Here is a 254837-nt window from a genome sequence, read left to right on the forward strand (position 1 = left end):
ACATCTTATTCAAATTTTATTTTCATATATTGTCACTGTCGGGCAGAAACCTTGTATCTTTAAGTTTCAAATTTGTAATTCTTTTCGCAAAGTAAAGCCCTGCTTCATCATACAAGGCAGTCTCACAAAAGTAGTGAAAACAGCAGATCTACAAGCACACAACGCCTCGCGGTGCGAGGTGTTTTCGTTTAGTTAATCTTTTAAATGATATACAAAACTTACGGTTTCGGACATACAAGGTTTCCACCCGACAACGACTATATATATATATATATATATATATATATATATATATATTTATATATATTTATATAAAAGGAGAAAAGTAAAAGTTAAAGTCGAGATGAATTTATACTGTAACTGAAGTAGCCTATATATAGATCGTCCCAAAATCTACTCAAGTACTGTACTTACAGTACTTGTATTCAATACGTTACACCACTGCACATGTACCAGCATGTGCCCACTTTTATGTGTAAGCTAATAGTCTTGTGGTTTTGCAATTAGCTTATGGAAAAAACAAGTGCTGTTTATTGTTGTCTGCATGTCGCGCTATCACGTTTTAAGGTGTAGCATGCGGCTACACATGAGGCTCACAAATGCATGCACACGCGCGCACGCAAGCACGTATGCGCACAGACACACACATGCACACACATGCACACCTGAGGTCAAAGTAGTTATTATGCCAGTGGAAAAGTACTGGCCCTGTGTGAGTCTGCAGACTCTGTACATCTTTCTTGAACCTTCCGCAAGCTGCAAATAAAATAAAATAAAAAAATAACCAGACAACTTTCCACCCCTCATTTGTTATTATTTAGTTGGAACTGGAATGTTATTGTGTTTGAAAATGTAATTCAAACAGTCCAAAGTCTTTATTTTCAGGAAACGTTTGTAAAAATAAATATATAATATTTGATCATATACAATTGGGGAATTGTCAGATGTAATCCCCTCTAATTGCTATAATCCTGATTTGTGCCTATTTCATATTTGTGCTTCATTGAGAGCAGCTGGTGTGGTTGGGCCCATTACCAGAGTATTGTTGCTGATTTGCTTTTTCTCACGTTGCATTGACTGCAGAGAGTAACTGGCCAAACTTCTTTCTGTTGGGCTCTGGCCTTACCCAAGTAGAGCCAGTGATCACAAACGCCCCATCGGGGGACTAAAAGGGAGAATAAGCCAAATAAACCCTCTAATTTGAGATAATTACTGTTTGTAAGGCTTCCTACACACAGTAAAGTCATATAGCCTCTCCTTGTTCTTTGAGAATGAGGGGGGGAGGATGTCGTCCAATTCATTATCTACGGAAGTCACATGGTTTCATGCCTCTTCCAAGCCTCTTGGCTTGAATCAAGCTTGATTTATAATCAAGCTTGAATTGACTTGTCCAAACTCTCCTGAACTTATATTTTACAAGGACAGTGGTGTAAAGTAATTAAGTACATTTACTTAAGTACTGTACTGAAGTACAATTTAGAGGTATTTGTACTTTACTTGAGTATTTCCAATTTCCAGTACTTTAACTTCTACTCCACTACATCTCAGAGACAAATATTGTACTTTTACTCCACTACAATTATTTGAAATCTTTAGTTACTAGTTACTTTGCAGATATAAATGATTATAGAGCATCGCAGCGGAAGTCGATGCCTGGGGTCACTTTCACTTTCACCATTCATTTTCGCCATAGACTTTTACAAAGATATTTATAACAATTATGTTAAGCCTCGAACCAAGCCATCCAGGATGGAGGTGAATCATGACCATATAACCTTTGATCCTATGTGAAAACATATTTTAATATTACATTATTTGATATACTACATTTAATAACTACCCTTTGTTTAGCGATTTTCAAAATGTTCTTTTCATAGAAAAAAAGCTTATATGATCATGATTCACCTCCATCCTGGATGGCTTGGTTCGAGGCTTAACATAATTGTTATAAATGTTTTTGTAAAAGTCTATGGCGAAAATGAATGGTGAAAGTGAAAGTGACCCCAGGCATCCACTTCCGCTGCGATGCTCTATATCATAAAACAAACATTAATCCACTATAGCCATATTTTATACCTAGGGCTATTTGAAAATAGCCAATCTGCTGTTTTCAAACATTTTGTACTTTTACTTTTGGTGCTTTAAGTACATTTTGATGCAAATACTTTTGTACTTTTACTCAAGTAAATTTTGAATTCTGGACTTGTACTTGTAACAGAATATTTCTACATTACAGTGTTGATACTTTTACTTAAGTAGAAAATGTGAGTACACATAGTTTTTAACCACTGAGGGTATATCACTCTTTAGTGTGAATGCAGCTTTAGAATTCTGATAAAAAACCAGGACATTGTAGCCAACATGAGTGGTAGTAATTATGGTGGGAATGCACCAATCAGATTGGGTGGCTGATAGGAATCCTTGCATAATGTTCTCCTGCTTGACTTCTCCTCTCCTCTTCTGAGATCAGATATGACGGGGCTTCAGGGAGCCTTGACATGCAGCTGTCTTGTCCATGTTGTAAGGCACTTTGTAAAAGGCAGCCATGTGCATTAATGGCCTATAATCTTGGGGAGAGCCCCGGGCAGCTGTCGGAGAAGACGAGTCTAGTCGTGCAGATTCTCAACTTAAACGAATCAAGGTTGTCTGGTCCGTGCACTCGCAGCCACATTGGGCGCAGGCATAAACATGTTGCATGAAAGGCATCATGTGCTCACACATTCACTCGTTCAATGCATAGATGCGCACACGCCCGAACACACCCAAACAAGCATGCACGTGCATTTTGTCAATTGTAAGTCATTATTGTTGTGATTGTTTGCATGCATACCCACACAACCACTTACCACACACCCATTCGCACACTCTCAAACACAGATAGTGTGTGTGTGTGTGTGTGTGTGTGTGTGTGTGTGTGTGTGTGTGTGTGTGTGTGTGTGTGTGTGTGTGTGTGTGTGTGTGTGCGTGCGCGCGTCACATCGCAACACGTTGTGACCTTGTATAGCTTTGCTATTTTGGAATATCTGTATACTATTGGATCACCCTGTAGACAATATGCCTTCCGGTTGGTTCCAAGATTTCTAGCGGAAGTCTGCGTTTAACGGACGTTACGTAATGCGGTGCGGGTCTGTTTACATTCCCCAGCGAAAAAACTAAAATAGATTGTAGCTCTTAACTCACTCTTAATAGGTGTAACATTGCTTGAATCAATGTTTTTGTTTGTATATTGTTTATTTCCTGGGCAACCGACGGAGCAGGAGACGTAGACCAGGCTTTTCTCTTCGCAGATGAGTAAGCCTGGCTACGCGAGGCTACTATTGGATTAAAGTTGTAAACTATTTATGATTGTGTGCTATTATTTAACTCTCCTACTGCCAGATTATTTATTTATTTATTGGGTCTGGTGCCATCAAAAAGCGGCTTACCTTTGCGACGTTATAGCAGATAGACAGACATTTTTTTTTTTTTTTTTTTTTTTTTTAATTATTGTGCAATAGTGCACTTTGGTCTGCCAGGCAGCAGAGGGCGGCGTCATGCGAGAATGAATTTGAATTTGCCTGTTATGTGTTGAAGAAGAAGAAGACCAGTCACTGGCCACAGAGCCTTACAGCCAGAGGAAATCAACAAGGAAGTGAATTGTTCTCCGTTGATCTAACGCATAATGGATTTTTTACACCATCACCGCGGAAAATGTGTTTATAGTACACGGCCGCGCGACCCCTCATCAGCTTACAGTCATCAGACGAACGAACCGAACGAGCGCCGTATTGGCATCGAGGTTCTGTAAAAAATGGGGCGAACGTTAACGTTCAAAGCGTGGGGAGAGTTAAGTTTGATATGTAGTTCACATGGTTCCATCCCCGTACCAGACAGACTAGAAACCTCAATCCCAACAGGCGGGATTCAGGTGCTGTCTACACAGAGCTGGATATTTCTGAAGATAGACATTTGCTAGACATTATTTTGTGCGGTTGGGGCTTGCAGCCACACAAAGCTGGATATTTTGGCCGCAAAGATGGATATTTTTGAAACCGTATAAATAAGTGGAGACATCTGAAGACTTTACTGTGTGTGCGCTTGTCCCCCTAGTGGAGGTCTGGGGAGTCAGATTATTTTAGACCTAGATATCTTTGTCGTGTGGACCTAGATATTCTTCTATGTGGATATCTGAAAAACCAGGATATATGAAATATCCAGCTCCGTCTGGCCTAGGCCTTAGTGACTGCTATGGCAACGGTTCCCAAACTCTTCCTGACAAGCACTTGGAAGTGTAGGCCACATTGAACTGGGGATCCCCCAACCTTGACAAGCACTTGGAACTAGTGTAGGCCACATTGGGTGCATTTGAGTACAATGGAGTTTGCCTCGAGTCATTTCCACAGATAACTAGGCCTGTATCGTGAAAATAGCAAAACTACAAGCTCACAACACCTTGCAAAGGTTTCACAGTGTTTGCCTCTTTCTTACGTAATATTTGGTATTTTAAAGGTCTTAAAAGTTACAGTGCCAATCCCGAACTAGTTCGGCTTTATTTGTCCTTATCAGAGTGCCGATCCCGAACTAGTTCGGCTTTTTTTTTTTTTCGTCATCTGTTTACATGGCCTGCGAGAGCGTCGCGCCGCCGATATTTACCATCCACTCCAATGCAATCCAGGATCTTTAGAGCTCATTTTCTCTGTTCCATGCATATCCATGTTCCATGCATGAGGTGTGCAAGGTTTAATCATGGCTAAATTGCCGAATATAGGGCTTTTAAAATGCTTGGTAGCCAATAGCTAACTTCAAGCTAACTTCATCCTCTTCCTGTACATGCACAAAGGAAAGTGTTCAGGCAAGTCATGGCTGCAGGGCTTGTGCATATACCAGCACTTGACTATGTAGCATTCTACATTGGGCGCCCTCTAGTGGTGAAAAGGTGGCATTGAAAGAGTTAAGTTGTAAATGTGCAGATATCCTGTATGTCGGTTTGTTTACTGTTGAGTGAGAAAAACAATGTTGCACTTTAAGCTAATCCTCTTGGGACCCCCCCAAAATACCAGTTTAGGAACCAGTGTGCTACAGCAGGGGTCTTCAACTGGGGGTCCGGGACCCCTAGGGGGACCTCAGAGTTACTACAGGGGGTCCTCCAAATCTTTGTGTGATAGAAACCTTTTTTTCCTCCTTTTTTATATTAACCACTTGAACCCTAGCATCCATATTCTGAGAACTTTGGCCAAAAATAGCCCATCTACAAGCTCACAACGCCTCGCAGCAGCGCAAGGCGTTGTGAGCTTGTAGATCAGCTATTTTTGGCAACGAGTTTTGGTGTAGAGGGGAAAAGAGCAGACTAAGTACAGAGTGAAAGGTCAAGTTTATTATGTATTGACGGTTCAAGCGGTTAAATATCTGAAAACACAAATTGACATGAATCCAAAATACACTGATGATTGTGTCAAACGATGAAACTATATGGAATCTATGAACAGGTTGTGGGGGGTCCCTGCTTCATCTCTCTCTCTCAACGAAGGGGTCCTTGGCCTGAAAACGTTGAAGACCCCTGTGCTACAGTATATTCCTTCACAAAGTAACCACTCCTGACCTAGATATGTAAATGGTTACTCTACAATAGATATATGATGGATGCATACACAGACTCCTCAGTGTTAAAGAGGTGGTGCCATAGTTTTGTACTTTTTCTGGTTTTCATGTGTCTAGGAGGTTGACAGTAGTTCATTAGACCCCCTGGTGTGGTTGTTATGAGCAATTATGCATTCTCTTTTTATTTGGGTTTTTAGCTGGAGGATGCCACCTGCTGGGTCAGATGTGCCGTTCCAAAAACACCCATACTTATTAGAGTTCTCAACGGGCCTGGAAATTAAGGCCCGGCCCTAACTGGGCCCGAGTGGGCCGGCCCGAAACCCGGCCCGACCCTAACAATTATCATCATTTTCGGCCCTAAAACCCGAAAGCCTGAGTGAGAGAGAGAAAAAAAAAGAAACGTCGCCAGCAGGCACTAGGCAGCACCAGTGTCTCAAATTACAACAGTGAGAGAATGGACATAATTAATAGTTGGCGAAATGGCAACTTCACATGTTAAATTGCTCATGAAACATGCAAGGTTCTGCACAAAATGTGCTAACGTTAAATCCCTGTTGTCGTCAACAGTCAATCTCAATCATACAGCTCTCATCCTCTCTCTCCCTCTGTTGTCGCTGCCTGCGTGATTTATGTTTAGTCCTTTCAACGGTCACGCATCAAACACAGGCAGCTGGCTCGGCAGATCTATAAACCCAAAACGTGTTCATCTGGCTTGCATTCTAGGCTTGCAGATCTGTTCTTTAGTGCGCGACACCTCCTAACCACCATGCTTAAAACATACACACCTCAGGCACGTAATAAGCGGCGCGCTACGGCTGTAACCCCTTTAATATAAATGCACACAGCAGCAGCAAAGGACACTTGATTAACCAGAAAGCATAATGGAATCTTACCGGACGAGATGAGGTAAGGCTGTCAACGTATAGTGCTTTTAGGTTGATCATGTTGAGGTTGTTGTAATACAATCCTTTTAAGTCCTTGTCAATATATCCAGGTTGGTTCCGCTTTGAAAGTAGGCTAGTTTTCTTGGATTTATACTTATTACAAACTTGTGCAATTGCCTGCTGCCTTTTAATTTAACATGCAGCTCGAAACTTTCACCGTAGCCGCTCCACACAGAGCTAACGCTGACTCGCTAGTCGCTGCTGTGGCCGAATTTCCGTATATCCAAAGGTTTCGATTGTGACGTCATCACAACAACCAGACTGCTCTATGAGACTGATTGCGACCGTCAGGGAGCAGTTTACTATGAAAACCTCCACCGGCCGTCCGTCGGTCGGTCGGTCGGTCGGTCGGTCGGTCGGTCGGTCACACGTCACACGTCACACCTTTGCCCTGCTCATATCTCCGCATCAGTATATAGGGCTTGTTTGTTTATTGCGACCGTAAGGGAGCAGTTTACTATGAAAACCTCCACCGGCCGTCCGTCCGTCCGTCGGCCGGTCGGTCACACGTCACACGTCACACCTTTGCCCTGCTCATATAGATACGATGACACCAGTAAGACTCCCTAATCGGGAGATAAGCGACCGTTGGTCGCTTATCTCCACAAATAGGCCAATATATAAAAGGCCAATGTATAAAAGGATACTTCAGGTCTGACATCAGGTTTGTTTATATTGGGTTGCTAGGTTTGACATCACAAACTCTATGGGCCAGCTGACCTAGAAATCTATATTTGGGCATAGATGACTCATCGTGACCTCATCACACGTCGACCGCACGTGTGACGTGCGGTCGACCGCACGTGTGACCGACGGACGGCCGGTGGAGGTTTTCATACTAAACTGCGACCTTACGGTCGCAATCACAGAGTCCACAGCTGATGATGTGGCGTGATGTCATACAATGCACCATGCCCAAATTTGGAGATCATGTGTGGCAAAATATCAACAAACGAGTGAAAGGCCTTTATCAAGTAACCATAGCAACTAAAAATCAACAAATTGTGCAAAGTGAAATATCTTTATCTGGTAACCATAGAAACCAAAATAATCAACAAATATGAGTATTTGTCCCCTTGTAGTATAGATAGATGTGGGAATGGCTGACACAGAACTCCATATTTGGACATAGAAGTGACAGACAGATGATATCTCCATATATGGGCATAAAAGGGCATGGCTGATGGCTGAGGACTGTGTGATGTCATCATATCTCCATATATGGAGACATAAGTTGCTCATGCCCAAATATGGGCTGGTGAGGTCAGACTTAGTGTGATGCGTAGGTTATCTCCATATATGGAGATTCAACTTCAATGAGTATATAAGACCGGCATTATCTACCGACAGCTGCTATAAGCCAACCCTGGCGATAAGTCATCGTATCGCATCAGTATATAGGGCTTGTTTGTTTATTGTATGACATCACGCCACATCATCAGCTGTGGACTCTGTGATGTCATCGTATCTCCATATATGGCCATCTCCGTATATGGAGATATAAGTCGTCCATGCCCAAGTATGGGCTGGTGAGGTCAGACTTTGTGTGATGCGTAGGTTATCTCCATATATGGAGATTCAACATTCCAGGCAATGCTCTCTTCCCTGGTGAGAATTGCCCCTTTATATAGGGCTTGTTTGTGTATTGTATGACATCACGCCACATCATCAGCTGTGGACTCTGTGATGTCATCGTATCTCCATATATGGCCATCTCCGTATATGGAGATATAAGTCGTCCATGCCCAAGTATGGGCTGGTGAGGTCAGACTTTGTGTGATGCGTAGGTTATCTCCATATATGGAGATTCAACATTCCAGGTGTAACTATGGCTACCCGTATGACGTGAGAGGTGGAGGTTGTGATATTTGTGGAGATAAGCGACCAACGGTCGCTTATCTCCCGATTAGGGAGTCTTACTGGTAGACTATACTTCCGTATGCGTCACAGATTATCCTTGGATCATTGGTTAGGAACTTAGACAGGCTTCAGAGCTGCGCTAAAGACAGGCAGACAGCGATATGCGCCTTTTCTCTGTTACTTGAGTGACGGAGCCCGGAGCCCGGCCCGGCCCGGCCCGACTAATTATTATAATTTTTGGGCCCGGCTCGGCCCGATTACGTCGGGCCGGGCCGGGTCGGGTCGGGCTCGGGCAGAATTTGAGAACTCTAATACTTATTACATCATAGAATCAACCCCTCCCCTAATTACCATTCACCCAACACACGTGGGTGTGGCTAACTTCAGCTGGGTCACCACCCACCATGACAACCACGCATACCAATGAACTGGTGGGTGTGGCCACATAAAAACATAATTTTAACTCTTTCTGCACACTTTTGGAAAAATTCTTCCTCCTAGTATATAATCATAATAGTAGATAATCATGTTTTATAGGGGTGAAAATCATGGCACCCCATCTTTAACACGATGACTGCCAGGGGCCACAAGGTGCCGCTAGAGTGCCAGCCATTCCTCCATAAGGCTTCATAGTAACATCCGGTTAACCACGAAGAAGTGGCTTGTGTTTTTTCTGCAAACAGTGTTATGAACGTGAAATGGAGGCTGAGAGCTAACAGTTAGCTATCGGCTATTTATTTTTTTAGAAGCCCGATCTGAGGCTATTTAGCCGCAAAAAAATCTTTTCCGCTGCACTAGGAACACAGTTCAGAGAAAATGAGCTCTAAAGATGTGACTTTGTATTGGATTGGGCGGCGCGTTTCGGCGACGTTACCCGATTACGGGGCGGTGGAAAGAGAGCTTGGTAGGCGGCTTGGATCAAGATTTAGACCGGGGCTTCGTTGAGGCCTCCGATTATTTAATTCATTTTATTAAAGGAACCGAAAATTTTCGTTTTTTGTAAACCTTAATACGTCTTGCAAAAATAGATTTTTTTTGGGGGGGCTCTAAACTTTATTCTAAACCATTTTCAATGGAATAAATCGTCGCAACATGTAGCATGGCTCGTTGGAAAGCGATGGACGAGCCAGGACCACTCACGTCGCTACTAGCAGCTCAGGGTAAGTAAAATAGCAAAAAGAATATTGTATTGGATTGAAAAAAAGAACCGAAAATATTCGGTTTTAGCACTAAAAGAGTTAAAGGAAAACGTTCTAAAATGAGTCGTTGTTTGGCGCCAATTGGGTGCACATCCCGCATGATCTATGAAACAAAACAACACTTTGACTTCGTTATGTGCATGTCCACATTTGTGTGAGGAAATGCGTCAAGACTTGTTGAACTTGCGTTCAACTCTCAGTTAACGGTGCACACATGTGCATGAAACTGTGATGGATTCCACCCAGTTTCTCTGTCTTTGTCCCCTTTCTGTTCCTCTTTCTCATGATCATGTCTATTTATATTCTCTGTTTGTTTGCCATTCTCTCTGGCTCTCTCCTTCCTGTGCCTTTATTTCATTTTCTCTCTGTCACTTTCTCTCTCTCTATTGTTGTTCACTCTCTCCTGCACCTCGGGGCAGTGCCATCTGGTGTTGCCATCCCTCCACCAGTCCCACACATGTGTGTGCACACACCAACGCACGTGCGTGCACACACAAACACGCACGCACGCACGCACACCGCAGTGTACAAACTCATTGGCACTCACACTCACACGTGCACTTTGTTTTACTATATTATTTACCAATCCACCCCGTCCATGCCATCATATTATTGTAATAGTGCTTAAAGTCCCTACTTATGTCATGTCACATTCAATAGCATCTTTTGTCAAAAATAACACCCTTCTCTCTCTCTCTCTCTCTCTCTCTCTCTCCTTCTCTTTCTCTCTATCTCTCTCTCTCCTTTACTTATTTCTTTAGCTTTGTCCTTTCTTCCGTGTTTTTCCTTTTCCTCGAAACCAGTGATATCAGATATGCCAGCAACGTGCACGTTGTTCCCTTCTCTGTTCCGTCTGGGTTTTAGTTTTTCAGTTTTTTTCTTCACTTACATCTCGTTCCATTTAACCATTGACTCAGTCTTTAATCACTGAAGCATGTGCGACTATCACATTACCGCTTAACCATTAGTAGAAAAAGAAGAAATTGCCTAATCACTGTGCTGTGGCTGTAGCTCGGAGTCAGACAAAGATTACTCTGTGTGTGTGTGTGTGTGTGTGTGTGTGTGTGTGTGTGTGTGTGTGTGTGTGTGTGTGTGTGTGTGTGTGTGTGTGTGTGTGTGTGTGTGTGTGTGTGTGTGTGTGTGTGTGTGTGTGTGCGCGCGCCGCGCGAATCTGTCTTTTTCGGTCAGTTTGTGTGTGTTTGAGTATGCTCAGGTACAGTATACTGTATGTATAACCTCGCCTACCAGGCTTTCTGGGGGAAAGGTGTTCGTTCACAACAAGCCGTGTTCGTTCACAACAAGCCGTTTGGTTTCCGCCTAAAGCGAGGAAACCACTAGAAGAAGCGGCGTCGCTTTGATTTGGTTCCCCTCCGTTTGTTTCCCCAATCCCATTTAAATGCTGGAGTAGCCTAGCGTAGTCTTGCCAGTCGCTAACAGTTGGACTAAAAGATGCATATATACCAAACACATTTTTTAAAAGCAAAACTACTCCGCATCAAGGAGTTTATCAGGTAGGCCCTAAAAGTATGTCCTTGAGCGCAGGGGAATATTTTGGGTTAAAACTGAATCCGGTTTGATCTTTCCGGCAAATTGTAGTCCTTTGAGAACTACAACACGACGTGTTGTGGTTTCCACTCCAGACCAGTTACAACCCTGAAAAGTGAAGTGATCCCAGACTACTGTATATGTATGTGTGCATGTATGCAGGCAGAGGTGTGCGTGTCTCTCTGTGCGTGTATCTGCATGTGTGCATGTGTTTTTGCGTATGTGTTTGTGTTTGAGTACGGTTTTCTCATGTGAGACTGGAATTACTTTTGAAGTGTACCTAAACTTGCCCCTAAAGCAGGGTTCTTCAACCTTGTCAGGCCAAGGACCCCTTAGTTGAGAGAGAGATGAAGCAGGGACCCCCACAACCTGTTCATAGATTCCATATAGTTTCATTGTTTGACAGCACAATCATCAGTGTATTTTGGATTCATGTCAATTTGTGTTTTCAGATATTTAACCATTTGGACCGTCAAACTCGACCTTTCACTCTGTACTTAGTCTGCTCTTTTTTCCCCTCTACACCAAACCTCTTTGCCGAAAATAGCCTCGCAGCGAGCTTGTAGATCTGCTATTTTTGGATAAAGTTCTCAGAATATGGACGTTAGATTTCAAGTGGTTAATATAAAAAAGAGAGAAAAAAAGTTTCTATCACACAGAATTTTGGAGGACCCCCTGTAGTAACTCTGAGGACCCCCTAGGGGTCCCCGACCCCCTTGTTGAAGACCTCTGCCCTAAAGCTAAGAACTGCTATTCAGTTCCTTTCAGTAATGCAGGCCTGTGGTTGTGTGTGTTTGTGTGCAATGCATATTACAGGCTGGCTACGATCCCTGCGAAAAGGTTGCATAAGAGTTATGACCTTCTCACCAGAGTTAAGGTAAATAGCCTTTTGATCCTATTTTGAATGCAAGAAAACAAAATTGGTTGGCTTCAGCATGGTCCTAAACCAGGGGTCTTCAACAGGGGGTCCGGGACCCCTAGGGGGTCCTCAGAGTTACTACAGGGGGGCCTCCAAATCTTTGGCTGACCTTCAAAGCAGCCAAAGGTATGGCTCCGCCATACCTCCAAAACCTGATCAACCCCTACTTCCCCACCCGTTCACTTAGATCAGCTAACATAAGCCTCGCTAAAAACCCCAGGGCAAAAATCCACTCGTCTGAGACAGTTTGCTCTCCTGGCCCCCAAGTTGTGAAATAAACTCCCTGTCGGTGTCGCACTTAGAACAACGGACTCACTCGCTAGCTTTCGCCGTGGACTGAAGACTCACCTTTTCAGACTACACCTAAACCCTTAGCACTACTGAAACACTCAATGACCATACATGAAGCTAGTTAGCATTTGTTTTTTTTGGTTTATTAGAACCTTTTTTTCTTGACTGATTATATTGTTTCTAGATAGATATTCATTTGCATTTGTTATATTGCTGTTGATGTACTGACATATTATCTTGTTTATTATTGTGATGTTTTATCTGCTTATTGTAAGTCGCTTTGGATTAAAAGCGTCTGCTAAATGCCTAAACTGTAAACTGAGTGATAGAAACTCCCCTTTTTTATATTACAGTTTACAGTTTAGAGTTTAGGCATTTAGCAGACGCTTTTAATCCAAAGCGACTTACAATAAGCAGATACAACATCGCAATAATAAACAAGATAATAGGTCAGTACATTAACAGCAATATAACAATGTAAATGGATATCTATCTATAGAAAAACACAATATAATCAAGTTCTAAAGAAACCTAACAAACAAATGTTAACTAGCTTCATGTATGGTCATTGATTTTACTGTAGTGCTAAGGGTTTAGGTGGAGTCTGAAAAGGTGAGTCTTCAGTCCACGGCGAAAGGTAGCGAGTGAGTCCGTTGTTCTAAGTGCGACAGGGAGTTTATTCCACAACTTGGGAGCCAAGAGGGCAAACTGTCTCGGACGAGTGGATTTTTGCCCTGGAGTTTTTAGCGAGGGTTCGGTCAGCATCCCTGTGTTGGCTGATCTAAGTGAACGAGTGGGGGTGTAGGGGTTGATCAGCTTTTGGAGGTATGGAGGAGCCATACCTTTGGCTGCTTTGAAGGTCAGCATCAGTGTTTTGTATTCCATGCGGGCCGCAACCGGGAGCCAGTGGAGGCTGCGGAGAAGGGGAGAGACATGTGAGAACTTAGGCTGGTTGAAGACCAGTCGTGCTGCGGCATTTTGGATCAGTTGGAGAGGTTTGAGTGCACATGCCGGGAGACCAGTGAGGAGAGAGTTACAATAGTCGAGTTTTGATATGACAGATGTCTGAATGAGGAGCTGCGCTGCCTCCTGGGTGAGGAACGGTCTGATTTTACGGATGTTATAGAGTGTGAACCTACAGGACCGGGTGACTGATGCAATATGTGCCTTAAATGATAGCTGGGTGTCCAGGACCACACCAAGGTTTCTAGCAGTCGGAACTGAAGTCACCAATGCATTATCTATGGAAATAGTGAGATCTTGCATGGGGCAAGACTTAGCTGGGAAGAAGAGTAGCTCCGTCTTGTCCGGGTTCAGCTTGAGGTGGTGGGCTGACATCCACTGTGAGATGTCGGCCAGACATGCAGCAATGCGCTCTTCCACCTGGGTGGCAGAAGGGGGGAAGGACAAAAACAGTTGAGTGTCATCAGCGTAGCAGTGATATGATAGATTGTGAGCAGAGATTACAGCACCAAGGGATTTGGTGTACAGGGAGAACAGCAGAGGGCCAAGTACGGATCCCTGGGGGACTCCCGTTTGGAGGGTTCGGGGGGATGAAAGCAAACCTTTCCATGAGACCTGGTAGGTCCGGTCCGACAGGTAGGAGGAGGACCACTTTAGTGCCGTCCCGGTGATGCCTAGGTCAGCAAGGGTGTCCAGGAGCATATTAACCACGTGAACCCTAGCGTCCAGATTCTGATAACTTTAGCCAAAAATAGCAGATCTACAAGCTCACAAATTGGTTTGGTGTAGAGGGGGAAAAAGAGCAGACTAAGTACAGAGTGAAAGGTCAAGTTTATTAAGTATTGACAGTTAAAGTGGTTAAATATCTGAAAACACAGATTGACATGAATCCAAAATACGCAATGATTGTACTGCATGTCAAACAATGAAACTACTATGGAATCTATGAACAGGTTGTGGGGGTCCCTGCTTCATCTCTCTCTCAACTAATGGGTCCTTGGCCTGAGAACGTTGAAGACCCCTGTCCTAAACATTTCCTTGGAGATCCACGACCACGCCTCTACTTCTAATATCCCCCTCTTTGGTCATTCATTCTTTTTTTTTAATTGCTGGTGGGGTTATGTTTTTTATACTTGCTTCTAGTCAGACTGAATTAATTACCATTAACAGATCAAGCTGACAACACATTCCATTGTGAGCTCGTAGAGCGGCTGTGTTTTGCTGTTTGAAGTAAGGAAGTTACAAGTCGAACCCTGGTTGAACCAGACAATATAATGAGGCAGCCTGGTTTGCAGGGGCGTCACAAGGGGGGGGGGGGACTGAGTTATTACTCAGTCCAACTATAGCTATTGAAAAATAGCAGATATGCAAGCTCACAGCGCGTTACTGAGTGCTGCGCTGCAAGCTTGTAGATCTGCTATTTTTGAAAAGTCGTGAAAATGTGTGCAAATCTTTGAATATATGTATTTTTTAAGTGAACATTTGTTACTCAAAGTTTGCTTCTGGGGGGTCCCTGGAACTAAATATTTTGGGATGGGGGTCCGTGGGCAAATACATATCATTTTGGGGGTCCTTCACATGAAAAGGTTTGGGCACCACTGACATAGAAACATACGTTTTTCAAAAAACCTTAGAAGGATTTGAAATATTGAAAGACTTGCACAAATGTTCAAGATTTTTCAAAAATAGCAGATCTACGAGCTCGCAGCGCGGCACTCGGTGCCGCGCTGTGAGCTTGAGCTTATATCTGCTATTTTTCAATAGTTAAAGCACAAAATATTAGTGAATCTTTGTACCCAGGGCCCAGAATTTGGTACGACGCCCCTGCTGGTTTGCACTGAGTTGGGCTCTCAGTAAAAGGTGTTTGGACAACATTACGAGGACATACTCCAGGCCGTTTATGAAACTTAAACCATGTGACTTTCATGCACCGAAGAGCACAATGGCTGCATTAAGTAGGCTACATACCTCTGTTGCTCTCAACTCCACAGAGCATGTCTAAGTCCTGGCAACCGTTACGAAACACAGCCTACAACAATGTAAATGCTCTCTCTGGCATCAAGGGCCATTTTTCTGGGTGCACCTATTGTCGGGCAGAAACGTCATGATGTGTGAACAACAGGCACGTCACGTTAGTGTCAAGTGAGTTCCAATGGTGCATCCGATGGCAGAATTTGCATCGAAAACACTAGTACTTATCTATACTGTCAAATTGTATCACACTTATACAAGTTGTGACTTTCAGAATACACATCTTTTTACCCACCACCTAGCCTGACACTCAGCCTGAATTGACATTTCGTTTCACTCCATTATTCAGTCTGAACGTGCTTCCATCCACAGCAGTTTCTGGGATGGGCGTTGCCAAAGAGGCAGTCTTCTGTGATTGGTTCACCGCCTAACCAATCACAACAGTGGCAAAGCAGATGACGTAGTTGTTATTGGTATTGTTATGTGGCTGGCTAAAGAAACAGGCAGAATAGGAGCGCTACAAACTAATAATCAAACGCAACAAAACATGTCTGCTACTGATGTTTCATAGCGAGATCGATACGATCGCATGTTACCGCGGCAGGCGACACAATGTTTATGTTTGGGAATAGCAAATGAGTTCTGGGAAAACCCCACCCACGCTGCTCACAAGCCCCGATGTCATCGAGTTGACGCGACGCTGATTCGCCGTACGGATTTCCAAACGAGGAAAACCTTTTCAATGAGAGCACCACCAGCAGGGCTCCAGACTAACTTTTTTCACCTACGTCCCGGGACCGTCCCAAAATACAAATTGAACCGTCCCCAAATGAATGTAATCCGTCCCAAAGAATAATAAAAAAAAAAAAAAAAATTATTGCAGGTCTATTAGTATTACTATTATAATAATATTTATTATTATTGTTATTGTTGTTATTATATTGTTGTTGTTGTTGTTGCTGGTGAAATTGGCTTGACAATCCTTTCTATTTTTATACTGTCATTTGTGACTTCTAAAAATCTTACCTCAGCCAGTTTGCAGGTGTGATTGTCATATACGGTAAACTAAAGAACCAATCATGCACGACTGTTGGAGGAATTACGGTAAAACTGGGTTTGTACTTTGTCCGTACGAACGTGTTGCGCGTTAATCTACAAGCCTACAATTGGTCGCATCCTCGGGGCTTTGAGGGCTTTTAGATCGTCTATATGCTCACCGCACCGCTCAACACCGTCGTACTGAAAGAAGTATAACCAGTGCCATCCACGCTTGCAGTGCGTGCAGTGCAGTCTGCTTTTTGGGTCCGACCGTCCGTTGTGCTTCACAGCAAGCGGTTCAGAACTGTAGCCGAAATGGAGTTATTTATTATGAGCGGACCGGTTGTTTTTGAGAGTTAAATAAGAGGCGATTACTGGAGAAAATAAGCCACCACACAGCACGGGAACTCTGTGAAATGAATGCCAGCTTGCACGGCTGGTTGTGATGAAGTTGATTAGAGTAGACGAACATAACGTCTTGTATTTGGGAATAGGCTATAGGTTTATAGAGATGACAAAAGTTAAACAAACCGTTGATTTAATTACAATGTGTCCTACTTCTATATTCAGACCACTGCTCGTGCTGCTCACTAAACGTAGGCTATGTGTATGTGCTTGGTGCGTTGACATCGCGTTCCGTTTTACATTTTCATTAATAATCACAATCCAAATCATATAACGTTACTCTTTGGCGAAGCAAGGGGCGGGGATGCTAAGATTTATCTCTCAGCCACAGCTTGTAGATCGGCTATTTTCCACTAGTTGTAACCCAGATTGACAGTCTGTTCTCTGCCTCATTCTGCTGGTTAATCTCTTCAAATAGAGTAGCATTTTAGCAACTAAAATAAGTTCTACCTGAAAAGGATGATCGGCACTGCCTGTGGTAACTTCTTAAACGTTCTGTTAACATCATATTCATTTTCTGTGAGTCTCATGCATGCTGCGAGTTTGCACACCGTGGTTTGAGCAGTGACATTGATATGCGCCGTTTGCTCAAAAAATCCTCTACGTCCCGTCTGCGTCCCAGGGGAGAATAATTTGCGTCCCAAATATATAATTTTAAGTCCCTGGGACGTCGGGATTCCCTTAGTCTCGAGCCCTGACCACCAGACCCCTGAATCACAGAAAAAATACTTTTTAAAGGGGCGTGGCTAGCAATTCAAGGTCTGGAACCAGACTACCCACCACCCCCTGAAAGTCACCATTTGAAGCAATTCCCTCCTCTATTGTTCACATTTAAGACCTGAGGGCAGCTCCTTCAGACTGGAATCATTTAGCGGTCAACATCAGATCCATTCCCACATTCCCACTTTTTAAACATGCACTGTCTTCTTACTTTGAAGTTGTATGATCTTGTTATCGTTAAACCTTAGTCTGGACTTTAGTACTTGTCCGACTTTATTCCATCCATCATCCATCTTTCAGGGCCTCCTAGATGAACTATTTTGCGGCGCTACTTCTCCCACGCACGCACTTGGGACATTATGTCAAATCGACCAGCTTCATCGGAAATTAATTCCATGCATTTTCAAGAGATACATTATATAGTTTAATATACTAGTAAGACACCTCAGGGGCGAGGTCGCGCCAATTCTTGACTATCTGGCCAACCACAGTGTTTCTCTGACGATTCTAGTTGTTATCATTCTGGGGGGAGTTTGTTCATGTTTTTGTGAGGGTATCAACCCTAGGAGACACGGGGAGAACATGCAAACTCCACACAGAAAGGCCCTATCGCCAACCCCATCGAGGGTGTGAGCGATGGGGCCTAAACATGGAAATGTGGAGAACACTATATATGGAGATAGTCCAGTCCATCATGTCATAATGGGACTACCGTCATAGACAGTAGCCATTGTTAGGCCGGAGTCAATGGCTGTGTCTATGACGGTAGTTCCATATGACATATTGGACTAGACTATCTCCATATATAGTGTTATCCACATCTCCATGTTAGGACTCATATATGGGCATAAAAAGTATGTCATGTGACATCACTTCCTGTACAGACAGTCAGCCATTGACTCCGGATTAACAATGGCTACTGTCTATGACGGTAGTCCCATATGACATATTGGACTAGACTATCTCCATATATAGTGTTATCCACATCTCCATGCTTAGACAGCCAATGACTCCGGCCTAACAATGGCTACTTTCTATGACGGTAGTCCCATATGACATGATGGACTGGACTATCTCCATATATAGTGTTATCCACATTTCGTGTACAGGAAGTGATGTCACAACTCGCTGACATCACACTGACATCACAGAGGATACGGAAGGACGGTCACGAGGATACGGAAGGAAGGAAGGAAGGAAGGAAGGAAGGACACTCAAGCGACACGATTCTTCAGAGTATATGCGACCTTCGGTCGCAATAAATGCATTTGTGTATTTTTCTCCATTGACTTTAATTAAAATGTAACTTTTCCCAAATATGGAGATGACTGATATCATATGTGTCTGACATCACAGACCACACGAGACTGACAAAGTATGTCCATATATGGGCTTAATATTGATGACATCATGGATCTTCATATGGGCATGAAAGGGACAAGGACGGAATGGTTAGCAGCGCTCAGATAGGGACATCAGGGAAAGTGATTTGGAACACACCTAAATCCACGCCCATCCATCGGCTGTGACTCACATGTTATAGACACGTGTGCTTTGCAACCATGAAGACATTATTTGCCTATATAACTTTTCATTTTTCTTCTTTTTTTTTGTCACCTCAGCCTGCATAAAAACTCTCAAATTCTTCTTGTCGCACCTGAACCTACCAGGATGATTTCCTAGTTCATACAAATATGGAAAAGTATTTTTCACTGCGGGCCACTATGTACTAATACCAGAGACACTTTGTACTGTGCACTTGAGGTTAGCCTTCTAATTTACCCAGTGAGGACAACGCTAAGTGTAGATTGTTTTGAATACATCCAAAGCATTACTTAAGCTTTGAAGTTAGTTGATGACTTGCAGAGCTGCCGTCTTGGCATGGCCTGGTATTTTCCATTCCCTTTCATGATTCAGGCGCATAAGCCGTGAATCGTTTATGTGTACAAGCTCTCCCGCTGAAATCAACTAAAAAATTATGATTGTTTAATGCTTTCATTCATTGCACTGTATTTCTTGTTTATTAGCATTTGCAGATGACCCGATTTTCCCCCTTTCGTAAGTGTTGACGCTGATTGAAAACATGTCTCACACGGAACAAAATGTCTTGTTTACACTTGTATGTCTTGTTTACCACCGTTATGTCATGAGTGAGAGGCAAAATGACAGGCTAGACTTCAACATGTCTTTCGGTTTTAAACAAATCCCTCACAGGATAATGAGGCCGTTGTCAGTAATGATTGTATGGCTGTCTATAAAATATGATAAATGACTGTGTTTCTGTCTCTGTGAGGCCATTCTCTTCTTGGCAATCGGAGCTGTTCTGTTTTTGTAATTGAAGATTTTCTAGGATATTTCCTTGACATTTTAGAAAATGGAGGTAAAGGGGTGATTTTGAACAAACCACATTAAGCCGTTGAATTATGGGAGGCGGGAGCACTGTCCCATTTATGTGGGTCTAAATGGACCCATACAAGTCTAACTCTGACAGTGTACACATGGAACCAAATGAACCCTGACGGGTCCATTTGGTTAAGTTAAAGGGAAACCTTGAAGAAATGTAAAAGTTTGAGAAACACTGGGGAATAGCAGTGGGCATGGTTACTGGTACAACTAAGAAATGTGCCGTTCAATGCGTTCATTTTTCCCATAGAGATTTACACATATATTTATCCAAATTATTTTAATGCCTAGAATCAAACCATCCAGGACCCTGGTGAATCATAACCATAAAACATCAAGGGCTCTATTATGATCCAGGTCTTATGTCTTATGCCTTAACTTCTTTGCCTTTTTTTTACTATTTTGAAAAACATTTTTAAATACTTCAAATGCTGATCTACATCTGCACATTGTGAGCTTGCAGATCAGCTATTTGAAATATTAAAAAGAAATATGTCTATATAGTAAAAAAAAAAAGGCAAAGAAGTTAAGGCATAAGGCATAAGACCTGGATCATAATAGAGCCCTAAAAACCCGCTAAACAAGGGGTATTTATTACATGTATATCATGTAATTAAAGGAGCTATAGTCAATAATAATGTTGGGGAAATATTTTATAAAAAAGATTAAGTTTCATATTATGTGTTTCTATTAAAAAATGACCACAAAAAGCGTAAAATAATGATAAAATAATCATTTTGGCCATTGTCAGACTGACTTTGTTTTTGAATTGAAACACATTATATGAAGCTTAATCTTTTTTATAAAATATTTTCGACATTATTTTAATTTTAGCGTCCGTTTTTCAAGAAAAAGTTGACTATAGCTCCTTTTAAATGTCAAATATATTATCTCACAGAATCAGAGGTTTTATGGTTATGATTCCCCAGGATCTTGGACGTCTTTATTCTAGGCTAAATATAATTTATATCAATATTTTTTTCAAATCTCTATGGGAGAAAATGAATGGCCGATTTTTTTTAGTGTCAATTAGTAAACCATGCCCACTCTTATGCCTTGTAACCAAAGCTGTTATCTGGCATTCCACGATACGATACTGCAGTTTCTTGTTTTTGTAATGCAGTAAAACTCATCTCAAGAAGATGAGATAACACTTTTCCTGGGGCTGTATTTGTTTTCTCTCCCCTACACTCAGGCGCGTGCACACATAGACATCAAAGAGGGCTTGAGCCCCTGCCCTTTTATCCGCCTGTAAAAAGTGCCCTCTCCAGACCACGAATGTAGTTTTTACTATATGGTGAATGAAATACAAATGCCCTCTTTCCATGTGCCATATCTGGAGGCAGCATTCAAGAGAATTGCCTTGTCCAAACTCTCCTGAACTTGAATGCAGCATCTTATGTTGAAATAATTGCCCTCTCAGTGTAGAAATCCACGCCGTGTATGCCACATCTCCAGTATTGACATTTTTATGCTTAGTTTAATGTGGTGGTATCAAGTACTGACAATCGCCGACCTCCAAGCTCACAACGTGTCGCGCTGCGACGCGTTGTGAGCTTGGAGGTCTGCTATTTTCAATATTTTCATCTTAAAGGCCCTTTTGAAATGTCAGCCCCTGCCTCTCTAACATTCTCTGCAGGTCCTTGACTACACTTATTTACTGACAGCAACATCTCACCGCTCGTTCCTGGCATGGTGATTGGACCTTTTTCTGTTTAAGCTCTGCCAAGATTCCAAGCTGTCCTCAGAGATTCCAAAGAATTGCACCTTTGATTACATTTGGAATGCCATCTCCCATTACAATATGGCCAGATTCACTTCACAGCTTTCAGTAAGTGGGTTAGGGTCTGGGATGGTGTAATTGATGCCACATTATAGCTACACATTGTTTTTGTTTTTGATACAATGTTTTTTACGACTGTCAGGTCGCAGTTACTATGAAAAGCTCCAAGGGCTGTTCGTCACTCACGTCACGCTGTCCGTCACTCACGTCACGTCACACTTTTGCCCTACTCATATCTCCGCCACCGTTGCCCCTATCCATGCCAAACTTTGCACAAACACTCCTTGGCTGGCAAACCACAACCTCCACCCCTCATTTCTCACCTGCCCCTCTTCTAGCGTCACCAGGCCGATGTTTGCAAAACACATTTTTGGACACTGCTCCAACAGATTTTGCCCTAAAATCACGCAAAGCGGTACACAGTATCTCTAACGTCGTGTCATCAACATGGATCTGTCCCATTTCCCATATTCCCTTCTGATTGCCTATACGATTGCCTTCTAAAGTTTGTGTATGTGACGTGACGGTCGCTTATCTACCACTTAGGGAGTCTTACTGGTACAGTATAATGATGGACAGAATGGAAAGACACGCTTCTGCTTCTGTGTTTCTTCTGTAATCGAGAGTGTTCATTTAGCTCAGTGTGTGTAAACATGTACCCGTGAGGGTCTTTTTATTTGTCTTGTGTTGCGTTGACACAAACCAGTTGTGTAAAAGTGCTCCCCAAATACATTTGACTTGACTTGACTTGACTCCCCTGGTAGCATTCACCTTGTATAGTCTGCTTGCACGACATGTTGCACAATCACTGTCTCACCCCCTCTCTTGCGCTTCTTTCAGCCCACCTCTGTCTTTCTCTTTTCATTTATTCTGTCTGTCTGTCTATGGGTCTCTCTCTCTCTCTCTCTCTCTCTCTCTCTCTCTCTCTCTCTCTCTCTCTCTCTCTCTCTCTCTCTCTCTCTCTCTCTCTCTCTCTCTCTGTCTGTCTGTCTATGGGGTTCATTGTCTTATATTGTATATCTCCATTTCTGTCTGTCCATCTCTCCCATCCTATTTCTGTCTGTCTGTGTGGATGTCTGCCTTTCCAAATTATAGGTAATTTCCCCCCTAACAGAATCAACGCTCTGTCACTTTTTAAATAATATTGAGAAGAAAGGTACTAATTTGTGTAGACTCTCTGTCTCTGTCTGTCCATCCCCCCCTCCCCCCTCTCTCTCTCTCTATTTCTGTCTGTCTGTCTTGTCTGTAGGTTGGAACAGATACGTGCAGAGAATGTTAGAGAGGCAGGGGCTGACATCTCTAAAAGGGCCTTTTGGTGAAAATATTGAAAATAGCAGACCTCCAAGCTCACAATGCGTCGCGCTGCGACGCATTGTGAGCTTAGAGGTCGGCTATTTTCAATACTTGACTTCTACACATAGAGGGCAATTCTTTCAACATAAGATGCTGCATTAAAGTTCAGGAGAGTTTGGACAAAGCAATTCTCTTGAATGGCGCTTTCAGGTATGACATGGAAAGAGGAGCATTTGCGTTTCTTTCACCTTATAGTAAAAGCTGCATTCATGGTCTGGCTGGATAGGGCACTTTTTGACACATGGATAAAAGGGCAGGGGCTCAAGCCCCCTTTGATGTCTATGTATGCACGTGCCTGGTTGGAAGACATTCCACACAAGGTTCTCGAACTCGTGTGAAAACAGGCACCGGCCGGGCGGCCAGCCTGAACTATAAAGTTCCGGAAACCACCACAGCTGATCTTATCTATTTCTCATCTTGGCTTTGCATGTGCAGGGGCGTCGCACCACATTCTGGGCCCCGGGTACAAGGATTCAACTGCGGGCTCCCCATAAATGTTCTTCATAGGGGGAGGAGGGGGTTTAACCCATTTAGACTGGGAACGCATTTTGACACGTTATTTTGTGCTTTAACTATTGAAAAATAGCAGATATACAACCGCGCTGCGAGCTTGTAGATCTGCTATTTTTGAAAAGCTGTGAAAAGTCTTTGAATATTTCATGTGAAGGACCCCCAAAATTACATGTATTTGGCCACGGAGCCCCATCTCAAAATATTTAGTTCCAGGGACCCCCCCAGAAGCTGAATTTTAGTGACAAATGTTCGCTTAAATAATACATACAGTATATTCAAAGATTTCCACACATTTTCACGACTTTTCAAACATAGCAGATCTGATCTACAAGCTCGCTATTTTTCAGTAGCTAGATATTTAAGGCCCCTTCCACTTAGTAACTAGTAACTCAGTCCCAAGTAACTCAGTCCCACTCCCCCCCCCTTGTGCCGCCCTTGTGCATGTGTGCGACCTGGAACTTGGACAGGTTTGGAGAGCGTGTGTGTGTGTGTGTGTGTGTGTGTGTGTGTGTGTGTGCGTGTGCGTGTGCTCGTGCGTGTGTGAGTGTGTGCGTGTGTGTGTGTGTGAAGGAGATCATAACAAACAGGGTGTTGCTGGAAAAAGAACAAATGGTGTTCATTCAGCTATTCTAACCTTTGGTAAATAAAGTTGAAGATGTGTGTGTGCACTGTGCACTGTGCACTTTGATGGGGCAAAACTCTGTGGTGTCTGTTTTTTCTACGGAGGGTGTCTGTGTATCATCTGTTTTTGTGTCCGTGTGTGTGTGTGTGTGTGGGGGGGGGGTCTTTTTGGGCCAGATTGTAGGTGTTTGACGGCCATGGCTACACGGAGCTGGATATTTCTGAAGCTAGACATTTTTTTGTGCTGTTGGTGCTTGCAGCCACATGAAGCTGGATAAATGGATAAATAAGTGAAGACATTGAAAAATATCCGATTCACTGGATCCGTGTAGACAGGGAACCCGGATATCTCTGAAGACTTTACTGTGTGTGTGGATATCTGAAAAACCTGGATATATGAAATATCCAGCTCTGTGTAGCCACATTTAGAGGTAAAAGAAGAGGGAGGTTTAAAACATTGAAATACAAGTATAGCTTTTTAGCTACAGTAGGTCAGCAATTGGTCAGCACTGTCTTTGTGTGCGTGCGTGCGTGCGTGCGTGCGCCTGTGTAATGAATTGCATAACAGCAATATAAAGCATTAGATTTCAGCTCCATCAAAAGCTAATTTCATCAAGAATCTTGCACAACATCCCAGAGAAAATGACACAGACACAAGTCAGGGAAAACCATGTGGCCTTGTAACCCCCATGTCGGTAAAATTCGCTTCGCGCCGGCCACTGTGGCAACAACATGCCCCATCTGGCATCCGTGCCCTGTTGACAATTTAAAAAAGAGAGATAGAAAATAAAATGGCTGTGAAACACCCCTGCGGACAAAAGAAACAAAACAATAGACAGAAGGAATGTCCAAAAACAACTCGCCATACAAAAAAGCATGTGTTCCTCCAACTTGAACTTTCGTCCACTTTGTACAGTGCCGCCTTATTCCCGGACGTATCGTATTGACGGACGGTAATAAACTGCGGTTCCTTGACTCACTACATTTCTAGGAAGGGTATAAGTGCATTATGAATTAACCACACAGCACTATTCCAATTACTGACAATAGCAGGTCTACGAGCTCACAACGTGTTCGCAAATCTCGCAATACAACCTTCGTGCTTGTTGCGACCAAGTTACTATGAAAATCTCCACTGGCTGTCTGTCCCTCTGTCAGTCAGTTAGTCTGTCCGTCACGTCACGTCACATCTCACTTTTGGCCCTACTCTTATCTCCGGCACTGTTGCCCCTATCCATGCCAAACTTTGAACACACACTCCTTGGCTGGCAAACCACAACCTCTGCCCCTGATTTCTCACATGCCCCTCTTCTAGCGCCACCATGAGGTTGCCTTTTGTAGACATTATTGTGCATACATGCGACCTGACGGTCTCCCGATTAGGGATTCTTACTGGTAGAAATTGTAAGCAATGCATTGATATTAAATAGATGTTTTTAATTTGTACTTTTGAATGCTTACATAGATTAATAAAAATCACACTTAGTGTGAAGTTAGTGGTGCTATTTACGAGTTAATTCACTAAGCGTCGCGCGAAACTTGGCCAGTGTGACCCTGGGTGTAAAACAAACTTTGAGCACTTTGTGCTAAGATGTAGGCCAGATGTAGGCCTTCAGAGCCCAGACTTTTTTTGTGTAGTTGTTATTGTAGTTGAGTAACATTAACAGGACCTATATTGACTCAAGTACTGGGTTTGACAACTGTCCACTGGACTTATTGTAGGCTCCGGGGTAGCGCGTTGGACACTCGTCAACGAGCTCAGCTCTTTGGCTGACTGGTTAATGTACACGCCCTGTTAAGTAGCGGCCCGGGTTCGCCTCCCGGTTGTTGCCTCGCGGTCACATTGGTGGCATCGGTCCCTACGGTCGCCGGGCAGTGCCGTGAAAGACCGGACGGAGTCGTGGTAAGAGAAGGTGTCGATCCTCCATCCCTGGTTGCGTTTGAACCCCCCGGTTTCAAAGTCGATCTTAGATCCTGGCCGGCACGTGTGGTCGCCCCTCCTAGGTAGAGGGGACGACTGTATAGGCTCCGGGGTAGCGCGTTGGCCACTCGTCAACGAGCTCAGCTCTTTGGCTGACTGGTTAACGTACGTGCCCTGTTAAGTAGCGGCCCGGGTTCGCCTCCCGGTTGCAGGGTTCCCACGGTCATGAAATTCCTGGAAATATTTTGAAATTAGAAAAATATCTTTCCAGTAGAAGTTTTGGAATTGATCAAGGGTCCTGGAAGTTCCTAGAAAAAATAGCTATGCATTGTCTTTGGTTATTGATTTTGTTAATACCTCTGAAATTACAAATTAAACATTGGCCAAATTGTTAAATACTAGAAAAGAAAATTTCTAAGAAATTTTAAGTGTGCCTGCAGCTCGCTAAGTCTGTGCAACCTTGTGTAGCGGTTGGTGTTAGCATTAGCGTTATTAACATTAGCATTTTTTTGCATAAACGTTAACATTATTGTTCTTCATATGACACCACCCACATGTCTGTACGACAAACGGTTCACGAGAAAACGGGTCACTTCCTGTTTGGTGAGGGGCACTTCCTGTTTGGCGAAATAGGCCCCAATTAAGTTTAAGGACTCTTAATCTTGTCATTTGACGCAACCCGCGTGTCTGTATGACAAACGGTTCACGAGATCAAGGGTCACTTCCTGTTTGGTGAGGGGCACTTCCTGTTTGGCGAAATAGGCCCCAATTAAGGTCATGGACGATTAATGAATTAAAGCTGCAAGCAGCGATGACCGGGCCCTCGCAGCTCTACCCACGTCACAAGGCCAGCAGCCAATCAGAAACCAAACAGGAAGTCAGCCATTTCGACTAATTAGTGGCGTTTTGGCGCATTTTTGGCCGTTATCACGGGTCGCACTTTAACGACAGTTTTGTGAGAAAAAAAAAGTTTTTTGAGAAAAAAAAAAGTTTTTTGAGAAAAAAACATTTTTTTGAGGAAAAAAAAATTTTGAGAAAAAAAAAATTGAGAAAAAAAAAATGTGAGAAAAAAAAAATTGAGAAAAAAATTTGGAGAAAAAAAATGTTTTGAGAAAAAAAAAATTTGAGAAAAAAAAATTTGAGAAAAAAAAATTTTTGAGAAAAAAAAAATTTTGAGAAAAAAAATTTTTTGAGAAAAAAAAAATTGAGAAAAAAAAAATTTGAGAAAAAAAAATTTTTGAGAAAAAAAAAATTTTGAGAAAAAAAAATTTTTGAGAAAAAAAAAATTTGAGAAAAAAAAAATTTGAGAAAAAAAAAAACTAGAAAAGAAAATTTCTAAGAAATGTTAAGTGTGCCTGCAGCTCTCTAAGTCTGTGCAACCTTGTGTAGCGGTTGGTGTTAGCATTAGCGTTACATTTTTTAACATTACCATTTTTTGCATAAGCTTTAACATTATGGTTCTTCATATGACACCACCCACATGTCTGTACGACAAACGGTTCACGCGATAAAGGGTCACTTCCTGTTTGGTGAGGGGCACTTCCTGTTTGGCGAACTAGGCCCCAATTAAGGTTAAGGACTCGTAATCAAGTCATTTGACGCAACCCGCGCGTCTGTACGACAAACGGTTCACGAGATCAAGGGTCACTTCCTGTTTGGTGAGAGGCACTTCCTGTTTGGCGAAATAGGCCCCAATTAAGGTTAAAGACTCTTAAACTTGTCATTTGACGCAACCCGCGCATCTGTACGACAAACGGTTCACGAGATCAAGGGTCACTTCCTGTTTGGTGAGGGGCACTTCCTGTTTGGCGAAATAGGCCCCAATTAAGGTTAAGGACTCTTAATCAAGTCATTTGATGCCATCCACGCGTCTGTACGACAAACGGTTCACGAGGTAAAGGGTCACTTCCTGTTTGGTGAGGGGCACTTCCTGTTTGGCGAAATAGGCCCCAATTAAGGTTAAGGACTCTTAATCAAGTCATTTGATGCCATCCATGCGTCTGTACGACAAACGGTTCACGAGGTAAAGGGTCACTTCCTGTTTGGTGAGGGGCACTTCCTGTTTGGCGAAATAGGCCCCAATTAAGGTCAAGGACTCTTAATCAAGTCATATGACGCAATATGCGCGTCTGTACGACAAACGGTTCATGAGATGTAGAGGCACTTCCTGTTTGGCGAAGGGCACTTCCTGTTACAGAGGGGGCGGGGCTTAATCAATTACAGCTCATCCCTATTGGCCATCTAAGTACACACAGCAAGTTTCGAGACGGTACCATGCTGCAAACTGGAGATAAAGCTGTTTAAAGCTAAGCCAATAGGAAGATAGGGGCGTGGCTTAAGAGGGGCGGGGCTTAAGTAATAAGTCCCTATTGGCCGTTTAAGTCCAGACACCAAGTTTCAAGACGGTACCATGCTGTGAACTGGAGTAGTGGCTGTTTAAAAGCCAGCCAATAGGAATACAGAGGGGGCGGGGCTTAATCAATTACAGCTCATCCCTATTGGCCGGAAAAAGACCAAAGTTGTGTGTGCATTTTAAAGTTTAAATCACGTTGCTAGGCAAAAGTATGGCAGAGTTATGTGGCGCCAAAGTTTCTGGGTTTTTTTCGGAGTCCCCCATTCTAAGTCAATGGGGTTTTTGGGCGTCGTTTTTTGCGAATTACATCGCAATCGTATCGCGGATCGGAAAGAAAAGTAATAGCACACCATTCCCGGCCGAGCCGCACATTTTGATGTATATATTGCGGGGGTGGCGTAAATCTTGCGTCAGTTATTACGTGCCGAAATTTCCCCCATTCTAAGTCAATGGGGTTTTTGGGCGTCGTTTTTTGCGAATTACGTCGCCATGGTAACGCGGATCGGAAAGAAAAGTAATAGCACCCCATTCCCGGCCGAGCCGCACGTTTTGATGTATATATTGCGGGGGTGGTGTAAATCGTGCGGCAGTTATTACGCGCCGAAATTTGCCAGAACATGACTTACTGACTTAAGTATGGCGGATTACAATAAGTGTTTTGCTATTGCATAGCAGGCACACTTAATTAGAGTCAGAAATTGTGAAAATAGCCGATCTACATGCTCACAACGCCTCGCAACGCGAGGCGTTGTGAGCATGTTGATCGGCTATTTTCACAATAGAAACGTGTTATACAAAATTCCTCAACTCTTAGTGCTCGTCAGGGTGGGGGGTCCCCAGTTAAAATATGATTATTTCGGGGGTCACGGCCTGAAAAGGTTGAGAACCACTGGCATACACTACCTGTATTTGGGCATTGCGCATAGGAGTAAGTGACTTGTTATTGAGATGAATTATTGTTATAGTCCTGGAAATTGGGTTAAATAATCTGGAAAAGTTTTGGAAATTAATTGGTAAAAATGTGTGGGAACCCTGCGGTTGTTGCCTTGCGGTCACGCTACATTATCATTAGATGTTTTGACGGGAGAGGAGATTAACTTTTGAATGTTGAATTAAACTAAGATGGGAGAAGAGAGGATAGCTAGGATTGAATACTTTAGTAACGGTTTGCAAATAGTACAGTGGTACGATTATACAATGATGCTAAAAGAATAACACAAATTGTCCTAATGCCTGGTTTCCATTGTGGTCCCATAGCCCTGTTTCCCAAACGGTGGGTCAGGACCCATTTGAGGGTCGTTGACCAATTGTTATGGGTAGCGAGTGAATGAATGCGTACCTCTTTATTTTTTGTTTCCCACATTTTGTTCTTAATCATCATTATATCATTTTGTAAGTCTTTTCATGAATAAAGAATAAATACTCCTTAAATTTGAAAAAAAGTAGTGAAATAGCAGATCTACAAGCTCCTAACGCGGCACTAAGCGACGCATTGTGAGCTTGTAGGTCTGCACTAGTTTGTGTCCCGGGCAAAACGTCTAATCTCGCTTTTGGGTCTCGACCTGAAAAGTTTGGGAACCACATAATGGAGAGGAGAGCATTGAGCAAAAAAAAAAAAAAAAAAAACACTAAAAAACCCAGGACAAAAATCCACTCGTCCTAGACAATTAGACATTAGGATTCGACATTAGGATTCAAAAGACATGTTAGACTATGTTATTTTATTTTTTTTCTAGATTGATGTTCCTATGCATTTGCTGTATTGTTGTTGATGTACTGACATATTATCTTGCTTATTTTATTGAAGTCTGCTTATTGTAAGTCGCTTTTGGATTAAAAGCGTCTGCTAAATGCAAAATGTTCGCTTAGAAAATACATATATTCAAAGATTTGCACACATTTTCACGACTTTTCAAAAATGGCAGATCTACAAGCTCGCAGCGCGGCACTCGGTGCCGCGCTGTGAGCTTGTATATCTGCTATTTTTCAATAGCTAAAGTATAAAATAATTCCAGGCCCCCTCCACCTTGGGCCCTAGTAACTCAGTCCCACTCCCCCCCCCCCCCCCCCCCCCCCCTCGTGAGGCCCCTGGGTAGAAGAAAAGGGATGTGGGAAATGGTTACAGTGCCAGCCCTCCCAGAGGGAGATTGAGGGGGAAGACATTAAGGGTGCACTTGGTTCATCATGTGCACGTGAGCCTGCTTAGGGCTGGCACACAGTAGAGTAGATGCTAAACTTGCTCACAGGCAACAGTCTGTTTGCCATTTACATAGGCTTGGTTCTGAGCATGCACGGGTGCTTGAGGAATAATGGATGATGTGCACGTGAGCCCATGATCGTCAGCGTGCCCTGCAAATCCACTTCCTCTTGGGAGATGGGAGAGGCTGATCAGCGGGGGTGCACGTGAAAGGAGGAGAGAGAGAGAGAGAGAGAGAGATAGAGAGAGAGAGAGAGAGAGGGCGGCTGTGGCTCAGGAAGTAGAGTGGGGTGGCCAATGGTCCGTGGGTCGGCGGTTCACATCCCGGCTACTCCTGTCTACATGTCGAAGTGTCCTTGGGCAAGACACTGAACCCTGCGTTGCCTCCAATGGTGTTAGCTGGTCAGTTGCCACCATTGGTGTGTGAATGTGGGAAGTGAGGACGCTGGCGTTGACTGTTCGCCGCTTCACCTCCCAATGTATGAATGAATGAACCATTGTAAGCGCTTTGAGTTCGCAACTTGCTTAGAAAAGCGCTATAAAAATGCAATTCATTATTATTATTATTATTAGAGGGAGAGGGAGAGGGAGAAATGTTGGTAAAAGATTGATTTATATAATTCCATGTCTAGAACTTGAAATAGTCGCAACATACTTTGTATATCACGGCGATAAAGCTGTCTGTGTAGTGTGTACATGATGACCAAAATTTCAAGAGGAGAAAAAGTGATGCCAAATTTTCTAGGGCTCTATTTAGTAAAGCCCGACTTACACTTCTTAAATTATCTACAGTTTGTAGATAATATGCTATTAACACTGTGGTACGACAGGATATAAGTTAACACATTAAACGCCCACGTGGTGCCCACGCGCCAATCTCTTTGATGTTTTAGCTACTGCACTCGGCTACCGCGGTGATGAAACAAACTCCATTTCCCAACATGCAGCGCGAAATTACGTCACCCGGACGTGCTGTCTGTCTCGTTGACTTCCTGTTTAGCGGCTGCACAAAAATGCTGTTTTCTCCGGATTCTCTTCCTTTTTTATTTTTTTTCTCAAAACAGCAGCCTCTTCTACCGGCCGTAACACAAACACTGTGGCTTAGAATTGATAAAAAACGGTCCTGACTGAAAGAAAAGATTTTCGCGAAATAAACAGGACATACTTGGACTACATTTACTCGGATTACTTTTCTCGCCAGTACTTCGAAGGTAGGTAAAATGGCGGGTTGCCATGGGCACCAGCAAATTAAACGTCAAATAATTCTGGGCACCCGATGTGTTAAGCATATAATGTGTAAGGATGCATTCATACAACAACCATATTTAATCATCATTCACATAGTGTACTGCATCCCATTTGGTATCTAGTCATGGTCATTCACCTCTACAGTACATGTGCCTCAGGTCACTTAACTCTTTTAGTGCTAAAACCGAACAATTTCGGTTCTTTTTTTCAATCCAATACAATATTTTTTTTTGCTATTTTACTTACCCTGAGCTGCTTGTAGAGACGTGGGTGGTCCTGGCTCTTCCATCGCTTTCCAACGAGCCATTCTACAAGTTCCGACGATTTATTCCATTGAAAATGGTTTAGAATAAAGTTTAGAGCCCCCCAAAAAAAACTCTATTTTTGCGCGACGTATCCGAGGTACCAAAACCGAACAATTCCGTTTTTTTTAATAAAATGAATTAAATAATCGGAGGCCTCGACGAAGCCTGACTCTAAATTTTCATCCAGGCCGCCCACCGCGAGCTCTTTCCACCGGCCCGTAATTGGGTAATGCCGCCGCATCACGCCGCCTAATCCAATACATTCTCACATCTTTAGAGACCTTTTTCTCTGAACTGTGTTCCAATGGCAGCGACAAAGTTTTTTTTGCGGCTAAATAGCATCAAATCGGGCTTCTAAAAAAATAAATAGCTAACTGTTAGCTCTCTTCACCCGGTTCACATTCATAACACTATTCACAGTGAAATCCCAATGCACTTCTGCCTGGGTACCCGGATAGCGAAGGCCTAAGGAGAAATGTCTGGCACTTTAGCGGCCTCTTGTGGCCCCTGGCAGTCATCGAGTTAACCTGACAAACAAGCCATGTTGTTGGCGTCGTTGTAAGGTAATAGGTGTTATTTCTTTCTGCAAATGCTGTCAGCAGACCACAGTTCTGCAATTCTGGAATCAGAATTAGAAAAAGAAAAAAAAAAAACTGAATTTTTCATCTATTATTCCAACTCTATAGGGAAGAGTAATCACATAATGGCCAATGCCTTATTTTGTTAACCTCTTTCAACCTGCTATCCCTATGTTGGTAATGTCATTCTTTCTTTTTTTTTCTTTTTACGAAATACTTTAACAATAGTGTAGTATGTCTGCAAGATCACAACATTTCAGTACATCGAAGTATAAAGCGGTATAAACAATATAATAGGACAAGAGCAGACCCTGGTCTATAATGTTTGCACTCCAGCTACTGTATGCAAAGTACAGTATTGTTTGTAAAGTCTGTGTCACATCATCACACCCATCATTCACCCAGCTCTCAGCCACTCTCTCACTCCTCACCTGACCATTATGGCCATCGTACATTTTGTTAATCTATAACTATGCCAGTTTAACAAGCATTAAGTTACAAGAGCCCCTCTCCTTAATCTCAATGTTTTCCGCAAGTTGCACTATACACTAGTGACAGGCCTGTACTGTACAGTTGTCCACACACATTGTACGTTGTTGCTAATACGTACGTTTGGTATTTTCCGGTGTTTGTCTGTACTGTATGAGCCAAAGCAAATTCCCCATACAGTATGTAACCAATAGCTTTCTTATTCTGATGTCATATTCAATTATATTCTCTGTATTTCTATCGTGTATGTGTGCGTGTGTGCGTGCGTGCGTGCGTGCGTGCGTGCGTGCGCAACTGAGTCAGAGTGCAAGAAAAGCAGTCTTGCATAAGTCTTCTCTGGTGAAACACTCTTGGCTACTGTGTGCAGTAGCTAATTAAGGTTGATTGGACAATAAACATTGGGGTTTGGAATATACACACACTTACAGAATAGGCACACACTTTATCTTGGCTGCATGCAATGTTGAAAATGAAGGATTTTGAAGTTATGCTGTTTTTGCACTCATATTTCTCTGTGTACATTTACTCTTAGACACGCACGCACAGTCGCACACACGTACAGTGGTGTAAAGTAACTAAGTACATTTACTTAAGTACTGTACTTAAGTACACTTTTGAAGTAGTTGTACTTTACTTTAGTATTTCCAATTTCCAATACTTTTACTTCTACTCCACTACATCTCGGATCCAAATATTGTACTTTTACTCCGCTACATTTATTTTGAAAACTTTTGTTACTAGTTACTTTGCAGATATAAATTATAATATTATAAAACATACATTAATCACTTTAGCCCTTGCACTCATGCACTCATAAACCGATGCAGGCACACACTTGAAGCAGTGGCGTCAGTTCAGAAAAAGCAAAGGTATGGCAACATGACTGGTGTCTTGCACGCATGATGAAAATAACATTTTAGTATTTCCCCTGTAGCCATGGTATGGCAGCTGCCATAGCTTGCCATACCCAATTGACACCTAGCTTTGACTTGAAGTGAAAGGGCAGGTTGTTAAACTTTTCCCATGGTTCCAAACTAGAGTCCCTCGTCAGGACGGCAGCCCAAAGTTTATAGTCTTCACTTTGCCCATCAACAAGAGGATGCGGAAACAATGTGGTTGCACAACAGGTTGGTAAACACACACATTATGCTAGCTCATAAAAGCAGGCTCTTTACATTTTCTCCCCCATACTCTCTTCATGTCTGTCAAGTACACAGACACAGGGGTATAACCAGTAAGACTCCCTAATCGGGAGATAAGCGACCGTTGGTCGCTTATCTCCACAAATATCACAACCTCCACCTCTCACGTCATACGGGTAGCCATAGTTACACCTGGAATGTTGAATCTCCATATATGGAGATAACCTACGCATCACACAAAGTCTGACCTCACCAGCCCATACTTGGGCATGGACGACTTATATCTCCATATACGGAGATGGCCATATATGGAGATACGATGACATCACAGAGTCCACAGCTGATGATGTGGCGTGATGTCATACAATACACAAACAAGCCCTATATAAAGGGGCAATTCTCACCAGGGAAGAGAGCATTGCCTGGAATGTTGAATCTCCATATATGGAGATAACCTACGCATCACACAAAGTCTGACCTCACCAGCCCATACTTGGGCATGGACGACTTATATCTCCATATACGGAGATGGCCATATATGGAGATACGATGACATCACAGAGTCCACAGCTGATGATGTGGCGTGATGTCATACAATAAACAAACAAGCCCTATATACTGATGCGACGGAGCTACTCTTCTTCCCAGCTAAGTCTTGCCCCATGCAAGATCTCACTATTTCCATAGATAATGCATTGGTGACTTCAGTTCCGACTGCTAGAAACCTTGGTGTGGTCCTGGACACCCAGCTATCATTTAAGGCACATATTGCATCAGTCACCCGGTCCTGTAGGTTCACACTCTATAACATCCGTAAAATCAGACCGTTCCTCACCCAGGAGGCAGCGCAGCTCCTCATTCAGACATCTGTCATATCAAAACTCGACTATTGTAACTCTCTCCTCACTGGTCTCCCGGCATGTGCACTTAAACCTCTCCAACTGATCCAAAATGCCGCGGCACGACTGGTCTTCAACCAGCCTAAGTTCTCACATGTCTCTCCCCTTCTCCGCAGCCTCCACTGGCTCCCGGTTGCGGCCCGCATGGAATACAAAACACTGATGCTGACCTTCAAAGCAGCCAAAGGTATGGCTCCTCCATACCTCCAAAAGCTGATCAACCCCTACACCCCCACTCGTTCACTTAGATCAGCCAACACAGGGATGCTGACCGAACACTCGCTAAAAACTCCAGGGCAAAAATCCACTCGTCCGAGACAGTTTGCCCTCTTGGCTCCCAAGTTGTGGAATAAACTCCCTGTCGCACTTAGAACAACGGACTCACTCGCTACCTTTCGCCGTGGACTGAAAACTCACCTTTTCAGACTCCACCTAAACCCTTAGCACTACAGTAAAATCAATGACCATACATGAAGCTAGTTAACATTTGTTTGTTAGGTTTATTTAGAACTTGATTATATTGTGTTTTTCTCTAGATAGATGTCCATTTACATTGTTATATTGCTGTTAATGTACTGACCTATTATCTTGTTTATTATTGCGATGTTGTATCTGCTTATTGTAAGTCGCTTTGGATTAAAAGCGTCTGCTAAATGCCTAAACTGTAAACTGTAAACTGTAATGCGATACGATGACATCACAGAGTCCACAGCTGATGATGTGGCGTGATGTCATACAATAAACAAACAAGCCCTATATACTGATGCGGAGATATGAGCAGGGCAAAGGTGTGACGTGTGACGTGTGACCGACCGACGGACGGACGGCCGGTGGAGGTTTTCATAGTAAACTGCTCCCTGACGGTCGCAATCAACATGTCCGTACACGGACATAAGCCCCTTTTCCACTGCAAGGTGGAACTAGCCTGATTTCAGACTCAGCTCTTAGGTCCTGCTCCTGAGGTAGAACTAAACTTTAACCTATGGGAGGGGCCAGCAGCACCTTCCCGGAATCCCGGTTAGTTCTGTTTATATGGAAACGTAAGCAGAACTTGGTCCCGGAACTTCACAGGTTCTTGAAAGTTCTTGGTTCTGGAAAGTTCTAGTTCTGGGTAGGCCCTACAGTGGAAACGGGGCTAAAGACTTGGCCTTGTCCGTGGCCAATTTTAGAGTTTCTGTTTTACACACCATTATAATGTTCTTATTTTGATCATAATACTCGATTACTGAATGTCAAGTCCCCAGATTTTCTTCAGTATATGAATGACACTATAAGGGACACTATGGCAATTACTCGAATCAAACCCATAACTCCCATTGGTACACTCAGAGTTACAGGCCTGTTATGGTCATAATCTTTATGTTTTGTCCGCTCATTTTGGGAAAACAATCCACCACAAGGCAACAAGGCGATGACCCAGACATGTTATTGATGGACTGAATTACTGACTGATTGACTTGATGCCCCTTGAAACACTCTCATTGCAGATGTTACTGTATATCCCTGTCAGACTGATTTCACTTTCAATCACTGTCACTCAAAACGTGTTATTTTCACATTTGTCATGCTTGGTCTGACTGGCAATTCCACATGTCTATCATTACATTGTGTCTTCATGCAATGGTAGATTGTTAGCACTTAGCAGCACTGTAAGATGCAGAATGTGATCAAATTGTGGTCATGATCTTGTGTTATAAGATATGGATGTTAAAGGTTTAGGACTTGCAACTGAGTATTAGTTTCCTGTCCGGTTGTCTGGTTGATTGGAGTTTGGGCATTTCATAATACAGATGATAGCATCAGGTGAACTGTGCTGGGAACTCTTAAAAGGCTGACCCGTCTCGGGTCAGAAAGAATGGAGTGACAGTTTAATTTAGTTTAGTCTATGTCAAGCTGGTCACTCAACAAGGGCAAACTGACAACAGTGCCATAAACTGGAGACTGGAGTTAGCCAAGAGCACGCTGGCAGATGAGACTGCATCGCACTGGTATGCCTTCCCTGTTCAGAGAGACGAGGTGTTCACTTTTGCATGGTATCTGCGTTTGGAAGCGCCACGTGAACCCAAAATCTGGGTTTTGGGAGCAGGCAGGCTCTAGTGGCTGCTAGGGCTTTGACTGTTAGTATTGTTTTCCTATCATTTCTGTTATATTACATTTTCTCCTTTGAATTTCTCTCTGTGTATAATAATCATACTTGTCTGTCTGTCTGTCTGTCTGTCTGTCTGTCTGTCTGTCTGTCTGTCTGTCTGTCTGTCTGTTTCTCTCTCTCTCTGTGACAACAAATGCGTCATTTTCAACTTATACAATCTTATACAATTTTCAACGTATACAGTCTCACAATATCGCGTTTTCTTCGGGAGGTGCTCTCCATTCCGACATGTCTCCAGTCTCCACTCCGACAGTCACTTCTTATTGTCGGAGTGGCAGCACTTCCATAGAGGTTAGGTTTAAGGGTTAGGTTTAGGGATGGGGTTAGTGTCGGAATGGAGACATGTCGGAAAGGAGACATGTCGGGATGGAGACACGCACTCGTTTTTTTCCACAGTTCCCCCCATCGTGTCATTTCCGATTCACTTTTAGGAGACTTACTTGGGTTTCTCCTTTCGTGTTAGCGGCGCTAACATTAGTTTTCACAGTGTGGCGCGGGGTGGAAACCATCCGGGGCGCGCCGCTTGACTTCCTCAGAACAATAGGACCACGTCTGCCACTGTCACAGGAGCTTTATGAAGAGGGTTGGCGTGTATAGGGCCGTGCTTGGGTTACTAGTGGGTCCTGGTGAAAGGATTGTACAGCTGCAGTGCTGTCATAGAATGCTTGGAGTAGTGATTATTAATATATGTACGCCTACTGTACATTTACAAGAGACGTACAGTACGGCCATGATGGAGGAAATAATGTACTGTAAGAGGAGAGACTGTGATGTCATTTATCCTTTTCATGCACTGAACAAAGCGAGGAAAAGACTTGTTGAATATCCCTCCTACACACATCATGTACTCATACAGTAGCTTCTAGCACATGGGTCTTCAACAGGGGGTCCGGGACCCCTAGGGGGTCCTCAGAGTTACTACAGGGGGTCCTCCAAATCTTTTGAGTGATAGAAATTTCTTTTCTCCTTTTTTATATAACCACTTGAACCCTAGTGTCCATGTTCTGAGAACTGTAGCCAAAAATAGCAGATCTTCAAGCTCACAACGCCTCGCAGTAGGAGGCGTTGTGAGCTTGTAGATCGGCTATTTTCGGCAAAGAGCTTTGATGTAGAGGGGAAAAGGGGAAAAGAGCAGTCTAAGTACAAAGTGAAAGGTCAAGTTTATTAAGTATTGACGGTCCAAGTGGTTAAATATCTGAAACCACAAATTGACATGAATCCAAAATACACTGACGATTGTGCTGTCAAACAATGAAACTATATGGAGGTTGTGGGGCCGGGGATCCCTGCTTCATCTCTCTCTCAACTAAGGGGTCCTTGGCCTGAAAACGTTGAAGACCCCTGTTCTAGCACATGTGTTGCCGTTGGGGCTCCACATATAGCTGTAGAAGAACACCATAGATTGTGGTAGATTGTTTATAATAAATAAATAACCTCTGCCGGTACCATCTAGCCTTGTGTGACTGTGACACACAAGGCTGTCACAGTCAGCTCTAGTTCGATTATGGCGTTACTAGATGCTCATCCATGGCAAGGGCACTGCCTTGTAAATATTCATCAGTTTTATTGGAATGTATGTATTGTATACATTCTTATTCTGCTGCTAAGTGATGCCATGTACTTGCACAAGAGACTTATTCTGGCTATTTCTTTTTCTTTTTCTTTTTGCGCATGCACTTTATGGTCCTTTGATGATTTGATATTGCTGTTATCTGACTTCTCCTTTGTTCCTCTCTCTATTCGTATGACTATTTTGTATAACTGCAAATCATTGGAGATTGTAGGGAAAGTCATCTCACCCACTGTTTTACACCAGTAAACTTGAAGATAAACTTGAAGATAAAACTGTAGTAGAATTGTGCAGCGTTGTTCCTTTGTGCAGACCCCTCACATTAAAGAATGTGTCCCCTGGCTAGGAGAGGTAAACTGTCCCCTGGCTAGGAGAGGTAAACTGTCCCCTGGCTAGGAGAGGTAAACTGCATGTTTTCCAGGTTAGTGAAAACACTATCATTTTGTCCTCCAACTGGCCTGCCTCCGTGGAGACACCAAGACTACAGTTGTTGGAAGGCTTCCGTTACAAAGCAGATACAGTGGCTTGGCGCTCCACCAGTGTGTTTGGCAGTGCTCACACTTTCCCTCATACCCCGTTTAATACTGAAGGAAAGACCTGGGTTTACTTTTGGTGTGATGGTGTTAACTGACCCAGGTTTGACATGGCTCGGCTTTGGTGTGAAAAGGGGAACTTTAGTCACTCGACCTGGGTTTCGGTTTAGTTAGAATCGGAGGCACAATCATTATGTCCGAACGTTAGCTAAAATAAATAGTAAGTCAAAACAATGGAAAGTCACTTTTGGGCTGTTTCTCCCTAAAATATGTCAATATGCGACAATCTTATTCAGCAGTGACATATAAAGGGAACTTGTAGACCCCTGGTTTTGAGTGAACGGTGAAGTGAGTTTTACAACAAAGTGTTTTGAATAGTTCAGATGCAGTTCAAAACCATGTTCACCCACAAAAGTGTGAGGTTTCCAACACCTGAATATGAAGTACCAGCAAAACCCCCCAAAAATCACTTATTTTGTATCAATTACTCACCCCCATTGTTTTAGTTTTTATTCTCATTCCTAAACCAATAATCCTACCAGCGGAGTCTCTGCCAGTCATCAAATTATTGACTTAGGAATGTGACAAAAACAAAACAATCTCAAGGAATTCAAGCCAAGGCTCCAAACTGCCCCTGTGTAACTTATAATTGGGGTGAACTATTCTGATGGAAATATTTTTATATCCCATGTGAATCAGACAGTTTCCCCAAAATGATTGAATATCACTCCCATGCAATAAAGGAGGCCACACACCAGTGCAAGTCAGTTATTCTCTTAGTTGTATTGAAATAATAATTCCAAGTTCAACGTACAGTACAGCAATTCACCCATAGTGCCTTCTGCCCTAATAGACAGTTGACATGATTTTATATAGTTACTGTAAGACAGTATGATGGGTCATATCATAATATAATTATGTCATCGTGTAGAGAGGTCATGTCACAGGCGGACATGGCCTTCGTCAGTGGATAGAATATAACAGAGTTGTTGACTGATGGTGTAATCTTGTTGTTGACGGCTTCCTGCCGTCACCCCATAAGGATAAAGAAAGATTGTTTACTTAAAAATGGTTTACCAGTTAAATATCAGACACTTGTACAGTGTCAAGGCGGACATGGAATAACAATGTTAGAAAAACAGGGTTTTGTGTTGGAACTTAGAGGGACAAACAGCACAATTAATAAATGAACTGTCATGTACAGTAGAACTAGAGTAGACCTTAAGACAGAATTGGTACAATAATATTAACCAAACTTTTCCAACATATTAGTTTAAATCTTTTCTTCTTACAAACTCCCAAACTGAATCCGATCTCCTGGGTTTTTTCCATTCCCAAAACGACATGCCCATGTGTGGGTCGACTTCCGCAAATTCCTCCATTGTGGAGAATTCCATGCCATCTCTGTTTACATGCAAATACACTGAGATGCCTGTGACGAGCATAGGACAGCCAGCGTGTCTGTCTGTGACTTTCCTCCATGCTGCCATCGGACCCTCGGGAGCGGCTGATAAAGTGTGCCACAACAACAAATACTGTGCACGCTGAGTGGGAGGAGTGGATGGAGGATTCTGAAGTACGTCAACCAGCTTTCACAGAACTGCCGCTGGGGCAGCAGAAAGGAGCCCTTTGTTTTTGCAGGCGTCCGATTGTTTCTCGCCCCAAAACCACCCAGTCACCACATGAAAGGGTTTGAGATTGAGTCAGACTGAATATGGACTGCTGTTTGCTCGTCCCAGTGTTGGTGCCAAAGGGGAAAAAAGGATTAACCCATTTAGGCCTAAAATTAGTGGATGCTTTAACTATTAAAAAATAGCAGATATACAAGCTCACAGCGCGGCACCGAGTGCCGCGCTGCAAGCTTGTAGATCTGCTATTTTTGAAAAGTTGTGAAAATATGTGCAAATCTTTGAATATGTGTATTTTTAAAGCGAACGTTTGTAACTCAAATTTTGCTTCTGGGGGGTCCCTGGAAGTAAATATTTTGAGATGGGGGTCCGTGGCCAAATACATATCCTTTTGGGGGTCCTTCACATGAAAAGGTTTGAGAACCACTGACACAGTAGTCTCTCAAGAACAGACTAACTGAGCTCCATTTAAGTGAAAAGGACCTTTTCTTTGACGATGGCCGGCCAGATTGCTGACATAGAAACATAGGTTTTTTCAAAAAACCTTAGAAGGATTCAAAAGACACTCATAGAATCGGGTAAAAAGTCAAATTTTCACGGTTTTAAAAAAATAGCAGATCTACAAGCTCGCAGTGAGCTGTGAGCTTGTATATCTGCTATTTTTCAATAGTTAAAGCATAAAATAATGATACACAATATAGTGTACCCGTTCTAAATGGGTTTTAAATTGGATGACCCAACACGGGAGCTGAATCTTTTAAAACCTTTGTGTTCTTCTTTTTTTTCTATGAGCTCATACGAGGCGTTTGTAAGGAGGAGGCGTCAATCTTCAAGTCTTTCAGGAATTTTTACGCAGTTTTTGTGCCAGGCAGGCTTATCTTGAGCATCTGATGCGGACTCTACAGGGGCTTAATTCTTTCTCGTTTCTGTTTGCGTCTCTGGCTGCATTCTCTGATATTCCATCTGACTTGCAGCTAGAAACCGCTGTAGTGAAGCAACAGCAAACGCCACGTGTCCTCTCATGCTTTAGAATGTATACATCCCATCTGTGGCATGTGGTTAAATGTGTTTTTCTCGCTGGGAAGGCACAAGAGACAAAAATGGAGTGACCGAGTAAAGTTCTGAAAAGTCTCTAAAATTGGACGGTTATCATCAGGGACATGCTGGGCCCCTGATTCAGCCCGGGAAAAAGAGTTGGAGAGGCCCCCATTGCGCGCTATAGAGAGAGATCTCTCTCTATAGCGCTGCTGCTGCTACTCAAAGATTTGCCATTTCAGATCATGACAAGTGACAAGCCATTGGACCAAATAGTTTTCGTCGTTGTCGGGTGGAAACCTTATATATCCAAAACCGTTTGTTTTGCATTTATCATTTTAAAAATGATTTAAACTAGTGAAAACAGCCGATCTACAAGCACACAACGCCTCGCACCGCGAGGCGTTGTGTGCTTGTGGATCGGCTGTTTTCACTACTTTTGTGCGACGGCCTTATATGATGAAGCAAGGCTTTGCTTTGAGAAAAAATGTATAAATTTGAAACTTGGAGATACAAGGTTTTTGCCCGACAGTGACGATTTACTTTGTTGACCGCCCAGCCCCCAAAATTGAACGAAGGCCGACATTTTATTTTAAATTGTTTCCTAATGGCCGGCCTGGACTGGCCGGGAATGAACCGGCCGTTCGGGAGTTGTCCCGCTTTTCCCAATGGCCAGCATGTCCCTGGTTATCATGCCTGTTTGCCCATGCCATAATTCTGTTACCTGGAAAATGGGGTGTGTGGGCTCTCTTTATGCCCATGCCATGAGATGACACAACTGTAAATTATCATATTTATACAATTCATTTTCACATCACACAGTGCTGACCATACTGTACTGTACTTTTCATACAAATGTTTTTGTTCTCTCGTTAGGTTTATACATAGTGAAGACAGACAAACATGCCGTCAAAACAGACAGAGAAACATATCTGGTCACTGGTCATAATTCATGAGTAGGACTGAGATCACACGTGAATTAATCACTGCTTTAATAACTCCTTAATGCAACTTGCTGTCCTGCAGACAAACGCAGAGTTCTCCTTGTCACACTCATGGCAGCAAAGACAACTACTCTAAGGCCTAGGCCAGACGGAGCAGGATATTTCATATATCTGTTTTTTCCGATATCCACATAGAAAAATATCTAGGTCCACACGACAAAGATATCTAGGTCTAAAATAATCGGAGTCCCCAGACCTCCACTAGGGGGACAAGCGCACACACAGTAAAGTCTTCAGAGATATCCGTGTTCCATGCCTACACGGATCAGTGAATCGGATATTTTTTCAATGTCTTCACTTATTTATCCGGTTTCAAAAATATCCAGCTTCGCGGCCAAAATATCCAGCTTCGTGTGACTGCAAGCCCCAAACGCATAAGAAAATATCTAGCTTCAGATATATACAGCTCTGTGTAGCCGGCACCTAATACTGCAGGTGTGGTACCACTTTTATAGTTTAGTCTTTAGCCTACATTATCTTAATTTGTTGTGTTTCATGTGCTTTGTCCCTGTGAAAATGTTTTTTCTTAATAAACATCAATATTTTATCGTTGTATGACATGCTCGTCAACGGCACCAATACCACTTAAAATAAACACAAGCTGTCTTTAGACCAGGCCAAATAAGGTCTGACGGTGACTCATTGGCGTCGATAGAAATGTGTAATTCACATATTTATGCGATTAAATGGTACAAAATGCGTAGTGGGGAGGGCTTGGCAGGCAGGGGAAGGGCATAATACGGACATTGTAGTCAGGAAAATGAAATACTATTCAGTTAGACTAAACATGACTTACCGTACAAACACAGCTAAAGTTTCCATAGTTCCTCAGGGTTGATCAAAAAAAAGCTTTGACAAAGTGAGTCATCTCCTGTGTTATGTTTTGGCATTCACACTGAAACACAGTAAGGTTTTGTGTATTTTGGGTGTTGTTTTTAAAGGAGAGCAGGCAATTTATATGAAAAACATGAAATGTGGAGATGCAAGTTAAGGTTTCCACTCTGCAGTGGTGATGTATAATAAATCAAATATAATAATGTCATTCTTTTTTAGTTTGTCACTGTATTGTCTTCCTCTGCATTTACACTTTGACATGTAGACTGGGTCACTGTTTCCAAAATAGTTGGGACCCATGTATGGGTCACTACTCAAGTAAGAATTCCATTTTCCTTTCATAAAATGAATGAATGTATTTAAATATACATTTTAAAACAAACAATCAAACAAATGTAAGAAATTCCATTAAAAAAGTAGTGAAAATAGCCGATCTACAAGAGTACTGTGCACAGCGCAAATCTCTCTGTTGGGTCTCGACCTGAAAGACTGGGTGGGCCGAAGGGGACACTTTGTGGACTGGGTGTACAAGAAGGGGACACTTTGACATGTGGACCAGGTGGACGGGAGGGCCTGGACATTCTGATGCCCAGACCCTCTCTACCCACTCAGCCGCAATGACGTTATTCTGCAATTTTGCTGTTACTGTCAATTCGGCCTCCTCAAAAAATATTGTATTTTAGGACTTGACTTGGACTCTGAATTAGACTCTAAATCAGGGACCTTCAGTGTTGTCCTTAACCCATTTAGGCCTAGAATTATCAGATATACAAGCTCGCAGCTTGTAGATCTGCTATTTTTGAAAAAGTCGTGAAAATGTGTGCAAATCTTTGAATATGTGTATTTTTAAAGCGAACGTTTGTAACTCAAATTTTGCTTCTGGGTGGTCCCTGGAACTAAATATTTTGAGATTGGGTCCGTGGCCAAATACATATCATTTTGGGGGTCCTTCACATGAAAAGGTTTGAGAACTACTGACATAGTAGTCTCTCAAGAACAGACTAACTGAGCTCCAGTTAACACTTATGTTGCAATGATTTTTTCTCTTCAATGTCTCGCGTTGCCATGGTTACCATAGACTTCCATGTAATTGTGGAATTGTGTAAAAAGTGCACGCCCATGCCTAGATGATGCACCACGTGTGTAGATGCTGTTCACAGCTTTCAAACAAAAAAATACGCTTGGAAATCCGTTCAGGCATTCATGATTTATGGGCCATTATGTTTTCTTCAGATGTAAACAAACATGGCTGCCATGTTTGAAAGAATGGGTTGGTATGGGGGTTAAACATGCAATTTCGCGATCGCGATCATGCCCAATACATTTCTGGAGGTCCAAAAAAACATTTTTTTTTTCAAAAACGGCCCAAACTCGGGAAACTCGGGGTTGGCACAGCGTTGGTATCAATACAAACTCGGGAAACTCGGGGTTGGCACCAGATGTGTTAAGTGAAAAGGACCTTTTCTTTGACAATGGCTGGCCAGATTGCTGACATAGAAACATAGGTTTTTCAAAAAGTCTTAGAAGTAGGGATGGTCCGATCAGGTTTTTTGGAACCGATCACCGAGCACCGATCACAAAAGTTTGATCACCCGATACCGATCAATCACCGATCCGATCAAGTTATTTATATTTTCTAAATGTTAATGTTTTAATTTTAATTCATTCATTGAATTCATTTATATATTTGCCTTATAGTTATTTACCAGCATTACTATGTATTTATTATCATAGCAGTAACTAATTATTCCTTCAGCACTGTGGAAATCAATACCCCAAAATGGCCTCAAGTGGGCATACTGAACGGCTGGTTGATCGGATGCACCGAGCCGATCAGATCGGTGCATTTACCTTTTGATCTAAACCACCGATTATCGCCGATCACGCTTTGATCGGCCCGATCCGATCCATTGCCGATTGATCGGTAACATCTCTACTTAGAAGGATTCAAAAGACACTTATAGAATCGGGTCAAAATTCTAATTTTCACGATTTTTCAAAAATAGCAGATCTACAGTGCGGCACTTGGTGCCGCGCTGCGAGCTTGTAGATCTGCTATTTTTCAATAGTTAAAGTATAAATTAATGATACACAATAATGTGTACCCGTTTTGAACCTTCTACTGCTGGTAGTTCTACTCTACTGGGAAGCTAATTACATTCTCCTAGTGGCCTTGTCATTGTACTCCTCTGATCAAGGATCTGGGACACCAGTTGTATGTAATTAACTTGTAGGATGGGAAAAATAAGTACTTGTACAATGTGTTCCCTGTGAAAATGTGTTGAAGAACCTGCTTGTTGACATTTATTAAACACAAACATACAGAGGTTTACAGGTTTATAAGGAGGAATTGAAGCAAAAAGAAGCAAGTTTTCACTTTCGCATACATGGGCGTGCGTAGAGCTGTAAAGATATAGTAACTGCATCGAAATAACGCTTTTAATTAAAGGAATCGAAGTATATCGAAATGAAAACAGCTAAAATCGCATCATACTACCTACTTGTGCATTGTATTTAGCATTTTTAAGAAGAGAAAATGAAAAGAAGGGGTTTATTTACTTTTCCTTTCCATATAGCTACACTGGTCTATCGATAAATGTGTTTAATCTGTGTTAATGTCAAGGTGCAGGTTTGTCCATATGTGTTCAAATACAATGTCCATGTATTTGCCAGATAATCACTGTGTTTACTTATTTACCGGTACATCCATAATGCATGTTTCCCTTAAAAACCTGCACCATCCACACCTTTCACATCGATTTAATGTTTTTGCTAGTTAATATCGATTTTAAATCATTGAATCGAATCATATTGTATCCCCATGAATGAACCAATATCGTCCATGTATTGTATCGTCAACCATGTATCGTGATATGTATAGAATCGCTATTAAAATGTATTGTTACACGTGTGCGTGCGTTTGTGCTTGTGTGCGTGTTGTGCATGTTGTGCATGTTGTGCTATTACAGGTCAATGGGCTTCTGCTTGGCCCGTGTCTTCCATCCCAAGTAGCACTTAAAAACGAGATCATGAGAACACAAAGCGGCTATTAGGTGTGAGCTTGTGTGTGTGCGTGAGTGCTTGCACAGAAGTGTAAGTGTGTGTGTGTGTGTGTGTGTGTGTGTGTGTGTGTGTGTGTGTGTGTGTGTGTGTGTGTGTGTGTGTGTGTGTGTGTGTGTGTGTGTGTGTGTGTGTGTGTGTGTGTGTGTGTGTGTGTGCGCGCGTGTGTCCTTTATTGGGGACACAACGCTGTCATGTGTAAAGGGTTCATAATGCTCACTAACATGGGCATACTGTCTGTATGTGTGAGGGGTTTGTGGGTATTTGTGTTTGTGCGTGAGTGTCTATTAAGTGTAAGTGTGTCGATCTGTGTCAATTCTCACCAGAGAGAGAGAGAGAGAGTGCATGACGACCCTGTCCCATTCACAAATAGTTTCCACGGCAGGTCAATAGCACTTGCTTGGAAGCTGGTAGATTCTGTTTGCCAGCAGTGAACACACGCGCGCGCACGCACGCACGCACGCACGCACGCACGCACGCACGCACGCACGCACGCACGCACGCACGCACGCACGCACGCACGCACGCACGCACGCACGCACGCACACACACAGCTGAGACTAAAACATAGACAACAACATAGAAACAGCCACCTCCAACTTCAGTTTCTATGTTTTTGTGCCAGGGTAAAAATCTCTGCACCGCTTGTGGTATAAAGGTTGTGGAAGCAACATTTTAAAGACGACTCAACTGGAGTGTGTGCATGGAGTGTGCATGTTTTCATGTGGACGCTGTTGGGTGGAAACGTTGTATGTCCAAAAGTGTTACATTTCAGGAAATATGCTCAAGGCATCGTATAGTGTCTATGTTTCATAACTTCCCACACATATCTATATATACATTTTAGACAGAGAGTGACAAACAGAGAGACTACATAGGGATAGCCTACCTGTATTTCACCGACACATTAACTGCTGACATGCTGATATACTCAGATTGTTTATTTGGATCCCCATTAGCTTTTGCACTGACAAAAGGTCTGACACAGACAACAAACATTTGAACAAAAACATTAATTAAATCAACTTTACAAGCACTATAATATAAATAAAGAGAAGAAAGATGCAATAAAGTAGTACAATTAAAACTAAACCAAAATCACTGTACAACACATTAAACGTCATGCCTGCATTACAGGCTAGTTTGCATATGGTATTCTTTTAGCTTGAGATCCCTGACATCACCGTAAATTGCTGTTGTTAGGCAATGCTATAACACAGGCAATGCTTGGTATCTTGCCTCAATAAGCTGCTGATACGTTGCCAGCTTGTAACTTTATAAACTTGTGATTCAATTTATATTGGTGCGCTGGTACAGGGGCTGCACCGCGACTCAGCGTGTCACGTATGCCTTGATGTGTTACAAATGTTTGTATATATGTTTTGAATACATGCTCCTTCGCTTGAAAAGGAGCCAGCTTAGGTGGTTTCGGGCCTCTGGTACGGATGCCTCCCGAGCATCTCCCTATAGGGAGGTCCTCGATGCTTGTCCCATTGGGCAGATACCCCCTTGCACACCAAGGACCAGATGGTGGGATTGCATCTCCACACTGCCCTGGGAACGCCTGGGGTTCCCCCAGGGGGAAGGGGTTAATGTTGCGCAGGAGAGGGAACACTGGAAGTCTCTGTTGGAACTGTTACCCCCTGCGACCCGATTCCAGATAAGCGGTTGAAGATGGATGGATGGATGGATGAAATCAATTTAATTTTAAAATGATTTAATAAAATACATTTTAATACATGATTTCAATATGATATATAGAAACACGATTAAACAATTCAAATGAAATCCTTTAATTCCCTCTTTTAAAAACAAGACCGACTTTTAAGCCAAGAACCTTATACTGTACCCGCGTGCTGAAGCAATGTTTGAGAACGAAAGCGTACACCAATATAGAAATAGCAGTGTGTAAACTAAGATACCATATCCGGACTCCCTCTCCCGTCTCTAGCAGCGGTTAGCCCAGTTGGCTCAGGTCTCTGAAACCAAAGTTGTGACTACTAGTCAGACGGAGCCTAAACACTTGTTGCGGTGGGACATGAGAAGTTCTCCCTCCACCTGTGAGCGATCACAATAACAGGAGGTCTCAAGTGTCTGTGTGTGTGTGTGTGCGTGTGCGTGTGCGTGTGCGTGTGCGTGTGCGTGTGTGTGTGTGTGTGCGTGCGTGCGTGCATGCGTGATTGCGTGCGTGTGTGCTTATAAACTCACTTGAACTTCTACCTGATTCCTTAGGTGCATCTATTGCCCTTAGGCTTTGGCTTCCATGTGAAAGCATAAGTGCGTCATTAACAGAAAAATTCAAAGGCTCTTATTCCCTTAATTCAAAGAAATAAGACATGAGAGAAATCAGTGTATAATTGGAGAATTGACTATATTTTGAGAGAGACAGACAAAGGTTGAGCAGTACAGAAAACACTTCCAATCCGTTTCACGGTTGGAGCTCTACTCTCACAAGATGGTGGTCAGACATTCGTATATAAAAGAAAATACAGTATATGACAGTTATAGGCGTGGGAGTCCTTGATTGGTTCTCAGTTCATAACAAGACAGAGACACGTAGGGTCCTGGTAACTTTCCACTAGCAGTGACATATACTGTAAGCATGGAAACATGGTACAATATATACTGTATATTTATGGAATTCAAAACGATATGATGTTAACTACAGCCAAAATTATCTATCAGTCATCTATGGCAGGGGTCTTCAACAGGGGGTCCGGGACCCCTAGGGGGTCCTCAGAGTTACTACAGGGGGTCCTCCAAATCTTTGAGTGATAGAAGTTTTTTTTTTCTCCTTTTTTATGTTAACCACTTGAACCCTAGTGTCCATATTCTGAGAACTTCAGCCAAAAATAGCAGATCTACAAGTTGTGAGCTTGCAGATCGGCTATTTTTGGCAAAGCGCTTTGGTGTAGAGGGGAAAAAGAGCAGACTAAGTACAGAGTGAAAGGTAAAGTTTATTAAGTATTGACGGTTCAAGTGGTTAAATATCTGAAAACACAAATTGACATGAATCCAAAATACACTGAGGATTGTGCTGTCAAACAATGAAACTATATGGAATCTATGAGAAGGTTGTGGGGGTCCCTGCTTCATCTCTCTTTCAACTAAGGGGTCCTTGGCCTGAAAACGTTGAAGACCCCTGATCTATGGAAAACAAAAGGTTAAAACAATTTTCTCAGCATTTTTCCTTTTTTTTTTTTTCTAGGTTGTTTGGTAGCTTTAAAACCCGGTGTGTGGATTTCTGCTTCTTGCCTTGATATCCAGCACCTGACCTAAATACAGGTACAAGACGTGCACACACAATCTCCTCTTTGATCGGTTATTGAAAACACCCCAAGTGGACTTCCTCTCTGATGTGTGACAGTTGACACATATACCTTAAGGTCGCCGTGGTCAGAGTAATGGGGGGAAAACAGTTCAATAGTTAATGAGCCTCATCAATAGCTAATGACTATAATCTGAATGCAAAGCCTCCGGATGTCCCTCTAGCACGTGAAACGCTACAAAGGGCATTCCCATTCAGATGGATAACCATGACCAGATCTGCCCTACAAAGACAGAAAACGGAGAAATGGCACATAAAAGTTGTCCTCGTTTGCTCCCCCACCACCACTAGCATGTGGTAACATTTACAGATTTGAGATAGTGAAGAGTTCGAGTGTCCTGAAATCTAAACCCTTTAGCTGTAAGTAAGCCCTTGGCATTTAACTAACGCACGCATTGCTACAGTGCAGCAGTCTATCTTTGTAGGACAGGGTTTGGTGTTAATACATGAATAATGACTAATCAAGTAGTTTAAGTCTCAGTTGAAGTCTCCGTTTCCACGAAGTTGCAGATTGCGTGTTTTGTCTGTGACCAGCTGGTATCTTTGAATGCTCAATAAAATAGAATAGCAAAAATGATGTTCCTTGATATCTGTTTGAACTGCATGCCTGCAAACGTATTCAAATTCCCACATGGAGCTCCAAACATCTACTGCTCAGCCGAAGTATAGACCAATCGCTGTATTGGCTAACGTCAGCCGATTTAACTCCTCGTGGCTGAGGTTGATATTAGGCTTGCTTGTCTCCTTCAGGCAAGCAACTTCAAAATATACACATATCGTCGTTGTCGGGTGAAAACCCTGTATGTCCAAAACCGTTCGTTTTGCATTTATCATTTTAAAAAATGATCTAAACTAGTGAAAACAGCCGATCTACGTACAAGCACACAACGCCTCGCACTGTGAGGCGTTGTGTGCTTGTAGATCTGCTGTTTTAACTACTTTTGTGCAACCGCCTTGTATGATGAAGCAGGGCTTTACTTTACAAAAGAACGTACACATTTGAAACTTGGAGATACGAGGTTTCCGCTCGACAACGATGTTATGTATGTTTTTTTAAAGAGACTGACTGAGTTGACTGAGCGTTCTTCTAGTTAATCCTGATGGTTTAATGACGAGAAGAGATTACGGAAAAAAGATACAAGCATTTTCAGTAGGAATAGAGAACTTCAGCAATAAACATTTAACGTTTATTTTTCATTTAAGTTAGTTCGTGATCAATAAAGACATCAATCAATCCATCAATCAATCATAATTCATAAGATTTTGTTAGGGCTAAACTCAAATTGTCACCTTGGAAAGTGGTCAGGAATTTCTACCTATCCCATCGTAGGCATTAGATTCACACACAGACATAACGTTTTGCACAGATGGTGCAACAAGTATACTTATTGCACCATCTGTGAAAAGCATTATGTCTGTGTCGGTCTTCAAATGCATTCTACGTCCAGCCTACTCTTACAGTACACCCAGTAGGGGCAACTGAACGGGCCGCAGAATTCTAAACTTCATACTTCATGCATGGAACAAAGGAGATTAAAATTGAATGGAGGCCATTGTAGGTGTTTACCAAAACGGACTACTGCTGTACGATGAACCAACCGAACCAGTCCTTGAATTATTCAGGCCTAGGAGATGAGAAAGCAAATAAGTTTAATCCCCAATCACAAAGTTTGACAACCGTAGAAGCGCAACCCCTGCTCAGGTACTATTTTGGATCAAGTTGGCATGCGTAGAACGGTGTCATCTGTGTGTGTGTGTGTGTGTGTGTTTGACTGGACCAATCAGTGATGTCTCGATTGGGGCCAGAACACAGCCCATATGGGTATGATCTTGACGTCATTACCAGGAGGACATCATATGGACTTTTTTGTTTGACAGGATTATTGTTATTGTTTGTAATGTTAGTTGAAATATGAGGTTATATTCTGGGACATATCTGACTAGTTAAGATATTTATCTGGCCTAGAATATCACCTGATTTTGTCAAACAAAAGTCCATATGACGTCCTGGTATGACGTCAAGATCATCCCCATATGGGCTGTGATCTGGCCCCAAACGAGACGTCATTGATTGGTCCAGGTCCTGACCGGTCTTGCTTGGGCTACCTTGTCTTTCCTTTAACGTTTTATGATTTTGTTTAACCTCACCTAAATCTCACCTGATTCCCACCAGAAATTGGCAGGTGTTTATGATATTTGCTAGTTTCTTTTTGCTGTTGAATAATGTCACCACATTTCTATCTCTTCAGCGTTTAATTTCTACACAGGTGCCTCGAGTTTATACATGCACATTACTTTCTATTGATCCAAGTTCTATGGCCACAAGCTAAGCCAGGAATGAGTGTTTTCTCTTAAAGGTCTATCCTCTGGTTTCAGAGGAGTAAGTGTCCTTTCTGCGTGTGATGTCTCAGAGCTATCATTTTACGTGTCACGTTAACTATTCAGGACGCCGGTCGCATTTCGCTGGCTGGGTGCCCTGTCTCGTGCCACCACAATTGTGCGCTTGATGACCTATATCCTGTTCTGGGTGTTAAAGTCTATATAACTCATACAAAAATAAAAATAAAAACATATTGGGCCCGATTCATCAATCTGGTCGTAAATATAGTGTAAATAAAGTGACTAAATCTGGCTTATATTTCTGTCTTACCTTCAAAATCCCTGACAAAAAACATTGCTGGATCTGACCCCTAACTTGGGAATTGTCCTAAATGCCGGTAAGATCAAAATATGGGTGTAATTTTGCCGTAAAGAGCTTGATGAATCGGGCCCATTGTTTTTGTTGCATATAGGGAAGACACATGGGTTGCATTTGTAACATGATTGAGATTTTCACCTGGAGCTTGATGCTGTGACAAGTTTCCCAATAGCAAATACATGGAGTGAATGCTATGTCTACTTTAATAATGTTTTCCTTACTTCATGCGGCGGAGATTCGGGGGAGAAGTATTTGTGCCAATTGATTTTACTCGCGTGATCAAATACGACAATTCATGCACAAACAACACACATGATCGTACATACACACAGCCAAAAAAACAGACTAGACAGTCAATACCAGTAAGACTCACAAAATCGAGAGATAAGCGACCGTCAGGTCGCATACACAAACTTTGGAGGGCAATGGTAACCAATCAGGAGGGAATATGGGAAATGGGACAGATCCATGTTGAGGACATGACTTTAGAGATACTGTGTAGCGCTTTGCGTGATTTTAGGGCAAAATCTGTAGGAGCAGTGTCCAAATTTTTTTTTCCCAAAAATCGGCCAGATGGTGGCGCTAGATGGGACAGATGCATTTTGATGACATGACTGTAGAGATACTGTGTACCGGTTTGCGTGGGGCAAAATCTGTAGGAGCAGTGTCCACAAATGTGTCTTGCAAGAATCGGCCTCATGGTGGCGCTAGAAGAGGGCCATGTGAGAAATGAGGGGTGTGTGTGCAAAGTTTGGCATGGATAGGGGCAACGGTGGCGGAGATATGAGTAGGGGAAAAGTGTGACGTGTGACGTGACTGACAGACTGACGGATTGACGGACAGCCGGTGGAGGTTTTGATAGTAACTGCGACCTGACGGTCGCAATTATGGATCACTTCACTCTGTCACCATAGACATTATGAAAATTGTGCTTACACACAAGTGTTTGATTGCATGAATATTCAATTCACACAATGACATAACGTGTTGTACAGCAGGACCATACTCCAAATACTAATAGTGCAAACCCACACTGTGTGATCGTAGATATGGCCCGTACATATCTCTGCAGGAACTTCCACCCGCTCTCTCTCTCTCTCTCTTGAGAAGCCTGACCAATCGATATGGAGAGTCAGCATGTCCCGCTCCCGTCCTGACCTGCCCTCGCGCAGCTGAAGAGGAAGGAGCAGCAACAGCTGTGATTGGATTGTTTACTGCTCTATTTACCCAGTTTCATACTTGCTGAAGTTATGTGTGTCCAGGGGTGTGGCACCAAATTCAGGGCCCTGGCTACAAGGATTCACTGTGGGCCCCCCATGAATGTTCTTCATAGGGGGAGGGGGTTTAACCCATTTCGACTGGGAACGCATTATTAGGCCTTATTTTGTGCTTTAACTATTGAAAAATAGCAGATATACAAGCTCACAGCGCAGCACCGAGTGCCACGCTGTGAGCTTGTAGATCTGCTATTTTTGAAAAATCTTGAAAATGTCATATAGGCTATATGAAAATATTTCAAATCCTTCTGTTTTTTGAAAAACCTATGATTCCATGTCAGTGGTGCTCAAACCTTTTCATGTGAAGCACCCCCAAAATTATATGTATTTGGCCATGGACACCCATCTCAAAATATTTAGTTCCAGGGACCCCCCAGAAGCAAAATTAGAGTTACAAATGTTCGCTTAAAAAAATACATATAGGCCTATTCAAAGATTTGCGCACATTTTCACGACTTTTCAAAAATGTCAGATCTACAAGCTCGCAGCGCGGCACCGAGTGCCGTGCTGTGAGCTTGTATATCTGCTAAAGTATAAAATAATTCCAGGCCCTTCCACCTTGGGCCCTAGTAACTCAGTCCCACTTTCCCCCCCTTGTGACGCCCCTGCTTGTTGAAGTTGCTTGTTGAAGTTATGTGTGTCGCCCAAAACAACCACTCCCAGCCACCAGCCTGATAGCGATTGTTTACCGAATGTCTGGACAAAAGATAAGTGTTGTGGAGGAAATGTGTGTGTGTGCACGCAGCTATGTAAAGCTTGTAGATCTGCTATTTTTTTAAAGTCGTGAAAGCATGTGCAAATCTTTGAATATAGGCTATGTGTTTTTAAGCAAACATTTGTAACTCAAATTTTGCTTCTGGGGAGTCCCTGGAACTAAATATTTTGAGATGGGGGGTTCGTGGCCAAATACATATCATTTTGAGGGTCCTTGACATGAAAATGTTTGAGCACTATAGAAACTGACATAGAAACATAGGTTCTTCAAAAAACCTTAGAAGGATTTGACATACTCAAAGACTTGCACAAATGTTCACGATAAAAAAGAAATAACAGATCTACAAGCTTGGAGCGTGGCACTCGGTGCCGCGCTGTGAGCTTGTATATCTGCTATTTTTCAATAGTTAAAGCACACAATAATCCAGTGAATCCTTGTACCCAGGGCCCAGAATTTGGTGCGACACCCCTGTGTGCACGCGTGCACAGACGTATGTGTATGACCGTGTGCGTATAGGGAGCAGGTGGAATTCAGTACCTCGTCTTTTTTTCTTTTCTTTTAGGTTTAGGTTTACTCCGTACGTCAATCATTTGATTTCTTCTATTCAACACAGTAGCCCCAGTGCATGTAAATCCCTGTGGTCTGGGGACCACCAGTGGTCCTTGAGGGGGTTCAGGTGGTCCCCAGCCAAATGATGGAGAGTTGGTAACCAAATGGATCTTAAACTCTTGGTTTCATTTTACGCTCTAATATTTTCGAGGTAAAATTAAATTTGGTAGTGCCTGACTGACAAGGCACAAGAGGTGCGTGTGCGACAGGCTGCGTGTTTTGTGCATTTCCATCCAGGGACGTGCTGGGCCCCTGATTCAGCCCGGGAAAAAGAGTTGGAGAGGCCCTCATTGCGCGCTATAGAGAGAGATCTCTCTCCATAGCGCTGCTGCTAGTCAAAGATTTGCCATTTCAGATCATGACAAGTGACAAGCCAGTGGGCCAATTACATGAGTTATATTTCGTCGTTGTCGGGTGGAAACCTTGTATGTCCAAAACCGTTTGTTTTGTATTATCATTTTAAAAATGATTTAAACTAGTGAAAACAGCCGATCTACAAGCACACAACGCCTCGCGGTGTGAGGCGTTGTGTGCTTGTAGATCGGCTGTTTTCACTACTTTTGTGTGACGGCTTTGTATGATGAAGCAGGGCTTTGCTTTGCGAAAAAATGTACACATTTGAAACTTGGAGATACGAGGTTTCTGCCCGACAGTGACGATTTACTTTGTTGGCCGACATTGTTTTTTTTTTTTTTTCTAATGTCCCGCTTTTCCCAATGGCCAGCACGTCCCTGTTTCCATCTCATTGTGTCCCTGGAATGTTAATCATTTTACTCCACCCAGAAAGAATTACAGGGCCCCCCCAATCCATTATGCTGGAAAACGCGCATGATAGGATATGAATTCCAAAGTTACCTGCTGTCACTCTATAAGCTACAGTAAGTGTGTGAAATGAAAGGAACTGTCAGTCAACTGTTTTCCCCCTGTGGAAGTAATAAAACTGCCTGGTGAATGACACTGCTAGATAAGGGTTGTAAGTCCTATGGCTGGTATTTTACTAACTTTTCTTGCAGAGAGTATGTGTATGAGTGAGAGAGAGTGAGAGAGTGAGAGAGTGAGAGAGTGAGAGAGAGAGTGAGAGAGAGTGAGAGAGAGTGAGTGAGAGAGTGAGAGAGAGTGAGTGAGAGTGTGAGAGAGTGAGAGAGAGAGTGAGAGAGTGAGAGAGAGTGAGAGAGAGAGTGAGAGAGAGTGAGTGAGAGAGAGTGAGTGAGAGTGTGAGAGAGTGAGAGAGAGAGTGAGAGAGTGAGAGAGAGTGAGAGAGAGAGTGAGAGAGTGAGAGAGTGAGAGAGTGAGAGAGAGAGAGAGTGAGAGAGTGAGTGGGAGAGTGAGAGAGAGAGAGAGTGAGAGAGTGAGAGAGAGTGAGAGAGTGAGAGAGTGAGTGAGAGAGTGAGAGAGTGAGAGAGTGAGAGAGTGAGAGAGTGAGTGAGAGAGAGGACACTAAAGGTTGCCAGGTACTCATTTGAGAGGGGACGCAACCGTCTAAACACAGCAAGATATCTGTCTTAACCCATTTAGTGCTCCAGACATGAAAGGGTTAAAAATCCAGGCTGCCGGCTGCCTGCTCCGTCCACGGCCAGTCTCTCTGATGTTTCCTTACTTGACGGAAGTGTTGTCGTCCAAAGAGTAAACCGTAATGGCGGATCGAAGCCTTTCAGCTTGTACTATTTTAGCGAGAATCCAATGCCATCCTTGGCATCAAAAGTGTTTTTTGGAGAAAATGGACTATAAAGATGAGAAAGACCGTTGGCTTCCATGTTAAGGGATCACTATTGTGTGCACGTGGATGCGCGATGATGATGAATCGGCGAGTCCACCCGTGCCAGCACTTTCCAACGGACGGTACGTAGCCCTTGCCAGCTTTACTGTATATACAGTAAATATCGCGCGTATACTCGGAATCGCCACTCTAAATACTCGAGTATATTTCGCGAGTATACTCTGGATCGGCTACAATTTTTTTTGATTGATTGATTGAATCATTTATTTGGCAATTTTGAAAAAACAAGACAAGGTACATACAACATATTTACATGCCGAACAGCACCGGCCGGTTTACCATCCAAGCCAAAAAGGAACATCCCAAATAAGACCTTTTAAGGCTTTGTTTACATTGGAAGTCCATCATATACAATTCATCACGAATAATAATAATAACAACATTTAATGCAATAACGAACCGCATAAGTACGGTATATCAAATATATACAATGCAAATAAATACTTTTAATATAATAAATGGGGGAACAGTGTTTCCCTTTGCCTCTGGTCTCCTGATAGGTGGATTTTCAAGGCGGCCTTGAAGGAGCCCAGCGAGCTACTTGTCTTAAGGGAAATAGACAGGGAATTCCACAAAACACCTAAAAAACACCTGAACGTGGCCAGAGCGCGCTGTCTTCTGGTCTGTGGGATGTAAAATAAGAGCACTGTTGCTACACTTAAAAATATAAACTAACCCATAGTCATATTGTGTAGGTGTGTAGGTATTTGGCTTAAAAATGGAGGTATGACATTTTTTATCACTCAGCCCCAGAAAGTAAAAAAAAAATGTGTTTAGCACCTTTTAGACGGACAGCGGGTGACACGGGCGTTCTCGCTTGAATCAGAGTGGATTGCGCCGCGGTGGAGAAACAAACGCAATCGCTCCGCGAGTAAACGCAGCGCAATATTTACAAAGATGACCCCATCCAGCTCTTGCCGCTCGCGAGCGCATGCACGAATGAGCACGCGCGCGAGAATTTCACGGGACCGCGCCCGCTTGCCTCTCCGCCCCTCAACTTCTCCGCGCGTCCCAAATAATCGCCCGCCTCTTATTGAATATGAATTATTATGGCGCGTCGACCGCCTCCAGTCTGAAAGGTGCTTTAAATTGAACGGTAAATGCAATTATACCTTTCATTTTACAATGGACGATTTACTTTGTGGGCAAGCGGGCATGACCTTTGAGCAAGTAGAACATGACCTGTACTTGCCCGACGGCCATCCTGGGCAAGATATGACTTCCGGTTGGTTCTAGCGGAAGTGGCGGAAGTACTGCGTTTAAAGGAAGTTACGTCATGCGGTGCGGGTCTGTTTACATTCCCCAGCAAAACAAACACAAATAGATTGTAGCTCTTAACTCGCTCTTAATAGGTGTAACGTTGTCCAATCAATGTTTTTGTTTTGTATTGTTAATTGCGAGCGCAACCGACGGAGCGGGAGAACAGATTTTTTTTCAGCGGGGAATACGTTTGCAGAGACGCCGCACTGTGAAGAAAGACAACTTCGGGGAAAATTCAGCCCCTCTCTCTAGGTCGTCCTCAGACGAGCCTTCCATCGCCGCATCCAGTCATCCCAGTTCTCCATACATCCAGCCAGCTTGTTGGTGCTTTGTGCTCCTACGTCTTTCTTGAGTACATCCACATATGTTAGTGTGGGACGTCCTCGTGACCGGCGCCCATGTGTTGGTTCCCACAGCACCAGTTCACTGGCTGGCAGCTCACCCTTAATATTCCAGCATACAGATTCTTGTTGGTGACATCCATAGCACCCGTCTAGAGACTTCTGCAGAGTTGGTTTCAGGGTCCAGCATTCGCCGCCATATAGGAGAACAGACTCTACCGTCGCATAGAAGAAGCTGAGTTTGATTTGTCGGGGGAGGTTGGAGGTCCATACACTGGCCATGCCATTCAGGGCCCTCCATGCAAGTGCCTTCCTCACTTTAAAGCACCTCTTTAGGCCATAGTTTTGTACTTTTTCTGTTTTTCATGTGTCTAGGAGGTTGAAAGTACTTCATTAGACCCCCTGATGTGTTTTTTTTTGAAAAATGATGTATTCTCTTAGTATTTGTTTGTTTTCTCTTGGAGGCTGCCAAAAAACACAAATACTAAGTGTGTCAGTATCAACTCCTCCCCAATTGCCATTCACCCAACACTGTGGGGTGTGGCTATATCAGCTGGGTCACCACCCACCATGCCATCCATGCATACTTAATGAACTGGGGGTGTGGCCACATAAAAACCCAATTTTAACTCTTTCTGTATACTTTTTTGGAAAAAATGTTCCTCCTAGTATAATCATAATACCTGATAATCATGTTTTAGAGGGGGGGGGATCATGGCACCACCTCTTTAAGATCTTGCTCTGTTGAGTTGACCCATGAGCCCATGCAGGTACTTGAAGTCCCACTCCTAGAACTCTCTCTGCTTCATATCTATATTCATACCTGGCTACGCGAGGCTACCCGACGGCCAAGTGCCTCTGAAACCTTGCCAACCCCTGCAGTGTGTATACATCAGGCACATGCACACATAAACATAAAAGGGGGCTTGAGCCCCTGCCCTTTTATCCGTCAGTAAAAAGTGCCCTCTCCAGACCATGAATGCAGTTTTTACTATGGTAAAAGAAATGTCCTCTTTCCATGCCATACCTGAAGGCAGCATTCAAGAGAATTGCCTTGTTCAAACTCTCCTGAACTTGAATGCAGCATCTTATGTTGAAATAATTTCCCTCACTGTCCAGAAATCCACACCACATCTCCAGTATTGCCTTTTTTATGCTTAGTTTAGTGTGTCATGAAGTACCGAAAATAGCCAACCTCCAAGCACACAACGCGTCGCGCTGTGACACGTTGTGAGCTTGGAGTTCTGCTATTTTCAATCACCACAAGACCCTTTTAGAAATTTCAGCCCCTGCCTCTCTAACATTCTCTGCACGTCCCTGGTACATTTTGTAAGCATGACTTCATGTGCTGCTCACAGTTGCACAGAGAAAATAAATAGACTTTCCCCACCACCACCAGAGAGACAGTTGGTTTCTATTGTGACTGAAGTAAGCAATTTACCCCGAGTGAGAGGACATTATGCTCTGATAATGTCCTGTGTTAGGGTGTTATCGGACGAGGCGAAGCCGAGTCCGATAACACCCTAACACAGGACATTATCAGAGCATAATGTCCGACCCCGAGTGGTAAATAGCTTTTCTACCACTTTTTCCCTTATACATGAAAGAAAACACATAGTTGTAACTTGCAAGGATCTTAAGTTACAATCATTATTGCCTATAAAACTTCCGCGAGACAGCAGATAGTTCCACCAACAACATCTTCTACTCACCAACAGATGGCGCCAACTCCATACTAATCCATGCGTCTAGCTTACAGCTAAGCTAACGTCAGTTAGAAGTACCGTTCCGGCCGTAAATAGAGGCTGTTCGCTTCCAGAAAGGCATAGGTTCAGAGAAAAGGGGCTTTAAAGTTGGCGGATTGCATTGGATCCAAATAAATCGGCGACTATAGCATGCACGTTAGTGAACATAGGACCGTTGCCACGGTCATTTGTTGGTTGGGGTAAAGGTGTTCCGACTACCTCCTGAAGTCCCCGGATGTACACTGAGGCTCATTGATCTCGGACAAGTCCTCACACAACTTTGCAGCAGTAGTTCTCTCATAACCTCCGGAATTTAGCCAATCAGAATCCAGTATTTGAACACGTGACTCGAAAAAGTGGTAGAAATAGAGATAAGCTCTACCTATTCTCCAGTAAACGGTTGCACACACAAAGGGCGAGAACGCAAAGAGAGCGAGAGCACAGAAAGAGATTGCACAGGAACTGACAACAAAGTGAGTGAGCGTCACGTGTGCCTGTACACCGCAAACTTCCACCCGCACCCTCAGATCTGCGAACAGCTTCCTCCTCGACGTCCCCCAGTACCAAACTACGCACAATAGACCATATTCACATGGCGGCAATTTTGCTATTAAAGGTGATACACCATGAAAATTCACTTTTCCTATTTTAAAACCTTTTTTTGGGGTCCCACTAGCACCTTCTATCCTCACAAAGTCCCATTTCAGACCGTTGTGTCTTTCTCTGGTTTTGGGAAGGTGGAGGTTAAAAGCATCCCACGGGTTCTCAAAACAGGCTGTCCAGATTTGCTGCCGTTTGTGACGTCATAAACTGCCGTTTTTGAAGGGAAAACTTTTTCTTTTTTTTTTTTTTAAATGTTTTTTTTTTCCAAAAAATATATGTATATTTTTTTTTTTCAAAAAAAAAATCTTTCAAAAAGATTTTTTTTTTTCGTTGCTGAGTGAGGTCAGCAGACAAAGTGACGTGAGTGAGATGAAAAAGAACTGGGTGAAATCTGTCAATCTCAACAGGAAACATGTAAACAGAGAGGGCATTAGCGCAGAGCACGCCACATTGCTGCAGAACACTATGTGAATGTATTCAACAAGTCTCAGCTTGTAAAAGAAAAAGAAAAAAGTTAGGGGACGTGTAGATTGGATTCCTGGAACATAGCAATTTAATCTGGCAAAACAGCATAGCCTCAAGATACCTCGCTCACGTGAGCAGGGGTGTCACAAGGGGGGGGGGGACTGAGTTACCAGGGCCCAAGGTGGAGGGCCCTGGTAACTCGCTGCGAGCTTGTAGATCTGCTATTTTTGAAAAGTCGTGAAAATGTGTGCAAATCTTTGAATCTTTTGTTTTTTAAGCCAACATTTGTAACTCAAATTTTGCTTCTGGGGGGTCCCTGGAACTAAATATTTTTAGATGGCGGTCCGTGGCCAAATACACATCATTTTGGGGGTCCTTCACATGAAAAGGTTTGAGCACCACTGACATACAAACACGATTTTTCAAAAATAGCAGATCTACAAGGCCGCAGCGCGGCACTCGGTGCCACGCTGTGAGCTTGTATATCTGCTATTTTTCAATAGTTAAAGCACAACATAACGCAGTGAATCCTTTATACCCCAGTGCCCAGAATTTGCTGTGACACCCCTGCACGTGAGTATCACATGAAAAAGTTAGGGAACAAGTAGTCTGGATTCCTGGAACATAGCAATTTAATCTGGCAAAACAGCATAGCCTCAAGATACCTCGCTTGCATGAGTATCACATGTACTCCTACTACAACTATTAAAACCAGATCTAACGCTTTCCAAATCCAATCCACGCACGTCTGGGAGGAGGATGAAGGTTAACTGTTGCTAGGCTACCAGTGGTGAGTTTGCGTTTGGGGGGGATATGGTTAGAAGAAACCCTTAACGTTCCTCAAATCAGTCAAATGTAGTTTAATCTTTACCGGAAATGCTGATCACACTGCTACTGTAGGTCATCGGACAACCAACTGTACCAGACTACAGTATTTGTGCTGCCTGAATGATGCTGGTGAAAAAGCACAGTAAATGTTTAGTGTCTGGACTGTGTCCTAATTTTGAGGAGTTTTATTACACTAGAGGTTTGGGGCGCTACGCAGCCTTCACACCTACATCGCAACCGCCAATCCAACCGAAATGCCTGAGCCATTTCCCTTTTATTCCCATATTCCCATATTCCCATTATATCTCCATAGATCATCAGTACAATATGTCCATATATTAGCATGTCCATATATGTACATACCGGTCGGATCTGCAGTTCTGGACAACCCGAGTTCACACACATGCGTGTTCCAATTGAAATGGGGCGCGCCCTCAGGGGCCCCCGACTGACCATCAGTCCCCCTCCCCCCTCTCCCCCCGAGTCGCTGACACCTTGAACTCCCTGATGTGCATCTGCACACATGTGTTATTACGCCCGGGGATACAGTATGTGCAGAACTGTTCCTGTTCCTGTCAGCATCTTTTTACACTAAGGATGGGACGATATGTACATTTCATATCACGATTATTGTGACAAAAGAAATTGTGATTTACGATATTATCACGATGATCAAAATCCATTATCCTGGGGCGGAACATTTGCCAAAAAATAGCCGATCTACAAGCTCACAACACGTGACGCGTTGTGAGCTTGTAGATCGGCTATTTTTTGACAAAGACATTTGATAGAGAGTGGAAAAAAAGACTATCAAGTACGTATATTATCTTTATTATCTACCTTTTATTATAGAGGGTTTAAGTGGTAACGGATATGCAGCTCGGCAAATAAAAGGTGAATTGATCCCAGTGCATGACGGAGGACGACATCACGATAAATTAAATCTCCACAATACGATTATCGTGAGTGTTTTTAATCACGATAAACGATAATATTGTGTATCGTCCCATCCCTATTTTACACCCGCACACACAGCATCACCGTATCTCTTTCTCATCAGGCCTTCAGACACTTCTAGGAGTTTGACTTCAGACCGTGTTGGAATGTGATCTGTGCTGATGTGTTCCAGAATGCTCAGCATTCCATAAGGACTTTTTTTTTCTCTCTCTCCTTTATTGGTTCAGGGTGCTCAATAATCGCGCTCCGATATGCATGAACATAGATGAGAAGATTGCATGTTGATGTTGAAAACCGCACAGAATGTATAATGGATGTGATGTAACAGAGGGACTGAGGTCTGAACTACCTCCATCTTTTCTCACGTGTGTGTGTGTGTGTGTGTGTGTGTGTGTGTGTGTGTGTGTGTGTGTGTGTGTGTGTGTGTGTGTGTGTGTGTGTGTGTGTGTGTGTGTGTGTGTGTGTGTGTGTGTGTGTGTGTGTGTGTGTGTGTGTGTGTGTGTGTGTGTGTGTGTGTGTGTGTGCGCGTGCGTGCGTGCTTCAAGAAATAGGAGCTTTATACAATAAAATATTCTAAACTTTTACCCCTCTCTCTCTCTCTCTCTCTCTCTCTCTCTCATTGACAGTCAGATACCCCCCCCCCCCCCCCCCCACACACACACACACCCACACAAACACACACACACACTATCGCTCTTCTTCTTCTTCCTCTCGATATCCCTTTTTGCCCCCCTAGTCTCTCTCTCCTCCTCCTCCTAATCCACGTCTGTTTTTGCCAAGTCAAAGAAAGGGGCTTAAGCTGTCCGATGTGGGGAGAGATGGGACTCACTGTTCACTGTCCCTATAAACAAAAAGAGATGCGAGTCAGAAAACGTTCTTTCTTTCCATCTCCTTTTCATTATTGCTCCCTGTCTTGTCCTTTCTCTACCTCTCTTTGTCTTCCACACAGTATTCCCCCTGTTGATTGATTGGTTATGTTTCTTTCTCTTTCTTTCTTGTTCTTTCCTTTTTACCTTTATTTCCTTCCCTTTTACTGTATTAACTTTCAAAATCATGAAGAACAGCGTGCCCTGTGACAGAAATGCACCTCAACGCCTGTCTGTCTGTCTGTCTGTCTGTCTGTCTGTCTGTCTGTCTGTCTGTCAGTCAGGTGAAAGTGTACAGTAGGTGCTCTCACTAACACACACAGGAAATCCAAACATGAAAGATGCAGAACCAAACTTATAGCCAAACCTATATCTGAAATGCCACACAATAAGACTACACATTACACAGTACACAGTTGAATACACAGTCAAATCCTCAAAGTGACTTTAAGTTACGGTATATTAACATGAAGATTTTCCTGCATAGGCCGTAAATTATACAAATTTAACCTCTAGCCAAAGGGGGGTCCTCCACTATTGGCCAAAGGATATACAATATTAGGCACTGCTTGATTTATTTCAAGTCAGGTTTCCACATTTAAAGCTAGTAAAACATCTGGCAGGAGAAACCGAGCACACGTAAGCTTGTCCAAATATTTATAGGTGTTTGTACAGCTACCTTCGGACAGCTCTGCTATCCACAGGAGGAAAGATGAAGTGCAGTGCCCAGGGACGTGCTGGGCCCCTGATTCAGCCCGGGAAAAAGATTTGGAGAGGCCCTCATTGCGCGCTATAGAGAGAGATCTCTCTCTATAGCGCTGCTGCTACTCAAAGATGTCGGGTGTAAACCTTGTATGTCCAAAACCGTTTGTTTTGTATTTATCATTTTAAAATTGATTTAAACTAGTGAAAACAGCCGATCTACAAGCACAAAACGCCTTGTGTGCTTGTAGATATACTGTTTTCACTACTTTTGTGCAACGGCCTTGTATGAAGCAGGGCTTTGCTTTGCGAAAAGCAAAGCAAAGCCGCGAAGCCCCCAAAATGGAACGAAGGCCGACATTCTATTTTAAATGTTTTCCTAATGGCCGGCCGGGAATGAACCGGCCGTTCGGGAGTTGTCCCGCTTTTCCCAATGGCCAGCACGTCCCTGGCAGTGCCAGTGCCCCAAAGAGAGAGAGAGTGAGTGAGAGAGAGAGAGAAAGCGAGACAGAGAACAGGAGGGAGAGAAAGAGAGGGACAGATAAGGGCAGCAGCAGAGATGAGAGATAAAATGACAGAAGAGACAGAGCGGGTGAGAGGTAAAAAAAAAAAAAAGGATCCAGTTGGCGATGAGAAGAGAAAGTAAGAGGAGCGGCGGTCAAGAGGATGAGAGAGAGAAAGAGAATGAGCTAGAAAATAGAGATGGGATTTATCGTCCTTTGAAGTGAGCCGGATCTCTGAGATCCGTTCCTTTCAAAGAGCCGTTCAAAAGACTGAAAGACTGATTTTGCATAATGAGTACTTTCTACTATTGGTACTTTTAAGTGCATTTTGATACCAATACTTTTGTAATTTTACTCAAGTACATTTTAATTCCGAACTTCTACTTGTTGCAGAGTATTTCTACATTGCAGTACTGATACTTTTACGTTTTTTTAAAGGGGTACTGTCACCTAAAGGGGTACTGTCGCTTTAAAAATCATCTTAAAATATGAGTTAATATTTTTATGATGTCATTGTGGGGATGTGAAATTATAAGCCAGTCAAATTAATTGACTGTACTTAGACTATTTACTGTACTGGTCAGCTGTTGTTGGGGGGGCGAGGGGCAGATTACACTGTGACAGACTGTTTCAGACTGTTTTCAGAGAGACCACGTGACCTACTGTATCATACTATTATAATTTCGGGGCGTGTCAGCGGGCCTTAAGTAACGGTAGCCTATCAACACTGCAGAAGAAATGTAGAAATGTAGAAATACTCTGCAAGTAAAGAATAGACTCCCCCTCCTCAATAAAAGAAACGGCTACCTATACTGCGAACCGGATATCCCATTGTTCATTTCAAAGTGCCACTCGATTCGTTCGCGAACTTCCCACCTCTACTCGCACCAAATTCTGGTCCCTGGGTACAAGGATTCACTGTGGGGCCCCTGTGCTTTAACTATTGAAAAATAGCAGATTTACAAGCTCACAGCGCGGCACCGAGTCCAAGAGGGCGATAGCAAGAGAGTGCAAAAGACCCGTACTTCCCGTTTCTGTATGACGAAGGGGGGACGCCTTTTTAGGAGGCAGAAGCAGGTTGGAGTCTATTCATTTCCAATGAGAGAGCTAACGTGAACACAGATCAAAATAATAGTTCAGAAGCTATGCTCACTGAACTAAATATTGGACCAGATCATCACAAGCCACATAATATTAACAAAATTGTCATACTAAAGTGGCTTTTTTCATCGACACAACAAAGGAGAAAATCAACTTTATTATTGCTCTTTAGCTGTCCCAGCAACACACTCTCACGGGATCTATAGCACCAGTAAACAGGACGTGCGCGAGATTTGCAGTCAGAGCCGGTGCCCACTTAGGAGTCAATTTGTAGGATTTGTGTACCAGGTCGCACTCTAGTGGATCCAATGAGGATGAGCTATCTTCATTAATTAAATATCTTTGACCGAGTGCCGCGCTGCGAGCTTGTAGATTTGCTATTTTTGAAAAACCTGTTTCTATGTCAGGGGTGCTCAAAGTTTTTCATGTGAAGGACCCCCAAAATGTTATGTATGTGGCCACGGACCCCCATCTCAAAATATTTAGTTCCAGGGACCCCCCCAGAAGCAAAAGTTTAGTTACAAATGTTCGCTTAAACTTTTCAAAAATAGCTTGTATAATAGCTGTGAGCGTGTATATCTGCTATTTTTCAATAGCTAAAGTATTAAATAATTAGGGCCCCTCCACCTTGGGCCCTAACTCAGTCCCACTTTTCCCCCCCTTGTGACGCCCTTGCCTCTACTAGGAAAACAGGAAGACGTGGGGAAAAACGTGATGCAGCTAGAATGTAAGAATGTACTGGATGCAGCAAGCGTAGAAGTGGCCAGCAGTATAATCCAGATTGCATGTGTCATGAGATTAACACAGCCGCCCGTGGGAAAATGTCTCTCGCTCACAAAGGCACACAAATACACACACACGCGCCCGCGCGCGCACGGATGCAAGCACGCACACTAACATCTGTCAGAGTGTGCCTGATGCATGCCAGGACATCACAGCCCGGCTCCTTTTCAAAAAATAAACAGCAGCTGGAACCTAACGATAGTGGCCACTGTAACAGGACTGGCTGCAATTAGGCTACGCTAATGTCCCCTGAAATGACAGAATCTAAACATTCAAAATGTGCTCTGTTTGGATTGGATCTAAAACAAACAGCCCTTGATTGAGCTGCAGATCCTATAGCGGTGCAGATAAATGCATTTTTGCACTAAAATACTTCACAAGTGGAAAGAAACCTAAAACTTTTCACAAGTACTCCTTAGGGGTTGTTCCTATGATAAAACACGTTAGACACTGAAAATTCAAAATGGCTGCCATGTTTCCAAGATGGCTGCCTCTGAATAGTACGCCAGCCAGTTAATGTCCGATTTTCATAATATTAGAGTTGTTTTGTAGGTTTTAAAACATCCTGAGTTCATTTATTACACTTTTAAAGCAGCCAGAATAACCTTTCTTACTTTTGGTTGGGGTTTTTCCTCACCTGGATCCCCCAAACAGACCCCTGAGCCTATCTCAGTAATCGCTTTGCTCCTGCTCCAGAGCAATGTTAAATTAGATCATAACTGAAGCATAAAGGTTGTAGTAACTAGGCTCTGAAAGCAAAAATGAGTAGTAGCAAATACCAGGGGTCTTCCACGGGGGGTCTGGGACCCGGGGGTCCTCAGAGTTACTAAAGGGGGCCTGCCGAATGTTGATGGGGACGTTTTTTTTTTCCTTTTTTTTTTCTTTTTTTACATTTGAAACAGTTTTTTATTAGTATCCTCAGTATTATTTATAACATTTTTGTGTTAGACAGACAGGTTCACAGGTGTTACTGCAGGGATTGCAAGAATTAAGGTATTGCAACTTCTCACTTTGGGCGTGCAGACTAACATGTCCATTTATTGCTCTGCACTCACATTGACAACACAACACACACACCTCTTTGTTATCGTCACCCCAAAACCCGCACCCTATCCTCTTAAAGAGCTCACGGTAAATTGTACCCAAAGAAATTCACTACTATACATGTCCTCCCTAATAGTGTTGGCAGTTTCCACTATAGCATTTGCAGGGAGGGACCTTTGATGAGCTCAAATACTGCCTTTGGAGCAGGGAGGGCAAGAAACCTGACTGGAACATACCCTCCACTCTCTCAATTCCATCTATTTTCTTCAATTGGTGGAAGCTCAGAGCAATTTGTCAGGTATGACAAAGTATGCATCATAATACGATACCTTCATCAAGGAACATGATTTTGAGGAAGTGAAAACACATGAAGAGGCTGATACCCCGATTCCATATCAAGTCCTTGCCTCCAGTACAAAAAAGGAAATTGATATATTCAAGTGAGTTCAAGTTATTGGATGTTACAAATGTCAAGGGTTCCTTTGCGTACATAGTTTTTCAGGTGCTGACTGGGGAAGAACATTTGTTGGAATCATCAAAAAGACATGGGTCAATGCCTACTTGATGATGATGACCAAGCCATTAACCGCTTCAAAGACCTTGGCAAGGGTTCCATTCCTCCTGAGCTCATAAATGGTGAGATCAACATTGCAGTCGGAACAATTTGCATGCCATGTTTACAGTTCAAAAGGACAACCCTGGGATTACTCAGATGGGAACTATTTCTGTCAAAGAACTTGGAGAGTGAGAATCTACCTCCAACTCGTGCTGCATTGCTACCACATTACCTCCGAGCCAACTCCGTCACAATGCAGGATAAATCATACCTGAGAAAATTGCCCTGTGCTTCCACCAATCGAAGAAAATAGATGGAATTCAGAGAGTGGAGGGTATGTTCCAGTCAGGTGTCTTGCTCTCCCTGCTCCAAAGGCAGTACTTGAGCTCGTCAAATGTGGCTGCAAAGCAGGTTGTAAGGGACGGTGCAGCTGCTCAAATAACCTGCCTTTCACTCTATGCTATGGTGGAGGCTGTGTCAACACTATTAGGTTGGACATTGAAGATGATGATGATGAAGACAAATATATCCTGCATGTCTGAAAGTACTGTATTGTAGTGAATCTCTTTGGGCGTAATTGACCATGGGCTCTATAAGAGGATAAGGTGAGGGTTTTGGGGTGACAATAACAAAGAGATTGTGTGTGTGTGTGTGTGTGTGTGTGTGTGTGTGTGTGTGTGTGTGTGTGGTTGTTGTCAGTGTGAGTGCAATAAATGGAAATGTTGTTCTGTGCGCCCAAAGTGAGAAGTTGCAATACCTTCATTATTGCAATCCCTGCAGTAAGAGCAGTCAACCATAACTGTTTAACACAAAAACATTATAAATAATACTGATTACTAATAACCATCAAAGTACAATACATAAAACCAGGATACATAAAAATATTCAAAGTTTCAAATGTAAAAAGAAAAAAAAGACCGAGATTTGGCAGGCCCCCTGTAGTAGCTCTGAGGACCTCCTAGGGGTCCCGGACCCCCCGTGGAAGACCCCTGTTATTTGCTACAAGTCATTTTTGATTTCAGAGCAAATTTATTCAGATCTAATTTAACATTGTTCTGGAGCAGGAGCAGAGCGATTACTGAAATAGGCTCAGGGGTCTGTCTGGGGGGTCCAAGGTGAGGAAAAACCCCAACCAAAAGTCAGAAAGGTTATTCTGGCTGCTTTAAAAGTGTAATAAATGAACTCAAGATGTTTTAAAACCTACAAAACAACTCTAATATTATTAAAATTCGATATTAACTGGCTGGTGTACTGTAAAACATATCCGAAAAGGCAGCCATCTTTAAAACTGGCGGCCATTTTGAAAACTAAGTGTCTAATGTGATTTTTCTAAAGAATGACCCAAGAGGTACACTCTGTAAAATTTTGGTGCTTCTTTCCAGAACTGAAGTATTGTTCTCCTTAACTGCCCCGCTACTAGATTTAATAGGTTTTTAACAGGCACGTGCACACATAGACATCAAAGGGGGCTTGAGCCCCTGCCCTTTTATCAGTCTGTAAAAAGTGCCCTCTCCACATAACCACAAATGCAGTTTTTACTATGGTGAAAGAAATGCAAATGCTCCGTTTCCATGCCATACCTGAAAGCAGCTTTCAAGAGAATTACCTTGTCCAAACTCTCCCGAACTTGAACGCAGCATCTTATGTTGAAAGAATTGCCTTTTCTGTATAGAAATCAAGCATTGAAAATAGCCGACCTCCAAGCTCACAACGCCTGAGCTTGGATACAGTTTGTGCAAAAATGTGTCAAATGTTATAAGAATCATTAGCGACTCTCGTGTAAATGGATGGATTTGTCTAGTGCAGGGGTCTTCAACGTTTTCAGGCCAAGGAACCCTTAGTGGAGAGAGAGATGAAGCAAGGACCCTCAACCTGTTCATAGATTCCATATAGGCCTAGTTTCATCATTTGACAGCACAATCATGAGTGTATTTTGGATTCATGTCAATTTGTGTTTTCAGATATTTAACCACTTGAACCGCCAATAAGTAATAAACTTGACCTTTCACACTGTACTTAGTCTGCTCTTTTCCCCTCTACACCAACCTCTTTGCCAAAAATAGCCGATCTACAAGCTCAGAACGCCTCAGAGCGCGAGGCATTGTGAGCTTGTAGCGAGGCGTTGTGAGCTTGTAGATCTGCTGTTTTTAGCTAAAGTTCTCAGATTATCGATGCTATAGGGTTCAAGTGGTTAATATAAAAAAAGGGAGAAAAGGTTTGCTATCACAACAATTTGAAGGACCCCCTAGGGGTCCCGGACCCCTAGGGGGTCTAGTTCTAGTTCCTAGCTCTGTTCCATTTCCATTCTGGCCTCAGCCGCTCTTCCATCTCCTCTTCTTTCCTTTCCAACTGCTCGGTTTGACGAATGGATAAATAAATTGTCAGCCAAAGAAATTGGACATCCCTCAACATTCAGATTCACCGTTACCTTCCTCGTTTTTGCCATCATTTCAATTACGCCTCTCATTCTCGATGGCCCATTGTGACCAATTCGACCGCTCTCAATGAGACCCATGTGCGTTATTCTTTCTGTCCCGGGGTTTCTGGTTGGCACAGAGATTGTTTAAGCTATGATTCACCATAACAGAGCAATTATTCCTGATTAGAAACTAATCTCACTCGAGGCGACATTAACTGCTCGCTAGAATCCACGGCCAAAATGGGGGTCCCATCATCCCTTCAGCTGTCACAACAGCGGGCGGCTCTGTCTGACAAAGAGCAGATCTAAAGTGCTGCATCTGAGAGAAATTACTTCGGTTCGTCTCCTGTCATGCCAAAAGTGTTACTGGAACTGAACATGAGTGCATGGTCTATTGGTTGGAAGGATTTCTGGTATAAAGTGTTGTTGTCATTCAACCCTGACTTAAATTAATACACTGGGATTTACTGTGTGTGCTGGTCGATGGCTGATTGAGAGGACATGTTGTTTGTGATGAGTGATTGATTCTCAGTGATTGTTAGCAGAGTGCATTGAGATGTGGGCTTATTGTACAAATACTGAGTGTACAGCAGGCACGTGCACACATAGACATAACAAAGGGGGCTTGAGCCCCTGCCCTTTTATTCGTCTGTTAAAAAGTGCCCTCTCCAGACCATGAATGCAGCTTTTACTATGTTGAAAGAAATACAAATGACCTGTTTTCATGCCATACCTGAAGGCAGCATTCAAGAGAATTGCCCTGTCCAAATAATAAGGGAAACATAAGAAAATCTATGAACTAAATCGTTACCAAGAAATTTCTTCACCAATGTTTCTAAAGGTGTGTAATAATATGTACTAAAAGGTTGGAATTCAACTCCCAGGGGAAACTTCATAAAAAAATGATGAAAGTGTGTGTCCCATCAACCTTACTATACAGGGAAAAATAAATCTGCTTTAAGTAGCATGTGAGGGGTCAAACTAGTGTTTTTTTCATGATGCTGAATCCATTGCAAGCATTTGTTTTGCACGAAAAACATTCCTGGGCTATAAATGGCCCCCACAAAACTGGAAAAGTGATGACTCATCACTAAACCACCATGAAGTTTCCCCCGGGAGTTGAATTTCAACCTTTTAGTACATATTATTACACACCTTTAGAAACACATTGGTGAAGACATTTCTTGGTAACGATTTAGTTTGCAGATTTGTCAAATATCTGATAAAATCCCATTATTAAAACTCTCCTGAACATGAATCCATCATCTTATGTTGAAAGAATTGCCCTCACTGTGGAGAAATCCATGCTGTTACGCCACATCTCCTGTAGTGCCTTTTTTATGCTTAGTTTAGTGTGGTATCAAGTACTGAAAATAGCCGACCTCACAACGCATCGCAGCGCGACGCGTTGTGACTGTGAGCTTGGAGGTCGGCTATTTTCAATATCTTCACCAAAAGGCCCTTTTATAAATTTCAGCCCCTGAGTGTACAGTGTACAGTCAGTCACGCGCATGCACGTACACACCACACGCACGCTCACACACGCACGTAACAGTGCATTTGACGCATGTACTCATGGTTGAGGGACACACACCTGAACCTGACAAAGACACAGTAATGCTTTGATCTGCCTGTCAGTCAATGTTAGCAGTAAGTGCCACCCACTCCAAACCATTATCCCCATCAAAGGCAATGCAGAGGCTCTGGAGTGTGTGAAGAGACAACCGAAACAGGCATGAATTACATTTGACATTTAACAGGGATTCCAACAAGCTGCATGTTTGCTTAAAAACACCACTAGGGTTGTTTAACATTTGGTTTCATCCATTAGTGTAAATTATTTTTGGCAAAATGAGTAAAAGAAATCTGAAACAATACCTTAATGATAAGATAAGATAAGATAAACCTTTAGTCATCTGCAGTCAAACGCAGGAGAGGTTCAGGTAAGATTACAATTTTCCTTTTTTTTTTATTAAAAATGTTTAATGTGCCCAAAGATATATGTTTTTGAACCGTTGTTTGTGATTTGACTAAAGGCAGAGCGATGCACACCTTAAAGGTTCTCCCAACATATAAAATTAATGGTAAGGGAAACGTATTTGAAAAAAGGTGGGCCTCTTATCTATCTATAAATGCGAGAAGTCTCTGTGTGTCTGTAATCCGCGTATCTCGAGAACCGTTCGTCCCACCGGCTTCAGATTCGGCACGCGCGTTCCACGCCACGCCGCGGCACGGAGTGCAGTGCCGGGTCTCGACCCGACCCGACGCGCGGTTTTCCCGAACCGGCGCGAAACGTTCGGAATCTCCTTATGCGGGGTTGATTGTTGACATCAGGCTGTTCCGGAGGAAATCGGCGAAAGCTCTGACTCATTGTGACATCACTTCATAAAAGGCTCTGACATCACGTACGCCACATGAGTCAACAAAAATCTCTGAATATCTCCATATATAGCATATATGGGCATAAAATGGACGCAGAATCACAAAGATCTCCATATACGGGCATAAAGGGACACAGACAGACGGATACAGAGATCTCCATAAATGGGCATAAAATGGACGCAAATGGCATATATGGGCATAAAATTTACGCAGAATCACAAAGATCTCCATATACGGGCATAAAGGGACACAGACAGACAGATACAGAGATCTCCATATATGGGCATGAAATATACGGGCATAAAGGGACACAGACAGACAGATACAGATATCTCCATATATGGGCATATATGGGCATAAAATGGACCCAGAACTATATCTGCAGTGATCTCCATATATGGACATAAAATGGACACTGACAGACAGACAGACAGACAGACAGATAACAGATATCTCCATATATGGGCATAAATGGACACAGGCAAACAGATGGTCAAAACGGGTCCTATGACAACAGGTATAATGGGGTTTGCATTAAAGGGCGGGGCATTCATTCCCTATTTACATCGTTCCCGAGTTGGCCAGGTCGCCGACTAGACGCTGGTCTTTTAAATAAGGATAACATGCCCACATAACCCCCCTTTTTGTTTCTGTCCATTTTATTTATATTTTTGTTCAAACCAAAAGTATTTTAGACACAAACATCAAACAAAAAAGCCTCTTTATTTTTGTTTTATGTGTTTTTTTTCTTTTGTTATGACATGGCAAAGACTGCATATCAGGGCCAGATTTATTTGGTCTTTGTGTGGTAGTTTGTTTTGTTGTTGTGTGGGTGGTGGGTTTCACGTGTTAAAAAAAGAAAGAAAAAAAAAAGAATAGATGGGTCAGGATGTCTGTAATGTACAAAAGGAAAAAAAATGCATGTATATGAACAGTGATTGATATGTCGACTGACTTAATAAAGTATAAAAAAAATAATAATAAAGGTTCTCCCAACAGGTCCATAGGATAACATAGGAAGATCCAAGCGTAACATATCCTGCACCCTGTCTGGAACTTGCTGGAAAAGATACTTCAAGAACAAAGCTATGGTCGTTAGTCCTGCATCGGGACGAACATCAAAAGCACAATTATGACCACCAAATATATATAAGCAACAGTTCTCATGGGGTGTAGGTGCCTGACCCATCACCAAAACCTAGTTAACACAACCCGATTCAAATGTTGTTCGCAGTTGGCGAAAGGGCTTTTATGTCCATGTTCTTCCTGTGTCCCCTAGGGTAGGTACCCTCACAAATCATGCAGTAATCCTGGTCTCTATACTGCCTCCCCCTGGCCAGCCAAGGTGCCCCCTTGGCTGGCCAGGAGGAGGTCACACACACACACACACGCACGCACGCACGCACGCACGCACGCACCATATTAGAGTTTTGTAGAAAATGCAGTATAGCATTAACAACTGTTACCTAGAAGATATAAAATCGTGTGGAGCGCTGTCATGGGCCACTATTCAGAAATCAAATTCACAGGTACATAGGTCTAAAGCTAGAATAAAACGTGAAAGACCAGCACTCTGCTGACAATGCACACAGATTAGATCGGGCCACTGGTGGCAATTACACTGGGACAGAAAATACGATTCTTGAGCTTTTGCAACACAGAGATCTAATCTTTTTTTATGGTTATACAAACAAGGCCGAATAATCCTATCTCATGTGGTTTGTGCCTCTGTCACTGCAGCTGTGAAAAGTTCAGATATGCCACAGAGACTGAAATAGAAAATCTGATCTTTTCAGCTAGTGTAAATTAAGCCTCTGCCATAGTAAATGTATCCCCCTTCTTCGAGGGACTTAATACATGCACAAATGCGTGCCATTTTGAAAAATAAATGCTGTCAGCGATTGAACTATTGCCCTCTCAGATCTCAGACTGCCCTCATGTCAAAGCCTTCCTGCTATGCTAAGTGGTCTGACTGGGACAGCTTTTACTGTAGGCAGCAGTAGAACTTTAAGCAACGACTAATTCTCTCTTTTTGTCACCGAGACTATGTTTTGCACTGATCTGTCCGTCCGTTTATCCGTCTGTCTGTGAACATCTAATCATCGACTTTTTGATTAATGCCTTATCAACGGCACTGTTGGCCCGATCTACATGAAACGGTACCAGAGCAGAACCTCGGCCCCAAATGTTTCACATGGGCCACCAGGAGGCCGATTTTTGCCAAACACATTTCTTGATATTACTCCTAGATTTTGTCCTTGCATCACGCAATTGGTACACGTTATCTCTATAGTCTTGTGATCAAAACAGATCTGTCTGATTTTTCATAATCCATCCTTATTGGCTAAGATTGGCATCTAAAGTTTACAGGAGTGGCTTGTTTAGAACAAAATGCCACAATAGGCCAAGAAAAACATGCCAACCTTTTCACAAATTCCAATTATAGCACCTTCAGGAAGCAGATTTTTGCTAAACACATTTTTTTTTATATTACTCCAAACATTTTGTCAAAAGATCGGTACACATTATCTCTATAGTCATGTGATCAAGACGGATCTGTTTGATTTTTCATATTCCATCCTGATTGGCGAATTAAAAAAATTACTGGCCCTGTGCCCACAATAACCTACCTGACCTGGCGGAGACCTGTGCTCCGAGGAGCACTTTTATGACTTGTATGTGTGTTTGCGTCGTTTGTGTGACATCGGAAAAGACACCATATACAAACAAAACATTATAGAACAGAGGAAGATTATTTGGCCGCTGAGTCTGGCTGCCTGGTTTGACACTGTGAGTATAATCAACATGCACATAAATTATCTCCAATCACCCACACACTTGCCTTTGTGTGTTTGACTGTTTTCAGATCTCAAACCTCCCTGCCAAAGAGTCTGTGAACCAATTTATGATTCCAGATGTTTTTTTTTCATTGATTTGATTACAATCTGTCTCACCTTCCTCTATCTGATTACATTGGTCTGCTTGTCTTAGAAATAATACTAATGTTTTTTTTTATGTAATAATTGTGAAAAAATAATAATTATAATGTACGATTACATAAAAAATGTATGTAACAACAACATCGTCGTTGTTGGGTGGAAACCTTGTATGTTCAAAACCGTTTGTTTTGTATTTATCATTTTAAAAATGAGTTAAACTAGTGAAAACAGCCCATCTACAAGTACACAACGTTGTGTGCTTGTAGATCTGCTGTTTTCACTACTTTTTTTGCAACGGCCTTGTATGGTGAAGCAGGGCTTTACTTTGCGAAAAAATTTATACATTTGAAACTTGGAGATACAAGGTTTCTGCCCGACAGTGACGATATGCTTTTCTATTATTTATTTTTTTAAGTTTCATGCATGGTTACTTCATAAACAGGCATGTTTGAACACGTGGCGCTGTGCCAGTCTTTCCAGAGCGCTCAGATGATATGAAGAACTAATGTCCTTACCATGCTTCTACTTCAGCTGCAGTTTTACTGAATGTTGACATTGTGGTGCAAAACCTCATATGGTTGTATATTGCCAAATAGTAGCTCAGTGGCAAATGGCAGCCTGGTACCAAATAGTAGCTGTGGGTCTGACACCACTTTTCGTATTGTTCAAATAAAAGCCATGCTATTATTTGCAGGGGGGTTTTATTTGCAGTTCTTCAGCCTAATTAGGGTCCGCCCGAGCTATGCAGTTTCTTAAAAGAGGGGGTTATTTATTCTTGTATGTTATTCTCTCTAGTCTTTCTTTCTCCTTTATTTGTAGTATTATTATTTTTTTAACTTGTTATTAATTTATCTTTATTGTATATTATTTCAGAAGCATTAAAAATACTGAACAAGAATTCATTTGATTTCTTGAACCCTTGCATCCTTATTCTGGGGCAATGATTTGACGAAAATAGCAGATCTACAAGCTTGATGCAGATAGTGAACTTGAGTAGATCATCTATTTTCAGCAACAATATTTAATGCGGGCCAATCTAGAGCTCCTGGGAATCTGGTCAACTACTGTAAGTTTTGAGTAAAAAATAAGAAGACTAAAAGTACGACCCAGAACATGAACATGACCTCATACAGGCAGGAAATGATCGAAGTTCTCAGATCAGCCCCTTTTAGATGCATGCATCAACAGTTGAAGCCTTGATGAAAAGTGGATACTAATTTTCACAGTGTTTTGGTTTGACCCTGCAGCCTGTATTTAGATCCCCAGACACCCAGTCTGCCTGCTGCCAACCCAGTGAACCCACATCCCTCACACGGTCTTTCTTTTCGTTATTGTTCCCTGTCTTGCCCTTTCTCTACCTTTCATTGTCTTAAACCAGTGTTCATTTTGTCGACTAAGACTAAAAGACTACAAGATTTTGATATTTTCTTTTATATTAAGACTAAGACTATTATTTGTGTTATTCAAAAGACTAAGACTAAATCTAAGTCTAAGACAATGGTTGTAAAAGAATATCACTGCTATGTAACTGCAATGAAATTAAAGTCAAATACATTTTTTATGTATGGTAGAAGACAATGACTTGTTCAGAGTTATGTGGTTACATTTAGTCCAAAAGACAGCCTAAACTAATCAGACTAAGACTAATCCCAAAAGACTAAGACTATTGATATTTAGTCGACTAAGACTAGACTAGACTAAAACAATTTCAGAAGACTAAGACAGGACTAAGACTAAATGTTGTGTTAACACTGTCTTACACACATTCCCCCTGCACCCGTCTTTTTCTTGCATCACAACTCAAGACACACAGACACACACAGGTGTGCACTCACACACGCACGCACACATGCACACACACGCGCACACACATCCTCACAACATATGCACCACGTTTGACTCAGTAATAAACTGTCCCGGTTCGCCTGTGAATTTCCTCTGTAGTTGCACAGTTGCCAAGTCCATTAAAAGCCATTAGACACAGAGCAGGTTGGCTCTCTGAAACAAGCGAGAGGTTTTACAATCTGGCCAGACGTCCAGGTTTGTGTAAGCAGCGAATGTTACGTGTCTGCCTCGCCGTTCAAAGCCTTTGTCCTCGCAGCCTGAACTCAGTTGAGTGGAGAGAATGTGAGAGCTGGCCCAGGTTGCCTGTCTGTGTGAGTGGAGAGAATGTGAGAGCTGGCCCAGGTTGCCTGTCTGTGTGAGTGGAGAGAATGTGAGAGCTGGCCCAGGTTGCCTGTCTGTGTGAGTGGAGAGAATGTGAGAGCTGGCCCAGGTTGCCTGTCTGTGTGAGTGGAGAGAATGTGAGAGCTGGCCCAGGTTGCCTGTCTGTGTGAGTGGAGAGAATGTGAGAGCTGGCCCAGGTTGCCTGTCTGTGTGAGTGGAGAGAATGTGAGAGCTGGCCCAGGTTGCCTGTCTGTGTGTGCTGCAGTGTGGAGTACATTGGAGGAACACTGCCTTCACAGTGGGCTTATACAACCCCCATGTGAAGTGAGCAACATACAATATCAAATTCTTCTGAGTTAAATACGAGGTCCTCCCTATGTTCCCCAGGTTCTATGTTCCCCCGGGTTCTATGTTCCCCACTTCCCCCCAAAAAGGTTCTCTGTTCCCCAGGTTCTATGTTACCAAAAACAGGATAGCTGTATGATCCCCCCCCCCCCCCCCCCCCCCCCAAAAAAAAAGAAAGGTGTATGTTCCCTATACAGGAAATGGTGGGGCACTAAGAATGTGGGCAATCCTAATTTAGGTACCCAGGTGCCCAGATGTCTCCACCCCTAAGTGCCCACTCGTCCAAATGCCCACATGTCCCTATTGCCCAGTGGTCCAGGTGCCCACTCGTCCAGATGCCCAGTCATAACAAAAGTATGGTGTCAAGATGTCCCTAGTGCCCCCTGTCCCACTAGTATTTGTAATTTCTCCCCATTATTGTGTGTTTTGAGTTGTTATTAATATTTAGAAATGAATGTTTCCTGCATTTTTGGATGAGTGGGGAACATGGAACCTTTTTTAAGTTGAGCGGGTAACATAGAACCTTTTTTTGTGGGGGAACATAGAACCTGGGGAACATAAGACCTTTTTTGGGTAAGTGGGGAACATAGAACCTTTTTTGTGGGGGTAAATGGGGAACATAGAACCATGGGGAACATATGTACTGTCCCGTTAAATAACACTCAGAGTTATACAGTGTATAGACCTCTTTATAGTATACACAAAGTGCATAATGTCATAATTATGTTTTAAGTTTTTTTTATTTGTGGTCAAAAGGACAAAAGGCCCTCCTTCAAACCATCTGTTTTAATAGATGGGATGATGATCTCATCAACTATCATTTCAGCTGAAATTGCCTTTTAACTGAAACCACAAGTATTTCTCCTTCATTCTCTCTATATCCTGTCCAGTCAGTTAACTTTCTTCTTTCATTGTTCTCCTCTTGTCATTCAGTAAAGCCTCAGATGTAATGGACCAAGACAGCAAAAGTTCAACTCATTCTGTGCAATTTAAGTGCAAGACTAAAATTGGTAAGAAGGTGAGTGTGGCAGATGGTATCTTTTATTGTAAGATGAAAAGGATTACTTATTCAATCTGTCATGGAACTCATTGGTCGGCAGACCTGCATTAATACTGATTCAAGATTCAAGTTTATGTGTCACTCACTCATACAAGTAAATGCAATGAAATATTGGTGTAAAATGCTCCACAGAATGTGCTTTAAACAACCATACGTGATAAAAACAAACACACAGAGATAATACAAATAAAAGGGTATAATACAAGTTAATAAAATTGCAGTATTACTGCAAGTGTAGACAAATTCTAAAATAATCTTGCAAATAACAACATAAAAATAAGACAGACAAACTACTTGGAATTGCATCTTCATTGAGTCACTGATGTGGTATATATAGCTATATTGTTGCAGGAAATATACAGAAAAGGTACACAGTATTTGGAGAATAAATTAACAATCCGACATACAGAATCTACATAGATGCAGCAGTGGAAGCAGAATGTACATAGAGTACATAGAGTAGAAAGACAATATCAGGAGATATGCAGGTGATTTGACCCAGTGTTTACACTCATAGCTGCCAACACTCACGCAATGAGCTTGAGACTCACGCAAATGACCCTCTTCACACGCTCTCACGCCACACATCATATAAACTTTACACGTTGAGATTGCAGTTGACGTTGCAGTCAGGACTCTGCTGGCCTGAGAAAACTCGCTTCATGTGTCTCTCTGTAGTTTTATTGTCACAACACAGGCGTTTACCAGATCGCAGCGGCACAAGCAGTCCATTGCTGGGATGATGTGACTTCTTTTTTTAGCTCTTCTCAAACACCTTATGGAGTACAAGTCCTGAGGGAAGTCCACAGTCCACATAACATTTTAGAACACAGAGTACAGCATCTTGCAATGGGCCTGGTCTACAAAATACGCTACACCGCTAAGATAAACCATGTACCTGTCAAACGCATGTTCTTCCAAAACGTCAAAGACGTCCACAATCACAACACCAGAGGCAGATCCACTAACACTTACAGGCGGCTTAAACTCTAAACTGACCCCTGTTAAAAAAAATCAAAGACAAAGCTTATTACTTTTATTTCAGATTTTTGTATCGTTTTTTTGTATATTTGTCTGTCATTTAATGTCTCAATGAAATTAGTACAAAGAACTCCAGTGTACTGTAAACAAGCCATGGTGCTTTCTTGGGTTTAAATGCTATTAGTAGACCTTGTATTTGAACTGTACTGTCTTGTGCTTTTCCTATGCGAACCACTGATAAAGTATTCAATCAATCCATCGATGAATGAATGGTGCGCTCGGGCAAATGCATCACCATCTGCAGAGCTCGTTGGTCCCGGGAGGAGCTATACTCACACGAATGGTGATAGCCCAGGGACGTGCTGGGCCCCTGATTCAGTCCGGGAAAAAGAGTTGGAGAGGCACTCATTGCGCGCTATAGAGAGAGATCTCTCTCTATAGAGCTGCTGCTACTCAAAGATTTGCCATTTCAGATCATGACAAGTGACAAGCCAGTGGGCCAATTACATGAGTTATATTTCGTTGTTGTCGGGTGGAAACCTTGTATGTCCAAAACCGTTTGTTTTGTATTTATCATTTTAAAAATTATTTAAACTAGTGAAAACAGCCGATCTACAAGCACACAACGCCTCGCACCGCGAGGCGTTGTGTGCTTGTAGATCTGCTGTTTTCACTACTTCTGTGCGACGGCCTTGTATGTTGAAGCAGGGCTTTGCTTTGCGAAAAAAATTACAAATTTGAAACTTGGAGATACAAGGTTTCTGCCCGACAGTGACGATTTACTTTGTTCACTGCCCAGCCCCCAAAATGGAACGAAGGCCGACATTTTTTTATTTATTTTTTCCTAACTGCCGGCCTGGACCGGCCGGGAATGAACCGGCCGTTCGGGAGTTGTCCCGCTTTTCCCAATGGCCAGCACGTCCCTGTGATAGCCCCATCGGAATGGTCTGAGTGGTAGCCCAGTAGAAGGATGTCAGGCACTGCCTAGCCTTCCTCGCCAGTGTCTGTGTGCAATTTCCATGACATGTCCTCAGGGGCGTCACACCAAATTCTGGGCCCTGGGTACAAGGATTCACTGCGGGCCCCCCATGAATGTTAACTATTGAAAAATAGCAGATATACAAGCTCACAGCGTGGCACCGAGTGCCGCGCTGCGAGCTTGTAGATCTGCTATTTTTGAAAAATCGTGAAAATGTGTGCCAAGAAACCTATGTTTCCATGTCAGTGATGCTCAAACTTTTTCATGTGAAGGACCCCCCCCCCCCCCCCCATCTCAAAATATTTAGTTCCAGGGACCCCCCAGAAGCAAAATTTGAGTTACAAATGTTCACTTAAAAAATACATATATTCAAAGATTTTGTGCACATTTTCACGACTTTTCAAAAATAGCAGATCTACAAGCTCGCAGCGCGGCACTCGGTGCCGCGCTGTGAGCTTGTATATCTGCTATTTTTCAATAGATAAAGTTACTAGGGCCCCTCCACCTTGGGCCCCAGTAACTCAGACCCACTTTCCTACCCCTTGTGACGCCCCTGCATGTCCTCAGTAAAGTACACACCAAGGTAATTGAAACTGCCCACTATTGGTGTACCATTGATCATAAGGATCGACCTCTGGGGAAATCTCGTTATTCATACGTCCCATCATTTCGACAACGGAGCGTCGGGAGGGTTTAGTGACTCACTCGACAGAGGTTAGGGTTAGCTTGTAGATCTGCTATTTTTGGCTAAAGTTCTCAGAATATGGACGCTAGGGTTCAAGTGTTTAATATAAGAAAGGGAGAAAAAACATGTTCCTATCAGACAAAGATTTGGAGGATCCACCGCAGTAACTCTGAGGACTAAGGGTTAGGTTTGGGTGTCGAAAAGATGACACATAGAAAGAGCAAAACGCTCCCTCGACCTCTACCAGCGCTTATAGAAATCAACTATCATTTCCTTGGTTTACTGACATTCAAGAAGAGACTGCACCACAATCATTGGTCTGCCACTTCCTTCAGACAGGTCCCCTCGTTGCTGTTTGTGATTAGGCCCACCACCACTGTGCCGCCCCAGGTGGGGCTCCGGTGTAGAAGGTGAGGGTGGTTGAGCTGTGTCTGCCCACATTGACAATCTGGGTTCTGGCAGTCGCAGGAATTCATGGATTGAATACAACAAATCCGAATTGTCTCAACCAACTATTTTAAAACCACTAATATTTTTCCAAATAAAAATGGAATGCATAAGTAAAACAAAAGCTCTTTTCGCTGTTGTGCCTTCATTGTCTTTCTCTAAATGCCCCAAGTTGCTCAAAACAAAGTCTACCAGGAAAAGTGGACCACCCACACGTCTTTGGGGGAAAAATAAATCGATGGGCATTAGACCAACAACCAATTATTTAACAATGATTGGCTCTCCATTGGTGTACTGTGCTCATGTTTGATGTCACTTTTCATTGTACGTGAGTTCCTGTTACTCTTGATCATGTGTGTTTTCATCTGCTGTCCTGAGCTCTACATTAGTCTCTCTCTCTGGTACAAATACTGTAAACTAAAGGCAAAACATAGAGAATGTATTGTTCTTTGTATTTGTATTGTATTGTTGTTCTTGAACTAGAGACTCACTCCCTAGGTTCTGCCGTGGACTGAAGACTCATCTCTTCAAAGTAACTCCACCTAAACCCATAGCACTACTATAACACTCCTTCCCTCGGTGGCCACACATGAAGCTAGATAGCTTTTTCAGGTTCAGAAAAGTTTTTTACTGATCGTGGTCTACCTATGTTATTGTTTTTCAAGATTGATATTCACATGCATTTGTTGTATTGTTGTTAATGTACTGACATTATCTTGCTTATTGATGTATTACCTGCTTATTGTAAATCGCTTTGGATTAAAAGCGTCTGCTAAATGCCTAAATTGTAATTTGTAAATTCTTGGTAATAGATTAAGCCTCCTTATTAAATGTTTGGAGAGATATTTCCTATTCTTAAGGGAGTTGTTGTTGGAGAAGGCACAGCAGTAAGACAGATTGTAATGCTATCACTTCTTCCGCCCTGACAAAATAAAGAATGCTAGGAACAGCCGATAAGACCAAAGTCTTTCCTTGTGTACCTTTGTTGTCCCTCATCCTGCACGGTGGTGTTTCCCCAGTAACTAGTGGTAACGGCGCTCTTAGCATTCCATGCATCCATGCCTGTGTCGTTATCGGCAGTTTCATTTAGGATCTAGGAGATACAAAGTTCCCACAGGCCTGCAATGATCAGGGAAATGGAAGTTACTCATAAAACATACCGGTCGGTGTGGCGTCAGGTCCCACGCAGCTGTTCAATACTATTCAACGGTCCAGATTGTTGCTCATGGACATGGTCAAGAGATGGAAATGGAAATACAATGGTAGCACTTTACAATAATGACCTGTTATAAAGCATTTATAAACATTTATAACACATTAATAAGCAACTTGTAGATGAGTAATAATGAATGAACAAGCGGTTAATACATGTTTATTTAAACATTTATAACTATATTTAATAATCATTTATACATTGTTAGTAACTAGTGAACTATTCATGAATAAGCCATTTGTAAACAATTATAAATATATTTTAAATCATTTGTAACCAAAGTTATTTAGTATTTATAAGCTATTTAGAGATAAATAACTAATCATTTACAAGCTATTCATATACATTGGTAAATGTTTAGTAAAACATTTATAACCCTTTTTATGCCTTTGTAAATGATTATTAAAACATTAATAACACAGTTATAAGTTATTTGTAGATAAGGAACTAATCATATACAAGCTATTTATATACTAATTCATTATTTACAACTGTCTATTTATGTGGCCTCCATTTTTGTTCATGTTTAACAAATGCTTTGTAAAGCATTCCTAAATTATCTATAAATCATTGCTAGATGTTATCAAGAGCCCTAATGTAAAGTGAAGACACTTCATAATCTACAACTGTCTGTTAACGTGGTCTTCACTTTACACTACCAATGATTTATAGATATTTTAGGAATGTTTTACAAAGCATTTGTTAAACATGAACTGTCTGTTAACGTGGTCTTCACTTTACACTACCAATGATTTATAGATATTTTAGGAATGTTTTACAAAGCATTTGTTAAACATGAACAAAAATGGAGGCCACATTATTAACAGACAGTTGTAGATTATGAAGTGTCTTCACTTTACATTAGGGCTCTTGATAACATCTAGCAATGATTTATAGATAATTTAGGAATGCTTTACAAAGCATTTGTTAAACATGAACAAAAATGGAGGCCACATAAATAGACAGTTGTAGATAATGAATTAGTATATAAATAGCTTGTCTATGATTAGTTTCTTATCTACAAATAACTTATAACTGTGTTATTAATGTTTTAATAATCATTTACAAAGGCATAAAAAGGGTTATAAATGTTTTACTAAACATTTACCAATGTATATGAATAGCTTGTAAATGATTAGTTATTTATCTCTAAATAGCTTATAAATACTAAATAACTTTGGTTACAAATGATTTAAAATATATTTATAATTGTTTATAAATGGCTTATTCATGAATAGTTCACTAGTTACTAACAATTTATAAATGATTATTAAATATAGTTATAAATGTTTAAATAAACATGTATTAACCGCTTGTTCATTCATTATTACTCATCTACAAGTTGCTTATTAATGTGTTATAAATGTTTATAAATGCTTTATAACAGGTCATTATTGTAAAGTGCTACCTAATAGGAGTGGTTAACTTTTTCTATAGAGGGTATGTGCATGCATAAAGTGAATGGCAAATCGAGTGGCAAAGTGAGAGGCAAAGTGAAGCTAGGTAGCATTTTTAGGTTTAGAAAACGTAATTGAATGCAATCAGATGGGCCCTTTCTGTTTGGATGTATGGGCTGTCAAGGCCATAAAGTAGTTTTTTGCCCCTCAGTAGGCGTTCCCACATAACTTCCGGGTATGATGATGATGTCACGCGCACCCCCTCTATTGTTACATTCATACCTTCTCCAGAATAATAAGAAAATAATCAGAATGTTTTTAGTTTTAGTTTTGGGGGGGAATGAGTTACAAAACGTATATGACATGGGGAACTTCACAGTTGATTTGGACACTGTTGAGGTCCAATACACGCACGCACGCACGCACACATGCACGCACGCACGCACAACTAACACTTAGCCATTATGTACATGCTGAGCCACACACGCTCACACAGAAGCCCCCACAGTCACAGATGGACATGCATGAATGCATGTGCATTCACACACACACACACACACACACGCACGCGCGCGCGCACGCACGCACGCACGCACGCACATACACGCACACACACACAGTGGGTGTAGAGAGACATTTCATGGCCATTGGTTTGACTGATGACAGGAGCTGATTGCCTCAGTGTCCAAGGCAGAAAGGTGAACACACACACACACACACACACACACACACACACACACACACACACACACACACACACACACACACACACACACACACACACACACACAGAACACCCTGATGATGCGAGATGGTGACGAATGTTGTTTGATCCTGTGATCGGTGCGTCCCAGGTGGGAGGGGTCAGGCCCTCTTCTCAGGGCTATCTTTTACAGGCCAAAGGTTCAGCCTGTTGGCATCCTCCTCTGAGCAACAACACAATGGCTTTGATTCATACATTTAATAGATCAGAATTTAATAGACCACAGTGGGAAAACATGATGGAATCGAGGGACTAAACAAATGAACAGAAGTAGGGCTGTCACAATTATTACATAATCGCCTAATCGTGATTATTTGACATTATCGCAATTATTTTGTCATAATCGTCATAATCGTGAATGTTGAAAAATGTCCAAAATAGTGGAAATAGCAGATCTACTGTGAGCTTGTAGATCGGCTATTTCCACTATCAAAGTTACTTTTTTAAGTAGTAAGTTGTCAAATATGTCAGTAATTTCTTTGTATATTTAGGTTATGTGTCATATCTACCATGTACAACTTCAAAGCCTAAAAGCCAAACAGAAATGTAATTATCGACAAAAACACAATTAAATCGTTAATCGCCAATTATTTGAGTGACAATTAATCGTCATGTAAAATGTCATAATCGTGACAGCCCTAGTTGCATCCCAGGATTGCATTATGCGTGGCATGACAAAATAGCACAGAATAGAATAAAATAGAATGCAGATGTTGTCCCTTCAACCTGTAGTTTTCCACTCTTTTAAGTGTGGGGGTGGACGTAGCCGAGTGGGTGGAGGCCGTCTCATAATGAGAAGGTGGCTTCCTGGGCAGGGGTGTCGCACCAAATTCTCCCCATGAATGAATGTTCTTCATAGGGGGAGGGGTTTAACCCATTTAGACTGGGAAGTGTGGGAACGCATTATTTTGTGCTTTAACTATTGAAAAATAGAAGCTGTGCCGCGCTGCGAGCTTGTAGATCTGCTATTTATTTTTTTTTAATCGTGAAAAAGTCTTTGAATATTTCAAATCCTTCTAAGGTTTTTTGAAAAACCTATGTTTCTATGTCAGTGGTGCTCAAACTTTTTCATGTGAAGGACCCCCAAAATGATATGTATTTGGCCACGGACCCCCATCTCAAAATATTTAGTTCCAGGGACCCCCCCCAGAAGCAAAATGTAGTTACAAATGTTTGCTTAAAAAATACATATATTCAAAGATTTGCACACATTAAAAAAAAATAAAAATAATAAAAGAATATCAGATCTACAAGCTCGCAGCGCAGCACTGGGTGCCGCGCTGTGAGCTTGTAGATCTGCTATTTTTCAATAGATAATTTAAGGTTTATCCTGCCCACACTCATCAGCACCATATAGGTTTAAGAGGTGAAATAAGTGGCAGTGTCAAAAAAGATGAGATCAGATTGGTTTTGAACTTTATTGTCCAGATTTCAAGAGATTTGTCTCTCCGGTCCAGGGGGGCGGTTGTCCGGATTTAAAATGAAGCAAACACGGAGCTAAAAGTTCCTATGATTGGCCGCTGGTTGCGCTGTTCTGGTACCAAAAGCAACATGTTCTCCATAGGATTCCATTCATTTCCCCCGAATTTTTACATTTGATTTTCTAACCTTAATAAACATTGTCAAAGATACTTTATGGTTCCTGTCGCTAGTTTAAAGCCTCGTTTTAATCACCATGATATGCGTTTTGTGAAACTATGGTCCAATTTATGTTATAATTGATGTTAACTCTTATACTGCTTTGAACGTTCCTGTTCGCCCCAATTCTTGAGGTCGAGTAGGGCCAATACGGCCGTTCGTTCGTTTGATGTTTTTTATGGATTATGATAAAAGACGTCCTTGCGCAACTTTTGAATGCATAATTGGTCGTGGTGTCGTTTTGAGGACAGCCGGAAACCGTTCATAAAAAAAAAAAGTAAACAGACTGTCCTGGCTCCGCCTGCCCAGAGCGACTCTGCGCCTGCCTAGCTAAGGGGCGTCAATTGGGTATGGCAGGGGTATGCAGCTGCCATACGTTGACAGGGGGAAATAATAAAAATGTACTTTTCATCGTGCCTGTTGCTAAGGTATGGCAACATGACTGGTGTCTTCACCAGACACCAGTCATGTTGCCATACCTTAGCTTGTTCTGAACTGACGCCACTGCTAGCTGCTAGCAGCCTCGAGGGACTATATTGTTTTATGCATCGGGCTGTTAGTAGAGAAAGAGAGAGAGAAACGTTGGTAAAAGCGATCATTTTGTCGGAAATCAGTTGTTTTATAGTATTAGTAGTATAGTAATTGTAGTAGGTAGTAGTATTTAGCAGTACTAGAATATTGAGATGTATTAGGCCAACTCAGCCTCAACTTGCTGGTATCATTCCGCCGAAGTGCGACCCTCCCCCCCTGGCCGGAGCAGCAGCCAGCAGCAGAGCAGATCCACGGATAGAAACAAACTTTGTTAGAATTAGGATTACAAACCTACCCGCGTTGGTGACTCAGGACCAGGCAGCGCCCACGAATGGTGGTGGTGGTCGTGATGATGATCATGATGATGATGATGATGAAGAAGAGAAAAAGATCACTGTAGCCGTTGGTATTGAAGATAAAAAGATTGAAGATGGTGCCAGTCGCGAAGAACCGGGGTCCAGAAGTGGATCAAGAGCCTCGTGATATTGTGGAAACCGATCCCGACGGAGCTCGACCCCCGTGTAGGATGGATCCCCCCGCCCGGGGGCTCACATCGCCGCAGCAGCAGAGACCCATGTACCGCCGCGAAGAGACAGACGAACTGGGCGATTTGGCCAATGAAGAATGGCTTCCGCGTAGAGACCCCTCGGAGAACAGAGGCCACGATTCTACTGTCCAAAGTAAGACTTCCAATCCAGTGCATGTATGTATTGTATAGTTGTATACTGTATATAGTTGTATACTGTGTGATAACAGAGCATCCGTGTGGAACTGGAAGCCTGGGATGGGGGGGATGGTCAGTGATCAGTGAGATAGGGTAACGGTTTTCCATTGCGACGTGTTGCCACTCCGACATTGGGATCCGGTCTAGAGCCCGCCTACTGCATCCGGCTATTTACACGTACACATACATGCAAGAAATGTTTCCGTATCCGGACCGGATCAGTAACTTGATCCAAGCAGTTAGGATCCACGTGCTTGGTTTGTTTTTGTCGCTACTCAGGACACACGTGGAGTTCCTATCACGCGCGTGCACGTACCGCGTGTAGTGTACGTGCACTGCACAGCCTACTAGGATTATTTGATGGGAATTTAGGATTTATTGGCTTAGTTTGTGTGTGCGTGCGTACGATGCGTGTGCGTGTGTGAGAGAGAGGGAGAGGTTTCTTTTTATCGTCATCATCATCATCATCATCATCATCAGTAGCTGATGATGTAGCTTTTCAGTTCAATTCAAAGGAGCTTTATTGGCATGAGAAAACATACGTTTACATTGCCAAAGCAAGTGTTACAAATAACTAGACCAGGTCAACCTGGTTGTGCCAGACCCCCTGTCTGTCATCATCATTTATGACATCATGCCTTTTGTAGGCATGTCATCATCATGTCATCATCATATATACCCTTTATATAGAAAAGGGACAGACCGACATTTGCTTATGTAGGCCTACCCATTTCATGGGTCTGGCAAAAACTGTTGAAAATGGGGAACATATATACAGTTGGAGGGAGTACAGCTTTGTGTAAACAGAGCTATGTTGCATTGTGACATTTTATATAGGTATACAGGGTATAAAGGGAATTTCACTGTGACAGTAAATGCATGGTAACTATTTACTATAACTGCATTTTATGTTATATATGAACTTATTGTAAGTCATTTGCTAAATGTCAAAATTGTAAATTGATTTGTTTAGATATAAACTATTTGATATTTTCCTGGCTATGATTTTAGATGATGAGTCGACGATGATGATGAGCCTACTTCTTCATTTCCACATCGTGGAAAAACAAACTTTTTTCTGTAAATCAGACTTAGCACCATGCACATGCTCACATAGACATCAAAGGGGGCTTGAGCCCCTGCCCTTTTATCCATCTGTAAAAAGTGCCCTCTCCAGACCATGAATGCTGTTTTTACATAATTACTATATATATATATATATATATATTTGTGTGGTAAGCAGGAAGTGCATAGAATGTTAGAGAGGCAGGGGTTGACATTTCTAAAACGGCCTTTTGATGAAAATAGTAGGCCCCCAACCTCCACGCATTCTGCTGTGACGCGTTGTGAGCTTGAAGGTGTACTATTTTTCATGTATTTTATAGTAATTATGTATTTGTATAATTTACAGATCGACCATGGGCTCGTGTACGAGTTCAGCAGACCCGGTGGAGCCCTTCCGGAGGAGCCTGGCTGGAGTGAAACAGAATGGAGCCCCAGGCCCTGTGCAGGCTGAATGACACACACGCACGCACGCACGCACGCACGCACGCACACACACATATACACTCTGTACTGTAGACATGTAGTGTCACAGTAGTGTCACAGTGAGATAAAGAGAACCCTGAAAGCTGAAGCAGGATTCAGGCTGAAGCTCATGTCACTGTGTCAATGTTCTGCACTGCTCTTACTACTGCTCTTACTTCTCTTACACACTAAAAGTGTGTAAAAAGACACTTTTTCTTGTTTTTATTTTTTTGAATTTGTTTGTAAACAACCACTGATCATAGGTGTGATGTTACTGAAGCCAACAATAAAAGGCTAAAGAGAGATTTCTGCCTGAAAATGTATTCTTCACAAAAATGCATTTTTCTCAGCTTTATGTTCTCAAAGAGCTGTTTTTAGGCCACATTCTGCAGCTTCTAGCTAATGAACAGAACAAGATAAAAACTCGAAATCTTTTTCTGTTGCAAAGTAGACATTCTATTCTTCGTTGCCATATAATTGTTGTCTTTATAGTCGAAACCAAATTTCTCCAGTAGGCCTTCAAAGATGAGCGACAATTCTCAATTTAGCTGGCAGTGGATTGAGCTTTTTGTTCAATTCTGTGGCAGTAAAAGAGTTAAAGCAGGGAGGAGGAGGGGCTTGTGATCATAGGCTTGTGATGATGATTCTTTGTGTGCTTTATTTTCGTCAAACTCAAGACAATGTCCCATGTATCCCTGCGGTTGCATGTGACCGTTGGCAGCCAATAGCATTCCTTGGGTAGTAATGGGTACCATGATGGCGACACCCATACAAGGGCAAAAAAAAAAAAAAAGCTTAATTTTCGCAGCATAGAAACCAATGGGTTCCCACCGTCCATATTGTTTTCAGTCTGTGCTCCGGTCATATCACTAAAACGGTAGTCTCGTGTAGCCAGACAACTATTCCACAGTCTCCGAATGCTATATAGAGTCTGGAACTACGTACAGCTCCTGAACGGCGAGTAATGGAAGCTGGCAAGCAGCAAGCTAAATATGCTTATACCTGGGCAAAATAAAAGGCTGCATGGAGTGTCTATTCCAGGTTGGCCTGGGAAATATACTGTAAATACATTAAAGTTGTTTCTCCTTATACCGCGGGGTCTGTGCTGTTCAGTGAACATCGTTAATGGCGGCGGGTTGTTTACAACGCACGTTGGCGTGCACGCCAAGTGAAGATCCTCCATAGAAATCCATTGATCTTGCAGTAATGAATCATCATTTACTCGAAAAAATACATTTTGATACCAAGGCTGGCATTTTTCACGGCAAAATAGCACTCGTATGGGGGCGGCCATGACTTCTTCATTCTAAACACTGCTTCTAAACTAGATCCGGGTCAGGGTTGAAAAAAATAAAGTGTCCAAAAATCTGCGCAATTTCCGCCCGGCCCTTCAAAATAAGAGCAGCGGCTTTTGGGAGGAAGTGCCGGCACTATGTGCCCCTTATCCCTTCAAAGTAAGAGGCACTACATTTAGGATAAATGTGCGCTTTAACAGGATACTCATTGTTCTTCTTCCGTTACCCCAGACTGTATGAGGGGACCATTTACAAATCGCGGAGTCAACAGTCTGGCTACGCGGGACTACTAAAACGGATGATAAGAAAATACACACTTGTTCACATGTTCGCGAACACACTCACACACACACACACACACTCTATGAACACACATGTTCGCGAACACACACACACACACACACACACACACACACACACACACACACACACACACACACACACACACACACACACACACACACACACACGCAAGCTCTCTCTCTCTCAGTCTTTAAACTCACAGACTGTTGGGCATGTTGGCAGCAACAAGAGAGGTAGAGATGGAAACAGTTGGAGTTTATACAGGCTAATGCTGCGTTCAGATGGGCTCAGGCAAGCGGTAGACGGCAAACCGGAAGTCATTTTAGTGGACGGGAGTAGAACGGCAAACGGTACAGTAGTCCGGCAGTCGAAACCGGTGACGGTAAACGGCAGACGTGCCGTTCAAAGTTAAATTAATTTATCTTTTTACCGTGGTACAGGACGGAATCTGGAACCGGATGTTACGTAGCTCCATCTCACGGGACAAATTCGAGCAGAGCGCCAACACACACAGAACACACATCAGCCAGCAGTAGCAGAGAGAGCAGCATGGAGCCACCTCAACCACCGCAGCGCGCGTTTTCATTTTGCGCGAGCGCTTTAAATAATTAATTAATGTTGCCGTACTGTTCCGTCGGGCATATTTTGTTCTACCTTGCCGTACCGTCCAGCAGGTGGTGCCGTTTGCCGTCTACCGCTTGCCTGAGCCCATCTGAACGCAGCATAACAGTTCATAGCCTACTTCTTATTACCATATCCATATGTACCTAAACTCAAATGCCTAGTGTTTTCCTTTCATATTTCCTCTTCAGCCCCCCCCCCCCCCCCACACACACACACACACACACACACACAAACACACTCACACTAAATGACTGACTCTCTATCTCACTCACACATACACACACACACACACACACACACACACACACACACACACACACACACACACACGTCACACATTTCTCTCTCTCTCACACACACCTACACACGCGCGCGCGCGCGCGCACACGCTGTGTTTTGTATATTTCCATCCACACACCCCTCCCTCCTTCATATTCTCCACTTTCTCTCTCGCAGGGCAGGCTAAAGTGTTTGATTCGCTGTCTGGCCGTGCATATTAATGAGAAGGGGACAGCGAGCTGCTTTTTAAAAGCTGCTGCTGCTGCTGCCTGCCTCCAACAAGAGAGAGAGAGAGAGAGAGAGAGAGAGAAAGAGAAAGAGAAGCCAGAGTGGAGAGGAGAGATAGAGAGAGAGAGAGAGAGAGAGAGAGAGAGAGAGAGAGAGAGAGAGAGAAACAGAGAGAGAAGCGAGTGACGGTTCCATTCAAAGCGCTCTGGACAGAACGCGTCGCTCAATATTCGCTCCAGCGGAATTCTCCAGGGCAGAGAAAAACCCAAGTTGTTCCCTTACTTTTGTTAAAAGTAAGAAGAGTTTTGGTCGGGCGGTGCAAGAAGTGGATTTAACATTAAAACATTTTTTCTCGGAGGATTCGGTTTGAAGAAGTTTTATTTTTTTCAGTTTTTCCCCCATCAGCAGAGAGATGCACCGGTGTACAGTAGCCTTGCTGCTGTTAATTGTTGCTGTTTTCTTCCTGAGCGCAGAAGGTAAATCCGCAGGTTTGTTGTTGTTTTTTTACACCCTAACTTTTAAGAAGATGCAAAGTGGCACCTGACTCAACGCAACGGTGGTGAGACCATCTTTTGTTATTTTTAGGCTGCTTTACTTGAGGAATTCCAATTCTACTCCACTACATTTTGATTACCTATTAACCTTACATTAAGCACTTTAGCTCTACACATTTCGCCAAAATAGCTCAGTGATTGTAGATTGGCTATTTTCAAAAGGATTTTATACATTTGAAAACTTGAAACTCATTCTGCACATCGAGTAGATCTACTTTTACTTTTGGTAGGCTACTTTAAGTACATTTTGATACCAACACTTTTGTGTACTTTTACTCAAGTAATGTTTGAATTCAGGACTTTAACTTGTAATAGAGTAGGCTATTTCTATATTGCAGTAGGAAATATTTACGGTTTTTATTCAGCTGTCACTTTGTAATCTATACTTTTAATAGATCAGTTTAGTGCTTTAACTGAGATTAAATCTATAGGGCTGGTGGGCCCCAAAAGAAAGAAAAAAGAAAGAAAAAAAATCAAGTGGGAATTCAGTTACACTTCCCACTGAAAAATGCTTTTGATTAATAATAATATTGTCAGTTTGGCAGCCATAATCTTCCATTTGGCTTACATTGAGCAAACTCAGCAATAGGGGTGAGTGGGGATAAATGTTTGAAGTAGGCCTAATCAATCACAACATTATGAACGCACTTTTAGATTTCTCAACATCCTCCCCAGACCCTAAAACTAAAAGCAGTCCATACATATTATAACTAGGCTATACTCCGACATTGTCCCAGTGTTATTACTGGTTATTGTTTATCTATCTTTAGTTGGCTTAGGTTTGTTTTGAGATCAGTGAGACCTATATTGACAGATTTAATGAGCATTAGTGGTGGAATAAGTATTCACATGGTGTACTTTATAAGTAAAAGTATCAATACCACAATGTAGCAATAATCTGTTACAAGTAAAAGTTCTGTAGGCCTATTTATAATTTCAGTAAAAGTACAAAAGTATTGGCAAATATACTTAGAGTACCAAAAGTCAAAGTACTCAATATGCAAAATGTCCCCATTTCACAAGTTTTCAAATGTCTAAAATGTATTAAAAAAAAGGCTTGAAAACAGTGGATCTCCGACCTCACAACATGAGCTTGTAGATCGTCTATTTCCAAATACGTAGCCAAAGTAGGCTATACATATAGGGCAGAAGTGGTTAATGTACGGTAGGTTTTGTAATAATAATCCAATAATTGTATAGTGGAGCAAAAAGTACCTCTTTTTGCCTCTGAGATGTGGTGGAGTAGAGGTAGCCTACAAGTATTGAAACTTGGAAATACTCCAGTAGAGTAAAAATGCCTCAAAACTGTACTTAAAGGGGAAGACCACCCATTTTCAATATTGAACTGTGTCATTAATATACCTTAGAGGAGTTGTGTGGAAATAGAAAAAAAGTTCCCCCCCTTCTGTGTTGCCTAGAACTGGAGGATTGATTTGGGGGTTTGTATTGTAAAGTACAATGTGTGATGTCATCAAGTTGTACTTTACAATACAAACCCCAAAATCAATCCTCCAGTTCTAGGCAACACAGAAGAGGGGGAACTTTTTCTTTTATTTCCACACAACTCCTCTAAGGTATATTAATGACATAGTTCAATATTGAAAATGGGTCGTCTTCCCCTTTAAGGACAGTAGAAGTAAATGTTCCCCACTAAGGAGCATACTGAGATGAGGTGGCAGGTGCTGGATGATGAAGGAAGCCTGCCATCAACAAGAGCACATAAACTGGCTCACATACAGTAGCAGTAAGGGCGAGAACAGTGGTTCAGACTCTGACAGTTTACAAATGAAACCAGATCAACCCGTTCCATTTGTACACTGTCAGAGTTACAGACTTTGATTGATTGATTGAAGACTTTATTAGAAGAAGTTTGCATAGGAAAAAGTACAGTTTCATGACGGTACAGTTCACTGGTACAAGGTCTACTAAAAGGAGATCCTAGAAAAGCTTATTTCCATAGGAAACCATTTAAGTATCTCATATATAACATTGAATGACAGACGGATAGAACACAGTACTGTGCAGTAGATATAGTCAGGAAAAAAGGGAGAAACAATTTAAAAATAAAAAAATAAAAAAACATCATACAGTAGGTAAATACAAAGAGGGGTCAGGGGAGGGTAGGGCTGGGCTACTTGTATGGACAAACTTGTATGGGTCAATGTAGACCCCCTTAAAGGAACCTACAGAGTCCCTGGAATCCACTTGCAGTAGATAAACTGAAAGCACAAGCAAGGCAATCACCCTTACAACTCGGGCAGCAGCAGTAGGACCCAGCCACAGAAAGAGCAGAACCCAGAGAATATAAATGACTTAGAATATTACAGATGGGCAATTGGGCACCCAAATGCATTTGGGTCCCCATCCGTAATCAGTGGGGGTTAATTTACTATAATACAGTTTTTGTCTTAGGAATGCGGCAAATACAATAAAATATGATTGAACTCAAGCCTCCATGGCATGAGTAATCAATAGAAAAAAAGTCATTTTGGGGGTGAACTACTCCTTTAATACATACATAAACAAGTTGCCTTGGCTTTTCTTTCAATGTAAACAAGGGCAGATCAGTCTGTAAAAGCGGTTTCTCTCATGATAATTTGTTGAAATGCAAGAAAAGTTTCAAACTGAAGCCTTGTGGGCCATTACAGAATTCCTCTGTGACTGAAGACAGACTAAGGGCACAGTCGCACGCACTTGTATTCTACCTACGAGGGTTGGGTTCTGCCAATGAATAAAAGAATAAAAGTGCTATGTGACCGTGCCCTAAGGGAGTCGCATACCTGTATAGCCAAGCTATTTCAGGATAGCCTGACACTTGACTTTTAAATGCAATCCACCCGAGAAAAGGGTGTGTAATGTGTATTCTCTGAATGAAATGCCCACAAAAAGAAGTGGGTATGGAACTGCTGCCAAAGCCACAGTCTTCATGAGGGTGGAGTAAAAACTCCACAGTGGAAATGTAAACATGTCTGCATTACATTAAGAGCTATATACAGTTTCCCACTTGCTCCACTGGTTGAATATAAATTCAGCCAAATCGTCAAAGTTGTATAGTTTATATGTCAACATCGTTACACGTTTCAAAATGTAAAAAATACTTGGGTGTTTTTTCTCCATTAGAGAAAATGGAAATTGTTAGTTTAGAACAGTAATTTTCGTCATTAGATTACAGTTCCTTTAATGGACTTTTGATATCAAATGCCTTTGACTGACTTAATGAAAGTACATTTTTGATTAAATGGATTTCCTCCTGGCTCCTGCACAGTCAAATCTGGAGCGTTAATTTAACTCTGTGAGTAGATGGACATTCTGGCTTTGACTGTCTACAGTGCCTTATGGTATAGGGTCACACTTACGATTCTTTAAGTCCACAGGTAGTCATAAGATTGGAACGCAAAGCTGATAATCAGATTCATGTTTGTATTTGATGTTTTGACAATGACTTGCCCAACTTCAGTTCTGACAATAGTTATCACCAGCGTCACATGATGTCAATGTAAATCTTTTGTGGTGCTTTGGCAAACACCAATTTATTGTCAAGGCTTGCACGTGATACGTCGATGCAGTTTACTTGTGTGATTGTGAAAGTTGGGTCTAACGGGTGCATTTGATTTGTCAGCAGCCTACAAGTGCAGGTGCACCAGAAAAGGGCCTAAGATCAGGTACAAGGATGTTCAGAAGCTGGAGATCAAACCCAAACACCCCTTCTGTCAGGAGAAGATGATATTGTGAGTCATTATTTGTTAACTGCTCTTCTTCCTTCTCTGTCATCCACCATCTCTCTTTGTCTCTCTTTGTATCGCTCTCTTTCTGTCTCTCTGCCTCTCTTTCAGTTTTGTCATTTCTCTCTGTCTCTCTCAGTCTCTCTCTCTCTCTCTCTCTCTCTCTCTTGTCATTCGTAACTGCTCCTTCTGACCTACTCCATCTCCTTGTGCATGTGCATGTGCTGTGTGTGTGTGCGTGCATGATGCCAGTGTTGTTTTTGACAGCAAATTTTGATTTAGTTTTAGTCTTAGTCTTTTGAATAAAATGTAATTTAGTTTTATAATTTAGTCACCTTTAAAGTTTTAGTTTTAGTCAAATACATTTTAGTCGACTAAATATCATACGATTTTAGGCGACTAAATCTACGGTTGATTTAGTCAACTAAATTGTATTTTGGCAGGCCTTGATGGCATCGTAATAACTGATTTTACACTTGGTTGTGTACTGAAAATAGCAGATCTACAAGCTCACAACGCGTCGCGCTGCGACACGTTGTGAGCTTGTAGATCGGCTATTTTCAGCACGCAACACCTGAGAGCAACCAAACATAAAATGACTCTCTTCTCCACTAGTCCCTCCCTAACGTTTTAGTCTGGTTTTTCTATTTTGTTGACGAAATTGTCAATATATTTAGTCTTAGTTTTAGTCATCACAGCTTAGTTTTTATTTAGTTTTCGTCAGTGAAAAAAACGTAGTCGACAAACATGTTTCGTCATAGTTTTAGTCGACGAAATCAACACTGGTGCTGTGTGTGCGACTGTGCGTGCAATGCATGCATGCATGTGACCCAGTCATCATTATCAGTAACAGGTTTCTCTTTCCCTCCCACCCCCCACCCATGAAACCATTTGGCTGCTATTAGAGGAGCTGCAGTCAAAACATCCTGCTGTCAACACTTCAGATGATTCATAGTTATTATCACACGTTCATTTATCATGGATAATTATATGCTTCAAATCAGAGGTTGGCTTTGATTTGTTTAGGGGGCAGCTGGGGGGATGGTGGGTGTTGCAGCTCAGACCGGGTACTGTTTAGGGATGGGACGATACGCGATATTATCGTTTATCGTGATAAAAAACACTCACGATGGGGCCTAGTGGTCAAGGTGTATACCACATACAATTTACAAGTTCGATTCCCGATCCGGACGACCTTTGCCACATGTCATTCCCCATCTCTCTCCCCATTTTTTTGGCAAATGTTCCACCCCAGGATAATGCATTTTGATTATCACGATAATATCGTAAATTACGATTTGTTTTGTCACAATAATCGTGATATGATATGTTCATATCGTCCCATCCCTAATACTGTTCCATCTTGTCCCTGCTTTAACTTCCTACAAGTTTTATGGGTGTTTGTTGATTCATCAATGCATTACCAATCTGGGAACCAAGGCTGGGCGATATTAGGAAAACCTTCGATATTCGATAACGTTGTTGAATACCTCAATATCGATAATTAGTCACGATATTAGTCAAAATAATTGCATTATATAGTTTTTAATGTTTTTTCTGCTTTAGGTCCACTGCCTGCCTAACCCAGATAATGAATAGCATATCCATGCATGCACACTGCACAGCACACATAGAATAAAGAAATTAAATGCCTCATTTCCATTTTCCAACAATGGTTTTATTGAAATAACCACACCTGGTTACAGATGGACTGCTTTTTTGCATGTGCATGCATAGTCTGTTAATTGATTTGACACATTCACCAATACTTCATTTCAGGCCACCTTCGTACGGTATGTATACCTCACATACCTCGATATCGATATATTTTCGATATATTTCCCAGCTTTACTGGGAACCCATTTGGTAATATACCGGTATATATATATATATATATATATATAGAATATATATATATATATATATATATATATATATATCGTCACTGTCAGGCAATAATCTTGTATCTCCAAGTTTCAAATTTGTACATTCTTTCACAAAGCAAAGCCCTGCTTCATCACACAAGGCCGTCGCACAAAAGTAGTGAAAACAGCCGTTCTACAAGCACACAACCGTGTGCTTGTAGATCGGCTGTTTTCACTAGTTTAAATCCTTTTAAAAACGATAAATACAAAACAAACGGTTTTGGACATACAAGGTTTCCACCCGACAACGACCATATACAGTATTTCTTTTGCGTTTTGAAGCATGCGGAAGTAGCTGAATCCAGGTGCATTGTGGGGGAAATCGGCACATCTGGATGTGCCAAAATGTGTTACGTCGAGACGCAATTACGTCACGGCCGTCACGAACGTCAAACGACGTCCATTGAACCCCATAGCAGACCCCAGCGGCGCGCTCCTTTGCTCGAGCATGTATTTATTTTTTAACCCCGCCTGCAGTTCCAGCTTTGGCCAGTAGGGAAGTAGCTTCAATATTTACAAGCCGTTCTGGGGGGCTTGATTTCCTACTAACAACAACACTGCATGTTTAGGGCAGTGGTTGGCGGTGCTGAGAGAAGAATGCATTGCTACTAATGCCACCTTAATTACATGATCATTATGTATACATTTACATATAATACAGGACAGAGGATATCTGGTACACATGTCGCATTTTGTATGTGAATATTTTTTGCTACGTCATTACATCTAAAAAGCCTGAGTAATGAAAAATATTGTATTTTCATTTTACACCTCTATTCCTAATGTATCCTGTTTTAAAGATCAGTTTTTAGTTTGCACCATAACACCCTCCGTCTTAATTTAACTGTAAATGAGAAATCGCTCTGGTCTAGGTAGGTAGGTACTAGGTAGGTAGGTACTGTAGGTAGGTAGGTAGGTAGGTAGGTAGGTAGGTAGATAGATAGATAGATAGATAGATAGATAGATAGATAGATAGATAAATAGATAGATAGATAGATAGATAGATAGATAGATAGATATATAGATAGATAGATAGATAGATTTCTTGTGAATTTGCTTTTAGGTTGTTTTTTGTTTTAAGCCTAGAATAGATTACTGTACAGCAGATGTTGAGGTTATGTCATCTAATCTGGAGTCATTTTTGGTGTTCAAGTCAGCTCTTTTCTTTTGTAATTATTAATAAACTATGCTGCCTCCTGCTGGTATGTCAGAGTACTTACACTAAGAACCCAGTTGGCAAAGACAGAGAAAACAGACTTTCTGTGCAATGTTTGAATGCAAATGTCCTTTCGGAATTGCTAAAATGAATTTTAGCTGCTGTACCCATGCAGCACAGAGTAACCTGGGCTGAGTTGGAAGGCCCATATAATAGAATAGATACAATTTTGGTAACTTGACGACCTTCTTGAGAGTTGGAACATTTGCACACACACACACACACACACACACACACACACACACACACACACACACACACACACACACACACACACACACACACACACACACACACACACACACACACACACACACTTCCCTGTGATGGACAACACACACGTACAGCCTGTACACACACACACACACACACACACACACACACACACACACACACACACACACACACACACACACACACACACACACAGACCATTCGCCACCCAACTCTTATTTAAGGCTGGTCCATTAGCATTAGATGGTGGCCACCAGCCACTGGCCCCCAATGAAAAATGAGTCCCAGCAGGCTCCGGAAAGACAGAAAGAAAAGGGGAGAGAGAGAAAGAGAGAGAGAGAGAGAGAGAGAGAGAGAGCACCCCCCTCTCTCTCGTTGAAGCCCAGGCGTGTCACAAGGGGGTGAAAGTGGGACTGAGTTACTAGGGCCCAAGGTGGAGGGCCTTAATTATTGTATATACTTTGGCTACATTTTCACAACTTTTCAAAAATAGCAGATCTACAAGCTGCGAGCTTGTAGATGTGTGCAAAATGTAGATGTGTGTAAAATGTGTGCAAATCTTTTTTGCTTCTGGGGGTTCCCTGGAACTAAATATTTTTAGATGGGGGTCCGTGGCCAAATACATATCATTTTGGGGGTCCTTCGCATGAAAAAGTTTGAGCACCACTGACATAAAACATTGTTTTTTCAAAAAAACCTCAGAAGGATTTGAAATATTCAAAGACTTCAAAAACTTCAAAAATAGCCGATCTACAAGCTCGCGCTGAGCTTGTATATCTGCTATTATTTTTCAATAGTTAAAGCATTCATGGGGGGCCCACCATGAATCCTTGTACCCAGGGCCCAGGATTTGGTGCGACACCCCTGCTGAAGCCACTGGCTTATGGCACTCAGTTTAACATTCAGAAGGGGCCACTCCTACACACACACACACACTGGGAGCCCCCAAACCTCTCTCTTTGTCTCCATCTTTTGTTTCTCCCTCTCACTCACTCTTTTCTTTCCCCCCCCCCTTCTAGCTGTCACTACTTCGTTTACTTCGCTTTCGTTCTCTTTCTCGTCATACACCATCTTTCTCTTCTCATCGTCTTTCTGTTTTCTCTCTCTCTGTTTCACTTTTTGTCTTTTCTCTTTCTTCCCTCTCTTTCATCATCATCATCATCATCATCATCATCATCATCATCATCATCATCATCATGTATTTAACTCACAACCATGATCACATGGTATGGAGCACAGATCATATACATAAATAGTATGCAATACATAACAAACATCACAATAATATTCATACAGACGTGGTAGAAAAGCAGGCATGGCATACATTATTTGAACAAGGGCAAGGCATTCTTTAGGAAAGCTCCCAGTTTACAAATACATTTTGCCTTGTTGGCTTGTAGTAATAAAATCAGTTTCCACATAGATTGATGGGTTATAATAGTACTTTGGCAAGTATTTGTGTCTGAAATTCACAATAATAGGGTTCTTACACTCAAACAGTACTTGGTACTCATCCCCGACTCTGTTGTCATTACATAGGTCACAAAATCTCTGGCTTCTTTCCAACCCTTTATATCTGCCAGTAACCTTTGGGATTCTTGTGTTATTTACTCTGAAATTACAGACGGCCCTTCTATAATTAAGGTTTTCACACTAATAGTTTACTAATAATTTACTCCACAATGTCTCTGGCCCTCCTTTTCTCTCTGCCTCTTCAAGGTAAAATCGACTGCGATTATTTAAATCTAAAGACGAACTCTTAAATGTTCATTCACTGATCGTTGTGTGCATGAAGTAGCTAGCTAACCAGATTAGCTTCTAGACACTGCGGTTGGAGGTTCACTGCAACAGGTGAATAATAATGAGGAGGAACTAAAGCGTAAATTAACACACTAATTAGGTTAGATTTCACCCTTTCCCAAGCAGCTATGTGCAGACATTCAGTGTGCGTTTAGCGCAATCACATGGCAATAATGTGTGCCCACATACACACACACTCACTTTATACGCACGCACGCACGCACGCACGCACACACTCACACACTTTATACGCACGCACGCACGCACACACGCACACACACACACACACACACACAGGGGCGTTACACCAAATTCTGGGCCCTGGGTACAAGGATTCACTGTGGGCCCCCCATGAATGTTAGCTATTGAAAATGTGTGCAATAAACCTATGTTTCCATGTCAGTGGCGCTCAAACTCTTTCATGTCAAGGACCCCCATGATGATGTGTATTTGGCCACGGACCCCCATCTCAAAATATTTAGTTCCAGGGACCCCCCAGAAGCAAAATTTGACTACACATGTTCGCTTAAAAAATACTCAAAGATTTGCACAAATTTTCACGACTTTTCAAAAATAGCAGATCTACAATCTTGCAGCTGTGAGCTTGTATATCTGCTATTTTTCAATAGCTAAAGTTACTAAGGCCCCTCCACCTTAGGCCCTAGTAACTCAGTCCCACAACCCCCCCTTGTGACGCCCCTGCACACACACACACACACACACACACACACACACACACACACACACACACACACACACACACACACACACACACACACACACACACACACACACACACGGTGCATACTTACCCAATCTCTCTTTTTCACCAAAACACCCCCACTTATACCCAGCATGGCCTACTTCTTCATTAGAAAGTGGGGTAAATAAAAGCCCAATAACCGGTCCAAACGACAGCTGAATGGGCAGCAAAAACAAGCGCAAAAAAGCCCCTTCAATCAAACCGACCCACTAGTATTGAATGCATCTTTCAACAGGAGTTACAAGCCTTCTCTCGTCTCATATCTTTAATGTTTTGGCCAGCCATTGACTTGTTTCACCAGATGTCAAGGCTCTGTGGAGTCTGGAGTGGCTGGTGTTTTTCCCACATCGTCTGTTGCTCTGCCTGAATACGCCACATGCAGGCTGCCCGTCTCTACTGCTGCCCCGGTGCACCCAACACTCCCATACTGTCAGGTTCAATTGGCTACAGCCAGACTCAAAAGACTCATAGAGCTTTGGACGTTGAAGGCTAAATTTGGCTTCACATTTCAAACGTCTTCTTTTTTCTTCTTTTTTTTTGTATCAAGTGAAAAACATGGGGTGATGCTATGCGGCATATTTTTAAAAAGCGGCTCTGTAAGGCCATAACGGAAGTTTTTATAATGAAAGAATGTTGGTTTCGTATTAGGCCTAGAATTATTGAATGCTTGTAGATCTGCTATTTTTGAAAAAGTTGTGAAATGTGCGCCTATCTTTGAATACAGTATATGTATTTTTAAAGCGAATGTTTGTAACTCAAATTTTGTTCTGGGGGGTCCCTGGAACTAAGTATTTTAAGATGGGAGTCTGTGGCCAAATACATATAATTTTGGGGGTCCTTCGCATGAAAAAGCTTGAGAACCACTTACATAGAAACATAGGTTTAAAAAAAAAAAAACCTTAGAAGGATTCAAAAGACACTTCGGGTCAAAATTAAATTGTTTTTGTTTTTGTTTTTAATGTAACTTTGACTGACATTTACGTTATTAATAGCTCTTTCTGTCTCTTCTCTCTGATCTCCCCAGCGTAACAATGGAGAATGTGTCACGGTTCAAAGGTCAGGAGTACTGTCTTCACCCCAAGCTTCAGAGCACCAAGAACCTGGTCAAGTGGTTCCGCATCTGGAAGGACAAACACAGGTAATATCAAATGCAACAGTAGGGAAAAGACAAATTATTAACTTAACGTGCAACACACTCAACAGTAATCAAACCAACTTGAAGTTTAAGTGTATAGAAAGTATCTGCACATTTCTAAAGTGACAATTCAAGGACTTTTTAATACCTCTAAAATGACAAATTAAACATTGGCCAAATTGTCAAATATTAGAGGCAGAAATTGTGAAAATAGCAGATCTACATTGTGAGGCGTTGTGAGCATGTAGATCGTCTATTTTCACAATATAACCGTGTTATACCAAATGTAATGCCTCAACTCTTAGGGCTCGTCCATGGCATTGGTCCGACATCTCATTGTTCCTACATCCCATTAGTCAGAATCTGGTGATGTTAACCTGGTGAAAAATACTATGCCTAAACCTAACCCTAACCTCAGTAAAACTATGCCTAAACCTAACCCTAAAACCTAACAGTAACTAAATTCGGACTAATGAGATTTTGGACTCATAGGCAGTCCCCAAAATGTGATTAATTTGGGGGTCGCAGCCTGAAAAGGTTGAGAACCACTGCTGTATCCCAATGGGATTCACCTGTATTAATGAATGTAAAAGAAGGGGAAAAGGCCTTTAAATACGGAGCCCATAGTTTGAAAATATCCGATCTACATGCTCACAACGCCTTGCATCGCGAGGCGTTTTGAGCATGTAGATCTGCTATTCAACTTCGACTTTCGACTTTCTCTGGTGGGAGTCGACTTGTGTAATGAAGACGACTGAGTCGACTTTTTCGTTAATGCCCTATGTTGCACTATATATGAGTCTGTCATGTTCAGTCCTATACTGTGTTGCCTGTCCTGCATCAATAATGTTTAACAACCTAACCTACAATGTTTAACACATTTCTTTTGCAGGGTTTACGAAGCCTAAAACCTTGGCTTTCCAGCACATGCAGACTGATCGAGAAACAAGACACCACCCCCAGGACTGTGTTTCTTTTTTTTTTGCAAGACAAGCCGTACTTCTATCTCTTCTGTCTGAGATCTATCAATTTAAGAGATATTCGTAACTCATAATAGCCAATGGAATTCTCGTACTGTAGGTGGCCACCACGCCACGATAGTTACTGTCACTCACCGCTACACTCTTTTCAACTGTACTGTAGTTACTTGTCAAAAAGTAAATTGAGACGCAACATAGTCTCTGTGTTCAAATTGGTCTTGGGTTTGTCGAATTCACATCTAAACACAATTTGCCGTTTGTACCTCTCTCAAGGCACATTTTTAATGTTTGAAGGAACAAACAAACCATCCCTTTAAAATGCTCTGTTGATATTCTAAGACTGTTAGATACGATAATGATGACAGTTATGATAATTGTTTATCGCCAACAGCCACAGCAATTTGAACAGCCACACATCTGTTTGCTGATTTTCAAGGGGCAGGAGGTGAACGCGGTGATAAAAGGGCCTTGTGAATTCAAGGTCAAACCCATATCTGTCTGGGATGGATGTCAGTTTTGGGGCAAGATTCTATTTGAGTCAGTCAGCGTCTTGATACATATAATCCAGGGGTTATATGATGTCTGTGCGTGCATGCGTGCGTGTGTTAGGAAGATGTGTCAAACAAACTATACTATTCAGCCAGGTTTATCAGTCTTCAGCAAACGTTCCAGGGCATAGTTTAGACCAGTGTTTCTCAACCACTGTGCCTGGGGACCTTTGGTGTGCCCCTGAGAAGGGTCAAGTGTGCCCCTTGAAACTGCTTGAAAGCCAGTATTGTATTTATCATTCTAAAAATGATTTAAACTAGTGAAAACAGACGATCTACAAGCACACAACGCCTCGCGGTGCGAGGCATTGTGTGCTTGTAGATCTGCTGTTTTAATTACTATTGTGCGACAGCCTTGTATGATGAAGCAGGGCTTTACTTTGCGAAGAAACGTACAAATTTGAAACTTGTAGGTTTTCTTCCCGACGGTGAAGATATTTACACCCCGTATTATGTTGGTGTGCCCATGGATTCTTGGGACATGAAAAGTGTGCCCATGCAGAAAAAAGGTTGAGAAACACTCGTTTAGACATTAGAACTATTATTATTATGATTTTGTTATAATAATAATAATGCTTACAGTATATGATCACTGATGAGAAGACAGAAACCGCAGAAATGAAAGGGATAGAAATGGAACTACCGTTGACCCCAAAACGAGTGTTAAGTTCAATACTGTATGTGAAGCTCAGTAAGCTTTGCTACATACATTGGCAAATGGAACCATTTATGGCTAAGCATTCCAACATTTGTTGTGTAAAAAAAAAAAATCTTAAGCCTAATTTATACTCAATAGTACAATGGTGTCACACTTTGTTAAACGTCACTGTTGTGCGATTAAAGTATAAATTAGGCCTTACTGGCTGTCCCTACTGCAGGGGTCTTCAACAGGGGGTCCAGGACCCCTAGGGGGTCCTCAGAGTTACTACAGGGGGTCCTCCAAAGTGATATAAACTTTTTTTCCTCCTTTTTTATATTAACCGCTTGAACCCTATAGCGTCAATATTCTGAGAACTTTAACCAAAAATAGCAGATCTACAAGCTCACAACGCCTCGCGCGTGTGAGCTTGTAGATCGGCTATTTTCGTTAAAAAGCTTTGGTGTAGAGGGGACTAAGTACAGAGTGAAAGGTCAAGTTTTATAAGTATTGACGGTTCAAGTGGTTAAATATCTGAAAACTCAAATTGACATGAATCCAAAATACACTGATGATCGTGCTGTCAAAAGATGAAACTATATGGAATCTATTAGCAGGTCGTGGGGGTCCTTGGCCTGAAAACGTTGAAGACCCCTGCCCTACTGTATTTCACTGTACAAAACATTTTTAGCTCACACAATATATTCACTCCGCCTGTATAGATTACCATGTCAATTCAGGTGTAGTGAATATGATTGGCAAGTCAATCTGTCCTCCTGACCGAGTTGTGTTGTATGGAAACTAAGTGGTTGACGAATTTTATAATATTACTTATCCTGTTGTATATTGAATCAACAATATTTTCAGATGTGTTATTTTGTACACTACCGGTATGCATTTAAACATTGTAATCGTGACAGTTCTGATTGTTTCGTTGTCACCAGACAGAATCCATACCACATTTTCTTTACTTTGCTTTCCAAGAATGTGCATTACTCTTGTTTTATATCTTATATATAAATATATAAATAAACATTTTATTTTGTAAATAGACCAATATAGCCTATATGTTAGCGAGGATGGATTCATCTTATGACTTTCTAGTGTAATGTATATTGTATTACTGGGTTAGAGTTGTTTTGCTATTTAAGATTTGGATTTGGTAACAAATACTGTATTTGGAGGGTAGTTTTTTTTTTGATGGACCCGACAACAGCACACAGTTAAACATTCCATTGAGTGTAAAACAATAAACAAAGCAATAAACTGTCTAGAACAGCTCAGCCTACATCACTTCCTTCACTTCCTTTACAGGCTTTGTCAATGTAAGCCAGGGTTCCCCAATTAGTTTTCCCCACGGGCCGAATTATGTCTAGGGTACCAAGCTGAGGGCCACAACATTGAATTATGTCTAGGGTACCAAGCCGAGGGCCACAACATTGAATTATGTCTAGGGTACCAAGCTGAGGGCCACAACATTGAATTATGTCTAGGGTACCAAGCCGAGGGCCACAACATTGAATTATGTCTAGGGTACCAAGCTGAGGGCCACAACATTGAATTATGTCTAGGGTACCAAGCCGAGGGCCACAACATTGAATTATGTCTAGGGTACCAAGCTGAGGGCCACAACATTGAATTATGTCTAGGGTACCAAGCCGAGGGCCACAACATTGAATTATGTCTAGGGTACCAAGCTGAGGGCCACAACATTGCAGGGGGCGACGGTGGCGTTCCCACTACTCCAGCGACAGTTTTCGTCGTTGTCGGGTGAAAATCTTGTATGTCCAAAACCGTTCATTTTGATCATTTTAAAAATGATTTAAACTAGTGAAAACAGCCGATCTACAAGCACACAACGCCTCGCACCGCGAGGCGTTGTGTGCTTGTAGATCTGCTGTTTTCACTACTTTTGTGCGACGGCCTTGTATGATTTGCAAAAGAACGTACAAATTTGGAGATACGAGATTTCCACCCGACAACGACGATATACTAGTGTTGTGGCTGCTCTAGTGCTCTTATACCACCATTATTACTGGGGTTGGTGGGGGCCAGACAGTAGCCCCCCGTGGGCCGCAAATGGCCCGTGGGCCGCCTATTGGGGAACCCTGATGTAAGGTAAGACATTTAAAGGACAACTTTGTTTTTTTTTTACAACAAGGATTCATATTTTAGATTGTAATTAGAGAAAAGAAAAGATGAGTGTTAAAATGTCTTCATTTACTGCTTTCTATTGTTTTAGCGATTTTAGTATTTTGATTTCAGTGGGTGGGGGCATGCGTACAAGTGGCTAAATATGTCTTTTTAGACACAATAAGTTATCAATTTCTATATTAGCCTACTGTTTACACCAGCCCCCATAAGTCATCTGCCCATGAAAGATTGTGGTGCATCTAAAATATGAACCCTTGATGTAAAAAAAACCCAACAAAGTTGTCCTTTATAGGACAACTTTGTTTTTTACAACAAGGGTTCATATTTTAGATTGTAATTAGAGAAAAGAAAAGGTGAGTGTTAAAATGTTTTCATTTGCTTCGTTCTATTGTTTTTAGTGTTTACCGTGCTAAAATGTGGGGCTTGCGTACGCATGGGGGCATGCGTACAAGTGGCTAAATATGTCTTTTTAGACATAATAAGCCAGCAGTTTCTTTATTGCTATTTACAGTAACACTTCTAGCCCCCATAAGTCACATCCAACCATGAAAGGTTGTGTTGTATCTTGGGAACGGGCTTATTCTGTGTAAAATGACATATTTAGCCACTTGTACGCACGCCCCCAACCATTGAAATAAGAATCTCTAAAACAATAGAAAGGAGTAAATGAAATCAATTTAACACTCATCTTTTATATTCTTTAATTACAATCTAAAATATGAACCCTTGTTGTAAAAAACTAAAGTAGACCTTAATAACATTAAAGGTAGGGTAAGTTACATTATTTTGTTAAAAACAGTGTTAAATAGCTATATGTTCAGTAACATTCTCCTTGTCTCTTCAACTCTTTGGTAAACAGAAAACTCATTTTCAGGTAGGGATAACAATTTTATTCAATCAGGAGCGAGAACTTATTTGGAAGTGACGACACAAATAAATAAGTAGACAACATTAGAACTGTAACACTATACATTTTAAGCTGATTAATCTCTCAAGTTTGGGTGAATGTTTGCAACACCTGAAAATATATTTTCTGTTTATTAAAAAGCTGAAGAAACAGGGAGACCCCCATTACTAAACACTAGTCTATAGCAATGATTACTAGAATATAGTGCGTTTTGTTTTCGCCAAAGAATATCACTTTAATACCCTACTTTGTATTTAAATATGTAAATTATAAAGGGAACAGGTGCTATTGCAAGGCTGCTGTGTGTGAGAGCAGTGAGAGAGACAAGCGATCCGCCTTATTCTGAGTTTCACCACTAGATGGTAGTATAAGCTTACTTGTTATAATCATTCAGGACAGCCCAGTACAGGTGGAACTGTGTTCCTTCAAGTGGTGGAAATTAATTAGTACTCAAGTTTACGCTACATTTATTGGATACCTTTAGTTACGTTGCCGATTGAGATTATATCAGCAATATCTAAACTACAATCAACAAATAAATGAAACTGCATTATTATAGATTACGATAAAATAAGTTTATGTTATGATTATAATTAAGTAAGGTTTAGTACTGTGAAATGGGCCATTCTGCATAATGAGAACTTTTACTTTTGGTGCTTTATATATGAGATTGTAATAACAGCGATTAAGAACTATATGTCCCCATGTCCCCTAGGGTAGGTACCCTCACAAAAAAAATTGCAGTAATCCTGGTCTCTATACTGCCTCCCCCTGGCCAGCCGGGGCGCCTGATGGAGGGGAAAGGAACTGGTTGTAATAACATGTTCCTTCCACGCGCTACGTCTGTCGAGTGAAAAGAAGCAGCTTGGACTCCTCATGTATAGAAGGAAGGATGAGGTTAGTCCGTTGCTCTCCCCAGGTTGGCAGAGGGAGTGGCGCCCAGGATTACATTATAGATAGTTAATTGACAACGGGTGAAAAAATAGGTTACAAAAATTGTGGGATAAAAATATAAGGAAAACAATACTTTTAGATTAGAGACAAAGATGAGGTGAGAAGCTAAAGAGCAAGCTAAAGAGAGCTAAAAGGTATTTTTGCCACCTGGGTCCCCCTGTAAGCACAAGCACATTATTGGCCACACTGCCCACACAGTCACACACCCATCACCATTTTCCTGTTATAATGGATCAATCAGCTCATATCCATTTAGTCAATGGACAGGATACAGTTGTCTGAACCAGGGGTCTTCAACGTTTTCAGGCCAAGGACCCCTTAACTGAGAGGGAGATAAAGCAGGGACCCCCAGTACATACTGTATAAAATTGTGTTGCAGATTTTCATCGAGTTCATGAAAGCATTGTCATCTGTCTATGTTGGATTTGAGTTAATGTGTTTTTTCAGACATTTAACCAAATCGCTGATACTCAGTAAATTTGACCTTTTCACTCTCTAGTCTACACCAAACCTATTTGCCAAAAATAGCCAATCTACAAGCTCTCACCGCCTCACAGCGCGAGGCGTTGAGAGCTTGTAGATCGGCTATTTTTGGCTAAAGTTCTCCTCAGAATAGGGATGCGAGGGTTCAAGTTGTTCATTGAAAATAACGATCCTCGAGTAATTCTGAGGACCCCCTAGGGGTTCCGGACCCCCTGTTGAAGACCCCTGGTCTGAACTCTTGTCCCTTTTATGCCCATGTACAGTATGGAGATCCCTGATTCCATCAATATTAAGCCCATGTGTGCATCACAGTGCGTGTGCATCACAGTGCGTGACACCTCATCCATATTTGGGAAAATAATGGCCACATTTTGTCCAACAAATACAACCAACCGCAACACGAGTCACACTCGAATTCCGTCCATGTCCCTTTTATGCCCATGGAATTCCATCAATTAACTGCCAATATCTGGACATATTGTGTCAGTCTCATGTGGTCTATGACATCAAACATCTATCATGTCAGATTTCAGTCATCTCCATATTTGAGAAAATATAGCCACCTTTTGTCCAACTTAAACAACCAACCAGATCAAAGTTGATCCCATTAATAGTCTTAGCGGTCACACACACTGTAGCCAAAGTGCCAATATTTATTTTAGTACGCAGAGGGAAAGTTGATCCCATGCCAAAGCGCCAGTGCTTGCCCAGCAGTCATCCAGGCGGATGCGTGCACATGCCCATGTGCACATGCTCATGTGCTCGCCCTTTAGGGTGAGGTCGCTTCTCACCCTTAGGGCGTGTTACTGGGAAATACCTATAGTACAACTCATTATAGTAAAAAAGACCTTAATCAAATAAAGTGTCCATAACAGTCAATGCTAGTCAAAGCTACATAAGTCACCGTTATGTCAAACACAAGTTAATATAAAACCATATAAATATAAAATGATTCAGGCACATCCGCCACCGCCGCCACAAGGATTATCCAACTGCGCATCTGGAACTCCAGATATGGAGATAAGCGCATCTGTCTGGAACTCCATATATGGAGATGGAACTCCATACTGTATATGGACATAATCGCATCTGGAACTCCATATGGAGATAAGGACATGCACGTGTCAGGAATCCATAGACCCCACCATGTCACACGAGACTGGCGTCATAGAGGGTCCGCAGAGACTGACATCATCACAGCTGAAGTCAGAACGGCCCAAACATACAGTAGAAATAGGCACGTTTCATACACCTTTCCTTATGAATCTGTCGTTTCTTCTCTTACTCCAGCCTATTCTGTGGTGATTGTGTTTTGTTGACTCCATTACTTCTTTGTAGGCTACTTGGCCTCAATGTAGCCTACACACTATTTTTAGACACCTTATTATTTAATTATTGAGCCGATAGTGTAGTAGTTCCACTAGTGTATCAGATCAATAATTCAAATCATATTAAATAATAAAGGAAGCTAAAAATAGTTTGTACATTGAGGCCAAGTAGCCTACAAAGGAGTAATGGAGTCAACAAAAACACAATCACCTGAGAACACAACAAACTACTATTCAAGTTTCAACATAAACACATTTATCTTGAGTCCTGGCTAGGCTGGCCTATACGTCTTTAAGTAGTTCTGAGAACCTGAGCTGTACCAAAATATTGACCACTGCTGGGATATAATGGTGATTATTAACTTGAGGAACCGTTCAATGGACACGACAGCCATTACTTTCAATGGTGTGACGTCACATTCTCTCAAGGATACGTAACTTAAACAAACACAAAATCAAACAAACAAATGCAGCTTAAACATTAAGCCTACTTGTTAACATGCTATCATGTCAAATGTATTCACATTTAAAACAGGAAACAAACCACAACAAGACTGCACTCTGACGAGGAGCCAACTTGCGCCTTGTGCTCTCAGGCCATCTTCTTCTTTTTCTTTCGGCTGTTCCCTTCAGGGTTCGCCACAGTGAATCATCATCCTACATCTGTCCTCCTCTTCTTTCACACTCTTTCAAAACATCCATAAAACTACCCGTTTCGAATGATATCAATGCACTCAATGGGATTTTTTCACGTGTTTTCAGACGCTTCAGATACCCAGTATGCGATATGTAGGATACTTCAGCATTGAAGCGTCTGAAAACATGTGAAAAAATCCCATTGAGTGCATTGATATCATTCGAAACGGGTGATAAAACTCCTCTTTAGTCTTCCTTTAGGATTCCTGCCTGGAAATTCCAACCTCAGCATCATTCTTCCATATACTCACTATTCAGAGAGAAACTCCCAGAGAGAAACTTTACATTTTAATTTCGGCTACGGGGTAACAGAAAGGTTAGAGGGAGAGCAGGCTCTGGAGAACACAAGGTCCAGTACATTACCTGCTTCGTGGGTAGGGGGAGATGGGGAAAGTGAGAGGTCAAAGGAAGGTTGAAGTCCCCCAGTAGAAGGAGGGGTTTCCCTCTTCCGGGAATGAACTGATCAGAGTGATTTGATAGAGTGCAGGGAGGGAACCGCGATGGTTTCCTGGATGTCGAGAGTAGGGCAACTAGCTGGAGCTTCTTTCATGAAAACCAAACCTGTAATACATCAACAACAACTTATTAAAAATTGAACTAACAGACATCAACAACAACTTATTAAAAACTGAACAAACAGTAGATTATCAGTAGAATAACAGTAGAATAACACCGCTGCCAAGGTTCCCTGGATGCTGATAGGGGGTTATTTCAAAGGAAGGAGGGGGAAAGGAGCCCAGGGACGCCCCTGGCTCATTGTCCACCTCCAGGGACCCTCGGTCGAGTCCAACCGAGGGCCTCTGTCCTTCCCATATACCCGATGGCCGGAGGTCCCCTTTTTTGCGGTTCTTTTTCCCCTCAGGGAGGGGAGAGGGGGGAAGCTCCAGCCTCCAGCAGCTCTGGGGTCATCGCTCTGCTCACCCAGGCCCGAGACAGCGCACCTCTGTCAGCCTTCGGCTCCACGTTCCATACCTACCCGCTGGCACAAGTTTCCGTTCCCTACCATAGGTTATTTCAAAGAAGGGGAGGGGGCACGCAGCCCAGGGGACCCCGGGGTCTGCGGAGGACCTCGTGGGGGCGCTGCTGCACCGCTTGTGTCCGACTTGGGGGCCTCGCCCTCGGACAGCCGATTGACACACGTCGCGGACCACCTCCATGGACCCCTTGTGATATATAGAGAACCAGGGACCACCGCCTGCCACCGCGCCGCTTGTATCCGGCTTGGGGGCCTTGCCCTCGGACAGCCGATTGACACACGTCGCGGACCACTTCCAGGGACCCCTGGGCTGGAGATATAACCCAGGGACCCCTGGTGATATAGAGAGAACCAGGGACCTCAAAACGGGAATTGGTTGCTATTACTTTTCTTTACGATCCGCGTTACCATGGCGACTTAATTCGCAAAAAACTACACCCAAAAACCCCATTGACTTTGAATGGGAGAAAGCAAAAAAAAAAAAAAAAAAAAAAACTACCATACTTTTGCCTAGCAACGTGACTTACACTTTAAAACGCTCACACGACTTTGGACTTGTTCCGGCCAATTAGGACAAACTGTAATTGCTGAAGCCCCGCCCCTCTGTCTTCCTATTGGCTGGGCTTTAAACAACCTTAACTCCAGTTTGCAGAATGGTACCGTCTTGAAACTCTGTGTCTGGACTCTAGACAGCCAATAGGGACTTTTTACTTAAGCCCCACTCCCTCTTAAGCCCCGCCCCTGTCTTCCTATTGACTGAGCTTTAAACATCCTTAACTCCAGTTTGCAGCATGGTACCGTCTCGAAACTTGCTGTCTGAAGTTAGACGGCCAATAGGAATTTTTTACTTAAGCCCCGACCCCTCTTAAGCCCCGCCCCTGTCTTCCTATTGGCTGAGCTTTAAACAATTATAACTCCAGTTTGCAGAATGGTACCGTCTCGAAACTCGCTGTGTGTACTTAGACAGCCAATAGGAATGAGATATAATTGCTGAAACCCCGCCCCCTCTTCCTATTGGCTGAGCTTTAAACATCCATAACTCCACTTCCCAACATGTTACTGGTCTCAAACTTGGTGGGTGGTCCCACACACCTAACGGCTAACCGCTAATGCTAAAGCTAAAAATGCTAATCCTAATGTAAAAAATGCTAATGCTAAAAAATGTTTATGCTAACAAATGTAATGCTAATGCTAAAAATGCTAATGCTAAAAATGCTAATGTTAGAAATGCTAATGCTAAACATGCTAATGTTATAAATGTAAAAAATTGTAATGCAAATTTTAATGCTAAAAATGCTAATGCAAATGTTAATGCTAATGCAAGTGTAAAGTTTAAAGGAATGTAAATCAAATATCTAAATATTGAATCAAGTAAAAAAAAGTTAACACGTTTCCGCCGTCTGTGCAAGGATATAGGCCATAGGCCTGATTTAGCCCGCACTTCAGTTTACTTAAACCCAAACATGCCACTGACATTTTTAACACGTTTTTTTTTTTTTACCGGACAAAGCCAGATGTTGGAGCTATAGCTCCTGTTCCAGGAGCACCACCCCCCTTTTGAGCACCACCCCCCAAAAAAAGGGGAAAAAAAGTAGGCTACACTGCATTCATGAATTATAATATAATATAAAATGTATGCTGTAATGTTCAATGAGACAATGACAATGGGTTGCATTGTATCTGACAGAAAGTGTCAAATGGTGTGCGCGCGCGTGCATGACAGCCTACACGCATTCCTGGCAGCATGTGTGTATGTGTGTGCGCGCGTGCGCAGTGTCAGTGAGCGCGTGTTTCCACGGGGAGGCGGGGACAGAGACTTTGGCAGCTCCATCTCTTGTGGCTGTGGGTGTGTACTGTATGTGGAGAGCGAGCGACCTGCTGCTGCTGCAAACGAAACGAAACGGCATCCGATCGTCTCCGACCGACGACAGCAAGATAACAGGAACCACACAACATCGCCAACCGCTTTCTTTCTTCATCTTCCAGCCCTGCATAGTAGTGTGATTATTATGTCTTCAACGTTGTTTTGCGTTACGTTACATTGACCGATCGATCGATTGACCGAAGAAGTTGTCGTCCGTCGTCCGTTTTGCAGATCGTCCAGCCAACAAGAAACAACAAGCAGGAGCATTCCTGCATCTTCTTGAGGCTGATCCGTCCGTTGCTGCTGTTCCATTGAACCCTGGTAGGTACAGTCACTATAGTACAGTACCTCCTCGGGCTATAGCCTGCAAAAACAGCAGATGTACAAGCTCTCCGCGCGTTGCGTCCGCGGCCCGTCGTGAGCTTGTACATCTGCATTTCTTTATTATTTGTGTGTGTGTGAGCGACACCGCCGTACGACGACATATAGAGTAAACTGCTTCAACTGACCAGCTTACCAGCAGCTACTGTCTGCTAGCGGTGGTGTGAAGTAACTAAGTACATTTACTCATGTGCTGTACCTAAGTACAATTTTGAGGTATTTACTTGAGTATTTCCGATATCCAAATATTTACTTTTACTCCACTATATTTATTTGAGAACTTAAGTTAATTACTAGTTACTTTTTTTGATTCTATTTGTATTATATTATTACAAATATATCAACCACTTTTGCCCTATATATCCTACATTTCGGCCATTTGAAACACGCATTGTGAGCTTGTAGATCTGCTATTTTCAAAAGATGATTTACACATTGGGAATCTCGAAATGGGACATTCTGCACAATGATTAACTTTCTACTTTTGGTACTTTAAGTGCATTTGTTTGTGATGCCAATAATCTTGTACTTTTACTCAAGTACAATTTGAATTCCAGACTTCTAGCAGTATTGATACTTTTACTTAAATAGGTAAAAAAAATGACTTTTTCCACCACTGCTTACGAGCTACTTTCTGCTAGTAGCCATGCTAGGCTAACGCCAGTGAGCGTGTAGCTTTTATTTATTTCGGTCGGTTTCAGTTTTATACGTTAACTGTGTTTATTGGTGTAATTGTGGAGTTATAGGCACTTAATTTGCCGACCACAACCAACTTAACGGTTGTATCCACCCTTTTTTATCGAGTCAACTGCTCCCAGAAGGGTTCATTGTTTTCAACTTGGAGCTAACGGTGGCTAGCTAGCAAGCTAGAGAAGCCGTCACATCTGTGCTGTGCTTCTCCTTTACTGACGAGCAGAGGCGTCAATTGGGTATGGCAAGCTATGGCAGCTGCCTTACCTTGGCTACAGGGTGAAATAATAAAATGTAGACCTACTGTAATCGTGCCTGTTGCTAAGGTATGGCAACATGACTGGTGTCAAGACACCAGTCATGTTGCCATACCTTAGCTTTTTCTGAAGTGACGCCGTTGCTGACGAGTGGTTGTGGCTTTACCTAGAAATACAGAGAGGGCGGACTCGGGGGGATTATTATTATTATACTTGTTTAACCGACTGTAGTTTTTGAAATATGCTCCACACATTCAGCACACATTCAACATGTTTCCATCCAACATGATCATCATGTTGCATACTAATGTAGTTTAAACCATTTAGTACTTTCACATTTCTACTCCCAAGGTCTTGAAGGCTTCAAATGTAGATGGATGCTGCATGGGGGAAGAAAATATAATAGGAAAGAACGAAACAAAACACCTTTAGTCACAGTTTTGGATACAGTTTCGTTTCTGTGGAAAAGGACGTGTTTTCCATATAGTTTCATTTTCTTTCCTGGTGGTTTGAGGCGAGATTGGTACCATTTAATTTGCTCTGCAGGGAGGAGACCTGTGCATTGGAATGTTCTAGTTTGATGTGGACAGTTACAGTTTTGCTGTCTTGATGACACAAACGTGTAGCTGAGGTCAAAATGTTGGCAAACACGTGTGATTGAGCATTACATTAACATGTAACAAGTGGGAAGTGACTTCTGTCTGTTGCTGTCTATTCTTAATCTGCCATCGATGCTGCCTCCGTTGTCTGACCGCTCATTGCATAATCGGATCGGGGGACGTGATTGGAGGTTCTGTTCGTATGGCGTAATAGCGACGTTGTAACACTACTAGGCTACTGTATAGGCTATAGTAGAACATACGCTATTAAATATTGTTACAACAGCGGCAAAACTAATGGTGAAAGGTTTGATTGATTGAAGATTTTATTAGAAGTTTGCCTAGAAAAAGGTACAGTTTCATGACGGTACAGTTCACTGGTACAAGGTCAACTAAAAGGAGATCCTAGAAAAGAGGCAAAAGACAAAGCTTATTTCCATTGGAATCCATTGAAGTATCTCATATAAGGTGCTGGAAGCTGGATTTAGTAAAAAACAAACAAACAAAAATCTTTAAGATGATGTAGGCCTACTGATGTTTTAGTTTTAAAACATGCCCACAGTTCGATAAAGGTGAACTATATAGATGTGAACAGAGAGCTTGGTTGTTGTGTAAAAGACAACAAATTATACTGTCAATGTACTGTAGCAAAGGTCAGCTGTAGCTGTGGTGCTGATGTTGAACAACGTGTTGTTACCCAGACTGTTTGTTGTGGTCTACCGTAAAGCTTAGAATCTGATGTAATAAGGTGTAATAACCGTGTAGTGCTCGGAGCCTGCGTTAAGGTGGTGATAAATTGGGCAATTATTGGGGCAGTAAGTGTGAAGCCTGATTTATTATACTTTGTCGTACAGACGTGTTATTTATCGGGTGAGAAGGACTGATTTTTAACACATAAAACGTGATGAGGTTGGTTGAAAATTGGCTATTTTCTGCAACTGGATTATTGGCTGAAATGGGCAACCTGCCTAGAAAAACAAACATGTAAAGCAAGATATAAGAAAGTATTCTAATTATTCCTATTGTAGTTTAGAGAGAAGGTTTATCTGATTTAAAGAACATAGACGCTTATCTCCCAATTAGGGAGTCTTACTGGTAGTTACTGTTGGATTGCAGCTTAGAGTAAAAAATGTTCAGGTTCTCATTTCTCAAGCATTTTCAGCCTGGGACTCAATTTAATATTTGTTCTCCTAAGACACATTTAGTGACTATTATAGAAGCTAATGATTTTAATAATACCATAGGGCCCTGTTCCATTGGTTAAACAAATACTGTTATAGAGAGTAATATGAGCAAGGTAAAACCAGTCTGCAGAATGGAATCCCCCTATTTGGGTATTAAAGGCCTAATTTTAGGTCAGTGGGACCTGTGGTCTGTGGGAGGTTGGCTTTATCAGCAAGTATATTAGTCAAAACTCAAGAGCAAAGGCAGTTTAATTATTATCCACTTGTCCTCCAGTGAGACAAAGAACAATCTATAGGCTTTCAACCGAATGAACACACATAGGCACGTATGCATTGTAATGACTTTTCAGGCTCCAGGAGTGATATGAGACACGCACGCACGCACGCACGCACGCACACAGTGTGTCATAACTAACCAGGCTCCTGCTGTGTGGGATTGTTGTTGCTAGGCCAGTATGTGGTTGTTCTGCACTGTGCAGAACTGGGGCCAAGCTAAATCAAATGTTGTCCAAACATCTCTTATGGCTAGACCCACGTCCAGTCGTCCACATTACCAGATCTTTATTGAATTTATCCCCTGCTCTTTAGTTCTTCCTCAAACCTGTCCGACAAGTGTCTTGGACCACAATGTGGTATGTACAGTATAAGAACATTATTAAAAACACCTTTTTACTCCCATCATCACCAATAAATTAATCATGACTTATGATTACAATACTCAGCAAAAGTAATCAGGACCGCTTACATAATTCTGCGTATTCCATGCCACTAAGTGTGTAGTGTTTTGTTCTTCTACTTTCATTTTAGGCTGTGTTGATTTTAAGGTGTTGAGTAGCTTCTTGTCAGGTTGTTTCAGGCAGCACATTAACTTGTCATGTTGTTTTAGACAGCCCCTCTCTTACTCAAGTTGTTTCAGGCAGCACCTCTTGTCAAGGTGTTTGAGCACAATACCTCCCACCAGGATCTTTAATATAATCTAAGTGCAAGGGCAGTAATGTGCTGAAGACTAGAGGTGGATGCTGCTTTATCAATATATTTGCTGTTGAAACTTAGAGCGTGAACTTACTGTGTGTTAACGCATTTAGAACGGGTACACATTTTGTGTTTCATTATTTTATGCTTTAACTATTGAAAAATAGCAGATATACAAGCTCACAGCGCGGCACCGAGTGCCGCGCTGCAAGCTTGTAGATCTGCTATTTTTGAAAAATCGTGAAAATTAGAATTTTGACTCGATTCTGTAAGTGTCTTTTGAATCCTTCTAAGTTTTTTTTGAAAACCCTATGTTTCTATGTCAGCAATCTGGCTATAGCCATCGTCAAAGAAAAGGTCCTTTTCACTTAAATGGAGCTCAGTCTGTTCTTGAGAGACTACTATGTCAGTGGTTCTCAAACCTTTTCATGTGAAGGACCCCCAAAATGATATTTATTTGGCCACGGACCCCCATTTCAAAATATCTAGTTCCAGGGACCCCCCAGAAGCAAAATTTGAGTTACAAACGTTCACTTTGAAAATACATACATTCAAAGATTTGCACACATTTTCACGACTTTTTCAAAAATAGCAGATCTACAAGCTCGCAGCGCGGCACTCGGTGCCGCGCTGTGAGCTTGTATATCTGCTATTTTTCACTGGTTAAAGCATTCAATAATTCTAGGCCTAAACGGGTTAAGCTAGATAGGATTGAATAAGGGGGCATAAAGGCCCCCTGAAAGCTGCAGAGTTTCACAGCAGTATGGCGCTGACCCAGCCCAAAAGGTCCTGTAAATGGAGATGGACCTTTGACAGCTGAAATAATTGAGAATTCTGGAAAAGATTCTTATTTATTAGTGTAGGGCTGCACAGTTAATTGAAAAAATATTGACGTTACATTTAGGGATGGGCGATATGGAAAAATACAATATCACGATATTTTCCCAAGCTGTATATCACGATACATGATTTTATCACGATTCTTTTTCACGTTGGTTTTTGTGGTTATTTTTCAAGTTACTTGAAAAAAAGTATGTAACTCTGACAGTATACAAAATGAAACCAAATGGACCCGTAAGGGTCCATTAAAGTGGAGACCTTGACATTTTAAAGTTTGAGAACTGATGATTTTGACCAAAATGCAGGTTTAAATTGAATTCTGCAATGAATCTCTGTATTTACAAGGCTCCCTCATTGTATCACGATATATACGATACCTCTGAAAAAGGCATATCGTGGACACATTGTATCGTCGCAACGATAATTATCACCATATCTCCCACCCCTAGTTACATTTCAGGCTGTTGCACCAACTCTCGTGTTGTCAGGTTGAGCTCCGGGTTGAGGATCTAGAGCAGACTGCAGGGCAGCTGGTTTGTTGGTTACTGTAGTTGAGCGTAATCTGAACAGAAGCCTCAGCAGGTTTTAAATGGCTTGCAACCTGCTAGCATCTGCTGAAAGCTATCCAAAGACCAAAGATAGAGACACATAGAGGGACAGATACGCTATGCAGGAGCTCAGTCAGACATGTTTCTTGGCATAGGGAGCGATCTTCCCTTCAATCGACAATATACTGTAGTACATTAAATTACCAATCATACTAACCAGTGTTGATTTCGTTGACTAAAACTATGACGAAAAATGTTTGTCGAATGCGTTACTAAGACTAAATATATTGACAATTTCGTCAACAAAATAAAAACTAGACTAAAATGTTAGGGAGGAACTAGTGGAGAAGAGAGTCATTTTATGTTTGGTTGCTCTCAGGTGTTGTGTGCTGAAAATAGCCGATCTACAAGCTCTGTGCAACGCGTTGTGAGCTTGCAGATCTGCTATTTTCAGCACGCAACCAAGTGTAAAATCAGTCATTACGATGCCATCAAGGCCTGCCAAAATACATTTTAGTTGACTAAATCAACTGTAGATTTAGTCGCCTAAAATCTTATGATATTTAGTAGACTAAAATTAGACTAAAACTAAAACGTTTAAGATGACTAAATTATTACTAAAACTAAATGACATTTTATTCAAAAGACTATGACTAAAACTAAATCAAAATTTGCTGTCAAAAACAACACTGGTACTAACAAGCCAACGGTATTTTGATTTGAAACTCAGACCAGGGTTGTTTTTATTAGTAAGGGGAAAATGATCAATGGAAAATAATAAATGAATCAATGAATCAAGCAACCAACACAAATTGTTTAACAGTTGACATTGGTGTTTGGTCTTGCTGTGGCTTTGGCCTTGCAGTGATGTCATTACGTGCGGGGATGCGCCTCCATTGGAGTCCATGTTAAAATAATTTACTTCTTCTACTTAAGTTGCTATATTAGTTTAGATAGTTTAATTCGTTTTTTAATGTATTGTGTAAGATAAACACTGTAAAGATTTATTATCAGTTAAACCTGGAACAGCTAAAAACTATTTTCACTAGTGGTTCTCAAAGTGGGGTCCTGGGTCCTTGAGGGAGTTCCAGGGGGTCCCCAGATAAATGATAGTTAGGAACCAAATAGAACTTTATGGGTCTGTAACTCGGTGAACAAATGGAACCAAATGGACCTGTTCCATTTGTACTCTAGTATTTTAACATTTAATATAAATTGGGGTCCCAGTGATATAAATATAATTAAATGGTGTCTGTAGCCACTAGCCTAGTGTATTTAGAAATCCTAGTTCTAAGTTCAAACATTAGCCAAATTGTAAAATAAATATAAGAAATAGGCAAACATTTTGAAAATAGCCGATCTACAAGCTCACAGCGCCCGAAAACATTGTATTAAGGACTCATAAAACCTTTCTGGGACCCATTTGAATGACCACCTGTGGGTCCCGGGACCCATTACATTGAAAACCTAGTAACATCACTGCCTTGTTTTACCTCGGTTGGCTGCACTCGTGTTAATAATAGTCAAGGTAATGAAGTAATTTCTCTAGCAGTTGATATTTTGCTTTAAAATGTTATTGTTAAGCACTACTGAAATAAGAACAGATAACACCTCAAGACCTGCAGTATGAATATGCAGACAGTGTGTAGAGCATGTATGGGCAACTGGCGGCCCGGGGGCCACATGCGGCCCCCAACTTCACTTAATGCGGCCCTCAGGTTGATACCGGAATACTGATATATTATTGATTTCAGCTTTTACAATTCCAAACATGACCTGCTTTAATTCCTTTAGTCTATATTAGTAGCTTAATGACTAGTTTAGTAGTGCTAAAATGCATTTTTTTTAGTTCATGAAGTTAACATGACTATATAATTAAATGTGTTTTAAATTAAATAAAAATGTAACATTTCAGGATTCCAATTCAAATTAACAACAACATTATTCAGGATTCCAATTCAAAAGAAGCAAAAAAATAGCCGATCTACAAGCTCAAAACGCATCACAGCGCGATGCGTTTTGAGCTTGTAGATCTGCTATTTTTTCTTTTGTATGAGATACTAGAATGACAAAGTAGGACATAGCAAAATGCATTGTGGCCCTCTGGAGTGAAGGTGGAAATATAGTGGCTCTCACCATCATTAAAGTTGCCCACCCCTGGTGTAGAGACACCAAATATGCTTTATAAAATAATAATAATGATAATTGTCAGATTAAAAACATTTGTCTGTATATAAAATAAGGGAATAGACTAACATCTCATCACCTGGGTGGTGAGATGTGTGTGGAACCAAACTCTCAGCCTCCCAAGTTGAGAGAACCACTGAAAATATCAGATCACACGCTTGGTAATGGCTGTTTACAGACGGTGAATACGACTATTGTATTATTACTGGCGTCTGGTGTCAGGTCAAGTTTATTATGATTATTTTATTTCTTCTTACCTCCATTTATGGATTTGGGCATTGGCTGAGGAAATGATGTGGGGGGGAAAAATAAAAGAAAAAAAACAAATGTTCAAAAAGCTCAAAAACACTCAAAGTTTTTAGCTTGTAGGTCTTCTGTTTTTGCTATTTTTTTATTTGAATCCTGAAATGTAACAGTTTTGAACATATGAGGTAACAGTGATGATATAGTCACTTTTCATGCACAGGTTGTTGATGACAAAACATGCTTGGTGCTTCTAAACTGGCTAAGATGTTGGGGTCAACATCTTTTCCCACTCTGGGTTTTGTGCAAAATGTCCCCAAATTTCAAGAATAAGATAGCCAGCACACATAAGTAGCAGTGGAAATTAGCATTGTGCTGAGCATAGGCCTACACCAGGAGGGGAAACCAACACATTTTAGTGTAGTACAGTATATGTACAGTATTTAGCAACATATTTGTTTTTGAAATGTTTGAATAATATTTGACATTTTTCAGAAAGCTTAGGTCAGGCCTAAATGGGTTTGAATATATGTATTTTCAAAGGGAACGTTTGTAACTCAAATTTTGCTTCTGGGGGGTCCCTGGAACTAAATATTTTGAGATGGGGGTGTGTACCCGTTCTGAATGGGTTAAATATGTCATCGGGCCGCATTTGGCCCCCGGGCTGCACCTTGGACACCCCTGGCTAGGGCTGTCACGATTATAAAATTTTACATGACGATTAATTGTCACTCAAATAATTTGCGATTAACGATTTAATTGTGTTTTTGTCGTTGACAATTACATTTCTGTTTGGCTTTTAGGCTTTGAAGTTGCACATGGCAGATATGACACATAACCTAAACATACAAAGACATTACAGACATATTTGACAACTTTATACTTAAAAAAGAACATTGATAGTGGAAATAGCCGATCTATGTGAGCTTATAGATCGATCGCTTGCAGATCTGCTATTTCCACTATTTTTGACTTTTAAAAAAAAATATATGATCATTTTTCAACATGGAAACGATTACGACGATTATTAAAAATAATCACGATTATGTACAAATAATTGCGATTAGACGATTATGTAATAACTGTGACAGCCCTACTGCCCTGGCCTACACCAAAAGCTGCACCTTCGTTATCTTACTGTAGATTATGTAGTGTGTGGTCTTGAGGCTCTCGTTAAGCAGCTTATTTCCTGTATGTGCTGTCAGACCGAGCCCTGGATGATTATGCACCGTCACTGTTTGCCGTGTCACTCTGTTTACATGGAGCCCGCTGCGCTCAGTTGTCAGCTTATTGTCTCACAGCTGCCGTTTGAATCTATTGTTTACACATGCACACGGATGGGTGTGAGGAGACGCGCTCTGTCCTGTGTAAGCTATTTGCTCCCATGTTAATTGAGTCCTAGGTGTTTTCCAGTTTACTGAAGCAATTCCTTTTTTCTTTCAATTACAGACATGACGAAATGTTGATTGACATGACTGTATTGTAGCCTCATTTCATCGTTGTGTCACCTCATTATTAATTATGCAGCTTTGCATCTGAAATAAAACAAGCTCGAGACAGCGAGCGATATCTCCTCCAGCACGGCAAAGGCAAAGTGTATTGGCTGTTATTGAGCTTGCCGGGCGTGTGGAAATTTCCATTCGTATGAGAGGGAGAGAGAGAGGGAGAGATGGCGTCAATACCGAATCAATAAGGTTGAATGTCATTGTCTCAGACAGGGTGGCTGAGCTCTGCTAAGGGTGATCCGCTCAAAGTACTCGTCTTGGTTATTATAGCAGCAGTGGAACCACACCGCCACCACCCTATGTAATTTCATCCAAAATACACAAACAAGCTACTAATTCAGTCTGTAATATCACCATGTACTATACAAATTCGGTTATGCTAGGGCTGTCAAGATTATGACATTTTACATGACGATTAGTCACTCAAATAATTGCGATTAACGATTTAATTGTGTTTTTGTCTTTGAAAATTACATTTCTGTTTGGCTTTTAGGCTTTGAAGTTGCACATGGTAGATATGACACATAACCTAAATATACAAATAAATGAAGGACATATTTGACAACTTTATACTTAAAAAAGAACATTGATAGTGGAAGTAGCCGATCTACAAGCTTGTAGATCTGCTATTCCCACTATTTCTTTCCAACATTTTTCCAACATTCACGATTATGAAAAATAATGGCGATTCGATTATGTCAAATAATTGCGACTAGACGATTATGTAATAATTGCGACAGCCCTAGGTTATGCTTAAACGGCAACATACATTACATAAGGAGGTTAGTAGGGCCACGAGCGAAATCCGGTTCTAAAATGTGTCATTGTCACAAAATAAATACAATATTGTGCCTTAGGTGTTGACATTGGAGCTGGCTGGATGGAGTTCCTTGTGGCGGGAAGGATGAAGAAATCTTTGATTCAAATCAGCCCTCGGGCGGCGCGGCAGCGCTACGTACGTGACCCTTCACCCAGATAGCAAGAACAGGAAGACAGGCAAATTTACGCAAACACCAAATTCAAATGGCTCTATCTATGATTCCACTCCCACATTTGCAGGGGCCGCGTCCAGTGTGACCAGAGTAGGCAACAGTGTATCAATGATTATTTGTGCCACATTTGCAAAGTAGATAATATAATATGGAATATGAGAGAGAAGAATAGCAGATCTACAAGCTCACAACGCAAACTAGCAGATCTACAAGCTCACAACGCGGTGTGAGCGTAAAATCAGGGCATTACGACACCACCATGGCCCGCCAAAATACGTTTTAGTCGACAAAATCAACTGTAGGTCACTAAAATATTTATTCGACTAAAACGTAAACATTTTTTGATGACTAAAATCTTATTCAAAGGACTATGACCAAAACTAAATCAACATTTGCTGTCAAAATCAACACTGGTACATGCTGTTCCTGGGCGAAACCTGGTCAGGGTGTGAGGCTTTAGCATGCTGAGCCACTATTGGCCAGATTAGAATATTATCTTCGCTACCTTGCGTCTATATATAAATAATTAGGAATGCACAATTCTGTAGCGCCCTGAAGAAGCTGTGTGTGTTTCTAAATGTGCTCTGCCCAGCACACAAGGCCCCTCCCACCGGTTTCTGACTTCTCCTTCAGTTCCACCCTTCAGTATTCTGTATGCCATACGGTACGTTGTGATGACGCAGGAATATCCCTTCCTTTGATTGGATTCTTGCATGTAAAAAAAGGCACACGTGACGTGAGAAAGGAAGGTAGCGTGGTGGTTGCCAGGCGAGGGCTGGGGATAAGGCGGCCTCGTAAAGTTCCTATCCCCCGAAGACATGTGCTTATTAACCCATTCAGAACGGGTACACTCACTGTATTGTGTATCATTATTTTATGCTTTAACTATTGAAAAACAGCAGATAGACAAGCTCACAGCGTGGCACCGAGTGCCGCGCTGCGAGCTTGTAGATCTGCTATTTTTGAAAAAAAGTCATGAAAATGTGTGCAAATCTTTGAATATATGTATTTTTAAAGTGAAGGTTTGTAACTCAAATTTTGCTCATGGGGGGTCCCTGGAACTAAATATTTTGAGATGGGGGGTCCGTGGCCAAATACATATAATTTTGGGGGTACTTCACATGAGAAAGTATGAGAACCACTGACATAGTAGTCTCTCAAGAACAGACTAACTAAGTGAAAAGGACCTTTTCTTTGACGATGGCTGGCCAGATTGCTGACATAGAAACATAGGTTTTCCAATAAAACCTTAGTAGGATTCAAAAGACACTTATAGAATCGGGTCAAAATTCGAATGTTCGCGATTTTTCAAAAATAGCAGACCTACAAGCTCGCAGCGCGGCACTCGGTGCCGCGCTGTGAGCTTGTAGATCTGCTATTTTTCAATAGTTAAAGCGTAAAATAACAATACACAATACTGAGTAACCGTTCTGAATGGCTTAATTTATCACTGACAGGAGAGGCTGGGCGCAGCCGCCAAACTAGGCTAGGGCAGGATGATGCTGATGCTGCTGCTAGTCAAGGACAAACCACTCTTTAGTGTCTTGCCGTATTATTAGTCCTTTTCCCCCTCTCTCTCTTCTGCAGAGTGGGCAGTCCACTCCCCTTTTGTATTTTGTCTTTATTGGAATGGAACAACAAAGGAAAGGTGAAAGGGACACCGTGCCAGGCACGTGCACACAATAGACATCAAAGGGGGCTTGAGCCCCTGCCCTTTTATCCGGTCTGTAAAGTGTGCCCTCTCCAGACCATGAATGAATGCAGTTTTTTTTTACTATGGTGAAAGAAATGCAAATTCCTAGGGCTGTCACGATTACATGACGATTAATTGTCACTCAAATAATTGCGATTAACGATTTAATTGTGTTTTTGTCGTTGACAATTACATTTATGTTTGGCTTGTAGGCTTTGACGTTGCACATGGCAGATAGGACACATAACCTAAACATACAAAGAAATTAAGGACATATTTGACAACTTTACACACAAAAAGAACATTGATAGTAGAAATAGCCGATCTACATGCTCACAACGCGTCGCGATGCGTTGTGAGCTTGTAGATCTGCTATTTCCACTATTGTTTAAATGTTTGAACATATATAAATATTTTTTCAACATGTAAACGATTATGACGATTATCACAAAATAATTGCGGTTATGTCAAATAATTGTGATTAGACGATTATGTAATAACTGTGACAGCCCTACAAATGTCCTCTTTCCATGCCATACCTGAAGGCAGCATTCAAGAGAATTGCCTTGTCCAAACTCTCCTGAACTTGAATGCAGCATCTTATGTTGAAAGACTCTTTGTGTAGAAATCCATACCTTACTCCACATCTCCAGTATTGACTTGATTATGCTTAGTTCAGTGTAGTATCAAGCACCGGAAATAGCCGACCTCCAAGCAACGCGTTGGGAGCTTGGAGGTCTGCTATTTTCGAAATTTCCACCAAAAGGCCCTTTTAGGCCCCTGCCTCTCTAACATTCTCTGCACGTCCCTGCACCGTGCTGTGGAGGTGCGGAGAGAAGCCTTTGGCATCCTGCCAGAGGCTTCTCTCCAGTGTTACAGTACAGTAGGTTACAGTACAGGTCATCGAGGTGTTCACCTGGGGGTTGGTAGACCTCCATGTCATCATCCTGTCTATGGATGGGATAATCCTTATTATTATCGTTGCTATCGTTTCTTTCAGCACATTTCCCAAAACATTGGGTTGAGACCCATTTGTGGGTGGCAGGCAGATTTTTATGCGTCCCTCTGTTTTTTTGTTTCCTATATCTCGTTTTTTTTTATTATTATTTGAAATATTTTCAAAAAACATTCATAAAAAAGCTATATTTTTCATCATGAATTAAAAACAAAATTCTATGATTTTTTTATGTCAGTAGTTTCATGAAGAAATCAACAAAAAGAATCAAAGAAATACCATGAATTAGATTATTTTTTAAGAAGTAGTAAAAATAGCCGATCTGCAAGCACACACACCATGGCACGTTGTGTGCTTGTACTTGTAGATCTGCTGTTTTCAATAGTTTGGGTTCGCAGGGATACATACAATGTCTCTTTTGGGTCACACGTGAATAGGTTTAGGACAGGGGTCTTCAACCTTTTCAGGCCAAGGACCCCTTAGTCAAGAAAGAGATGAAGCAGGGACCCCCACAACCCATAGATACCATATAGTTTCATCATTTGATAGCATAATAATGTATTGTGCTGTGGAGGTGCGGAGAGACTCCTGCAGTGTTACAGTACAGGTCATCAAGGTGTTCACCTGGGGGTTGGTAGACCTCCATGTCATCATCCTGTCTATGGATGGGATAATCCTTATTATTATCGTTGCTATCGTTTCTTTCAGCACATTTCCCAAAACACTGGGTCGAGACCCATTTGTGGGTCGCAGACAGATTTTTATGCGTCCCTCTGTTTTTTGTTTCCTAGTTTTTTGGAGCTGTGTGGAGCTCCCTATACGTGGCCGTGTGTGTGGGTATGTCTGTCTCCGTGTCTGTAGCCTGCAGTAACCTTTTCTGACCACACATGTTAAGGGAGGGGCGCTGTTGCACACACACACACACACACACACACACACACACACACACACACACACACACACACTTATAATAATAATTATTATTTGAAATATTTTCAAAAAACATTCATAAAAAAGCTATATTTTTCATGAATTAAAAACAAAATTCTATGATTTTTTTTATGTCAGTAGTTTCATGAAGAAATCAAAGAAATGAATCAAAGAAATTCCATGAATTAGATTATTTTTTAAGAAGTAGTAAAAATAGCCGATCTGCAAGCACACACCATGGCACGTTGTGTGCTTGTACTTGTAGATCTGCTGTTTTCAATAGTTTGGGTTCACGGGGATACATACAATGTCTCTTTTGGGTCACAAGTGAATAGGTTTAGGAACCATTGCATGCCTCTCACCTTGTGGCCTCCTCTTTAGCCTCTATTGGCTTCTCTGGATCAGATAAATACCACAGGTGTATCCCCTCTCCTTCTCTCTATCGCTCCTGCACTGTAAATAAACCTTGAGCCATTAGTCTGTCTGTCTGGTAGTCTGTGTGATCTGATTATGTGTTCGTGAGCCCCTATCAGAGGTAGCTTTGTTTGCGACAGATAGCAGAGGCAGCCGATTAAATACAAATAAGAGCAGTAATGAGGTTTTGGACCATGCAGACAGACAAAAGGTCATGGGCAAAAATAGGTTGACAGTTAGATAAACAGGTAGACAGACACAACATGATTGTATTGTATATTTGTTTTTTTGCTATACTAAATGTTGAAATATAACAAGCGTTTGTGTAGTGTTCTGTCTTTATCTTGTGAGCTTTAGATCCTGTTGTGGCTACTGTGCAGCAAGGTCAAGATCTGTTAAAGTAAACTACCCTGTCCTATATTGTTCTCCTAAGAAATGTTAAGACTTCTCCAACGCTTGCAAGAGTGGTAGACATTGCTATTGCTAGTATGTGTAGATGAAACAGAAATATAGATAGAATGATGAACATAACGAGCTGAAACATGTCGAGCTTTGCACAATCTTTGGATTTATTTGGGTAAAAGTAAAAGCTTTGCTGGATTTCTTTGATGTTCACCTCAGCTGGTGTCAGGGTTAAGACAGCGAGAGTCCAACTGATTAAGAACTTTCAGTTGCCAAACCAAATGAAGTTCGGAGAGGCCTCAGAACTCATCATAATAGAGCCACACATAATATCTCAATGAATCTGCCTAGCAACACCACAGCATGTCTCAAGCCAGTGAAGCTAAGCAGAGTACATTAGTCAACATCCAGCGCTGGAACCGGTGCTGGATGTCCCTCTTAAATTGCTGTGAAAATTCTGTCAGAAATGTACGTAGTTTCTGCCATTTCCCTTCCCTTTCCAGGTTGTGTTTATGCTTTGCCACTGATTGAGGCATTACAGAGGTGTTTTTACCTTTTTTTTTTGCTTGGCTTGTGAGACTAGTGCCTCCCAACCTCCTCAGCCAATGTCTCTTCCAGCGGCGTCACTTCAGAAAAAGCTAAGGTATGGCAACATGACTGGTGTCTTGCACGCGCGCCCTCCATACCTTAGCAACAGGCACGATTACAGTACATTTTATTATTTCCCCCGGTAGCCAAGGTATGGCAGCTGCCATAGCTTGCCATACCCAATTGACGCCTCTGGTCTCTTCAAAACTAACACTGCTGCTGGTCAAGTTCTGACCAATAGCTGAACTTTCCTCAGCTACAGGCTGCTAGTCTGAACATGTTGAAGGTGCAAGAACAGCCATGTGCAGCTTTCCGAACTTTAATTCGGGGTAATGCTTTCAGAAGTTGCGAATGACGTCATTTTGTAGTTGAACCGGACCTTTTCCGACGAAAAGTTCGCTTTCGGAGAGAGTATGGATTGGCCTTCGGTCACTGCTGAAGTTCTGAAAGATGTCATGTTGTAGTTAATGACTACCCAGCCCAACAAACAATAGATGGCGGTTGGAAGTATGTCGTGAGCTTTAGTCTCGACCACATCTGCTCCTTGACCCTTGACCCCTAGCATGTAGCTAAGTTATTAGTCTACTATTTAGCTTGTATGGGAGAGGCAGTGACAGATATTGCACAAACTAATTCTTGGACGAGCTTTAACCACTTAAACCCTCTATTATTAGTTAAAGGAGCTGTCAACTTTTTCTTGAAAAACTAATGCTAAAATAAAAATAATGTTTCTGAAAATATTTTATAAAAAATATGCTTCATATATGAGTTTGTTATAAAAATGTCCACAAAAAATGTAAAAAAAAAAATCATTTTGGCCTTTGTCAGCCTGACACTTTGTTTACATCCTAGACCTAGTCTATTCTTTTATATGGATTGATAGGATGTAAACAGTCTGACAAAGGCCAAAATGATTATTTCATCATTATTTTACACTTTTTGTGGAAATGTTTTGAACAGAAACACATATATGAAGCATATTTTTTTTATAAAATATTTTCGAAACATTATTTTTATTTTAGCATCCGTTTTTCAAGAAAAAGTTGACCATAGCTCCTTTAAATGCATCTGAGTTGCAACTCTGGCCTCTTTTTTCAGTATTCTCCAAATGTCCGCGGCAAGATTTGCTGATCTACAAGCTCACAACGCGTCGTAAGTAACATGTTGTGAGCTTGTAGATCTGCTATTTTTGGCTTGTATTCCCCTCAGAATATGGACGCCGGGATCAAGTAGTATATTTAACACCTGACCATGATTTTGCATGTGTGTGTTTGTGCGTGCACGTGCGATAGAGATGCGCGGATAGCGGTTTTAGCCGCGGTGGACCGCGGTGATCCGCGGTGCAGTCAAATATAATTATTAATTAATTTCGGATATCCGCGGATGAAATAATGCAGGAAATTAATTATGGCCAAATATATCTATCAACAAAAAGCTAAATCTAGGTATGCTTGTGTCTGTGTTAGTGTGTGTTATTTTGTATAATTTGTAAAGTAACCATCATTTTTCATGAGGCAATGTGCAGTCCACGATAAAACTAAACAGCTGTGTCCACTTAAAGGCAACGGCATCACGGCATGCATCGTCGCACATTACCTCTGGTCGCTGCGCTAAAAAGTGAATCTCTCAGCTCCATAGTCCATATTGTAAAGTACAGTAGGTAAGTTAAACTTCCCACTAAGTTGTGCTTGTTCCTCTCTCTTTCGCTCTCTCCCTCGCTCTCTCTCTCTCGTGTGTCTGACTCTGTCTGTCTGTCTGCCTGCATGTCTGTCTGCATCGACGCAGCACCGACTCAAAAAAAAAAGAGAGAAAAAAGACGAACGGAGACATTCCGTAGGCTAGATCAATGCATTTCTGTGATCGCACAACTAAGAAAACTAACAGGGAATAGCCTACCAGAAAATAATATTAGCCTAATAATAAGGGTAATAATAATAATAATACTTTTGAAGTTGCGGATGAGGATGGATGCGGATTTATAAATTGGATTAATGCGGTTGGATAATGGGCGGATAATTAATTTGCGCGGATGGATTCGGATGACTTCAAAAGCCTATCCGCGCATCACTAACGTGCGAGTACAATTACAAAAATTAGGCAATCTTTAGACCGTTGGCGATTTAAAATGTTGTCCACAAATGATACATGGTAAATAGTCAGGCAGAGTGCAAAGAAAACAATTACTCCTGAGTGCTAGAAAAAGTAACCAGGACACCAGGTAAACATGAAGCCTAACATGTAGACAATGTGTTATTTAAAGAAGTAACACTTCCAGTTGGAACAGGAGCCACCAGCGTGTTGTCGGTGGACATGGAAAGATCCTGCATTTTGCATGTATATTTTGGAAATCACTGGTAACTTAATACTTTTTGTACTGCGTGCACACACACTAGAGATGGGATTTATGGTTCTTTGAAGTGAGCCCGATCTCGGGGATCCGTTCCTTTCAAATAGCTGTTCAAAAGACTGGCTCATTTTAGTTACTTTGTAGATTTTGATTTTGATTATGAATTTATGATTACAAATTAGGCTACTCAAACCCGATATACATTTTTGCCATATATACATTTCTGCCATTTGAAAATAGTCGATCTATAAGCTCACAATGCGTCGCGTTGCGACGCATTGTGAGCTTGTAGATCGGCTATTTTCTAATGATCTTTCTACATTTTATTTATTGGAAAACTTGTGAAATCGGACATTCTGTATAATCAGTACTTTCTACTATTGGTACTTTAAGTACATTTTGATACCAATACTTGTGTAGCCTACTTTACATTTTGAATTTCTGAACTTCTACTTGACTTTTGTGGCAGAGTATTTCAACATTGCAGTATCGATACTTTTACTTACTGTAAGTAAAGAATTTGAGTACTTTTTTTCCACCACTGTTCATTTACAAAAGGAACGGCTCCCTACTGCGAACCGGATCCCATCGTTCATTTCAAAGAGACTCGATTCGTTCGCGAACGTCCCACCTCTAGCGCACACACACACACACACACACACACACACACACACACACACACACACACACACACACACACACACACACACACACACACCCACACACACAAACAAAACACATTTTTTTGTGTGAGGTGCACATGTGTGAGCTCATGGCACATGTTTGTACCTTTCCGAATAATGACCCCCTCTCTCACACACAAAAACACTCAAATGCCAGGCGTTAATTCCCTTCCTGTTGGTTTGCTTAGCTAGGAGGTCAAAGTTCACAGGGTGTTGTTTGTTTCTGGGTCAGAGACGTGTGGCCCAGGCCAGTTGACTGTAGAGGGTTTAGCCATCAGCCCAGGCCAGTTGACTGTAGAGGGTTTAGCCATCAGCCCAGGCCAGTTGACTGTAGAGGGTTTAGCCATCAGCCCAGGCCAGTTGACTGTAGAGGGTTTAGCCATCAGCCCAGGCCAGTTGACTGTAGAGGGTTTAGCCATCAGCCCAGGCCAGTTGACTGTAGAGGGTTTAGCCATCAGCCCAGGCCAGTTGACTGTAGAGGGTTTAGCCATCAGCCCAGGCCAGTTGACTGTAGAGGGTTTAGCCATCAGCCCAGGCCAGTTGACTGTAGAGGGTTTAGCCATCAGCCCAGGCCAGTTGACTGTAGAGGGTTTAGCCATCAGCCCAGGCCAGTTGACTGTAGAGGGTTTAGCCATCAGCCCAGGCCAGTTGACTGTAGAGGGTTTAGCCATCAGCCCAGGCCAGTTGACTGTAGAGGGTTTAGCCATCGGCCCAGGCCAGTTGACTGTAGAGGGTTTAGCCATCAGCCCAGGCCAGTTGACTGTAGAGGGTTTAGCCATCGGCCCAGGCCAGTTTAGCCATCGGCCCAGGCCAGTTGAATGTAGAGGGTTTAGCCATCGGCCCAGGCCAGTTGAATGTAGAGGGTTTAGCCATCGGCCCAGGCCAGTTGACTGTAGAGGGTTTAGCCATCGGCCCAGGCCAGTTGAATGTAGAGGGTTCAGCCATCGGCATCAGCAGTTGCCTGTGCGCACATTCATCAACACCCAGAGATTTGCTCATCAAAGTAGGAAGGATTTCCATTTGCTGTCTTCTGAATTAGACTAGTGTTGTTACGATGCTGGATTTCTAACTTTGATACGATATTTTGGAAAAATATCGATATTCGATAACATTTTCGATACCACGCAACCACGACGATTTTTAGTGCAAACATGTTTATTTTAATTGAAAGAGAAATACAGAACTTTTTGAGGTAGATGGTAGTGCACCTTTCACAAGCCTGCCTTTGAGGTTTTCACATTCTAAGTACACATAAGGCTGTGCAATCTGTATTTTCATAGTAACTAGCCTATTACACAGTATGTTGTATGCGTGTCTCAATCAACAAGAGAGGTAGAAACTGAGTATCGATATTATTGATTCTATGGAAAAGTCATATTGAAAATCGATACTATATTCAAAATTTGATAAATCGATATTTTTGACAAGACTAAATTTGACTTTATCATGCTTTACCATTTTGCTGCCTCACCACCATATCCCCTTTTAAAAAGAAGTAAAGTCAAAATTGTGCAGGACTACAGATTTGGACAGACACGGATGACAGTGGGCTGAGCTCATATCAGAGCATCTTTTACATTTTGAGACAGAGTTGGAACGTTTGTTTGATCTCAGTCCAAGAGGGTAACGTATGTCCAGAGACGGCGGTCTTAATTGGAAGGTTCCCGGATTGATCAATGACTCCTTGGTGTCAAATTGTCCTTCAGTAAGACACTTAACCCATTTAGGCCTAGAATTATTGACTGCTTTAAAGGGATCCCTGGCTAATACGACAAATATGTCTTAATACATTACAATTGTCCTCTATAACTACAATGTAAAATTAAAAACACCTTAAATATTTTATTTCTTCTAGAAATAGCTAATCTTTCACTCAATAGGGGAAATACCTGTCGCAAGTTGATGATGTCATAAATGTCACGTGTGATCTATCCCTATGGAATTTATGGCATGCATGTGCAAAAAACACATTTGAAATATTGATTTGATGCTCATATTAACCATAAGAAGTATTACGTTATATCAGCCAGGGATCCCTTTAACTGCTGAAAAATAGCAGATATACAGCTTTTAGATCTGCTTTTTTTGAAAAAGTCGTGAAAATGTGTGCAAATCTTTGAATACATTTATTTTTTGTAGCGTTTGTAACTCCGATTTTGCTTCTGGGTGGTCCTTGGAACTATAATATTTTGAGATATGAATATTTTTTTACAGGGGTCTTTCACATGAAAAGGTTTGAGAACCACTGACATAGTAGTCTCTCAAGAACAGACTAACTGAGCTCCAGTTCAAGTGAAAAGGACCTTTTCTTTGACGATGGCTGGCCAGATTGTGAGCTTGTAGATCTGCTATTTTTCACTGGTTAAAGCGTTCAATAATTCTAGGCCTAAATGGGTTTTAAACCCTAGCCTTGTCCAATGAGCAGCTTAGTGCCTTGCTGGGTACCCCTGTCGTCTGTGTGTGTGAATGTGAATGAGTGTCATTATTGATTAACTCATCTAGTGCCTTTCGCGTGATGTCACGCAATAAGTACTAGAGTACGTATAGTGCCGAATGCGCGATGTCGCGCGAAAAGTAATATATTACTGTAACGGCGAGTAAAAATACCTAGTACAATGGCCGACGCTCCGGAGACGAAATCCGCGCTGATTTGTCATCATCACGGCTCCACGAGCACACAATAGTCATCCCATAACATTGAGGTGGACGGCCGATCTCATCTTTAATGTCCATTATCTCAAAACAACACTTTAGAAGCGAAGATGGAGGCAGATGCTCGCTTATAAAACACATGTATAAACGCTCCTATGCAATCCAGCATGGCACCACGTAAACAATGATCGGTTCCGTCGCAGGATCCGATGACGTCAGACCGGAAGTACTTCCGGTCTAGACTTCTGGCCTTCAAAATAAGACAATGGCCGTTAATGGGGCCGGGAGGGGGCACTCTGGACCCCCTAATCCGTTAATGTCCTGGGCTCTGGATGAGTTAACTGCCTTACTTGGTTAAATTAAACAATTAAGCAATTACTTCATTCAACATTCCGCACAGTTCATTATCACAAACAATGGCTACGATATCTGCAGCAAGTTATGTGTCTATGTCAAACTTTTTTGGTCTCAGGGCACCCCATAAATACTTGTTTTAATCCGAGGCACCCCTACATTATAATTTTCACTCCCAGGCTAGCACCTTATATTTATAGCATATCGTCGTTGTCGGGTGGAAACCTTGTATGTCCAAAACCGTTTGTTTTGTATTATCTATAAAATGAACTAAACTAGTGAAAACAGCCGATCTACAAGCACATAACCGCGCCTCACATCGCGAGGCGTTGTGTGCTTGTAAATCGGCTGTTTTCACTAGTTTTGTGCGATGGTCTTGTATGATGAAGCAGGGCAAAAGACATTTGAAACTTGGAGATACGAGGGTTCTGCCTGACAGTGACGATATTTTAGTGATTATGTTGCGAGGAAAACGTTGAGATAGTAGCCATTTTGGTTAGAACTGACTGAAAAATTTTTTTTACTTATATATTTTTTCAAGTGTTCAAATAAATGAACTGCCGTCACGGCACCCCAGGGTGCCCCGTCACCCACTTTGAAAACCCCTGGTCTATGTCACAGTCACGCATTAACACAAAAGGGTGTGTCTGTGCGTCTTGTTTACATGCGATGCAGAGCGTCACGTTACCCATGTACCGTAGCATGCATGGTTAACGTATAACCACGCTGCACCCACAACTGAACTGACACTGCCCTGGGTGGGTGAGCAGGCCTGGTGGAGAACATTAATCATTTAATTCCTACAGTATGTGTTTAGGGATGTTATTCACTATCTGTTTATGACTGATTAGCCATAAAATGACTAATATACTACATATTGTCTGCTCGGGCCATGTGAGTCCTAAACCCATTTAGACCGGATACGCATTATTGCGTATTATTATTTCATGCTTTAACTATTGAAAAATAGCAGATATACAAGCTCACAGCGCGGCACCGAGTGCCACGCTGCGAGCTTGTAGATCTGCTATTTTTGAAAAATCTCAAACATTTGAATTTTGACTCGATTTTGACCCGATTCTATAAGTGTCTTCTAAATCCTACTAAGGTTTTTTTTTTTTTTTTTAAACGCATGTTTCTACGTCAGTGGTGCTCAAACTCTTTCACGTCAAGGACCCCTAGAATTATACGTATTTGGCCGCCGACCCCCGTCTCAAAATATGTTGTTTCGGGGACCCCCCAGAAGCAAATATTTTAGTTACTTTAAATGTTCACTTTAAAAATGAGATATTAAAAGATTTGCACAAATTTTAAAGATTTTTCAAAAATAGCAGATCTACAAGCTCGCAGCGTGGCACCGTATATCTGCTATTTTTCAATAGTTAAAAAATTCAATAATTCTAGGCGTAAATGAGTTTCAAAAGAATGTGATTCTTTGCACACAGGAACTCTTCAGTGTGCAACACATACAGAATAAGAGCAGATGTACAGGTGTCTGCTATCGCTCATGGAAATCTAGTCTGATTTGTGATGCATCTGGATGGACACACATGGTGCTTGTTCTGCATCCGGATGGACACACACGGTGCTTGTTCTGCACATTTGCAACGCATTGAGGGCAAAGCGGACCTTACTAGAAAGAACAAGAAGGAAAACATCGAAACCTAGGGCTGTCACAATTATTACATAATCGTCTAATCGCTATTATTTGAGGTAATCGCAATTATTTTGGCATAATCGTCATAATCGTTTCCATGCTGAGAAATGTTAATATAGTTACAAACACTTTCAAAAAGTAGCGGAAATAGCAGATCTGTCGCAATGCGACACGTTGTGAGCTTGTAGATCGGCTAGGTTATGTTTGAAGTATAAAATGATACGTCTGTAATTTCTTTGTATATTTAAGTTATGTTTCTTGAATGCCATGTGCAACTTCAAAGCCTAAAAGCCAAACAGAAATATAATTGTCAACGACAAACACACAATTAAATCGTTAATCGCAATAATTATTTGAGTGACTTATTAATCGTCATGTAAAATGTCATAATCGTGACAGCCCTAATCAAAACCATAACAATGAAATGGTCTTCAACATTCTAGATCTCTCTGTCTGCTCCCCTCACTCTTATTTCAGTCTTCTCTTTTTATCTGCCAATGACTAATTTCTCTCCTCCCTGCTTCCTTTCCTTTTCCATCTCCTTGTTTCTCAGTCTCTCTCGAACAGTGCTTCTCATTGTCTAGCAGAAGGTTGTCGCGCATGATATGTGGGATTACGGCACCGCCTAGACGGACCCAAACACACAGCCATTCTAAAACGTTCTGTTTAGCGGGCAAATCCGCTGATTCTAAGACATTTCTAGGGGTCAGTTTTCATCCAGAGAAGGGCAGCGTTTGAGGGAAAAAAGTATTTAGGGCTGTGTTGCATTGGCAGAATCTTTTTAAAATAGCACATTAAATCGTCACTGTCGGGCAGAAACCTCGTTTCTCCAAGTTTCAAATTTGTAACTTTTTTTGCGAAGCCGTCGCACAAAAGTAGTGAAAACAGAAGATCTACTGTTCGGTTGTTTTCACTAGTTTAAATCATTTTTTAAATTATAAATACAAAACCAACGGTTTTGGACATACAAGGTTTCCACCCGACAACGGCGAAATGCAAATATTTGCAAATACAAATCATTAGACTAGTTCAAGTTCATAGATGAGTTTCTTGACAGGGTAATTACCTTTACAAGCTCACACTCGGCCGCATCCATGACGCGTTGTTGGGGGTTTGTAGGTCAGCTATTTTATTTAACACCCTCGTACAATGAAGTATTAATCGGGCTCAAAGCGATCTCGTCTCGCCATGAATCCTTGGTCTGACTCTAAACCAGGCTTTGCCTTTTGGGAAAAAAAGTGCATTGTCTTGTGATTTTGGAATTGCAAGTCAAGGTTGGGCTTTGGATTTCTTTTGTTGTTGCAGAATTTGAGTTCCAATATCAGGATTTGCCTTTCAAATAGGCTTATAAACAAGCCTTTCCTTGACCTTAAACGGCTCATATGGGTTTGGCAGGGTTTTGTCTTAAAGGCTACGCAACCCTTGTGAGAAAACATCGGTCATTTGAAAATACCTTTACAATGAGCCTAGCAAGTAAAGTTTTATTTGAATTTAGTCAGAGGATGACCTCTGCCAACAGATCCAAAATACAGTCGTGGGAATCTACCCTTTACTGTTATTCTGAAAGACTCCTTGGTGGGATCCCAAGGTCTGTAATCCTTAACAGATGCTTTTATTAGTGATTCACAACAGGGCTGCAACTAACGATTATTTTCATAATCTGTTAATTTGACGATTATTTAAACGATTAATCGATGAATCGAATTATGGCACTTATTTAGTTAGCTATTACTTTATACATTAGATTTGAGGTTCTTTTAGACATGTTTTAACTAACAAAAAATAATAGTATATTACATTTTGCTCAGTTGCCGATTAGGCTGCTACTAAAAGACCAAAAAAATAACTACCTTTTTCTGACTGCATACTGATTAAAGAATAGCTACACATTTGTCAGGCTAAAGGGTAACAGTATTCTTTTCAAATAGGTAATTAAAAAATTAATATTCAAGTCATATTCTTTGTTCTTGACCCTATATTCCTGCACAGCATTATTAAAATTCCATCGATTAGTTGCCGATTCCATTACGATTACTAAATTAGTTGGCAACCCAATTGAATAATCGATTCGATTACGATTAATCGATTCATCGTTGCAGTCCTAATTCACAATACAAGTAAGGATAATTTTATCACATTATATCTGCCTGGTTGTCTTCTTGAGCAATGAGAAAGTCGTCTGGATTTGGACATAATAATATCCTCACTTCACTGAAGAATTAATCCTGTCCCTAAAAGGCCTTATACTGATAATATACTGAGCTTCCCTTGAGTTCACAGATGAGGATTAATGCATTAGTCCTTAAATGGGTGAGAATTGTGTGTGTGTGTGTGTGTGTGTGTGTGTGTGTGTGTGTGTGTGTGTGTGTGTGTGTGTGTGTGTGTGTGTGTGTGTGTGTGTGTGTGTGTGTGTGTGTGTGTGTGTGTGTGTGTGTGTGTGTGTGTGGGGAGTTTCCCTTATCTGTCAGCATTACTAGTTTAGTTTTGCTTCAGTTCAGTATTGTCTTCAGTGAGAATTAGGGCTGTCACGATTATGACATTTTACGTGACGATTAATTGTCTCTCAAATAATTGCGATTAACAATTTAATTGTGTTTTTGTCGTTGACAATTACATTTCTGTTTGGCTTTTAGGCTTTGAAGTTGCACATGGCAGATGTGACATATAACCTAAATATTCAAAGAAATTACTTAAATATTTGACAACTTTATACTTGAAAAGAACATTGAGACGTGTTGTGAGCTTGTAGATCGGCTATTTCCACTATTTTTGAAAATGTTTGGAAATATGATCATTTTTCAACGTGTAAACGATTATGACAAAATAATTCTGATTATGTCAAATAATTGCGATTAGACGATTATTATGTAATAATTGTGACAGCCCTAGTGAGAAAGTATACTTGCACGGTGCACATACAGATGCACCCATTACATCTATGCCTTGGTTCAGCTTCTTCTCATATAGTAATACATATGAATCATACGATCATAAAAGAAAGATTATAGAAATACCAAAAAAATAAATAGGTAATCTTAGAGAGTAATGTGCAATTGCCTCTGTATTGTAAATAATAATAATAATAATAATAACTTTATTTATATAGCACCTTTCTAGACATAAGCCACAAAGTGCTGCACAACAAATGACAGGATAATAAAAACAGAACATTTCCAAAGAAAAACAAAGGAAAACAAGATGATCTATCATAATTACAACACTAAAATAACCATGCATTCAAGAAAAAGAATTAAAAACAACATAGGCAAAAAGGCAATGAAAAGCCTGCCTGGCTGCATTTATAATGTTATACAGTAGATGCTAAATAAAACAGTTCCATAACTACAGTCTCTTCATTTGGTGGCACTCCACCAGCAAGGTGGCATTGATGCTGGTTACCAGGGTTCCCACGGTCATGAAATTCCTGGAAATATTTTGAAATTATAACAATATTCTTCCAGTACTGGAAAAGTTTTGGAATTGATCAAGGGTCCTGGAAGGTCCTGGAAAAAATAGCTATGCATTGTCTTTGGTTATTGATGTTGTTAATACCTCTGAAATGACAAATTAAACATGGGACAAATTGTCAAATATTATAGGCAGAAATTGTGAAAATAGCCGATCTACATGCTCACAACGCCTCGTGTGTTATACAAAATTCCTCAAGTCTTAGTGCTCGTCAGGATGGGGGTCCCCAGTTAAAACATGATTATTTCGGGGGTCAAGGCCTGAAAAGGTTGAGAACCACTGGCATACACTACCTGTCTTTAGGCATTGCACATAGGATTAAGCGACCTGTTATTGAGCTGAATTATTGTTTTATAGTCCTGGAAATTGGGTTAAATATTGTGGAAAAGTTTTGGAAAAGTTTTGGAAATTAATATATCAGGGAGGGACGTAGACAATCTGCTTCACTGTATCGTTGGTACTGAGTGCTTAATTAGCAGCTAGCTGGACAACATAACAAAACAGCCTCTTGACTCCTGATTGGGAGTTAGAAAGCACCCTTTGTTAGAAGAAAACACTAGAGTGTGAGAGTGAGAGAGAGAGAGAGGGATGAAATAGAGTTTCCAGTCTTTTGAACGGTTCTTTGAAATGCACAATGGGATCCGGTTCGCAGTATATGGAGCAGTTCCTTTCTAATGAACAGTGGTGTAAAAAAGTACTCAAATTCTTTTCTAAAAGTATCAATACTGCAACGTGGAAAAATACTCTACCACAAGTTGAAGTTCGGAATTAGAATGTACTTGAGTAAAAGTACAAGTGTATTGGTTTCAAAATGTACCTAAAGTACCAATAAGTAGAAAGTACTCGTTATGCAGAATGCCCCATTTCACAGGTTTTCCAATGAATAAAATGTAGAAAAAACATTTGAGAATAGCAGATCTACAAGCTCACAATGCGTCACAATGCTATTCTCAAATGGCAGGAATGTAATATGTCCAAAAGAAATGTGTGTATATATATATATATATATATATATGGTTGAAGTGATTTGTAATTACAGTATAATCAAAATCGACAAAGTAACTAAAATGAGACCGTCTTTTGAACGGCTCTTTGAAATGAACGGATCCCAGAGATCCGGCTCACTTCAAAGAGCCATAAATCCCATCTCTAGGATGAAATAATATGGAGGCAGGCAAACAGAGACATAAAAGGAGAGATGGATGGAAAATGGAAAGATTCTGTACTTTTTTTCCCCGGTCCTCAAAAGCCCTCGGCCGGTCTGTCTCTCCTCTCTTGACAAGTTGACATGGAGGTGATGCAGACAGACTCTGCAGAACTAGGTCGGGTGACTTACGTAAGTAAGGCATGCAAGAATGATGAACCAGCGGCAGGAAGGAAGAGAAGAGGCTCAAAAAGAACGGAAGAACAGAGTAGAGTAGAGTAGAGTCACACACTAATTATTAACATCTAGACTACTGATACTAGTGGTGCAATGGAAGGGCAGCGGTAAATATACTCTGTACATACACTGTCCAAGCACTGAAAAACACACAAGCAGATCCACATGCATGTGCACAAAAAGTCTGGGAGGGAAACAAATTGACTTTGAGATTGAGATTGCCGTTTGCATCTATTTGCATCAGTGGTATACAAATACATGAATGGAAAAATGCACATCTTGCTAGGGCTGTCACGATTATGACATTTTACATGACGATTAATTGTCACTCAAATAATTGCGATTAACGATTTAATTGTGTTTTTTGTCATTGACAATTACATTTACTTAAGACTTTGAAGTTGCACATGGCAGATATGACACATAACCTAAATATACAAAGAATTTACTGACATATTTGACAACTTTATACTTAAAAAAAGAACATTGATAGTGGAAATAGCCGATCGCGGCGCGTTTTGAGCTTGTAGATCTGCTATTTCCACTATTTCTTTACTTAAAAAAAATAAGATTTTTCAACATGGAAACGATTATGAGATTATGAAAAATAATAATTGCGATTAGACGATTATGTAATAATTGTGACAGCCCTACGTCTTGCCGCTTCGTAAACGTTCTTCGCAACGTTCCTTCAATTAAAAGGAAAGAGGACGTTGCAGAGAAGCAAGGGTAAAACTGAATCAGAGAGATGTTTTAGTGACGTTTTTTTAAAAAGGTCCATTTCCATGGTGATGATAAATTATAAACCAACCTTGTGCTTGAGGAGGCAGAGCTCCGGTCCAGAGGCGAAGAGCACAACAAAGACGTCAAACACTAGCCTGGGGGGGGGGGGGGGGGGGGCTGAAGCAGGGGTCTTCAACGTTTTCAGGCCAAGGACCCCTTAGCTGAGAGAGAGATGAAGCAGGGACCCCCACTATGTATTGTATGAAATTGTGTTGTAGATTTAACATTTTCATAGATTTCTGAGACAGGTTAGACTTGTTTGACAGCAATATATCATCAGTGTAGGTTGTTGGTTTAATGTGTATTTTTAGACACTGAACGACTTGAACCGTTTATACTTAGTCTGCTCTTTGCCAAGAATAGCAGATCTACAAGCTCACAACGCCTCGCTCTGCGAGGCGTTGTGAGCTTGTAGATCGGCTATTCTTGGCTAATGTTCCACACATAATAAGGATACTAGGGTTCAAGTGGTTAAGTTTAGAAAAAATGTAGTTCTTATTACACAAAGATTTGGAGGACCCCCCGTAGTAACTCTGAGGACCCGCTAGAGGTCCCGGGGTCCAGGACCGGGACCCCCTGTTGAAGACCCCTGGGCTAAAGTGTATCGAGTGGACCCGTTCTAGCAATGTCTCCCTCCAGTCCAGGTTGAATCCAATCCACCTCACCATTTATTTGACCGACTACATCAAATTGCTTTTGGCTTGATGATTACAGATTACACATGTTTGAAGTATGTCCACCACCTCTAATCTTTTACTTTTAAAGATGCAGTGCCATGATTCTTTTCTCCCCTAAAACATGATTATCAGGTATTATGATTATACTAGGAGGATGATCTTTTCAAAGAAAGTGTACAGAAAGAGTTAAAATTGTGTTTTTATGTGGCCACACCCAGAAGTTCATTAGGTATGCCTGGTTGTCCTGGGTGGTGACTAGGCGTGGGGCGGTATCGACATTTTGTTATCGCGATTACCGTCTTCCCATTTACCGCCGGTACTGCGGTAATTACCGCACCCCCGTATCTATTAATTAAGGTTCGGCGATAAGCCAAAATATTGCAACCGTCTTCCCAAAAGTCAACAGCCTGACTGCCCGAGTTATACTTCCCCGTACAGCACAGCAGGTTTGGCTTTGAAAGGAGCAGATCTATAAGCTCACAACACGTCGCATCCGCGACGCGTTCTGAGCTTTTAGGTCGGGTTACCATAGTAACGGTAGCTACTTGGGCTTTTAAGACACAGACTGCTGTGTGTGAACAAACCAGAAGAGAGACGGAGACGGGTAATCAGATCGTGTACAGTGATTAACTCACGTCTGAAATCGCAGCGATTGAGTGCTGATATATACAGGTTTTAGTGACAAGACTTGACAGAAAAGGTTATAAAATCGGCGACGGGGCACAACGGGGGAGTCGGCGTGACGGGTGGGAAAAGTAAAAGATAGTTTCATTTTCGCTTTTAGTCCACGCGGTCCGCGCTCCGCCTGTAATCCGTATGAATAAAAAACAAAATGCCACAAGGTACTACTGCCACAACACAAGGTATGTATTAACATACTTGTGTTGTGTGGATTACAGTCAGAGAAAGTTTACGCTTCTCCGTGCTCCCTACACAAGGCTGCTGCTGTGTCTGTGTGTAGACTGTGTCTCCGAGTCGAGTGACGTATGTGGCTTCCAAACCATAGACGTTCCAAACCTGTGGTACGCGGCCCAGAGCAGAGCGGCATGGAGCGCATGCGGTCCTCGCCTCTCCCCCGTTTTAAAACTCGCTTGTTTTCAATAAAAAATAGACTATTTTGACCGCGGTAAGGACCCTGACACCGCGGTAGGCCTCGGTATACCGCGGTACGGCGGTACGGCGGTTACCGCCCCCAACCCTAGTGGTGACCCAGCTGAAGTTAGCCACACCCACAGTGTTGGGTGAATGGTAAAAGGGGAGGGGATGAGTATATGATGTCATTTGATCTGTGCTTTTCGACTGGGCCTTTTGAGGCCCAGTCTTTCATCTTTCAGGAAGTAAACACAAATACACGGGGAAGACAAATCTGCACATTATAACCCCACCCGGTGGCCTATTAGAATAATGTTAACTTCATAGACACATACAAAACAGAAAACGTACAACACTATGGCACCAACTCTTTAATCATTGACTTTCTCTTTCGATCTATAGAAACATATTTTGCCGTAAGGCTCGTGTCTGGAATGGATGACATAAACCGCACTGACAACTGCAGAACACACTGTCTCAAACTGATGCGTGTACGAGCACTCACCGAACGCGGCATACAGATTGAAAGTGACAGTGTGTGGGCACACATAACATGCATAACAAGCACACAGTTTCCTAGCTCACTCTGTCCGTTTAATCATTGCATCAGGCCCTCACCTCCAGCTGACTCCAGGCCAGCCTGAATGGCTTAAGTATCATGTCGAAGGGGGGGATTGGAGAGTAATGGAGGAGGGGGACATCGAGGATAGACGAGGAGGAGGCGAATAACAGTGAGGGCAGAGTGGGAGGCAGGGGAGACGGAGGATAGACGTACTGTACCCAGGGATGTCGCACCAGATTCTGGGCCCTGGGTACAAGATTCACTCACATTTTGTGCGTTAACTATTGAAAAATAGCAGATATACAAGCTCACAGCGCGGCACCGAGTGCCGCGCTGCGAGCTTGTAGGTCTGCTATTTTTTTAAATCGTGAAAATAGGTGCAAGTCTTTGAATATTTCAAATCCGTCTAAGGTTTTTTGAAAAAAAAAAGAAGTTTCTATGTCAGTGGTGCTCAAACCTTTTCATGTGAAGGACCCCCAACATGATATGTATTTGTCCACGGACCCCCATCTCAAAACATTTAGTTCCAAGGACTTAAAGAAATATATATATTCAAAGATTTGCACACACTTTCACGACTTTTCAAAAATAGTAGACCCACAAGCTCGCGCCGCGCTGTGAGCTTGTATATCTGCTATTTTCAATAGCTAAAGTATAACATAATTAAGGCCCCCTCCACTTGGTCCCTAGTAACTCAGTCCCAACCCCCCCCGCTTGTGACACCCCTGACTGAACCAGAGAGCAGTAATGGACTGAAAAATGGCGTGGCCGAGCAGAAGGGAGAGGGAAAGGGGAGAAGTAGAGGGAGGGAGCTTAGAGGAGCAAAGCAGAGACTGGAAGAGATAGAGGGGGAGGTCAAGATGGAGAGGAGAAAGTTAACCCCGGTCCTTTTTGTAGTTCTTGGCAGCGAAGCGAGGAGTCCAGAGAGGCTGGGCTACAGACAGTATAAACCTGGCTCCAGCTCCCCTTTGTACTTATTCTTCTAAAGGGCACACAGTCCTTTTCAAGGGGACTTTAGTTGATTTGTATGCCTAATGGCTACCTGCTGCTTGGCTGTACTGTTGGGTGGGTGTCTTACGTACGGTACAGGTAGCTGTCCAATGCATCCTAGACCGTTTCCTTCCTTTGATTCAAGTTAAATTTTTCATTTTACGTTGGGTTGTTGTGATGCGGTCCGAGATCGCCGTTTAAGCACAGTCGATGAATTTTAATTTGTGATGTCATGTTATGTAGGGCTGTCACAATTATTACATAATCGTCTAATCGCAATTATTTGACATAATCGCAATTATTTTGTGATAATCGTCATAATCGTTTACATGTTGAAAAATGTTTATATATGTTCAAACATTTAAAAAAATAGTGGAAATAGCAGATCTACAAGCTCACATGTCGCGATGCGATGCGTAGTGAGCTTGTAGATCGGCTATTTACACTATCCAATGTTCTTTTTTAAAGTGTAAAGTTGTAAATATGCCCTTCATTTCTTTGTATATTTAGGTTATTTGTCATATCTACCATGTGCAACTTCAAAGCCTAAAGGCCAAACAGAAATTTAATTTTCAACCACAGAAACACAATTAAATCGTTAATCGCAATTATTTGAGTGACAACAATTAATCGTCATGTAAAATGTCATAATCGTGACAGCCCTAACTGTCCAATGCACCCTAGACCGTTTCCTTCATTTTCAAGTACCGGTAAACTTTCATTTCGTGTTGGGTTGAATGAATTTTGATTTGTGATGTCATGTCGTCATTTTATGTGTGATGCTAATTTTTACCTTCCTGTCCCCCCCCCCCCCCCCCCCTCTTTGTCTCCCTCCATTTGGCCAGCGTAGCTTGGTGAAGGATCCTTCTAGAGGGATTAGCAGTCCGTCAATGAGGAATTATAGGCTCATCTTCTGCCACAACCTGAAGCAGCCATAGATGGTTACCCGGTTCACTGGCTAGGGGCGGAGAGGCTAGGACACACTTTCACTGCTACACGGTGAGTATGTGACCATGATGATGTAACACACACACACACACACACACACACACACACACACACACACACACTAGGGATGGGACGATAAACAATATTATTGTGTATTATTGTGATAAAAAACACTCACGATAATCGTATCGTGGAGATTTCATTTATCATGATATTGTCATCTGTCATGCACTGGGTTCAATTCAACTTTTATTTGCTGAGCTGCATATCCTTACAGCTTAAACCCTCTATATTGGTAAAATGTACTTATAATATAGGACTTATAGGTACTTGACACAGTCTCTTTTTTTTTTAACTCTCTCTCAAATGTCTTTGCAGATCTACAAGCTCACAAGCTTGTAGATCTGCTATCTTTGGCAAATGTTCTGCCTCAGGATAATGGATTTTGAGTATCGCTATAATATCGTAAATCGTAAATTTCTTTTGTCACAATAATCGTGATGTGACATTTTCATATCGTCCCGTCCCTACTGTGCATTATGAAACAGACAGGTGCACTCAACAATGGACATGAAACAAAGCATTATTCATTCTCACAACGTACATGCCAATCTCCAAGCTCACAGCAGTTCTTTCTTCACCCCTTAATTAACCCATTAAGACCTGAGGCCGATTCTACGAATGCCTTCTAAATCAGTAGTTCTCACGCTTTCAAGAAGAAAAAAAAAATCTCACAACACTTTCTTTCTTCACCTTAAATGACATTCCCAAATCAGGGTTGAAAGTGGTTAAAGGAAGTGTAAGTGATATTTTATGGTTAAAACAAAGAGCTATTTGTTTAAAGGCTATAATCTGATAGCAGCCATTAATATTTGCTATAGAGTTTCTTGCATGTGTCAATAACAGGGCTCTCCCTGTCTCTATAGCTCTCTCTCTCTCTACCTCAGAAAATATCTTTCTTTCTCCTGAATGGATCGAACTAGAAGTTTGCGGCCTTTCGGGCCGCTCACGTCTAAGCGGGCACTCACAGCTAAATTGCAGTAGTTTTCCAACTGATATGGCCATATATGGAGATCTGTATCTGTCAGTCCTTGCACACTGCCAGAGAAAAATAAGCATATACAGTATTATGTGCTAATGGAGAACTTTGGAAGCCTATTACCGGCGAACAGTATGGACTATGAAAATTGTCACTTGAATATGTTTGTTGCATGGTTCCAGAGAACATGTGTGTACCGATTTTGGTGAGATTTTTGGAGGAAATATGTAGGAAAAGACGCAAAAGGTGTGTTTTGAAGAAAATTCAAAATAGCGGAAAATCTATCCCGATGCAAATGAGCGTGGCCTATGTGGGGACATGTGTCATAATAACCCAAGGAATCCTGGGGGAAATACATTTAGATCTTCCGACCTATGGTCCAAGAGTTATAGGGCAAAATGTAAAGTGGGCTGTTATAGCACCACCATGAGGCCGACTGATGTAATTATTAGTTTCCGAAAAAATACTTGAATGTGATTTTTTTCTTTTTTGCATTTTTGCTCTACAGAGGATTGCGCAATAGGTATTGCGAAATAAGCATACAAATACAAACTGTAAATATGCATTTTGAAAACATGACATTTACTTTATTTACTTTACAAACCCCTCAGGCTTGCTCTGTGTTGGCTTGGTGTTATGCAATCTACTCTTTATGGAGCGAAGCAATGTTACCCATTCAGAACGGGTACACAGTATTGTGTGTCATTATGTTATGCTTTAACTATTGAAAAATAGCAGATATACAAGCTCACAGCAAAAAACCTATGTTTCTATGTCAGCAATCTGGCCAGCCATCGTCAAAGAAAAGGTCCTTTTCACTTAACTGGAGCTCAGTTAGTCTGTTCTTGAGAGACTACTATGTCAGTGGTTCTCAAACCTTTTCATGTGAAGGACCCCCAAAATGATATGTATTTGGCCACGGACCACCATCTCAAAATATCTAGTTCCAGGGACCCCCCCCAAAAGCAAAATTTTAGTTATAAACGTTCGCTTTGAAAATACTTATATTCAAACTAAAGATTTGCACACATTTTCACGACTTTTTCAAAAATAGCAGATCTACAAGCTCGCTATTTGCTATTTTTCACTGGTTAAAGCATTCAACAATTCTAGGCCTAAATAAGTTGAGAAGAAGGAGAACATGGAGAGGACAGACAGAGAGGTTTGTGTGGCAGTTCCACAGCGTGTACACACACTGACACGCGCGCGCAGCTCGCAAAAGGCGATGAAATTAAATTAAAGTCCTTTTCCTAATGTAAGCTGCATTTTTAAGGATGTCATTGCAGGAAAGCCAGAAAGGGTTAAGTAGAAGGTTTAAAACACGCTGTCGCTATTCCTATCATATTCCAGTGGTGGAACAACTATGGATTGCGCAATAGCGAATTGCAAAATAAGCATAAAAAGTTTCCTCTGTTACTGAACACACACTGACACTGTAGCAATGATTTATTATTCAACTACAATTCATTAAAAAAAATAAAAAAACAATATCACTTGCACCTTTAACCCATTTAGGCCTAGAATTATTGAATGCTTTAACCAGTGAAAAATAGAAGATATACAAGCTCACAGCGCGCTGCGAGCTTGTAGATCTGCTTGTAGATCTGCTATTTTTAACTCAAATTTTGCTTCTGGTTGGTCCCTGGAACCAAATATTTTGAAGTGGGGGTCCGTGGCCAAATAAATATCATTTTGGGGGTCCTTCACATGAAAAAGTTAATGTGAAGGACAGACTAACTGAGCTCCAGTTAAGTGAAAAGGACCTTTTCTTTGACGATGGCTGGCCAGATTGCTGACATAGAAACATGGGTTTTTCAAAAAAAACCTTAGGATTCAAAAGACACTTATAGAATCGGGTCAAAATTCAAATTTTCACGATTTAAAAAAAATAGCAGATCTACAAGCTCGCAGCGCGGCACTCGGTGCCGCGCTGTGAGCTTGTATATCTGCTATTTTTCAATAGTTAAAGCATGAAATAATAATACACTATAATGTGTACCCGTTCTAAATGGGTAGGACGGTACTCTTCCCTGGATGTTTTACATGACAGTGTGCAGTAAGTACTGGCTTAGGCTTCCAACTGTGTCCAGTGTGTTGCTCACAAACATGAAAAACCACAAGTACTGCTGACGAGTACATGACTGTCTCTGCCATCCATGTTTCAACAGTTAATTCAGTCCGGCTGCAGTCGGACAAACTCAACCGGTTCGAACTGGTTTTCGCCGCTGTGAAGAAGGTGACACTTTTCACGTGACACGAGCACAGGAGTTTACAGTCCTGTCATACCGCATACCGTCGAGTGTGACTGATTAAAAACAGTAGTTCTCCGTTAGGAGACTCAAAAGGTTATTGAGTCAAAGAGTCTCCTAATGCAGTGGTTCTCAACCTTTTCAGGCCGCGACCCCCAAAATAATCACATTTTAACTGGGGACCCCCCACCCTGACGAGTACTAAGAGTTGAGGAATTACATTTCGTGTAACACGGTTCTATTGTGAAAATAGCAGATCTACATGCTCACAAGTGAGCATGTAGATCGGCTATTTTCACAATTTCAGCCTCTAATATTTGACAATTTGGCCAATGTTTAACTTGTCATTTTAGAGATATTAAAAAGTCCTTCAGTTGTCACTTTTGAAATGTGCAGATACACTCTATCCACTTAAACTTTATGTTGGTTTGTTTACTGTTGAGTGAGAAAACAATGTTGCACATTAAGCCAATCATCTGGGGACCCCCCAAAATAATTTGGGGACCAACCTGGGGGTCCCGACCCACAGGTTGAGAACCACTGTCCTAATGAGTCTCCTATTGACCAATGACCCGGTCATCAAATTATTGGCCCGCTAATGCGACAAAAACAAAAGAATCTCCATGTATTCAAAGGTTCATTGATAGAAAATACGTTTTTTTTTTGTGAATTACTCTGTTAACTCTTATATATTTCTAAATATTATCTTATATAAAAATAAATATGCAGTGTTGAATTAATGTAAAATGGTCTGATCTTAGATATTTGTGATACTTACGGAGTGACGCATACACTCTTAGACTTTGACAAGAGTGTCAAAATAGATCTGCAGGTGGCACTTTTCACACTCCCAGAGTTTAACATCCTAGCATCCTATTCTGGGCGTGTCATCATAATAGGCATACATTCAGAGAACAGGCTCAGTGGCCTTGTGGTCCGCCCTGAGGCTGGAAGGCCGGGGGTTCGATCCCCGGCCTGGTCAGGTAGGATCTCGCACTTTCGAACGACCGTCATTTCGACAAAGGAGCATCGGGAGGGTTAGCGACTCACCCCATGGAGGTTAGGTTTAGGGTAAGGGTTAGAGTTGGGTGTCGAACAGATGACACGTAGTAACAGCGAAACGCTCCCCCTGGTCACACCAAAGACTTTGATAAATGGGACCCAGTGCCTCCCTGCTTGGCACTCAGAATCAAGGGTTGTTTTGGGGGTCATGTCTACGCTACAGAAACAGGAGATGGGCTCAATTTGTCTAGACTACAGAGCTTTTTGAACATACGGTATATGACACACATTTACATAATAACTGTGTGTCATATTTAGTGGTCTGACTGTGACCTGTTGATCATGACCAACTGAATCTTGGAACCCATTGGCAAAAAAAGGAACCAAAATGAACCCTAACGGGCCCATTTGGTTCCATTTGTACACATTTGTACACAGTCAGAGTTAAGGGGAGACCTTGAAATTTGAAAGTTTGAGAAACACTGCTGTAAGGCAAATGATGTAACACATGGTTCCGTCTGCACACCGTTGCGCACCAAAAAATCCACCTGCTTCTCACCTGTAAGCTTTTAGCAGCTTCTTACCTCTCCTCTTCTCCTCCCACAATCTGTGTCACATGACTGCAGGGGGGGCGGTCAATTGGTAGATCCACCCTTCCTTGATGTTATGAGACTGCGTGTGTCTGTGTGTGTGGTTGTGGTTGTTTTTGTTTGTGAACATAGGAGGAGGGGACTCGCTCTATTTTCTTTCTCTCTCTCTCTCTCTACCTCTCTGCCATTAGTTCCATGCTTCTCTCCGTGTTGTCCTCAGTGTGACTCTAGTCTGGGCTCAAGGATGAGGTTTTGTGACTTGCAGTGTGAGTATGACTGAAGGGGGAAATGTGATGTTGTTGTTGTTAGTTGTAGACTCAGGCGCTGTCTGTCCTTTTCTCCACTCGCAACAATCCACCATTGTTTTTCTCTCCATCTCTCCCTTCCATTTGCTTATTACGCTAATCATGGCAACGTTTTACATTAGTTTTTCTTTCTTTCTTCCTTCTCTCTTCCTTCCTTCCTCACCCCTCTCTCTCTCTCATTCCTTCTCAATAATAATGCATATTTAGGCTAAGCATTATTATTATTGTCTTGGTGCAGACGCTTATATTTTTTGGCATTGCGTTGATAAGTAGTTCCTAATAAGTAGTTCCTAATATTTGAATGAATGGACCATTGTAAGTTCTTTGAGTTTGCAATATGCTTAGAAAAGTCCCTTAAAATTGCAATCCGTTTTATTTAAGTACTACTATTTTTTGTTTTTGTTGTTTCTTTTTAAACTGTTCTCGACACTTTATACATATATTTTTTTAACTTAATTGCTCTGTATGGTTGAGTCTCCTGTATTGTTGATTCTTCTTTCTTGTTTGTTTTTGTCACTCGGCTGTACACAAGAGTCCTTCTTACTGTCCTGTAACTTGTAACCTTAACTGCTGTGCTGCCTCTGGGTGACTGAATTTCCCCCATGGGATAATAATAGTGTTCCCACGGTCATGAAATTCCTGGAAATATTTTGAAATTAGAAAAATATTTTTTCAGTACTGGAAAAGTTTTGGAATTGATCAAGGATCCTGGAAGGTCTGGGAAAAAAATAGCTTTGCATTGTGTTTGGTTATTGATTGTGTTAATACCTCTGAAATGACAAATTAAACATGGGCCAAACTGTCAAATATTAGAGGCAGAAATTGTGAAAATAGCCGATCTACATGCATGAGCATGTAGATCTGCTTTTTTCACAATAGATCTGTATTATACAAAATTCCTCAACTCTTAGTGCTCGTCAGGGTGCCGGGTCCCCAGTTAAAACATGATTATTTCAGGGGTCACAGCCTGAAAAGGTTGAGAACCACTAGCTGGCATACACTACCTGTCTTTGGGCATTGCGCATAGGAGTAAGCAACCTGTTATTGAGCTGAATTATTGTTATATAGTCCTGGAAATTGGGTTTAATATTCTGGAAAAGTTTTGGAAATTAATTGGTAAAAATGTGTGGGAACCCTGTAATAAAGGTATCTATCTATCTTTCTCTTTCTCTCCCCGGTAGACGTGAGGTCTTGGTGGGGCTGTGGTGAGGAGGAGGAGGAGCAGGAGGCCATGAGGAAGAGCGTGTCTCCATTGCCAGGCAACGAGGGCAGGAGGGGCTCCGCGGGCGCCGGCGGCACGCGGGTGTTTGGCGTTCCGCTGGAGGAGGTGACCCACACGCACACCCTGAGTGGACACGAGGTCCCCGCGCTGGTCAAGCACATCGTCGACTACATCGAAGAGCACGGTAAGGGCACGCTCACACGCACACGCACGCGCGCACGCACACACGCACACCCTGAGTGGACACGAGGTCCCCGCGCTGGTCAAACACATCGTCGACTACATCGAAGAGCACGGTAAGGCACGCTCGCACGCACGCACGCACGCACGCACGCACGCACGCACGCACGCACGCACGCACGCACACACACACACACACACACACACACACAGGGCTGTCACAATTTTGACATTTTACAAGACGATTAATTGTCGCTCAAATAATTGCGATTAACGATTTAATTGTGTTTCTGTCGTTGACAATTATATTTCTGTTTGGCTTGTAGGCTTTGAAGTTGCACATGGCAGATATGACACATAACCTAAATATACAAAGACATTACTGACATATTTGACAACTTTATACTTGGAAAAAGAACATTGATAGTGGAAATAGCAGATCACGACGAGTTGTGAGCTTGTAGATCTGCTATTTCCACTACTTTTTGAAAGTGTTTGTAACTATATTAACATTTTTCAACATGGAACGATTATGACGATTATGCAAAATAATTGCGATAAAATCGTGTATCGTGATACAGCTTGGGAAAATATCGTGATATTGTATTTTTCCATATCGCCCACCCCTAGTTAGTTATTGTGTTGAATTGGTTGAAACGGACCAGATCCCATGCCATGCAAAATTCTCTTCTTCCTCCTGTAGCCTAGTATCTCATGTCCAAGAGACGAGATCAGTGTTATATTCACACATTAACGTAATAACACACATTAGGCTCACTCTCACACTTAGATCAGGATGGATGGCTTGCATATCTGCTCGTACTATAGCACTGTGTCCTGATTGCACTTTCCGTTGCACCGGAAGCACTCGGTGCTGCGCCATGAGCTTGTAGATCTGCTGTTTTTGATATATCATGATTCATGAAATCATGACCCATTTTTGCAAATCTTTGAAAGTATACAAAGTAAACATTTGTAACTCAAATCTTTCTTTCTCGGGGTCCTTGGAACAAAATAATTGGTTGGTTGAATGCTTGATTCTGATTGGTCACACGCTGAAATCAGAGGTCCGATATTCCCTGATAACAGACCGCTCCGCTCTATAACAGACCGCTGCCTAATCAAAGACTCAGAGCACCTGCTGCAGTCAAGCTGCACTGTGTGAATCTTGTGCTGTATCCAACATACAGCAACATTTAGAACTAAACTTTGCTCTCAAGAATGTTTTTAAAAATATTTTAAGCGAGAAATAGACAACGTACTCGTAGTATCAGAAAATGGATTCTATCTAATCAGCACTTCCTTGTTTTCCAAGGCGACCGTGTCGCGCTAGGGGGGACGCCCAGCGCAACACTTGTGGAACACTTCCAGCCGTCTGTAAACAAGGAAATACTTTGTTTTGTTTTTAGTTTGGAGTCAAATTATTAATTTTATTTAGTAGCCGGGATAATGAATGGCTCCTTGGTGAATGATGATATATAACATCCCTTAGGCCTGATAACTTGTCAGGCCGTCGGTCTGTTGTATATCGTCATTCACCGCGGCGCCATTCATTATCCCTTACATAACGGTCTAAGAAGTGTTTCTAAACACACAGACACACAACAGTGCAGTTCCCTGAGGCAACAGACAGAGACAAATATTCTAATTATCGTGTTAGCCTTAAAATCCTTTATAATGTGTTAATGACTCAAGTACAGTACACCCCACCGGGTGCTTGTTAAGATTATTCTTCAGTTAACCTTTTCACTCTTGTCAGTAGTTCATTGTAAACCTATACAAACTCGGGAAACTCGGGATTGGCACCAAACAGGTTAACCCATTTAGGCCTAGAATTATTGACTGCTTTAACCAGTGAAAAATAGCAGATATACAAGCTCACAGCGCGGCACCGAGTGCCGCGCTGCGAGCTTGTAAATCTTCTATTTTTGAAAAATCATGATTTGAATAGTCTTTGAATATATCTACTTAAAAGCGAACATTTGTAACTCAAATATTTACTTCTGGGTGGTCCCTGGAACAACATATTTTGAAATGGGGGTCCGTGGCCAAATACCTGTCATTTTGGGGGTCCTTGACATGAAAAGGTTTGAGAACCACTGATTCAGAGGAAGGATTTAGAAGTCGGGTCAAAGATCGGGTCAACGATATTCAAAGACTTGCACTCGTTTTCACGACTTTTCAAAAATAGCACATCTACAAGCTCGCAGCGCGGCACTCGGTGCCGCGCTGTGAGCTTGTATATCTGCTATTTTTCTAAAGTTAAAGCATAAAATAACGGTTAAAGTGGTTAAAATTTAACGCGACTCGGGCACGTTCCAGGTATTTGAGAGTTAACCAAATGGTCAGGTCAGCAGGGAAACTCGACTGTACTTTAACCACTTAACCACTTCCACCCATCTAAAAGCTCTCGACACTTTTACTGCGCATCCTCAGGGTGATTGCTTCTGGGTTAGACTTTCGGTGGGTGAGTTCTGTAGTGCAAACTTTATCACGATTATTTTTTTCACGTTGGTTTTTATGGTTATTTTTCAAGTTGATGTAAACGCTTGCGTTCTTTTTCGAATAAATTAAAAACGGATCGACCAATACATTGCATCTGACTCTGCGCAGATATCTTGAGTATGCTTTCAACCACAGTATTTTCAATCAGACATTTCTGCAGACCCAAAGGAGGGAAGCTTAGTGGAAAAACCTGATGAGTCACAGTTGTTATTATTATTATTTTGACTCCAGGGCAACTCAACTGGCCAGTGAAACAGTCTGTTGGATTTGGGGGCAGCCAATACACACTACATCAGGGGTTCCCAAACTTTTTTGTCTCCGGGCACCCCATAAATATTTTTTTAATCCAAGGCACACCTACTTTATAATTTTCACTTCCAGCATCTTATATTTATAGCATATCGTCGTTGTCGGGTGGAAACCTTGTATGTCAACTGTTCGTTTTGTATTTATCATCTATACAATGTACTAAACTAGTGAAAACAGCTGATCTACAAGCACACAATGCCTCGCATTGCGAGGCGTTGTGTGCTTGTAGATCGGCTGTTTTCACTTGTTTTGCGTGACAGTCTTGTATGATGATGCAGGGCTTTGCTTTACCAAAATACGTACACATATTTTAGTGATTATGTTGCGAGGAAAACGTTGAGATAATGGCCATTTTGGTTAGAACTCACTGAAAATAACTTTGTACTTCAAGTTTAAAATGATGCTAAATATTTTTTCAAGTGTCCAAATAAATTCCAAATATTATCAAATGATCTCGCGGCACGCCTTGACTGCCATCACGGCACCCCAGGGTGCCCCGTCACCCACTTTGAAAACCCCTGTACTAGATTATATACCAACATGACAAGTAATGGACCAGTAGTAAAGACTACAATAGGTCAAGCCACAGCTCTCGGAATAAGACATTAAGCTTGCGTAGCTAATTTATACTTTGTTGTACGGCCGACCGTGTCACCTGCTGAAAATAACCCTTTTCAACCAGCATGTAATCCCTGATTATCTGTGACCAGCTCTTGGCCTTCACCGTAGAGTGGCTTCTACAGTACTAACTGCATGGTCACAGCCAAAAACATGATGCATACTACTGAATCAGGCTGTCAGAGTGGCACACCACACAAGGTCATGTAACACCCATCATGTTATCCCTCCAAGGCCTCTGACTTATTAATGATGATTGTTCTCAGGGCTGGGCAATATATCAATACCAGTAAGACTCCCTAATCAGGAGATAAGCGACCGTCAGCTCACATGTATACACATTTAGGCCTGTAACATGATTTTAGGGCAAAATGTGTAGGAGCAGTGTCCAAAAATGTGTTTGAAAAAATCGGCCTGATGGTGGCGCTAAATGGGACAGATCCATTTTGATGACATGACTGTAGACATACTGTGTACCGCTTTGCGTGATTTTAGGCCAAAATCTGTAGGAGCAGTGTCCAAAAAAATGTTATAGTAGAATCAGCCTCATGGTGACACTAGAAGAGGGCCATGTGAGAAATGAGGATAGGGGCAATGGTGGCGGAGATATGAGTTGGGGAAAAGTGTGACGTGACTGACTGACCGACTGACAGACAGCCGGTGGAGGTTTTGATTGAATGGATATCTTTATGAGACTAGATAATGTCTAGGATATCATAATGTCCATGTTCTTGCAAAAGTGTTGACATTTCCTGTTTTGAAAGGCTGTATTGCAGTAAAGTAATGCAATTTTCAGGAACTATTTTCCTTTCACATTAAAGTCATACTGTCTAACATTCATTTTAGTAGTGTTTTTTGGCGGCACCTGTGGTAGCTCTGATGTCATTACAGCGTCTATGTTCTGTTGGAACTGATTCTCGAAATTCTGTCTGAAACAAAACTACAGAAGTACCGCTCCAAAACAAATGCTGCAGGGTCCTAGTATTCTAAAATACAAAAATAACTATATTTCCGGTATATTGAATAGTTAGTGTGAAAAACATGCCGGTGGTGGTTAAAAAAAAAACTAAAAAACAAGGAGAACAAAAACAACTTTTAATTGAAAATGTTACACAATGACAAACTCTGACATCTCTATTTTGGGCGAACTTTCCAAACATTTCCATTTTCTTTTCCAATTTTCGAAAGTAGCAGATCTACAAGCTTGCAGTGCATCGTGCTTGTAGTGCATTGTGAGCTTGTAGATTGGCTATTTTTGTCAAAGCAAATAGGGCTATAATTGCAAGTGTGTCAACAGCACACAGTTAATGACTTGTTAATGTGCTTGTCTCGAAATGTGGTCACCGAGCCATCTGTTAGGCTGTTGCATAACATACCAGGCCTGTGTGTTCAGAGCAACATAACATACCAGGCCTGTATGTTCAGAGCACTACACGACACTACACTTGCATACTGGAGCTAAAAACACCATTGTCTGTAGTACTTGGGCAGGTGTGTATTAGCATTGTTGGTGTTCACAGTTAACAAAGCAATTTAAAATATAAAACCTGATTTAAAAACAAAAAGCTTTTTGCTCAAGCTATATAAAAACTATTTAATAAAAATCAAACCTCGGTTCGAAGTGGAGCGGTGAATCTGAGCAGCTATACCCTGTGTGTGTTGCTAAATGCCTAAACTGTAAACTGTAAACTGTGCCTGTGAGTGAGTGGTGAGTGTGCCTGGCCTGCACAAAACAGCGCCCCTCCTTTAACTAGTGTGTTGTGTGTGGCCACTCAAGGTATTGCCCAGGCTACGGACAGGGCCAGCCAGCCACCCACCCACCCAGCCAGCCAGCCAGCCAGCCAGCCACATACCCACGGACATACCTGTCTATTGGGAGCGCTTTCACCGCTCCAAAAAGAAACTGTCCTCAGTTAGGCATTCCCAAAGAATGGGACCCAATGCCCCCTTACTTGGCACTCTTTTTTTTCTTTTTCCTTTATTTATTCAGGGAAGCCGATTGAGAGCAAGCTCTCTTTTTTGGCCTCATGGTGGCGCTAGAAGAGGGTTGTGATTTGCCATCCAGGGAGTGTGTGTGCAAAGTTTAGCATTAATAGGGCCAACGGTGGCAGAGATATGAGTAGGGCAAAAGTGTGACGTGACGTGACGTGACTGACTGACAGACAGCCGGTGGAGCTTTTCATAGTAACTGCGACCTGACAGCCCCAACAGCGCCAGAGATGGAAATACAAATAGTGTTACATGAAAATCGGTGTGTAGTGTGTCCTCAAGACCATAAATGTCTGTCGAGACCAATCAAACCTGAAGTTTGTTCCATAAATTAAAGCAGTGTTTCCTTATTCATTGTTCATACGTGGACTTCTATATCTAACGTGTTGAATGTCCAGTAACATTAACATTTGGTTTTAAAAGCGAGGATAGGGAAGCTTATTACACAAGGCCTTATACAGTAAATGCATTAAATATAATGTTGCTCCCTACAAGCTGCGGGAGATGGCCAACACACTTTTTCCTATAAAATACAATGATGGGTGCGAAAACCATCGCCAGTAATAAACAGTAGAGCAGTGTGGTAGACTGCTTCAAGAGACAATGGTTGAATTGTGGGTAAGTCCATTCATGTCCAGGGGGTGTACTTGTACATCAAGCAGCCTTAGCTACTGAGACAAGATACACTCCTGCCCTATGGGCCACAAGGCTTGGAAAGACTTAGTACTTTACCGTTTGGCTAAATAATAATCCCCAACAACGTTATTACCCCTCCGCTGTCAACTGTATAAAAAGCAAACCCTGCTTTGAATTTACCCTTTGTCAAGTCCCGCCCATTGTCCCATCCCTCTTCACACCCATTGGTTGCAGTGTCTTGGTGGGACATTCGGTGGGACACTCCATCCACTACCATTCTAATTCAGTTGCTTCGTATTGTTATTCTGTGTTCAATTCTAACTAAAAAACTTGGTTTCAGTCAATTGGAGCTGCTCAGTGGCAATATAGTGACTCAGCATGTTTTTAAATGTTTTTTATTTCTCCAAAGATTATGTTTTTGCAAATTCAACATCAAAAAGGTGGAACCAGGGCGGGACAAGGCAGATAGAGCCTGCTGGTTGGTCAGCCAGGGACCAACCAGAAGGCTGACAAAGGGTGAATTGTTGTCTCTTCTGAGGGAAGAGGGTGGGTCTACTGTAGAGTGTTATGTAATTGCTCTCCCACTGTTGAGATTCTAGATGTTTATCACATTCCAGGATCAATAGGAAATATTCTAGTGCCCGCTCACCCACACCCTGGTACTGAAGGCACTTGGGGAGTGCTCTGCCTCTGTGTATAATTCAGGCATCTTTTATATGCTCAGCTGTGAGCATTGCTGTCCAACAGTAGCATTGGTAGCTCTGACCAGGGGGGTGGAATCTAGCGGCCGTTTGGCTTTTTAAGGCAGCCCACTATTGACAAAACTCTGTGGAGACTCTGTTCTGGGATATGATAACATCAGATTAACGTAATAAATGGCTAGTCTGGAGGGTTCATGCTGTGACTTAAGGGGGCCAGTAGTCTTACTGTAAATAGTAATAAAGAAATCGCCGGCTTATTGTGTCTAAAAAGGCATATTTAGCCAATTGCCCGCATGCCCCCACCAACTAAAATCTAAATAGCTAAAATGGCTAAAACGATAGGAAGCAGTAAATTAAAACATTTTAACACTCATCTTTTCTTTTCTACCATTACAATCTAAAACAGGGGTGGGCAACTTTGATGCTGAAAAGGGCCGCTATATTTTCACACAAACTCCAGAGGGACACAATGAATATACAGTCAAAAATCGCAGATCTACAAGTTCAAAACACATCTGAGCTTGTAGATCTGCTATTTTTGCAATTTGTCAAATTCGTAATTGTTTTATTTCATTTCAAATGCATGTACAGGTTCTTATGTTACTTATGTTACTTCTTACTTTATGAACTCAATCACGAATGCATTGGACATAAAAAAAGACTAGTTGTAGGCTACTAGTCATCAAGAAGATATTAATATACAGTCGACTGACGTAATTGAAGTGGGTCATGTTTGCACGTTTGGAATTATAACGGCTGAAATTAATAATATATCAGTATTCTGATATCAACCTGTGGGCCGCATCAAGTGAAGGTGGGGGCCGCATGTGGCCCCCTGGCTGCCAGTTGCCCATACATATTATGATCTAAAACATGAACCCTTTTGTCCTTTAAGTTAAGGTTAGCACATACATACATACATACAATGTGGGAAAGGTTGTTTTGTAGTATATGGACACACATCACAATACAACACACATAGCACAAGCATGACCTTCTATACAACAACACCCTTTTCCTGAGCAACTGACAATGAGTACAGTGGCAAAAAAGACCCTCCTCCATCACATTGTTATGTCACGTTACGTTACATGAAGGCTTGTTGTTGTCGAACCCCTACTAGTTGGCTGATTCAATCGGTATGTTATCCATGTATCTTATCATCACATGGTGCGAGTGATGTAAGTGGAGTCAGGAATGATGATGGTTATCAATAGAGGCATGCTTGGTTTGCAAACCTTCCCACGAATTAGGCTGCTGTACAAAACATCCATGGCAATACACACATACTGTACACACAGACATAAATAGTATATAATACAGTATATTAGGTGGCCGCCACATAACAAAGTCATGGTAGAACAAAGAGATGACTTCCTGCGCAAGTCACGAGCCGGATTTGAATCCACACCGTCGTGATTCGCCCTGTGCCATGCATACTTACTGGCTGAGCTGCCTGGATTGCCTTTTGAAGTCTCGATATTTTTGTGCCAGTTAAGATTTATTTATTTATTTTGTAGCTAAAGTCGGCTTTAAACAAATAAGGCTTGATTATGCTCGGTTTGGGAACGTGCCACTCTTAACGAAGAATTGGCATACTTAACAGCCAGACAGCCAAGGTTTGCCAGTGTTTGGTTGATGTTGGTTCCGGGGCGTACCGTGTGGGTAAGTTAGCTTGAACTGCAGAACACGTCAACACTGACACGTTACTTCCTCCTTAAAAGCAGACAGTGGACAGTGATTTATTCCTTATTAAGAGGAGAGAAGGAGACCATGTAAGGGAAGACTCTTGGTAGAATTCCATCCCAAGCCAGTAGGGAGACAGCCTTTTGTAAAGCGCTTTGGATAAAAAGCGCTATATAAATGCACCATTTACCATTTACCATTTTGTAAATGAGAGTCTTAATCACTACGCCGTCAGGCACTGCTGTTGTGACCATGTTGTTTTTAAGTAAGTAAGCCTTGCCGAACCATGAGCCCCTCAGGACAGGAGCCCATCTCCTGTTTCTGTAGCGTGAGGCAGCTTGATGTACAAGTACACCCCTTGGATATGACACTAGTATGTTGCAATCCAATCCTTGGTGCTGAGTGCCAAGCAGGGAGGCACAGGATGCCATTTTTCAAAGTCTTTGGTGTGACCCGGCCAGGAATCAAACCCCGACCTCCCCGTCTCAGGGCGGACACTCTACATGTTGTTTTTAGTTGTTCCTTAACCCATTTAGGCCTAGAATTATTGAATGCTTTACCAGTGAAAAATAGCAGATATACAAGCTCACAGCGCGGCACCGAGTGCCGCGCTGCGAGCTTGTAGATCTGCTATTTTTGAAAAAGTCGTGAAAATGTGTGCAAATCTTTGAATATATGTATTTTCAAAGCGAACGTTTGTAACTCAGATTTTGCTTCTGGGTGGTCCCTGGAACTAGATATTTTGAAATGGGGGTCCGTGGCCAAATAAATATCATTTTGGGGGTCCTTCACATGAAAAGTTTTGAGCACCACTGACATAGTAGTCTCTCAAGAACAGACTAACTGAGCTCCAGTTAAGTGAAAAGGACCTTTTCTTTGACGATGGCTGGCCAGATTGCTGACATAGAAACATAGTTTTTTTCCAAAAATCTTAGAGGGATTCAAAAGACACTTATAGAATCGGGTCAAAATTCTAATTTTCACGATTTTTCAATAGTTAAAGCATAAAATAATGATACTCAATATGTGTACCCGTTCTAAATGGGTTAATAAATACCCACTTAAGCCCCATATGGAAAGCCGGCTTCCTATAACCCGTCACCAAACTGTTCAGAGGTCAATAAATCAATAGAGACTAAATCAAATTACAATTTCAATCTTGATTCTGCTACAGGGGCCCTACAGCACTTATAATCAGCTATCATTGTATTTTTCATCCATGCATTACTCACATTACATTATTATTACACATTATTTTTACTCAATTTTATCATTTTTCACCCTATACTTTTACATTACTAATATTACAGCACTACTCTCACTAAAACATCTGTAGAGTTTACATAGTTTGAAATATATTCATAAGATTTTGCCTATCAATTGATGACACCTTGATGGACAATTTCTCTATTCACTATATATGTCTCCAATGAGGTCTTGAGTCTTTTTCACTATTCAGAATGCAAATTTTCCATAGGGGGAGGTCTTTTTCAATCCTCTTTTCCCTAGTAAGTGATCACAGCATTACAATTTGGTAAGAGAAATGTGATGTTTTACACTGCATTTGTGAATTGTCAGGGGCTAGCTTACATTTGGTGGGTTAAGAGTAGCCACAACAATCATTGTAGTTTTGTGTCCACAATTGTTCCAATTTGGGCATGCATTTTAAGCGGATTTTTCCCCTGGACCCCCCCTGGGGTTTTAATACCTCACGGCTACAATAAGTGCCACAACATGGATGCCTTGCTGACGGTGGTGCAAGGTTTGGCCATTCTTTGAGATGCTGCTCTTTTTGAGTGTGCTCTGTAAAAAATAAGTGGACGTTAATTCATGGATTTGTAGGCCACCAACAAGCACAGTACAATAGCTGGCACAGCATCTCTATAGAGAGATAACTGGCATTGTCATTTTAATACCAAGCCATTACTGAAGAGTTATTCAAAAACATTCAAAGTCGGTCTTTAACTAATTTATGTTTGGAATTGGATGCTGAGCTGCAAAGAACACTTTGCACTGGAGGACAGGAGGGCGGTGGGTTGAGTAAACAGAGGACGTTTGCTTATTATTAACCCTAACCCATGTCTGAACTTGGTGAACTTTAAAAGCTAGCCCAAATGTTACTGATCAGTAGTTTAATTCAGGGGTCTTCAACGTTTTCAGGCCAGTTGAGAGAGAGATGAAGCAGAGATCCCCCACAACCTTTTCATAGATTCCATATAGTTTCATTGTTTGACAGCACAATCATCAGTGCATTTTGGATTCATGTCAATTTGTGTTTTCAGATATTTAAGCACTTGAACCGTCAACACTTAATAAACTTGACCTTTCACTCTGTACTTAGTCTGCTCTTTTCCCCCTTCTACACCAAACCTCTTTGCCGAAAATAGCCGATCTACAAGCTCACAACGCCTCGCAGCGCGAGGCGTTGTGAGCTTGTAGATCTGCTATTTTGGCTACAGTTCTCAGAATATGAACACTAGGGTTCAAGTTGTTAATATAAAAAGGATTGGACCCCCTGTAGTAACTCTGAGGACCCCCTAGGGGTCCCGGACCCCCTGTTGAAGACCCCTGGTTTAATTGATTGTGTGTGTGTGTGTGTGTGTCCTGACAGGCGGCCTGGACCTGGAGGGCCTCTTCCTCGTCAACGGCAACGCGGAGCGCGTTGATTGGCTGCGGCAGCGCTATGACAGCGGCGAGGAGGTGGAGCTACAGAAGGAGGCGGACCTGGCGTCCGCCGTCAGCTTGCTCCGCCTCTTCCTGCAGGAGCTCCCCGAACCGGTGGTCCCCACGGCCATCCAGGGACACATCCTCCAGCTTCTCCAAGGTGGGTGTCCTCTCTCCTGGTTACATGTCTCCATTCCGACACTAACCCTATACCTAACCCTAACCTTATACCTAACCCTAACCTCTATGGAAGTGCTGCCACTCCGACAATAAGAAGTCAATGTTGGAAATGGCAGCATGTCGGAATGGAGAACAGTCACTTAATGGGGCCCACAGGTTAATATCGGAATACTGATATATTATATTAATTCCAAACATGCAAAACAGGCCCTCCTTTAACCCATTTAGGAAAATCAGAAATTAGCCTACAAAAACAATATGTTGCTACATACTGTAAGCCCCTCCCATACACTAAAATGTGTACCCGGCCTGAATGGGTTAATTACTTCCATATTAGTAGTTTTTGTTGGCTAGTATTAAAATTGTACTCTTTTTATGTCCAACTTATTTGTAATAAAGTTCATAAAGTTTACATATTGTAAGTGGCCAATAACTAAATAAAGATCACCTTGCATTGCGACACGTTTAGCGCTTGTAGACTGGCTATTTTTAGCTACTTATTTGTGACAGTTGAATGATGGAGTGAGACATCAATTTACTAAATAAGTTACGTTCAAATATGGAGATAAGAGGTTTCTGTCGACAGCAACAGTATGCAATGTGGCCCCCTGGAGTGAGTGTGGAAATACAGTGGGGCCCCTCTATCATCAAAGTTGCCCAACCCTGCTCTAAAGGATTCCAACCCTACTCCATGTTGTCAAACAAATCAAAACAAAAAAGGCTGATCTTTGCAATTCACACTGGCATAAAGAGATACCACTAAAACCATGTTTTTACCTGGTCCTTGCGTTGTCTCTCCCTGGTTTTCCCACTGCCTCCTTTTTAATGGACATTTATAGTGTTGTGGTGCCATACACTTACACTTACTCCTTTTGGGAAAAGACTTCCAATAACAATTATTTTGTGATGGTTTAAAATACTATGATAGTATTGTATGTATAATAATGTATTAATTTACTGCATGTGAAAAGTGTAGATAACTCCTCCAATTCTCCCTCACACTCAGGGTTGTCACAAGGGGGGGGGGGATGGGACTGAGTTACTAGGGCCCAAGGTGGAGGGGGCCTTCATTATTTTATACTTTAGCTATTGAAAAATAGCAGATCTACAAGCTCACAGCGCGGCACCGCTGCGAGTTTGTAGATCTGCTATTTTTGAAAAGTCGTGAAAATATGTGCAAATCTTTGAATATACCGTATGTATTTTCAAAGCGAACATTTGTAACTCAAATTTTGCTTCTGGGGGGTCCCTGGAACTAAATATATTGAGATGGGAAACATAAGGTTTTTCAAAAAACCTTAAAAGGATCCGACACAAATTTCACGATTTTTCAAAAATAGCAGATCTATAAGCACCGAGTGCCGCGCTGTGAGCTTTTATATCTGCTATTTCTCAATCGTTAAAGCACACAATAATGCGTAATAATGCGCTCCCAGTCAATGAATCCTTGTGCCCAGGGCCCAGAATTTGGTGCGACATCCCTGCGCACACTCATCTATTGTTGATCATCCCTTATAATCTCCTGTCCGGTTTTTCCATGTTGTCTGACACCTTAATTAAGAGCGACGGGGGATTGGACTGTTTGTTTGTGTCTTGGTGAACAGCTCAGTCTCTAAACCACCTGGTAATCTGTCACCTGACGCGTTGTCTCTCTTAGACCTGCTGCTTGTTGTTTTACCTTTGAAACCCGACGCCACCGCTGTGTCTCATTAGTATTTGCTATACATATAGCAACATCATTAAATGTAATCATAGAATTATTGAATGCTTTAACCAGTGAAAAATAGCAGATATACAAGCTCACAGCGCGGTGCCGCGCTGCGAGCTTGTAGATCTCTCATAGTAGATCTCATTGTATATCTCTCATAGTAGAACAGACTAACTGAGCTCCAGTTAAGTGAAAGGACCTTTTCTTTGACGATGGCTGGCCAGATTGCTGACATAGAAACATAGGTTTTTCAAAAAATCTTAGAAGGATTCAAAAGACACTTATAGAATCGGGTCAAAATTCTAATTTTCAAGATTTTTCAAAAATAGCAGATCTACAAGCTCGCAGCGCGGCACTCGGTGCCGCGCTGTGAGCTTGTATATCTGCTATTTTTCAATAGCTAAAGCATAAAATAATGATACGCAATAATGTGTACCCGTTCTGAATGGGTTAATTTAGCTTTTTTTGAATAAGAATTTGAAGGTTTTCAGAAGCCGTTGGTTGGGTTTTAGAAGGCTTTTTTAGACTCAGCCTCAGGTCTAAATGGGTTAACTCCGCCTCCGTTCCCTAATTCACACCACGTCATAGTCTCATGGATAATCTTATGTGTGTATATCTACATAACAAGAAGCTGCTGCTGTGTGGGAGCCAAAAAGTGCACAGTTGATAATTGTGCTGCTCTGTTTATATGGCAAGGTTTTCCCAGTATTGGAAAATAATCAAGAAGGTTTATTTGTCACCACTCAAAGGGCATTCACAGAATATTCGAATATCAAAGTCACTATTCAACATTGTTCACTGAAGTCGAATATTGGCTTATTTTTATTTTTTTGATTTCTTCTTTAAAAAATATATATAGTTTATAAAGCGTGGCTAAATAGGAAGTCATAAGAATGAGTTGTCAATGCCCCTGGTGGATGAATTTGTAAATGCTCTATACCAGGGGTTCTCAAACCTTTTTAGGCCGTGACCCCCAAAATAAACATATTTGAACTGGGGACCCCCACCCTGACAAGTACTTGGAATTGTAGGTATTACATTTAATGTGACTCGGTTCTGCAGATAAATATTGTGAAAATAGCTCGCAACGCCTCGCTTTGCGAGGCGTTGTGAGCATGTAGATCTGCTATTTTCACAATGTTCGCCTCTTGCTTACTTGATATTTGACAGTTTGGCCAGTCCAGTCAATACTTTGTGGTCGAATAATTCGAATACTAAAAATCACTATTCGTGAATGCCCTACACCAATCATTCACATACAAGCAGTGAAATGTTTCTGAGTGGTCAAAATGCCTACCAAATCAACGGTTTTCCCCATTTCAAAGTTCTGTATCTCAGTCGTCCAGCTTCCGGCGCCGCAGCCTAGTGTGATCTACAAGCTCACAACGGTTGCATCTGCGACGGGAGGTGAGCTTGTATGTCTGCTGTTCCCCGGAAGTGTCCCACAGATAATGCTACAGTAAATTCTCGCGGAAACAGTTGGATATAGTATTGGAAAAAGCATTGGAACTGTACAACACAACATGTTTATGACGACGATGCTTGTCCGTTGCAGAGGACGGTGGTGAGGAGGAGGTTCGTAGGAGCCTGCGCTACGCGCTGCAGCAGCTGCCCCAGCAGAACTACGCTCTGCTGCGCTTCCTCTGCCGCTTCCTGGCCAGCGTGGCGTCGCTGCAGCCTGACAGCTGGACCGTCGGGGCGCTGGCCGCCGTCTTCGGACCCGACATATTCCAGTGAGTTGACCGCACAGGCGCGCACACACATGGCACACGTCCTCCCTTTTTAAATACCAAACTGCTAAGCCGCAACCAGTGTTGATTTCGTCGACTAAAACTATGACGAAAAAATGTTTGTCGACTGTGTTTTTTTCACTGACGAAAACTAAATAAAAACTAAACGAAAACTAAGCTGTGGTGACTAAAACCAAGACTAAATATATTGACAATTTCATCAACAAAATAAAAAAAACTATACTAAAACGTTAGGGAGGGACTAGTGGAGAAGAGTCATTTTATGTTTGGTTGCTCTCAGGTGTTGCGTGCTGAAAATATTTTCAGCACAAAACCAAGTGTAAAATCAGTCATTACGATGCCATCAGGGCCTGCCAAGATACACTTTAGTCGACTAAATCAACTGTAGATTTAGTCGCCTTTTTCGACTAAAAGTAGACTAAAACTAATACTTCTCAGGTGACCAAATTATGACAAAAACTAAATGGCATTTTATTCAAAATACTATGACTAAAACTAAATCAAAATTTGCTGTCAAAAACAACACTGGCCGACCTGAAACGTTTGGGAACCCCACTGCTCTACCCCCGGTGGTTCTCACATTTCTTGGCTCGGGGTCACCCCTGTAAATAACTTTTACTTCCACGGCACCCCCTGAGTTACAATAGCACCTTTTGTCATATTAACCCCAAAGATACAATATGAATATGGCCCAAGGAAAACGGGAGAGAATATTTGTGTCCAATAGGCCAGACTGAAAATTCATTTTTATATTTTTTTATACATTCAACCACTTAAACCCCAGTATTTCTATTCGTGGGGAACACACAAAAAATAGCAGACCTACAAGCTCACAACGCGACACGTTGTGACACGTTGTGACACGTTGTGAGCTAGCAGATCTACTATTTTTGGTGAAGACACTTTGGTGTACTGCAGGCTGAAAAAGAACGCAGTAAGTACCGGTACAGTTTAACTCAGATCCGTTTTACTAAGTGTAGAGGGTCTAAGAGCAGGGGTTGACACTAAGGTCTAAGAGGCACTTGCCTGTCGGGCAAGTACAGGTCATGTTTTACTTGCCCAAAGGTCATGTACACTTGCCCAAAAAGTAAATCGTCCATTATAAAATGATAGGAAAGATTTTAATTACCACTCAATTTAACTAAATAAAGATTTTAAATCATACCTCAATACCACCAAATCCAAATACCTAGGTAGTTATGATTGCTATGGTTTCACACTTCGTCATTTTATATATTCTTTTATGGCCACGTTCAGGTGTTTAGACAGATATCTCTTGTTGTGTTTATAGACGGTTGTGTCCCCTCTCAAATGAGCACTTGCCCGGTCGGGCAACCTGAAAGCAAACTTCACCTGCCCCAAAGTTTTATTTACCTGCTGGGGGCAGGTGGGCAAGCCTTAGTGTCAATGCCTGTAAGAGGTTAACCTGAAATGACATTGATACATTCCAAATATTATCTAAGTATTCTGAGGCACCCCTGGACTTGGGTCAAGGCACCCTAAGGTGCCAGGGCGCCCACTTTGAGAAGCCCTGCTCTACCCTTTTCTGGACCGGGGCCCACGTGAAAATCTGGAAAGTGTTCGCACGGTCAGATGGGTGGTTGACGTGCAATTTCAGAGCATGTACAGTATGTTTTAATGAACTTGCATAGTGTACTCTTAAAGGAGTAGTTCACCCCCAAAATGTCATTTTTTATATTGATTACTCACGCTATGGAGATTTGAGTTCAATAATATGTATTTGTATTTGTCGCATTCCTAAGACAAAACATTTGATTATAGTAAATCTACCTCCATTGATTCCAGATGGGGACCCGAATGCATTTGGTCGGTTCGATTCCCGATCTGGACGACCTTTCCCGCGCGTCACTCCCCATCTCTACCCCCATTTCCTGTCAGTCTACTCTCCTATCAATAAAGGCATAAAAGCCCCCAAAAAACTAAACTTAAAAAAATATGTGTATTTAACCCATTTAGGTCTAGAATTATTGACTGCTTTAACTATTGAAAAATAGCAGATATACAAGCTCACAGCGCGGCACCGAGTGCCGCGCTGCGAGCTTGTAGATCTGCTATTTTTGAAAAATGGTGAAAATGTGTGCAAATTTTCCAATCTATATTTTTCAAAGCAAACTTTTGTAACTCAAATCTCTGCTTCTGGGGGGGGTCCCTGGAACAACATATTTTGAGATGGGGGGTCTGCGGCCAAATAAATGTAATTTTGGGGGTCCTTGACATGAAAAAGTTTGAGAACAGCTGATTTAGAGGAAGGATTTAGAAGTCGGGTCAAAGATATTGACCCAACTTGCACACATTTTCACGTTTTTTTTTTCTTCAAAAACAGCAGATCTACAAGCTCGCAGCGCGGCACTCGGTGCCGCGCTGTGAGCTTGTATATCTGCTATTTTTCACTGGTTAAAGCATTAAATAATGGTTAAGCGCGACTCGGGCACGTTCCAGGTATTTGAGGGTTCATGTGTGTGTGTGTGTGTGTGTGTGTGTGTGTGTGTGTGTCCACCAGTCTGTCGCTGGAAGGCGAGAACCTGCGGGAGGAGGCGGTGAGCAGGGTGCTGGCGGAGCTGCTGGACAACCAGGAGGAGCTGTTCGACTCGGAGGAGGACGACGAGGAGGTGTCCACCACCAACGACTACAGCTCCATCAACGAGCAGGTACCGCCCATAGACCGTAAAACATATGGACAGTGCCAAGCCATTGGTTTCTATGCAGCGCAACTGAAGTATTTTGGGTCCTTGGCATGGGTGTAGCCATCGTAGATTGAAATGTGATCAGAGGAGGCTATTGGCTGCCGGCGGAACTATGCCCCTGGTACAGCCGCACCGCACCGCACCGCCCCGCACAGCACCTCCGCCACACTGGGGCTGCAACCATACATTGTTTTCACCTCTTTTTTGATTCATTTGAGCTTCAAACATCAACAGTTGACGCAAGTATATCGTCACTGTCGGGCAGAAACCTCGTATCTCCAAGTTTCAAATGTGTATGTTTTTTTCACAAAGCAAAGCCCCGCTTCATCGTACAAGGCCGTCGCACAAAGGTAGTGAAAACAGCAGATCTACAACGCCTCGCGGTACGAGGCGTTGTGGTGCTTGTAGATCGGCTGTTTTCACTAGTTTAAATCATTTTTAAAAATGATGAATACAAAACGAACGGTTTTGGACATACAAGGTTTTCACATTATCTCTGCTGTCGGGCCGAAACCTCCTAACTCCAAAATGTTGATTTTCGGGAAAATGATCTCAAGTGGAGTTAGGAGGTTTTGACCGAAGGGCTTTTTACTACTTTTCATTGGTTCAATATTATTTTAACCAACACTCAGATGTAAAGGGTGTTCAATAGCCCTGATTTATGCCAAATAAAAAAAAATCTCAAAAATGGAGTTAAGAGGTTTTGGCCAGACAGTGACAAAATCTTTCTTTCTTCATAATCTACTAAATCAATTGATTAACCGCTTATGCCCAATTGTATACTTTTGTACAACGGCGTCACGAAAAAAAAAACTGCAAAAGCCGTTCGTTCGTTGAATAAACCATATTTTTCTCCTCCGTTCATCCTTCCTTTTTGTCCTTCCTTCCAGTATTTCAGCCACACACACACACACACACACACACACACACACACACACACACACACACACACACACACACACACACACACACACACACACCATTAGTCCAGCTTTCAAGCGGGGGACATGAGAGGCTTTGATAGTACAAGGACATTGGATGTTGCATCACTTCCTGTGTACTGGTTGGAGGATGTGACCTTGTCTAGTTGTACTCTGTGTAGTCTCGCGTAGCCAGACAACTATTCCACAATCTCTGAATGCTATATAGAGTCTGGAACAGCAGCTCCCTAACGGCGAGTAATGGAAACGGCCATTACCGTTCAAGAGAATATATTTTAAAATGTCATTTCTGCTAAGCAGCAAGCTAAACATGCTTATATGATTTTTATTTATATAATGATAAATGTCTGCGATGTGAGACTGAAACGGAAGTGACGAGGGGGCTTCACTTCCGCTTCATCTCGCACTCATCGTTTCTATTTCCCTTTACCAGACTGTATGCTGGGAGCATTTGACCAAATCGCGGAGGCAACAGTCTGGCCACGCTAGACTATACTCTGTGTTACTCAACAGTAGGGCATTCACCAAATATTCGAATATTAGAATATCAAAGTCATTATTCGACGTTGTTCACCAAAGTCGAATATTCGCTTATTTAAATTTTGTATTGTTTTCTCTTTATTTAAAAATATATAGTTTATAAAGCTTGGCGAGATAGTAAGTCATAAGAATAAGTTGTCAATGCCCCTGGGCCTGGTGGATGGATTTGTTAATGCTCTATACCAGGGGTTCTCAAACCTTTTTAGGCCGTGACCACCAAAATAAACATATTTGAACTGGGGACCCCCACCCTGACAAGCACTTGGAATTGTAGGTATTACATTTAATGTGACTCGGTTCCGCAGATAAATATTGTGAAAATAGCGTTGTGAGCATGTAGATCGGCTATTTTCACAATGTTTGCCTCTTGCTTACTTAATATTTGACAGTTTGGCCAGTCCTGTCGAATATTCGACTATTCGAATACTTTGAGGTCGAATAATTCGAATACTAAAAATCACTATTCGTGAATGCCCTACTCAACAGTGATGAGATGCTAATAGAGTGAGCTCAATCGTCGCTTGTGTAGCAAAGAAAAGAAAACGTATGTCAATTTTTATATATTTTCATAATTTTTAACTCATTGAATGCCATTTCAAGATGGCCCCCAAGTACCAGACTGCCACTATCCTAGATTTCTAGTGCACGGATCAATTTTTAGTGCACGGATCGTGCACGCCCATGCACCATATATGCATCATATGTGTAGTACTTTTTAACAGCTTTCAAACAAAAAAATCCGCTTGGAAATCCGTTCAGGCCTTCATGAGTTACAAGCCTTCAAAGTCAGACAAAACAAACACTGCCACCTTCCTAAATTTCGAGTGCACAGATCAATCTTTTGTGCACGGATCGTGCACGCCCATGCACCATATATGCATCATATGTGTAGTACTTTTTAACAGCTTTCAAACAAAAAAATCCGCTTGGAAATCCGTTCAGGCCTTCATGAGTTACAAGCCTTCAAAGTCAGACAAAACAGCCATTTTTGACATTTTGAAAGATGTGTTTGTTATGGGGCTAAACATGCAATTTCACAATTGCGATCATGCCTAATACATTTGAGGCATTTTTAGAAATTTTTTTATAAAAAAAAAATTTGAAAAAAAAAAAAAAAAATGTTTTTTTTTTTTTTTTTTTTCAAAATGGCTTCCAACTCGGGAAACTCGGGCTGTGGCAGCCTGGGACTACTGTAATAACTCGGGAAACTCGGGCCTTGGCAGTCAATGAGTTAAATATACTGTACATTGTCCCCAGTTTGGAGACGATCATTCAGCAAAAATAGAATATCTACAGCAGGGGTCTTCAATGTTTTCAGGCAAGGACCCCTTAGTTGAGAGAGAGATGAAGCAGGGACCCCCACAACCTTTTCATAGATTCGTAGTTTTATCGTTTGACAGCACGATCATCAGTGTATTTTGGATTCACGTCAATTTGCGTGTTCAGATATTTAACCACTTGAACCGTCAATACTTAATACATTTGACCTTTCACTCTGTACTTAGTCTGCTCTTTTTCCCCCTCTACACCGAACCTCTTTGCCGAAAATAGCCGATCTACAAGCTCACAACTGCGAGGCGTTGTGAGATTGTAGATCTGTTTTGTAGATCTGTTTTGGCTACAGTTCTCAGAATATGGACACAACGGTTCAAGTTGTTAATATAAAAAGGATCGGAAGATTTGGAGGACCCCCTGTAGTAACTCTGAGAACCCCCTGTTGAAGACCCCTGATCTACAGTACAAGCTCGCAATGCCAAGGTTTAAGTGGTTACCGTTCGTTTTCAGAAAACTTCCTATCAAGGGTTAACTTTTCATGTTACTTGGCCAGCAGGTCATTGGGATTTCCTGTGCTGCCTTATATAATCATGCAATGCGTAGCGTGACATTTGCGGGGTAACTGTAACTTTTGCTACGCCTGCCCCATTTCTCTGAAGTTATGGCCTTCCCACCGTAAAAAAAACCCAGAGATCCTGAAATAACCTGAAATTATGTAACCGTGCCTCTGACACGTTAGTTCAGTGTGTCCAGTATGTGCACAATCATCATGCATGATCCTTGCATTGTTCTCCGGTGTGTGGCACGTACGCACGCGCTATGTGTGGAATGTGGTGGCTCAACTAAGTAAACACATGCAGTTCCCCACTTATTAAGCCCCTTTTCCACTGACATGGCCCAACACCACACCACTCCACACCGCCGTACCACTTAGCTAAGTGATACTATAGTAGCTTTCGAGACGTTCAAGTAGGCCCCGATCCAGGAAAAGTTGAGAAAAACTGATTTAGATGAAGATATAGCCAGCCTAATGCGTTGCCGGGTAAAATCATTATTTTCCCCCAAACCTTTGCTGACGCACATCTTTCGTTACTGGTTGCGGTTGTTTCCATATGCATGTAGGTCCGTACATTGTTCTAAAACCCACATTGTATCTGAGGAATGTAAACGCCAGACTAAACAAATAACAAGGCGTTCACTCAGTGCTGAGTGATGTGATTCCCCCACCCAGTGTTGTGTCTCTACAGTCTAATGACTGGTTTCTCCTCATACCGTAAAGAGCAGCTACAGTGGCTTTTGAAAACCATTGATATAGAGCAGGGGTTTTCAAAGTGGGTGACGGGGCACCCTGGGGTGCCGCGAGATCATTTGATAATATTTTAAATGTATTTGGACATTTAAAAATATATTTAGTATCATTTTAAACTTGAAGTACAAAGTTATTTTCAGTCAGTTCTAACCAAAATGGCTGTTATCTCAACGTTTTCCTCGCAAACAAAATCACTAAAATATCGTCACTGTCAGACAGAAACCTCTGTCGCACAAAACTAGTGAAAACAGACGATCTGCTGTTTTCAATAGTTTAGTACATTTTATAGATGAGAAATACAAAATGAACGGTTTTGGATATACAAGGTTTCCACCCGACGACGATATGCTATAAATATAAGGTGCTGGGAGTGAAAATTATAATGTAGGGATGCCTCAGATTAAAAAATATATTTATAGGGGTGCCCTGAGACAAAAGAGTTTGGGAAACACTGATATAGAGATGGTGGGACACTCCATTAGAAAACCATTAGTTGATATTTTTGTTGGCATCACACAAAAGCCATGTCTGCCATAGGCTTTGAAATCCATACAGCGGGCTACTCATAAAATAAAATACATTATTATCCCTGTGTATTAATCTGCGTATTAACCTTTGGGGCACTTATGGTAAGTACACAGTAATACTATGGGATTATCTAATGGAAATCCCCCTGACGATTTGTGTGCAAGTAATTCTATTGTACACTAATAATAATAAATACCTATTTCCTTCCGCGAGGGAAATTCAGTATTTTCAGCCCAACCCAGCTGATTCGCTGCCCACAAGGAGCGCGTGAGCAATCAGGGGTTAAGAGTCTTGCTCAGGGACGCACATCGACATTGCTACCCTGGCCATGTTTCTGTTCACGCAATATTATCTACTTAAACGTAATATAAAGACACATTAAGTGACTGTTCCCCTGAAAATATAATAGTAGTACAAGATGTCCAACTGTCAATTAATTCATGCATTCACCTTTTTTTACTTAATGCACAAATAATAAAGCAATAATATAATGATAATGTTAACATTAGGGTTGGCGATAGGGACTTTCTGTGTGGAGTTTGCATGTTCTCCCCGTGTCTCCTAGGGTAGATGCCCTCACAAAAACATGCTGTAGTCCTGGTTTCTATACTACCTCCCCCTAGCCAGCCAGGTGCTCCCCAATTCCCCTGGCGCGGCAGGGGGAGAGCTTAGGTAGGTAGTTGGCACTGGGTGAGGAAAATGGGTTGCAACAACCGTGGGATAAAAATATAAGAGGAAAAAAAAAGATAATGTTAACAATATGGTGTATGTATGTACACTATTATGTGACATACACCTACAGTGCGTAATTGCATTCGCAGATATGGGCTTAATATTGATGGAATGTAGCGGAATACAAGCCCATGGGCTCTGGCTCATTTTGGTGGTTTCTCATTAGTTACACTCGCTACCCTTAATTGCATTCATCTCTCTCTTCTCTCTCTCTCTCTCTCGCTATTTCAGGGGTGGAAAGGTCATTTGAGCTCGGTGTAATATAGTAGTAGTCTATCCATGAGACTCCTTTTCTGTCTTCTAGGGCATTCACCAAATATTCGAATATTCGAATATCAAAGTCACTATTCGACGTTGTTCACCAAAGTCGAATATTCGCTTATTATTATTAAAAAAAATCGACATGCTCACAACACCTCGCAACGCGAGGCGTTGTGAGCATGTAGATCGGCTATTTTCACAATGTCCGCCTCTTGCTTACTTAATATTTACCAGTTTGGCCTGTCCTGTCGAATATTCGACTATTCGAATACCTTGAGGTCGAATAATTCGAATCCTAAAAATCACTATTGGTGAATGCCCTACTGTCTTCTCTTAATGTTAACAGAGAGAGGGAGAGGCAGAGAGTTGTAGGAGAAAGCAGACAATGTGAATGAGAGCAGTCCTTGGCAAAGAAAAAGCCTCCATGTGTGTTACATAAGAGAGAGGCAGAGAGAGTAATGGCGGGGAAGGAGAGAGGGTGGGTGGGGGCAGAGAAACCAGGAAGAGGGAGGGAGGGAGAGGGAGAAGGATGTTGTCGCTGTCGGGTGGAAGCCTCGCACTGCATGTCCAAAAGAAATCTGTTACTTTTCAGGAAATAGTAAAAGTAATCTGTGTTCCAATGCATCCAATGTGGTGCCCTCTTTTAGCGCCTCCATGAGGCAGATTCTTGCAAAACACATTTTTGTCCTAAAATCATGCAAAGCGGTACACAGTATGTCTACCCTCATGTCATCAACATGGATCTGTCTCATTTAGCGCCACCATCAGGCCGATTTTTTCAAACACTTTTTTGGACACTGCTCCAAAAGATTTTGCGCTAAAATCATGTCATCAACATGGATCTGTCCCATTTCCCTCCTCATTGGCTACCATTGCCTTCTAAAGTTTGTGTATGTGACCAGCAGACACACTTGGTGCTTTCATTTTCACTTAACCAAAAACAAATGATCAAAAACACATCAGATCTGCAAGCGATGCAACGTGTTGTGGATCGGCTTGCAGAACGGCTATTTTTGCTACTATTGTGTGACGCCGTAGTATGACGAAGGGAGGCATTAATTAACGGGAAAAAAAACACACGGGCAAGTTGAAATATAAATATACGAGGTTTTTTGCCAGACTGCAAGAAGGAGAAAGAGAGGGGGGGTCTTTGAGGTGAGGATGACGTAACCATGGAACTGACACCTCCAGCTTTTTCCACTGGGATCAGCCCAGCTCCCTGTCAGAACAGACCCTTGAGAAGGAGATTAAACACGCATGAGGCATTCTGTAAATAAGCTGCGGAGCATAAAGAAAAAAGACCCACAAACTGCTTGGAAAGGGGAGAAAGATAGTTCATTGTTGCATAACTGTGATCCCGACAGTCCATTCCCATGCTACATGGTCGATATATAACCGGATGAATCCTATTTGTTCCTATTCTGGGACTTGGCAAACCAGAAGGTTTCCAGTTCGATCCCGGGCTCCCCCAGAGTTAGTGTTGAAGTGTCCTTGAGCAAGACGCTGAACCCCTAGTTGGCGATGAGCAGGTATTGTGCCTTGCATGGTTTCCTCTGCCATCGGTGTATGAATATGTGTGTGTGTATGGCAGGGTTCCCAGGGTCATGAAATTCCTGGAAATATTTTGAAATGAGAAAAATACTTTTCCAGTACTGGAACAGTTTTGGAATTGATCAAGGGTCCTGGAAAAGATTGTCAAATATTAGAGGCAGAAATTGTGAAAATAGCCGATCTACATGTTCACAATGCCTCGCAATTCACAATAAACCCATGTTATACAAAATTCCTCAACTCTTAGTGCTCCTCAGGGTGCCGGGGTCCCCAGTTCAAATAGACTACGGCTATGATTATTTCGGGGGTCACGGCCTGAAAAGGTTGAGAACCACTGCCATACACTACCTGTCTTTGGGCATTGTGCATAGGAGTAAGCGACTTGTTATTGAGCTGAATTATTGTTATATAGTCCTGGATATCGTGTTAAATATTCAGGAAAAGTTTTGGAAACGTTTTGGAAATGAATTGGTAAAGATGTGTGGGAACCCTGGAATGGGTGAATGTAATGCACAATCTCTGTAAAGCGCCTTGGATAAAGGCGCTATATAAATGCACCATTTATAATGAATCTACAAGCTCCTACAACACATCACGTTGTGATGTAATGTCAGCCAAGAGATTTGGCGTGAAAGGAAAACGGGCCTATTATAGACCTTTTTGGGGGGACTTCGGTCAATGAAGTATGTATGGTTTGAATGGTTAAGAAAGCTTTATAAACTCCAAAGGGCTTTGGTGTTAACTGAATTGGGAGAGGAAGTGAGCTTTTGTTTTGCTTATGTTTGACAAAATGGGTTGGCTGTATTGCTGCCAGGGTTGGTGTGTGGGGTTGAGGCTGCTCTTGTTGTTAGACATCAGTGGATTTGTTTTGATTGATGCCTCAGTATGTTCTTTTCTTTACTTTTCTTTGCGGATGCACCAAAATACATGTTTACAGCGTTCCCACGGTAATGAAATTCCTGGAAATATTTTGAAATTAGAAAGATATTTTTCCAGTACTGGAAAAGTTTTGGAATTGATCAAGGGTCCTGGAAGGTCCTGGAAAAATGGCTATGCATTGTTTTAAGTTATTGATTTTGTTAACTCGTTTACTGCCACCATAAATGGACTTTGAGAATTCCCTGCTAAGATTTTCGTACCTTTTGACGTGGGCTCGTGCGTGTCTATCGTGCACAACGCGCATGGTATGTTCGTGGCGTGCATGCTTTATTTTTGCTACACTGCCTGTCTTTGGGCTTTGCACATACTGTAAGAGTAATAGGGGTGGGCGATATGGTGATAAATATCGTTGAGACGATACAATGTCTCCACGATATGCCTTTTCAGAGGTATCGTATATATCGTGATACAATTGAGGGAGCCTTGTAAAAATCCTGTTTAATCATTAATACAGAGATTCATTGCAGAATTCTATTTAAACCTGCATTTTGGTCTAAATCAGTAGTTCTCAAACTTTAAAATGTCAAGGTCTCCACTTAACTCTGACAGTATACAAATGAAACCAAATGGACCCTTATGGGTCCATTTTGTTTCATTTGTATTCTGTCAGAGTTACATACTTGTAAAGTTCAATTTAGACCTCCCAAAAGGAACCCAGAGTCTAGTTTTTGTCAAGTAACTTGAAAAATAACCATAAAAACCAACATGAAAAAAGAATCGTGATAAAATCGTGTATCGTGATACAGCTTGGGAAAATATTGTGACATTGTATTTTTTCCATATCGCCCACCCCTAAGGAGTAAGAGACTCGGTATTGCGCTGAATGATTGTTATATAGTCCTGGAAATTGAGTTAAATATTCTGGAAATTCATTAGTAAAAATGTGTGGGAACCCTGTGTTTAATCAGGTAAAGTTGGCAGGAAATGCATTGTTTTTCCCACTCTGAACCACATTCAAACCTGTGAGTCGGCCCCATTACGACCACTGTTTTTAGAATTGGTCTCACGTCTAAGTGGGCTCAGGGACCACGCCTCTTGGCAGTGTGCCACCACTGGTATGGCAACCAATGTGGAAAGCTTGCTGTGTCTGTGCCATTGAAATAATACCCTGCCTCTCTGTATCCAGGGTGACTGCTAATCTTGGTTTGGCTATTTGGCTCCAGCTGGAGTTGGACTGCACTGGCCAAGATCATGTGTTGGCTGGAGTTATTGGATTATAATTACACTCAGTTGGTGCATTAGTTCTCACAAAAAAACAACAGCTTTGAATTATGAAACTGCTGGTCGTCTGCTACTTAACCACAGCAGTTATGCAGTTCCCAAACCTTTTAGCCGAAGACTAGTCCAGTTTAATATGTCCAAACATGAAAGGTTCGTTAAAATTTTCGGGGGATTTTGAAAACTATATATTTTTGGAACCTTCAGAGTATTACAAATCAGAAAATCCATGATTCCATTTGCAAAATCCGTAGGGGAATTTTTGGCAGCAGCTGAAAGTTTGTCTCATTCACTTACTATACACTATACTATAAAGGAAAAAAATACCCCCAAAAAACCTGCTTTAAGTAGCATGTGAGGGGTTAAACTAGGGGGTTTTAATGATTCTGAATCCAATGTAAGCAATCCAAAAACAGTTCCCACGAAACTCTAAAAAGTGATGATCACTAAACCATAGTTTTGTCGGGCCGTTTTTAGCCCAAGGAATGTTTGTCATGCAAAGCAAATGTTTGCAATGGAAATATTGAACCAAATTACACAAGTGACTTGCCTAGACCCAAAATGGATGTTTTCTCCGGGCCCAAACTGCGGCCCACTTGAAAATCTCAAAAGCGTTGGTGGCCGATCCATCTGAGCCACATGCCTTTTCAGAGATTGTTTATTTTGATATAATCAATCAATCTATTTAAGTTATTATTTATCTGTATCACAATGAAAGCACACTTTTAGTTTTATTTAAATATTTTATTTTAAAAATTAATTTTATATTATCTTGACAACCACTGTTGTAAAGCAAAGGGGTTAATGTCCTGTATATCATTCATGGGCAACTGGCGGCCCGGGGGCCACATGCGGCCCCCACCTTCACTTAATGCGGCCCACAGGTTAATATCGGAATACTGATATATTATAATAATTCCGAACATGCAAAACAGTACCTCCTTTAATGACTTCCGTCCATATTAGTAGTTTTTGATGGATAGTATTACAATTGTCCAACTTATTTGTAATAAAGTTCATAAAGTTTACATATTGTAAGTATAACTACTGGTAAATAAACACACCACATTGCGACACGTTTAGCGCTTGTTGACTGGCTATTTTTAGCCACTTATTCATGACAGTATAACGATGATGGAGTGAGACATCAATTTACGAAATAAGTTACGTCCAAATATGGAGATAAGAGGTTTCTGTCGACAGCAACAGTATGCAACGTGGCCCCCTGGAGTGAGTGTGGAAATACAGTGGCCCCCTCTGTCATCAAAGTTGCCCAACCCTGTCCTATATATCATAGGCTGAAACGTAGTGAACTACATACCGCTGGAACGCAGTGTAAACTATGCAGCAGCATTGTATATCAATTGAGAATGTGCAAATCATTTGCTGAAGGCTGCGTGGCGGCCTAGTTGGACTGGATCCAGGGAGGGTAAAGGACGGTAATGAACTATAGGTCATGGGCTGCGGTCACACTTCAATCTGTTTTGCCAGTGGTTTTTAACCTTTTTCATGTCTGGTTGTCAAGAACTTCTCTCCCTCTCATCATCTGTCTTTTTTTCTCCTGCTACTTTAACTTATTATGTTAATGTTTGATAATTTAGTTAAATCATTGCCAAAACATAGGAGTTGATGTGTATGCAGTCAGGTGCATATTGCATTATGTAGGTCATACACACACACACACACACACACACACACACACACACACACACACACACACACACACACACACACACACACACACACACACACACTGTCAGTTAGGGAGCAGAAGATTGCCCCCCCCCCCCCCCTTCAATCTGAGTGATGGCATGAGGCATTGTGCTGAATTAATTTTTTTCTTTTTTTCAGTAATTCTTATTCTTTCAGTAATTCGTAGTTCTTAATTATTGTCTAATAAAATATTCAATCAATCAATCAATGTCATCAGGCATTCCTCATGTCCTATCATGAGGAATTAATATATAATATTCTAAATAGGGATTTACAATCATTCTCCTGGTCATAAGATCTCCTATCTTTAACATCATCTGAAAGGCATTGTGAAGGTGATGGACATTATCTATTCACTCCATGTGACTGGCACTCAATTTGCACACTCTGGTCCAGCAGATGTTTATTTACTCAAGGTGATATTCACTGTGTCAATATGAATCACTAATCATAAAAAATAGAATAAATACACTCTAGGGGCCTATTATGTTTTGGTAACAACGAGGCGGTCATTGAATAATTTAAGGTCGTATTGATGTTGTTGAATAGTTGGCATCAAGTAAGCTAGTATATCTGTGTGATTGCAGTACAGGGATAGATACAGTATTTGCCTGCTTTGTGGGCTCTTGAAGTTTTTGGAAACCATTAAAAGGGTCATTTTAGTTGTATTTCATAAACACATAAATGCTCGACATTCTGCTTGTTCATTTGCCCTCTCTTTGCACTCACACACACACACACACACACACACACACACACACTAGGGATGGGACGATAAAGCGATATTATCGTTTATCGTGATAAAAAAAACACTTGCGATAATCGTATCGTGGAGATTACATTTATCGTGAAATCGTCCTCCGTCATGCACTGGGATCAATTCACCTTTTATTTGCCGAGCTCCATATCCGGTACCATTTAAACTATCTGTTGGTAAAACATACTAATATACGTACTTTATACAGTCTTTTTTTTTCACTCTCTACCAAACCTCTTTGCCAAAAAAGAGCCAATCTACAAGCTCACAACGTGTCGCAACGCATTGTAGATATCTTTTTTGACAAATGTTCGCACCAGGATAATAGATGTTGGGGATATTTTGATTATCGCGACAATATTGTAAATCGTATCGTAAATCACAATTTCTTTGGTCGCAATAATCGTGATATGAAATTTTCATATCGTCCCATCCCTAGCGCACACACACACACACACACACACACACACACACACACACACACATACACACGTGCGCGCACACACACACACACACACACACACACACACACACACACACACAGACACATACACACACACACGCACACGCACACGCACACACACACACACACACACACACACACAGTATGAGTCATCCACAGATCTGCATGCGCCACGGGGTGTGAGAAGAATTCTCCACCAGCCAATGGGAGAGGAGATGTTGCCGTAGCAACGGGGGCAGTGACGGGCAGCAGCTGGGGTTGGCGTCGAGAGAAGGAAGGACAGAACTAGACCAGAGTAGAGGAGTCAGAGAGAGAGACATGTGTTGGGGTGAGAGAAGGAAGGACAGAACTAGACCAGAGTAGAGGAGTCAGAGAGAGAGACAGACATGTGTTGGGGTGACCCTGATATTTATAGTGTTGCTGGTTCTCTCTGCCTCTCTCTCTCTGTCTGTTTCTCTCTTTTTATTTATTTCCTAATCATCTCTCTGATGTTGACTAAACTAAAGCTGATGTCCAGCAGAAAGCTGTGTGTCCGTAACGTAATCTCCACCACCGTTGCCCCTATCCATGCCAAACTTTGCACACACTCCTTGGCTGCCAAACCCCTCATTTCTCACATGGCCCTCTTCTAGCGCCACCATGAGGCCGATACTATCCTACAGATTTTGCCCTAAAATCACGCAATGCGGTACACAGTATCATGTCATCAACATGGATCTGTCCCATTTCCCATATTCCCTCCTGATTGGCTACCATTGCCTTATAAAGTTTGTGTATGCGACCTGGCGGTTGCTTATCTCCCGATTAGGGAGTCTTACTGGTACTAGAACGTCACACAAAAGTATCAACAATAGCAGATCTACAAGCTCTACTTAAAGCATGGTGGGTGGGTGTTCACACTCTGACAAAGGCCTGTCCCACACCCAGACTGTAAAAGGGTTTCCATACAAAAAGATATGTGTACTGCTCACTGTGGGTGTGTGAGTGAGCTCTGTTGTGAACCAACGCTAACACAAATTAAAAGGATGTACCACTTTTCCCATCCCCCTCCTTCCCTTCCACACTATCACTCACTGTGTCCCACCTTTCTTTCCCTCCCTTCTCCATCCCACCCCGGCCACTCCCTGCTTACCCTGCTGTCCTCCCTCCTCCTCCTCTTTCCCTCTTGCCTCCTTTCCTCTCTCACTCCGTCTGTCACCTTTGCTTTCTGTCTCGTCCTTCTTTCTTGTCACTTTCATCCTTGACCATCCCCTCTGTCTCTGTTCCCTCTGACCTAAGATAGACCATCGTATGTCTATCTTATCGGTCTTATTTCTACCTGATCTATCTAGTCTGTCATCTATCCGTCTAAATGTCTGCCTCTTTTTGTCTGTCTATCTGTCTTATCTAACTATCTAGTCTTAGCTATCCATCTTATATTATTTTTTCGTATGTCTACCCTTATGTATCTTGTTGGTCTTATCTATCTTATAGGTTTTATGACATCAAATTTCATATTTTTTTTATGTTGAGTTTTTTTTTTTTCATGTTTCCTGACCTCAATTACAAAAAAAATAATAATAACTTTCAACATTCAGTGTTTTTTTTTTTTTTTTGTAATCTGTAGTTTTTTGAATTACTATGCTCAGAAAAGTGAGTTAATTTGCCTCTGGACGTACGCATCATCATCCAACAGAGGTGGTGAATGTTAAATGGTGCATTGGACCGATGCAAACACAATGTAAAGCCACACCCTCCCCTACAACCACACCCTCCCCTGGATGATGATGCGTACGTCCAGAGACAAATTAACTCACCTTTCTGAGCCTAATTATTCAAAGAACTACAGATTACAGAAAAACCACTGAATGTTGAAAGGTTGTTTTTTTTGGTGTAATTGCGAGAAAAAGCCTACGTTTTTTTTTCCCCTTTCTTTTTTTGATGTCATAAGACCTTTAACTATTTTATTTCACGTCTATTTTATCCATCTGTCTTATGTTGTGAATGTGTTGGCCATTAGCCTTGCTATATTTAGACATCCCTGGATCAACAACACATCTGCAAAAACACTTACCGCACGCTCAGCTTCTACCAGCTATCAGTGTTCTTGGGTGTGTCAACACCTTCTTTAACTCATGAACTCATGAAACCATGAAACAGTATCTTCTCCCATCACCTCCGTACCGCGCAATAACTTCAACTCCAAGATGATGTTTTTTTTTTCATGAGCGTTGGGCGAAAACAAAACGGGAAAAAAAAAAAAAAAAACTGTTCATAGTTCATGAGATTTGGGGGAATACAAAATGATCACGAATGTGTGCATTTCTCTCTCTTAGTATCAGATCATTTGGCATGGTAGACAACAATGGAGCCCAGTTTGTTTTCAGACGTCTTGTGATATTTTGCTGCCAATGCAGGGAACTAATGTACCCTCGAGCAGGAAAACGAAACCATCTCCAGAGACTATTAACCCCTTTAGGGCTGGGATTATTGAATGCTTTAACTATTGATAAATAGCAGATATACAAGTAGATCTTGTAGATCTGCTATTTTTGAAAAGAAATCGTGAAAATATGTGCAAATCTTTGAATAATATGCATTTTTAAAGCGAACGTTTGTAACTCAAGTTCTGCTTCTGGGCCTGGGGGGTCCCTATTTTGAGATGGGGGTCCGTGGCCAAATACATATCATTTTGGGGGTCCCTTCACATGAAAAAGAACCACTGACATAGTAGTCTCTCAAGAACAGACTAACTGAGCTCCAGTTAAGTGACTCACTTTTCTTTGACGATGGCTAGCCAGATTGCTGACATACAGTGGAAACATAGGTTTTTCAAAAAACCTTCGAAGGATTCAAAAGACACTAATAGAATCAGGTAAAAATTGGGTAGAAATTCAAATGTTCACTATTTTTCAAAAATAGCAGATCTACAAGCTCACAGCGCGGCACTCGGTGCCGCGCTGTGAGCTTGTATATCTGCTATTTTTTACTAGTTAAATAATAATACACAATATAGTGTACCCGTTCTGAATGGATTAAATAACAGTGTCAGTAAGAGGTTTGGCTTGTGCTGAACTTTTCCCTCAAACAACAAAGCTTATTAAATCCTGTTTTAAAACCGTATAAATCCTCCGGAAAGGGATTAAAGCCGGAATGCACTTCCGTGAAGAAAAAAAAAAAAAATGTAATTATACACACCATACAGTTTATAACCATAGTTTTGGAAGTCCCTGAACATTCTGAATGGAAAGCACCTTTCATTGCTTCTGTTAAAGTGAAGCGGTCACTCCACTTTCTCTTTTAGTTTCTACAAGCCAGTAGCTGAGATGGGCCATAAAAATGGACGCCAGGAAATTAGATGGTCCTGGCGGGAATCGATCTCAGGCAAGCAATGCTACATGTAGCTCCTCAGATTGGGCTCTTAAGTGCTGTACCATTTCTGGAGACTATTTTATGGGCTTAATTTTTATTCTGTAGGTTAGCATACAGGTGTGCACATACAGTACAGGCAGCCAGGTGCAGCTTATGACTTTGTTTCTTTGATTTGTCCTAGACCAGGGGTCTTCAACGTTTTCAGGCCAAGGACCCCTTAGTTGAGAGAGAGAGAGAGAGATGAAGCAGGGACCCCCACAACCTATTCATAGATTCCATAGTTTGAGTGTATTTTGGGATTCATATCAATTTGTGTTTTCAGATATTTAACCAGTTGAACCGTCAATACTTAATAAACTTGACCTTTCACTCTGTACTTAGTCTGCTCTTTTTCCCCTTCTCACCAAAAGCTGACCAAAGCTCTTTTTGGTTAAAAATAGCTGATCTACAAGCTCTCAACGCCTCACAACGCGAGGCGTTGTGTGCTTGTATATCTGCTATTTTTGGCTAAAGTTCTCAGAATATGGACACTAGGGTTCAAGTTGTTAATATAAAAAAAGGAGAAAACAAGTTTCTATCACAGAAAGATTTGGAGGACCGCCTGTAGTAACTCTGAGGACCCCCTAGGGGTCCCGGACCCCCTGTTGAAGACCCCTGCAGTATGTTAAACCTTATGCAAGTTGAAGTAATGGTAAATGATTGTTTTTTAAGTAACCAACAACAGATCAGTGGTATGAAATGACTGCTGCATGAAACTGTAACTGTCTAAACTTGCATGGCAAAAGTGAGACACGGTGTATTTAAGTGTAATGATGAATATACTGTATATATAATGCTGTTTGATGCTAACCTCCGGGGTGTTTCTTCCTCTCTCTCTCTCTCTAGATCACAGAGTTGGATGATGAGAAGGGTGAGACGGAGTGTGAGGAGCTGCCTCAGGACGGAGACGAGGGCCCTGCCTCTGCCCCATCACCGCAACTCACACACGATGCCGCATGCCCAACTGACAGGTAGCGCACACACACACACACGCACACACACACGTACAAACACCTGTGGGTCTTGGCAGGGGTGTCACAAGGGAGGGGGGAAAGTGGGACTGAGTTATCAGGGCCCAAGGTGGAGGGGGCCTTCATTGTTCACTTTAGCTATTGAAAAATAGCAGATCTACAAGCTCACAGCGCGGCACCGAGTGCCGCGCTGCGAGCTTGCAGATCTGCTATATTTGGAAAGTCGTGAAAATGTGTGCAAATCTTTGAACATATGTATTTTTTTAAGCGAACATTTGTAACCCAAAATTTGTTTCTGTGGGGTCCCTGGAACGAAATATTTTGAGATGGGGGTCCGTGGCCAAATACATATCATTTTGGGGGTCCTTCACGTAAAAAAGTTTGAGCACCACTGACATAGAAACAGTTTTTTCAAAAAACCTTAGAAGGATTTGAAATATTCAAAGACTTTCAAGATTTTTCAAAAATAGCAGATCTACAAGCTCGCAGCGCGGCGCTCGGTGCCGCGCTGTGAGCTTGTATATCTGCTATTTTTCAATAGTTAAAGTACCCAGGGCCCAGAATTTGTTGCGACACCCCTGCGTGCACACATGCGCGCGCACACACACACACACACACACACACACACACACACACACACACACACACACACACACACACACACACACACACACACACACACACACACACACACACACACACTATCACACACACACACACTATCAGACACCTGTGGGTCTCTGTGTTCCGATCCACCGTTCCGATTAGCATCAGAGCAATGTAAAACATCCGCTGTAGTCATTTTATGCTGTCAATTATTTGTGAAATCCGGTTAGACAAGGCCTTGTCAGGCCAGGCATTTGCGTTCATGTCACTCGTGATTCCCATAAGCATACGCTACGTTCTTCTCACTTTAGGTCCCCTCTGCCAACGGTGGCCACTCATTGTCTCCACCAGCCAAAGGCAGGGGGAGAGTATGTTTTCGCCTGCGTGCGTCCGTCCGTCCGTCCGTCCGTCCATCCGTCCGTCCGTCCGTCCTCCGAGTTTGTGTACAGCTAATCTCCGGCGCCGTTGGCCCGATCGCTGCCAAACTGAACACACACACTCCCTGGATGCCAATTCTGCCCCACATTTTTCAAATGGCCCTGTTCTAGCGCCACCATGAGGCTGATGTTTGCAAAACACATTTCTGTACACTACTCCTACAGATTTTGTCCAAAAATCCCACAAATCGGTAGACCGTATCTCTACAGTCATGTGATCATCATGGATACGTCCGATTTCCCATATTCCATCCTGATTGGCTACAATTGGCTTCCAAAGTTTGCAGGATTGCGCCGTTTTGAACAAAATGCCTCAAATCATGAACACAGCGTGCACGTTCCCACTAGGTAGAGAAAGAAATGCCAATTCAAATTTCTCAAATCAGCCTCATGGTGGCGCTATAACAGGGCAATTTGTGTGGCCTGGTGGAGACCTGTGTTCGGAAGAGCACTGCTTCTAGTTTAGTTATGCAACCTTTTGGATTCTGGTGAGAACAAGTACTTGGTGGGTGTCCAGGACTTTTCATTGATTTAACCTAAATCAATGATTATGGATTATTGAATGCTTTAACTATTGAAAAATAGCAGATATACAAGCTTGTAGATCTGCTATTTTTGAAAAAATCATGACTTGTTTTTGCAAGTCTTTGAATATATCTATTTAAAAGCGAACATTTGTAACTCAAATATTTGCTTCTGGGTGGTCCCTGGAACAGCATTTTTTGAGATGGGGGTCCGTGGCTAAATACCTGTAATTTTGGGGGTCCTTGACATCAAAACGTTTGAGAACCACTGATTTAGAGGAAGGATTTAGAAGTGGGGTCAAAGATCGGGGACAAAGATATTCAAAGACTTGCACACATTTTCACGACAATAGCAGATCTACAAGCTCGCTGTGAGCTTGTATATCTGCTATTTTTCAATAGTTAAAGCATAAAATAATGGTTAAAGTGGTTAAAATCTAACGCGACTCCAGGTCTTTGCGGGTTAATTTGTCAGTGATTGTGGGAATGGTTTGCCACGTTTTTATATGCAAGCTTAAGATGCATACGGTATTATGTTGGTATGATAAGCTTTTGAGTTTTGCGCAGCCGCATAGCCGTACAAAAACAGTTTCTTGACCTTGAGGAGTGGACACATGTTACTGTCAGTCAAGTAAAGGAACAACCAAACTAAAACGGGCCTGGGTTTTACTGGGTGCATGCTTTCACCACGTTGTTTTGGCCCAGTGTCAGGTAAAGAGGTAGAGTTACATTATGTACATGTAGACTAGGGCATTAACGACTTGTGATTTTTGCAAGTCGACTCGACTCAGTAAAAAGTTGAGTTGAATCGACTTTATCGTTTGATGACGTCATCATCAAACGGGGGGTGTCATTCCATTGAATCCTGTCCTTGACAATAAGCAATCCTACTGTTTGAATGCTGTACACACGCACGCATTGAGCAAAAATAATGATAGAAAAAATACAAAGATTTATTTTTTTATTTTTTATTTTTTATCAACTTTCGACTTTCCCTAGTGGGAGTCGACTTGCGTAATGAAGTCGACTGAGTCGACTTGTCGACTTTTTGGTCAATGCCCTACTGTAGACTTCTTGGTACCGTGGGAGTTGATGGGACTGTTTAATTGGAATGACTGTAATAAATCTATTCAACACGTAGTAAGTAATCATATGTTCCGGATCCAGAACCCTCCACTAGGGCTGCAACTATCCATTATCTTCTTAGCAATAATTCTATCGATTACGTTCTAATCAATCCAACAATCGAGAAGCGTTCATTATTTTCTACCTATTAATGAATCAACACAGAATATAATGGATTCCTTTTGATTTACTTTTGTTTCATCACTTAAGCCGTTACTGTGTCGCTCAGAAATTCAGTTAAGGGATTCCATCCGTTTTTGGTATTTCTGAAAATGTAGTGTTTTATTTAAATTGATTATTTATATTTTTTTGTTTCGATTAACTGTTGCACCCTTAACCACCACCCAAGTTTTTTTTTGTTTTAGTTTTTATGTGCAAAGGTCTACCATTATCCCAGTTTGATTGTGTGCAAGTCAGCTTCTGCTCCTGTCAATACCTTCCTAGTTAACCACGTAAATCCTTTATACTTAATTGTATGCCAGATAGTAGAAATAGCTCACAACACGTTACGATGTGTTGTGAGGTTTTAGTTCAGCTATTTTCGCTGAACTTTTGCCCCCTTTCTGCCGATTTTTTTTTAGGTATACAAACATGTATACCTACTTTAACATGCCAAGAATATAATAGGGACGCTGGGGTTAAGCAGACACTATGAAGACCTGAGCTGTGACTACTGTCTAGTCTGACAAGCGTAAACACATACTCCTACATAGGATAAAGAGTATATTCTTCCAGATTGAGGTTCCTCGGGTCATGGTTCAATCTCCTGGGGAAAAAAACATCCTTATCCTGTCTGCTATCCTGATCTGGATGATCTGCTTTAAATGGCTTCAGACCACCACTACACAGCACACCATATCCCTTTAATCCATGGAAAAACTGCTAGTTTTGCTTGGTGAAAATGACATGAACTCATTGGTTGATTACAGTATTTGAATACCAACAGACCCAATCAATACACCACAACCATAATGGGTTCAAGTGCCTCTAGAACGGGGGTTTTCAAAGTCTGAGACAGTGCCTGACAAATGTGATAATCGTTATCACCCAGGAATGCAGTTAACCATAAATGCCATTTTATAGACTCTCACGGCAGACATTTTGACCGATAAACCCGTGCCATTTATAGACCCTTTTCATGGCAGACACTTTGACAGATACTGTAAACCCAGCTGAAGGTGATGACATATATGGTGGGCATGTTTTATGTGGGCAGCTTCTGTACCGTTATGTTACGCTGGCACAGTAACACTTAATGAAACACACCCACGGTATTAATGTCTGCTGTGAAACGTCCATTATGAGTTTCTTTTCCTTTTCCTGCATGCTTGAAAGGTCCGTCTGCCACCGCTAAGTTAAGGTGAATGAGACCAAGAGGCAAAGCGAGTGAGAGAGGTATATGTTAAAGTCCACCAAGGCCTCTGTCTCATGAACCGAGTACACTACAGACCATGCTTTTTTTCAACTGATGAATCAAGTAAACTAGTCCTGTGCCCGAGGGTTATGCACACTCACAGTATATGAGGGATTGAATGTAGGTGTCTCAGAATGTTGGAGAACCCTGACCGATACCCGTTTGGCAGAACAGTCACCATTGACGTCCTGTTGTGCAATACCCGTTGTATCAGTCTGTGATGTCAGTACTATGACGTCGGAGTATGACGTCAGCATGCAGACAGACAGCCATGGTGGCGACACTGTTTATTATCGGTGATGTCAGCACGCAAATCTCCAAATTTGAGCATTGTTTCAGCAAGTGGCTGTTACCATGAAAGGGATGACGGCTCTCCCTTTCACGCTCACTTCTCTATTGTTCTCCTCTGCCACGTGTCAAACCGTCACCGTTTTTGAAAACCCCTGCTCTAGAATGTTACACCCGTCCTCCACCCGACACGGTGGACAAGTGAGGGGTACCATCGTCGTAGCCAGTGCGCATGGTCACCTCCTCCCTCCCCAGAATTCCAAACAGATCCTCTCTCAGGGCTTCACAGCTGCGTTGGCTTTGCACTACAAACATGCCATCATGAAAACGACTTTGTTATTGCCACGTTGACCTCAAGGGTGATGGTTTTATGTGCTTAACCCTTTTAAAACGGGTACACATTTTGTGTATCATTATTTTATGCTTTAACTATTGAAAAATAGCAGATATACAAGCTCGCAGCGCGGCACCGAGTGCCGCGCTGCGAGCTTGTAGATCTGCTATTTTTTTTTTTTATTGTGAAAATTTGAATTTGGACCCGATTCTATAAGTGTCTTTTGAATCCTTCTAAGTTCTTTTGAAGAACCTATGTTTCTATGTCAGCAATCTGGCCAGCCATCGTCAAAGAAAAGGTCCTTTTCACTTAAATGGAGCTCAGTCGGTCTGTTCTTGAGAAACTACTATGTCAGTGGTTCTCAAACCTTTTCATGTGAAGGACCCCCAAACTGATATTTATTTGGCCACGGACCCCCATCTCGAAATATTTAGTTCCAAGGACCACCCAGAAGCTAAATTTGAGTTACAAACGTTCGCTTTGAAAATACATAATAATCAAAGATTTGCACACATTTTCACGACTTTTTCAAAAATAGCAGATCTACAAGCTCGCAGCGCGGCACTCGGTGCCACGCTGTGAGCTTGTATATCTGCTATTATTCACTGGTTCAATAATTCTAGGCCTAAATGGGTTAATTTGGATTGAATGACAGTAACAAGTGGGAAGTCTTGTTCAAAGGCATGGCACACAGATTACAGTTAGCCTCCTTGTCCTTTGAAGTAGGGCATGGTCTTTTTAGCGATGCAACAGTTAATCAAACAAATCAATTAAGAAAGATCGATCCCTGGTTTTAGGCAAACATTTTCAAAGATTTCAAAAATAGTGAAAATGGCAGATCTACACGCTCATGGCCACGCACTGTCAGCGTGTAGATCTGCTATTTTCACTGGTTTTGCTCGACATCATTATGCGACAAAGTATAAAATAGACCTCAAGTGGTTAATCTATTCATTGACAAGAATAAATAAATAATTAAATGCATATTGTCGTTGTCGGGTGGAAACCGTTTGTTTTGTATTTATCATTTAAAAATTATTTAAACTAGTGAAAACAGCCGATCTACAAGCACACAACGCCTCGCACCGCGAAGCGTTGTGTGCTTGTAGATCGGCTGTTTTCACTACTTGTGCGATGGCCTTGTGCGATGAAGCAGTGCTTTACTTTGCGAAAAAAATGTACACATTTGAAACTTGGAGATACAAGGTTTCTGCCCGACAGTGACGATATATTACTCGTAGCTGAAGAACCAGACAACTATTAGAACTGGAGAGTTGTATTGTCTTTACCATGCATGCCACGGTATACATATTTATCACATTGACATGGCCATTGATTTCTAGTTTATCAGTAGTACCTAGTTTCTTGGAAGATAAAAAGTTATAAACACAGCACTTTCAAGTTTTTTACAGAATAGTGGTGGGTCTGTTATAGAGCAGTAGTCTAATCACAGCTGTGTGTGTGTGTGTGTGTGTGTGTGTGTGTGTGTGTGTGTGTGTGTGTGTGTGTGTGTGTGTGTGTGTGTGTGTGTGTGTGTGTGTGTGTGTGTGTGTGTGTGTGTGTGTGTGTGTGTGTGTGTGTGTGTGTGTGTGTGTGCGCACGTGCGTGTGTGTGTGTGCGTGCGCTTCACTGTGGGGTTTATTGGGTCAGGGTCATGCTGCTAGCCATGTTCCACTGGCCTTAAGATGATTACGTGCACTAATCCATAATCCACGCGCGCATACACGTACGCACACACACAAGAGTCACGTAGGCTTGCCTTGGCATAGTTGGCAGAACACTGCTTGCATGACGGACACGTTTTGAACCTCACAAACGTTGGCGTCTCACGTAGACACTCTCACGCGCACCCACCCACACACACACACACACACACACACACACACACACACACACACACACACATACACACACACACACTCTCTCTCTCTCTAACAATGAATTTTAACAAGTAGTGTTTGGCTACAGTGTGGAAAAATAATTGTCCACCGTTCCAGGATTTAACCTACTGTGCTGCTCTGAGTGCATGATCAGCTGAGCTGAAAGCATGCTTGTAGAGAAATTGATTCTGACAAAGACTACAAAAAGGACATTTTCTCTATGATTTTAATTTGTTTTAGTACATTTTGTGAACACACGGTACAATTTCAGTTAGTTAATTCGTTTCAATTCTAGTATTTTTTTATTTTGTTAGTTTTAGTTAACTATAATAACACAGGTTGTGGGTTGACACGTGCATCACTACATATGTATGTAGCGATGCACGTGTCAAGGCGCATGCGTCCAAACCTGGATTCATGTACTCTAGTCACTCATTAACCAAACATACGGAGAAGGAGATCAGCCGGAGAATCGGAGCAGCAGGACCGGTTTTGCAGTCGCTAAATCGCGCTGTTGTGAAGAAAAAAAGAGTTCAGCCGGAAGGCAAAGCTCTATGTCTACCGAGCAATCTTTGTTCCTACTCTCACCTAGGGTCATGAAGTGTGGGTCATGACCGAAAGTATAAGGTCACGGGTGAAAACGGATGAAATGGGTTTCCTCAGACGGGTGGCTGGTATCTCCCTTAGAGATAGGGTGAGAAGTTCAGTCACCCGAGAGAGACTTGGAGTAGAACCGCTGCTCCCGATGTGCAGGTCGGTGCCTTGCATGGTTTCCTCTGCCATCGGTGTATGAATGTGTGTGTGAATGTAATGCACAATTTATGTAAAGCGCTTTTGGATAAAAAGTGTTATAGAAAGGCACCATTTGCCACAAACCTCATGCATTCTCTTATTTCCAAGACAAGCAATTAATTGACGTGTGAGGTCCCATGTGGGTAATTGTATATTATTAACAGTATTTACCCTAAAAATTGGTCTGTACCGCCCAGGTCTGTAAGCGTATATGCTGCCCTCAGTGTCTAGACTGGGAGGATTAATTCAAGTGTCTTAAAACTTAAAAAAAAGAAAAAAAAAAGAAAAGTAACTGTCTGTCTGCCGATATCATCACAAGTCAAATTGGAGTACGCGCCGATATGCACTCAAACACACAGGTGGATGGATGGGTGGGCGGGGGAAAACCAGACATGGAATTCCATGTTTACGTATCAGAAACCACCTTATGCCTGCACCCCAGTGGTGGAAAGTACTAGCCTCGCAACAGCCAGACTCGGTCTGGGAGTTCTCCATAGACAATGCATTACGCGATGACGTAGTTACTAACTTTGACTGACAGGTCCATTCAGTAGTCATCAGTGCATCAAAACATCGTCGGGAGAACATCAAATACGTCTTTTACAGACAGAAATTCCAAAGGTGCAAACTGTTGTTCGTTTTTAAGTTATGAGATGCCGTTGATTTCAGATAAAACTTCGCTTAATGCAGCTTTTATTTGCGATTTGTGAATTCGCATCGGACAAGGGGTCCGCCATGTTTATTTACAAAATGCGAGAGCTGTAGCAGCCGCTCGACCAATCAGGAGCGGTGTGAGGCAGGTTCGCTCGTAATGCAGCCTTTTGATTGGAAATTGAACCTAAATTCTCATAAAGAGACTCGATGGGAGGGACACCAGACCGAGAAAGGAAGCACATTGGTGATGACGTAACTCGGGATGGCTTGCGAGGCTAGGAAAGTACTCCACTACATCTCAGATCCAAATATTGTACTTTTACTCCACTACAATTATTTGAAATCTTTAGTTAGTTACTTTGCAGATATAAATTATAATATCATAAAACATACATTTACCACTTTAGCCCTATTTTATACCTAGGATATTTGAAAATAGCCGATCTACGAGACTGTCAATCTACAAGTTCACAAGATGTCATAATTTTAGGCTATTTTTTAACATATTTAAAACTATAAAATAGGGCTCAAGTGAAACAGAAAGGTTTCAATATTGCCCCCACAGGTGTCATACGGCAGTGAGCCTAGCTCACCATGTGCCAGACCGAGATGTCTTATTTGTTGCATTACCACTCGCCACAACATTTCCCGGAAATATGTCCCACCCACCCTCCGTCACTGAGATGCTGATGCCTGCGAGCGGCATGTGCCCCCTTATGCTCCAGAACCAGCATCCTGCTCTGTGTGCGTGTGTGCTGATCTGTATTGAATGGACATGAACCTATAAAACTGCACTTTCATTCACTCTCAGCTGTTATGGGTGTTTAAAACCAGTAAGTGTCCTAATGTGTCAGTCGCTCTCAAAAGGCATGTGTAAGAGAAGTGAAGCTGTTTGTTTGTCTGTTGTCTCCGCCAAGCCGAAGGCATGGGGAGATGTTTAGCCCCCTGTCCGTCCGTCTGTCTGTTACCAGCTAATCTCTGGTGCCGTTGGCCCGGTCAATGCCACACTGTGCACACACACTCCCTGGATGCCAATTCAGAAACTGACCTTTTTTGGACACTACTCCTACAAATTTTGTCCAAATATCACGAAAATAGGTAGACAGTATCTCTACAGTCATGTCAAATTCCACCCTGATTGGCTAACATTGGCTTCCAAAGTTTGCAGGATTGGTCAGTTTTAAACAAAATGCCTCAATGAAGGCAGCCTGCGATTTGCGTGAAATTTTGCCGATTGCTGTAAAAGTCTCAAGAACACTTGGCACCCTCTTAACGTTGCCCTATTATAGCGCCACCAGGAGGCCGCAATAACCTACCTGACCTGGCAGAGACCTGTGCTCGGAAGAGCACTGCTTCTAGTTGTTTGTTTTCATGTGTAGGTGGTTGTGACAGCTCTGAGAGAGAGACAGAGCCCTCATCTAGTTACTCATGTGTAGATGGTTGTGACAGCTCTGAGAGAGAGACAGAGCCCTCATCTAGTTACTCATGTGTAGGTGGTTGTGACAGCTCTGAGAGAGAGACAGAACCCTCATCTAGTTACTCATGTGTAGGTGGTTGTGACAGCTCTGAGAGAGAGACAGAACCCTCATCTAGTTACTCAGCAGTAACTGTGCTCATGTCATTTGTCCAGTGTTTGACAGACAGGGGATTGTGCCCTTGGCGGCCGTTGCAATTATCCTTTAATAGACTGTGACAGCCACCGCACACACGCACGCACGCACGCACACACACACACACACACACCATACATTTTGACAGTGATTGCTCACATCAGTTCTTCAAATAATGCCATGGCGCTAGATTCCCAACTTTTTCTAGTATCTCTCTCTCTCTCTCTCTCTCTCCATCTATCTCCATTAGGGCATTAACGAAAAAGTCGACAAGTCGTCTCAGTCGACTTCATTACACAAGTCGACTCCCACCAGAGAAAGTCGAAGTTGAATACAAATAAAAATAATACTTTCTATTGTGAAAATAGCAGATCTACATGCTCAGCATGTAGATTGGCTATTTTCACAATTTCTGCCTCTATATATTTGACAATTTGGACAATGTTTAATTTGTCATTTTAGAGGTATTAAAATGTCCTTAAATTGTCAATTTAGAAATGTGTAGATACCCTCTATATTTAAACTTTATGTTGGTTTGTTTACAGTTGAGTGAGAAAACAGTTAATCATCTGGGGACCCCCCAGAATAATTGTGGGGTCGTGTGTGATTTGATGACGTCATCACACGATAAAGTTGACTGCAACTCAACTTTTTACTGAGTCGAGTCGACTTGCAAAAATCACAAGTCATTAATGCCCTAATCTCCATCCATCTCTGTCTGTGGCTGTTGACTGTAGTCTCTCTTCATGGAAACTAGGCACCGAAATAGGCTGGAGTGGTTGAAGAGTGTGTGTGTGTGTGTGTGTGTGTGTGTGTGTGTGTGTGTGTGTGTGTGTGTGTGTGTGTGTGTGTGTGTGTGTGTGTGTGTGTGTGTGTGATGGGGGGTCAGCTGGGGTTGTGTATGTGAGGAAGGGGGGCTAGCGTGAGGGACAGGGAATGTTCTGGGAGTCATTTCCAATGGTTACAAGTGACATGTTGGGCAAGTGACGAGAGAGGGAAAGGGTTGTGACATTCAGAGTGTCCCACACAAGTCCTGTTGACCACCGGCTGGATCGTCCCCAACACAAACATCATGACACTTAACTGATTATCCCATCGATGTATCGATGACGATATCCAGGGTTCCCACGGTCATGAAATTCCTGTAAATATTTTGAAATTGCCACCATGCAAAACAACTGTCACTTCCTCGCAATGTTCCTCGTAACCGCGGGTAACCCCTGGTCTAAACATTCCATGACAGCAAGTCTACGTCTAATGTGTCAGTCTTGACCTCGAACATTACACAGTCACACACAGGGGTGTCACAAGGGGGGGGGGGGGGGGGGGGGGGGGCTGAGTTACCAGGGCCCAAGGTGGAGGGGCCTTAACTATTTTATACTTTAGCTATTGAAAAATAGCAGATTTACAAGCTCACTGCAAGCTTGTAGATCTGCTATTTTTGAAAACTCGTAAAAATGTGTATATTTAATACATATATGAATATGTGTATTTTGCAAACATTTGTAACTCAAATTTTGCTTCTGGGGGGTCCCTGAAACGAAATATTTTGAGATGGGGGTCCGTGGCCAAGTACATATCATTTTGGGGGTCCTTTACATGAAAAGGTTTGAGCACCACTGACATAGAAACATAGTTTTTTTCAACAAAAAAAAACCTTAGAAGGATTTGAAATATTCAAAGACTTGCACAAATGTTCACGATTTTTCAAAAATAGCAGATCTACAAGCTCGCAGCGCGGCACTCGGTGCAGCGCTGTGAGCTTGTATATCTGCTATTTTTCAGTAGCTAAAGTACCCAGGGCCCAGAATTTGGTGTGACACTCCTGGTCTCACACACTTGTTTTCACACCTCAGTGCATTCCCTGTGCTCTGCATGTCTAGTTTGCATGTATGTTATATATAGTCGCCGTCGGGTGGAAACCTTGTACGTCTAACCCCGTTCCTTTAGTTATTATAATATTTATGTTTGTATTTAATAGTGAAAATAGCAGATCTACAAACGTACAACGCGTCGCATCGCTACTACTTTAGTGCGACACTCTTGTCATGATGAAGTAGGGCCTTCATTTGGAAAAAAAATAACAAAACATAAAAGGTTTCATTCCGATAGTGACAATACAGTACAGTATGTTCTGACCTATATTTTCTGACCTTCAAAGCTTCTTTGGGGGGGCGTATGTCTAGTTTGCAATGCATGGCATGCATGTATGCGTTATTCTGTAGGGCTGACCTTCAAAGCTTTTTTGGGGGGTGTCGAAGCTATTGGAGCAAAATTCCATTTTAATTTGAAAGTTCAACTTAATAATAAGTCTAGGAATTAATGAGTCCCAGAGCTCACCTTAATTTTCTGCTGCTCTAAAAGACTTGAAAATGCAGAAGTTAAATAAAACATGAGTTGGACACTCATGTTTTGCTCTTTAAAGCAAAGAATGTGTTATGATTTTATGCATTCAATTATGCGTTATATGACACAGTTTTAAAACAGGCTGTGTTGCAACGCTGCTGCAAAGAAGGTTGGGTTTGTTTATGTGTTGGATTTTACTCACCGTTTCATTCTGTAAACTTTATGTGGTTATTAGAATCCTTTACAGACATTTGTAATTCCTCACTGCAGCATCTAGGTGGTGCACAAGATCATGACGTGCTCAACTGCTAGGGATACAAATTGTCATGATTTTTCATTGCAGATCTACAAGCTCGCAGCGCGGCACTCGGTGCAGCGCTGTGAGCTTGTAGATCTGCTATTTTTCAATAGCTAAAGCATTCAATAATCCTAGAAATAAAAACAAGCACATTATTTCCTGTTCCCATCCCGCGGCGTCAAACAAAGCTCGAAAGGTTAGAAGTAATTGGGTCAGCCCTACTTGTAAATGTGTGTTCATGTGCAAACATTCATGTACTACTGCATGTGGGGGAGTTGTAGCCAGGCTATAGATAGCTGCGTCCTGACCTACAGGCTACTAACACATCTATCACCTGTGTGTGTGTGTGTGTGTGTATCTGCTTATGTACAGTGTATAGATAGCAGGGCCCTGACCCTCAAAATTCTTCAGTTCACATTGAGCCCACCTGCTTGTTTACTGCAGCTGAGATGCCAGCCAGTTTGGGAGTAATTGGGTGGAAGAAGCACCTCTTTCATTGTTTCTTCTTCCCTCTCCCTTCTCTCGTGCCCCTGACTTCACATTATGCCACGGTCTGATACCTGGTACAGTTATAGAATATGATATACCAACCAGTCTAGATAACACACACACACACGTGCGCACCCGCACCCCTTATCAGTTGTCACCCACATTACTGGCACTGATTCCGAGTTCCGACCGTCAGGTCGCAGTTACTATCAAAACCTCCACCAGCTGTCTGTCAGTCTGTCCGTCACACTTCACGTCACACTTTTGCCCTACTCATATCTCCGCCACCGTTGCCCCTATCCATGCCAAACTTTGTACACACTCCTGCCAAACCACAACCTCCACGTAATTTCTCACATGGCCCTCTTCTAGCGCCACCAACTCCAAGGCCAATTCTTGCAAAACACATTTTTGGACACTGCTCCTACAGATTTTGCCGTAAAATCACGCAAAGCGGTACACATTATCTCTACAGTCATGTCATCGACATGGATCTGTCCAATTTCCCATATTCCCTCCTGATTGGCTACCATTGCCTTCTAAAGTTTGGCGGTCGCTTATCTCCCGATTAGGGAGTCTTAAGGGGATTCCAGACGGTACGCGGTCACCGCCTGCTAGTAATTCATTTTCAATGAGAGGCGGGCGGCTATTTCGTCCGCGCAGCGAAGTTTAGAGGCGGCGAGGCAAGCGGGCGCAGTCCCGTGAATATCCCCGCGAGCGTGCTCGTTTGTGCATGCGTACGCGGGCGGTGAGAGATGGATTGTGTTCATCTTTGTGAAATACCGCGCAGCGTTTACTCAAAGAGCGAGTGTGTTTGTGGATCACCGCGGCGCGGTCCTCGCAGATCCAAGCGGGAGCCCCGGCGGCAACCGCTGTCCGTCTGTAGAGCGCCTTACTGGTATTTTACCTTGAATATGGAAGGCATACCCAAATATTTGTTCTCAAGTCGGTTAAGGAAAAGATTGAGGGACGATTTCTTAAAGAACGTGTTGGGTCTGCTGATAGCACTGTGAATTGCACATCACGTGCAGCTGCTATCTGCCCCCGTTGTAAGTTTAGGGTCTTATTAAGATACTGTGCTAATGATAACACTCCATAACTCTCCCATAAAGGTTTGCTGATGAGTGCAATTATTAATCACGTGGCAAAGTATAAATGGTGGCTTTGTTCCAGACTCCTTAATGTTTACTGATGCGCCTTTGGGTTTGTGAATGCAGAGCTGTTGCTGTCATTATGTAGGCCTAGCGAAAACCTGAAAATAGCCTGTGCCAGAATAGTAATCAAAATGTTTAGTGCAATTAATGATTGTTTGGGAATTTGTTTCTATTTGAAATATGATCTAGTTTGCAAAGGGAGAGATCATCTGTTGTTGACTGACTCTGTCCTCATTCAATGTAAAAACAAGAAAATTCTCACTATCTACTAAAATTGAAAGTAGAATAGACAAACTTGAACACCGACTTGAACACTCTCTCTCGCTCTCTGTCTTGCCATCAAGTGTTCTATGATGTTCAAGGAAAGTGATAACTAGGGATGCGGTATCGGTACTCGTGGTATCGGTACTCGCCCCAATACCAGCCTATTTTGCGGTATCGGTACTCGTCAGATACTGCTCACAAAGCGCCCGCGTACCCTGTGTGTTCCGCCACTTCGCCTTTCTCTCTCTCTCTTAAAGTATCAAAAGTAAAATACAATATGTTTGAGCATAGCAGATCTAGAAGATCATGCACAGTACAGGAATTTCCATGGGCTAAACCTGAAAAAAAAAGTGAAATGTGTGGCAGTTGTGCCATTTTCTGGGAAAGCAATGCAATTTAATGTGTTATATACAGCCAGAAAGTGAGGGACATCTGATAAAAAAAAAAACTAAAAAAAAACGTAATTTAAAGACATTTTGTATTATTAATTGTACTCGTATCGGTACTCGGTATCGGCGAGTACTCAAAATGAAGTACTCGTACTTGTACTCCGTAAGCAAAAAAGTGGTATCGGGACATCCCTAGTGATAACCATGATAAAAGGCAAATAATAAGACGGATAACTTCTTTAGTAGATGTGATTAACGTTAACGTGGAAGAAAAGGAATGTATACATACAGTATGTGCAGAAATGCATTGACAGTCTCTCCTTGTGTTGACAGCCACATTGTGATATTAGATTAGATTGGATTTAACTTATAATATAATTATCTGAATGCAGTGTTGTTGTTTTTTTGTCTTCCTGGTCTGGTCTTGAATGCTAAACATTTAAGTTGAGTGCAATGAACAAACAAATGCCTCGACTGTTCGTTCTTTTGTGTCAATTTCTGAAAGCACCAACGGTTCATCCCCATGACATCATCACAGTGATAATATCTAGGTCAAGCATATTGTGAATATGATGAAGTGTCTTTGTGTAAAAAATGTAAAACTCAATAAACATATTTGAGAAAAAAAGAATAGAGGAAATGGCTGATCTACAAGCTCTTGTTAGCTTGTAGATTGGCCATTGCCACTATCAATGTTCTACGTATAAAGTTGTCAAATATGTCAGTCATTTCTTTGTATATTTCGGTTATGTGTCATATCTACCATCTGCAACTTCAAAGCCTAAAAGCCAAACAGAAACGTAATTGTCGATGGCAAAAACACAATTAAATCGTTAATCGCAATTATTTGAGTGACAATTAATCGTCATGTAAAATGTCATAATCGTGACTCTTTTGTACCTTTTTAGCTCAGGTTGTAGTGAAGTCCATCTGCCGGAGAACATGCTGCTCGAGTCATTATTATATTTAGTGAGTCATTTGATGCATGAGCATGTTTATCGGTGTGCATAACAAAAACTCCTCACAGATCTACAAACAAAACCAAGGTTATCGAACGGAACAGACAGTGAGATTCATCTGTAAAACCCCCCCGTTTGTAGCCTTGCTCAATCTTTCTCTCCCCTTCTTCTGTCCAGGGGCGGACTGGGCATCTGGCATACCGGGCATATGCCCGGTGGGCCGCTAGGCCAGAGGGCTGGGGGGCTGAAAAAAAAAGAAAAAAAAAAGGTTTTTTTTTTTTTTTTTTTTTTCAAAAAAATATTTTCGGGAAGTAGTGAAAGTTACAGGTAAGGTGAGTGCGATATATTCAAGGGCTTTTGGAGAAATGAGTTTGGAGAAAAGTTGTGGTATTAAGAGCTTGTGTATTTGTATGTGCCTCGACCGGATGAGTCGGTAGAGTATCTGCGCGCGCGCTGGTTGTGGGGGCTGGTCTGGGCTAAGATGCCAGGGCTGAATTTTAGTCCCAGTCCGTCCCTGCTTCTGTCCTTTATATCTCTTTGTAAGTTTTGCCTTTCCCCCTTTTGGCCTGATCTCTGCCTCTAGCCCTTCTGTCATTTCTACTCTTCTCTCACTTTCTCGCTGCGTCGACTTCCTCTGTCCTCTCTCCTTCACGCCATGGCCGAGGGCTCTAGTCGGTCCTTCACACTAATAGAGTGAGATGCTGTTCTGTTCTGACTGTCATACCAAAGGGATTATGGTGTTACATAAAAGAGACAGGTATGTGTGTGCGTGCGTGCGTGCGTGTGTGTCCGTGTATCGCCTGTGAACCCCTTTGTGCTTGTGCCCGTTGGCAGGGGTGTTACAAGGGGTTGGGGGGGGTGGGGGGGGGAGTCACACAAAGTTACTACTAGGGCCCAAGGTGGAGGGGCCTTAATTATTTAGCTATTGAAAAATAGCAGATATACAAGCTCACAGCGCGGCACCGAGTGCCGTGCTGCAAGCTTGTAGATCTGCAATTTTTTAAAAGTTGTGAAAACGCGTGCAAATCTTTGAATATATGTATTTTTTAAGCGAACATTTTGTAACTCAAATTTTGCTTCTGGGGGTTCCCTGGAATTAAATATTTTGAGATGGGGGTCCGTGGCCAAATACATATCATTTTGGGGGTCCTTCACATGAAAAGGTTTGTGCACCACTGACATAGAAACATACAGTAGGATTTTCAAAAAACCTTAGAAGTTTGAAATATTCAAAGACTTGCGCTGTGAGCTTGTGAGCTATCTGCTATTTTTCAATAGTTAAAGTACCCAGGGCTCAGAATTGCCCGTTGGTATATATCTGCGTGCGTGCGTGCGTGCGTGCGTGCGTGCGTGCGTGCGTGCGTGCGTGCGTGCGTGTGCGCGTGCGTGTGTGTCTGGCCCGGCTAGCTGGCTGGGATAACTGTTGAGTTAAGAGTCAGCTTGGAGCACAAACCCCCCCTCCCACTTGCTGCCCCGCGATTGGCTCTCAGAACTCAGCCCCATGCTTACGATTGGCTGTCATCCTCAACCCCTTCGATCCGATTGGTCCTCCGGGGGAAGGTTGCCTGGAATTGTCGGGGGCTTGTATATTTCAGCAGAGCGCTGGATGTTTACTGCAGCACTTTGACAGGAAGAGTGCAGGAGTGAGATTGCTGTCTCACTCACACACTCACACACACACACACACACACACACACACACACATGCACACCCACACACATACACATACGTGCACACACGCCTGCACACACCTATGCACTCTTACACACATACACACCCAAACAAAACCCTGGCTCTGTTGCTAGACCTTTTGGTACAGACTTTTAACGCCACAAAGTGCTCAGCTAGGATAAGCTACTGCTGTGGATAGTCTACCCGAAGACCTGCATCTGTATTCTACCTACTTGGATTTGATTGTGTTTACTGCAGCCTATAGGCTCAACCGTGGCCGAGCAACAGAGAGAAGAGACCAGACCACAAGACTCCTTCGTAACTGAAATAAAAGCTCACTGGCTACAGACAGGTCAGAGAGAGTAGGGGAAATTACTGCGGACTGGCACACACAAAACTACTTGTAAAGCTACAGAACTGGACTATAGAGGGAAAACCCCAGACAAACCAGTGGAAAGGAGCTCTGGAACATTAAGTCTATTGACTGCACTGACACAGCTACAGGCAGAGTCATCCAACCTGCCAAACACGGATTCCCATTAACAGCAACACAGCTGACTGAATCAAGCCACGATGAGGATGTATTGCGACGTTCTGCTGCAGAGGTAACAATATTAACGTTGTTGTTGTCGGGTGGAAACCTTGTATGTCCAAAAGCGTTCGTTTTGTATTTGTCATTTAAGAAATGGAACTAAACTTGTGAAAACAGCCGATCTACAAGCACACAACGCCTCGCACCGCGAGGCATTGTGTGCTTGTGCGAGGCGTTGTGTGCTTGTAGATCTGCTGTTTTCACCAGTTTTGTGCGACGGCCTTGTATGATGAAGCAGGGCCTTACTTACACTTATACATTCGAAACTTGGAGATACGAGGTTTCTGCCCGACAGTGACGATAAGGGACAATATAAAATCCTGTGTGTGAATTAGAATCAAGAGTATCAAAATGGAGCCTTCCTGGGTCCATTCTTGATGGATTAAGTTAACACTCGGGATTTTTGCTGAGTTATGCAATCCCGCCACACTGCCGGGGATGAATGAAGGATGATGAATGAATGGAATACTAATTTGATGGATGTGACACAATGAGTGAATGGAATCTTAAGAATGAACGTATGGATGATACGAGCGTCTGTTAATGTATGAATGAAAAAGTGGATGAGTTGATAAATGGATTGATGAAATATATTTTGTTAGATATCTTTTCTATATGAACGAATAGATTAACCACTTTTGCGTTATTTCATAATAGAAGATCTACAAGCTCACAACACAAGCTTGTAGTCGTGTAGACCAGCTGTTTTGATTAAAAAAAAAGAATTCGTTTTTTAATTTAACTAAACTGAATAGGAAAATAAGAATCTGTTATTCATTATTTTAATGATTATTGATTGTTTTTAAATCAATCAGTTTGATTAACTGTTGCCCGGCTCCCTACTCGTGTTTTTAATTTAACTAATCTGAATAGGAAAATAAGAATCTGTTATTCATTATTTTATTGATTATTGATTGTTTTTAAATCAATTAGTTTGATTAACTGTTTCACGGCAACCGTGTTGCCTGAATCTCTGTTGAAGTTGACTGAATGTCGACTACAACCTTGTCCTTTACTTGTTTTTGTTTTTTTTAACATCTACTCTCCGTGGCCGTGAGCCCGTGACATTGAACTTGTTCATTGTGCTTACGGAATACGGACATTGTGAACGTCAATGCTCGTCCATGGAGCAGTGCATCATGGGGCTCATAAGAACTCTGAGAAAGGTGCAGACATTGGAATGTTTTCTGCCTTTCGTGGGTTGAATCCTACCCATTGTTGTCTGTGTAGAGACGATAAGCTGACAACAATGAACTGAAATGCACATCAACAGTGTGATAGCCACTTTTAAGCCTGAAGGATAGTGTTTTACAAATGTTTACTGTCTTTAATGGCTGAGTTCAGAACGGCTGTTTACAAGATGTAAGATGACACTCAGGAGAGAGTCGATATACGGTATGTTAGGTAGTGGTGCTCCGGGTTTGGTACATACATATAGGGCTGTCACAATTATTACATAATCGGCAAATCGCAATTATTTGACATAATCACAATTATTTTGTGATAATCGTCATAATCACATTTTTTATTTATGTTCAAACATTTAAAAAGTAGTGGAAATAGCAGATCTACAAGCTCACAACTACAGTATGTTCTTGTTCTGTATCTATGTTCTTTTTTCGTTCGTTTTTGGGCTTTTTAGGCCTTTATTTGATAGGATAGTAGACAGGAAATGGGGAGAGAGATGGGGAATGACATGTGGCAAAGGTCGTCCGAATCGGGAATCGAACCGGCGACGCCAGCAGGCAACATAGCCTAGTATGTGGTATGTGCCTTGACCACTAGGCCAGCAGGCACCCCCAATGTTCTTTTTAAAGAGTAAAGTTGTCAAATATGTCCTTCATGTCTTTGTATATTTAGGTTACGTGTCATATCTGCCATGTGCAACTTCAAAGTCTACAAGCCAAACAGAAATGTAATTGTCAATGACAAATAACACAATTAAATAGCAATTATTTGAGTGACAATTAATCGTCATGTAAAATTTCATAATCGTGACAGCCCTAGATACATATCGTGTGTGTGTCAGGGAGGGGGGTGTGTAAAGTAGATTACCTGCTGAAACCCGCTTGATTTGTGTGTGTGCGCGCTCCTTTATGTGGACATAAATAAATTGCTAAAATGTGTGTGTGTGCGTGCGTGCGTGCGTGCGTGTAATGCCTACAGTGCCAGAGTAAGGATTGCTGACTACAGCACCTGTATCAAATCATGGCCTGTCACACTGGGGAAGGCACACACACACACACACTGACCTTGTATACAATGTATACATCTCTGTGTTGCAGAAAGGGAGTGTTTGCATGTGTTTCTAGTCTGGATAGAGGTTTAAAATGCCAGCTATCATCTATAATGAAGTGTGTGAAGCCTTCACTGGCCAAGTGCATATTGTCTCGTGCATTTAAACCAATGAGGTCCTAACTTGTGGTGTGAGCAGTATTTTGATTATCGCGATAATATTGTAAATCGTGATTTCTTTGGTTACAATAATCGTGACATGAAATGTTCATATCGTCCAATCCCTAGCAGCCACTCGTCCCCCCCCCCCCCCCACCTCTTTTTTAACATACTGTATTATTAGAATAGAATCGTATGCTGTCACCAACATGATGCCGGCAGCTAATATTAATGTAAATGGGATCCATTTTTATTTTCCTCGTGAGCATATGACCTCATTTGAGATCAAAGCTGCTGTTTGTGCCCTTTTTTCAGTGCAGAGAGAGAGAAAAAAAGCTCAGTCATTGCTGGTGAGTCAGCTGACTAGAGCATGATGATGATAACGTATACCTTATGAATACAGTTTAACTCACTGATACTCTGTTATGGGTTCTGTTTCACTCTGCCTCAACTCTGAGGCAGTGATATGTCTGACCTACATATTGTGATATACTACCGTCCACGCTGGTGCATGTGACGTGTACAGGATATACGGTGTGTAGATATTATTATGCAACAGCTGGAGAGTTAGAAATAGACCCCCCCCCCTTTTTATTTTTTATTGTTGAATTCAATACTTGACTGATGTGCTTGTAAGGGACAATATTATCAGTAGTTCGTTTTAGGCACTGAGAATCATAGGCGATTGATATAAAGAGCTACACAACAACCTTGGACAACAGCTTTGTAAACTGTAGGGGAGTTATTATTACCATCTCCAAATTGAACAAAGGACCATGGTAATTGTGATGAGAAAACTATGGCAAACTATGAACAAAAGAAAAAGAAAAAGTGTATATGTTAAAAGAAAAGAAAATTGGTCAAATGTAGTGAAAGGTTTCACTCCCAGAAATGCATCAATAGTTGATGAAAATGTTTCCCCTTTGATCGCCAACCACCCTTTAAGAAATGTGTTTATAGTTACCAATCTATAATTATAGATATTGCTCGTTGTTAAAATGGCAGATGCCTTATGTTTGTGCAAGAGAGCTCAGCCTGTTGTGATCTCAGGGATCTGTTAAACTTTAAGCACACATCAGATCGGCTTACTGTGATCTGATAGAATTGCCCACGAGGGAATTATTCATGAGGACATCAAGCACTAGATTAACTCTACTGCCCACCTTGGCTTAACAGGACCTGCTCATTCATTCTGCTCATCCCTGATGGATTCTTAAAGGAGTAGTTCACCCCCAAAATGACTTTTTTTTCCTATTGATTACTCACACCATGGAGACTTGAGTTCAATAATATCTTTTTGTATTCTTCACATTCCTAAGACAAAAATGTGATTATAGTAAATGTACCCCCATTGATTCCGGATGGGGACCCAAATGCATTTGTGTCCCCTTCCGGAATCCATGGGGGTAAATTTATTGTTATACATATTTTGTCTTAGGAAAGTGACAAAAAATTATTATTGAACTCAAGTCTCCATGGTGTGAGTAATCAATAGAAAAAAAGTCATTTTGGGGGGTGAACTACTCCTTTAAAATCACAAATGTATTGTTTTTCTGACATACTATTATTTGTGGGTTCCTGTCCGTTCATCTTAATCGTTTACGGTTGGCACAAACGTAGTGTAACTTCTGATGAATCTGAGATCGACTCAGTAAAAAAGTATTGTATAAATGACTTCTGTAAAGTTACAAGCCCAACACTGGCTGTAACAATAGTGTCTCATTGACAAAAGTGGTACATTGTTTGCAGCATAAATTATTGGTCTGCCACGAGGTGTCAGACAATAAAACACCGTTTTCCTCCCATAGATAAACAAATATCTACCTCTGAGGAGTTAAGCTGTGTCTGCCAGCTAACAGCTAGCTATGGTACGTCCTTATTAAGGTCTTATCTCCCTTAGCCACTACTATTGTACAAAACAGTGTGATGTTACCTTGCTTGCTCAAAGGCTTATACTCTACCTGCTGCTAGGGGTGGGCAATATGGAAAAATACAATATCACAATATTTTCCCAAGCTGTATCACGATGCACGATTTTATCACAATTCTTTTTCGCTTTTTCTTTCTTTTTTTTTTCTTCTTTTTTTTTCAAGTTACTTGACATAAACTAGACTCTGGGTTCCTTTTGGGAGGTCTACATTGAGCTTTACAAGTATGTAACTCTGACAGCATACAAATGAAACCAAATGGACCCTTACGGGTCCATTTGGTTTCATATGTATGCTGTCAGAGTTAAGAGGAGAGTGGAGACCTTGACATTTTAAAAGTTTGACAACTACTGATTTAGACCAAAATGCAGGTTTATATTGAATTCTGCAAAGAATCTCTGTATTAACGATTAAACAGGAGTTTTTGACAATTGTATCACGATATATACGATACCTCTGAAAAGGCATATCATGGAGACAGTGTATCGTCTCAACGATAATTATCACCATATCGCCCACCCCTACTTGCCGCCTTGTGCCACTTTAGGGATTCCTTTAGGTCGCAGACTTCCATGAAAGGGAGCTGCCTAAGAGAAGGGTTCCGTACTGTACACATAATGTCAAGGCTCTCTTTTAGCAAGGTATTGAAGCCACCAACTCTAATGGTCAGGTGCAAACACACATAATAACTCAATAAGTCATAACTCTTAAGGCAGTGTTTCTCAAAAGTGGGTCCGTCCGGGTGGAACCCCAGGCGTCCAAAAAATAGCAGATATACAAGCTCACAGCATGCCACGCTGCAAGCTTGTACATCTGCTATTTCATAAAAAAAAATCTGGTTTTCATTTTCTCCTCCCTGGCAAAGAAAAAAATCAGATGAAGCCAAATATATTTTGATTTGGGAGTCCTTGAAAAGGTTTCAGAACCAGTGCTATAATGGTCAGCGTCCTTTCATTGTTGGCTTTAAAATCTGGTGAGTTTTCTTTTTTCAATGGAGTATAAATGAAGCTGTAGAGCATACATGGGCAACTGGTGGCCCGGGGGCCACATGCGGCCCCCACCTCCCGCAGGTTAATACCGGAATACTGATATATTATTGATTTCAGCTGTTACAATTCCAAACATGACCTGCTTTAATTCCGTCAGTTTATATTAGTAGCTTAATGACTAGTATAGTAGTATTAAAATGTATTTTTTTTATGTCCAATGTATTTGTATTTAGGTTCACAAAGTTAACATGAGTATATAACTAAATTAAATCAAAATGTTACATTTCAGGATTCCAATTAAGAAATAACAACAACAATTCAGGATTCCAATTCAAACGAAGCAAAAATAGCCGATCTACTGCGATGCGTTTTGAGCTTGTAGATCGGCTATTTTTGCTTCTTTTGTATGAGATACTAGAATGACAAAGTAGGACGTAGCAATGTGCAATGTGGCCCTCTGGAGTGAAGGTGGAAATATAGTGGCCCTCGCCATCATCAAAGTTGGCCACCTCTGCTGTAGAGAGTCTGAAATGACCCAGCTGTTATGTAGTCTCAGAGGAAATGACAGAGAAGGACACAGAGGACACATTGGAGGGAGAAGGGGCCCTCGGGGACCTCAATGACCTCTGTTTTTTTTTTTCTCATGCTTGACTAACCTTTACTCTCACTTTCTCTGGATTTATGGTAATGGGAGGGGAGGGTGCCCACGTGAGTGCATGCACATATGTCTCCGGTGTGGGCATTTCTCAACGTGTAGGGGAGTGTGTGTGTCTTTTTATTCCAGATAGTCCAAGGCTCAGTGTTTGATCTCCACAAAACGCACACGCACATACAGTATGCACAAACAGTCTAAAGATCACAGTGGCACAAAGGGAATCTGAGATTACATGAGATGTTGTGGTGCACATATACGTATGTAGACAATATATCCATTGGAAATGCTGGGCTCAAGACTAGAATAACTGCGTTGGACCAAAGAAATACAAAGAATCTAAGCAGCAGGGTTTGCACACAATGATTGAAGGACTAATACAAATACAGGCTGTGTATTCAGCTCTTCAACATCAAGCTTTCATCCGTGAGCAAACGCTGCAATGGCTTCAAGTGGTCTTGTCTCGTGCATAACCAGTGTTTTGACATTTCTGTGCAACGAAAAGCAGTTGAAGAGAGGGGAGATGGGGAAAGGGATCCATGGAGAGAAGAGAAGGAGCAATCACATTCTCATGCGATGGAATTCTCGTTTGATGGAAGAATACATTGATGGGTGGATCAGATCACTGACAGGAGACTGGAGGGGAGAGAAGAGAGTAGGGGTGTAATGATATAGTAACTGAATCGAAAAAACTATTTTAATTGGCAGTGATCTACTATATCGATGTGCAAAAGCAAATATTGTACCGTTTGGCTTTGTATATCGTATCGTATCGTTTTACAATGCAAATAATCGGTATTGAATCGTTTTGCAGTGCAAATAATCGATTGTATGGAAATGAAGTATTTAGCAATTTTAAGAGGGAAAATGAAAAAGAGGGGTCTAATTACTTTTCCATTCAATATAGCTACTCTTGGTCTATCGATAAATGTGTAAAATTCATGTCAAGGTGCTGGTTTGTTTGTCCATATGTGTTGAAATATAATGTCCATGTATTTGCTAAAGAATGACAGTGTTTACTTTATATCCATAATAATATATTATTCCCTTTAAAAACCTGCTCTATTGACACGTTTCACACAGATTTATTGTCTTTGCTAAATAGTTACTATATCGATTTTAAATCATTGAATCGAATCGTATTGTATCCCCATGAATTAACCAATATCGTCCATGTATCGTATCGTCAACCATGTATCGTGATGCGTATCGTATCGTTGTTCAGATGTATCGTTACACCCCTAGAAGAGACCCATAACAGGACTAGATGGAGAAAGGTAGAAAACGGACAGTCATATGGAGAGAGCTAAGAGGGATTGTGGTCTCCTATCGGTCATAAATAATGCAGTCTTTATCGACCTACGATGGCGTCTCCATCTGTGGGTGTGCATGAAAGAGCCCCTTTGCTGCCCTTGTTGCTGCCCGCACGCACGCACGCACACGCACACACACACAGTGATTACCTTTAGTTGCCAATTGTGGTTGATTGATTTATTGATTGATTGATTGAAGACTATTAGGAGTTTGCATAGGAAAGGTACAGTTTCATGACGGTACAGTTCACTGGTACAAGGTCTACTAAAAGGAGATCCTAGAAAAGACTAAGCTTATTTCCACAGGAAACCATTTAATTATCTCATATAACATTAAATGACAGACGAATAGAACACAGTACTATGCCGTAGATATAGTCGGTAAAAAAAGAACAAAAAAACAGTAAGTCTAATCAAACAGTAAGTACATACAAAGAACGGGCAGGGGAGGGTAGGGCTGGACTAGGTTTGTTTTACCAGTTGCGAACGGCTGCTGCCTGTAAGTGGTTTTTAGGATGCTAGTGATCCACACTCCTTTAAGACCTTCGGTAAGGCATTCCACATTTTTGTGGTATAGCAGAAGAACGAGTTTGACCCTTTGTTTGAGTTGACTCTGGAGATGACCTTTGACCCTTTAATTTATCGTGATATCGTCCTTTGTCATGCACTGGGATCAATTCACCTTTCATTTGACGAGCTACATATCCGGTACCACTTAAATCCTCTATAATTGGTAAAATGTACTTATAATTTACGTACTTGATAGTAATTTTTTTCACTCTATGTCTTTGCCGAAAATATAGCCGATCTACAAGCAGATTTGCTATTTTTTGGCAAATGTTTCCGCCTCAGGATAATAATCGTGATATGAAATTTTCATATAGTCCCATCCCTACTACATTTTCACATGGCTCCCCCTTCTCCGTGCCCTCCACTGACTGCCCGGTTGCTGCCCGCACAGAGTACAGAACCTCCATTGGTCGATAGCAGTTGGTGATGTTCTAACCGCTTGTTTTCTTGTTTCTCTCTTTTCTTCTGTTCCTTTAGCTCCCACCTCTCACCTATATCCATCCTGCCTGCTGGTTCTGCTGGGTAAGTACACACACACACACACACACACACACACACACACACACACACAGTGGAAGTGGAAAAGTTCCACGCACAGTCGCACACACTCAATTATTACACAATGAAATGACGAATCCCTTGGGTTTTTCATCTCACCATCACTCGTCTGTAGATCTTTCTCTTCTATATGACCATTTACAGTATATTAAATCATTGTATTTTTTTTTCCCACTGAGCCTTTAGTCATCCCTTCAACATCTGTATTCACATCTGTTATGCGATCTTGACCCAAGTAAACTCGACTCTAAACCAGAGGACCAGTGAAATGCGTCCAAAAGGCACATGGAAGAGAGAGAGAGAGGGAGAGGGAGGGAGAGGGGGAGAGAGAGAGGGAGAGGGAGAGGGGGAGAGAGAGGGAGGCAGGGAACGAGGGAAGCGAGCATGCATGATCTTGATAATTTGATGATGTCGCTAAAATGCACCATTTTTGCACAGCTGGCTGTTTCTTTCATAACCCCAAGGACATGAGCTCAGCATCACATGGTTCCCCCGTCATAGAAGTCAATAGTTGTAGTTAAACTAAAGGTAACGGTCTGTTTTACAATGGCCTTATTATCCCAGTGAGTTGAACTGACCATAATGCACACCATTTAGTTCTTATGTCATACTTATTGCGACCATAGGTCGCATTTTACCTATCGGGAACGTCAACAGCTTGTTTTTGTTTCCAAACGGTTAACGTCCGACACTGTGGTTCCCCTGACACATCACTGTGACATCACAGTTCTGTTAGGGATCTCCATATACGGTATGGGCATAAAAGGGATTGTATCCCAGATCACCATGTTGGGTGAACCACACTAACAGAATCCATATATGGGCAAGACAGATGGCCAAGACAGGTGGCTAAAGGGCAAGGTCGCTTTTCCACCAGTAAGACACCTAAGGGCGACAAGGTCGCGCCATGTCTTGGCCATCTGGCCAGTGATGTATATCGGACCAGTTACCAATATATGGAGCCCCCTAAACCCATATACGGTATGGAGATCCATGTATATGGAGATATGCTGTGAGACCCCAAACATGCTTACTCAGTTATTCGTTATGTGAAAGTCCTATGACGTCTGCATCTGACATCATACATACAATCCCCCATATATGGAGATCCCTGATCCCGGACTCTGAGGAAGACTAAACGTGGAAACGTCAGTCACCCTGTCGCTCTACAATAAATGAACGTGCATATAGGGCTGTCACGATATGACATTTTACATGACGATTAATTGTCACTCAAATAATTGGCGATTAACGATTTAATTGTGTTTTTGTCGTTGATAATTACTTTCTGTTTGGCTTTTAGGCTTTGAAGTTGTACATGGTAGATATGAAACATAACCTAAATATACAAAGAAATTACTGACATATTTGACAACTTACTACTTAAAAAATAACTTTGATAGTGGAAATAGCCGATCTACAAGCTCACAACGCGTCGCATCGCGACGCGTTGTGAGCTTGTAGATCTGCTATTTCCACAATTTTTGACCTTTTTTTAAATATATGAACATTTTTCAACATGGAAACGATTGACGATTATGAAAAATAATCACGATTATGTAAAAAAAAATCACGATTAGACGATTATGTAATAATTGTGACAGCCCTACGTGCAGACCAGTTGAGTGCTCCATCTTTTATTTGGGTAGTCATTTCTGAAGTGCCCAGGTAATGTCTTTTTGATACAGTTTGTCCTTGTTGAGCACAGACGAGTCCTTCTACCAATAACTGCTGGCTGAAGCGCACAGACATCTCCTGCTTATATGGAGATCCCTGTCTGTAGAACCAGCCACACAGATATGTCTTAGATATGTCTTCCTCCATATATGGGCATTCCCATATGAAGTCCTGTTAATATTGATGACATCCAGGATCTCCATATAAGGGCATAAAGGGGATCCTGTTTGTGTGGTTCCCCTGACATCTCAGTGATGTCATAGGGTGATGTCGGAGCGTCAAACCGAGTGTTACACGGAAACGTGACACGGAGACAAGATGTGACCGTTTTCATACTAAACCTACCTACGGTTGCAATTATTCAGCCCGGAGGTTAGCATGAGGAACATACAGTTAGTGATGTTTATTCATAAATAAATTAAAAAGTGGGGTTTGATTTCCTAGCTCACTGTAGGAGACGCCAAAACTGTTGTTTGGTGCATTGTGTTTTCATGCAGGGGTGTGTGTCTTTGTGTGTGCGTGTGCGAGTGATTAATGTCTGTGCTTTCCTTTGGCTACTAGGCTGTGTTAAAAAACTCTCCACAGCTTGGTGGTTTATAGTGTGTGTGTGTGTGTGCGTGCAGTGCATGCACTATGAGCGTGTTGAGTGCATAATAATGATTAATTGTTGCGCATTGGACAGCAGGAGCCCGAACAGCTGCTGCTGTCCTGAATGTGCACGTGGCTCAAGCTGTGTGTGTGTGTGTGTGTGTGTGTGTGTTGTAGTATTTGTTAGCATGGCCTTGACACATCCATAGCTCTGCTGAACCAAGTAATGGACAGGGAATACGAATGTCTTTGTCAACACCACACATACACTGCCTGTGAGAACACACACACACACACACACTTGGAGCTGTTGTAGCACCTTTCAGGGGCGTGTATCAAAACAACATCCCACTTCCAGCAGTGGAAGCTTGTGATTGGCTGAACCGGAGGTAGGGAGCGCTCTGTTGTGTCCTCCTGGACTGCGCGGAGGTGCCGAGAGCTCACTTGTGTATATGTTATAGGTAATATAATAGGCCATGCGATGTTTCATAACATATAACACAAGAAATAATCATAACACATTATAAACATTATATATTTATAAGGACAAGTATTCTACTTAATTGGGACTTAGGTCTACAAGAACCATTATCATAGTTATAATAGACCTACATTTACAGTAGTTTAGGCATTTTGGTTTGATAAGGTTGTGGGCAGAACAATTTTGTCCTTGTTATTTGACTATTTTTACTTGAATTATAATTAAGGACACTTCATAGTGAATTAGTGATTATAATAAATAGCCTATGTCATGATTGTTGTTATAGCTAGATCAGATTGTGTTTATAATATAACGCCGGCGCGCCTCCGTCTTCTCCACTGAAAACAAGCGCTCTGCCCTTGTTCCATTGTTGGAACCGGGATGTTGTTTTGATACACGCCTTTCGCGGTAAAGGACACTGACACTTCTTCTGTCAATGCTGAATGTGCAATTGCAGATTGACTGGCCAACCCATTGAGGAGTAAAAATGAATAAAGACAGACGCGTGCTGTTGCTGTTGCGGGTTCTGTATGTCGTCACTGTCGGGCAGAAACCTCGTATCTCCCAAGTTTCAAATATGTACATTTTTTTCGCGAAGTAAAGCACTGCTTCATCACACAAGGCCGTCGCACAGAAGTAGTGAAAACAGCTGACCTACAAGCACACAACGCCTCGCGGTACGAGGCGTTGTGTGCTTGTAGATCGGCTGTTTTCACTTGTTTAAATCATTTTGGAAATGAAAAATGCAAAACGAACGGTTTTGGACATACAAGGTTTCCACCCGACAACGACGATCTTTAAGATGATGTGGTTTATTTGTTATGAGCTTCATGTGAAGCGATAGCGTCTTCGTCACAACGCAATGAAAACATAACTTCTGGCTGCTGTGGCCAGCAAACACCTACAGATAAGTGTAACTCAAACCAGCAGCTTCAGCATAAGATAAAGAGCTTTTTACGAGCCCAGATCACAAGATGAATGGACTCACACAGATGTTGCCGCCATGAAAGTGGAAAGCACCAGCATTTGACATGCAGTACATTACAATCCTTGGTGTCCCCGTTGTTTTTTAGTGAGTGAGGAGGTAGACATGTAGTCAGTGTTAATTTTGTCGACTAACGATGGAGGGCTCGTCTGAGGACGACCTAGAGAAGACGAAGACTAAAGGACTACAAGATTTTTATATTTATTCGATAAGACTAGACTAGACTAAAACAATTTCAGAAGACTAAGACCAATACTAATATTTGTATTATTCAAAAGACTAAGACGAAATCTAAGTCTAAGACTAATGGCTGTAAAAAAATAACACTGGTATGCAACTGCAATGAAATTAAAGCCAAATACATCTTTTATGTATGGTTTATTTTGACCAAGTAACAGGCAGTAGGAGACAATGACTTGTTCAGAGTTATGTGGTTATATTTAGCCTAAAAAACGTATCCTAAAAGACAAAGACTAAAAGTCTAAGACTAATCCCAAAAGCAAGACTAAAATGTTTTGATATTTAGTCGACTAAGACTAGACTAGACTAGACTAAAACAATTTCAGAAGACTAAGACAGGACTAAGACTAAATGGCGTGTTGTTCAAAAGACTAAGACTAAATCAACATTTTCTTTAACACTGCATGTAGTATGTTGATCATTGGTTCCTAATGCATTGTATTGTAGTTGATGTGTGAGTGCTTGCATTCTGTTTCAGCATCATTGAGCGGACCATCAGGGCGGCTGTGGAGCAGCACTTGTTGGACCTGAAGACCTCCATCGACCAAGACCTCAGCAGCTATGAAAACCAAGAGTAAGAACAAACTCTAAAAGCCCTTCCCCCCTCCCCTCCCCTCCCCCAAAAGAAGGGGAGAAAACAAGATAAATGGAGTTGTTGTTGTTGGGATAACTCCCTGACACTGTGACCCCTGTCCTTGTCAGCTGACTCTATTTTGGCCTTTTGAAGCACACAGCTAGTACCCTCTCACAACTGTAACTACAGTACATATGTGTACAGTATATACTGTAGTAAATCAAACTAGAAAGCTTTATGGACTTCATACTTTTAATCGTCACAGGCATTTTTATACTTTGTACAGTGTTCCCACGGTCATGAAATTCCTGGAAATATTTTGAAATTAGAAAAATATTTTTCCAGTACTGGAAAAGTTTTGAAATCTATCAAGGGTCCTGGAAAGTCCTGGAAATAATAGCTACTTTTATTTTTGCTACACTGCCTGTCTTTGGGCATTGCACATAGGAGTAAGCATTAAGCAACTCAATATTGCGCTGAATTATTGTTATATCGTCGTTGTCGGGTGAAAACCTTGTATCTGCAAAACCGTTCGTTTTGCATTTATCATTTTAAAAATGATTTAAACTAGTGAAAACAGCCGATCTACCACAACGCCTCGCACGGCGAGGCGTTGTGTGCTTGTAGATCTGCTGTTTTCACTACTTTTGTGCGACAGCCTTGTACGATGAAGAAGGGCTTTACTTTGCGGAAGAACGTACACATTTTAAACTTGGAGATATGAGGTTTCCACCCGACAACGATGATATAGTCCTGGAAATTGGGTTAAATATTCTGGAAAAGTATTGGAAAAGTTTTGGAAATTCATTGGTAAAGATGTGTGGAAACCCTGTTTGTATGTTTATACTTTTTTTTTTGTCCTGTATGTTATCATATTGATTAGTTTTATCTGTGTGTCTTCTAGGACAGCCCCCGATGATCCTCCAACCCAAAGTAGCCATGATGAAGACAATGAACAGCAGACAGACCCCGAGGACAGCCCCTGCTACACAGACGGGGAGACCCCAGTCACACCCACTGAACAGCATGCAGAGCACAGCCAGCAAGACACACAGGTCAGGATATATACTCACTAACGTATACACGTAACCATACATTTTAACAGCGATACGATACGCATCATGATACATGGTTGACGATGCGATACATGGACGATATTGGTTCTTTCATGGCGATGCGATACGATTCGATTCAATGATTTAAAATCAATATAGTAACTATTTAGCAAAGAAATTAAATATGTGTAAAACGTGTAAAATAATATATTATTATGGAAGTAAATGCTGTGAGTCTCCAGCAAATACATGGACATTATATTTCAACACATATGGACAAACCCACCTTGACATGAACACAGAGATTACAAACATTTATCAATAGACCAAGAGTAGCTATATGGAATGGAAAGGTAATTAGACCCCTCTTTTTATTTTTCCCTCTTAAAATTGCTAAATACAAGGCACAAATACTTAGTTTCCATACAATCAATTATTTGCACTGCAAAACGATTCGATACCGATTATCTGCATTTTAAAAGACACAATACGATACAAAGCCAAAACAGTACGATAGTTTGCTTTTGCAAACGATATAGTAGATTATTGCAAATTAAAACCGATTTTTCGATTCAGTTAATATATCGTTACACCCCTAATACTCACACATTGCATTCAAACACAGGGAGATAAACCCTGGCTGCCATTAAGCAGTTAAGGGCAAAAAGTTCAATGTTAAATCAGTCAAAGATGCACGTGCAGTTTAGCTGCATATATCTCAGTCTTTATCGTCAGTCTGTCTGCCCCATTCCAAGGCTATTTGATAAACACAGTATGTGCCTGTTCTACCTTGCCACCATAGATGACCTTTTTGTTATGTCAGCAGGAATAGACTCATTGAGGTCACAGGATTGTTAGGACGTGTGGAAGTACGTGTTGTTACAATACTCTCTGCCAAGCAGCAACAGAAAGAGCTTTCTCATTTTCACTCCAAACAAGCAGGGAAATTAGAAAATTGCATTTATTGGCATGACTGCTCCGGTGTGTGTGGGTGTGGGTGTGTGGCGGGTGTGTGGCGGGTGTGTGTGGGGGTGGCGGGTGGGTGTTTTTACGACATGGCCAAAGGCCAAGCCATCTAGAACAGATGTCTTGGCCTCTCTCGGTGTCTGTCTGTCACATGTAGGTCTGTGCCCTCAAAAGTAGGCCAATCACAACTTATCAGCTTCATGCATCAGCATTGATTTTGTCGACTAAAACTATGACAAAAAATGTTTGTTGACTGTGTTTTTTTTTCACTGACGAAAACTAAATAAAAACTAAGCTGTGATGACTAAAACTAAGACTGAATATATTGACAATTTCGTCAGTAAAATAAAAACTAGACTAAAATGTTGGGGAGGGACTAATGGAGAAGAGAGAAATGTTATGTTTGGTTGCTCTCAGGTGTTGTGTGCTGAAAATAGCAAGATCTACAAGCTCACAGATCTGCTATTTTCAGCACACAACCAAGTGTAAAATCAGTCATGACGATGCCATCAAGGCCTGCCAAAATACATTTCAGTTGACTAAATCAACTGTAGATTTAGTCGCCTTAAACCTTATGATATTTAGTCGACTAAAACTAGACTATAACAAAAACTTTACCGGTGACTAAATTATGACTAAAACTAAATGACGTTTTATTTCAAAAGACTATGACTAAAACTAAATCAAAATTTGCTGTCAAAAACAACACTGTCATGCATGAATCATACTGTCATGAAACAAAGACACTTGAACTGCCTGGCGGAGTTGAGGGGAATGTGAAACTTCTGTTCTTACAGTAGTTGTAAATCTAAGCATGTAAAAGAACAAACCTTTTCATCAAATCTACTATTAGTCGCACCGATATTGTTTTTGTGCAGCGCTTTTGGTATTATAGGTTTCATTTAAATGAAATTGAATTCCGCAGGCCGGGGACGGTTTACCAGCCTAGAGGAATTCATAAAGATCATTATTTCCATTTTTGCCAAACAAGACGCAGACCTTCACCACACATGAAGAGCTGCCAGTCTGTATATTATGGCTTTCTCGCTGAACACTGCAAGTGATTTGTTCTCTCACACGCGCGCGCGCGAAGAAAGGACAGGCCGTTCTTATACTCAGTCTAGTTCTTTCATTATCTGGTTTGCTTTTAGATGAGGAGTTTTTACAATCCTCTCAGGGATTGTTTGTTTTACGTCTCCTATGAATTCTCTCGTTGTATCTCATATCTGTGTGTCGCTAAACTGATCTGGTATTTCAGAACCAAAAAAATTAAAACACAACTACTTTATTTCTCTGGCAGGCTGTGGAGGGCTCTAGCGCCGCCCTAGAGGACAGTTCGGGGATGGATATGGACACAGAGAACAACATCGACGCTGAGAACAACATCAACACTGCCAGGTGGGTGGATATGATGTATTAGACCTATTTCTTTACTCTTGCTTTTAGCAGATTTTTTAAATTCCTGTGCTATTGAAGTCTGCACTGTTCTTAAAATGTTTTAAATGTTCTTCAATGTTTTAAAAAAAAAAAAAAAAAATCTCTGCTTTATTGTAATCGTGTATTTTTTTGTTAAGCACTTGTGTTCATTTTTGGAGCGGTGAAAGCGCTCCCAATAGACAGGTATGTCCGTGGGTATGTGGGTGGCTGGCTGGCTGGCCGTGTCCGTCCGTCCGTAGTCTGGCAATACCTTGAGTGGCCACACACAACACACTAGTTAAAGGAGGGGCGCTGTTTTGTGCAGGCCAGGCACACTCACCACTCACTCTCACACACACACACACACACACACACACACACACACACACACACACACACACACACAGGGTATAGCTACTCAGATTCACCGCTCCACTTCGAACCGAGGTTTGATTTTTTACTCTGTAAAACGCTTTGAGCTGCATTTTATGTCATGAAATGTGCTATACAAATAAAGTTTTATTATTATTATTAGTAGTAAATTGTGAGGAAACATCAGGGTGGCCAGAGTATCATCTTTAGAGAAGACAACTCACAGCTTGGGTTAGGGTTAGACTTTTTATTCAGCATGGGTGATAGGGCATTTTAGAAAGAACATAATACAGTACATTACATTACAGTACAGTATGCCTTTCTATTTCCTACAGACATACAGATAATTCAGTATCATTTGTGCACTATTCTTAAAGGTCAAAGGAACCGCCTGGGGCACCATGTTTATTGATTTATTTTATTTTTTCTTTTGTTAAGCAGAGTGAGTGATGCAGACAGCTTTATTCTTGTAGAGGTGACAGGAGGTGGTTTTCCTTTGTCTTCAGTCAGAGTGTCAGAGTTTGCCAGACGCACACACTATCTTAGAATTTCTCACACAAACGAGCACAAGGCAGCCTTGGATCTATCCAGAATGATGCATGGGTCACTTGACATGCCATGTTGGTTAATCAATTTAACATAGTCTGTTGGCTCAGTTGAAACATTGAATTAGGCACATGTGCGGGCGAACACACGCGCACACACACACACACACTAGTGTTGATTTCATCGACTAAAACTATGACGAAAAATTTGCTCACAATGCGGTGCGCTGCGAGCTTGTAGATCTGCTATTTTCAGCACACAACCAAGTGTAAAATCAGTCATTACGATACCATCAAGACCTACCAAAATAAATTTAATTTGACTTAATCAACTGTAGATTTAGTCGCCTAAAATCTTATGATATTTAGTCGACTAAAATTAGACTAAAACTGATACTTTTCAGGTGACTAAATTATGACTAAAACTAAATGACACTTTATTCAAAAGACTATGACTAAAACTAACTTGCTGTCAAAAACAACACTGACACACACACACCACTCTGGGTCCCAAAACTGTGACATTCAAAAGACTATGACTAAAACTAACTTGCTGTCAAAAACAACACTGACACACACACACCACTCTGGGTCCCAAAACTGTGACATATTTCAGAACTCATTTCTGAAATGAAAGCCTTATTTCTTAGCATTCAGGTCATCTTTAATATTTTACATACTGTATATGTTGATGACATCCGTCTTCTGTGTTTGCAGGAAGGACAGTCAACCCTGTGATAACATGGGACAGTCTGATATCATGAGCTGTGTAAGTAGAAACTTATTATTGTTGTTGTCGTTGTTATTTATTAATTAAAGCAGACTATGCTTCAATGTTCTTGTGTATTTTCAATGTATAGATGTATTCTTTATTGTGATGAATGGCATGACATATAATTATATGAAAAAGAAACTGATATTTTAGATATGGACTAGTATGTATAAATGTTAGAAGTTGTCCTTTATCTGTTGCCCTACCTTTAACTCATTCGCTGCATTTTGAAAATGGCTGCCAAAGTGCCAGGATGCCAAATTCACCCATTATGACAATAAAAATAATAATGCATGCCCATTTGCCCATGCACCACGTGTGTGCTCGCCGTTCACAGCTTTCAAACAAAAGAATCCGCTTGGAAATCCATTCTGGCATCCACACTGCCAGCGATTCTTTTTTTGTTTTTCTTATTTTTTTCAAGTAGTCACAGCATATTTATCTCCAGTACGATTGATCCTCCAATCGTTGGTAAAGAGACAAAACTGAGGTTATCTCTGTGCTTTCCACGAGAAAAAAAAAGTCTAATTTCGACCATTGGTTCTCAAGATATGAGACATGAATGCAGCGTTTCTTGCCCACATGCAATGCGAAGACAGAAAGGAGATACTAGCTTTGAGTACTTAGAAAAGCGCAATGAAATTGCAATTCATTCCATGTCACCTTCTAACCTCCTGTCTTTTCACATTATGTCCTTCTCCCTCCTCCTCTCTCTCTCTCCCATTCTAGGACCCAGAGTCTTGTCTGTGTGACCAGAATGCCAACACCAGCGAGGCCAATAGGAACCATTTGCCACCATGCCAACCAAACATCGGCTACGCCCCCCACCTTCAGCTCTTCCCTGACAATCAGTGGGAAGGTAGATATACAAAGCCCTCCACCCTGTCTTGGAATGTCTCTATAATAGGCTCTATGCACGGCCGCCATATTGGAGAGAGACTGGGCATCTTCCTTGCTTCCTTCACAGGTGTTACCAATGATACTAAATGAAGGCGCGGTTCCATTCTGGTGAAACAGAGTCAGGGTGCTGACATTGTGCATGCTGGCTCACTGGAAGGACTCTGCTACACCAGTGGTTCTTAAAGTGTGGTCCAGGGGCCCTCATGGTGCCTTGAGGCGATTCCAGATGGCCCCTTATGGGTGTGTAACCCTGAGAGTGTATAAACGGGTCCATTTGGTTCCATTTGTTTGTACACCAATGTGCTACACTAAATAGAACAGAGTATAATTGGTAAGACCTGTGAAGGAAGTAAAGAAGAGGCCCAATTTCTTTCCAATATGGCTGCTTGTGCGTAGAGCCTGTTGTTGAAGCAAAGTGAGCCGGAGACACTTCACATTGTAAGATAAATAGAAGTTTAAAACATGAGCAGGGAGAGAGCCCCATGTCCTATACAAAGATAAGAACCTGCTAGTGTCATAGGGACCAATCTGTACTCAAAACAATACATACCATGCCTGTGTCATTCATGTCATCGTGACACTTTGATATTCAGATGGCAACATTCTGAAGGTGATTCAACCACAATATTTCCTCAATCCCAAAAAACGGTGTTATAATAACTTTATATCCCAAAAGAAGTTTCAAATGCCTTATCATGGATTTTGCGTTTGTTTGGTTTGACAGCAAAAGTGTAACATTATATAAATAATGTGTTTTTATATTGCCTTTTCATCACCGCACCGCCACACAAACATTGGGCGTTCTCCTTTTTCAGTGAGAGGTGATAACTGTAAACTGCCTCGTTCTCTTGTCTCCTCGAACAAGGCTGCATGTCACTTAACACTACATTATCTACACACGCATAAATGCTTGATACAGTAGAACAAGTACTCTTTATATTATCCCAGCGCTCTTGTAGAAGAAGCTGAATGGCATTTTAGTTTACCGTATTGGCCCGAATATAGGACGTTTTTTTTTCTTGAAAACACATTTATAAATAACTTTATTTCGTCTTCAACATGTTTTTTTTCCCCCAAAATGATATTTGAAAAATAGGGGTCGTCTTATAATCAGAGTCGTCCTATATTCGGGCCAATACGGTAATTTAGGCTAATTTGTGTGGAATTCCAGACTTTGACATAAACTAAATCAGTGTTTCTCAACCTTTTTTCTTCATGGGCACACTTTTCATGTCCCAAGAATCCATGGGCACACCAACATAATACGGGGGTGTAAATATCATCTCTGTCGGGAAGAAACCTTTTATTTCCAAGTTTCAAATTTGTATGTTTCTTTGCAAAGTAAAGCCCTGCTTCATCATACAAGGCTGTCGCAGAACAGTAGTGAAAACAGCAGATCTACAAGTACACTACACCTCGTACCGCAAGGCGTTGTGTGCTTGTAGATCGGCTGTTTTCACTAGTTTAAATCGTTTTTAAAATGATAAATTCAATACCGGCTTTCAAGCAGTTTCAAGGGGCACACTTGACCCTTCTCAGGGGCGCACCAAAGGTCCCCAGGCACAGTGGTTGAGAAACACTGAACTAAATTATATGATGCTATTCAATTGCATATCCTGGAATTATTGTTGCTGTATAACTAAATATCTAAGAGATAAAGCCGTGTTAAATATCTAGAGTTCTGGTGTGTTTGTGAAGGAGCAGGTGGTTTGTTTCTTTTTTAAATGAAGACAGCCATTGAGTGAACGTCCTATGAGTGAATGACGATTGTCACCTCACCGCAAATATTCTCCACCATCTCTCTGTCCTTGCTTTCTTTCTATCCTTTTCCTTCTTTCTTTCTCTACCCGTGTCCCTCTCCTCCTTTTGTTTCTTCTCTGTATATTGTCACTCCATCCGAACCAGCACCGTCACCCCCCTCCCACCTCCACCTAATAGATTTCTCATGTATGCATCTGCAGAGGGAAGGCCACGGTAAGTAGGATGACATCCACCCATCCATCCACCTCTCTTTCCCCATTGCTTGTATGTGTCTACAGGACGGCATGAGGCAGATCGCCCCCCGCTACCCCCGCCTCCCCGTTTTTCGCTCCCAGACCACGCCCCCGACCTTTGCGATTGGCCGGCTGTACTCGGCTGTACTTCCTGGCCGTGTCCTGTGTGTTCTGTTGCTGTCACATCACAAAACGGGGAGGCAGGGGTAGCGGAGATTTGACGGCCCCCCTTTAGTAACTCTGAGGACCCCCTGTTGAAGACCCCTGATATACACTGTACAGTATGTCCGTCAGCCTCTATCCATTCAGCCGTCCATCAGTAACCTTCCGTCTGTCCACTAAAGCGGTTCCTCGGACTGAAACCTGTCCCCTGCGATCTTTCTATTTTTCTCATCTTTTCGCTTCTCCTATTCCTCATCCTCTCTCTTTGTATTCTACCCCTTCACATGCAATCTGGTGTACCTCGTTGCTGCTCTGTAGTGGAATGACAAAATGTAGTGTGGTTTGAAGAGGGACTCAGAAGGAGCGTGCGTGTGTTTTTGACCGTCTGCTCCCAACTCAAATCCCACTCCCTGGATAATAGGCTACATGCAAGCAGCAGCCATGTTGCAGAGAAGTTGGGTCTCTTCTCACTTCCTTAACATGAAAAGGTTTGAGAACCACTGACATGGTAGTCTCTCAAGAACAGACTAACTGAGCTCCATTTAAGTGAAAAGGACCTTTTCTTTGACGATGCCTAGGCAGATTGCTGACATAGAAACATAGGTTTTTCAAAAAATCTCAGAAGGATTCAAAAGACACTTATAGAATCGGGCCAAAATTCTAATTTTCACGATTTTTCAAAAATAGCAGATCTACAAGCTCGCAGCGCGGCACTCGGTGCCGCGCTGTATATATGCTATTTTTCAATGGTTAAAGCACAAAATAATGATACACAATAATGTGTACCCGTACTAAATGGGTCAAAAGTTACCAATGATACTAATGGAGGCTCTGTTCCATTTCATGTGGTTATCAAACGTTTATCTCAAGGACCCCCACAACTCTTGAGTGTACACACCTTTTTAAGGGGTCATTTGGAACCATGAGGGTCCCTGGACCACACTTTGAGACCCACTGGTGTTTCCAGTGAGCCAACATGCAACAATATCAGCACCCTGACTCTGTTTGACCAGAATGGAACAGAGCCTTCTTTAGTATTAACTCATTTAATGCCCCAGACGTAGATTGGCGAGAGTCATTAATTAGGCATTTATGTCAGCGACGAAGACGCACGAAAGTAGGCCTTTTTTGGTTATAAAACAACTCAAAAAACATTATTTTTGCAGAAAATCATAAAACAGTGGAAACCTATGTTTTCCTCCAGTGGCGGATCATGTGATTGAACCAGAACCCGGAAGTGTGAAATCCGTTCTGGGTCGCCTTTGTTATGATTCTTATTAGATTCTATTATAAATATAAGCACACATTTCTCCTCAGCCGTAAGTCGCAGCTTCAATCCGAGAAAAGATCTGATCAGCGTGGGGCAACCCGCTTCCTATCGTTACCATCACATGCACAGAGCGCGTGCACGGAGCGCCTGGCGCGAAAGTAGTTGACGTGTGCTATTTGCTAATTGTGTTAGCATGGTTGGATGAGTGGAGTGTAGTGATGGTGGATATTGGTGTCACCCAGGTCATAGAAAAGACCGGTCAGAACGGATAGACGTGTAGACAGCGCTCTCTTGTGGTTTTGAAAAAACACTGAAATAGGTTGGCATTAAAAGTTTAAGTGTTAATGGTAACACCTGTGAAGGAAGTCAGAAGGGACCCAACTTCTCTCCAAAATGACTGCTGTCCATATAACCTATTGGCTTTTATTCCTAACCTCTATTGGTGTGTGCGTGTTTATGTGTATGCGTTAAGCAAGTGGTTTTGAAAGTGGATTCCAGGGACTTTGTGGGTTCCTTTATGGGGGTCTAAATTGATCCGTGCAAGTCTGTAACTCTGACAGTGTACAAATGGAACCAAATGGACCCTGAAGGGTCCATTTGGTTCCATTTGTACACTGTCAGAGTTAAGAGGAGACCTTGAAATGTAAAGGTTTGAGAACCAGTGCGTTGAGCCACTTAATTAACGCGGCCTGTCGATGGTTGTCTCTCTCTTCTCTCTCCCTCCCAGACCCAGTGCCAGCCTACAGGGCGTCGTGGCAGGACGACAGCGAGAGCGGGGAGGCTCAGCTGTCCCCCCTGGCAGGGCGCATGGTGAACCTGCCCCCCCTTCCCCTGGACCAGGAGGACCAGGAGCACCTCCTGGCGCGACGCTTCCTGGACTTCGGCGCCCACGGCGCGCAGCGGTTCCTGCATCAGGACCCCGACGCCGTCTCGCCCACCAAGACGCAGAGGTAGGGCTGTCACCATTATGACATTTTACATGACGATTAACTGTCACTCAAATAATTGCGACTAACGATTTAATTGTGTTTTTGTCGTTGACAATTACATTTCTGTTTGGCTTTTAGGCTTTTAAGGTACACATGGTAGATATGACACTTAACCTAAATATACAAAGAAATTACTCACATATTTGACAACTTTGATAGTGGAAATAGCCGATCTACAAGCTCACAACGTGTCGCGATGCGATGTGAGCTTGTAGATAGGCTATTTCCACTATCAATGAGCCTGTAGATCTGCTATTTCCACTATTTTTTTACTTTAAAAAAATATATATATGAAAAATGTTCAACATGGAAACGATTATGACGATTATGAAAAAGAATCGTGATTATGTCAAATAATCGCGATTAGACGATAATGTAATAATTGTGACCGCCTTAGCTGCAGCGCTGCATTATGTGTGATGACAACACTTAACAACTTGTTGTAATTAATGAGTGCCTATTGTAGTAGTTGTAGCAAAATATATATATATAAAAAAAAGAAAATGTAATAATGGCAGTGGGGTCCTAAATAAAAAATAATGGCACACTGTCCTAAATTCTCTACTGTATATCCGGTATGTCACCTTTACCTCTATTACCTCTATCACCTCTATTACCTTCACCTTTAGTTCTGATCTAAACCCACCAATCTAGAGGTCTTCAGATATAACTCATGTGTCTGTCTTGTCTCTCAGGCCCCGCCGAGCATCGTTTGGCTCCAAAGAGGCGATGAGAGGAGGGGACTCCGTGTCCCACCAGCTCACCAAGAAACTGCAGCACCTGAAAAAGAAGATCAAACAGTTTGAAGAACATTTTGAGAAGGAGAGGAACTACAAGGTAAAGAAAACAGCCATGAAACTATAAAAGGCATTGGTAGCACTTAAGAATAACTATTCGTCATTATGTAGGCCCTCCTCTAGTGCCACCATCTGGTCGATTTTTGTTAAACCCTTTTTTGGACACTGCTCCTACAGATTTTGGCCTAAAATCACGCAAAGCGGTACACAGTATCTCTAGAGTCATCTCATCAACATGCGTCTGGCCCATTTAGCGCCACCATCACGCTGATTTTAGCAAAACACATTTTTGAACACTGCTCCTACACATTTTGGTCTAAAATCACGCAAATTGGATGGCAAATCACAACCTCCGCCCCTGATTTCTCACATGCCCCTCTTCTAGCGCCACCATCAGGCCAATTTTTGCAAAATACATTTTTGGACACTGCTCCTACAGATTTTGGCCTAAAATCATGCAAAGCGGTACACAGTATCTCTAAAGTCATGTCATCAACATGGATCTGTCCCATTTCCCATATTCCCTCCTGATTGGCTACGATTGCCTTCTAAAGTGTGTGTATGCGACGTGAAGGTCGCTTATCTCCCGATTAGGGAGTCTTACTGGTTTTACATATACAGTAGATGTACTGTGACATGCTGACCAAAGAAAAGCCAATGTGTTTTTTGTTTTTTTACAGTAACACTCACCCGTTGCTTCTTTTTCCAACATGGCGTTTATTTTTCTCCTCACCCCTTCCTCTGTGTCTCGGTCTTTCCGCAGCCCTCTCACGGAGACAAGGCAGCTAACCCCAAAGTTCTCAAGTGGATGACGGACCTCACCAAGATACGCAGGCAGATCAAAGGTATGAGCACCCTGTGTGTTTCTGTTTGTGTGCGTGTGCGTGTGTGTGTGTCCTGGGTTGATTGTCTGTGTGGCATTCTGTTCCTCATCGGGCAGCTTGACCCCCTCACTTCTAACCCTTGACCTTGTGACGGTGCAACCACTGCATGCATGCTGGCCTCACACACACACACACACACACACACACACACACACGCTCCATTTCGTGGACCCCATCAGCTTCCTTGTGAATCCATCATCTGCTTCACACAGGCGTGTGTTCAGCATGCTCAACCATAATGGTACCTATTGTATTATAAACCAGTGTTTCCCAAACGTTCAAATCTCAAGGTCTCCCCTTAACTCTGACAGTGTACAAATGGAACCAAATGAACCCGTTAGAACGGGTTCATTTGGTTCCATTTGTACACTGTCAGAGTTACAGACTTGTATGGTTCAATTTAGACCCCCCTAAAGGAACCCACAGAGTCCCTGGAATCCACTCTGAGAACCACTGTTATAAACTATAAACTTTATTTTAGCATCGTGTTTAGCTGCTCTACCGAAGCTACCTTTAAAAATAGATGCTGACCCCCCCTGAGATACCAATTTCTTTTTTTTATATATATTTTGGGCAATTTTTTCGCCCACACATTTTATTGACAGCGGAGAGAGAGAGAGAGAGAGAGTAGGGGAATGACATTCAGCAAATGGTCTGGTCGGATGGAAGTCTAACTGCAGACTGCTGATCTTAGAATCGTGCCCATGTGGTGGCCACTCGGGTCACGCAAGTTAGTCTGTCCTTCTAGTGACGGCGGCAGCTCCGTGGCCGAAGCGCTTCTCTCTCTCTACACACATTTCTCATCTGTTTCAAACAATCAAACAAATCAATCAAACCAGACCAATAACGTGCAACACCCGCTCTCCTGCTTCCTCCCTCCTCTTACCGCCCGCCGATTGATCGATTGATTGACCAACCAGGACGCCAGCACCACCTATTGCCCCGCAGCACCTTGAGGCACCAGGCGTTGCTCCATTCACACAGACGCCACCACCACCCTCCTCCCTCCTTCCCCACCTTCTCCTCCTCCACCCCCCACACACCCACCCCCCATCACACGCTTGTCCCCCCGCCTCAGCCCTACTCTGGCCTGTGCCCTAAACAGTACCACCTCAGTAAGTACACGACCCATCCGTAAGTAGAAAAACATATACGTAAAATACATGTACCCTTACTTTTCACCATGTTACACTCTACACCCCACCACTTTACCCAGTGGTAACTCTCTGACACGCACGCTACTTCAAGGGCTTTTCCACTGACCCCCTGAAGTAGTTTATTTTTTTTTTTTTTTTCCGTTTGTCAGCATTGTGGTGGTAAGGTTTGGACTTTGTGGTGTTTGTGTGGCTGTGTGTTAGCTGTGGTTTCATTCACTGTGTGTGTGTGTGCGTGCGTGAGTGCTCGGAGGGCGGGCTTTCCCTCTATCCCTGCATTGTGATTGGCTTATTGTCACCATGGCAGCTGTACATCAACCTCCTGCATGCCTCGTCGTCTAGTTGTGAAGTGAGAGCCTTTCTGACAAAGATGGGCTCAAAATATTCTCTCTCTCTCTCTCTCTCTCTCTCTCTCTCTTTCCATCTGTCTTGCACTATTCCTTATTTCTTTTACTCCCTCTCTTCTCTTCTACCTGTTCCCCTTTTCACTCTCTCTCTCCAGATGCTAAACATCGTGCGGAGAGCGAGCTCGGCCCGCTGACTCGCCCTCGCAGCAACACCCTGCCCAAGAGCTTCGGCTCCACGCTGGACCACGCCTCCTCCCACGATGCACCGGGGGAGGCGCGGGGTCAGCGGCCCACCAAAGAGGAGACCCTGGAGCTGATCCAGCGGAGGGTCCGCGGGAAGAGAATGGAGGACGGCTGGCCCGACGACGTCAAGGTTAGCAGAGAGACCCCCCCCCCCAGCCATTTGATTTTATTGTTACTGTTACTCTTATGGGGTCGGGTGTAGGGCTGTCACAATTATTACATAATCGTCTAATCGCAATTATTTGACACACCGTAATCGCAATTATTTTGTGATAATCGTCCTAATCGTTTACATGATCGCGACGCGTTGTGAGCTTGTAGATCGACTATTTCCACTATCAATGTTCTTTTTAAAGTGTAAAGTTGTCAAATATGTCCTTAATTTCGTTGTATATTTAGGTTATGTGTCATATCTGCCATGTGCAAAAAAAGTAGTGAAAATAGCAGATCTACAAGCACGGTTCAAGTGACACAGCTGCTTTCCAGGTGTAAATAGGTGTGTGACTACAGTATGATCTTGTCCACATAGACGATGACCAAGGAGCAGCTGTCCTGTGAGAAGATGGTCCTACAGAAGAACCTACTGCACTATGAAGGCCTCCACGGAAGACCTGTAAGTTATCACCTCATTCCTTTCTCTGGCCCTCTTCTAGCGCCACCATGAGGCAGATTCTTGCAAAACACATTTATGTACACTGCTCCTACATATTTTTCCCTAAAATCACGAAAAGCGGTATGCTTCTGTTCCATTTCCCATATTCCCTCCTGATAGGCTACAATTGACTTCTAAAGTTTGCTGGATTGCTCTGTTTAAAAAAGAAATCATCGCAAATTATGAACACCACATGCATTTTCTTTGCAATTAGCCACGCACATTCCCTCAACACATAGCCATACATGCACATGGGCCTCTTCTAGTGCCACCATTTGGTTGCTTTTTGCACACTCTTATCTCCGGCACCGTTGGCCCTATCCATGCCAAAACTTTGCACACACACTCCTTGGCTGGCAAACCACAACCTCCGCCCCTGATTTCTCACATGCCCCATAGTGCCACCATGAGGTTACTTTTGGCAGACAACATTATGCGACCTGACGGTTGCTTATCTCCCGATTAGGGAGTCTTACTGGTATCTGTTAATTGTCATCTCATATCATGCATCATATAAACATGACCTAAACATGTATATCTCTCTCTCTCTCTCTCTCTCTCTCTGTCTCTCTCTCTCTCTCTCTCTCTCTCTCTCTCTCTCTCTCTCTCTGTATCTGTCTCTCTCTGTCTCTCTCTCCCTCCCTCAGACGACCAGAGAGGATCGTTTGGTGGTCAAACCTCTGTATGATCGTTACAGACTGGTCAAACAGATGCTCACCAGAGTCAGCATCACTCCTGTTATAGTATGTTCATCACACACACCAACATCCACACACACACACACACACACCTGTTATAGTATGTTCATCACACACACCAGCATCCTTCACACACAGACCTGAAATATGTCAAATGTACACTAACCATGCGAACACCAGCGCCCCTATTCTCTGACCAACATTTGGCAAACATTGCATGTTGAAATAGTCTGATTCTTGTTCGCCTCAAATGTTTGCATAAAAAACTATGTAGAAATTCCCTTTCCGTCACCTACAGATCACTGCTTGAGCATTTATTTTATTTATTTTCCTTGAGATACATTTTCCATGATGCTGAGATTACAAACAACAACAATAATAACAAAATAAGAAATGCAAGCTAAAACAGGGTGTGGTTTGTAATGAACAAGCAAACAACAGTAAGAAAACAATAACACAATTTAAACTTCAAAAATACTTCAAACTTAATGAGAACAAATTGTCATTGTCCCAATGAAACCATGGATTCAGGTTTTAAGGTGCATTGTAGTTATCCAACTATAGGGGGCGCTAAATCCAAAGGCGGTTTTGCCTAGGTTTAGATTTATTTCCACGCTCAGGGTTCCCACGGTCATGAAATTCCTGGAAATATTTTGAAATTAGAACAATATTTTTCCAGTACTGGAAAAGTTTTGGAATTGATCAAGGGTCCTGGAAGGTCCTGCAAAAAAATAGCTATGCATTGTCTTTGGTTATTGATTTTGTTAATACCTCTGAAATGACAAATTAAACATTGGCCAAATTGTCAAATATTACAGTCAGAAATTGTGAAAATAGCCGATCTACAAGCTCACAACGCCTCGTGTTGTGAGGCGTTGTGAGCATGTAGATCTGCTATTTTCACAATAAAACCGTGTTATACAAAATTCCTCTACTCTTAGTGCTCGTCAGGGTTCAAATATGATTATTTCGGGGGTTGAGAACCACTGGCATACACTAACTGTCTTTGGGCATTGCGTATAGGAGTAAGCGACCTGTTATTGAGCTGAATTATTGTTATATAGTCCTGGAAATTGGGTTAAATATTCTGGAAAAGTTTGGGGAAAGTTTTGGAAATTAATTGGTAAAAATGTGTGGGAACCCTGCACGCTTATAATTGCCTCGCCTCACTGTCTTCTCTCTCTCCCCACCAGGTGTCTCCCACGAGTAAGAGGCGGGGCCAGATCCTCCAGCCAATCATCGAAGGAGAGACGGCCCACTTCTGCGAGGAGATCCAGGAGGAGGAGGAGGAGGAGGTGAAGGCAGGAGGAGAGGAGGAGGAGGAGGAGAGGAAGGAGCAGGCGGAGCAGGAAGGAGGTAGGGATGGGACGATAAGCCATGTTATCGTTTATCCTGATAAAAATCACTCATGATATAGTCTAGTAGGAAAGGGGGGTCCACGCGCATAGGGTGGACTTTTTGTAGTTTTTTCTTAATCCTTAAAAGGTATATTTTAAGATTCTGCCAGGTGCCAAGCTGAAATATCGTATATACCCCTAGTTAGGCATGCTACTTAAAAAATGTTTTTGGGGGGGTATTTCTTCTAGTAAGTGAATCGGTAGGTGCAAGAAATTATTAAAAATTAACCCCTTGGGACGATAGTTCAGCTTGGCACCTGGCGGAATCTTAAAATATACCCTTTAATGATTAACAAAAAAAATCACAACGCGCCGTGTTGCGAGCTTGTAGATCTGCTATTTTTTGGCAAATCTTCCGCCCTAGGATAACGGATATTGGGGATATTTAGGTTATCGTGATAATATCGTAAATCGCAATTTCTTTGGTCACAATAATGGTGATATGACATTTTCATATGGTCCCATCCCTAGAAGGAGGAGGAGAGGTGCCCAGAGACAGCTTAGAGGTCATCATGGCGTTGGACCCCGTCTCCCCCCTCACCGAGGCCGGGCCAGTCAGCAGCCAGAACCTGCCTGACGGACAGCGCGATTGTCCAATCAGGGACAAGGGCCGGACGGAGGGTCCAATGAAAGCGAGACTGGAGGAGGGCTCGGGGAAACTCACTCTGGACCTGAGGCTGTCCAGTTCCAACGCCTCGTCCATGTAAGGAGACGTTGCACACTGCAAACACGCGCACACGTGCTTTAGACCAGTGGTTCTCAACAGTTTCAGCCAGCGACCCCCAAAATAATCATATTTGAACTGGGGACCCCCACCCTGACGAGCACTAAGAGTTGAGGCATTACATTTTGTATAACATGGTTCGTGCCTCTAATATTTGACAATTTGGCCAATGTCATTTTTGAGGAATTAAAAAGTACTTAAATTGTCACTTTAGAAATAGATACCCTCTATAGTCTATCTATACACTTAAACTTTATGTTGGTTTGTTTACTTTTGAGGGAGAAAACAATGTTGCACATTAAGTTAATCATCTGGGGACCCCTCAAAATAATTTGAGAACCCCCCTGGGTCGTAATCTTACTCTTCATGCATAACCTTGATCCATGCACTTGCGCATGATCTCAAAACGCAAATGTTGACTTAACTTGCAAAAATACACATTTAAGCACACAGGAACGTGCGCATGATCTTAATCATGTATATATGTGTGTAGAAATGTCCAAACTAGCTAATACATATTTTTTGAATGATTGATTTTGGGTGGACTCTCCTTTAGTCTGAATGCTGTGTTAAAATTGGCATAGGGCTATGCGTGCATGCGTGCGCATGAGACTGAATTCTGCCGTGTTCCATCTTTCCCCAGGCCGGAGCTGCTAGAACAACTGTGGAAGGCCCGAGCCGAGAAGAAGAAAGTAAGGAAAACCATCAAAGAGTTTGAAGAGGATTTCTACCAGCACAACGGCAGGTAGGTGGAGAAGACTGTAGCCACTGTTTGTGCCACCGCAACAACATGGATTGTTGTACTGTGTACTGTGACTGCTGAAAACCTTAACTGTAGACACACTCAGACTCACGCACAAAACACACACTTTGGAAAACCCTTAATTACCGACTCGTCTACTTGGCTAAGAAACTTTGTCCCAAAAGTGTTACCTATCAGTCAGGGATTAAGTGCCTTGCTCAAAGGCAACCTGACAGTAATAAGGGCAGACCATCCCATATCCACACCACATTATGTGAACATAATCTCCTAGCCGCAAATTTTAACACTAGATTTTTTTTTAGGGCTGCAATACCTCCCATAGGGATCCAATGCATCAAAACAGTTTTTTTGCTATATGATTGTATTAGACAACGTCAAACTCACCAACATTGGGGCTGTATGGAAATGCTCTTTCTATCTGCAAAGTGTTTGTTTCAGAAAATTCCACCGTAGACATGTTAGCAGCTACTTTCTATCGAGAAATTCAGTTCAGGTGATTATTTTTGAGCGGTGGTCACAACGCTCCTATACGTGGCCGTGTGTGTGGGTCTGTCTGTCTGTCTGTCTGTCTGTCTGTCTGTCTGTCTGCGTGTCTGTCTGTCTGTAGCCTGCAATAACCTTTTCTGACCACACATGTTAAGGGAGGGGCGCTGTTGTTCAGGCCAGGCCAGACCAGGCACACACACACACACACGCACACACACACACACACACACACACACACACACAGGGGGGAAGGGGGGGGGGGGGGGGGGGGGAACCACCGCTCAGTTCACACGGGTGTGATTTTTTCTAAGTGCTGGAGTTTGGAAGCGCTCGTGGGAAGTCACTCAGAGGTCCTGTGTACCAGCTGGTTCTAAATGTCACATAGCCTAATGCAGGAGGCCGCGAGACATAGCGTTATAGAAGACGAGCGCTTCCGAAGTTCAACACTCAACACTAGTGTTGCAATTTGCGGCCAATTATCTCCCTTCTCATAGCAATCCCCCTCTCTCTCTCTCTCTCCTCCTTGTCTTCCTGCTCTAGGAATGTTCAGAAGGAGGACCGTGTGCCCATGTTGGAGGAGTACAGGGAGTACAAGAGAATCAAGGCCAAACTCCGCCTGCTGGAAGTCCTCATCAGCAAACAGGATTCCTCCAAGTCCATCTAAAGACCTGCACTCCCAATCAGAGAGCATCTTCATCAAAGAATGCAGCCCTCCTCCGACGGCCTTCGTCGTCCCGAGATGAGCCGCCGTCGCGAGGGCTGCGCGCGTCACACCGCTGGCCACACATGACATCACATCCTACGTGACCCCTCGTTCTCACCGCCACAATCCCACCGCTTCCTCACCTGCTCTCTAAAGCCGCAGGCCCCTCGACGCGTCACAGAGGAATATTTGTCATCGTTGTCGTCACCGGTCTTCGGTTGTCATCTCCCAGTTTCTCCTACCAGAGAAGGGAGAAACGAAAACCTCGGAACCCAGAAGAACTTCTGTTTCACAAACTCTTATCTGCGTTCTTTTTCACGTGTGTTCCTTTTGTTTGTTTTTGACATACTGCGAACTGGCATTTCATGCGAGCGGGCAGGGGGGAGAAGGGGTCCTTCCATTCACCTCCCCTTCCTCTTGGGAGACAGTCAGACGAGCCCCCTACCAAGCTATGCCATGGGGCCTCGAGAGCGACGAGATGCGACAGGTTGTTTTATCTGTCGGATTTTGAGACTGGTGTGGATGGGACATCCTGGATGTTTTGACCATCTGATTTAGTTTTATGACTAAGCCACAGCGATAGTTTGTGTGTGTTTGTGTGTTCTTGTTCAAACCTGTATAAACACGTGTGTATGCGAGACACTGTAATGTCCACATTTTTCTTAATGAAACATTACTTTTGAGTTTCACTCAAGTTATTTTGGGTGGAGAGGTGACAAGCACTTGTAGCTCTGCGATAAGGACAGTCTTATGTCGGAGTGACGCTGACATGTAACCGAATTGAAGGCACAACTCACTCAGTTCACAACTCATTCTTCCGTGTTTTTCTTTCACTGTTCTCCGTTTTTATTTTCTCAGGAAGAAAAAAAAAACAGCAGCATTGGTTCACATGCAGTAGTGTCCCCTCTTCACTGTTGAATTCTGTCTGCAAAATAAGTCTAGACTCATTTTTGAAGCATTTTATTTTTTCTGTGAAGTCATATTGTTTGTGATTATGGGAAATGCAGTCCCATTTTTGTTTTCTGCTTTCTGCTGCTTCAACGTGGCTCCATTCTGATACAGAGTCTTTTTGGAATATGGTGCAGCATAGAACCAGGGTGGGTGCAACTGCTACCACTAGCACGAGTATGATTCTATTTTTTCTTAAACACATTTATACTTCTGTTCTCTTGGTTAATTTACTCTGTGCGTGTGCGTGTGTGCGTGCAGAGGGGGCAGTAGGTACATAGGTGTGTCAGCAGGTGGAGTGGTTCCGTGCAGCTGGAGATTGAATGCACTCGGCTGGGTTTGCACGATGTGTCCCCCATCTCTAAAACTAAAGCATGGTTGGCCACGGGTGATATTTATATATTTTTCCCGACAGATTGAACCAGGGGGACACCATCGTGAAAGCTACAAAACCTAGCCTTTTAGCATTATGCAGAATGTGATGTAAAGGCATACTGTCTTGAACAACATCCCGCTTATTGTTAAATGAGTGCCAATTCGCAAGGACTTATCTGACATCGTCACTGTTATCCAGTATTCTGGAATCTAGCTGGAGTAGATTCAAGTGGTTATTTTAGCAACAGCCATGGACATGGAGATAGAGGAGCTAACATGGTTGCCAGTGGTGACCGCTATGGCCAAAGTGCATCAGTGGGTGATACATCATTCAGTACTTGATCATAAATTCGTCAAATTCTCCCAACGCAGAGTTGTACTTTGTTATTAGTTGACGAAGGCAGGTAGTCTGAACAGAAAAGTACAGCTCACACATTGATAGCAACATTTGATATCTTCTAGTGTTGGGTATCCTGATGTTTCCCCTTAGCTCTCTCTTGTCAATACTGTAGACAGCTATCAGTGTCCCCACACTGGCTCCCATGCAGTGCTGAGGGGACGACGATGACTAGTGTGATAGCAGGGCTGGAAAGATGTCGGCGTCTGCTTGGGAAATGTCAATATGGGAGGTTTGGTAAGAGTCTTTGGAATCAGTGAAGAGAAAAATATGCCCATGTTGTGAGGTTGTTGCAACGAAGTATAGCTCAGGCTATAGACAGTCTTTTGTGTCCCTGGGAAGACGCCTCACCCCTTTTATTTCCTGGTTGGAGATGGATTGAGGACGGAGTGAAGGCAGATCACGCAGTCAAATCGGAGGTACAACACAGTTAATGACTCCACATAACCTCTCGCCCCTCGAAAAGGTCAACATTTCGAGGGTGAGAAGCATAATTATTTGTTCTGCCCCAACGGCTTTTTGTTTTCCATATTGCCTTCTCCTTATTCTTTGTTCTGGTGTTTATTCCCACCTTTTGTTATCAAGAGCCAAATGCTGGTATTGTTTGGCTGTGGCGGGTAGAGTTACCCTGCCAAGCACTTTGGCGGGTGCCCAGTTCTAATTTGTAGATCTTATTATATTTTCTAAGTGGCTTGTGAATTGTGGGATAACTTGGTCTCTGTGGTCAGTTGACGAAAATCAGTTTCCTGCCCTGGCTGGGGAAGGATAACACTAAAAGTAAAAAAGGCTTTTTGCTTGTTTGTCCAGTGATGGGAGAATGATCCCATGTGAGGCAGGCCAACCCTGGAGGTGGATATGGACTGGCCAGTATGTGTCACAAGTTCAACTTCATAGTTTTGTCGATACACACTTCCTCTTCGTGGAGATTGAGAGCCCAGCAAGCCTGTTGTCTCGTGTATGGCCGCCGCTTATGACGTTTCTGGTTTTGAAAAAAAAAAAAATGCTCTGAACAGAGCCTGCGAACAGAGGCTCTGTGAATGTGTGTGTGCGTGCATACATTATGCACGCAGATACCGTGTGTATGTGGTGGCGTTAGGTGATAAATGCCGGCATGGTAGTTGGGGGGGGGGGGGGGGGGGGGGGGTGGGTGGTTTCGGGGTGGGGTGTATATACCTGTTATTTGCACAGCATTCAGTGAATGCAGCCCACGTGTTTTTGTCATTTTTATTTCTAAAAAAGGCACTACTATATATATATATACATATGTGTGTGTATATATATGTATGTGTGTGTGTATATATATCGTCGTTGTCGGGTGAAAACCTTGTATGTCCAAAACCGTTCGTTTCGCATTTTTCATTTTAAAAATGATTTAAACTAGTGAAAACAGCAGATCTACAAGCACACAACGCCTCGCACTGCGAGGCGTTGTGTGCTTGTAGATCTGCTGTTTTCACTACTTTTGTGCGACGGCCTTGTACGATGAAGCAGGGCTTTACTTTGCGAAAGAACGTACAAATTTGAAACTTGGAGATACGAGGTTTCCACCCGACAACGACGATATACTACATTTATATATACACACACAGTGTATATATATATATATATATATATATATATATAACATCTCCGAAGGAATGAATGTCAGAAACATAAATTATTTCAAACGACACGTTTGGCTTCCCTCTTATTTTCACAGTTTCTGAGACACCCTGAGAATGTGTTTTTTTGTTGTTTTGTTTTTCTATTATTGCAACTACTATCATAACCATTATTTTGTATGATTATAATATAATCCTTTTTTTGTATCCTCATACTAATCTCACTTGTACAAGCAGCCGTAGTTGCTAGCCCTGGCCATTTGACAGCCAGACCGATAGTAACCAACCCCCCCCCCCCCCCCCCCCCCCCCCTTCCTTCCTGTGTAATATAAGCTAATCTAGATGCAGTACTGTAGTAGGCTTGCATGGCAAAAAGAAAACATAATAATAATAGTATGAGTAACATTGTATTGTTTCTATCATTTGTGCCATGAAGAAGAAGCAATAATAAAAGAAAAGGAAAAAATTGTTTGTATGTGGAAAGTCTACAGTATGTTGGGTTATGGCAATATCTTCGGGTGTGTGTGTGTGTGTGTGTGTGTGTGTGTGTGTGTGTGTGTGTGTGTGTGTGTGTGTGTGTGTGTGTGTGTGTGTGTGTGTGTGTGTGTGTGTGTGTGTGTGTGTGTGTGTGTGTGTGTTTACTGTACATGTTTGCATTACAGTGATTCACTGTCTCCGTTTTCTCGCACATACGTACACACGCGCACGATGGAAGAAACCTTTTTGGACGTCACAACACAGTTATGTGTTGTTTTTTTTTTACCACTCCTGTTAGCATAATGGGTTTCATGTGTGTTTGGTTGCACTGTAGGAAAAAAAAAATCTAAATCTAAAAATCTTAGATTACAGGATATCTTTATAAGAAACATTGGGGCATTTTGGACCGAACAAATGATTCATGTGGACTGCCAACAGTTGAGGTGTCATACTCGTACCTGAAATCATAACATTCCAGTCAGAAAGTGAAAAAACATGTCAACTCCTGTCGGTTCCAAAGGACTTTCTTTTATCTTAAACAGATGTTGTTTTTTTTTCCTTGACTGCGAACAGGCCAACTATTGATTCCTTTTGCCCCCTATTTTTCTACGGAGTATTTTTTTTTCCCTCCCCGGTTCAAAAAGCTATTTTAGTTTTTTTTTGCCCTGCACTGCAACAGAGTGGTAATAAACGTGCGAGGTTCAGACGTTGTAAGCTGATGTATTTTTGACCCGGTTGGTAATGCCATCTGTGTACATTCTATCACAAACACACATGTCCAAGAAATGCTTGTTAGATCAACCTTTGTTTAGGAATTTATAGCGGACGTCCAAGACAAAGATATGGTAGAGCCCCTGCAGCGTTTCTTTTTACCCTTGCTTTTATTTATTTTGAAGGCTGAATTGTAAGTCTTTTTGTTCAGTTTTTTCTCAAACTTTCAAATTTCAAGGTCTCCCCTTAACTCTGACAATGAAGCAAATGAACCCTAACGGGTTCATTTGCTACAGACCTTTATGGGTCAATTTAGACCCCCCCCCCCAAAAGGAACCCACAGAGTCCCTGGAATCCACTTTTAGAAACATTGAGTAAAATGACCCTAGACATCTACTAGTCATCTGAATGCTTTATCATATCTTTGAAGATGGATTCTCCTATAAAGTCCTTTTGGCCAAGGCTTTTTCTTTTTCTTTTCTTCTCCTTTCCCGATTTCACATGATAGGCTACTGTCTTTTATATTATACTCTACGTATGAGCGTATCTGTAAATGTTTGATTTTGCGAATGCTTTTTTGTTTTGTTTTTTGTTTTCCCCATTCCCTCATTTACAAAACGATGACGATCAAGTACAATCAGTACAGAATACATTTTAAAATGTAAAATAAAGATTGTCATTTACAAGCCTGCCACATCTGCTATCTTGGTATGGATTGACTATTACGGAAATGGAACCTGTTCGGTGACTAAAGTATTAACGACACAAGAGTTACTTTTGATGTCAGTATTTTTTGCATTATGTTCTTGTCGATTTAAAGAGGGTACTTGGATTCAGCAATCACAATCAGGAAAAGGGAGTATAGAGGAAGCCCAAAACGTTTGAGAACCACTGGGCTAGGTAACCCTGTTGTCTCAGCAGTGGTCTCTGGTGGACATCGGCTGTAGTTGCAAGAGGCTAGAGCACATCAGGAAAAGGGCACAACGTGGTTGACAACATGCTAAGTGAGTTTATTATTAGAGCTTTATTTGATGAATTAATTGTGTGTATAAATATACCGTATATTAAAGCAATAAGCCACAAGAGGCGAGTGGTTACCGGGGTAGTATACACCGGCTGAGAGGCGTTGGGAAACACGAGGCGCCAGTAAATGGAGACAACTGAGCCAACACCTTAAATGTAGCTGGCTCTCATGTTTGCATTTAATGTTTATCAAAGCTTTTTGACTCAGGTCCTGAATTACAGTGATAATGATGGGCCTACATGTATGTAATATTGATATTACAGTAAGTAAATGGGTAAATATTTCCCCTTATAAGATACATGAGATCATGTCAACCCCTATATCATATTGTCCAGTAAGAGATATCAATCCAGTAATATTTTATTATTTATATATAAGTATTACTCAAGCAGAATGAGAATAGACTTTTACTTGTAACAGAGTAAGCTATTTTCATGTTGGATACTTTGTACTTGAATAAAACGTTTTTAAGAATATTTTCCACCACATGAGGGCGCCAGCACACAGTGTGTTTGCCTCCACACAGGTGGAAGTGATTCAGTGTTGATGGTCAGTCAGTTCCATAGAGTATAGGGTCAGTTCACTCTGCAGGTTGAAGATCCGGTCTGGGCACGGATACGGAAACGGTGCATCCATTAGGCAGTAGTCTTGCGTAGCCAGACAACTATGCCACAATCTCTGAATGTATGCTGGGAGCATTTGACCAAATCGCGGAGGCAACCGTCTGGCCACGCGAGACTAATTAGGCAGGGGCAGAGCCCTAGAATGGAGAGTTGCGTCACTCCCGTTCACTTCATGGGGCCAGGTCTTCTACGCACACATCTATTTGGCGTATAGTGACAAACGGCCAACCGGAAGTTTACAAAATGCATTGAAGTCTATGAGGTGTAAAGTGACAATGAACCACGTGACCAGCGCTGTTTCTGACCCCGCGGTGACACCACTCTCTGATTATACTGCTCTGGGCAGGGGTATTCAACAGGGGGTCCGGGACCCCTAGGCGGTCCTCAGAGTTACTACAGGGGGGCCTCCAAATCTTTGTGTGATAGAAACCTTTTTTCTCCTTTTTTAGGCTATATTAACCACTTGAACGCTAACGTCCATGTTCGGAGAACTTTAGCCAAAAATAGCAGATCTACAAGCTCACAAAGCGCGAGGCGTTGTGAGCTTGTATATCGGCTATTTTTGGCAAAGAGGTTTGGTGTAGAGAGGAAAAAAGAGTAAGTGAAAGGTCAAGTTTATTAATTATTGACATTTCAAGTTGTTAAATATCTGCGACACATATTGACATGAATCTAAAATACACTGATATTGTGCTGTCAAACGATGAAACTACATGGAATCTGGCCTGGGGGTCCCTGCTTCATCTCTCTCTCAGCTAAGGGGTCCTCGGCCTGAAAACGTTGAAGACCCCTGTAAGGTGAACGTGTTCCACGCACCGGATGCAGTAGGCGGGGCTTCAGGTAGCATACTGGGACCTCTGTTGTTCCTAATATACGTGAACGACATGGCATCTGCTTGCGACTGCAACCTGTTCCTGTTCGCGGATGACTCGGCTCTCCTAGTCTCGGGCAAGGACCACTTGCAGGTTGAAAAGACACTTAACTCTGAACTGAGTAAGATCTGCACATGGCTTAACGACAACAAATTGTCAATTCACCTGGGAAAAACCGAGTCCATCCTCTTTGGATCAAATCATAACCTCAAAAAGGTAGATGACTTCACAATCAAAGTGGGTGACAAGGTCATAACACGAAAAAACGAAATCTCTTACTTAGGATGTATCCTTGAAGCTAATCTTTCCAGCGAAAAGATGACTTCTAAAGTAATAAAAAAAATCAACCAACACGAACTCGTTTCCTACAGAGGATCGCCCCAATGGTCAACTTCAACACACTGAAGACCATAGCTGGTGCAATTATCCAGCCCCTCTTTGACTACGGAGTCCACGTATGGTATCGTGACGCCCCACAAGCCCTAAAAACTAAACTCCAAACAGCCCAAAATAAACTAATTAGGGTCCTGCTTAACCTTCCCTATCAGACTCACCTCACCGCTACTCACCAGTTAAAAGTGGGGTGGCTCAGAGTAGATGACAGAGTACAGCAACTTGCAATGGGCCTGGTGTACAAGATACACTACACCACTATGATACCCAAATACCTGTCAAAATACTTTATAAACGTTAAGGATGTCCATAATTACAACACCAGAGGCAGTGCCACAGATCACGTTCAACCCAGAGTCAACTCAAAGAAAGGGTCAAACTCGTTCTTCTGCTATACCACAAAAATGTGGAATGCCTTACCGAAGGCCATAAAGGAGTGTGGATCACTAGCATCCTTTAAAATTGCCCTGAAAAACCACTTACAGGCAGCAGCCGTTCGCAACTGGTAAAAACCTAGCCCAACCCTCCCCTCCCCTGCCCCTTCCTTGTATATACTTTATGTTTGTTTAGACTTACTGTTTTCTTTTTTTTCCCTTTTCTTTATATCTACTGCATAGTACTGTGTTCTATTTGTCTGTCATTCAATGTTATATGAGATACTTAAATGGTTTCCTGTTGAAATAAGCTTAGTCTTTTCATGGATCTCCTTTTAGTAGACCTTGTACCAGTGAAATGTACCATCATGAATCTGCACATTTTCCTATGCAAACTTCTAATAAAGCCTTCAATCAATCAATCAATCAGACCGGATGTGATCAGGTATAAATAGAACGCATGCGCGCCAGTTCAAACTGTTTGATGAACCACGCCACGCTGCGCTGCAGAAGGTAAAACTCTTTACTAAACTACAAGTTTAAAACCTTTAAACATACTCACTGTGTGAGGGTTTGGAGATCTAACTCCGACATTGGCCGACATTCAGCGTCTATTCCCCCTATATCAACCTTTAGCCTCGAATAAGACACTCGGGGATTGTATTTTTATTAGCCCTGAAAAACATACACGACCGTCATGTTCCCGGGTTCACATGGGTTGGTGCATAGCGACGTATTTCGCCCTTACAGCAACACAAACATTCAGATTTCACCAACAAAGTGCTTAATCAAGTCTCACACCTGTCTAAATACTGGCCGGTATTCTATAAATACCCGTATCCTCCGTGTTCTTTAATAAGAAGCCTTTTTATCCGATGGTTTTCTGTTTTCCTTTTCCAATGTATTTCACATCCCAGCGTCAATAGATGGCGTTGGTGCGCATGTTGGGGAAAATCAGGAAATGCATGGAAAACGGAACACGATAAGATAAAAAGTCTTCTAATTATACAACACGGAGGCTACGTGTAATTATAGAATGCCGTACCGTATGTAGACACATGTGATACTTTATTAAGCTCCTTGCTTTGCTGAAATATGAATGTTTGTGTAGTTGTAAGGCCCGTAAGGGACAATGCCCGAACCCATGTGAACCCGGGGACATGACGACCGTCATGTTTCATGGGTAGGGCTGGTATTTATGGGCGATCCATTCTGATGTTGTTTTGTTTGTAGTTTGTAACGGCTCGTAAATCTCCATAAATGAACACAATTACAAACACAAAGTGTTTAAAGCCAAAGCTACGGCTGTTCCCTGTCTGTACGGCTCTGTTGTTCCCTGATATCCTTTAAGGTTTAATTTAAAGAGTTTTAATCCTGTGTCGAATCTGAACGCCGTTCTGTATCCTCGTTTACATCGAGCGTAATACCGGCGTTCAACTGGCGCATATGTTGTTCTGCCTTTAAGCCTCGTGTGCCTCCATTTATGCATAGGCCTACATTCTAAATCGAAAGAGATTTTTCATAAAAATTAAAAATTAAAATTATTATCCTATTGGATAGGAGAGCTAACGGAGCTAACACAATTTGTAACGGAAGATTAAAAAAAAAGAAATTCTGGCAGAAGAATAAGTAATGCGTATGGATAAAAAAAAATTAAACAATCTTAATATTATAGTAATACTACAACATAAAATGTGGGTGAAAGATGAATCTAATGTTGATGTGTGTGTGTGTGTGTGTGTGTGTGTGTGTGTGTGTGTGTGTGTGTGTGTGTGTGTGTGTGTGTGTGTGTGTGTGTGTGTGTGTGTGTGTTGCAGGTGACCTTCTGCAGAGTGGACCAAACTTCATACAGCTAGATTCAAACGCTGAGTCATGGCTTCTTGTAGCTGTGACTCAGGGTTTGACTCGCTGTATGGATTCTTCATACCAGCTATCTTCAACCGTGCGGCGGAACACCTGGAAAGGTACGTACCTGGATTACACCTGTAAACTAGACGCAATTAAAACATGTCGAATCTAGAGTACTGTATGATGCTGTGCAGACTACTGACTACTGCTAATAATAATAACCAATCATGCAAAGCAGACTGCCTGTGATTTGAAAAAAGGAATTGATGCACTACTGGCAGGTTCAGTTCTTTGATCTGCAGCCACATCTCTGTCAGTATTGTAGTTCAGAAGAGCGCTGTGTACATCATGTCATGCATGTGTAGGAAGTCTGCAACTTCTCGACGAACCCAATGCCACGGGGAAAAGGGTGTGTGACATTTTGAGGTATGATCTTCGACTTAATAAGAACAACAAGTTTGACCCATAGTCTCATACTGTATATTGATCCTATAACTACAAATTAGGACAAAACAAATGAATAATTGTACTGTAATATATAAATACAATATACACATTAACACCTGGTGTGTGTGTGACCCCTCCAGACTCCACAGCCCCACAGTCTTGCCAGGATGCAGTTGGTAGTTACTGTACATCAAGCTTTCACCACGAAGACACACTGACTTCGTTTTGAGAAGACCAACACATAAAGGTTTATGTAAGGTGAGTGATTTTATACTACGTTCTAGAAAAGCCCTTTGGTATCATCTACAAATGTGTGGCTATAAATGTGGCCTACAGGGTCAACAATGAAGGAAATGATAATAGGAACAGCAGGTTGTTGCTTTGTTTTGAAGTAATAGCCCTTACCCGTTCAAAGATATGAGCTCCGAAATGATGTGCAGTGTGTGGGTTATGGGATGTGCACTGTGCACACAGTAGAGGTATATGAGGGATGGAAAGTAACTTTAACTGGTGCTTACGCACGCACGCACGCACGCACGCACGCACGCACACACACACACACACACACACACACACACACACACACACACAGAGCTGGTTAAACATGTTGCCTCATGCTAGATGCAGAATAGATATGCCTCATGCTAGATGCAGAATAGATAGTAGATACACCATAAAAATGCTAATATACGGCATATGATTTGTGAAAGTGACAAATGGGCTTCACAGTTATGTCAGGTGTGTTCATATGCTAATGTTGATGCGATTTCAGATCAATTGCTCCAGCCACTGAGGAGAAATGCTGTGACAGACAGACACTCACTCAGACAGACAGACAGACAGACACTCGCTCACTCACTCAGACAGACATTCGGAAAATTATATGTTTGATGATAAAATGCCGGTTCAAGGGACGGACTGGGACTAAAAGTCAGCCCTGGCATCTTGGCCAGACCCGCCCCCACAACCAGCGTGAGCGCAGATACTCTACCGACTCGTCAGGTGGAGGGCGGCACATTTAAATACATAAGCTCTTAATACCGCAACTTTTACATACAACATAAATGATAACTACACAACTACACAATCCATAAATTGTATAAGTTAGTGAACAGTTTTCACCACCAACAAGTGCAGTATGAATGCCAAAATGTCAGAACTTTGGCTAGTTAGCGAATGAATGGAAACTAATAATTGATCTGAGAATTGGACAAACAAGTTGTATTTGATTGTTCAATATGCAGTAGACTAGGCTGTATATATTATATACTATGATAGCAAAACACCAAACGGAGACTACACGCAGAAATCTATACTCCGCACCTAGCCCCAAATTGCAACACTCCATTTTTGGAGCTGTGTGCAGCTCCCTATACGTGGCTGTGTGGGTCTGTGTGTGTGTGTGTCTGTCTGTCTGTGTGTATGTAGCCTGACTTCGGCGCGTAACACCATTTACGCCACTCGCGCAATATATACATCAAAATGTGCGGCTCGGCCGGGAATGGTGTTCTATTACCTTTCGTTCCGATCCGCCTTACCATGCCGACGTAATCGGCAAAAAACGACGCTTAATTGTCCCCATTGACTTATAATGGGACAATGCAAGAAATCACTTTATTAAGTATTATTATTAAGTATTTTTCTCTCGTAAACCATAGGAGCTACAGTTTCAAACCTCGGAGAGGAGATTCATAATGATTTTAAGAATGAATCGAAAAATAATTACATCACTCGGCCTCATGGTGGCGCTATAACGGCCCACTTTACGTTTTGCCCCGTAACTCTTGAACCGTAGATCGGAAAATTAAAATTATTTTTTCCCTGGATTCCTTGGGTCATATATATATATATATATATATATATATAGGCCACGCCCATTTGCGCCAGGATAGATTTTCCGCCATCTTGAATTTTCTCCAAAACACACTTTTTGCTCCTTTTCCTACATATTTTCTTCAAATGTCACAAAAATCGGTACACATGATCTACACACACACACACACACACACACACACACACACACACACACAGCTCCACTTCACACGGGTGTGATTTTTTATAATCGGATGAATCTAGGGTTGCAATACCTCCCATAGGCAGCCAATGCATCAAAACAGTTGTTTGCTATCTTATCTCAGCAGCCATAACCCACAGCGACCCTTTTTAAGTATTTTTAAGCATCCTGCGCGATAGAATCACATTTACACTGCATCTAAAGACTCCACCTTTTGCACAAAAATCGCGCATTTTTACCCCAATGTTCCTAGCAGCTTCTCCTGAAGCTATTGTATTCGCACGATGTACACTTTGTAGACAAGTAATGTGTGGGTTTGCTATGCAAATCTTTCCCCAGAGTGTCTCCTACGCAATTTCCGTCACCAAAGTATCAGGTTACAGTTTGCTTCAGCAGTGACGGCCGCGCAGCAGCGAGAGCCTAGCTAGCCGAGAGCTTGTATCTTACAAGAAGTTGGCGGCCCTTCGGGCCACTCACCTCTAGAGTTCGGCCCACTCACCTCTTCACAGCAACATACTGTCTGTGTGTGTGTGTGTGTGTGTGTGTGTGTGTGTGTGTGTGTGTGTGTGTGTGTGTGTGTGTGTGTGTGTGTGTGTGTGTGTGTGTAGGGGTGTGTGTGTGTGTGTGTGTTGCTAAAATGAAAACATTGAAATAATGAAAATAAAACATTGGCAGGCCTATTATAGTAATAATAATAACACAATTAGGCCAAAACTTTTTTTTTTTTTTTCAAAAAACTTTTTTTTTCAAAAGTTTTTTTTCAAAAAACCTTTTTTTTCTCAAAAAAAAAGTTTTTTTCTCAAAAAACTATTTTTTCTCAAAAAAATATTTTTTCTCAAAAAAATATTTTTTCTCAAAAAAAGAACTACCCATATTTGCCCATTACAAATCCATTTGATTGCTGGTATACCGTGAGGGCCCCCGGAGGGGGCCCGAGCTCTAGATTTGAGGGCCCCCAAAGGGGGCCCGAAATTCTAGTTGTATTAAACAACGTCAAACTCACCAATATGACCAAAGAATAGGGCTGATGTAAATGTTATCAGGCCCTCCAGGCCCAGTTCCTCTCCACATACACACCCATTGTAACTTCAAACTTCATTTTAACCATGATAGATTAATTAAAAACACCCATTATTTTTTCTGGTGACTCATACTACCCTCTTATTACGTGAGCAGGCCGTGTTTTTTCAATAACTTTTTTCATTTATTTTTAATAATTCTTTTGGAAAATGGAAAAAAATTAATACAATAAAATATTATTAAAAATAAATGAAAAAGGTTATCGAAAAAACACGGCCTACTCACGTATTAGGAGGGTAGTATGAGTCACCAGAAAAAATAATGTGTGTTTTTAATGAATCTATCATGGTTAAAATGAAGTTTGAAGTTACAATGGGTGTGTATGTGGAGGCCTCCTGCAGGAGGAAGGCCTGGTAACATTTACATCAAATATCTAAATATTGAATAAAGCAAATTAAAATCTGTCCAGGGTGTTCATAAAAGCATGATTAGACAATAAAATGTCCAAAAGTTTATTTTTTATTTTTTAAGTGAAATATCCCTTTAAACCGTCCTAATCCTCTGCTTTGCCAAGTCGTACAGAGAGCTGCCAGTTCTGCAGAAGAGCTCTGCTCTCCCCTTGCACAGCGGTCTTGTGCTTTGTAAATGTAGTGGCGATATGAACCTTTAAACAATAATGTCTCTTATGGGTTGAGGTAACTTGTTGTGACTGATGTAAAACATAGCTGTTGTGGTGGAGTTTGACAGAAACGCTAAACTGCTTTGCCACTTTGCCAAGTCGTACAGACTGAGTGCTCTCACTGCTCTGTCAGTTCAGCAGAAGCAGAAGGGGAGCAGATTCTCCCTTTCTCACAGCGCTCTGTGCAGCCGCAGCGCCAATGTGCTTTGTAGTTTACCACATGATAGTTTCCTGCTTTGCAGACAGAACACATTCTTTGATTGATTGTTTGAAGACTTTATTGTCAGTTTGCATAGGAAAAGGTACAGTTTCATGACGGTACAGTTCACTGGTACAAGGTCTACTAAAAGGAGATCCATG

The 254837-nt window shown here is 41.9% G+C and overlaps 2 protein-coding genes across 7 annotated transcripts; both read left to right on the forward strand.

The window, feature by feature from the left end:
• The first annotated feature begins 94256 nt into the window (after nt 1-94256).
• On the forward strand, nt 94257-107253 carry cxcl14 (chemokine (C-X-C motif) ligand 14). Of its 3 annotated transcripts, none has more exons than XM_080746456.1 (4): nt 94257-94621; nt 98307-98415; nt 105372-105485; nt 106375-107253. In XM_080746456.1, exons 1-4 carry the CDS (start codon nt 94546-94548, stop codon nt 106388-106390), a joined length of 315 nt encoding a protein of 104 aa, XP_080602582.1. In that variant the 5' UTR covers nt 94257-94545; the 3' UTR covers nt 106391-107253. The 3 variants fall into 3 exon arrangements, with proteins under 3 accessions (XP_080602582.1, XP_080602583.1, XP_080602584.1); XM_080746457.1 differs by having other exon boundaries at nt 98310-98415; XM_080746458.1 differs by having other exon boundaries at nt 94257-94609.
• A 9776-nt stretch (nt 107254-117029) lies between these two features.
• fam13b (family with sequence similarity 13 member B) lies at nt 117030-243541 on the forward strand. 4 transcript variants are annotated; one of them, XM_080745998.1, is made up of 25 exons: nt 117030-117330; nt 149886-150034; nt 156350-156528; nt 156641-156686; nt 167626-167838; nt 171122-171299; nt 173839-173986; nt 190486-190610; nt 216760-216804; nt 221290-221385; nt 222290-222440; nt 224707-224804; nt 226457-226508; nt 227241-227370; nt 231565-231787; nt 232522-232663; nt 233387-233468; nt 234428-234622; nt 235164-235381; nt 235781-235864; nt 236551-236646; nt 237795-237957; nt 238470-238701; nt 239366-239467; nt 240512-243541. In XM_080745998.1, the coding sequence occupies exons 3-25, from the start codon at nt 156400-156402 to the stop codon at nt 240633-240635; spliced, it is 3072 nt and encodes a 1023-aa protein (XP_080602124.1). In that variant the 5' UTR covers nt 117030-117330; nt 149886-150034; nt 156350-156399; the 3' UTR covers nt 240636-243541. The 4 variants fall into 4 exon arrangements, with proteins under 4 accessions (XP_080602124.1, XP_080602123.1, XP_080602122.1 ...); XM_080745997.1 differs by lacking the exon at nt 156641-156686 and having other exon boundaries at nt 149881-150034; nt 156350-156574; XM_080745996.1 differs by lacking the exon at nt 156641-156686 and having other exon boundaries at nt 156350-156574.
• Nucleotides 243542-254837: the final 11296 nt, after the last annotated feature.

Source organism: Nannobrachium achirus (genome assembly GCF_963921795.1).
Source record: "Nannobrachium achirus genome assembly, chromosome: 17".
NCBI lineage: Eukaryota > Metazoa > Chordata > Actinopteri > Myctophiformes > Myctophidae > Nannobrachium > Nannobrachium achirus.

What these genes read in the sequence shown, in the direction of transcription:
- cxcl14 (XM_080746456.1), top strand. Translation starts at nt 94,546, where the DNA reads ATGCACCGGTGTACAGTAGCCTTGCTGCTGTTAATTGTTGCTGTTTTC. An exon ending in CGCAGAAGGTAAATCCGCAG is followed by an intron (nt 94,622 to 98,306) that starts GTTTGTTGTTGT and finishes TTGATTTGTCAG; the next exon opens with CAGCCTACAAGTGCAGGTGC. An exon ending in TGTCAGGAGAAGATGATATT is followed by an intron (nt 98,416 to 105,371) that starts GTGAGTCATTAT and finishes TGATCTCCCCAG; the next exon opens with CGTAACAATGGAGAATGTGT.
- fam13b (XM_080745997.1), top strand. Translation starts at nt 156,400, where the DNA reads ATGAGGAAGAGCGTGTCTCCATTGCCAGGCAACGAGGGCAGGAGGGGC. An exon ending in GCCGCATGCCCAACTGACAG is followed by an intron (nt 190,611 to 216,759) that starts GTAGCGCACACA and finishes CTGTTCCTTTAG; the next exon opens with CTCCCACCTCTCACCTATAT. An exon ending in TCGCCCACCAAGACGCAGAG is followed by an intron (nt 231,788 to 232,521) that starts GTAGGGCTGTCA and finishes CTTGTCTCTCAG; the next exon opens with GCCCCGCCGAGCATCGTTTG.